At 40.5% G+C, this 244516-nt stretch overlaps 7 protein-coding genes and 1 long non-coding RNA gene across 15 annotated transcripts; 1 reads left to right on the top strand and 7 right to left on the bottom strand.

The window, feature by feature from the left end:
* Positions 1-2365: 2365 nt before the first annotated feature.
* Positions 2366-8992, bottom strand: LOC146612041 (calcineurin B homologous protein 1). The gene is made up of 7 exons (XM_085342568.1): positions 8660-8992; positions 8332-8404; positions 7252-7332; positions 6599-6726; positions 6460-6521; positions 4657-4779; positions 2366-3903 (listed from the first exon to the last, which is right to left on the bottom strand). Exons 1-7 carry the CDS (start codon positions 8724-8726, stop codon positions 3850-3852), a joined length of 588 nt encoding a protein of 195 aa, XP_085198694.1. The 5' UTR covers positions 8727-8992; the 3' UTR covers positions 2366-3849.
* A 3167-nt stretch (positions 8993-12159) lies between these two features.
* On the bottom strand, positions 12160-25315 carry lgmn (legumain). The gene is made up of 14 exons (XM_085342616.1): positions 25236-25315; positions 24822-24990; positions 24521-24618; positions 22184-22265; positions 21981-22063; positions 21780-21855; positions 21262-21324; positions 21061-21127; positions 20364-20482; positions 19765-19854; positions 19359-19562; positions 19080-19250; positions 17194-17261; positions 12160-13057 (listed from the first exon to the last, which is right to left on the bottom strand). The coding sequence occupies exons 2-14, from the start codon at positions 24966-24968 to the stop codon at positions 13021-13023; spliced, it is 1305 nt and encodes a 434-aa protein (XP_085198742.1). The 5' UTR covers positions 24969-24990; positions 25236-25315; the 3' UTR covers positions 12160-13020.
* Positions 25316-27452: 2137 nt separating this feature from the next.
* pcnx1 (pecanex 1) lies at positions 27453-65661 on the bottom strand. Of its 4 annotated transcripts, XM_085343649.1 has the most exons (37): positions 65334-65661; positions 63764-63978; positions 59410-59515; positions 55429-55465; positions 54456-54521; positions 52664-54376; positions 50906-51035; positions 48946-49139; positions 47372-47465; positions 46621-46678; positions 45294-45526; positions 40306-40459; positions 40031-40063; positions 38900-39071; positions 37916-38026; positions 37612-37703; positions 36333-36442; positions 35863-35968; positions 35657-35749; positions 35332-35482; positions 35076-35217; positions 34775-34952; positions 34513-34621; positions 34202-34331; positions 34059-34117; positions 33667-33882; positions 31720-31973; positions 31402-31632; positions 30898-30998; positions 30481-30631; positions 30146-30376; positions 29774-30048; positions 29496-29674; positions 28984-29414; positions 28641-28781; positions 28227-28361; positions 27453-28118 (listed from the first exon to the last, which is right to left on the bottom strand). In XM_085343649.1, the coding sequence occupies exons 1-37, from the start codon at positions 65484-65486 to the stop codon at positions 27918-27920; spliced, it is 7185 nt and encodes a 2394-aa protein (XP_085199775.1). In that variant the 5' UTR covers positions 65487-65661; the 3' UTR covers positions 27453-27917. The 4 variants fall into 4 exon arrangements, with proteins under 4 accessions (XP_085199775.1, XP_085199777.1, XP_085199778.1 ...); XM_085343651.1 differs by having other exon boundaries at positions 28053-28361; XM_085343652.1 differs by having other exon boundaries at positions 28053-28361; positions 45294-45511; positions 65334-65507.
* A 1706-nt stretch (positions 65662-67367) lies between these two features.
* On the bottom strand, positions 67368-70468 carry med6 (mediator complex subunit 6). The gene is made up of 8 exons (XM_085343120.1): positions 70426-70468; positions 69231-69390; positions 68932-69023; positions 68757-68839; positions 68554-68662; positions 68274-68389; positions 68146-68173; positions 67368-67842 (listed from the first exon to the last, which is right to left on the bottom strand). Exons 1-8 carry the CDS (start codon positions 70445-70447, stop codon positions 67712-67714), a joined length of 741 nt encoding a protein of 246 aa, XP_085199246.1. The 5' UTR covers positions 70448-70468; the 3' UTR covers positions 67368-67711.
* Positions 70469-73471: 3003 nt separating this feature from the next.
* On the top strand, positions 73472-76111 carry ttc9 (tetratricopeptide repeat domain 9). The gene is made up of 3 exons (XM_085343215.1): positions 73472-73943; positions 74323-74505; positions 75895-76111. The coding sequence occupies exons 1-3, from the start codon at positions 73472-73474 to the stop codon at positions 75975-75977; spliced, it is 738 nt and encodes a 245-aa protein (XP_085199341.1). The 3' UTR covers positions 75978-76111.
* Positions 76112-80479: 4368 nt separating this feature from the next.
* map3k9 (mitogen-activated protein kinase kinase kinase 9) lies at positions 80480-97410 on the bottom strand. Of its 3 annotated transcripts, none has more exons than XM_085342448.1 (11): positions 97023-97410; positions 95393-95806; positions 89726-89906; positions 86807-86955; positions 86315-86490; positions 85549-85789; positions 83581-83703; positions 83283-83448; positions 83039-83151; positions 81890-82666; positions 80480-80934 (listed from the first exon to the last, which is right to left on the bottom strand). In XM_085342448.1, the coding sequence occupies exons 1-11, from the start codon at positions 97408-97410 to the stop codon at positions 80480-80482; spliced, it is 3183 nt and encodes a 1060-aa protein (XP_085198574.1). The 3 variants fall into 3 exon arrangements, with proteins under 3 accessions (XP_085198574.1, XP_085198572.1, XP_085198575.1); XM_085342446.1 differs by having other exon boundaries at positions 80480-80958; positions 83283-83424; XM_085342449.1 differs by having other exon boundaries at positions 83283-83424.
* Positions 97411-102610: 5200 nt separating this feature from the next.
* slc8a3 (solute carrier family 8 member 3) lies at positions 102611-241538 on the bottom strand. 3 transcript variants are annotated; one of them, XM_085343386.1, is made up of 8 exons: positions 241049-241538; positions 231237-233104; positions 144300-144406; positions 113321-113338; positions 109981-110105; positions 109465-109564; positions 107513-107785; positions 102611-103870 (listed from the first exon to the last, which is right to left on the bottom strand). In XM_085343386.1, the coding sequence occupies exons 2-8, from the start codon at positions 233015-233017 to the stop codon at positions 103494-103496; spliced, it is 2781 nt and encodes a 926-aa protein (XP_085199512.1). In that variant the 5' UTR covers positions 233018-233104; positions 241049-241538; the 3' UTR covers positions 102611-103493. The 3 variants fall into 3 exon arrangements, with proteins under 3 accessions (XP_085199512.1, XP_085199514.1, XP_085199513.1); XM_085343388.1 differs by having other exon boundaries at positions 107513-107782; XM_085343387.1 differs by lacking the exon at positions 241049-241538 and adding an exon at positions 240627-241042.
* Positions 210467-213351, bottom strand: LOC146612035 (uncharacterized). The gene is made up of 2 exons (XR_014904947.1): positions 211920-213351; positions 210467-211889 (listed from the first exon to the last, which is right to left on the bottom strand). It is a non-coding gene; the product is annotated as an uncharacterized LOC146612035 (long non-coding RNA).
* Positions 241539-244516: the final 2978 nt, after the last annotated feature.

Raw genomic sequence — 244516 nt, 5'->3', positions numbered from 1 at the left:
CTGAGCTGCAGTTGCACACAATGGTAAACAAAAGCCGTGGGGAGGAGAGGGGGTTTCTTCCGCTACCAGGACACATTTAGGACTCCCAAACGAACGACTGTCTGATTTATCTTACTAAGAGAAACCGCAGCGGCGAAGAAATAAAGTTCTGGACCCTCTTCTTTCCCCGGTTACCACAAACGAGGAGAGAAGAAGGTCCTGTCGTCCTGTTCTCCTGAACACCTCCGCTCTACGCCATTTTCGCTCCGCTACTACGAGCTAACGGGAAAAGGATTGCGCTAGATGGCTGTCAATCAACATTAAACCCGCCCCGGAAGTTGTTCTTCTTGTGTCCTGAACATGGAACGCTTCACTGCCGCTAACTGGGTCACCCAAAAAACTTGAAAATAATCCATACAAACAATAATAATAAAAAAATATGTTGGTTGTGTGAATTACATTTGCCCCAAAGACAAAATACTAAAATTCAAACCTATTTAATATAACAAATAATTAACACAGAAAAAGGGATATGCGGTTAATCTTCGGAAAGTACCAAACTCACAAATTTATTTACTCTAGTTTTTCATAACGTTTAAAAAGGAAACTGCGTATTACATTAAAACCATATCTGAATTCAAAAATAATAAATCTCAGTATATTTCTTATTTATTTTATTGCTATCGCCGTTGACTCCGTTAATGACTACCAGTGTTTATTGTATTTGCCAATATTTACGATTTTTTAAACTCCTTGAATGCCACATGTCATATCTAACATCTAAAATAGTTACAAATCCACGGTTCATTTTGTTTATACATGTTTTTTGTTGTTGTTTTTTACGATTGTTAAACCACTTTTACTAGAACAGTAATCATGCACTGCTTGTGGTGTTCCTTCTGACTAGAGTGTCACGCTAACCAATGCGACAATATTACCCATAATTCCAAAATAAGACAAGGTAAAGTTTCCTTCCTTTATTTACATAAATACACTTGTCCTTGACTCCCACAGTGCATTACACTCCACAACTTGCTTCTGTTTTTGAGAAAACACCAATATTAGCACTTATTGCAACCTTGTTACCGTGCATACTGAAATCAACTTTATAAAAACACGTTAAAAACATATAAAATACTGTTAAGTAAAATTTCTTAAAATGTAACCATGTCACCATATCATTTTCAATAAAAGTAAGCAAAAATATTTTTATTAGCTCACAAAAGGGTTTAATCTGTTGCCTTTATGATAAATGTATTCATTATATTGATAGTGTATTTAAGCATATATTTGAAAATAAATACAGAAATTACTGAGGGAAAACATGTGACTATTAAAAACTTGGGCAAGGATGTCAAAAGTTGCTTGAATGAGTGAAAATTCTCTATTAAGGTGATTTTTCAGGTTCTAGGGCATTGGTAACAGGGTTGAGTGTTGTTTAAACCATAGCTGCTTCCCACCAGCCAGACAAGAGAAATGGCGGCCTTGTGCTAAATGTAAAGGTACAGTGCTTTTACAAATTACAATTTTCAAAGACCACCATCCAGAGCTTTATTATTAGCAGAAAACAATAATAAAGCGTGTTATTATGTTTTGATTGAGATGATTCAAATTTCCACATAATCACTGTCTCTCCTATTCAGGGCCTTAGTGCACTATAGCAAGTCTAAAACTCAGCAGGTGATTATTATTTATGAATATCTGCTGTGTGCCTGCATCAGTGTAACATGATGATCTGTTTCCTGTGTCAACTGTTGATTAGCTTTGTGGGGGCAGTGATCTGATAAATGTCACCTTTAACATTTCCAGAATCCTCCCATAGATTTTTATGGAAGATTTTTGATATTTCTGGGCCATCCACTTATAACTGGCTGCTTTAACTCCTCTCCCTTTGAGGTTCCACAGATAATACAATTTTCTTCTAAATGGGAGATCTGTGCCCACGGTTGCTGAGATGACCGTATTAAGAATACCAAGCGTAAGCAGTCCAAAGTCTAAGAGTTTGTTAACATGGGATCACTTTGTACACACTGACCTCATCATGTGGAAATCTGGATATGGTTAGTATCCACAGTTCTAACAGTATGTCACACAGAAAAAGAAGGAAAACCATGATAGGTCCACTTTATATCCCTATAAATATAGTAAGTATATCTACAGTATATTATTTGTCACTGTTGTCATTGTTATCAGCCAAATATTTAATCCAAGAAATCAACATTAACATATGAAGTTGTAGTCTGTTATATTCTAATTTTATCACACTCTACAATTTTTTAATTCCTAAAGAATAAATAAATAAAATTGCCAAGCTGGATGTAAACTGTGAGTAGCACAAAAAAGTGTCATAAGAACATCCCAATAAATGAGACAAAGAAGCATGGCACTTATTTTTATTCAAATCAAATTCCTGAATCACTTTGATAATACCTCGACCAACATCACATAACGTGATTCACATCTGACTGATGATCACAGAATGATTGATAAAATGGTTGAGCTGTGTTTCCTGCACTGGAGGGTGCTCTAGTAATGACTTCACAGACTCACATTAAAGATTTAAAAGGGGTCATGCACAGTGACATGTCCCAAAAAAAATAATAAGCCCAATGCATCAGGCGCTGGTCAGTGAGGAAAGACATTCTAAGAAATACAGAGCAGAGGAGAAATCAGCATTTTTCCTTAGCTGCAGGGAAACTGATCAAATGAGTAAAAGCACAGTATGTTATCTTTGCCTGCTCTAAGTCTACAGACTAGCTGATCCCACAGCCCAATTTCCAAAACAGTACTTATAGCAAGGCCTTCTTTAAGTCTTAAAGCCTTTGAGGGCTGGTCCAGGTGGCAGATACTTTTTGAGGATATCAAAAAACCTGCTGTGAAAGTCTCACATACTGATGAGACACCAGCATTTTTGAAATCTCCATGCCACCGTTCTCACCTCTAATTGAGTGAGGCACTCCAGTGGCTCCAACAGGCCCATAATTTGAGTCTACAGGTAGCAGTTGATCCACGGTGTAGTGGTTTACACATTCATCTAACAAATGAGATTCCAGGGTTTGATCCCAGTCGTGAAGGGCATCCGGCTTAAAAACTGCCAACATCAAACATGTGGTCCTACCCACTGTAAATACGGGAGCAGCTAAAAGTAGCTTTAGATTCTACTGGCAGCAGCTCTGTTAATTATATGAAACCGTACACAAACATGGCCATGGGTTACTGTTTAGCTAATAACTTACAAAGGGGAACCAGACACTTCAGTGAATTACACAAGAACCTGAGGAACAGGTCAGTCCGATTTTGCTTCAAGAGACAAACTCGGATTGGCTGGTCTGGCTCGCTCAAAGGAAACAATTCATAACAGATGGCATTAAAACACTGACATTTTGAAGTGGAATCACACAATTTTGAATCTTTGCATATTTATATGGACAAAGATGCAGCATGGGCTAAATATCAGTGGAGCAGCATAAATAAACTTATAAACTTACCTACTGCGATAGCAAAAAGTTAATCTGCCACGCTATAAATATTTAAATGTTCATGTGAAAAATGAACAGAAGTGGTAATAACTACGATCCTCTAAAAAGTTTCCTAATAAAGAATGTATCATTACTGGGGAAAAAAATACATAGTGACATTGCATAAAACAACCCAAGGCACGCAACGTTTCCCTTTGTTTACAGAGGCCGAAACTCAAGATTTATTATGGTATCCACCCAATGCTTGGCCTGAAGGACTGAACCCATAGCGTTGGCCACAGCAGCTCGTTGAGCAGCCGGATGAGATTGTGTCTTGAAATCAACGGACATGTTCAAGCGTTACTCTAAATAGAATTACAAAAAAAAAAAAAATGATAACAATAATGAAACTTTAGTGCAGGAACCGGATGCTCATCTTCTGTTCCACATCCACCTTTTCCAAGACCTGCGAATAAACAAACAAAAACAAGAAAAGTTTATACTACAGAAAAATGTGCTGCTCTAAAGTTTACATTTGCGGCTGGGCCTTAAAAGAACATCTGTTTTAAATCAATCCCAAAAACAAGTCAAAGCTCTCCTGCCATTTCAGTTAACCATCACCCCTGTCCTGGGTGCTGGTTCACCCATTACACCACTACGACTTCAGTCCCACACAAACTATTTAAATCTCAATGTTACACAGTGTGACATTTTTGTCCAGCTACCCCATAAAACACCTTTAACTGTCACTATAAGCTGAAAATAGCACATTATATATTAACTAAAACAAGTCTTTAGAAGAGTTAGAGGTTGAGACAGTTTAACTTACTTGTAAATGTCCACACAAATCAAACTGTGAAAACCAAGGCCTGAATTAACTGGGATTATTTCATCCTCATCCTCTCTTAATAACTAACATAGATACACAATCAAATTTTTGTCCTCTGGAAAACCATGCTCTGCTATGCAAAATGCATGCTTGATAGATATATATATTTCCTTCTTTTCTGTGGTTAGTCTTGGGTTCTAGTTTGTGTACCACTGAGGCCTCAGATGCTAAAAATATACCTGCACATGGTAGTGGTCAGTTTTTAATTAAAAAGAATCCTTCAAACAGCATCTGTTATGTCATTTTAAGTTTAGCAGCAATGCTTCAGTGGTTAACTTAAAAAGGAAACCACATAACAGTACAAATATGTATGTTGACCACAAAGCTTGCCTTAATAAACTCATTGAAGGAAATGCAGCTATCTCCGTTTGTGTCAGCCTCCTGGATGGTCCTATCAGCAATGCTGCCGAGTTGTTCATCTGAAATGTTAACTCCAACCATCATCCGCAAGACCTGGAACAAACCAGCAAAATCTATTTTTAAGAGTCACCAAATAACAAGGTGACGTATATTTTTGCAAGATCACACAAGATCATTTGTAGCTATTTTGGTTCATTGGCAAAGCCACACTTGACTAGGAAATACATGATAATAACTGATGGTGCACGCATAATGAGTGAAAAACGAGTGCACAAATAGTACATTTAGCCCTACAGGTTCATGCATTACACAAAGCAGGTGACACAGTGAAATGTTTTGCGCAAAACAAGAGGTGTGGCTGAGTCATTAACCCTGAGCTTATAGCAATTACAGGTCAGAGAATGTCACTGAGCTTGACCCGCTTTAAAGCGGGACGACAAATAACACAGAGGGAGTGCAAAGGAAGCCAAAATACAGGATATTAGACTGTCTGGGAAGGATCAGCCTGTAGTTAAGGTGAGATATCACATCATTATCAGCACAAGGGCAAAGTCTTCTTTGATGGTGAAATCCTCCTCTCTGTAAAACACTTTAAAACAAATGTGGTGCAATAGCACTTGTTCATTTGTCAAACATACAGTCTGTAGATATAAATTTACAGAAATAATAACTGATATTCACCGAAAGGAAAAGTAGCAACTGAAAAGGTCTTACATTCTGTAATGTACAAGCAAGAAGGTAGGTATGAAATCATATCCAGACTTTATGAGGGCTTCCAAGAGGCCTCGGATGCAAACAGCCACCATATTAAAGACATATGAGAATTTGAAGTCAAAATAGTTCTATCTACAGGGGACTGGGATTAAAATGACACAAATCTCAACCCAAATACTGTTTCACGTACTTGGAGTGGATCCGATTAGAAAAATGTTGACTTTTATTTTATTACTCCTACCATAAAAGACACCAAAGAGTAGGAACAAAGTGCTGGAGGTTATACGGACTAACAGTAGCTAATCATTACCATTAATTGCGTTCTGAGTATCTATCTGGGAACATTTGAGCACAGAACATTCAAGCTAAAGAAGACAAATACAAATAAAAATACATGGAAAGCAAAAGCGAAATAAAGATGTGGTTACACTCTGAAGGCTGGCTCAAAATCATTTATGAAATCTACGTAAAGGAAGGAGTCATTTGCTCACATTTACAGCAGGATGAATTTATGGAATTGTGGTTAAAATTGATTGCATTCATCACCTCATTTAGATCAGATTTAGCCTAAGTGGAAGTCACAAATTATCTTTCACCGAGAGAAAAACAAAAAAAATCAACTTAAAACTTGTGTGTGAACTGCAACAAGAATAGAGAAGAGAGGGAAGTTTGACATCCTTCTGTTCTGATGTATTCTAGTGAAATTATACAGAAAAGTAAGTTAATATGACATAGAGGTTTCTTATAAATGTTACAGTTTTTGCTATATTAACAGACGACAATCCCATGCATGTAAAATTTAACCTGTATGCTGATGTTTTTATTTGGGAAATTACAATTTGACCTCGGAAAAATGATACATGACGTCTCAACTAAAGAATGACAACACAGGGCTGACTGAACTTCTGATAAATGGGTGTAGAATTAGAGATATTAATTTTTCTTGTAAGCCCCACAGTTGCCAAAAGACTCTGTAATGTTTAAACACACTAATTATTCACTGTGTGACATACTGTGTGAACCACAAACTACATGATGACTCCAAGTCAATCCACTCACCTGCAGGAGCTCATCTCGGGAGATCTTGTCATCTCTGTCCAGGTCATACAGACGGAAAGCAACTGAATAGAAAGAAACAGGTAAGTCACATACTCTTAAACCGACGCCAAGATGATACCAGTTACACCCCAACACTCACAAAGCAGCTTGTTTGTCCTGCTGTTCAGGGGCTCTGTAGCTGAGGGGTTCTTGTTCTTCTCATTGTCTTCGATTGGTCTGAAGTGAGCCAGGGTCCGCATGAAACCCCGGAAATTTACCTGGTCCTCTCTAAAAATCACAAGCACGAAATATCTACTATAACTCTCTGGAAAGTTCAGTCAGATTACCTTTGTGCTCAAATGCGTATTGTGGACACCACAATGAGCTAGTAACCTAACACCAACATGCAGATTGGAATGGTTTCTACATAAAGTTGTTTAAAACAAACAGGCCAAAACCAGAGAAGCCAGAATCCGTCTGAAACCATTAAAACACAGAGCTGCAATTACAACGCCTACACATGTGACCTTTTAGAATTTTAATGATATATCTAAAGACATCTGTTTGGGTTTTTTTTCCCTCCCACAGTGATGAAAACATCCAAATAACTGTCAAGTATACAACTCAAAACCCCATTTGATTTACTTCCACGCAGACTTGGCAGTAAGGACTGAGCTTCTCCAGCCTGCAGTCAGGAAACCACAACTGAAAGCCTGGTCCAGCTTTGTGGCGATGGTGCTGGTGACTCAATTTTATAGTAGTGCAAAAACAAGCTATCCAAACTACTGCAGAGCAATAACACAGACTACTCACCCCTCAGGAAAGAATGCATTGATGATTCTATCTCCCAGAGGGTTGATGGCCAACTCGGGGATTCTCTGGAAATCTTCTCGACTGTAAAAATAAGGAGACGTGATCAAAGTTAAATTCTAAACTCAGTATGTTTTAACTGTTCATTTTTACCTAACAATTCACCAGTCTTATACTGAGAGTTGATGAGCTTTACTAAGACATGACACATAGCAAAACTTATGAGGTCATGTGATGAGTGATATATGACATAAATCATCATTTGTTTATTAGAACAAAAAAAAAATTTGTTAAAATCATTGTTCAGATTTGTTACACACTGAAAAATTTTCTTACTCCAGTTGGTTGGACTAGAAACAAATCTGTGAAATCTCACTGTTGTGAAAACTAATGAAACGATAAGGAAGTCACACTGAACAAACGTGACTTCTACTGTGACTGGAAGCACTTGAGCAAGAAAAAAAAAAAAAAAGTATAGCCAGGAACTTGTTATCTGTAAACACAACATCTTTCATATACCCAAGTTGAATGAAACCAAACAGAGTTGTGTGTGTGTGTGTGTGTGTGTGTGTATGGGGGGGGGGGGGGGGGGGGGGGGGGGGGGGGGGTTCGTCTGCCCTTGAGAAACTGACTGTTTTCAAATAACCAAAGGGCCATCAAATTTAAATTTTAGCTGCTTAATGATTACCAGTCTCTTCACCTATCAGTTAAGACAGAATCTGAACCAGATGAATAGTCAGTGACAGGAGAAAGATTCATTACATGATTTCATCACTGAAATGAGACAGATCTCACATTGCCCACCTTTATCTCAGCACAACACTTTGTCTTAGACCTAATTTATTAATATAAATACCACATTCAGAGAGGCAAATTTGGTAAAACAAAAAAAAAAAATATATATATATACACACTGTAAGATTTTCTCAATTTAAATACCCTTGGAGGTGTGTTCATTCTCAAGTCAACCAGAAAACTTAACTGCTTAGGTGACCTCTATAACGGTGTCCTTGTAGTGTGGGCTGGTAAAGGAACAAAACAAATGAGGTGCAGCTTGTGGCTCCTGTTTATGTTTTTGCTCACCTGAGGGTGCCGTTTTCCCCTTTATCCAGGCTGGTGAAACGGCTGTACAGGCGAGTGATCTGACTGTGGGAAACTGCGGCGACAAAGATTTTGACTATCAGATGAGCCAAAGATAGCTGATACACAACTGAATCCACAATAACCCCTCACCGATATAATGCAACAGATTAAACTAGCAAAATATAGAGAGTTAATGAGTACAGCCTCAATCAGAAAAAGCATTCAGCCAAAGGCATCTCAATATGAGAGTACAGCAATCAACTAGCTAATGTCCAAGAGGTTTTGTCTTCACACAAGGACTAAACTCTAAACTCTGAGCTCAACTTACAGCCAGTTTCCTTCTTAATTTCTTCAATTTCCTCTTCTCTGAGTAATCTGGACGCTCTGGATCCCATGGTGAGATGTTAACGGAGGTCGAGATGATTCGCTAAGGCGTCTTGCGCAAGCTCTCCAAGAGTCTCTATTAAAGTTAGCAAACAAGCTAACTAACCGAGCTAAAAAGGCTGCTATGTTCGGTTAAAAGGAACGCAGCTGGTGTTGAATCTAGAAATCTGCTGTTTATCTTCCTGCCGATGTAACGCAGCTGTAAGGCTGTCTGCTGCTACTGCTTTTCTCCGGCACACAGCGACGTTTTGACGTTACCAAGACGGGTTTCGGTGAGGTTATCTTAATGGTTTATGGAGGAGGCGGGGTTAGGGAGGCCGCCTCCCCGTTGGGCCGTTCTCACCGGGGTTAGGTGGCAGACTTGATGCCTGCCTAAAAATGTCAAAAACGGCGATGTGTTTATACACAGCGGTGTATAAACAATAATTACAGTTTTAAAGCTTAACAATTATAATTAAAACTAATAATGGACAGGACAGAGCTGGATATATAAATGCTTTTAAAAATTGCATAATTTGTGGAAAATGTCGACAGGTTTATTTTCTGGCTGAAGTAAGAACTAGTAAATAAATAGATAAAAATAAAAATAGTTTCAACTTTTAACAGTTCCAGATAAACACACGCAAAGTGGATATCACTTCCATTATACATTATACTATACCATTTTTAAACAAAGTTCACTATGGCTCATAAAATTAAAACAAACAAATAATAATGATACTACTACTACTACTAATAATAATAATACTAATAATAATACGAAGAAGAAGAAGAAGAAGAAAATAATTTCAAGTTACGTTTCTCAAAATTTGAACTTTTCAACATACTTCCACATACTTTTTTGTATGATGAAATTTTGAATACCTTACTTTAAATTTAAAGCTATCAAATCAAAAATTTAAGAGGCCTGAAAAGAAGAAGTCCGATTTTTCAGGTCAGTACCCACAAACCTGGGCATTCTTCATAAATCAAATTGGGGTTTTTTATATCTCCCACAAATAACAAATAAATAAATAGACATGTACATACATACTGATGATAATTCCAATGCAGAGCTTATACAGAGACATACACTGCTGTTCAAAATGAAGGACTCAACCACCATTTCTTTCAGTTTTGCTACCAAGGATCCAGATGTTCTTCTAAGTTTTGTGTTACGCACATAACATTGACCTGGGAATCATTCAAGCATAAAAAGAAGAAATGAACCAGTGTTATGTCTACACATAACAGACAACAGAAACTGTTTTAATTTTTTCTTTTGCCACTTTGTAATCATCAGCCTGTCACAAAAACACATAATTTGTTCCTGCTCCTTAGCTGAATGAAAAATCCTGAATTAACCAACTGTAAGGGGGAGGGGGGAGAGAGAAAAAAAGGTTTGCACCAACAAGGCGATTCTAAAAACTTAGCAAATCTCAAGAAATTGGACAACTGGAGGATAAATAAAGAGTGATTGCGTGTGTGTGTATTATGTGCAAGTGTTGTCTGTTATGGTTGTATTGAGAGTGTGCATATGAGAAAGGATGACTCACGACTACAGATCTACCTTTGAGTAAGTAAGGTGAACCTGAAGATTTGTCTGCCCTAAAAAAAAAAAAAACTATCTCCAGCACATGTCTGGAATGCATTTCATCCAGCGGTCATGAAGATCTTATCAAAATGGGTGGAATCATCATCTTGACGCAGAATAGAGAACAAAAGCAGAGGTTTGGGTGTCCTTCAAGAGGCCTGGAGAACTATTCATCCTGAAGACTACTTAAAGAAATTACAAAAAGCTTGCCTAAGACGGTTCAGGCTGTTATGAAGAATAAAGGTGGTCATACCGAATATTGAAGTTTAATCTCGTTAAAACTCTGCCTGATTTACTGTATTTCCACGAATGTTTGCACATATTTAAATAAACTGCTGCCCCTTATTTTTCAAATTTCCACGCAAAAGAAAGCCGTAAGTGACACAAGGGTTTCACACAAGCATGTCAATAACAACAAATACGGGGGCTGAGAAATATAGTCAGTCAAAAATTAAAGAACCCAAACCGAGTATAATTTTAATTTTAACATGTAAGTAAAGATTTCACCACTAGATGGAGCAATTTTATAGTTTTTCCGTCACACTAGTTCATGCAGTTTTAAGGGTTTCGTGTTATGTTCAAAACTCAAAGTATACTTAGAATGACATTATCTTTGATGTGTTATAAATAATATCAATAAATAACAATAAACAGCACTTCCGGAGGAGCTAACTGGAAGGTAATTAGCTCTTCCTAATTTGAGGTAATCAGCTCTCTTCTTCCTGGAATCCATCTCTTTCGTTTTCTAAATTATAATTTTTAAATTATCACAGTTTAAACATATGTTTAAATATATATATACATAGGTTCAAAAATTCTTCTCAAAATGAGAACTTGTCAACTAGACTTAAAAAGCACTGATATTTATAACAACAGTCTCCACTGAACTCTGGAGAGACAAAAAATAGTAAAGGAAATGTGACTTCATTAGGTTCAAGTGTTCGACTGTTTGTTTTTTAGGCAAAATCACTAATCAGCCAATCTCATGGCCTCAACTCAGTGCTTGTAGGCATATATGGTCAAGATGACCTGCTCAAACTGTTCAAACTGAGCTTCAAAATGGGAAAGAAGGTAAATTAGGTGAATTTGAAAGTGGTATGGTTGGTACCAGATGGGCTGGTTTGAGTATTTCAGAAACTGCTGATCGGCTGGGATTTTCTCACACAACCATGTCTGAAGTTTACAGAGAAAAGTCCAAATAACAGAAAATATCCATTGACTGTCAGCTGTGCATGTGAAAACTCCTTGTAGATGTCAGAAGTTAAAGGAGAATGGCCACAAGTCTACTACTAGAATGGAAAACTGAAAGTCCCACAGGCTCACCAAAACTGGACAGCAAAAGATTGGAGAAACATTGTCTTGTCTAATGAGAGCGACATTCAGATGGCAAGGTCAGAATTTGGCGTGAACATGAAAGCTGATCCATTCTGCCTTGAACTGACAGTTTAGCCTTCTGGTCGTGGTGTGAGGGAGTTTTTCTCAGCAATCTTTGGCCCTCTTAGTACCAGTTCAGCACAGTGTTTACCCATCTTGTGATAGCTGCTTCCAGCAGGGTAACATGTCATAAACCAGTTTCATCTGAAACTGGTTCCTTGAAAACAGTTTACTCAAATGGCGTCCACAGTCACTATATCTCAATCCAACAGAGAATCTTTGGGACATTTTAGAACAACAGATTTGCATTACAGGTGTGCAGCCGACATCTGCAGCAACTATGTGATTTTATCATGACAATATGGACCAAAGTCTCTGAAGTTTGCTTCCACTACCTTAATAAATCTGTGCCATGAAGAATTAAAACAGCTCTGAAGGCAAAAAAAAAGAAAGAAAAAAAAAAAAAAGAGTCAAAGCCAGTATTAGCAATGCTTAGTGAGTGCATTTTTACTTTATTTAGATTTCTTTCTGCAGTGGAAAATGAGGAAATTCCTTTAAAATGTTTTTAAAGGAATTTACATAAATCAATGACACTAATAGCCCCAATGCTGTAGTATAAACAAGTTTGTTTTTAATTGATCAATCTCAAGCCCTTCACCTGATCTCTGATGACCCCAGTCTCTGTTCTGTTTCTGTAAATATAGACCTGCTCTCGGGCTCATTGGTATCCTGTAATAAACTATCAGCTTTTAAAAATCAAGATCACAGGGAGTCCAAAATCCTGTTAAAGCTCACAGCAGTTCACAGCCAGAGGATATGGGTGCATTTATGTATCTATCACACAGTGGTGTGCAAACTTAAAGGTTTCTGATCATAGGAAATGCAGAATTATCTGGAAAAGAAATCCTTCTGAGGTTAGCTGCTGAAACAGTAAACAGCAGCTATTAGAAATATCATCCAGAAAGCATGTCACCTTGGCTCCATCGGATTTTATTCCCAGCAGTGTCACAAAAAAAGTCTCTTGAGGCTTAACATTCATTGTTTAGTGGTCTGCCCTTGGCAATACCACAAATAAAGCTTAGCAAACAATTTTATTTGCAGTCCATATTATAATTGTGTATTTTGTTCTAAAAACAAAACGGGTAGCAATAAAAAGTCTCGCACGCTCTTCACTGTGAAGTCATCATAAAAGAAAAATCAGTAAAATCAAAAACGACTTTAAAATTTATAGTGTGCTCATAAGACAATAAGGTCAGCTCCACATCTGACTGATTCCCAAGTGGTGCAAAGAGAAGCTCAGTTTTCGCAGCTTCTCAAGCGGAAGAACCAGAGGCTTTGATGGTTTCACAGAAATCCTTTTAGTGGCCACACACGGTGTCCATGGCCTGCTGGATGCTGCGGAGAGACAACAAAACAAGATTACCTTAGTATTACATCACCAAAAAAAAAATAAATAAAAATAAATATTATTATTATTATTATTATTATTATTATTATAATAATAATAATTTTTTTTATATATATATATATATATATATATATATATATATATATATATATATATATATATATATATATATAGAGCAGCTGGATAGCGTAGTGGTTAGACTACACGCCTTTGGAACAGAGGATCGCAAGTTCGATTCCTGCCTGGGGCGTCTGTATCCAGTAAGGGTCCTAAGGCTAGACCCCCTATGCTAAGCAAGCCTACCGCAGACATGAGCGAGACAGATAAATATGAAGGCATGCCGGCTCGGACGTCGCCCGGATCAACAAGGTCCGCGTCAGGTGTTGAGGAACCAGGGCACCCTGACGAAAAGTGGGCTACTGGAACAAGAAGGCATCGGTGGGCGTTGTTGGAATGCTACTACGCAAGTAACCCCGGCGGAAGGGGCTACATGAATAGGATGAGGGACCTATGGATTCTTCGATACCCAACATCCACAATGACGGCGAAACAACTAGTAGCTCAGTGTTCCAACATTCGAAAGAAGGGACTGCTCTCACAGCTAGAGATTGACGAGGTACAACACAAATGCTACGGCAAGGAGGAGTCAGGACGCCAGGTCAGGGGGGAGATATCATCACCCCCACCCGAGATTGGGTACATAGCCCCAAGTGTGATAGGAGAAGGATCATTGAGTGCGGGAGGAACTGACCTGAAAAATAGGATCATGGCCAAGCTTGAAACCTGGATCCCCCGTAGCCGGTTACCAAGATTACGTGAAGTACCCTCAGAAGGTCTGCTAGATGATGTTAATGCAGCACTACGGGCAATACCTACAACCACGATTACCGACACTAACAAGCTGATCTACAATACGGCAGCAGTGACCAGTGAGATGCTTGGCTACAAGTTGAACAGCCACAAGGGGCAGTACCCTCCATGGAGAAGGAGGCTAGAGGGCAAGATCAAAGTAGCACGGAGAGAGGTTAGCCAACTAACGGAGTTGCAGAAAGGTGCGACGAATAAGGTGCCTAAGAAATACAGCAAGCTGTCCATACCTGAGGCCTTGGAAACTGCCAAGCAAAGACTCACAGCCTTGGCCAGCCGCTTGAGGAGGTACACCAGAGAGATAGAAGGCAGGAGAATAAACCAGCTGTTCTCCACAGAACCAGCAAAGGTGTACTCTCAGTGGCAAGGGAACAATAAGAGAACAGCACCACCAAGGCTGGAGACGGAGCAATACTGGAAGAGCGTATGGGAGAAGGATGCAACCCATAACGGCAATGCTCAGTGGCTAGAGGATCTGAGGGCTGACCACAGCGACCTCCCTGAACAGGGTCCAGTAACCATCACAGTGGCAGATATCCAAGAAAGGGTCTCCAGTATGAAGAGTTGGACAGCACCAGGGCCCGACATGGTTCACGCCTACTGGCTGAAGAAGCTAACTGCACTCCACGAGCGTCTGGCAGCACAAATGAACCAGCTGCTAGTTAACGAGAGACACCCGGAATGGCTAACTGAAGGCCGGACGGTCCTGATCCCCAAGGACCCCAAGAAGGGACCGGTCCCCTCCAACTACCGACCAATAACCTGCCTCAGTACTACATGGAAGCTCCTGTCAGGCATCATATCGGCTAAGATGAACAGGCACATGGGTCAATACATGAGCGGGACACAGAAAGGAATTGGCAAGAATACCAGAGGCGCAAAACACCAGCTACTGGTAGACAGAACAATCAGCCGAGACTGCAAGACCAGACTGACCAACCTGTGCACTGCCTGGATTGATTACAAGAAGGCCTATGACTCAATGCCCCACAGCTGGATACTGGAATGCCTAGAATTGTACAAGATCAATGGGACCCTAAGAGCCTTCATCAGGAACTCAATGGGGATGTGGCGTACAACACTAGAGGCCAACTCCAAGCCCATAGCACAAGTCACCATCAAGTGCGGGATCTACCAAGGAGATGCTCTGTCCCCACTGCTGTTCTGCATAGGCCTGAACCCCCTCAGTGAGATCATTAACAAGACTGGCTACGGATACCGACTACGGAACGGAGCAGTTGTCAGCCACCTCCTGTACATGGATGACATCAAGCTGTATGCCAAGAGTGAACGAGACATCGATTCACTGATCCACACTACCAGGCTATACAGCAATGACATTGGAATGTCGTTCGGACTGGAGAAGTGTAGTCGGATGGTAACAAAGAGAGGGAAGGTAGTCAGAACTGAGGGGATTGAACTACCAGAAGGCAACATTGCAGACATAGAGGACAGTTACAAGTACTTGGGGATCCCACAGGCGAATGGGAACCATGAAGAGGCCGCTAGAAAAGCTGCAACCACCAAGTACCTGCAGAGGGTCAGGCAAGTCCTGAGGAGTCAGCTGAATGGTAAGAACAAGATCCGGGCCATCAACACGTACGCCCTGCCCGTGATCAGGTACCCTGCTGGGGTAATAGGCTGGCCAAAGGAGGAGATAGAAGCCACTGACATAAAGACAAGAAAGCTCCTTACCATGCATGGAGGGTTTCACCCCAAGTCCAGCACCCTGAGGCTGTACGCTAAGCGGAAGGAAGGGGGCCGGGGACTGGTGAGTGTCAGCACCACAGTCCAGGATGAGACAAGGAACATCCAAGAATACATTGGGAAGATGGCCCCAACTGACCGAGTGCTCAGTGAATACCTCAGGCAGCAGAAACCCAAGAAAGAGGAGGGAGACGAGGAACCATCATGGAAGGACAGAGCCCTGCACGGTATGTACCACCGGCAGATAGAGGAGGTGGCTGATATCCAGAAATCCTACCAGTGGCTGGACAAAGCTGGACTGAAAGACAGCACAGAGGCACTAATCATGGCAGCACAAGAACAAGCTCTGAGCACAAGATCCATAGAGGCTGGGGTCTATCACACCAGGCAAGACCCCAGGTGCAGGCTGTGTAAAGATGCCCCAGAGACAATCCAGCACATAACAGCAGGGTGCAAGATGCTAGCAGGCAAGGCATACATGGAACGCCATAACCAAGTGGCCGGCATAGTGTACAGGAACATCTGTGCGGAGTATAACCTGGAAGTCCCGAGGTCAAAATGGGAGATGCCCCCAAGGGTGGTGGAGAATGACCGAGCTAAGATCCTGTGGGACTTCCAGATACAGACGGACAAAATGGTGGTGGCTAACCAACCGGACATAGTGGTGGTAGACAAACAGAAGAAGACGGCCGTAGTGATCGATGTAGCGGTTCCGAATGACAGCAATATCAGGAAGAAGGAACACGAGAAGCTGGAGAAATACCAAGGGCTCAGAGAAGAGCTCGAGAGGATGTGGAGGGTGAAGGTAACGGTGGTCCCCGTGGTAATCGGAGCACTAGGTGCGGTGACTCCCAAGATAGGCGAGTGGCTCCAGCAGATCCCGGGAACAACATCGGAGATCTCTGTCCAGAAGAGCGCAGTCCTGGGAACAGCTAAGATACTGCGCAGGACCCTCAAGCTCCCAGGCCTCTGGTAGAGGACCCGAGCTTGAAGGATAAACCGCCCGCAGGGGCGTGCTGGGTGTTTTTTTATTTATATATATATATATATATATATATATATATATATCTCCACAAGAAAAGAAAAAAAGAGTGTCTTTATCACTTTTCAGTAAGGAATATGACTGATTATCAGCTATTGATTATCTGTCAAAAATGTTATTTTTAAGGACTGATGTGAAAAATTCACTTCATATGTTCCTAGAGACCAAGATGATTTATTCAAACAGCTTTCCCCTTGACAAAAACACAGCAAAACCCACTGTTAACAGACAGGAGAGTCATAAACAAACAAACAAAAAGCCACATTTAAATGGTGCAAAGGTTTTGTACTAGTGTATAGCTACTTCTATTTACAAGAAACAAATCGACTAAAATCTGAGTTAAGATCAGCTTGAATCCACATACTGTGTGTGCGCACACACACACACACACACACACACACACACACACACCTAATCAGATGACTGACACTGAATTACAGAGAAAAAAACCCCAAAGACAACAGAAACTCAGGTAACTCGTTACATTAAATGAGAAGTGGTCTATACCTCTCTGCAGGATATCCTCCCTCACAAAGGTTCACCAGCGCATACAGATGTCTGAGTGCGTATTCGTACTGCAAAGAAATCAAATCGTCACACGTCAGAAACGTCACCACAAGCTGTGTTTTACACGAATCTTCAAATGTTCACCAGCTTCCTCTTTTTTTCTTTTTTTATCTGATGCCCTTAAACGTCAGAAACTGTCCAGAGAAAACAAAAGAAGATTTTCAGAATAAAAGCACACAGCTGCATGAAAGCACCTGGGAAAATACTGAGTTTAAATCATGTGATTAAGGGCTTTCCCAGTCACTGAGATGACAATTAGTGTTACGGAAGTTACCGATACATAAATTAAACTGAATTGAAGTATTTCTGATCATTCACTGCCAGATGGTGTGACAACCACGATGAACAGAGAAACAATTTCAATTCAACAAGTTCAATTCTGTTTTAAAAATCCAATTAATACTAATTTTTTTTTACATGTAATTAACATATTTCTCAGTATTATTCTTTCTTTCATTATTTATTACTTTATCGAGTGATATTACTTTTAATTTACCTTATTATTTATATATTTTTTCCTCCATTTACCCTTATCCTGAACCTAAATAATCAGAGATCACAGTGGGCAATATGCTTACTGTGTGAAGCTTTTAACATGGCTTTCATAGAACTGTGAGTGGGAGTTCAAGCTTATTCTCAGAGTGTCTGGATTAGAGTCAGCTGAATGCAAAAGAGCAGATGAATGCGAGTACGATACCTGCTGATGAATAGCATGTGAAACTGGTCTGGCACTTCCCCTTTACAAGGAGAACCAGAGTCCAGGCATGAGAACGAAATTCTACTATAAGCTTGAAATGTGGCCACAATGGTGACTCATTTATTAATGGCTTTATATGAATCACAGACACTCTGTAAACTGCAATGGGATGTCCCGGGTCTGTTAAAAAGGAGCTGAAAGACTCATAGTGTGTGGCTCTACGTCAGAAACATCAGAAACTGTCCAGAGAAAACAAAAGAAGATTTTCAGAATAAAAGCACACAGCTGCATGAAAGCACCTGGGGAAAATACTGAGTTTAAATCATGTGATTAAGGGCTTTCCCAGTCACTGAGATGACAATTAGTGTTACGGAAGTTACTGATTGTAACTTTGTATTCTGGTGACGTCTTTCCCTTATAATAAGCGCCTTGAGGCAAATGCTGTTGGGATTTGGCAATACATAAATTAAACTGAATTGAATTGAAGTATTTCTGATCATTCACTGCCAGATGGTGTGACAACCACGATGAACAGAGAAACAACATTTACTGCTCAATTCTGTTTTAAAAATCCAACTAATACTGATTTTTTTACACGTAATTAACATATTTCTCAGTATTATTCAGCAAGTCAATCCAATATCTTAGTCATGTGATTTTCTTTCATCATTTATTACTTTATTGAGTGATATTACTTTTAATTTACCTTATTATTTATATATTTTTTCCTCCATTTACCCTTATCCTGAACCTAAATAATCAAAGATCACAGTGGGCAATATGCTTACTGTGTGATGCTTTTAATATGGCTTTCATAGAACTGTGAGTGGGAGTTCAAGCTTATTCTCAGAGTGTCTGGATTAGAGTCAGCTGAATGCAAAAGAGCTGATGAATGAGAGTATGATACCTGCTGATGAATAGCATGTGAAACTGATTTGGCACTTCCCCTTTACAAGGAGAACCAGAGTCCAGGCATGAGAGCGAAATTCTACTGTAAGCTTGAAATGTGGCCACAATGGTGACTCATTTATTAATGGCTTTATATGAATCACAGACACTCTGTAAACTGCAATGGGATGTCTCGGGTCTGTTAAAAAGGAGCTGAAAGACTCATAGTGTGTGGCTCTACCTCAGGTTTGCTCCAGTTGAAGCAGTTGTGTTTGAAGTGCTTCACTGCCGCCTTGTAGCACTGATGCTGGGAGAGGTCAGCTCTGCTGTTTACCATGTCATTGGCTTTGAACGTATTGCCGACGACTCTCTCGACCACTTTGCGCATAGTGTCGGCCATAATGTCCCTGAGCTACACAGACAAAGGTTCACACACTCTTTAATGGTAAATTGTCATCAAATGGATTTTCAGTGTTCTGGCACACTGCCACAAACATTAGAAAGCTTTGTCAGTCTTTACCTTGAGGTGGGCACTGATCTCCATGAGCAAGCCCCGTGCCACACTGATGTCATTGGAGGCCATCATCTTCCTCTTCAGGATGGCCAGAGGAACGTCAGGGCTCGGGGTCAGATCCAGGTTTGTAATTGGTGGCAGGTTCATCGGAGCTGGACTGTCTGCTTTGTGATTACCCTGAAACTGTATAACTTTCATGTGGGCCAAAGTCTGTAGAGAAAGATGTACAAGCGTTAAAATAGAAGGAGGAAACAAACTTTGGTTTTTTTTCACTCACATACATGAACACATTCTGCAAGTCATTCCAACTTTAAACGAAACACTACTTCCCCCTCAAATTTCTTTAGTCTAGAACTGACAAGTGCTCATTGAAGCATTTCGTTCACAGTTTGCACAGCCTTCTTGCTCTAACCTTGTTTCCGTACTGCTGGACGTGGCTCGTGTCTGTGTGGTTCTTCACAATCTTAAACTGCTGTAGCAATGTTTCTTTTCTCAGATCCTCCTGGATGCACAAAGACAGAAAAAAAAAGTGAATGTGATAAAATGCTTCCAAAATAACAGTCACATGAAGAGTCAGTGAATTCGTTCCGTAAAATAATGTGTGGCAGTTTGACTGTCTCATGGTCAGGTTTCTGTTCTACTGTTACACACTTATGCAAAGTACTCGGGGCTGGTTAAAGACAAAAGTTCTGCTGCTACGTTTGGAGACGTTTATCATTTCCTTTTCCTGCCAATCTTAGACGTTAACCGTTTCTTCCTTTTTCATTCTCTCAGTGGATTCATGTTTCTGGATTAAATCTACATCTACACCATAATCCGATGTGCACCTCTCCCTGCAGCCTGAAGTCTAAACATTATAAGATGTGTTAAAGCCACCACACAAGATACTCTGAAGTTCAGAGTCACAATATAACAGACAACAATTACATTTTTCTTTTTAAAATATTTTTCAAAAATGAATAAATATTAGAAGCTGTGATTTGGACACAAATGAGGAAGATAATCACACACCACATCAGAGTCCTCCATCCAATTCACGCTGTACCAGTCACCCAGGTAGGTGTCCCGTTTCTCATCATAGTAGCAGGCATAAGAGGACTCCTCAGCGTTGGCTGCTGTGGTGGCATACACTGAAGAATACACAGAGATTCTCATGTTAGGAGACTTTAGTTTTACACTAGGCAGATCTAAAGGTCGCTCGCTAATCTGTTCAACAGCCTCAGAAAAATTTGAAGGTTGTAACTGAAGATCTAAACACAAATTTCAGTAACTGCTTTACACTTGGACACATCAAAAACAGACATTAATTGAAAACAATCAAAGAAGAATCTTGATCAATGTCATGTGCAGGTCCGGTTCTGTTTATCACTTGATGTCCGACACAGTAACTGTGCTTAAAGATGACCACAAGCTGGGCAGCTGACCTCAGCATTTAATGGATTCTTACAAAAGACTAAAAGTCAAAAGCAGAAGTCCTCAAACCACGGACCCGACATCTGTCTAGTCAACATAACACGTAGCGTAACGCAGGGCTGATTTAAAAAAAAAAAAAAAAAAATTAAAACATGAAAAATAAAAATCACATGATCCTAGTCTGATCCCATCAAAAGCATAGACCAGCATCAGTTTCGCTCTCATCACTTGATGCTGGTTCATCATTTTTTTTTTTTTTACAGGAAAGTAATTCTGCTGATAAAGTTCAACTCACCATCAACGTCAGTAGGCAGGTGGTTCATCATTGACCCCGACTCACATGCTTCAATGTAGAACACCATCTATGTGTGTGTGTGTGTGGACCAAACACAAATGTTATGACCTTACACATCAGCACAGCTACATCAACACTTTATCAACTGAATTTTAGACTGCGGGACGTGCCCACACTTGTACGGTACATATCAAACATCACCTTTTTGTATTTCTTGTTGTCGTGCATGTATGTAATGGCTGCTTGAAGGTCTTCAACATGGAGCTGCAGACAGAGAGGTGACAAATTTGCATTAACCACAATTATACACTAGTGTTTCTTAGAGCACCGTGATGGCATGCACTGCAAACATAAAAACTGATTTATCAGCAAATTAGGAGATATGTAAGGTCCCAAAACACGGTTAGTTTACTTGGTGAGGATGTCTTCCTGGTTTGACAAGTTAAACACTAACAATGCTGATTGCAATGATAATGTTAATGTTCAAATTGTGTTAACCATTTGTGTTTGACCTCAATGCGGCGACTGCTATCTTTTCATAATATTCCATCTAATAATTAGATATTTCACCAAATTGCAAAAAACAAAAAAAACAAAAAAAAACCCAACCCAGACATATCAAAGTGATTGTGAAGCAATAAGGCTCTTTGTGAATCTGGTGTAACCTGTCTGTGGTTGTTGCAGTGCCAGGAAGTTAAAAAAAACAAAAAGGTACTCACCTCATCGGCGGGAAATGCCAGAATACCAGGTGCTCCGTGATCGGTGAAGTAAACAAACACATGATCATTGGGTCCACTGCCAGGAAAATGAGAACAAAGTTAACAGGGACAAAAAAAAAAAAAGAAAAAAAAAGTATATAAACCAGATTTATTGTTGTTTGGCCACGCGCTCGTTACTTCCTGTCTTTTTTAACCACTTACCTCTTCAGCACTTTTCCAGAGCCACCTTTGACTTTTGAGGCATCACCCTTCAACACTGCCAGGAAGTTTTCTGGGGTAACATCCTGCAATAACAGACACATCAACCCACAAAGTTTGCTTTCAGCAGAGAAGCCTCTTCAAACAATCGTCTGGAAAATATTGAAATCAGTTGATCTTTTATAGAAATGCACTGAAGCACTCACTTCCCCGATGTAGTCTTTAGGAACTCCCTTGTACACATCACTGCCATTTGGTCTATTGATCAGTATCCCAGGGGTAGGATTCCTGGAAGAAAAACATGATTCAGACACACAGAAGGAAGTGCAAATAGCTGATAAAACACTTTGTGAGATAAAAGGGAAACAGATGGATAACAATGATTCACTCATCTGGTGACAGAGCCACAAAACAATATGACACCACAGATGTTAAAATAAATCAATGAATAACATTTATAGTGAAATGTTATGGTATACATATCTGCGCACAGATACGTACAGTTTGTCTTTCTTTTTTACAATTCTGTAGCTAGATATTTATTAACCAGATGCTCAGTCTGTGATTACAATGGCAGTGATACAAGCACGTGACACGGATATTAAAATTTTTTTTTTTTTTTTTTAAATCCCATATTGCATAATGTCTCTCAAACTCTCAAAAAACAAAGCAGACTGACATTCATGGAACATTTTAAGGTGTGGGAACAGTTAACAATAACAGCATTACTCAGCGTGCATCGTGCCTGTCAACTTGAATAAACATATCTACACATGGGTTATGATCCAAAATAACCAAAAAAATAAGGAACATATGTCTCCCATTTTATCAGAAAGTTCTATCAAAAACTTTACTAAATGTCTGAAATGAACCTGAAAGAATGACTCGATTGACTGCCCGGTAAACTTCAAGCAAAACACAGTGAAAAGTCTTTGTTGTAAACAGCTGCTAATATATTAAAGTATCTCTAATTAAAGTAACAGCTAACTACATGTGCAAGTCGGCTGGCACTGAAATTTAAGTAGCACAGGCCAACTCTATCAAATCACTGCTAAAGCTGGGTTTTACATCGCGTCCCACTATGTAACTGCCATTGTGATTCCCGCAACCAACACATCTCCTTACATTACCCCTCCTCTGCCAGTAACATAACTCCGAGACTATTTCTATGGAAGCACCTTCCTCGTGACTCCTCTCAGCACGACTCATTCACTCAACATGTTTTTCTGAGCGATGCAGGGCCCTGCAACACAGTGACAGGAGGAATGCCAATGCAGCTTTTTGATCTGATTGGGAAATTCCTGCGAAAACCCTGAAACCCACCACTATCTCCAAAGATGATGCCAGCAGACTGTTAGTTTTCCATGAGATAGACTAAAGATGTTCCATCAGAATCAAAAAAGACAAAGACAAAAAAGTAATGACTGACAATACAACTATTTTTATTTTTTGAAAAAGTAGATCCAAGAGTAATTTAATCTTCTGAGCATTTTTAAACATCAAGAATTCATTCATTAAAAAACAAATCCTGTTGTTCAGTGTCTACAATGGTTGCTCTGATTTGTTTGTTTATGTCAGTCAGTCACCAAAGCTGAAGGCCATTTAAGGTAATTTAGCAAACAACTGGATTGTCAGCAGTTACTTTTTGTCTTTGTCTTTGTCTTTTGTGATCCTGATGAAACAGTGTTAGTCGGTCTTTACAGGGAGGAGATTCACAGTTTGACACCATAGAGAGCTGGGGAAAGTCTCCAGCTTTAGGTTCCTAGGAGTCACCATCACAGAGTGCCTTTCCTAAGCCAGACTCCTCCAAAAACCTGCTTAACAACTTCTATAGATGCATCCTCACAATCTCCGGCTCATCTTTAGCCTACTCACTGTGCAAAGAGTGAAGGGGAAATCCACAAAGACTCTGAAGGTGCTTCAAAGCTATCCTCACACAGAGACTTGAAGATTATTTCAGGCTTCTTGCTGAACATAGCTGTCAAATGACTTTATAACCCTACTGTGATATATTCTCCTGCTCAATTCCACATGTTTATGCTCCTCGGGAATATATGGATACATTTATACGTTATATATTTAGTAACTCATGTAAAGTGCATTATCCTATTTTTTCAAATCCACCCTAAGATATATACATTACACATATTTATATATAAGTAGTTTATAATATCTCATATTCAGTGCTAACGTACAATATTCTTGTGTATACGTGTATTTGTATGTATATATACACAAACACAGCAGATACACGTGTCAGTATATTTATCTGTTATGTAAATGTAATGCAGCATGTGAGATAGTAAAGCTAGACTTTTGTTATGGATGCATAATGACAGCAGAGACTCTTGAATTTGAGTCAGATGTAACAGGGCCTACAAACAGCCTTTTCTGGCTTAAGATTGAGTTTTTGTGTGCTATATCTTACTAATAGTTAATAGCCTACTAAGGTCAACAGCTACTAAAATTAGGATGAGTTTGTGTCAAACATTTTAAGGAAAGAAGAAGTATGAACAAGCAGAGAAACAAAAGTGCCAACTCACTGTTCATTTTCAGCCAAATCATCGTACATCATGACCACAATCTGCTCGTCGGGGATGCCATTCCTGTGGACAATCTGGTAGGCATGGCAAGCATCGGCCTGAGCGAGCAGGAGAGCAAAAGATTCGGAGGTCAGCTCCACATTATCACAGTATGCAGCCTTTTAAGCAGCGGGAGGAGCACTTGGAAAACATGCATTAGGGAGGGGAAGTTAGCTTATCAGAGCTTAAAGCGGTGCTTATCAAAAACCATGAGAGAAAACTATCGAGTCATGCACAGCTCGCACGGTGGTCGCAGTTTCACCTGGTGCCTGTAGTTGTACCAGCCGTTGGAGCCAGCCACAATAAGCACCCAGTGTTTTCCGCCACTGTTTTCCTCTTCCTGGGTGGGAAACCCAATAACGAGTCCGGCTGTCAGACCAAGCAGGGCGAATAGGACGGACCGACACATCTCCTCGCTTTCTGTGGGATTCCTGGATGGATGACAGTAGGGAAAAATATTCAGATCCTCTTCTAGATTTCAGCTATGTTTACCGAGGTGGCAACAAACACGTAAACGTCTCACCTGATAATTCTGGGAAGCTAACTAGCCATCAGTAGCACAACAAGCTTCGCAAAACATGGACTTTTAAAAAAACACTCGGAGTGAGTTAAAGCTATTAAGACACACCGCTCAGTCCTAGAAGTTTTAAAGGAAGACAAAAACATATTTTATTACCTTTTCTTTGCGTTGTTAGACGAGGAAGGGGGCAACAACCGACTACACTCAAATCCTCAGCGGCACTCCAGTTATATTTAATGTCGGGGGGCAAAACAGTTGGCATCGTCTTCTACGGGAGCCAATCAGAGTGCTCTGGGGCGGGGCTAATCATGTGAGTAAGGTAACAGCTCTCCGTCATGTGACACTATTATGTTATAAGGCTATAACACAAGTATAAATGCATTTATGTTTTGGATGTAATTTCAAAACACCATAATCTCCTTGGACATCGGTTTTTGTTATTATTTTTTATTATATTTTAATTTGGTTTTGAGGTAATTTTGTGTTTCCTTTTGAATGATCACCTCTACTTCTTTGTCGTATTTTCTCTCTGTGGTTACTATCTCTTTCACTTCATTTTAATCACCCTTTTATATACTACAGCAAAACCATAAATATAAAATTCAATCCACGTGCTGATCACAAGTTTGATTTTATGCTTACTGACACAATTATGACTGCTCAGCTTCTGCTTAAAAGTGGGAATTTTACCCCATATTTTCCATATATGGGGTATAATGTTAGACTCAGGCTTGTTGCAGCCCGTCATTAAGGTTGGAAGAGCAGGTAGGTGGGCTTGTTTTCACAGTTAAAGCGGTGCCCTTAACATTATCAAATTAGTGAAATCACCGCTCTTTAACATCAGAGATCCAAATGAAGAAGAAAAAAAAACTTTCTGAAAGAATGATTTTAACCCATACAATTCTATCAAGCTTCAAATATTTCCTATGACCACCTTTGTTCTTCAACAACCAGAGCTCTCTTATTGTAATTTCTTATAAGTAGTATTCAGGAATAGTTATCCAGGCAACTTGAATATGGAACGCCAGGACTGATATAATGAATTAATTCAAAGCTCTTCTTTTGATGTTGCTGCCTAGATGATACCACACTGCTCCAGTAATGTTGAGGTTTGGACTCTAAGGATGTCAGTGTATGACATCGCTCCACAGCACCTGTTCCCACTGATTTTCAGTTTAGTTCTTGTTTAATTTGGCATACCACAGCCTTTTCTGCCTGTGCCTTAAGAATGGCTCCTTGACAGCCATCCTTCTATTGATGAGGCTTCAGTGAACTGAATAAACAGAAGAGCTCTCCCTCAGGGCCTGTGTTAGATCTTTGCTGGATAACCCCCCCCCCCCCCTCCCCCCATTTATTAAAGACATCACTTTCTGACACTGTTCATCTGCTGCAAATATATTTTTTAAGACTGTAGGTAAAGGAAGAGCTGGCAATTTTGTTTGATTTTTTTAAAATGAACTGCACACCATAAAATATGCTAATTGTAAGCAAACAGGTTTTTGGAAATCACCTTGTTGGTGCAAAAACACTATTTTATCTTTGTCCAACTGCATTTCCTTTGGCAATTTTCATAGATTCAGGTAAAGAAATGGGAACAAAATCTGCTTTTGTGACAGGCTGACAGTCTCAAAGCGTACAAAGACAGAATTTAAAATTGGTTCTTTGTCAAGATGTCCGTTATTTGTAAACAAGACTAGTTTCAGCCTTTAAATTAGGTGCCATTTTTATGCTTGAATGATTTATGTAAAATACTGATCTGAAAATGGTCAAGAACAAGGATTGGACTGAAAATAATGAGTGAGTTTCACAGAGTGAAAAAGCAGCCAATGTCCAAATGAAAAACTTGAAAATGAAAAAAGAAAGTCTGTCTCCTTGGAAACAAAATATAAAAGATATGATTGGTGGGTTGAAACTTTTGCATGGCACAGAACAATTAGCAAAGCAGAAGAGAGCTACTTTAATGATAAAGTTGTTTAGGTTGTTCTTTTGAAAATAAACTCATGAATAAAATCATTCAGAGTATCAAAGACAGCAATAAATCAAACTTTTATTTCTCCATATAGAAAAGAATTAAGTTAAATAGAGAAACAGTCCACTGAAATTGCGGCATCTCATTTTCAACCAATGGTCTTTTGTACATTAATCTTTGTCCCAAAATGAAAAAAAAAAAGATGTAACAAAGTGTAAATACCGTATTCACAGTAATAAATATTGAAAACAAAATCTTTTATACATTGACATTATATATATATATTTGTGTAAATATATATAGATATAGATATAATCATATACAGTAAAAAGTTATTTTCAAGTTTATCAAACATAAAATATTAAAATAAAAATGGCCAAAAACAGAATAATGATTGCATTTTTCTTTCCATTCCCAAGGCATCTGTAACCATGGCCATTCAGAATCTGTAATAAATAAAATGTGAATTTATCTAAAGATTGTAGTCCATCACTGTAAATTAAAAAAAAATATATAGTGCAAGTTCTTTTTTTCTTAGGCGTAAATTAATCTTGCAAATTTCAAACTAATCCAAACGGAATGACAACAATGAAACAGAGGGTGTTGAGGACAACATCGAGTCTCTGACTTCTGTCAGTTCTGCACCACAACTTTCTTTGTAGTCTTGGCAGCAAAAAACAAAAAATAAAAAACATAAGGATTTCACATGTATGAATCCATAGCAGATATTCAATAAACTTATTTGGCAAATAGAGGACAAACAAGAAAGAAGAAAGAGCTCCACGAGCTCCTTACACTCAGCTCTGTCAGGATTTCCAAAAGAAAAAAAGAAAAGGAAATGCATAGAAATTAATTACCAGTAGCAAGAACTAACTTAAGAGTTGTTTACTGTCATGCAGCATTTCTGAGACGCAAAGCAAGGCAGATATTGTGGATGTGAGTGTCGATGAAAGCATTGGATAAATGTATACTCTGCCTGTGCTTGCACATTTCCCTGGCTTCCTTTCCCCCTCAGCAGTAAGGAACGGGGGAGGGGGGAGAGCTCCCATTTCCTGTTTGTCTCCAGCCTCCTGTTAAAAGCCAGAAGAAGGTCTGACTTCATCTCCACGCAAGCGCGCAGGGGTATATGTGTGCGTGCAAGTGTCTGTTTGTGTTTGTGTGCTTGCTTATCCTCAAACCTCTGCACCCAACTCAATGACCCCAGTCTCAATAATGGGCACTAGCTTATCTTCCACCTGTACCAGCAGGATGGTTTTGTCTATATGGGAGCGATTGGCTGGGTCTCGGCTACAAGGCACCCACCGGTGAATCACCTGCAGGGGGCAATAGAAGAAACATCCAATAAAATTTATGAAGCATTTATGACAGAACAAGTAGGTCAGAAAGGGTGTTACAGGGCAAAAAAATAGGTCATGTGCAAGCATGATAATAACTGCTAAATCACATTTATAGCACCAGAGGTGAGTGGGTGTGTAAAATGAGTGTATGAGGCAAACTATAGCCACATATTTACATGACCTAGAGTTTACTTCATCTGTGTGTGAAAATAAGTAAAGGTGCTGATTTGGTAACATCTGTGAGAACACACTTACATGCCCTTCCATGCCCTCTAAAGGGCTCCAGTCTCTCCAGCAGGTCCTTCCTGCTCTCAGTCTCATGGTTTCGTCTGGCCACTGCAGCTCTTTCCGCTTCGATAAGTTAATGTTCTCCAGCACCAGACTCACGTCCACAATCTGAGGTGAAGACACGGACCGACAGTGTGTAAAAACTTATGCAACCACAAAGGAACTGAGGGCTTTTACTAGAAAGAAATCACTGACACTGCACGCACAAACAAACACACAAAGGATAAAGTGGAGAACAATAAAAAATAAAAATAGTTATATCAGGACTTTTTTTGCTGTTGTGGATACACAGAACAGAGTATTTACAAACCTGCACTCTGTAGGAGATGTCATCTCTCCGTACTGTGGAGACAGTGGGGTTGTGTTGCTGTAGGTGTTGATGATGGTGATGGTGCTGGCTGAGGGGGTCTGTCACAGTGTTGCAGAGGCCATCATTGCCCAGTAGGCCAACCAGTGTGTGGCGTTTGCAGGGAGGTATGCTGTGGCTGGAGAGGGAGGCCGAAGGGCCAGCGGGATCAGAGGTGGAGCCCAGCCGGAGCTGCAGAGATGTAGGGAGCGTGCGTAGAGACAGCTGGCTGGTAGAGGAACGTCGACAGGGCTCCAGGCCGGTGGTGGAGGTGCGAAGCGAGGAGTGGCGGCTGCTGCCATAGCGGTATGATGACGAATGGCTCGCCACGGAGGCCCGGGCGGGAGAGTGCCGCACCAAACCCGACTGAACCGACTGGGAACTTTGACTGGTGCCTGGACACAAAGGGGAGAATTGGTTAGTTTTCATACTATGCTGTTAAAGGCAAAATGTGACAGAGGAGCAGTAGTTCTCACCCAGAGTATGTGGCTGGTATGAGTGAGGAGGGGGAGGTCCTGAGGTGCCCCCCTGAGATATTGAGCTCTGCTGAGAGTCGCCACCTGTCCCATTCCCACTGCCGCAGGACAAACCCCCTGCATCTGAATCCTCGATATTTCCGCCACTATTACAGCCTGCACCACAACCTTTCCGTAATCTGACAAGAGAAATCTTCACATTAATCTCAACGCAGATCCAAAATATACAGAAGAAATACTCAACAGAGAAGAACAACACAATAGGAAATCCAGCAAACCTGTGCCAGGTGCTGACAATAAAGTTGCGGATGTTTCGGATGCTGATGGGACCTCCCAGGATGTGTCCGAGCTGCGGGTGTGAGTTGCAGTAGGAGGTTGTCAGCGGGGATACGTAGATTGGATATCCAATAGGCTGGTCGCAAGAAGAGTTGATCATGTTACGCAGAGCCTGCTTGGCGTTCTGGATGCTCCCACGCTCTGGATTTCTATTTCTCAGGAACACTAACTCCTGCTGCTGCCCTGCCCAAAGTCCTCGGACACATTCTTTATTTACCTGCAGCAAAATTCACAAGTTTGCATTAAATAACCCGGCTTAGAGTGAGTATCATTAAACCGTTCTGTGCAGTCTGTTGACTCTGTTGCAGACCCACCTTGATAACCCGGAAGCTGAGGTATCGCCTATTGAGCATTATAATTTTATACTCGTTGGTTCCTTCGTCCAGGACGTGGCGCAGAGCTAGGAGCGACGGGGCGTTCGACAGAACGGCACTCCTCCAGGCAGGGTCCCCTTCGTGAGCGATGACCAGGTTCTGCTGGTGAGAGGAGATGGCCTCGAAAAGAACTGCTGGCTCATCGTACTCGTCGGGGGACGTGAAGTGGTCCTGAGAGGGAAAAAAAAAAAGTTGAGAAGATAAAGTTGAGTATAGGGTTTAGGACAGTTTTTGTCTCAGTAGGGGGCTCAGTGGGGCCACATTCAGGGTCTCACCTGGTGTAGTTTGAGAGAGATTCGGATACCAGGCACCACAACTTTCCTGAGCAGTTCCATGTCTGCAAAGATCCACTCATCTCGCACTGAAGAGATGCGAAAATCTCCTTTAAAAAGAGCATGAAGTCCATAAAGGAAAGACTCCAGATTGCTGTGATGAAAAGAAGAAGAAGAAGAAGAAGAAGAAGGAAAAAAAAAAAGATTAGTCGGTACTCTTTATCTGGCTCACACAGACAGAGAGAAAATAGGAAAAGACAATGAGTGCATTTATGCTTAGAAAGATGTGCTTTTGAAAGCTAAACAGGAAAACTACAGGAACAATTGTCACAACAAGTCAACCTCCTGTTACTGTTTACTCTCAGGTCATGACACATTTGAACTCCTTCACTCACAATACAATAACAATTACTAAATAACCTGGACATATGATGGGCTGCAGTTCCCAGAGCTCTCCTTCCCAGCACGCACAGTCCAAAGCAGAGCAGCACCAGAGGTGAGTCTTTCTCACTGTCCAGTGGCTACAATCCAAGCAAAACATGAAAGATTTTAGAGGGCAGCTTTTATCTCCAAATACAGATATTTTCAACATGTCTCTGTGATCCCCCACATAGTTTTTTATTTAAAAAAAAAAACAACCCCCCATATCATCTGACAACAACTGACGCAAATACAGGACCCCTTTGGGCAGTAACAAGATGCAATGACTTTTTAAAGAGTGATTAAAATCAAACTGCTCAAGGGATTTAAAGTCTTTGAAGATCTTAAGTTGCCACTGTCATGCTATTAGAATATTTTTTTATTTATTGTGACAATGCAATGAAATATGCTTTGCTTGTACAGCTGGGGGGAAAAAAGACCAATAGCCTGCTGGAATTTGGGGGACAATAACTGTTCCACAAGCAGAATTGAAGGCCTTATTACCTTGGGCCTTCGGGAGTTGCAGTACTGGATCCAGCCCAGATAGACACCACAGAAACTGTCCCTGGAGATGCCCGCAAGCCGGTGGTCATAGTCCTCATCAATGTTGGGATTGAAAGTGGGATCCAGATCGACATAGTTCCTCTCTCCACATCCCCGCAGGCCATCTTTCATGGTCTCATTGGCCAGCCATTCCTCCAGTTTAGGAGAAGCAACTACATAGTAGATGATACCCTGAGCACAGAAAGGGATGATGCATTTAGAACTTTTAGAAATCCCACACTGCACTAAAACATTCTTCTCTCGTGTCATCCCACAAACCTTGACATAGTAGGTGGTGAGGATGCGGCGTAGATCGAACACCTGCAGCATGGAGGCAGCGCTGTTATCAGTGATGCTGTAGCCCTCCAGAACATATTTGGTGACCAGCACCTCCCACGCCAGCCAGCGCTGCCCAAAGGCAGCATTAAAGGATAGGATGTGAGGGAGATGGCCTGGCTCGCAGCAGCAGCAGCCCTCATCTTCCTCCACCCCTTCAGTGATGGCTTCGACTTCCCTCTGTTGGCAGTAAGTTCCTGTGGAGGAAAAGTCAGCATGTTATTGATGCTGTGTGGGACACAGGTCCGTTCCAGTTCAGTCCGGTAAAGTGCAACGAGTGAGAGAATCGTGATTATCATTAATAGTTCAACCTATAATTTTCTGTTAACTAACTCGTTGATTAATCACTTTATCATTGGAGCTTTAATCCAATAAACCGGCAGAAGGAAGATGCTCTGTAATAAACACAAAGCTGCTGACAGAAACTGGTGATGAGTGTCATGCTTTGGGGTGTGCCTCCAATTCTATAAAACGTTTACTCCGTCACATGTTCTCAGCTAATGTTTCAGCAGGTTTATTTGCAGCACAAAGCTTCAGGCTGAATAAAACAAAGTCACGCTGATGATAAAGCACGACCAGGTGTGTTTGGGAAGGAGATAAGAATGACTAAACAAATACAGTGGAATGCCACTGATGAAATATCTCAAGTAGTACTTGTAAATAATTCTCAGGGTTTAGTTTGACCTCCTTAAAAAAAAAAGAAACAAAAAACAAAACAAGTGCACAAATATGAATGGAGATTGAAACTGGAGATCTATGAAATGCCAAACACACTTGAAAGCCAATACGTGTCACATTTATTTTGCTCTATGGCAGATCTACGATGGGAACTGGCTTCACAATTTTAAAGTTAACTTTGTGCTGCTACACTACATGGACAAACATACTGGGCCACCTACACATTACTCCTACAGGAAGTGTTTGGCCTTGGAAACTCATGTCATGAAGCTCCTTGTCCACAGTTTTCATGCTGATCGTAATGGAAGAGGAGGTTTGGAGCTCTGCAGTTACTGAGTCAGCACAGCGTTTGCAACTTTTACACATTACATGCCTCAGCGACCCCACCCTGTAACTTCATGTCATCAATTCATGGCTGAGTTGCTGTGGTTCTTGCACGGTTCCCCTTTGCAATAATACACTTACAGTTGATTGTAGAAAATCCAGGAGGGAAGAACTTTCACAAAATGATTTGCTGCAGCAGTGACGTCCTTCTACAGTACCATACTTGAAACCAGTGAGTTCTTTAGAATGACCCACAAACGTTTGTTAAGACAGATGGCTAGGTGCTTAATATTATACACTTATGGCCATGGGACTGAAAAGGCCTGAATTATAAGATTAAGAGGTGTGGGACAATACTTTTGTTCATGTGGAAATATAAAAATCTTGTAAATAACAGAGGTCAGACCAGACAAAATAATAATTACACAAAGAATATAAAGAATATGTTGACACAGCTGTCCAAGCTCTAAAACTAACTGAACGATACATACAGCCTGTTTAGTGTGAAGAGTAAAAGGAGAGATGTGATATGGGCCACAGGTCTGACCTGACACTTGAAAATAATGTTTAATGAGGTACACTAAAAAGTCATAAAATACATTTTTACAAACACTTACAAAACGTTAGACCACATGATCTTGGTTAGGTTGACAAGACCCAAATAAGGTTACGTTTGAAGATTGTTTATAATATTTTAGTCACTTGGGATTCTACTTGGAAACAAATAAGACTGATCATATTAGCTGTAGTGAAACACCTGTTTTCTGAATTTCTTTTAACCTTCAGTTCTTGCACTACAACGCATTTGTTAATAATTAATTGTCATTAATTAGTGACTGAATTCCTGCAACAGCTGGTTCAACACTTTTTACAAATGGATCTCCTCACCTCTGAACTCCAGCCCTCGAAGCTGAAAGGTAACAAGGCCGTTACCAATTTCTATGAGGTGCACCAACGCGTTCAGGTAGTCAGAAGCCAAAATGAAACAGTCCCCGGTGCTGAAGTTTCCCCAGCGGCCCAAGAGGAGGTCTCCACAGAGGCTGTGCTGCAGGGAGCGGGTCAGGTGCTCATAGAAGATGGAGTTCAAATTGTTGTCGTCAGAGCCTGAGGACAGATGAAGGAAGGCGTAAAGTACATTAATAAATCACACGTCACTGCTTTATTGTGTAACCAGTGTGATCACTAGGACACAATGAGGATTTAAGTCTGCCCCAATTAAATATCAACATTTAAGCAAGCAATTCTCTGGTTACAGTTTTAACCAAAAGACATGTCGTCACCTGGATTTCTGTCCAACTGAGAGGCCAGTCGAGTGTTTGAGTGATCCACTCTTTTAGTGCTGCAAGAAAACGGAAAAGAGCAACACATTTTAGAAGTGCAAGAAAGTGTCAGAAAAATGTTTAAAAACAAAAAAACTCTTCACTTGTAGTCTCTCTCCCAGAACTTGACAGGACGGACATAAGAAGTGATGAAAATGGCGCTGCCCAGAAAGGGATTGAGGGGGGTGGAGAAGATTGCTGACACTACAGCCTGGACAAACAGCATGGCAGAGTCTGATGAGGTCTCAGGTCAAGGTCATTTGACAACTTGCTACAAGAAAAACTACAGCCTCAAAAAACAAAACACTTAACATGTTATAACAGGAAGAATTTACTGCAGTGCTGCAGACCAACATAAGAAACTGCTGACTCAGTCTATAGTATGCTGTGATAAGAGACAGCAGTGAAAGGATACGAGGCACGGCAAAGGGCTGAGCAAAGGCGTGGAAGGCTGAACCCCACGTGATCTGCCAGGGGGCGATGTAGGTGTAAACAAAGTGCAGCTTATAGAACAGCTCCCACATCTTAAAAAAACAAAACAAAACAACCCCCCCCCCCAGAAAGAAACAGTCAAGAAACCAGTAATATGAATCATCCACCTGTGATATGATATGTATGCATGTGTCTTGCAGTTAATCAGAATATTCACTCAAATAATTTAAATACATTTCTCTCACCTTGCTGAAAATGATAGACATCAGGAAGAGGTCAAGCAACAGCGTCTCTGACAGTTGACGGTAGTCAAAGGTGAAGAAGAGGACAGTGAAGAGGATCGTCACATACTGGTAGGTAGGACTGCTGTAGCAGGAGCGAAGCAGTTTCAGGCCTGCCACTGTGATCATCAGTGCGCCGATTCTGGAGCAACAGCAAAGAACATTTTTTGTTTTGTTTAAGTACCACGCATTCAAACTTGCATCACTCTAAAAAGCTGATAGAAATCAGAGAAAGAGTCACAAAGAGAAACAACGGAGTCCTCACTCGGTGTCGAGTCTTTTCGGGCTGGCCAGCTCTCTGGCGCTGCCGCTGAGCTCGTTGAGAATAACGAGTGGATAGAGAACGTTCTTTTCCACAAACAGCAGCCACACGTGCAGCTTTTCAAACCACATTACATGTGCTGCATCTGACAAAAGAGAGGAAGAGCATTTGAGATGATGAAGAAAATGAAGAAAGAAAAAGACTAAATAAAAATTATTTTTCTGATTTCCCCCATGTGACTCAAATTCACTGTACTTACCCCTGACTTCAAACTGGTAGTACTCCTTGTTTTTTAAAAGAGGGTGAGAGAAGCAGTACCAGGGTAGCTGCTTGCGAACTTGAGGCAGCAGGTAGTGGGTGAGCAACCCCACCGTCCCCAGCAGAGCATACAGGACATAACTGAGGAAAGGCTGCGGGAACACAGAGATGCAATAATGCTTACAGTTTGTGTTTGCTGGTTTTAAGAACAAGAAAAAATAACTGCATGGATCATCTGATCTGCATGTTAAAAGAATATATAATGTAACAATACAGCACACATTACATTTGATTTTCTGTATTCAAAACCAAAGAAATGACTGTACCTGCAGCGCTATGAATACTGTGCTAACGTGGATGGCGAAGTAAAGGACAGCAATGACCACACAGACGATCAGGTCGGACTGCAAACGCTCATTCTAAAACATTTGAAAAGAAACACTTAAGGGATCAAAGAAACAAAAAAAACTATTTTAGACTGAAAATTAGAACTGTGCAACAATTTTAACAACTAAAATTGATGTATACTCACCACTGAAGACCTAAGTTTCTCTGGCAGAGGGTCCTGGACCTCTGACAGGGGGTCTTCTGGATTTTTGTCTCTTAAATTGGGTAAAATCTTGGACTGTACCAGTGAGCTGTAAATCAAAGAGACGAAAATATTACCGGTTTGAAGGCCATCAACCTCCTGTGAGGGATTATACAATCAGAAGGATCGCAGAGTCAACATCTGTTAACACAACTATTTGGTGAAGCAGTGTTAAGCTATTTGAACTGATTTCAGGAAATCCATATCTAAGATAATCCACAGAATATGTTTGAGTAGAAAGTTCACACTTAACTCTTAACGGATGAAGCAGTTAATGGAAAATCCTTATTTGAACCAGATAAGGCATTTTCACCCATCCAACCATTAGGACCAGTTTTGGTTTTAAAAATCATGTAATATGTGAATTTTGCTTTAATACAAATCAAAGCTGTGGTGCATGGCTGTAAACTTACAGGAGGACAGAGGGGTCACTGCTCTGCCGGCTCAGGTGGTAAGACACTGCCACCAAGAGGCCACAGAATACAGAAAATAGCACAGGGATGTGATGAGGCTCCCAGGTCTCCTGAAACACAGTATCAAGGATTTAACACACTTCTGGGTGTCTGACCTTATGTTGCTGGTATATTTACACATACAGTTTGTTCATGTAGATGCCTGATGTTTCCAAAACTACTGGATGGACTACCATGAAACAGTCCAAGACGAATCCTGACAATAGCTTCTTTTCAATATGCTAAATTATGGTTCTGTGTATCCTCTATCCTGCCATGACCCACAAATCTCTTCCTCCAACATTATGACAGATCTTTTAGCAGATTAAAAAGAACATAGAGAAGAGGCTTCTGGAGAAGCTAGGAGTGAGCAAGAACAAATGTAGCCTATATGTGGCATAGACTACATCTGCATAATTTTAAATGTTGCTCTTCCACATGTGATGCAGCTTATTCCCACGAGGCTTACTTTGTAGTGCTATGGATAAAGACCAGCAGCCAGTATAACAGAACATAGCGACATAGGGAGAGTCTCTATACCTTCTTGTTTCATATGTTAAATCTAACACGTTTGCAATGTGCTTTGGCATCACGGAAAGCAACAGTTAGTCTTATTTTTTATTTTTATATTTAACACCCACACCTTTATGTAGTTAGGTATACTGTACAGTAATACTTTACTTATATATGTGAATAAAAAATACGTTTTATGGACATTTGTACTTAACCGTTTTAAAGGTAATTCAGATGTGCAAAACATCAATACAACGATTAAAACTGATGCTATACGAGTAAGAACTCGTATAGCTCATAACAACTCAACTATGGATGTGTCTCTTCATCACATCTCTCTCCCATCCTCACCAGGAGGACGAGAAGCAAGTGAGGGAAGCGAGGAGACATGGAGAATTAAAGGATAATGAATTAGGACAATAAATATCAAGTAGTGTATCCTGGTGATTCCACAATAAATTCTCTACTGCAAACTGAGCATCACAGTTTTTAGTGTCGAGTGATGTTGACAACAACTAGTTGGACTGAAATTCGACACAATCATTCATGTTTTCCTCAAACGCCAAGAACAAGAATCAGGTACTTCTTATTTTTTCCATTTATTGTCACCACCTCAACAAAATACGTTTTTTTTTGTATTTTTAACATTATAGATCAAGAATACACTCCTCCTTGAGCGTCACTTGCACTTTGTGTTTAGTCGTTATTAGGCATTGTTTGCGTTCACCTTCAGAGCTCCGTAGCAGAAGCCGTAAAGCAGAGCGACAGTGACGATGCTGCGCAGGATGCTGTACAGTGCTGACAGAAGGCTTGTAGAGGCTGCAAAGGGAACAGGGAGGATGCCAGCAATGAGAGCACTCAAACTGACAGCAACAAGGGCAGGCAGAATTGAAATCAGCACAGTGGCCTCTTATGATGCCTGGTATATCATAATGTATAAGGTAAAGCAACGTGGATAAGTGGCTGACGTCTCATCCTGTAGAGGTCAAAGTCACCCCTGCAGAAAAGTTGTGTATCTAAAAGTTACTCACCATTGCCCCCGAACACATGGATGTCCAGCTGCTCGAAGAGATACATGACGAACGTGTTGACTTGTGGCAGCAGCCCCACAAAGAAGATGATGGGAAAACACAGAGTAAAGACTGCAGGGAGAAGCAAGCAAAGCAAAATTAAACACATTTATCATCCTATAATTCTGTAATTTGCAGGAATCACCTTTCACACACAGGAAACAATACCCTGAGGCTCACTTCAAATATTACTGGTTCCTAATAGTGTACAGCAACGTCTCCAAAGACAATGCAGCAATAATTATTGATTATGGGTTGATGAAAGGAGCATTTAATATCTATATAAACCAAAAGAAAAATTTTGTTTTTAGTAGAGATTTGTTGCTCACACACAGTCTGCACTTTATGACTGTTGCAAAATCAATGGATCAGATCCCAGAAACCTATTTCATACATCTTATTAATGGTGGCAAACGTTAGAACCATTTGGATTACTTTAGAGATTTCTGAACTCGGGCTATTTTGTCAGTGCTTCCATAGTTTAAAACACTTTCAACATCTCATGATAGCTGCTGGGTTGTTTGGTTATTACTGCTCACACCAGGAATTCTACATCAGATGAGTCCTGAAATTTAACTCTTAATATTCTCAATAAATTTTTCCAAAAATGCTTTTGTCAGCTTTGAAAGTTCCTTATTTAGTCATTAATATTTTATCAGATAAAGTGCTTATGGCCACTTGCAGGATAAGCAAACTTTTTAGGGCCCTTAATATGTTTACTTATAACTTTTAAAGCATTTCCTGGCCTGGATTCAGCCTCCAGCTTTTGCACACATACACACCCAAACTGTGCTGCTCAAAGTTGTCTTGCTACGTCACCCCCTTTCATTAAATCACTTCTAAAACATCCAGGATTTAGCATTTTGGCATGTTTCTCTTTGACTTTCCTTTAAACACTGATTGTTATTCACAGAGTACAAAGAAGTAACAAGGTAGTGTACTCACCTATGACGAGGTCCCTGGCAGAGGTGAGCACCAGGGAGCTGGTGAGTGCGACTCCATACAGGGTGAAGCGAGAGGAAGTGGTCCGCAGGCTGCTGTAGTGGAGAAGCCAAATGAGGCCACAGCACAGGCAGAAATAGACAGGCCGGCTGTATGCTATGATACGATTATGGCCCTGCAGGGACAAGGGTATGAGGATACAAATGGATCATTAAAGAAACATTTTTTTTGTGGTTCAATATAGCTCAGTAAGACATACCCTGTGTATTAAAATAAGAAAAAAAGGAGAGAAATCCTAATGTTTTACATTTTTCTTTCTAAATAACAATTGTCTGTTGTCATAGTATTTATTAAGCAAGATAAAAAGCCATAATGCTAGCGTGCGCACTTGTTTTAAACCTTGGATAACAGCAAAAAACAGTAACTGCCAAGTGTAATACAACAATCATTCTAACAATCGTTCTTTAAAGGCATCAGTGTTATATCAGCCCCATGGAGAGTGACACAGGTATAAACAGAAATAGTATCAAGTGTAAGGTTTCACAGGAGAAGGAGGATGCATATCTGCAGCGTGCAGGTTGCAACCCAAGAGGCTATAAGATGTCCTGCTTTTCTACTCTGGGAGGCAGCGACAGCTCACGCACCACCAATCAGATTAAAAAGACTTTTTTTTTTATCTCCCCACCCCGAAATGTCGAGAAATGGGAAGGAATAAAGTCCTTGAGGTGAGATGAGAGGACACCCAGGGGGAAAGAGAGAGAGAGAGAGAGACAGAGACAAAGAGTAAGAGAGTGAGCTGTGGTCTAAACTCTGACCAGCTATTTAAAGCTTGTGCCTGCAGCTGAGTATGAGCTGCATTAATAAAAGACGCCGTTTCAGAGCAGGCCACTGACACAAGGGAGGGAGGAACACCCAGGCTCATAAGGAAGGGGTGGGGGGTGGGGGTGGAGCAGCATCATCTTTCAGGACCACAACAAAGCAACAAAAAGCTGCTGAATAATAACTACAGAGCTTCAAAGTACTACTGACTTTCTACTTTTTCTACTTCTTATATAAAATCCATTTAATATCTTGTTTTGATGTCATTTCTCAATAAGTCTCCCTGTTCTAATGATTTGCAAATGACATACTTACATGACGAGGGGAAGAGGAGTCTGGTTGAACACTCTGTCGATAAAGAAAGGCACAATTAAAATGATAATGTTGACATACCTCGTACGAACATGTTATTACAAACTCTCCTAAGTAAAGAAATAAATCATTTTTATTTTTGCACCAGCTATTCCCTTAAAGGCATAACAAACCTCTGCAGGCATGCCTAACACATTTTGCAGCTTTTAAACTGCTTCTTTGCAGCAGTGCTCCTCTGTTGCACTTTAAGGTTGAGTCCTGTACACCCAGCTACTCACCTTTAGTAAGGAATACTGGCAGCTTGCAATGACGAGGCAGAACTGAAAGACCCAGATATCAGTGAAGAAGCCGTGAACCAGCAGCACGGAACCCAGAAAGGCCACAAGGACAGCCAGCACCACTGCCAACACATTCTCTAAAACCTCACGGTTCCTGTAACAATTGGGAAAAAGTCAATTCAAAAATTATTTGGAAGATTTAACAGAGAAGAAAAAAAAACTGTTCCAAAGACTGGGATCAACAAATAAATAATGTCAACAGCTCTCCATTTAAACTGGCAGCATGTGGTGATGGGTCAGCAAACTGGAGCGACTTAGGAGGATAATATTGACTGCAGAGATCCACGTGGTGCTTTAAAAAACAACAAATTAAAAATCAATTCTTTCACTGCCAACTGTGGTTATTCTTCTTGCTGCTGTTGAGAAGCTTACAGCTAGACAAGTCTGACTGAGTAACTCCCACATAGAGATAATTACAGGCAAGTGATAGAAAGCAGAGACTCCAAATCCCCAAGCAAGATGAATGATTTTATTTTCAAAGACTTAACAATGTGGCTGATGTTCTTGCTGAATCCAGAAACAGAAACAGAATTGACAACAGTGCTGTGCAAAAGTCCTGAGCTATCCTGTTTTTGAAGAAGAAAGAAAAAGAACAAAAACTCTCTTAGGCATGCATTCTTAAGGTCTGGGTTCTGGGGAAGCCAGTCCATGACCAAAGGTGTTGCATTGTGTGTTTTTCCATCCAGGTATGCTTTTAGTGCCCTGGCAGTATGTTTGGGATAATTGTCATGATGAAAAATGAAGCTGCTGCCAAAAGCTAATCAAGGTTAACCCTTTCTTCTCTTTTCTGATCAGAGCCATTTCTGTCTGGCCTCCTTCCAGAACATAATCAATGGGTTACTGAGGGTGATCTCTGCCTGTACAGCTTACTACAGCTACACTTGGGAAAAACTTCAAACATAGTCTTCATTGATAGATATTGAGGTGTCATAACTTGTCATTAGGGAATGGGGTTGTCGTCAAATATCATCTTTATCGCAGGAAGGCCTCTTAGTTTTTACTTTCGTCCTCAAATTGTACAATTTGTTTTCTCAAATTTCTCAGGGCTACACTGCACACCATGCTGAGACATGTTACTTTTTGGCTGATCCCCTTTTTGGTGCAAAAATACAAATTTATGCCTGTAATCTGTGCTGTATTTGACATTTTGCATAGATTTAACTAAAGACAAGGGAAGAAATCGTGTGTTTTTGATACAGACTGCTAATAACAAAGTACCAAAAGACAATTTAAAATTTGTTCTCTGTTATGTAAACACACACAATGCTTGAATGATTCAGAGGTCAATGTTAATTGGCTTTAAAAAATAAAAATAAAAACGTGAAGTGAAAAGGAGCCCATGTCCAAAGAAAAACTTTGAACGACCTTCAGAAAGCCTGGAGAACTATTCCTCAATTCAACTTTGGAAACAAAATATAAAGAAATAAGGTGTGGCTCAGGACTTTGGCTCAGGACTTTAGCACAGTACTGTCGATTACCATAACAGCTTTTGAGTTTACTATTTGAAGACAAGACTTTTGCAGGAAACTGCTAAACAAAAATGCTTACGACAGAAACTTAATATCTAACATCCTAAAATGTTCACAACAAAAGCTGACAGCAGTATAAAGCCAATGTAATCAACACAAATTAAAAATTACGGCAAACAAAACAAACAAAGCGATCCCACCAAGCTGTTGCTACAAAATGTTTCACAACAAAAGCACTGTTAATAAGCAGGGATTGAACGATCTGATATACAGTATCGGCCCAGTAATGACCTAATTTACTGGATCGGATATCGGGGAGAAATAAAAAATAAATAAATAACCCAATCCATTAAATATCACAAAAGCGCCTCACAAAACTTGCGACATGGTATAACCCAGGTCATGACCTTAGCACGACGGAGGAGTGTGCGTCACGTGATTGCGTGGCTAGCGTGTGCGAGATCAACTTAAAAAAAAAGTTCATCTCTGAATGTTTGGAAAGCATTCCCATGTTAAGCTTAACAACCAATATCTGGAGTTCGGACGTCTGTCCGATGTCATTGCTAAGTCTGACTGTACAATGGTACTGTACAATAACAAATGCGTTATTACAAGAATGTTTTTTAGTTGTTTTTTTAGGGTTTGGGCAGCTACTGCCTTTGTCTGCTAATAGTGCACTTCATTTGTTTTTCAGAACCAAAAGGGTTTTTGAAATTTGCACTTTTAATTTCTTGAATATTACTTTATATACTTAGATTTAAAGTTCTGCATAAAGCTGCCCACTTTCAGGATGGATGTTTGGATGCCGGTGACAGATAAATGGTGCTAAAGTTTAAATAAAAAGATCAGTATTGCTGGACTGAGATATATTTTGGGTGCAGTGTATTTCTTGCATTCAAGTATAATAGCTTTAGCTAGAATAGCTTTACTGCTTTGTCCTCTTAAATTTGTATATGAACTAATACAAAATGCAGCAACACATAAAAACAAACAAACAGTTAAAAAATAGACTATAACAGATTCATATCAGTATCAGGAGATATCCAAATTTATGATATTGGTATCTTGCCATCTCTATTATTAAGTAAAAACTCTGATCTAAAATTGTTACATGAGGTGTAGCAGCCTGAGAGGTCATGTCGGTGAGGATCTGGGTGTGCTTTAGCAAAGCTTATGCTATGACCATAATGATTCACTCCAAGCTTGTTCAGACATTTTTACAGTTTGTTTGCACATGCTGTGTTTCATTTACCTTTGCATTAAATTAGCAAAGGTCATCCCTGTCTTAGTGGAAACAGGTGTGGTAGGTGCAATACTCTGCTTAACCGTAAAACACAAGCTAACCTGTTGATCTCTTTGAGTAGTGAATGTAATGCTGTAATTCTGACTGGACAATGGAGAGCAGATTGTAGTTTTGTTTGTTTGTTTCAATTAAAGGCTTCTTGTGTGATTTAAATAAAGGCCTGTTTTTTTGTATTTTGGACTAGTAAACCTCAGCTAATAATGCACAGATAGATGTTTTTGCAAGCTGAGACAATTTCAGGTATACACTTATAAAGCAAAGTAACATCAAAAATTATTTCTATTGAATTTCACTTTATTCTTCAAAAGCAGGCACAAAATATCCTGCAATGGGTGACATTTAAGGAAAATTTATACATGTATGTGCTAGAGATGGACCGATCCGATATTACGTATCGGTATCGGTCCGATACTGACCTAAATTACTGGATCGGATATCGGAGAAAAATAAAAAATGTAATCCGATCCATTAAATATCACGAAAGCACCTCACAAAACTTGCAACACGCCGTAACTCACCTCAGAACGTTAGCACGTCGGAGCAGTATGCATCACGTGATAGAGCGGCTGTGGCATGCGGGACCTGTGGTCTGGATAGCATTTGGAGCTTCGCTAGCAACCTGGCATTTCATCTCCGACAAAGTTATCCCCGAGAGAAGTAAAGCAAGTGTGTAAGTCCATCTCTGAATGTTTGTAAAGCATTCCTGCGTTAAGCTTAACGAGCGACTGCCTCTCGCTCTCCGGCTGCTACTTCAATCGTGAAACTGCTTAAATGATCAGCTGATCGGCTTTTCTGTCGCGAGTCCGTCTTTGTTTTTGGCCCACTTTGCACCAGAAAGAGGAAACCAGCGGCTGAACAACAGCAGCACGTTTAAGCTTGATAAGCTGTTGTTAGAATTTATTTAATATTACTTTCTACACCAGGATCGTTTTCTACGTAGCTGACGCTGGTAACTGTGCAGGGGCGGATCTAGCAAAGTTTAGCCAGGGGGGCCGATAGGGCATTAACTGGGAAAAGGGGGCACAAAGACATACTTTTCTTTCTTATTCTCATTTAAAATGTCTAGCTTTTAATAAATAATTATCTGACACACAAAGTTTTAATTTGATGTAAAATGAATAGAAGTCAATTACTGTATATAGTGACTATTAAGTCTAATATATATACCCTAGTAAGCTATAGTACTTTTTCCTTTGGGAAGGTACCATCTGTGCAGTCTGCAATTTTGTTGAAGAAAGATGTTGAATCTATTTAATATTTCTTGAAAAATAATTGATTTCTGTGCATTTTTTTTCACACTGCATCAAATTAAGGTTGATTACGTCGATTAAGCATCATGAGGTGGAGCGTGAGGGGTGGTTCCCTATTTTTTATTTATTTATTTTTGTTGTTGCTGGGAGTTGGAACCCTATTAGTTAGGTTGCTTAATATTTACGCTAAGTACTCTTTAAAATACCAGAATAGGGAGGATGGTGTAGGTTTAAGTTTATTAGATTGATCAGTATTGCTGAACTATGAAATATTTTTTTTGTATACAGGTATAACAGAATAGCTTTAGTGTAGTTGTTGTTTTAAACTTGAGTATGAACTTGCAGACTTGCAAAATGCAGCAAGATATTTTAAAAAACAGTTTTGTTGATTAAAAAACACTATATCGGATTCATATCGGTATCGGCAGATATCCAAATTTATGATATCGGTATCGGTATCGGACATAAAAAAGTGGTATCGTGCCATCTCTAGTATGTGCTTGAAATACAGTTAGGTAGTTCTTAAGGAGCCGAATGCTCTAGGAGAAATGTCAGTCTCAAACTAGGGGATCTCTTTTCGTTCATTAGTCAGACACTGCTGCAACCACTTGGCCTGCTTTTTAATTTAATTGGAACTGATTAAATAAATGGCTCATGCTGTGATAGGCAGACATTTCATAAAAAGAAATATCAATTTTCTAAATAATCTAATTTATCTAAAAAACAAACCGGTTTTCTAGTAGAAAAGTTCTAGACAAGTCCAACATTCAGTATTTTTGAGTCCGACTAAATTGTGATGAAGTATGCACGTGACACACCGAATTTAAAATTTGCATTGAGGTCACCAATGGTGCTTTGTAAAAATAAAGCTGAAGCAGATGGAAATGACCTGATGTGAAGCCCTACCTGTCGAACAGCGCCAGCAGGGTAAGTCGGTCAAAGTGCAGGCCGACCCACAGGTAGGGGAGAAGCCACAGACGGTAGTACTGCTTCGCTTTCCCAGCTGCAGCAGAGCCCGCAGGATCCTCTTGTCCCAGTGGTGCATCCTGAAGCTCCGGACTCAGATCTCCGTCCTGCTGTTCCAGCAGCTCTGGGTCCATAGTCAGCAGACGGTTCAAACGGATCTGAGGGAGGGAGATCTATCCCACAATCAGACAAATGTCCAAAAGACATGATTTGGAATAAAGAAGAAATTGATTACATTACAACAAGATAAAGAGATCATATAGGAGTAATAATAAAGCTTTAACAGCATTAAACATTTTCTTTTAGTACAATTAAATATTTGATTTTGACACAGGTCAAAGCTTGCACCATCACATCCCGTTCACTCTTCAAACCCTATGAGCCCTTGTTGCATACTTGGTTAGACAACACCACTGAAGACATCTTTGTTGCATATTGGCAAAAGAAGCAGAGCACATACAGTACTTTGCAAAAGTCTGTAGCCACCCTTCCCCTGTGTCTTTATGTTTGGCTCTCAAAGAGCCAGACCTTTTAAGTCTTCTTTAGCAATAACTTTTAGGCTTACATAAAAAGGCACCAATCTCAAAGGTTAAAGCAGTGTTGTGTCTACACATAACAAACAACTTGGCAAAGAGCCAATTTTAAAGTGTACCTTGAGACACCTGCCTGTTGCAAAATATACAGTTTGTTCCGGTTTCTTTAGTTAAATAGTTTAACAGACAGAAAATACTTTTTTGCAACAACAGGGTGAGTCCTAAAGAGCTATTTGCTGAAAATCTGGTAAGTGTCCTAAAAAAATTTTTTTTAATAATGAAAACTGCAAAGGGAATGACAAAGAAAAGAAGTGGCAGGGTTAAAAACAACTAACAGCAGATGAACACTATCTCAAAGTCTTTAGGAAATAAGAAAAACTCCAGCTGAGACCTGAGAAAAGATTTAACAGATGTATCTGTCCTTTCATTCATGGACTGTTTGGTGAAACCTTCTCAGATACATACTTGCCTAAGGGTTGTTAGAATTACGTAAACAGTTTTTTTTTCTTCTTATGTACTGAATTTGCACACATGTATCAAATTGTAAATTGCTTCACCTATTCCCCATTTCCTGAGCAAAACAAAGAAACGATAGGTGGCTTGAGAGTTTTGCACAGTACTGTATAACCACGTAAAACCATTTTAAACTGGTCAAGTAGACATTTGAGATGTGAAAGTCTCCTTTTTTTTCACAAACATACATGCCAAAAGGAGCTCACTGGTTGGGTACACACCAGGTCATGAGGGTAAAAGCGAACTGAGGTAGAACTGGAGAGGTGGGAGTCCGTATCCCTGCGGGGTATAAAGAAAATGAGAACACTGATGAAAGAAAAGCATCTGCTGCAATTACTGTATTAAACCATGATTCATTTCCTGATGACCTCAAACTAAATAGCCAATAGGCAATTTGCTGTGTTTTTGTACTGTACAGTCATGTTTTCCTTTTAAGCTAGGGTTCCATTAAAAATAACCGTTGGAGACATGAGGAACTCACTGCAGCGACTAGCAAAACACTACAATCAAGAAAAGGTCAGCAAGCTAACTTGACAAAGTTAGTAATGTATTTATTTCAATTTAAATCAAGGTAAGTGATCCGATTTCAAAACTCAAAAAATGCTGACCAAGCAAAAATCATCAGGGCATGTGTTATGGTGTTTAAATCCTTCAAAGCTTAATGAGAAGATTAAGACTTCTTCTCTTTCAGTGGCATTTTGTTAAATGTGAAGCTACTGCCATCAGAAAGTTCTTGTATTTTATAACAATGGAAACCAGGGAAAAAGGTCTAGCATGGTACAGAAGAAAAGGTAACAGAATCCACCCACGAGAAACCTTAGAGGTACTGGTAGATGCTTTCGTTTAACCAATCATTTCGCAGCTCTTTAGAGAAAACTGCTACCTCCTGATTAAAAACACAAAAAGCTCAGGGTTTGTATCCCGTCGTCTAAAAACCCACTACACAAATCAGGTGATCATTCTGATACTAACCATATGTTATTGGAGGCTCGTCTGGTTGCAGGTTCAAAATTGACCAGCGACATATCACATCCGCCAGCCTCATATAAAGAGGGAGTGAGCTTTCCTGGAGGCACACAACAAAAAGAAAGAGACGCAGAGTCAGTCCATGGAAATCACAAGCACAGAGTGGCGTCGTCTGTGGGAGTAATTTCATTAAATTACATGTTTATATGTGGAGAATTAGATGGATTTGACAATATTGCTGTATTCATCTGAGCTAATGTGATTATGCAGTGAAAGTGCCTCCTCCCAGTGGCTGTAGGCAAGTCACTCATTTCCTGCTCAGTCTTGACAAGTGGTCAGATTTTTCCTAATACATGTCTGTTGCTTCAGAGTAGTTTTACTGCACTTTTTTGTGATGAGGTACAAAACACCACCCAAAAATTACAGATGTACTAAGCCTTTCTATCAAATCCAAACCCTCCAGTATGAATCCACTGAATGTAATGGGTATTAAAAGTGTGGGGAAAACGCAATAAAAAAAAAAAAAAAAAAAAGCCTAGCTAGACATTTAAAATATTTTACGTACATTTTCTGACTCTCAGTGATAGAAATTAGGATTCCAGCAAGACAAAAAAAAAAAAAAAAAAAAAAAAAAAAATCACTTTCAGGAATTTGTTACAACCCATTTCTATTGAAGTCCTTTCTGTTAAGGACCTGACCGTTTGTGCAACGCATATCCTCCTGAGAACCAAGTTAAAGAAAAATCTCTCAGTTTAACTTTTTTTTTTAGTCCACTACAGAGAACATAACGAATAGGCGGGATCTCAGGAGGACATGGCATGATGAAATTTTCTGAAAAATTTCGAAAGATAATATACTTCATCTAGTTGTTCACAGATGTTCCAAAAACCACATCTTCACTTGAGTATTCTTTGAATCACCTTCACATCTAGAGTACATAAAAACCTGCATCAGACCACTCTCAGTCTGTCCTATACAGACAAGACAACGGGACAAGTGTACACACACACACACACACACACACACACACAAACCATGCAGCATGTCACAAAAGTAATCTGCTTCTAGTTCAATTATGAGCAGGAGTAATAATCCATTCATCACTGGTTCTGGTGAAGAGTGCATGGCAGCCCCTACACAACCCCTTCTTTTCCTTGATGTAAGTGTTTAAATAGACATGCTTACGTATAGACATCTATACCAATCTGTTACAGTGCTGTCAGCATTGGGGTATGTGCTATGATGTGACCATAAGGTAACATTAATATCCAAGTAAGGTCAAGTATTAGCTACAGACCACAATATCACAGAGATAAATGGAGCATGGATAATGGTGCCAGGCTTTGACTGATTACAACAGTCCACCAACTGTGGAAAATAGTGCACTGCTATGACTGATGGCCATGGTCATATCTGCGACAACTCTTTGAGCAAATCCAAAATATCAAGCAGCAGCTTTCTAATCAAGCATGAGGAAAATACCACAAAATATAGATCTTATGACAAAAATGACCAGATCTGTCACCTCTCCCCAAAGAAATTCTTTCCTAACTGCTCAGCTCTGTTCATGAACTCCCTACCGAAGTCCTCCTGCAAGCTGGTGGCACCAACAGTTGAGGCCTTGTCCTGAGAACCCTCCAGGTGTGCGCTTCCATTCCTGGCCAGCAGGGACGCGCTAGCGCTCAGCACTGTAACCTGGGACGAGGTTCTGGATGGCTGACTTTTCACCTGGGAAGTAGAAGGCTGGGAGGCCTGGTTGAGAGCCTCCTGAAGACTGTTGGGAGGAGAAGGGAAGAAGGGGAGGAAATGAGTGGTGGAGTCCAAGGGGTTGGTATTGCTGGCACATAACGTCAAAAGGTGAGCAGGATATGACGTGTAGTTTTGAAATGGTGGGATTTGATGCGGAGGCTACAGACTAATTTTTGCTCCTCACACAATAATCGTTTTTTGTGATGGTGTCAGACATGGTTTAGACTTGTGAATGAAGAAGTTATTTCTTATTGTTTCTCAAGTTACAATCATTTATAAAGCTGTGTACCTAACTCCATTCTTTTAATTCTTCTTAGGAAAAAAAATCTACTAAGACGTGAATGTCCTGTCAAACTTTAGATGGAGATTATCCTTAATGAAGCTGATAAATTCAGGCCTCTGATTACAACAACAGAAATCAGACTAATGAATGCAGACAATTCAGAGGATTTTCATCAAAATAATAAACTCAATTGCTTTCCCTTATAATGTTGGATTAAGAAAACTACCTGAGAAGGCAAAGGTGTCTAGTGCAGCATAAGTACATAAAGTAAAAATGTGCTGGGAGTGAAGGGACAGTGAAGGGTGGAGGAATCAGTGAAAGAGGGAATGATTTTGCAAGTTTATTGACCCCTGGCAGGCTGCACGCTTGCTTTTGTTGCTTAAGGCTCAGCATTTAGCAACGTGACCTTGTAAGATAGATTAAAGAAAACAGAGCTTTGCCTAGAGCACAAGTAAATGGGAGGGGGTTTAAAGAGACCTCGGAGGAACCTGATGTGCATCCACAGAAATATATCAGTGGAAGATTAACATATTTTTTCTTTGAGCATCGACACAACTGCTACTTTACATCTCTGAGTGGTTTTCTTCCTTTTAATCATTCTACAAACCGAGGAGTAACGGTTCATTTGTAGTATTCTGCAGGGAAGCATGGAGCACAGAAAAGATTAATACACTCCAGACAGTACTCTGATCTAATATAAAGGGTGCTAGAGACCTGCTGAGTTTGACACTTACTAAACTTGTGTAAAGATGTGATTTGCCCATGTAATAAAATGAATAAAATGTTGCATCAGGGATGTGATCGGGACAAGCCACAACATTGGAATTAAATTACATAAAGGCATTTTTTTTTTTTTTTTTTAAAAAAGAGCTTGAATTTAAAAGAAAAAGGTGGGGACATTAAAACATCTTTGTCCAGTGTGCTGAAAAACTGTCAAAACTGGGCTCTTAAAATCTAGAGAAGAGCAACTGGGAGTATCACAGATAATAAACAAACAAAATAAAAACATTCTATCGTCACATATTATTATTTTATCATGTCAGGAAAGACTGCAGACCTAACCTGTGGCTTTTTAATGATCAGTATAATCAGTCTCTCTCTGCACAGAAAGTTCTTTCTGAAGGGCAGAGCAATGTGATACAGCGGGGCGCCTGTATTGCTTAACAAATCATGCGCACATCTGAGAGGAGACGGCGTGTCAGCCAAGTAGATTAGTCAGATCTTGTGGCCTTGTGCCTTTGAATTTGTAAGGACTCCAAGTGGAATTTAAAAGATTGGATGGGATGACAACAGGAGGAAGAGAGAAGTCTTGAGAAAAGGAGGACCAAAGAAACCACATGCAGAGTGGAGAAACCAGTCCAGTCATAAATGATGTCCCGTTTGATGTCATGCACAGCAGAAGACCGAAATTGGTGGTGATGTGGCACAGGAAAGAGCGCCACCTGGTAACATGCTCATACCAGGCAACACAACAATAGAAACGACCCCCTGCTCCATTCACGGCGTACCTGAGAGGAGATCCAATGATGGAGGTGGGTGGGGTGGGGTTACTCCCTGCGTTGTGTCGCCGCCGCACAGCCTGCCGACGAAATGTGCTACGTTCGCGGCGAAATATGACCGTCTCCTCACTTCCTGGGGCTGTCGTGATGAGAGACATCATTGGCCAGTTAGAATGGATAAGTTTCCTCTCTTTATGAGAGCTTTATGTGGACACGAGGACATGATTTTTCCGTGTGTTATGGCTGCTTTCAGGTACATTTTAAAACGGTTACAGAGCAACACCGAAACACAAATTAATGACATAGTCACTGAAAAATGAACCTGGTATGCATATCCTGCATCTTACTCTCTAAACAAATTGTCTTCCTACACCTTTATTGTCACAATAAAAGGTACAAGAAAATATTCCCCAATATATACCAAAATGTGAAATATTTTAAAGATGGAGGTGCAGTATTTAAACCATATCTGATGAATTCTGCTGACAAGCACATGCTCTGGTCATGTGGAACTGGAGGCAGGATGATGGCAGAAACAATGAATTTTGCTTTTACGGCGCTACTTGATCTGTTATGACCAGCAGCTCCTTTTAGCTAAAGTTAGCACATCCGCTAAGTAGGCACAGCCTGTTTACGTCTTATGCTCCATCAGATAAAACACTCCAAGGGTCGATGGGTGAAAGACTAAAAAAGTATGCCAAACAGATAAGGGCAATAAAAGCAACAAAATGACACAGCAGCTCCTAGCTAAACTTAAGTATCTCCTACTAAATTTAGTTAGCATTGGGTGCAAGTCAACAAGGAGTGCTGCAGCAGCAAAACCACCCAGTGTATCAAGATGAGCCAATGTGGCCTTTTGTTTGCATGATAAATAATGCACAACTTATTCACTGAAAAAGTACTTAAGCTTGTCACAGAGGTAGGGTTTGAATTCATCGGCTTCTTCCAAATCGGCCAAATCTCCACTAAAAACCACCACTGATAACTTCAAGTGCAGTCACGGACTTATATTATAACACCAATAAATATCCCTCGACTGACTGTGATATAACAGTGTATAGTGAAGTTATGACATGTTTCTAGCCAACCAGTCATATGCCCTGGCATATCCTGCCTCCAATACTGTATCCAATCCCACGAGGTGTACACTCCAGAAGCCAAAAAATAAGAACCCAGACAGAGCAAATGTGAGATCAGGTTGCAAATTTGAAGAATGTGGAGTATGGAATGTCTATTATACTATCTGAGCTTTACACTAATAAGAGAGCTGCTGCTTGTCTAACCTCAATACAAAGCACACACTGTGCCATCATGCTAACTGATCTACACAGGGAACACTATGCTTGCCACTCCATGGTAACTTACCATGGCTACACTGAACGAACAAGAGAGACAGCATCTGGTCTGCAGTCTTGTCTCACGCACTCACTCCCACACAAACACACACACAATTTTGAGGCAGCTGGACGACTACACCTGAACAGATTAAAGTTGATCAACTTTACCAGTGTGCTCCTGTTTCATGTGCCAGAAACCATGAGTATGACTAAAGGTTTCCAGCGAAGCAATGTTCACTGTGTTCAATACATATCCAAACCATCACCAGCGATTATGTAAACAATTTGCAAGGCAGGTAAAAACAAAACCAGACTAATAACCCTTAATTCTGTCTGCCAGCATAAAAAGTAGACTAGTCATGCATCACTAATGCAAACCACACAGAATGCAATGTGTACAGTACATTGGAGCTCAGTGTGTGGTACATACCCCGTAGGGAAGCAGCATTAGCATCCTGAGGCTCAGCGAAAGCTGCCTGGTTGGGCAGACTGTTTCTGGAGCGAGTCACTGATTCCAGCTGGGAGGCCCGACCCAGCAGGGATGCCGCATCCAGGACTTCCCCTTCTTTGGCTTCCAAATCTGACTTGGAGGTGGTAAGAGGTCGAGGTCCTGCTGGAGCTCCTAGGTGGGTGGGATCATTAAGGCATGCAGCCGTACCGCTGTCTAAGCTCAACACTCTGGCATGTGTTTTGGCACTGCCTGTGCTTGGAGTACGGCGGGAGGTACGCCGCTTCCCTCCGTTTCGAACTCCTGTCTCAGGTTTTACTGTGGTGGAAGAAGAGGAGGAGGCGTTGGCTGAAATGTGCTTGGCTTTCAGGGCCCTGTAGTGGCTCTCTGGTGAGTGGCAGGAGCGGGAGGTGGTGCTAGATGAGCTGTCTGTGCTTAGGTGCTTGGTGGAGCGGAGACTGGAGGCACAGCTGAGTTCACTCTGATCACTGGAGTCATCCTCTCCACCACCAGTGAATACAGCACTACAGGGCTTGGCCATAGCACGCGTAGAGATGTAATCCCGGTGATGGCTGGCATCAAAGCTGCTTGCTCTTTTCTTTCCAGTCCGCCGGCGTCCACTGCGACCCGCTGATAGAGAAGAAGTCCTCTGAACAATGTTAGCTGAGTTTGGTTGAACGTTGTCTTTCACCTGCTCCTGCTCTGTGACAGCTACACCTGTTGAGCCATCAGCACTGGTCCTGATGCCAGGCTCTTCGGCACACTTGACAGGTTCCACCAGTTCTTGGGTTGCAGGTGACTGAGTGTCCGCAGTTTGTTTAGCAGTCAGCTCATTGGCATGTGGGTTTTTATTGGCTTCCCTGGAGGGAAGATTACCGAGACTTCGAGGTCTAATACTAGAAGTCCTGTCGTCTGCAGGAGCAGATACTGTCTCTCCCGTTTCCCGTGCACGTTCATCCCCTGAAAGTGACAGCAGGCTCTCCACATGTGTAGAGCTGGTCTGTTCACTGTGGAAGCTGCTGACAGTGCTGTTGGTGTCTCTGTCTGTGCCACTGCAGTAACTCTCAGTGGAACCACTACTGCGAGTACTCAGACTCCTCAGGCTATCGGCACTTCGCTCCCCTCCTTGGGACTTTGCTCCTCCACCAGAGGCTTTTCCACCACCACTTCCTTCCACCTGGTAAAGTCCTGAGCTACTCTCCCCTGCTTCCTTAGAGGCTGAGCGAGCAACCCTGCGTTGCTCTTTGTGTCTGTAGCACTCTACTCCAGAAGTTGAGGGCACAGCTTGGTCCTGCTGGTGCAGGGGGTCTGCCCCATCTCTGTCACACAGCCCTGGCCTGTGTGGTCTGGCAGTCTCCAGCTCACGCACAGGGTCAAGGCCACCTCTTCTGGGTGGAGGATACAGAGCAAAGTCTGGCAGACTCGGGTCAGGGAAAGCGGAACCTGCCGAGCTAGAGGTCCGTGGCAGACCTCGAGAACGGAGCTCCTTCCTGAAGGTCTGAGATTGCATGGATGAATGAGAGGTTACCTCCGTGTCACAGGAGGAGTGTGACAGGCTGAAGTGATAAGCAGCAGAGTTACAGAGATCAGCAGGCTCCCTGGACAGCTCTGAAGGACACAAGGAGGTTGACGGCTGCAAGGAGGCGAAGGAATCATTGGGAACGAGGCAGTACATCTTTGTGTCTGAGAGCAGATCTAAATGGATACAAAGAAAATATACATTGAGGAAAATACTGAGAAGTAATAGTAATAGCATATGTGACTGTGTGTTTACCATGATCATGACTACAGCTCTCAACAAGAGTCAAACTAATGTCATCTGAGGTCCTTCCACAATCTCCTGAAAATATAGGAAAAACAGTTTTTAAGAAAACCATCATCTTTGAAAACCTACACGTAACTGGGAACTACAGACTACATAACAGAACATTATGAATACAAACTGTTGCCTTGCACTAAGAAATGCTTTTTCTGGGAGGTTTCCCTAATTGTTTATGGGGAAAGGCCACACTTAATGGAGGTATGAGCTAGTCTGAATAGATTCTTTGAATGCTCTGATGACAGCACAAGATAACAATTGAACAAAGATGTAACTGTTAGGATTTGTCTTGGAAATGTTAAGGTTTTTTTTAAAGGAGTTGCCATGACTTCCTGGAAGTCTGTGGCAAACTGTCTAAGTGTACAGTAAAGGGGAGGGGAGATTAAAAAACTAAATCCCTGCAGAGCCCTTGTCCCACTTCAGACCATTTAGTCTCATCACAAACTGCCAGCTAATTAGAATGGCATCGAACAGACTCACTGAATTATTCAGGCAACGCAGGCGCCTCACTCAAACACTCAGTACAATGGCCCCCTAGCACAGCTACAAGTTCAGTTGTTGTCTTCATCTCTGTGTTTCAATAATGTGCTCTCAGAGAATGACTCCCATGCTGGGTCTTACAATGTATAACCCCCCTTCCCATTTTTTTCAAAGCCAGCAGTGCCTGTCGAAAGCTGCCTCATCATGGTGTGACTGTTGAGGTCACAGCAATGCTGAGTCAGGCTGCATCTCCTGAGCAGCTTGGGGGTGTGTGTGTGTGGGGGGGGGGGAATCATGGTTACGGATGTGGTTCTTTCACAGTCAGAACATGCATTAGTGTTACATACAAAGGATTTTTTAAACCAACCCTACTTGTAACACGTCACTTCTTTCTCTTTTGCTCTTTTTAAGTTGAATAGGCACAGAAGAAAGCTGTGTGGCATATTACCTTTGGCAACTGTTGCTCTTCGATGTGAAGATGCTATCTGAAATTTGAATGAAAAGATAAGTTAAGCTATTTGTCTTTCAAAAGGAAAGGTGGTCAGGATATCAGAGGCTTATTTCTGCAACAACATTTTCATCAAGAAAACTGACAAGGTGTGATCTTTACAGAATATGACATCTCTAAGAAGACACCGTTTGTGTATTACAAATAGCTAATTGCTGTGTACTGTCAAAAGAAAAAAAGTTTTGGGTTGTCTTCCAACTTGCCACACAGCAACTGAGCAGAATGTGTAGGCTGATTAGAGACTCAAGGACATACAGTACAAAGACACAGAACACAGCACCCATGGGGATTCAGAGGTTAAATATATCTCACAGAATAAGGGAGCTAAAGAACTTTGAATATTAAAGGAGATATCAGCCTGACAGCAATATGTAAAAAAAATAAATAAAGAAATAAATCATTCCTAAGGAAAACACTCTAGTGCATATGCACACACACACACACACACACACACACACACACACACGCACACACACACACGCACACACACACACACCCCAACAGTTGCTTCCTCTAGTCCAGCAACAACAAAAGTAAAATAACTTAGCATGCTCAGAAGACCCTTATGAGGAAAACATCGAGGGAACAGTTTACCCTGCCCGGGATAGGGTTACCGGGGGCCCGCCCTGGAGCCAGGATCGGGGAGGGTGCCCGAGGGCAAGCGTCTGGTGGCTGGGCCTTAGTCCATGAAGCCTGGCCGGGTACAACCCGAAAAGGGGACATGGGCCCACCCTCCTGCGGGCCCACCACCCGCAGGATGCGCCCTAGGGGTTGGGTGCATTGTGTGCCGGGCGGCGGCCAGGAGCGGAGGCCCTGGCGGACTGATCCCCAGCTACTGGCAATTGGAACATGGAATGTCACCTCTCTGGTGGGGAAGGAGCCTGAGTTAGTGTGTGAGGTTGAGAGGTACCGGCTAGACATAGTCGGGCTTACCTCTACGCATGGCTTGGGCTCTGGAACCAGTCTCCTGGAGAGGGGCTGGACTCTGTCTCAGTCTGAAGTTGCCCCTGGTGAGAGGCCGCGGGCTGGGGTGGGTATTCTAATATCCCCTCGGCTTGCTGCCTGTATGTTGGGGTTCTTCCCGGTGGATGAGAGGGTTTGTTCCCTGCGCCCCAGGGTCCTGACTGTCATTGGGTCCTGACTGTCATCTGCGCTTATGCGCCGAGTGACAGTTCAGAGTAGGGCTGCTCAATTAATCGAATTTTAATCACGATTACGATCTGGGCTTTCAACGATCATTAAAAATGACTGAGCCGATTATTAGCCCCTCCCTCATTTATCCGCGACACCTTAAAGGCCGGTCCGTGAAAATATTGTCGGGCATAAACCAGTCCGTGGCGCAAAAAAGGGTGGAGACCGCTGATTAAGAGGACCCGAGGGAAGCTCGGAAAGCTAAGCAGAAGTTATTTGGAGAGTGACTGCCGTTGGTTGAAAAGAGTTTAAAAAAAAAAAACTTCAGTGGTGTTGCACACCATTTTATATTATTTTTTTAAAGTCATTGTTAACCCTTTAAAGCCGGTCAGAGCAGCACGCTCCGTTTTGCGTAACTATTTTTAAATCCCTGTAGAACCTGAACCGTGTAAGCTAGCGCAATAATTTGTTTTGCATATGAAACCGGAGGAGTTGTACTTACATCTGATGCCATCAGCTTGTCCTCGGTCACGGTTTCGTTCCACATATAGCTTTGCAAAAATTGCATAAAAAGCGCTTGCAGGAACAAAAACATAATATTCCAGAAACACGCTTCGCCGTTCCTATCAGCTGTTCGTAACACTTCCCACAGTGAAATGATGCACATGCTGTTTTCTTTGCAAATTTGCATCATAGGATTGTTTTTTGTTTTTCCTGCAGTATATAAAAATTGCTGTATCTCCAAAATAAAACTATGAAGACACTCAAAATAAATTTCCTGTGGTGGGAAACTATTTTTTGCAACTTTATTGTATTTAAAGTTTTGAGGGATAAACCTCTTAAACTTCTCCAAGTAGAAATATATGTAAACAAAACAAAAGCGATTTTCAATTTTTTTTGTAGTTTATTGCACTTTTTTGAATTTTATGTAATTACTATGGACTTAATGCATACATATTATTAAAATATGGGCTATAACAGTTGTATTGATGTATAGCAACTTGAAATGCTCCCACAAATGGCACTACAGCATGTAAAAAAAAATAAATAAAAATAATATAAGCTCTGGTGGACTTGGTTCTATAGTAGGTCTTAAAGGGTTAAATAAATATCGTCAAATAATCGTGATCTCAATTTCAGTGAAAATAATCGTGATTATCATTTTTGCCATAATCGAGCAGCCCTAGTTCAGAGTACCCAGCCTTCTTAGAGGGCTTTCACTTCGGTGGCCTCAGAATCTCATCTCTGCTTTTCGCAGATGATGTGGTTCTGTTGGCTTCATCGGGTGATGGCCTCCAGCTCGCACTGGAACGGTTCGCAGCTGAGTGTGAAGCAGCGAGAATGAGGATCAGCACCTCCAAATTTGAGGCCATGGTCCTCAGCGACAAAAGGGTGGAGTGCCCACTCCGGGTCGGGGATGAGTTCCTGCCCCAAGTGGAGGAGTTCAAGTATCTCGGGGTCTTGTTCGCGAGTGATGGGAGAAGGGAGCCGGAGATCAACAGACGGATTGGTGCTGTGGCTGCAGTGATGCGGACGCTGTACCGGTCTGTTGTGGTGAAGAGAGAGTTGAGTGTAAAAGCGAAGCTCTCAATTTACCGGTTGATCTACGTCCCTACCCTCACCCTATGGCCACGAGCTGTGGGTAGTGACCGAAAGAACGAGATTGCGGATACAAGCGGCAGAAATGAGCTTCCTCCGAAGGGTGGCTGGCCTCTCCCTTAGAGATAGGGTGAGAAGTTTGGCCATCCGGGAGGGGCTCAGAGTAGAGCAGCTGCTGCTCCACATCGAAAGGAGCCAGCTGAGGTGGTTCGGGCATCTGACAAGGATGCCTCATGGGCGCCTCCTGGGTGAGGTGTTCCGGGCATGTCCCACCGGGAGGAGGCCCCGGGGCAGACCCAGGACACGCTGGAGAGATTATATCTCTCGGCTGGCCTGGGAACGCCTTGGTGTTCCCCCGGATAAGCTGGAGGAGGTGGCTGGGGAGAGGGAGGTCTGGGCTTCTCCGCTTAGGCTGCTGCCCCCGCGACCCGGCCTCGGATAAAGCGGAAGAAGATGGATGGATGGATGGATCTTAGCATGCCCTGCTAAATAGCTCTGCTTACTAGAAGCACAATACAGATAACAATAAGACAATCTGTAGAAAAAGTATGTACATGCAATATCAGAAACAGGCATGTTCTGAAAACCCTTGTTCAAAATTCACTATTGGGACCGTTAGGAAAGTAGTGCTTCTGCTGCTTCTGTGGTTATTTCTTTTATCATTCAATGAAATGTAAACAAGCTCAGCTGCGATGCGGTGCACTTATACTGGTGCATAAACACATTGCTTTCCCCATGCTGTAAATAGGAAATAAACTCCCTGCTGTCTCCCTTCTCTTGAATATAACGCCACACAATTAGTGATTTGCTTTATAGCAGTAGACAGTATTACATGAGTTGAGTGCAACATTGCACTGTATTCCCACTTGGCAGCAACACTTTCTGCAGCCATCATATGTAACAACTTTCCTGTGGAAACCTGGAATTGTTAATTGTTTAGATTGAAAAATGTCCAAAATATGCTGTACAAGCTAGAATCTAAAAGGTTATCATAATAAGCCGCAACATGTATTAACTTGGATTTGAATAAACAGCTGGTAGGAACATTGAAGATCAGCAAGCTATTAAATATAAATCTAATGAAAGGTCTGCAGAAAGTAATACAGGGGGCAAAGGGACTTGACAATCAGGATCCTTTTATTTTCAGCTAGTTATGGAACACAGTGTACAGCAGGCCAGTGCTCTGCTTACCTGCTGGTTAGACTCCATCCCAATATAGGAGTTCCTGGAACTGCAGTCCACTGGTGGAGTCTCTTGTCGGATGAAGTCTGCCATCTCAATACCCCCTCCAGGGTCCCTTTGCAGACACACAAACACATGCACATCGATGGAAACTACTGAGTTCACCAAGATTGTTCAGCCCTGTTACATGCCATTTATCTCCTTCAGTCAAACAGAAAGAAGATGGCAGCAGCTTCAATTTAGGGAAAACACACCAAGTGAACTTCTTAAACAGGCCTTTATTTTAAATATTTTGCACAGGCTTTGAAATTCCACAGAGAGAAAACAGATGAAAGCATCCATGATTTTTTTCTGGGTCTATATTTAGCCCAGACGTGCTTATTTAACCAGATGGTATGTAGAAACAAACAACTTGCCAGGGATATAAATCATTTCCATATGCCAAAACTGCATCATAGCAGGTCAGACCACAAAACAACACTTAAAGAAATCAACCACAACATGTAGCACCAAAAAAAAAATACTGGAAAAAATGGAGCAGGAAGTGGGGAAATTGAGTTGGTGGTGGAAGAGGAAATAAAGAAGAAGAAGGAGAAGAAAAAACACCTTAATGAATGTCATCTGAGCTTGTCGGCTTCACTGCAAACTCAAACAACCTGGAATGCTGTTCCAGATGTGTGGGCAAAGCTATGACTGGTTGAGAGGTCTCATTCTCTTTTTTTTTTGCCTCTCCCCTGTCCCAGCATCCTGCTAAGCACTGCTTCTGGAATGTGAGTATGAGTCACTTCTTCAAGTCATTTGCAGTAAAAGGCTGAAACCTCAGTGGCTTTTGTTCACTGTGAATGAGAGCTAAACCTAATGTCAGAAACCTGGCATGCGGCAGCTAAATAATGCTCAACTGGTACTAAGGAGCCCGAAAAATATCCCCCACACCATTACACCATCACCACAAGCCAAAAACCACTTATACAAGTTAGGATGTATCAGTGGTTTTTACACCAAATTCTGACCCCATCTGCTGAATCTCACAGGAGAAATTGAGACTAATCAGACTAGGTTAAGTTTTTCAATCATCTGTTCTCCAATTTTGGTGGGCTTGTGTAAATTCTAGCCTCAGTTTCCTGTTCACAGCCAACCAGATTGGGCCTTGGTGTGGTCTTCTGCTGCTGTAGCCCATCAGTTTCAAGGCTCAAAGTGTTGTGTGTACAGAGATGCTCTTCTGCATACCTTGGTCAATTAGTGGTTATGTTAGTAGTTCATGTTGATTTTTCTTTATCTCCTCTTAACTCTGCCACCAACAAGGCATTTTTAACTAGTAACAAAGTGGTCAGTAAGTGTACTCCTACAATGTACTACTGTTTCTTAGTATTAACACTGATGAAACGTATCCCCACAAAAGGTGGGGATTAATTGAAAGCACATATACACCTGTACTGTTAAAGATAAGTGTAGATTTATGTGGCCAATGAGAAATAATCTTAACATCTTTTTAGTTTATGTCACTGTGAACACTGAAATTACATTTAAATAAGATAATGCTTCAAAATAACTAACCAAATAAGTGCCTGAAAGCATTTCAAGATGGCTGCTGAATAATGACGCTTGCTTCAAGAGCTTTGCCAATATGACAGATCCAATAAATTGGGAGGAAAAGAAGTAATAAAACCCAGTGCATGCTGTGTAAAGCACATGGCAATAACTGTAAAACCTCTATTTTTTGTCAACTGGTAGCCCTCTGGAGGTTTTTCTTTTTCCCTTTAAGGAGTACTCCCTCGTTTGGTTTGTACTTTAAAGCAAACATGTGGGAGACATGATGAATCTTCCTGCCAACACTTTCACGCCACTTCACTGGCCTACAAGTGCTGGTAGTGTGCCAAAACAAAACCAACACACAAATGAACCAGAAAATGGAGGGGATGAAACAGACTGCTAATGTAAGTAACACTAGTTTTACAGACAGAATTAAAAATAAATAAATAAATAAAAAATCAGCTTCATAGAAATTTATGGCCCAGAAAATGCATCCAACACATTTGTTAAACTTTAAAGAAAAACACAATAGTTCTGGATGAATCTAAACTTAAGTGTTGGCAATATTATTGAGACGGACAGAAAACTCTGCAATGGTTTTTAGAACAGCGCCACATAACAGATGTTTTAGCTGAGGAGAAATTAAAAGTCACTAAACAGTTTGTTTAAAAGTAACTTCCTGAAGTGGTGTCAGCATGTATGGTTTAATAATTTGAAGTCACCCTAAAGCAGCTACCCAGCTAACCTTTGAGTAACTTGTGTGTTTTCCAGAGTCATCACTACTCTAGACCTCCTTCCTCAGCTCCATTAGACAATGACAGATCACATGAAGTGACTGATCACTTAAAGTCAGTCACACTTTCTGATCACTCATCTTCAGTGTTGGGTAAGTTACTTTAAATTAGTAACTTAGTTACATTACTAGTTACTTGTATCAAAAGTAACTCAGTTACTTCAAGTTACTCATTACTTTCAAAGTAACTAGTTACTAGGGAAAGTAACTTTGGTTTTACTCAGAATTCTCTTGTTAATGTGTTGCTTCCATAACTTTGCCAGTCTTCTAGCTTGCTTACTTGCCACAAGTGCACTGTGCCACCTACCAATAGAAAGAAAAAAATAATGTGAATATTTCCACGAGAGAAATCCCACGCCTGGACAGTCATTGACTGCTGCCATGATTCTAGCGTACGTCACAGCGTCATGTGCGCTTTTTACATCCAACACAAAATCTGCAGTTGTGGTGCTTTCGATTGTACTCAGAACTCGGAAATTCTGCCTTCTGAATAGGAAGATGTAGGCAACACCAGACTGCAGATGAGCTGCATACAGGGCTGGACTGGGACTGAAAATTGGCCCGGGCATTTTGACTAGAGACCAGCCCGCCATTATAGGAAAAATCATAAAGCCTTTGAATGAAAACAAACGCTGTTGTGACAGTGATGTACACTGTTCTGATGGTATATATGCATCAATCTATCAATCGTTTGTTGTAAGACTCAGATAATTATTTTTTAAAAGCTAGACATTTTAAATGAGAATAAGAAAGAAAAGTACTTCTTTGTGCCCCCCTCTCCCTGTTAATGCCCTACCTGGTCCCCCTGGCAAAACTTTGCTAGATCCGCCCCTGCACAGTTACCAGCTGTCAGCTACCTAAAAAAGGATCCTGGTGTTATTTGTCTCTCAGAAACAGTTCATAACTTCCCTTCAACTCATTCATGTCACCTAAAAGGTCAACCTGTTTCTCCATCACAGCTCTGATGATTCAGTAAGGACATCTCCTGGTTTCATCTTCATGTTTCCCTCTCACCAGATGACCAAACCGATAACATGACCAGCAGCTTTTACAGCTGTGGCTCCAGCAAACATCAGCTGATACTAGAAATTAATATTGAATAAATTCTAACAACAGCTGATCAAGCACAAGCTTGATCAGCTGTTGTCGTGCGACCTCCGCTGGTTTCCTCTTTCTGGCGCAAAGTGGGTGATAAACAAACAAGAGAGAAAAGCCGATCAGCTGATCATTGATCAGTTTTCATGATTGAAGTAGAAACAGGAGAAGGAGGGTGAGCGGATGAGAGAAGAAGAGGCAGCTGTACAGCTCCAGCTTTGTGTCTTTTTCATTGTAGCTGAAGTACGGGACAAACTGTGTTCCTTTTCACCTCAATACGAAACGCGCGATATTTTCTCTGAATATGAGACGATTCTGTTTTTTACGGGACGGTTGGCAACTCTAATAATTAACCTTGTGAACAAAATAAAGTTCAACATCAGTAACATCATAGCACCCACCCAGCTGTATAGAAACTCCGTCATGCTAGCTAGTACCCAGTACGGAAAAAGTCAGAATAACGAAAATAAACTCCACCTAAACTTGGTTTATATCTGACCCAGAGAGACTGCAGGTCATAACTTCTTACCTGAAGTTCAGTTCACACTCGGACCGGCGGCCGCCTCGGGTCTCTCCTCTTGCCTCCCCTTTCTCTCATCCACCTGCTGGCCTCCACCACTTGCTAATGTTACTGAATATGTGGAAGCTCCGCGATAGCCACCACACGAAGTAACGAGTAACGACCCTATCTAAATCCCAGTAACGACTAATGCATTCCTGATTTTGGCATAATAACTAGTTACCGTGCTCGTTACCACAATAATAACGTAGTTACTGTAACGCGTTACTTAATAACGCGGTAGTCCCAACACTGCTTATCTTACAATGCGATTTATTTCTGCTTAATGATCTTGCACATCCTCTACAGAATATTTTATCAGTTGTGCACTACAGTGCTCCATCTCCAGATAGTAAATCCGCCAACAGACTATAACGTGAACTTACCCTGGGCCATTGCTGTCCTCCCTTCGGGTCACGCCTCCATCAATAGCCCCCTCTGTGCCACCTCTGCTCCCCTGATTCTCCTTAGCCTGATGCTCCACCACCTCCCCCTCATCCAAGGCATAGTGGAGGCGGTAATTCACCGTCTTCAGCAGCAGGAACATGGCAGCAATCACACCACAGTAGATTCCCACTATCACCATGGTTGGCGGTAGGGCCTGGAAGTAGAGGAAGAAGTAGGGAAAAAGGTTACATAGACAACCCTCTAACGGTTTCATTTTTACCCATGTTACAGCATTTTATATCCATTTTCTTTCCTGTGTTTATCTCAGCAGCCCAGGAGTGATGTTGATTAAATTTGGACATTCAGACATGACACATCATTTATAAACCCGTGAACTGGAACCAAGCACTGCCACAGAGAAAATGAGCTCTGCTAAATGCAGCTAAAAAAGATAATTACATTATTGCACCTATTGTCCCAATTATTTATGACACATCTGCAGTGTCTTAAGATTTGATTATGAATTTTATGTCTGCTTAGTGCAGCTGACAAGGAGGCTATTACAAAAAGAGGTGACTAGATGGGCTCTAGGCTCTCTCTTGTCCTTGAGATATCCTCCTGCATCTGCTTGTAGCTCTCACAAACAGCAGCAGCGCAACTCAAACTTGCGGCTCAATATAAACCACAGAGCTGACCAAAGCATTTCCACTCCAGGAATAGAAAGGAAACCACAAACCTATTTCAAACACCCCAGTTTCTTTATATAGAAGTGAGCACACAGACATTCATAATCACGTCAGCAGTTATAAATGTGCATTTTATGTGTGCAGGACATAAAGTTTGGCAAGCAACCTTTTATTGACGTGCCACAGAAAAGAGCACCTTAAGAAAGTAAAGCCGTTTAGGAAACCCGCAAACAAAGACATTTTGAGATGAAAAAACTGAACAAGCAGCTCTCAGCTATATGATTTTGATTCCTGGGCTTTTACACGGGGAAGATCACTGCTAACATCCTTGTGAACTGTGCCCCTACAGTCACAGCTGGTAGCTTCTGAAAACTGGTGATACCGAAAATCACTGCCGACCGGAGGACAACAAATAGATAAAGATGGGGGAAGGGAAAATAAATTCACTGATTACAGCCTCACACAGTGTAAATATCCAAGTGGACCTTAACCGAAACACAGAATATGAACAAAAGAGCGTTTAGGTACGATCTAGTTGATGGACAGTAGACTGAAACCTGAAGGAGTTAAAGGCTCTTTTGTTAACGTCTCCACCAGAATAAGGTTTATTTGCTAAGAAATGCTTTTGCTTAATGGATAATTTGGATAATTCAACTATACTTCAAATATTCCACTCCGTTTTCTTAGTTTAATATTAGTGTACGTTGTCTTCGCTCCAGATAATAGACCGAGACCGACCGTTAGTGAGCTGTGGCTGCTAACCTAACGGACAGTTGGTTTGGTTAACTTAAGCTGTCAACAGTCATGACAAATACATAAAGAAATACCAGTCTATGAGGTAAAAATAAATAAAATAAAATAAAAAGGAGACAAAGCGGCTCACCATGTACAGCGTGAAGGGGAAACATAGCAGAAAGAGCCAGATGTATAGATGTAAAGCGTTGACGAACGTATTCTGATCGGGGTCGTAGTACCATCCGCCTGTGATTGAAGCCCAGACCCCCTGCCTCAGGATCTGCAAAGTCTGCGACCCCATGTTGTTTTATCCCCTCCGACGAATCCAGGCGGAACCGACCGACACAACAACCGGGGTGACACGCTGGGGCTAGTCGTCGTTCAACATGACAAACGGCGCTCTGTTTTCAGACACTGGCCTGAAAATCCCCTCTGCAGCCATCTTCTCTCTGCAGCTAGCCAGCCAGCTGGGGCACTGTTCAGTCCTCCACTGAGGAAGACTGCTATCCCACCACGCCCTGCGAGGAAGTTCTTCTTCGTGGCATCGGTACTGTTTACACTAAATATAAGACCATACGTATAAGCTTTGTGCCTTCACCCTTCTGGTTTTCACTCGCTCTCCTTATTGGAAAATTATATTTTTCAGTGAGTAGGCACGTTTATTTGATTGTGACTCAACAGGGTGATGGCAGAGAGCATAAACGTATGAAATAAAATTTTAAAAATCAGCCACATATATGGAGCTTTATACTAAATATGACTAAATGGCGACACCTGTCGGTTAAAAAAATACCTGCTACATTAAGGATGCAAAATGGTACGCGAATCCTCTCCCATTAACAAAAATCCTGGTCCCACATGGTGAAATATGGCATGTCTGTTTTTCTGTGGTAACTAGTCAAGGTGGGGTGACCTCCAACCACTTTTAATATATATGGTGTTGTAAAAAAGTAAGAAGCCTTTTGTTAAATCATGAATTAACTGCACATTTTTTTTGTTCAATTTCACTACTTATACCCAGGTCTGATTACAGCCAGACCTGACGAATTTAGAAATCACCAAAATAAAACATATTTGACAAACTGAAGTAGGTTAAAAGATCTTAAAAAGCAACATATCATGTCATGATCTAAAGGAACAACTGAGAAACAAAGTCACAGATATCTGTCAGCCTGGAAAGGATTACAAAGATATTTCAAAGGCTTAGAAACTCCAGCCAACCACAGTGAGAGCCATCATTCACAAATGGAAAAAACTTGGAACATCGGTGGACCTTCCCAGGAGTGGCTGAGGTACCAAAATTACTTTAAGGGTTTGATGACTCATCCAGGTCACAAAAGAATGCAGCATATCTAAAGAACGGCTTCCTGTAATGATCGAACCATGAACTCCGCGCTATACCAGAAAATCCTGAAGGAGAATGTCCAGCCAGTTTGTGCACCAAAGCTCAAGCGTACTTGACTAATACAGTAAGACAATGACCTGAAACACACCAGCAAGTTGAGCTCTGATTGTGTTGTGGTGAAGAGTGGTTCAAAAATCCTCCACAGAAATGTGAAGGACTCGTTGCCAGTTATCACAAATCCTTCAAAATTAGTGTAATCAGGTACAAAATGGGACGAATGAATAAACCTACAACCACCCATGAACTCAGATCATGAGATTAATAAGAATCAGGCACAGATACAGTAATGTGCAAAATTCCACCCCTCATTTCTTTACATTTTGCTTCCAATAAGTAAAAGTGTAAAGTGTCACACAAAACACACAACAAAATCCCCAGAAACCAGATGACGCAGTGTGAGATCATCTTGACAGGGAGCAGAACAAAAGGCAGCCATCATCCAAAGTAGCATGATATAAAGAATTCAGGGTTGACGCAAGACAGGAAAAACGCTACAGTGCAGCAAATCTTAATCACAGGTTGAAATAAAACAGAAGAAAAACGGATCAAATAAATGTGAAGCCTGTTAAATGTTAAGAATTAAACAGATCAGAACACATTAATCAATACCATTTAATGTATATTAAAAAAAACATACAAAAGCAGGACATTTCTTCCGAAGGAGATGAAAGTGTCTGAAACGAACAAGCCATGTTCGGGTCAAGAGGCCATTTGCTTGGCAGATGAGATGACACATCTTGTTTGTAAAGCAGACAGCGAATTAAATGATCCTCTGAAGTCACTACAACAGAACCATTAGCATGATGTTGACAGTAAGCTGACACCGATGCTGATGTCAGCTTATCATCATCAAAAAAAAAAAATCCTCCCCCACTTCAAATTGCTTGTTTGTGCTACAGCTGCTTGAAGCCTATCAAGGGCACAGGACTAATGCTGCAGCGTAAAAGGAGTCTCAGCACTTACATAAACAACTGACTCCTTTTATTTTCAGTATTCTAAAAATTGATCAAATAAGCAGAGAGTTGGGGAGGTAACACAAATGTCTCAAGTCATTTTCCCAGTGAGTGATGTAGGACTGCAGAGCTGTGCGCAACCTTCCCAGTGTCTGACAAATATGGCTGTCACTGCAGTCTTGCCCTTTTCTCAGGAGGTGGTTTGTTAGGTGGAGCTGGGGCAGAGGACTTGGTTGCCTGCTCCCTCTCCTCTTGCTTCACTGTTTCTGTGGGAGGTTCAGGTTCCTTTTTCACCTCAACTGCAAAACAAAAGCCTGTAGTTAAAAGTAAACTCAAGAATTTGGCCTTGAAGGACAGACATTAAAAACGAAACTTAACTGATTTTAAAATTGAAATATTCAGCAGAAAAACTAATTGATTTTCTTTTAGTTTAATCAAACAACATGAATTCAATTCTGAAAGTAAAAGCAATGCTTCACATATGAAAATAAATTAACATATTAGTAATCTGCAGAGTGTTAAGCACTTCCAGACAGACCCTGATAGACTCTTATTATATATCATAATGATCTATAAACAAAAAACAGTTTTAAATATCATACCTGGAATGGGCTTCTCACCAGGCTTAGGCTAAAAGTTCAGAGAAAAGCAAAACAAAACAAAATCAATACGATTGACTCCTCTTAGACTCAAAATTCAAATGAACAAACTGGACAATAGCTGACAGTACCTGATAGAAAGTTGGTGGAAATTTTGACCTCAGGTCCAAAAGGAGTGTGTCAACGCGATGCCTCTGAAACAGAGAGCTAGGCTCCTCTTTCTTCTTAGTCTTTGGTTTGGCTTTTTCTGTATAAGAGATTCATGTTAATCACTTTCTGTCAAAGTCATTATTTTAAATAAACAAGGAAAACAGGTTCTGGCTCCTTCTTTGTTGCTAGTGTTTGTGATCACATCACATAACTGATAATCAGAACTTTAACATCTAAATTGTAAACTGCCAAACTGCTTACCTCTCTCCTCATGGTCCTTGAAGTGCCACCAGTATCCCTTGGATGGGTGATAGCGACAATAGGACATGGCCTCATCAAAAGCAGACTGGATTCCATGTACAGCGGAAAGCTAAAAACAGATATGATTAATATAAATAACACTGATTTTTTTAATCAATGTTACACAAACCTATCTTTTACAGAATTACAATGAATATTTTTACCACTCTAGAGCTGATAACTGTTCCCAGGTCTGGAGCCTGATACACGACTCCAGCTATGATGTAGTAATCAGCCAAGGGAACCACTGTAGTATGAACAGAGAAGCAGAAATTCAACTGATGTGAAATGAAGACTTTACAAATCTAACAAATAACGGCTTGAGTGTTTGGAACTCACCTTGAGTCGGTGACTGCCTCTGTTGTTTACGGATTATATAAAGAATTGGCTCCTGAGCATGAAGAAGGATGTATTCAACTCCCACCATCTGACTGTAAATGAGACAGAAGCAATGTTTTCACAAATCGGCAGATGTGGCAATATTATAATAGTATTACTTGTCTGTGTGTGTATGCGTTTGGGCTCTACTTGACAATATGATTTTGATCAGAATGTCTCCCTTCATAATACTTAATGTAATATGTTTAAAAACCTTTTCACTGCTCTGTATCAAATTTCCATCTATAAAACAAACTTACTTCAGATGATCCACGGTAAGCCGCTGCATCTTCACTACCTCATTATTGCAGGTACGGTCATAGAAAGGGTTGCTTCTGTCAGAAAAGTACTCCAGCACATTTCCAGGATTAAGACCTGGTACCCAATTGCTGTCCACCCAGGATATCCCGAGAAGGTTATCTGGAAATTAAACAAGCATTCAATTTATGAAATTATATTATTAACTGATGCTGCCTGAGAAATAACTGTGAGTGCATTTATATGTTAGGGATGAAATCACATCTCAGCTTGACATGGATATTGTCAATACTGATAGCATTTTATTGATGAAAATGTCTTGTTAAACAACTATAGAGATGCCTTCTTTTTGTGTGCATGTGTGTGTTTCTGTGTGTGTGTGTGTGTGTGTGTGTGTGTGTGTGTGTGTGTGTTTGGGGGGGGGGGGGGGGGGGGGGTATGAATATAATTGAGGAACTGAGTCAGTATTAACACAACCTGATAATGAAAATGGGTCAAATGTTTATGAAGGAAACATGACGGTAATTCTGGTTTCCTGATTAACATGATTAGGCTTTTGATAATAAAAGGTTCTATTTCAGGTAATAACAAGACACTCTATTAACAGATGACTTATCTCACTGTGAAACCCGCCTTTTGTGAGAGCCGAGTTCCTCAACAGATCCGAAATAATGCTCAAACAGAGCAGCTATTTGTATTTCTTGATTTTATATCAAATAAAATCAAACTACATAATATAGCTTAATCTTTTATATGCTTCTCTATTGCCAGTATATCTATCAGATGTTAGGATACATGAATAGAGATAATGAATAAATATAACTCGGAACAGCTAAACGGACCAGTGAGCAGCGTCCATATTACCAATAATGCAGACATCACTTTACCAAGGATGAATAACCCACTATACTGGAAAAACTGAAGGCTACAATGACTTGAAGTTGTTTTCTGTTGTAACCACCACCAAAAGTCATTCTAAGGCTCTGGCAGACAGCATAAGCTATGCTAGCCGATATGCTAATAAAAAGCGAAGGAGACGCTACTCGTTAACAGATTTTCTTGCAGCACAGACGAATAAGCTTGAAGCTGCAGAAAAAAAAAACAATCAAGGCGCTGTTTCGAAGTTATAAATAACATGAGATTTTTATACTAATTAAACTGCACATCTAAAAAAAAGAATATAATGGATTTAGCTACCTCTGAAATCCACCGACGCCATGATATAAACAAATGGTCTCCTAAAGATTACGTCTCTGGTCTTTAGGTCGTACTTTGATTACGTCATTGTACTTTTCGGCTGAGAATGTGATTAAGAGATGAGAAATGCTTTTGCTACAGCAGCTGAAATGGTGGTGAAATATTTCTGTTACTACTACTACTAATAATAATAATAATAGTAATACGAATAACAATACTAATAATACTAATAATAATGATATGACAGATATATATGACAGATATATAATGTTAAAGAGGGTGATGGCATGTGGCATGAAAGACTTTCTCTGTTTTTGTGGCAGCAGAGCTGAATCAGTCTGTCAGAAGAGATGCCTTTTAAATAATTTATTTACAATTTAATCAGTAACCTTCTCTTCACCACAGCTTTACTAGTCTCCAATTTACAGCCAGTCACAGAGCTAGCCTTTATCATCAGTTTATTCAGTCTGTGGGTGTGACCAGCTCGATCTCAGCTTTTTTGGAAAATAGTTTAGCTTGTGGATATAGACACCTAGGTATTTCCTGTCCCAGGATAGACATAGTTCATTTGGTATTCCTCTTCCTTCTGAAGCCTATCTCCACCTCTAGTCTTATTATTCACAAGCAGAACTCCTCCCAGACCACTCATCAAAAAATATCCAGTGGTGCTCAGTAGTCCTCCTCCTGCCCATCACTAATACATTCTGTAATTGGCACAGCCCAGAGGTGTACTGAAATTCTTAAGTGTAAAGCATGAGCAGGACTGGAGGCAGCACAGTCTCAGTGGAACTCCTTTGCTGCTCATCACCAGATCAGTCAAAAGCACTGCCCAGTCTCACATGTTTTGGTCCGTACTCAGTAATCCATGAGATCAATCAATCAATCAATCAATCAATCAATCAATCAATCAATCAATCAATCAATCAATCAATCAATCAATTCACTTTAGAATAAATATGATCCTCCCAACCTACCAGTCATTACTATCTAGAGTGAAATAAGCTGTATACAGTATGCAGATGATTGCACCGTCCACTCCCAGATTTTGTGTTTATGCAGACTGCAGAGGGTTAAGAGATGTATTTCACCTGAGTGTTCAGAAATAATGCAGAATAATGAATGTTTATTCATTATGTATTTAAAAAGTGCATGCATGAAGTGGAGTGTAGGACAGAAAATTGTGCAAAAGTGTTTTATTATTATTTTTGATCACAGATAGAAAATATGCTATGATTCTAGGATAAAATAATAATAATACCAAGATAATGTTACCCAGAATCTACACAGTCAATGTAAGAGTCCAAATGTTAACGTATAATTCTTGTGATGGGCAGACCGTATTTTCCATTAGGTTCCCATTGTATAGACTTTATAGACTTTATAAAAAAGTTCATACAAAAACTTATTATAAGATTTTTTTTAACTAAAATTATGCTTTATGGAATATCTTATTGTTTTGTAATTACCCCATGCTAATTTTAACTAAAGCGTTCGCCACCAGAGGTCAACATTTTGCCAGTAGATGTATTGAAATGTTTTTTGATGCCTGCCATTTTTCTTATAACTTTTCTTTTCTTTTTAGGCCTAATTCAATTTCCTTATACCCTCAGTTATACTCCATTGTGGACGTGTGCACAGACTTCTGGAGGTATAATAATAAGGAAATCTGTTTAGTTATTTGGTAAGATTGTCAGCTAGTTTTTAATATATATATATATATATATATATATATATATATATATATATATATATATATATATATATATATATATATATATATATATATATATATAAAAATAAAGATCTTAATCTTAATATATATATATATATTAAGATCTTAATCTTAATATATATATATATATATATATTAAGATCTTTCAGTTATTACAAACATGCAATAACGTCGCATATTTTCGGAGTGTAGATTTAACTGATCTCATTTAGTATTTAGTATTGACTTAAAACCTTAAATTCTACCCTCACTTTCAGTGCATACAAACTCTTGTAGTAAGGCTAAGAACTGCAGAGACATTTTTACACGTGTTCGCACTTGTTGACAGCAGCATGCTGTAGATCCCAGGCGCGTGATAACGATTTCATGGGTTACATGGTCTTTATTTCTGATCAGCAGCATTTGTTCAACGCTGAAATTCCAGAGACACACCCAGACAGACAGCTGACTTCATTGCCCCAGTGACAGTCACAGGACAGACACGGTGAACAAACAACCTGACACAATGGCCAGTCAAAATGAAACCGTATGCCCGAAAATGCTCCTACACATGCCCTTCCGTCTTCATAACAGAGACTAATAACACTATCATCCTGCAAAAACCCCATCCGAATGACATCATAGTCTGTAATTAGGAGTCTGTAGTCTGTCAAGAGTAGCTGCTCTGGCAAAGCTGCTCTGTAGAGATAAAATGAGCTGGATGAGCTTTATCTGATTCATCTGAGTAGAGATGACTACATTCCTCCACTTTAAGACAAGCGTGACACCAACCCCCCCCCCCCCCCCCCCCCCAAAAAAAAAAAAAAAATTATATTCACTCCGATCAAGTCTTTCCATGGGGTATATGGCTTAGGAAGGATGAAATACGGCAATTTATTACACGGTCATTTGGCCTTATTTAGAAATACAAGAAATCCCCGATTGGGCCACAAATTACCACTGGCGTCTGAAGGGGAAATAGAATAACTTCTTCTTTAAAAAAAATGTTAATTCAAATACAGGACTGTAACTTCCCTCTCATTTCTCACAGGTTGCAGATAAATTGATAATGATATTAAACCTCTTCTTCCTGGTGTGGGACCCCCATGGGACCACTGGCTCTGTGTGTATCGACCAATCGGCGCGTTTGAAGAGAAACATACGAGAGCAGGCTACAACAGAGGAGCGCGCATCGCGTAGGGGTGCGCACACAGACGTAGTTGCGACACTGGCGAGGCGAAGGCGCGATACAGCCGAGAGGATGCAGTGAAAAGCCTCAATTTCCCAGCTAATTTACAGCCGGGCAGGGCAGCTATAATAGAAATAACGTTGAAGATGAGTGTGATCCAGGCTGCGCACGACGGCAGGGTGGATAGTGGCAAAGGCAGCCACACTGACAACGCCTGCGGATCCCCACGGCTTCAGCAGTGCGCTCACCCCCCTAACAGCAGCAGCCGGACCAAAGATGCCAGATATCAGCAGCAGCTCCAGCAGCAGAAGCATCATGGTGGGTCGATGCTGAAACAACCATCCTACAACGAACCAGCGGACGTCGTGAGACGGGCGCTGGACTTTAAGAGCCAAGGCACCCAGTGCTACAAGGATAAGAAGTACCGAGAGGCAATCGGCAAGTATCACCGGGCTCTGCTCGAGATTAAAGGGCTGTGCAGGGTTCTGGGGGATCCGGACACAAGCTCCAAGTCACCCTCCTCCCTGCTGCCGACCATCAGCAAGTCCACCACGCTGACGGATGAGCAGAAGGGGGCAATGGAGAACGCAGAGCTGGAGTGTTACAACAGTCTGGCCGGTAAGAGACGTTTCTCGCATACATTTCCCACAGATGGACACAGATTCCACTTATCAGCTGTCTTTTCAGCAGAGGGAAATTCTGGGAATACTCCAGAGCTCATGAATGATTCACTGCCAGTATGAGTCATTCTCAGGCTTACCCCACAATCCGCCTCACTTTCTTTTTAATTATCACTTTGCATAAATGGTATATTTATTCACCCCTTGGCAAACTTATAATATTTGCTATATGTTTAAGATTTAACCAAAGAATCAGCTGTGTTTTAGTCCCTGACAGGACATATTAGTAGTTCAGTAAAATAATGCAAGTCTAACATTGGGTCTTGCAGTGTGATCAGGAGTTTCGCCCTCTCTCCCCTCTTTTAATCTCTTTCTAGCTTGTCTTTTGCAAATGGAGCTGGTGAACTATGAACGAGTAAAGGAATATTGCCTGAAAGTGCTTAACAAGGAAGGAAAAAACTTCAAAGCTTTGTACCGATCTGGAGTGGCCTATTACCACCTAGGAGACTTCCAGAAAGCCCTGTACTACCTGAAGGAGTCAAACAAGCAGGAACCTTCAGGTAAGGATTGCTGGTTCATGGCAAGGAACATTACACTAATATCTGAAATACACAATACATTATTTATGCAGCTTCATGACTGTGAAAAACATTTAAGGGTGATGAGATGACTAGTAGAGAAAATAAAATAAAAACAAGTAGGAGTCATCCTTCATCATGCTTCATTGCAATTCAAAATGTGGGTGAGATTCAGTATTTCAGTCTGGACCAAATAGAAGATATCTAATTTAGTTGCTTTGAGCATTTAAAGAAACGGAGTTCTGGGACAAGGTAAAAAGACGGCATTAGTGTTGTAGTGGCTCATTAGTGTAGTGGTTTATACATTTGCCCAAAAAACAAAAGATCCCTGGAGGAGACATAAATCCCTTTGGGGCTGTATCAGGAAGGGCATCTGGTGTAAAAAAACAAAAACAAAAAACATGCGGAGCTACCTGCTGTGGTGACCCCTGTGAACAAGGGTGTAGCTGACAGTAGCTTGTGTCTCATGTAAAAGTGTTTCACATGAACATGAACAGGTGCACTGCAGAGATATTTGTGGACTTCAATAAATAAATAAAATAAAACAGGTGACTGTTGTGGTATAGAAATGGAATAGCAGGCTGTTGACTGGCACTAAACTGACTTCATGCAAAAATATCAAGTGCATTGCAGATATGACAGTGAAACCACTGAGTGACATGTTTAACATAGTACAGAGTGCTTGAGACAGAGGTAGCTGGACTTCTATTGAGCTCCTGAAGATGTTTCACATCTAAAAGCTAACAGGGGGAACCAGGTATTTGATTAATAATATGAAATTTACAAGATTAAGAGTAAAATTATCACTGTGGGCTTTTGGCCTATTTGTGATTCTGTTCCTAGATGTTATTTAAATAATTGGGCAGAAATCTGGTGCCTAAGATACGCACAGTGAATCAGATTTTCTAGCACAACCTTGGCCTTTTCAATGTGGGTGCTTCATTCATGTCACCCAACATTAATCAGAGCTACAGAAAATAACACAGGAAAACTAGTCAAGTTAGGTAATATGACAACTTTAGAGGTGTATTTGTTGCTTGAATGGCAGGTGGGAAAACTGTAGATGAAGAGGAGTCTGCAAACAGCCTCCTGCACGTGGTTAATATCTATTTGTTATGTGTATGTTTGTTTATTTATGTACTAAGCTAGTAAGATCATTTACAAAAAAAAAACCTGCAGATACACAAGATCTTCATATGGAGCTTGTTTTGTTTTTGCACTGCCAAAAAGCTGTGGTATAAATGACTTCTAGCTGCTTTAATTCCATGTACTACAGAGTTGTGTTTAAATGGAAGATTTACGACCTTATTGATGCACCGTTTCCTGTCTGAGCAGGAAATAAATCAGCCTTTTCCTGCCTTTGTTTTCCAGACACCAATGTCATCCGCTATATTCAGCTGACAGAGATGAAGATTCGGAGAAATGCCCAAAGGGAGAAGAAAGAGGCCACATAAGCATTCGCTGTCCGATGACTTCTCTCTCGTCATAAATTTCAGCCCTACTGTGTGCCACCCAGACCTTAAACACCACGGCTTGGAGGTTTTGGTGTAAAATGATGTTTGCTCGCTTTTGCCTTGCACAGCATCTGGTTGCCAGTTACGTGATTGAATTTCACTGTTGTGTGCTTGAAATGTTTATTTTTATTTTTTTTAATTGTACAAGGTATTGTGTTTCAAACTTCCAATCATATCTAGTATGAATTTATCCTGAGTATGTTTTACCCATTCCAATCTGATGCACTGCCAGTCCAAACATCGCACATACAGGCCATAACTTGTGATGGAGACAGGAGCAATAAAGGTGAATCCAGCATGTCTGCAGGCGAGTATAACTGTAAATTAGCACCTGCCCTCGCACAAGATGTCTTTTAAATGCCTTGGAGTAAATGAGTAACAACCACCTACACTTCTGTCACCATACTTTGATTTTGAAAGCACTACAAAACTCACCTTTTTATACTCCCAATTATACCTGAAGTAAAGGTGCTAGTCGTAAGTAGGTTTAAAACTCAAAATGCTTGGACAAGGACATCAAGAGCACATGGTTGCTAACTGCGGTATGAGACATATGAGACATATCACAAAATGTAAATAGGCTACTTTATAAAATCACAAGAAGATATCCTGTAGAGGTGAGCTTTTTGTGTTTATTAATGCCAAAATGAAGCACTTCACTCACAGCATTTACTGTATCTTAAAATACTGTGTTTACTGTAAAGGTATGGTTGTAATGTGTGTCTATTGATTGCATTATGTTTTGTGGTGCTGCAGCATTGGATTTCTCTTTAGTTTTCCTTTTTTATTTTCCTAATGAGCTTAACTAAATGAATAGAGAAAACATGATGAAAGCACACGTGTAAATAAATAAATGAAACAATGCTGGGTGGAAAGAGTTAACGTTTTTGTCTCGGTAGTTGACATTGTAAAGCATAATGTTAATTTTCTAGAGGGATGGTATCAGGATGCAGAAATCCTGACACTGGCAGTTATTTAAGAGTTAATCAATGCTTTTCATTTCCACCATTTTAGTTGATATGGCTAATTTCTTAGCCCCAGCTTTTAAATCTTTATATATTAAGAGTATTATCATTGACAATACAATAAAGTATAAAACTAACATTTACTCTCTTTTATGGAAAATAAAATTCATGTGCTAGCTAGCTACCAACTTATTCTATCTTATCTTAAATGCTGGATTTCGGTCTTGTGCCTGTATCAACATTAGTTACATGTGAATCAAACCATTTTAATATATCTGTTTAATGTTTGGCAAAGGGATAGCAGCAATAGCCCATCCTGTAGCATTAGCTGCAACAAGGGACAATGATAGCTTTCCTGTTTTAAAAAAAAGGGTTTGCAAAACTACAGAAACTGTACTGAAAATGTTTGCATAATCACTTAGGAGAAATATTCAGTCCAACACTCCACATACAAAGATTCTTTAGATACATCATTTCAAGTTGGTGGCTAATTGGTTGCTTGCTAGCAGATGGGTAACAAAGAGTTGAAAACTCGATTTTCTTTCTTCTTTTTCAAAGTTTTAAATTGAGGATTTATAGATATTTTTGGTCAATTTAGACCCTTAGCGGATTGCAGAATCATGTTTCGAACATTATTGGATATTAAGTTACATTTTTCTTAAGTTGCAATTTGATGCTAATGCTAATATACATAAAACAAACTGCTACTCAGTAATTTTTCAGCAGCTTGTACATAATTTTGTCTGTTGCTTGCATCTGAGAAGAATTATGGTTTATAGTATATCTTTTTTAATAGTTTCCACTGTTTTCTTACATTTTTAGAACAGTAAAGTTACTGGTAGAGAATAATAAGTTTAAGCTGACATGAAGCTGAGGAGACCCAAAAACTTTGGCTGCCAGGTTTGTGGGACAAAAGCACCAGTGGCCACATGGTTGGGGATTATCAGAGTGCATTGGTTTTCATCTGCAATCTGAACATATGCATGAAAGCTTAAATGGTGATTCTAAATTGTCTGTAGGTGTACTTGCAACAAACAAAAAAAATGTCTCTCTCTCTGTTTGCCCTGTGATTAACTGATGATCTGTTCAGGGTGTATCCTGCATATCCCGTAAAAAGCTCCAGCCCTACCAAGAACCTATATCAGAGGTGGGCAATTAATTTTTCCCAATGGGCCAAATGAGAAACTAGGACAGTTGTAGAGGGTAACACCAATAAGCCGAACTCAATCCTACTCAGTATTATTTTTATCTTATCGGCGCAGCCCCCCACAACAGTCCCAGTTTCTCATGTGGCCCCTTGGGAAAATTAATCACCCATTCCTGCCCTAGAGGGAAAAGTGATTAAGAAACTGGATGAACATTGTGAGGCATGCACAAAGGAGGCTGCAGAGAGTATTACAGCACATCGGGTGTGTCATCATGAGTAGCATCAGCGTGTATGTGCTGCTCTGTTGTTGGTTTGGTATGTTTTGGGTATAAATTGAACATTTCACATAAAATCTACATTTTTTTTACATGCAAAATAGTTCACTGGGATAAGCAACACAATTTACTCTTGAGCTACTCAAACCCTACTGACTGGCCTAGTGAATACACGCTTGTGTTATCATCATCATGGCACATAGTCACATAAACAATTGTAGAGCCTTAACAAAGAAATACTGATCCAGTTAAATAGTTTACTATGATTTTACTCAAGTGTGTTCCAGTGCAATACAAATCAGTCATTAACAGTATTGTTCCCAGCATGAGCAACAGTTCAGCTTATTCGTGGTAACGTTTCAGACATGACACCTTAAGTTTGTTTCAACTACTGCCCATAGTTGAAATACCGTGTTTCTACATTGAGCATGAGCACATTCTGAAAAAGCATTCACATACACAAGTACATCGGGTCACACTTAGAATAAAGAGAGCTGAAATATAAGAGGCCACTTAACATTTGGAAATAAAATGAGAGAATCAGGCATTGAGACTGAAGTCAGAGAATATTTCTGTTCATTTTTTTTTCACATAAGTGTTGCTCTATTTTAATGTGGTAGATTTACAGTCAATTAACAGGATTAACCTCTGGCAGAAGCACAGTAAATCATTCCTAAATATATTTTATTTTGTTATAAACTGCCCTGTCCAGGAAATTAAAACAAGTAGAATCTGTGAGGAAAATCCCAGTTTAAATGCATTTAGCACCTATTTATTTCAAAGCTGCTACCTTGTTATTTTTTATTTAATAAAATGACTAAAAATTGTCATGAAATTAATTTTGATATGTAGCTGTGGTCATGAAATCTGTTGAATAGTGCAACATCAGATCAGACCGAGTGTTTATTTGCACAGATACTGAAAACCCTAAAAACATTTATGGAAATCATTAATAAGTGTCAGAAGGCAAATAAAACAAATTATATAAAAATAAAACATCAGATAAATTAATTAATAAATGCAATGAAATAAACGCAAATATAAAAATAACCGAGGCTAAACTTCCACATGCCACCAGGGCCTGATTGAAAGTGAAGTCTTTCATCACTGAGGCTCACATAACCTAAAAGCCACTTTGTATCCCTTATTACATCATCTTCCTAATCAACAATTTATGAGGCAGACAATTTACATAGTTACAAACACAAAGTTCCCTTTTTAGTTTGGAGAAATGTTTCTCTTCTGGCTGCTCTTGCAGGGTTACACCAAATAGTAGACAGGAGAGCGAATGGTCTCTATTTTGAACCCAAGCGGTAGTGACATTCTTCTTTATGGTCACCATACAGAGCTCGAGACGACGTCAGACATTAGTTAACGGAGACCGTTTCTAGACTGTAGGTTGCTAATACAAAGAAGTGCACATATTATACTAGAACATCCCCCATCACTGGGATAGTGGAAGTGACTGGTGACAACAGGTGGTCAGTACAAAACAGGAATCCATCTGCCATGAGAACAGGAGTGGGTGATATACATGAACAGAGGATTTCACATAACACAATGCTTTTACAGACAAGCAGAGCCAGAGGTTTTTGACAGTGGGAAAACCTGATGCTTTACATTCATGATGCTTTTCAAAAGTGCACTTTATTAAATGCACAATCTTTAACTCAATCTTAAAATCAACACAAGTATGCAAAGCTTTATGTAGGTGAAAGCCATTACTGACTTTAGTCTGAAAGAAAAAAATAAATGACACATGAAATCTCTTTCCTCTAATGAACAATCGAGCAGGCTTGGGTCGGATTATATTTTCAAATTCTTTTATTTTTTTGTTTGAGCAGTTTTGGATGCAAGATTTAAAGATTTACTGCAGCAAATGCCAGAAAGGGAGTGTTTTCACAGTAAATATCTTCCTAGCATTTACGACCACTGTGTAGATGGAGAAAGGTGAATAAATTCCAGATTGCCAACTGACCCAGATTTGTGGTCATCCAAAAGCTAACAGCAGGTAGAGTCTCCATGTTGTGTTGGACCAGTGAGGGTCAGGCTGGGTTATGACCAGAATCCTGGTTTGTAGCGGTGAGGTGAGTTTTTAGGAAGACTCGTCTCCGGTCTGCAGAGTGGGATTGTTCCATCCCGATACTGTCCCTCATCCAGCTGATCCAACAAATTTTCATTCCGGCGTGGGGAGTACGGTGTTGGGGCCTCCATGGGTGTGGGTAGCACTGTTGAGTCTCTCCCGAACTCTACAGTGGGTGGAGTCTCTGTGCTTGAGGTGTGGGCAGGGGAGTCGCTGTTACCTAGGGTCTGTCCGTTTCCCCTGGGCCTAGCTTCTGCCCAAAACACATCGGAGCGCGCTCGTGGTGAAGGCCGAGGTCGTGCCACAAAGTCCAAGGTTTTGGGGCGTTCAGGAGGACAGCGACGGCGGGGTGTTGGTGGGAAGACAACATTTGGATTGGGCAGCCGAGGGACCTCTGAACAGTCTTCTTTTAACACTCTGAAGCCACCTGTTGTAGCAGAATAAAAGTTGGCTAATTGTTTGGCAAAAAATTAGGATATTATTATTAAATATCAGCTAGTGGGAAATGATTCTAAACAACATCATCCGATTAAGGATGCTTTACCTACAGACTGTATATAAACGATGGACATAGTAGAAATGCTGTGACTCACTCATTAACTTTGCTTGAACAAGACATTATGAGGTCCGACTGGGAATTCACTTAATCACAGGAAAGGTTTTTACTGAGGTAATAGAGCAATGGCGCAGGTTTTTAGACTTTGCAACAGAAAATCTTTTAGCAGCTACACATTTTTCAGAATGGAGGCAGTATATAGCTGCAATCTAGCATCTCTTTGCAGATTTGTAAGCCACATCCACATTTGTCTTTGGTTTTACCTACTGAGAAAACATTTAATTAAAATAAATATGATTGTTTAAATGTTGTCTTTTCCACACAGTTTATGTTTTTTTTCAGCTAATGGCTAATGCAATGATCACAACATAATAATAGCAACATGCTGGTGGTGATGCTTAATTAACACTGTTAATCCTGATTCCCAGGCTTCTGTCTTCCTTAGATTTATGTTAGACATCATGGGAACCAGAAAAACAAATCCAATTAGTCCACAAAACATCATCCATCCATTTTCTTCTATCTATGTAGTTCAGACTTGGGGGAGACTTGGAACTTAACCCAGCTGCCATAGGGCGAAAGGTGGGTTACACCCTGGACAGGTCGCCAGTCTGACACAGGGTTAACATAAAGAGACAGGCAACCATTCATGCTTCATAACTGAAGAAGTTTCTCAGATGAGAGGTGAAACGTCTTCAAGAATCTTAAAGAAGTCCAGTTGCTTTTCTTTCCAAGCTCCTTAGATTACTAAGACCTAGATGACTGAGAACCTGCACAGACCATTCATACTCATAGTCACAACATGGCAACACAGTCAACACTTTACCTGCGTTTTCTAATGTTGTTTTTTCCGGTAATGGCTCCAGATTATTAGGTGGGCAGCTCTTCTTGATGGCTCCGTCTGATGGCGTTCGACGGAGGCTGCGTGAGGAACTTGTGGTGCAGGGAACATGTGTGGGTGTGAGCGACTGGCGTGGGTTGCGCTTGAAGCTCTCAAGGTGTGTGTTGACCAGTGGGTTGATTGGAGTTTGGATGGCCTGATGCTGTGAGACATGAGAGGGAAGAGGAGGCTGTGTGGGTGGTGAGGCAGGGCGGCAGACCAACAGCTCCTCGCTGTCAGAGCGCAACAGCGAGCGAGTGGAGTTGCAGTCAGACACTGATGATAAAGACAGCAGTGTGTATGAGGAGGGTAAGCCTCGTTCAGGTAGTGAAGGTGCCGACGGTTTGAGCGGGCTTTCCCGCCGGAATAGTCTGCGCGTCGGGGGGCTTGTGCTTCGCCTCTGGCTCCCCGTTCTGTGGAAAAAGCCCTCCCAGCGTGGTTTGATATGCTCTTCCGGTTGGGCCAACGTTAGCAAGTTGTAGCCCAGCCCGACGGCTGCAAGCAGAGCCCCACAGCCCAGCAAAACCAGTTCAGAGCGTCTGCTTCCACCTGGGCTCTTCCTGCATGGTGGTGTTCCTGGCACCTGACTGCTGAGGCAGTATTCATCTCCATCACCATCAGCAGTGGCAGCAGCAGTGTGGGTCTCCTTATGGAAGGGAATGCAGAGGTAGGACTGACCAGGAGCTGCTCCTGGTTCAGTAGTGAAGCAGCAGTCTTCATTTTCTGAAAAAAAAAAAGTACCATGTTTGAACTATAAAACTTATTTAATTGGTTAAACAACATAAACATAAAACTAGTTTCTTTCTTGATATATTGACAGAAACAATAGTGTATGTTTAATAGTGGAAATGACCTGAAGTCTATTAGTATTTCAACTCCATCTTTCTAAATTCAGTTTGCTGAAAGTACATAATCTTCATACAGCTGCAAACATGCACATCTGTGAGTCTGCCAGGCCAACCACTAAGAACTGTGTGGGAGTGAAATAGCTCACTTCCAGCCAGCCTGCCACCTTTAAGCTACAGCTCCCTCTAATATAATGTGGAGTGTGCATATGTCAGACAAAAACAGATCTACTACGCTCTTCCTGCTCACCCATCTCCACAAGGCTTGGCACTCCAGGCACTGCTGGGCTGTGTCTAGGGGATCTGCGGAGGTTTGGGGCACTGCAGGACCGTTGTCGGCTGCCCTCATGGGGAGGCTTCACACTGTGAGCAAGAAAGGGTTTTGTATTCCAAATCATGCCTTTTAACTCTGGAAGCAATTCCAATATTGGAATGCAACAAAAAAAGTATAAGCCTTACTCCACAAAACCTCAGCAAAACTACAGTCTCCTCACCTTGCATCAGCGCTATGCTCCCTGTAGGGGCCACATCCACGAGTTCTGCCCTTCTTTCTTGACCCCTTCCTCTCACTTTCCTCCTCATCAGGTTGAAAACAAGTGTTGCGACCCCAACCTGTACAACCTTCCCCCGGCGTGACTGCAAAATGACATATTGCTAAATCTTTAGAAAGAAAATGCAAAATGGGTTTTAAAGAATAGTAACAAATAAAAAAGGAAACTACACGAGCCAATAACAAGTTTGATGGAAAGTTAAGTTATGGAATTTAATAATAAAAAACTGTATTATGCTTACGCTGGATGGCTCTCAGGCGAGGCAACATCGGTGGACTAGTGGGAGGGCTGGAACCGCTGCTAAGCAAACTCCTCCGTCGATCATGGGAAGGAGATGCCTGCACAGTGATTTTGTGCTGAAAATCTAAAATATTTAATCAGACTTGCATTAGTTTTTCTAATTGTGTATGCGGTACCTTAGTAAATGCAAATCCAAGACAAAAAAAGTAATATGAATTATAATACATGAATAGCTGGCAGCAGTAATGGAGAACAATTTTGATTAATCTTTATTTCTACAATGTCTGGACTGATAATTGAGTGCGTATGTTATTAAAATCATTGAAAATTGTCAGAGTTGTACAGCATTATGCACAGATACTGTATAAAAGATGGACATCACACATTCATTTTACACATTCACTGATTTGAGTGATTTTTAGAGGTCCCGATTGTCTGATTACAAGCCAGTCCGTTTCATGCATGTGCACATTCACTCTCTAACAACATGTTAGCGTGTGGCTATGACCATTAGCGAGTTCTTCATTGTGAGTGAAGAAGACACAGTTCGTTAAAATAGGGCTGTAGGGCGGGTTGTTAAATATGAGTCCACTTTTAAAACATGTTTTAAAACCCATTTTTATTCTTTGGCCTTTGACCTCAGTGAGATTTAGTTTCTCTTGTAATGAAATTAGTTATTAACTAACTAATTAAATATTTTTCTTTTATTGTACTTATTGTAATTTTGTTATTTAGTTAGCTGTGGTTATTTTTTTAAATGCTGCTGCTGCTGCAGAATTGACCTATCAAAGACTCCAATCCGGCACACTGGATGCCATTTGAAATTATGAAGGCGTACACAGATTTACAGTTTTATAGATTTTCTATTAATAAATACACCCTCCCCCCCAATTTGCCATCCATACTGCAATCAAGTAGTTTCACTGGTCCATCCCACTAATGATCAAAGTCAGTAGTATGTGGCCCACAATATAAAATGCATTTCACATCCCTGTTGTAGGGGGACCACCACGAAAATATTCATACCAACAAACCTAAATCACCCCCAGCCAGCTGAGCATAAACATTTCAGAGACACTAACAAAGGAAAAGTGGCTAAATTTCAAGCTATCCAGAGCTCAGAGCCAGCCACACGCCAGTAGCCTTGGTATGAGCCTCGGTATGAGCAATGAAAAGACAAGTAAAGAAGTGAAAAAGATTGATGTCCTGCTGTTTGGTGAAATTAAAAACATACAAGAAAGTGAACAAAGACCCTGTCATTTATTTTTTTTATACAAATCTGTCAGAACTGCTTTTGTTTTCAAGATAATATATGTCAAGTAAAGGTAGGTATACCCCAACCCATTTTCTTTTAATTATTTGCAGCATGTTTTCATTTTCAGTTGTTTCAGTGAGACAAGTTCCTGCAACTTACTCCATTTCAGGGAAAAATGTAAGAATTTCTGTTATCATAAAGAAAGGGACTTACTGGGACATACTGCCTTCACTTGTAGGGCTTGGAAGTGACACCTATCTTTTATATATAGTCTGTGATTACCCATGAGGAAACTATTGCTATTATCTGAGTGTGACGCCACACCCCAGCTATGTTGACTCAAGTGACAAAGTTGAAGACAGCTCGAAGCAATGTCTCAGTGTCATCACAAGGCCATATAAAAAGCTTTTTATGAGAAAAATTCCAACTAAGAGCAATAAAAGCAGCAAAAACCACACATTTGTTAAAGATCTTGTCAGTATGATTTACTTTATTGATCATGTGACACTGTGCTTGTCATGCTGATGGGAATGAGTCTTTATGAACAAACAAAAATATAATTGGTAATAATTACAACTATTTGCATAAACAATGGGGCAAAACATACAGGCGGAGTCTATAAATTCATTTCAGCTCGCTATAATCAATCAAGGGTGAAATATTGTATAGTGCAACTATGATTTTTGTTTAAGTACCATATTTTGTTTTCATTACCTGAAGGCAAGCTGATCCTGTTTCCATCCTTAAGTTTAAGACGGTTGCGGCGGAACTTGCCCTGCCTGCTCTCCACATGAGGCTTTTCCTGGTAGAGCTGGTGAATGATGATATTGAGCTCTCGCTCCAGGATGTGGATCTCACGTTCAGCTAGTTCCTGCTCCCGCCTCCTCAACGCCTCCTCCTGATACTTCTGCTGCAGTGCCGCTCGGGTCAGCTCCTCCTCCCACGATCTCAGCTCCTGGGAAATCCAAATACAAGAGGTGAATTTAAAACAACAACACTAAAACGTACAGCAAAAACAAAGCTGTATTTACAGTGAATGGGAAAAAGAAAAGCTCAGGACATCCCAAAACTGGGGTTGTTTTTCAGGAGTTTGGCTCGGCCCCTTGGTGCCAATGAAAGGAACTCTTAATGCATCAGCATAACAAAACATTTTGGACAATTTCATGCTTCCAACTTTGTGGCAACAGTTTGGAGATGGCCCATCCCTGTTCAAACATGACTGTGCATAACTGCACAGAGCAAAGTCCTCGAAGACATGAATGAGTAAGTTTGGTGTGGAAGAACTTGACTGGCCTCCACAGAATCCTGACCTCAACCCGACAGAACACTTTTGGATGAATTAGAGGGGAGACTGTGAGCCAGGCCTTCTCACCCAACACCAGTGTCTGACCTTACAAATGCACTCCCCCCCCCTCAAATGACTGTAAATCCTAACCAGCAATTTTCCAAACTACCTGCATCAAAGACCTCTCATCTTTACCTTTTCCTTGGTCCTCAGCTGATCAAACATGTCCTGGATCTCCAGTTTCCAGTCATCTTGGAGAGAGTGGAAGGATTCTGCTGGCATTTCAAAAAAGCCTGACTCCTCAATGGCCGTCAGCTGGTCTAGGATAGCTGTGAACTGTGGCCGAGAGTGAGGGTCTGGGCTCCAGCAGTCTGTGGCACCAGATGAAACACAATCCAAGCAAATTTGCTCTTTAACTGTTTCCAGAAAGTAATAAAATATTCTGTGCAAGTTTGATGCTTGTAAGTTATGGTTCACAGAATCTGAACACACAGGAATCTTGTAGTTAACCATCTCATTTTTAATAAAATAAAAAAAAATAGAAAGAAAATCTGTGGTATGTTTGGGAAAACAAACTACCATCTGGTTAACATATTTGCTTCTGAATCTCAAATATATATGTGATTCCTTTCATCTAAGCTGAAGGGCGACACTTCACATGAACATTAAATTATGTTCTTTTCTTACCCTCCATAAGACGTGCAAAGGGCTCAGGACAGGTAGACGGGATTGGCAAGGCCATTTTGTTCATCGCCACTCCATAAGCTACTGCCAGACCATCGATACCACGAAATGGGACTTCTCCAGTCAGCAGCTCCCACAACAGCACACCATAACTTTTAGATTTTTTAAAAAGGAAAAGATAAAAAACAGTTGCTGAAAAAAAACCCAGAAACTGAAAGATTCACGAATTCAATTTGGATATATAACTGAAAAAAACAACAACAACAAAAAAAAACATCAACAGGTTCTCTGGTGTGCTCTCAGGAGAAAGGAGCTTAATGTACATGCAGAAGTACTTGCACAATATCTGTCAGTGTGCCTCTAAAGCTAAAAGTGTGTATGAATATATGAATGTTAAGTACGATGCTTGCTGAAAGAGACTGTGAGTGTTCACCAAATCCATTTTATTTGAATAAATGTCAAAAAAGATTAGTGTGGCACTGCATTTGTGCACCACTCATGTAAATACCAAGGTGAGATATAAAAAGGTCAAAATGAGAAAATGTCAACAGGACAGAAAAGAAGCTCACAGATCCATGTGACTAATGCTGGAGCTAAATAACCAAGAAATCAAATAAATCAGGAATGCGTGAAGATCAGTGTATGACAGGTTAGTCTTCACAGATTTAAATCAGAAGGACTTGGAAGTAATGACACAAACTATGACCTGACTGTCTACACAGTTTGTTCACCTATATAGCAATTAAACAGGTCAAAACAGACCTCTGTTCTTAGGAATTACTGTATTTGATCTGTGTTTATGCTACATCAGGGTGGAACATTGATTAGGAAGAAGAAATAATTCCCCTTTCTTGTCTGCACTCTTGAGAAAAGAGTTACTTTTATAATGCATACTTCTTGGTCTTGGCTCCCACAATTCTCACACTATATGTGATAACGTGAACAAGTTATTAATCCAATAACGTCAGGGAACTTTGAAAATTAGCCATTTTTAAAGTCTATTCATTCATTCATTCATTCATTCCTTTAACTGGCTTTCCAACCAGGGTGACAGAAGGGTTGAGTCTATCCCAGTTTTCATTAGGCGAGAGGTAGGGCTGCACGATTAATCGTTAGAAAATCGCGATCTCGATTCATACTTATGTGCGATCTCATTTCCAAATGACAACGATTTAAAAAAAGAAAAAGAAAAAAAAAAAGAAGGACGACGACGACGATTGTACCGCATTTTGATCCGGGACGTACTCTGCATGAAAACAAGTGCTCACTCTTCCTGCTCAACAAATGACAAGGGCGGAGCCTTATACCACGTGATACAGAACATTTGTTGTTTTTATGTTTATTTATTGTTTTTATGTTCAGTCTCAACTGTTACGAAGTTGATGTGCAGTTAATAAGTGCAATAAATATTTATACTGGAAAAGAAAATCGTGAGAGAATCGTGATCTCAATTCTAAGTCAAAAAATCGTGATTCTCATTTTATGCAAAATCGTGCAGCCCTAGCGAGAGGTGGGAGACAGCCTGGACAGTACATCACAGGGCTAACACAGACAGACAGTCAGCTGTTTACACTTCACCCCTACACATAATTTAAAAATAACTTTTTATCCTGACATGTTTGTGTGGGAGAAAGCCGGAACACCCAGAGAAAACGCGTGCATCCATAAGGAGATCAAGCAAAATCAACACAGAAACGCCCCAGGTGACCAGCAGGCTCAAAGCTGACGGTGCTAAACCCACCACCAATATGCTTCCCACACTGAAATGACATACCCAAATTAGACATTCAAAGTGGAACAATTGTCATCTCATTTACATACACTGATGCTTGAGTTGGTGTGACTTGGCTTCAGACTGCTCTTGGCTCTGTATGATATCTCAGAGTGGGGATATCCTCTTTGCTGTCACTTCAGGAGTACAGCTCTGGCTGAGAGCACAGACTACCCACCCACCCACTGTGTAACCCTTCTGTTAATGAAGGGCAGCCAATCAGAAGAAAGCTGGGTTAAAGGGTTTGTGAAGGAAGCTAAAAAGGCCTATTTCAGATGCATGAACTGAGAGGATTCACCAAAGGACAGCACAAAAGATAAATTTAAATTATTTTGACCTGTAAATCATGCAGTTACTCGAGCACAGTTTAAGAATAAAAGCATGGAGATGGAAATGAGGATATAAGGCTAAATCATGATATCTAAATCCTCCAAATAAACAGGGCATTGTTATGTATTTTATTAAATATTCTGCTGATTATTTCCAGACAAATATTCCTTCCAGTTGATCAGAACATCCACTGACATCTTCAGATTGCTAATTTAGTATGACCAGTGATCCAGACACCCAGTGATACACCACTGGAGACAAATATTCATATATTAGAAGCTAAAACCACCACATGCTTGATAGTCTTGCTTAAAACATGACTGCAAAGTACTGTAAATCAATCAACTAGATGACCGGCCTTTTCAACTTTTAGCATAACAAATAACACTGAAATGAATGTATGGGACCTCTGCTCTCACATTAAATATGGAAATGAAAACACATGAGCTAAGTATGTGCAGTATATCTTAGCAGTTATGGGTGTGAGGGTTGCAGGTGTTTCTCTGTACACATTTCTGTAAATCAGATATGTGATTGCAAAAATATTTAAAATATTGATCTTTTTTGCTTCCTCATTATCCGTTGGCATAAAACATCACAGTGCATAAAGCTACGGTTACATGCACTGCATTTGTATACCCTTCTCATAAAACTCAACATAATGTTCTTGTTCCCATGTGTCAGTCTGTGCTTTGTCACTATGGCAACTGCTGCCCGGGCTGAACTTTTTTCTAGTGCGTGGTGTTTTAACCGTTTCAGACCAGTTCCACAACATGATGCTTTTGGTTTTTTTCCCTGCAAAAACACCCTCCCCTGCCCACCTCCAAACGTCGCTACCCTTGGAGAATGTAGATGAGCGGATGACTTCAGGAGCCATCCAGGCGTAGGTGCCGGCAGCGCTCATCTTGGTTGTGCGGTGCCACTCTCGAGCCAGTCCAAAGTCTGTGATCTTCAGAGTCTTGTTGCTGAGATCTTCCATCTCAACCCTCTCAAGGATAAGGACTGGACAGGGTGGCAATGTAGGAGGGGGAAGTGATGAGGGAATTTTATTGCATGATGGGGAAGAGGTTGGAGGATGTGGGAAGGGGAGGTATACGTGCAGATTGGTGGGAGGATTGACGTAAAAATAAAAGGTTTCAGTAATCGCCATCAGAAATGTTTAAATGTTGGGGAAGGCAGCAGCAGGAGTACCATGATAAAACACAATGCATGTGGAAACGCAAAAAATTGGACATGTAATGATTGAACAAAACAGGGTGCGGTTGGTGGGAGGCCATGATGAAAGGATTGGAAGGATAAAAGTGGAGAAGAGAAAAGGAGAGAACAAACAGAGAAACCAAGAAATGGTGAGCTACTCCAGTAAAGCAGAGATGAAAACCACCACCCTTGATCAGTGACAATCCTCTCATTATGTATTTTAACAGCACAAACCTCAAATAAACACTGATAATATGCTTAAACTACACAAATACCCTGCTGTGACACACCCATTTTCACCATTAGGCATTAAAAAAAAAAGAAAAAGAAAAAAGAACCCAATCCCAACATGCGCAAGCCAAACAGGACTCCTCCTAACCACATGCTCCTTCTCCCCCATTCAGCTCTGCACTGCCAGACCATCTGCTGTGGCCGTGCCCAGTGGAGGGTGTGTCTGCAGGCTGTGGTGCACATCAAGAACCCCCTTCATCTGGTGCTCATGTGGCTCTAATGCTAGACGGGCAGTTTTCAAAGAAACTGAAACCAAACACATTGCTAAAGTAACTCCTGATAGGGAACTACAACATGAAACAAACACAGCTGATTCCCCTTGAGGCCAAAAATGCTCCTCTCACTGTAATGCGCAGTGCTTTAGATAAGAGCATCTACCAAATGGCTATGAAGGAGAGGCCAGAGAGGCCAGAGAGGCAGTGGAAAGTGTTCAGATATAAAAATGGCATACTGCCGAGTGGGATAGAATGAAAAGCAAAGCTATGTGTCATTAAAGCAAGAGTTGCAGTTAAGCTGGTTTTCAGGTCAGCAAACGATGGAATATAAGGTTAAAATAGGATGTGGTGGATTAATAAAACTGTTTTTTAAAATATGGGCCAAGTTTTGACCATGTTTTGTAAAAACAGTCATACCAAGTACACTTCACGCTAGAAGAGAAGCTTGAGGATGGCCAAAAACACAAAGTCTCTGGAGACCAAGAATGTGCAATAGTTCAAGGAACTCCCAACTTTCTTTGTAAACAGAGTTATGCAGCTCTAAACCAGACAGTTATCTGGCCAACACTGCAAGTATGACTGAAAATGAGACTTCCACATAGATCAGTTCCTGTGTTACAAAAAGAAATCTTAACTTTTCTGCCTTTTTGGGGGATTAGTTGCATGATGCTGCCTTCAAACCCTTCATTACCACAGCAGCGTGTGACTAGGCAGTGTCTCACTTCTCTAATCACTATAATTCATTTGTCTGGATGTTAAAGAGACCTACTTTATAGAATAAAATGGGGAATTTTTCATTGGGGAATTTCTTAAACTAAACTCAGATACATGTACCTAAATATGCCCTAATTTCTGTTTAATTTACTATGCATAAAAAAGTTCTACAGACAACATATCTAATGTTGAAACGAAGAATAACTGTCTTCATTTTAAGTAAGTGTTCATTTTGAATCTAATAGAAATAAAGTTGACGATGAGTATCTTTACTGTTGAATTGTATCATATTTAATCCTGAAGAAACTGAAGAACCTGACAAGACCAGTTGGTGTAGTTTGGAAAATGAAATGTTCTCCCATGCTCGAAAAAGGATTTCAGTTGCTCAACTGCAGTTTAAAGCTGCAGTTACATGATATGTACTGAGAGTTCTTGTGTCGTCAAACCCAACTTAACACCAGAGCCGAATTTATATTTAAAACGGTCAGGGTTGATTTAAATGAGTGAAACAAATGTTTGCATATGAACCAGAAAGCATTTTTTTTTTAATTTCAACAGCTTAGAAGCCCCTTTGTTGTATTTTTTGTTTAATAATGTGTCCCTTTTCTTTTCAGTGATGCACAGGTGTGGGCTGTAAACCAGTTAGCCTTGCACCTGTAGCCATGATCTCCCAAAATGTGCAGAATATGTTTTTGCATTGTCTTCCTGGAATAAGCAAAGGCCTCGCCTGGAGATGTCATCTTGATGGCAGCATACAGTCATTGCATAAAGAAAATACACCTACATTAACTTCTACAGTTACACATATTTATTTACCGCTTATTATTTTTGAATGTTACATAGTGGTTTTTCAAAATATATATAAATATAAATATTTGGTTCTTAGCAGCTTTACTAAGCCAAAATGCAGAATGTGAAAAACTCAGTACACCCTTACTGCTTCCAGTAAGTAGCAGCCAGTTATGCTAATCAAATACACGACTTGATTAATTGATCATTAGCATGTGTGATCTCCCCTATAAAAGCAGAAGTTTTGGCAGCATTCAAGTATATGTCAATGCAATTCCAAGGAGGAGAGATACTCGGAATGACCTTAAAGAAGCAATTGTTGCTGCCCATTAGTTTGTGAAGGCTAATAAGACCATTTGCAAACAATTTGAGATTCATCGTTCTGCAGTGAGAAAGATTCACAACTGAAAAACATTCAAGAGATTTGCCAGTCTTCTCAGGAATGTATGTCCCAGGACATTCAGCTCAAGGTCAGACAGTGCCATGCTCAGAGAATCCAGTGTCAGACTCTAGCATTTAACATGCTAACCAAGCTTGTAAAGTTCATGGTAAGGCAAACAGAAAAAGAATGAAAGAAGTTCGGCTTTAAGTTTTTCCAGCAGAAAGCTCTTGTCTCTAAAATGAATGTGGCTATCATTAGCATTGTATCATAGCTACAGTAAGCTGTGCTGCAATGGAATAATGTCCTTTGGACAAACGAGACCAAAGTGGAGATGTTTGGCCATCATGTATAGCGCCAGTTTGGGAAAAACCAGGCACAGCATTGGCACAAGCACCTCATACCAACTGCAGAGCACTGTGACAGGTTGTTTTTTCCTGCCACAGGACCTGAGCACCTTGAAGTCATTGAGTCGGCCATGAACACCTCTGTTTACCGAAGTATTTGAAAGTCAAATGTGAGGCTGAAGCTTGGCTGAAAGTGGGTCATGTAACCTGACAAGCACAGGAGCAAATTTACAACAGAATGGCTGAAAAAGACAAAAATCAAGGTGTCACAGTGGTCGGTTCAGAGTCCAGACCTCAACCGGACTAAAATGCTGTGCTAGGACCATCAGAGTGCTGTGCATAAATGAAGGCTTGCAAACCTCAATAAACTGAAGCATTGTTCTGAAAACATGAGTAGACCAAAATTTCTCCCCAAAAATGTGAGATAATGATAAAGTCAAATGGAGAGTGATTACTTTATGCTAATATTACTGAAGGTGTTTCTACAAGCTTTTGACTCATGGAGCATACTTAGTTTAAAAACACTGCATCTGCATTTCTGGCTTAGTTTTTGTTAAATAAATAATGTAATATGTTGACATATATCATGTGCATCTGAAGTTATATTTACTTCAGTTTAAGACCTGCTAAAGACCAGATATTTTTGTTTTTTCCCGATATGTGAAAGCTTGGAAATGCCAGAGGGTGTACTTTATTTTTAAATGACTGTAGGTTTCTGACAGTAAGCTCAAATTTTGATTTGTTAGACAAAAGGACAATTTTCCATTCAGCTCAGTACATCTTAAATGAGCTCAGGCCCAAAGCAGCTGTTTGTGTAGAAACAGTGTAGAATACATACAAAATATAACTGAGCATTACAGTATAGGCCTTTAGGCATTCACTCAGAAACCACAGCACTGAAAGGCGAACAGTTTGATTGTTAAGAATCAAATTAAGAATTAAAGAATCAGATTAAGGAATCGCCAAGGTTTTTACAATTCATGCCAACAGTGATATGAGTCAGCAGTGAATTAATTACAGAATTTTTACCTGGGAGCCAGAAGACTGCTGCCAATCAATTATTTTTCAGAGTTCTCCTGTGCATCTAGAGAGTTCTTCAAATTCTGAAGTCCTCCATGTTCTATAGACAATGAACTCCCCTGAATCTTTTTTTTTTTTTTTTTTTTTTTTTACAAAATAAATATTATTCTTTCACTGTCAAACTATATGACCATTCTGTCTTTTGCAGACTGATGGACCCCCCCCTATTACTAATAAAAAATGTAGAATCTGTGGGATGTTGGTTTGGTGCTTAAATTCAGTCCTGTAGCAGTCCTAGTATCAAGGTCAATGACTTCATGTGTTGTTTTTGTAGTAGTTTAAACTTAAATATAGGGCTTGAAATTGTTTTATTTACATTTTAGATAGTATCTTAACTTTTTGGAAGGATTTTGCAGTCTCTAAAGAAAAACAGATAGATATTCTTTCATGTTATGTATGTCTTTGCTAGGTAAACTAAATTTTGAGTCACAAGAAACAACGGAGGGGGGAAAAATAATCACTGGCATAACTCTGAAATAGCTAAATGACAACTGCGGTGTCCTGCAGCGCTCCTGTACCGTGATGAGGACATGGGTTTTCCCCTAATTTCCCAGGATGGTAACCAGTTAGACTGACTTTAACGCTTTAAAGCACCCTATTGAAGTGCGGCGTCTGAGCTGATCACTGCAGAACAAGCCAATGGCAGGGAAGAGGCTTGGGCTATGTATTGTCAGAGCCTCCAATAGGCAGTCTGGGACAGAGCATTGGGCAAATCCTCACTAATAGGCTTGGGATTTAGGTGATCCAGTTGAGTAAAATGCAAGATTACAACTGCTCCATAAACACACACGAAAACTCCTTTTCCTCTCTACTCTCATTCCTGAAGTGAATACAAGCAGTGCAGGTCACAGAATGAGCATTACTTTCAAAATTCATTTCATGTGGTACTTGAATAGTGCATCAGCAGAGCTATTATTGTCCCAGAAAGACTGTAATATGATATATCTTTGGGTGAGGGCTGTTTGGAGGTGTTAAGCACCAGTGATTAGTATCAGTGACAAAGTCATGTCAGTCTTTGCAATCGTGGCATTGCTGGGTGTATATAATAACTTCTTGGCCTCTCTTTTGTTTGGCAATTACATTCCTTATCGTATCTAAATACTGAAAACTAATGCTGTCGACTTAAATAAAAGTCCATTTCAGCATATTTCACGTTTTGCCCACACATATGGCAAGACTTATGATGTATCACAGACCTTTATTGCTTTGAATGCTATAACTTATGCATGAAAGACATCAAAGGCACAGACAGTTGTTCAATTAATTGAATATTTCACAATAAAATAGTAAGCCATGTCTCTAAGAACAAAGCCAGATACTCTTTTCTTTCTTTCTTTCTTTTTTTTTTTAAACATGTTCTCTTCAGGAAACCTGTTTTTCAGATCAGACACACAATATGAAAATTGGCCTTTTTCACCATTTTTCAGCATTGGTTCTTAAACTTGGTAATAAAAAGCAAAGTGAGATGACTCTTACTGTTGCTGGACTTGAGATCCCGGTGAATAATGGGGACAATAGCCTGGCAGTGGAGGTAGTGCATGCCTCGGGCAATCTGCACAGCCCAGTCAACCAGAGTACATGGAGGGATGCGTTTCCCAGCTAGAGCCCGGTTGAGAGGGCCTCCTCGGGCATACTCCATTATCAGGCACAGGTTAGGCTCCTGCAGACACACTCCCAGCAAACCCATAATGTTGAGATGGCTGAGCATGGCAAAGAGCTTGGCCTCCTGGCGAACGCTCTCCATTGTCTGCTCCAAATCTTCATCGGGGTCCCGTCGTGCTGCCTTCACCGCCACCTCTGCACCCCGCCACATTGCACGGTAGACTTTTCCAAAACCACCAACCCCGATAATTTCTTCCAAGGTGAGCTCTGAGAAATCAATCTCAAGAACTGAGAAACAAAGAAGACACATATGAGACAAACATAAACATCAGCTAAGTGTATTTGTACTTACAGCCATCCAGTGACATTAGAAGTCAGGGTCAACCTGTCTGCAGCCTTTAGGATTTCCCCATTTTGCTTTTCAACAAGGTACATGCTTGCTAGCAAGGATCATAAAAACAGGTCATTGAGTTGAAGGAGGCCTTCTTAGAGCTCTAAGCCACCCTGCTGCCCCAACTTCAGAAACTATCCCTCTTGCTGTTACACAAGGATAAGCATCTGTCCTAAAATCTGGCTAGAATGTCTGGAGAAGGAATAAATGCAGGTTATATAGAAAAGAAGGTCTATGTGCTGATGTGAACAGACTAAGTGTTTGAGGCTGTATGTGCTCATGTTGTAGAGTCCTAACAGTAAGCAGACTGACCTTGATGAATATTTCAGGTGTGTGAAAGTAGGCCAGCTGCCTCAGTATGAAGACATGAAAGCCAACAAGACTCAGACAGCTGCTAACAAAGACAGCTGAGGTGGTTTGGTCTGCCCAAATAGCATGTGATAGTTTGTGTTTTATTACCTTAAAACACCTGCATATGCTCACATGCAGATTTGTAGTTATCAGTCAAAAAACAGTGGCTTTGTACCTGTGTTTGGAGCATCTTTATTGCTTAAAGGCCAATAAGAAGGAAGAGTATTTTCATTTAGGGCTTCACAGTTTAGTACACATAGCTACTTGTAATTATGCTCAGTGTATCTTTCTGAGGCATTGGCCCTACATTTCCCTCCAGAAGTTACTTTTTATTTTTCCCTAAGAGAAGAATTTTACATTTCTTTCTCTCTTGCACCTGGACACTGGACAAAAAATCCTTTCTGAAGCACATAACATCATTCAAATTTCATCTAAGAATATCTACAGGATTCCAGTTCTGTGACAGGCTTCCTGCCTTGTATCCTGCACACTTTGTGCGTTGTAATTTGAGAACTGAGGTGGGGTGCATCACTGTTTGTTTGAAAGGCCGTGTGATGAATAGCGGTCCTGAAGCTGTAAGGATGCTTGGGGCATCCTGTTTCTAGGCCAACAGGAATGCACTGCGCCTACCATGACACAGCACTCTACGTGGTTTTCCCCCTCTGACAAAAGATAGGAGAAAAGACTGCAGCCCTGTGCTCCTTTTCAGTGATAGCACATTTATTTCATTAGCAGAAGTATGAAGCACAGTGGGATACTCACGGTGCAAAGGAGGCACGGGGTACTGCTGTTCTGAAGTGGCCCGTATTTCCTCCGGAATGCCGGTGCCTTTGCTGACATAATTAGACGGGAAGATGCCTACCCGGTCTGCTATCATACCGGTCCACCATCCCTCATCTCCTGACACCAGGGAGTCCTTGGACAGGACTTCCACCAGATCCCCCTTTCGAAGGCTGAGCTCGTCGTCCGCAGTCGCTTCATAGTCGAACACGGCCGTCCAGAAGCCCGGTGCGGCTGGTCCCGTATCCGGCGCGGCGCTGATGCCATTTGCCGGTGTGGGCCAGCGAAAGACATCTTCCTCTGCTTCTTCCGTTGAAGAAACGCACGCCTTAGGACTACTACTGTCCAAAGCGGGTTTGAAGACATCCATGGACGCGATCCATAGGGACTACCTGGATCACTGCAGGCGCATCCACCTGGCGCGGCTGGCTGGAGGCTCGGTGCGCCCTGCTTCTACAACACACACACACGGAGCTAAGTAGCGGCTAATCCGGCACACAAACACTGCAGGAAACCACCATCCTGCTGCATCGCACGCCCCTCAGTCTCAGCTGGCTGCTATCAAACATGCAGCGCCTGGTTATTTTCAATGCACAATCCTACACCCAATCATCGCTGCAACTTCTCGGACGCAGTGGTCTTTATTCTAAGCCAATTGTGCCAGCGTGGGAATCATCCCCGGCGTCCTATTGGTGCACAGACACGTCAACAACACTTTATTTCCCACCCTTGTCCCAAGACAGTGTCCTTTTATTTAGTCGTTTGCCTTCAGAAAACCAAACAAACCAGAACAAAAATACTCAAGTTAGGGTTAAATTCCATGCGCAATTTCCTGAAATACAAAACAAACAACCCCAAAACAAAACAAAAACAAAAAGAAAACAGACAACATAACAACCCTCACTATTTTAGTAATGTGATTAAAGAATGAGTGTATATAGATAGCTGAAATCCAATCAGCTGGCATTCTGCAACCCACTTTTATATTGATTTAATTAATTCCAGCCTATTTGCAAAAACTATAACTATCCTTAAATGTTATATTTTAGAAAGTCTCCATAGTGGAAATGCAATAAAAGTGATCTACTTGTTTTCTCAGCCTGAATGGAAACCACAAGTGAACAAAAGAAAACAAGTGTGAACAAGAGTCCTCTGCTTCAGTCCACTTCCTGACACGTTTTATAAGAAGCTGCTTGCAGTTTTAATTTGCACCCTGTATTTGCACGGATGCAACATGGATGTAAATAAATAATGTGAAAACACGATGACTGACATGATGGAAACCCAACACCCAAACATAAGAAAAGACATGGAAAATATAAACAGCATTATTCAGTTTCGATATTTTTTTTACTTAACATGTCAAAAGCAGTTTAAAATTAACCTGTAAGAATGATAAAGTCAAAAGCACGAGGCTAAAACTTAAAATCTGACCTCACTAAATAAACAATATGAAGTAATAGCTGGAAAGATTAAAGAATAAAAAATTATGGCCTAAATATTGTTAAAAAATCATCTGCATCCTTTTTTCCTCCTTTGGCACAAAAGAGCTTCCATATTTTGATATAGTTGAAAAAAATATTATGCAAGCTTATTAGACAATTGCTCTTTCTAACAGGCTTATTTTTATGAAGCAGCAAACAAAGACTTCATTTATTTTGTGAGTGGGAAAGAAAATGATGGATTTATTGAACTAAGAATGATACAAAGAAAAGAAAACAAAAGAAAAGGGAAAAAAAGAGTTTTAGATTCTCAAGGAGGCTTTGATTTAATGTTTTCCAAAAAGAGTAATATACAGACATTGACAATAATCCTTGTTAGAAGTTGCTTCTTATCTGCTTATGGTTGTGTTTCCTCAGTGCTGACTTTAAGAAGTGTCAAATATAAATTTGGAAGATTCTGAGGTTTAGAAAAATGCTAACAAAGCAGTTCCTCTACTGCCGGCTCTTGGTTTCTTTAACAGCATCAGGATAAACATTAAACCATAAACAGCAGGCAATTTGAGGTGTGGCTAAACAACCTAATACTCGAAATATGCTTTAAAGCTGCAGTTACATGATATGTACTGAGATTTCTTGTGTTGTCAAACTCAACTTAACACAAGAGCCTTGAAATCTTATCAGAATTCTAATGAAATCATTGGTTTGTTGCTGGATTCCTGGTGATTTAAATGAGTGAAACCAATGTTTGCATATGAACCAGAAAACATTTTTTTTATTTCACAGAAAAAAAGAACAAAACTGTTTAATCTCAAAACACTTTGGAAATTTGCTTTTTTATTTTTGACATCTCATTGCAGGCCAGGAAAACATACCCATCCATTAAAACGTGCCCCTTTTCTGTTACACAAAAACAAAGTTAAAAGAACAGTATTCACCTCATCAATGAAACCTTCCACAGTGTCTTACAACATCATCAACCACTAGTCCAGTTACTGCACGGTGATATTTCAATGCCATCCTATAGACAGAGAAGAAGAAAAAAAGACTGGTGCCTTCAGAAGTGATTTGTATGATTATGTTTTTAAAAAAAAAATTTTTTTTTTTACAGACTTAAGACATGTATTAATACGACAAAATGACAGAACCAATTTTGAGTTGCGTCCCCGTGACGACAACAGCATCATCATCGGCGTGCACATCATCTGTGCACACGGGTGTGAAGAGGATGCGCAGCCTGGCTTCGGCACGGCAACATGCACAGCACACAAACACACACTGGCCAACGTTTCAACTCAATAAGTCCTGGCAGATAAAACCAAAAACACAACCAAATGAACAATATAAACAGCCACTAACGGCAGGGATAAAAGGAAGAACACTGGCACTTCCTTTTGTTCATGAATACCTGTTCAACTGAGGACCAAAATATTTCCTGTTGCAGGATTTTTACAAAGGGACAGATAACAAAGTGACCCCCTGTGACTTGCAAAAAAAAAAAGAAGAAAGAAATAAAAACTTCACACTTCCACTGGCTCAGACGAAGCGACTGCAGATAACCTGTAGATGAGATGTGAGAGTTGTATTGTCATGCTTTTTACCCCCCAGGACACCCAAACTGTGTCTATGTAAACATACACTGAAAGTTATGTACATTATCTGTTTTGTGTTGCATCTGAATTGGGACAGCAAGCCCCTCCAACTGTCCTCCCTATTGTGCAGCAGTGGACCCATCGCTCTTCATTGAATATATGCGTATGTGTGTTTATATGTAAGAGAGAAATAGTGTGAGAGAAAGAGAGATAGCGTGAGGTGAGCATGTGTGGTCCAGGGCCAGGAAAAGAGCATCCGATTCAGCCACGAGACGTATTTACAACACTGCTCACCACAAAGGAAGAACACTGAGGAAGAGGAGGAGAGTGCTGAGAAATTAAAGAAGGAACAACCACAGGGACTGGAGATTGACATCCCCCTTGTGGAAATACAGTGTTACTGCCATTTACTGTCGCCTACTCTAAAAAAACGTTTTTTCTTTCCAATATATTTTTTCTTTATATACTTTAAAACAGATGTTGCATCCCACCTCCTCTTTGGTAATCTCTTGGGTGATTTTAAAATTAGCCAAGAATCAATTCCCACATACACTTTCAAATTATTCAATAAACATGTTTTCTGACACTTTGGGAGTTTCTGTAGTTTTTTAAACTCTTGTTTTAAAAACAAAGCACCAGTCATGTGTTAAACGTAGTTCATTATTAATATCGGGCTACTTTCAAATCCAACCTGGAGCTACCTGCTGCTCTCACGCCCACACCAACAGCTCTCGATGCTGAGCAGTTTCACCCCAAACGGAGAACCGCTGACACTTGCTCTTTACATAGTGACTACAGCAAAAGGAGGCCAAAATTATGCAACACCTACAAAACTAATACAGTAATAATAATTCTAAGGAAGGATACATTTGTAGACTTTGGCAAAGAAACATTTAATTACTTCAAAGCTGCACTAATGACCATTTCTTAACTATGAAATAAATTTATGGAAAGTGTATTGAAATGAATGAAGTATTTTAGCAGTTTTAGTAACTGAACATTTGTGCTAAATGCCTGCAATTAATCGGAAATGAAGCTAGCCTTCTGCACACGTCAGGTAAACAAATTTTTCCTTTAAATATTCAGTGATAATTCAAAGAAAGTGAAAACTCTAAAGCTATTACATACTTTATTATTTCAGCCTTCAAGCTCAAGTAGATTATAAAAGATGGTCAAGTCCATGCATGAACTGACCAGCAGGGGGTGACTTTTGTGGATGTATAATGAGCAAGAAGAAAAAATAACCCTGAAATCCTCACTCTGTAACCCCAGTGAACACTTAATGATGAATTCATGGGCTGATTGCTAGTTTCAGGTAATACTAAATAAAACATGAAGTTTATTCTCTGAGTTATCGATGGGGGATTATCCAGGATATCAGGAGTTTGCTGTCAGATGTTTGCTCATCATCTCCTGGTTTGAAACACAGAGAAGACAACAGCAATAATGCCCAGCTCATGTCATCATAACGAGACCAACCAATGGATGATGTGAGGATGGATATGCCCATCATTAACAGTCGACGATGGGCGACATTGCACTCACAACCTGGTGGCTGGTTGCAGATTAGGTACCTAAATGTTCCACTCTAAATATTAGACTTTGTTTTTTATTGGTTAAAGTAATTTCAAGGGTGTCTGTAGACCTCTGTAAATATATGTAGTTTGAATGTTTGAAGGACCTAAAGCAGGGATGTCAAACCCATTTTACATCATAGGCCAAACATAGCCCATTCTGACCTCCAGGCTTTAGTTTGACACCTCTGCTCTAAATGACACGGTTGACATGGATGGATTATAACTCTAATAATAGTCTTTTCTAAACTTAAACTTGTCTGCTTTAACCAAAGTGTCACAGAAAAAAAATCAGTGAAACCCCACAAAACCTATTACCTTTGAAGGACCTTTTCTAATGTAACCATGTGATGGTGAATGAAGGGCATCTGGTATAGCTAAAAAGCTAAGCGCACAACCAATCCATAGGAGAAAGCTTTTTGTGATTGTACAGATACCTGAAAGAGAGATCTTAGCCAAATTCAGTGGGTATGCGCTCCTGGAAAGCCCTTAATTCCATGATTCCAATCAATTAATGAAGCTTAAAAAAATAGATAAATAAATAAAAGCTCATGCACCATATAAGAAGGAAACGCTCACGTTCTTCAGCAGAGCAAAGAGCTGGTGGTTGTGGGCAGCTGCAGCAAACGCCTTTCCCTCCACAGGCACTCTGTTCAGTCCATAACGACACCTTTTTATTGGCCTTTTGCACATGTACAAGTAGAATTCTCCAGAAGTCGAACTATACAGCAAAGTGCATGGAAGGAAAAGTACAAAAATACCTCTGAATTTATCTCTGCAGCAACACGTTTTTTTGTTTTTTTTCCTATTTTCAGATTTCTGATTGAAAAGGTGAAAACTTGAGTGAGACCAAGATATCAGTAAATAAATAAAATACAATGTCATACTTTTACCTAGGCAAGATACATAACTCTTAGAAATGTGAAGACATCGTTCCATTATATAGTTTATCCCCCACCCTCCCCTCCCACTTAGCCACAGCCTCTGTTGTTAGAGCAGAAGGTGACCACATTTAAACAAATATTCAAAATATACAGAAAATATGGAAATATATTATATATAGATACGTTTAGAGTACGGAAGTAATGTTCAGGGCAGTTTGACCATGTTCACGGTGTCCACCTCTTCCCCTCCTGTTTGAATGGTGACTCGTCTGCCAGTATGAACGGACGCTGTCGCTGCTGATTTTCCTCTTCGTGTAATTTCTGACAACTCTGCCGTGCTCCTTAGGAAACTATGCAAATAAAAATAAATACTATGAATCCATCCCACTGTCACTCAACAACATATTCCCATTTTCACTATAATCATTTGTTACTCCATAGATCTGAAAATAGTTCTTTGATTCCTCTTTGTGTCCTTGTGTGTTCGTTTTTTGTTTCTTTTATTTTTTGCATTTTTATCCCCAAAATACTTTTTTGTTTTTTAAAAAAAGTCATTCTCGTCAGATGTTGAGAAAAATATAGACCTCTGATTAACTCAACCCTCTCCGGATATAAGACTGCAGTCTCTTCCAGTGGAATGCAGGACCACCTATTGGCATCGCCATCTTCTGTACTCGGTGGTATCCCAATCCCAACTGTAAGCACACTCACACAGGCTCAGGGTCGCTCTTTATCAGCCAGGCCTGTCGGCACTAGAGGGCAGGATACACACCTCCAAGCATCCTTACAGAAGGGGTTGAGAGAGGAAGAGGAGTAGGGAGGTGTAAAGGAAAACCCTCTCCTGTCCTTTCCATACAAGATTGACCTAAATTCCACAGTGAGAATTCACTCTTTTACCTCTAAAGTTGTACTTTAAACCCCTGTATGTTTGTATTGTGTCACACTGGAGTCTTTTTTTGTTTGTTTAGAAGCCCTCTATATGACAGTAGGCCTCCAGACTGGAGAAGAGAATGTAAAGAAACCAGAGGCTGAAAAGGAAGGCTGATGTGGCCAGTCTGTGTCCCCGGGGCCCGCCCAGTTCTCCTCCGATGTGGGCCCGGCGCCGGTAAAGCAGCACCGAGATGGCCAGGAAGGCGAAGATGGTGAAGAGAGTGACAGAAAAGGCCAGCGAGCCGGCCTCCACCACAAACGGCTTCCCTTTCATGTGCCAGTAAATGGCCGCCACTGACCAGGCCATGCCGATTCCCAGGAAGACATTGACTGCGTTGCTGCCAGTCACATTCCCAATGGAGGCGTCTGCGTAGGTGTCCTGGACTGCTGCTACTTTACTGGCAAAGGTGTCTGTAGAGAGAAACCATCTGTCATGAATATTTTAATTTGATTTAATTATTTTAAATGTTGTGGATAAATCACAAAAGCTGTGATGGTGAAAGCAGCTGAATTTAAACACGAACTAATTGTGCTGGTGGGCAGCAGATTAGTGACGTAAAGAGGAAGGTAAGTACACTGTAGACCAAGTTATTTCTGCTCCATATGATACCAATCAGTGCAATATCCCCACAGCTCTGGCTATGAGTCATCCACATGTTGTTTAGTCTTTTCAGAGGTTTTGGAGGGGCAGCCAATCAGAAGAAGGCTGCCTTAATGGGAAGGAGAAGGGAGCTAAAACTGCTTATTCTAGACAGAGGTTGAACTGAGGGGCTGCACTAAGGCTCAGTCTAAGATAAATAAAGAAATGAGAATGAGCACAGGACAATGAATAGGCTTTAGAGTTAATGCTCTCTCCTCATTCATTTATGGTAATGGGAAGGCATTTTCATAGCCCTTTTCTAATCTTACAAACCTTTTGAAGCGCAATACAAAGCTCTACAAATTTGATCCTTTTCACATATAAATTCATACAGCACATTTTCTATGCACTTAAGAATTTTATCTATTTGCATTTTGAATTACTAATTAACCTGAGATGCACGCTCTTTATTTTGGACTGTGGGAGGAAACTGTGGCAAATCCACACAATAACAAGGAGAACACGCAAACTCCACAGTGTGAGGCTACAGTGTTGATCACAGCAACAGCTTCAAATAAGCGCAGAAAAAATAAAAACATTTTATGGCATTTCATTTATACGTTTTCTAGAGCAGTACATATATGTGGATAAAAGAGTTAAAAGAGTCTTAACAAAGCTAATCTTAATTGCTTTGACTCAGTACTGGTAACATTAGATTTTGATTGAAATGCTGCTAAATCAGGTTTGATGGGCAGAACTACATGAAGTCAGCTTTTTAAGCAAATCCAAGCATAAACCGAAGGCCCAAAAATAATGACAACAACAGCAAAACACAGAAAAGAAACACCCTCTCAAAGCTGCTGGGATTTCCTGATTATACATAAGGTGTCCGCTGGAGTAAATTTCCTGACGCTGTGGGTAATGACACAGTCGGTAAGTGTTACTTTTCAGTTTGCAGAGTTAAGGCTGCAAAAGAGTGTATTTAAACCCAAACCATGATCTTTTCCTAAACCTTCAGTCCTGTCTGACAAACATCTGACTTACTCCACCGCAACCCTTTCAACTTCTTAAAGCAGACTTTGTAACTCTGCAAAAAAGGCAAAAAAGGACAAAGTAAACCTTGTTAATAACTTCATGTAACAAATCAAAGCATCTGATTTTGATGAAGATTTCTGAGCCGTGTTTAACTGTCATCTAGATTCTTGTAGAATAGCAGTTGATATTTTTAAAAATGGAAACTACGTTTCCCACAAATTGTGAAAGGCTCTTCTGTGAGCCAGGCTTGGTTGTTTTAAAAAAATTTATATCTATCTATCTATCTCTCTCTATCTAGATATATCTATCTATCTCTCTCTATATCTATCTATCTCTCTCTATATCTATCTATCTCTCTCTATATCTATCTAGCTCTCTAGATATCTATCTATCTATCTATCTATCTCTCTCTCTATATATATATATATATATATATATATATATATATATATATATATATATATATATTTATTAGGGGTGCAACGATACACAAAATTCACGGTTCGGTTCGATACTTTGGTGTCACGGTTCGATATTTTTTCGATACAAAAAAAATGTTCATGCCTTTTTAATTTGTCATTTATTAAAATTATAAATATATATTTTAACTCAAAAGTACAGTTTTTAAATTTAACCCTAACCCTTGTGCGTGTTTTTTATTTTGACAGCGAATGCGCACCTGCGGACCACTTATGTGCAGCCCTGGTTATTTAGCTCATCATATTGCAGCCACAGAAATTCTTTTGTCCATGAAACCATAAAGCTGCACTTTCTTTTTGCCTTATAGTCTGATTTGTCATAACTTCTCTTGCTGCTTTTACACACGCACTCACATAAGCTCAGCGATTCTCTGCGCGATCAACCTCTCACATGTTTAAGCTTGCTGCGGGAGATTTCACTTGTCATGTTTGCATAGTAAGCTAACGATTAATAAGACGATGTCAGAGGAATTGGTGCACAAATTATCATCACTCACAGATCAGTGCTGTCGCTCTCTATACACAGTTCGCACGATTGCAAAGTGAAAGCAAAAAAACAAGCGCAAATTCAAACGCGACTTCAATATGTCACATATTGACAGTGGCTCACAGATGCCAATGACATAATTACCCAGCTACATTTCTGAAAGAATGCAAAAGCATTGACATATATTTTTCCTACAATAGCCCGACGGGCAGGGAAGAGATAGATTTTGGTAGCCCGACTGAAAAAATCGCTAGCCCCAGGACGTCGGGCTAGCGATATTGCAAGCCCTGTATCTGATTGAGGAATCACTAATCTTTGGAAAAGAGAGTTTATTACAGAGAAATGTCTCTTTCCAAAATAAAAGCTATACTATCCGCTTCTTCTGGGCTATATTCTCAGCAGCATAAGGAGAATCATGTGCTAACAGCTGTCTAAATGACTCGGCTAAAGTTAGTAGCATGCTTGTTGTTTTTGTCTTTGCACTAGGATGATGTCGGCATAAATGTGCAGTCATATTCGTTGTGTTCCCACTAGTGCTTTCAGGTTAATCTCGTTGAAATGACCTTAACGCCACAACACGGCAAATCTCCGTTAAAGAGCTACCGCCGATCGCCCTGTGCATGGGGCTAGACTGCGCTAACACACTAGTTCCCACCCATGTAATTGAGCATTGCACGGCACATCCAACATACTGTTTTACTTTAGTCCATGACTCGCTTACCTTCAGGGTCATGTCACATGAAAACCAAAATAATTCCAAACGCCAGATCTGAATGAGGGTGGGGGAGGTCCATGTTGCAAGGAGAGCTTAACTTCTGTCTTGCTAGCTTGCCCTGCGCTCTTCCTTCTGACTATGCTGTCTGTGTTGAGTGCTCAGTGGATCTGCGCTCGACAGTGCAGCCTAGGCGGAGTAGTCGAACGCAGATTCACTGAGCGCTCAACACAGACAGCATCGTCAGAAGGAAAGTTGATAAAATAAATTACAAATTTTGTATTGTTCGATACATATGCGTACCGAACCGAAAGCACTGTATCGAACGGTTCAATATCGATACGAATATCGTTGCACCCCTTATATATATATATATATATATATATATATATATATATATATATATATATATATATATATATATATATATATATATATCATATTAGTGCCACATATAGGACCTTTAATAGCAGAAAATGCTGATGCAGTGAGAGTTTTTGGTGACATATTGTTCCTGTCAGGGTGGAAAATGTCATTTTGGAGTAAATAAGATCAGCAATCTTGATGACAAAGCATGTTTACTGTTGGAGCCCATGAAGTCACAATTTTCATAACAAAAATATGAACCACATATCCATCAAGCGACATAACAAATAATGAACACAATTTCAGAGCCCAGATTTGTATGTAATAAAAATTTGTGTATTGAAAATGACACGTGCTTTTCAAAAACAGTTCCTTCTGCTACTCTTGAACTCACCTGGGACTGAGGTGCCGAGTGCCACAAAAACCACAGCAGTGACTGAGTCCTTTAGGCCAATAGTGCAGCCGAAGTGAGATGCCAGGTCGCCGATGACGGCTGTGAGCAGGCCGATTATAATGATAGAGATGGTGAAACACGCCCAGCCATTCATGTAGTCCGTGGGAGGAACACAAGCAAACAGGACCTTCCAGAAGACGGTCAGGAAGTGCATGACGTAGTCAAAACAGGAAGGAAGCCTTTCTTCCCCTGTGTCATCCTCGTCCTCATCTCCTGGGCAGAAGTGGGGCCGAGCAGGGGGAGACAGAGGGGGAAAATAGGATGACAGGAAGGAGCGGAGGGAAAAATAGCAGCATATGGACAAGGATAAAGAGACAGCCGTGAAGCAGGAGAGGTAAATATTAAGTGAGGAGACAGGGAGCAATGAAGAAGAGAGAGACAGAAGATGAAGAAGCAAAGGGGAGTATGACACAGAAAGAAGGATGACAGATGATGAAGCAGAAAGTTGAGAGAGCGAAGAGGATAAAGAACCAAGAGTTGGAAAAAAGGGGTGAGATAAAGGATCCATAAAGTAAGCAGATAAGGGATGACAGAGGGGAAAGAAGAGAACAACATTTACTTAAATGACATCTCAACTTATTTCTCAGTGTGAGACAGAGAGAACCATCTATCTGTTTGTCTGTCTGTCTGCACAGTTGTTTACATAACTAATCACATGGAAGAAACTTAATACATTTGGACACTTAGACATAAAGACAACCTGCTGAAGCTGAAAAGGACGAAAGGACAACAGGAGCAAATACAAATCCAAATTTTAATATTCCAGAGTGATAACGGAGGTCAAGCAAATGCAGACTACTAACACAGGTAGTGCAGAAAACTGGTGGGAAGGGAACAAATTTCAGAAGGATGGATGAGAACTGATGATTACAGATTAAAACAAAAACCTATTGCAACAATAACGTTAAAAAAAAATTTCAAAACTACATTAGATATTAGAAAACTCTCATGAACTCTCCCTAAACCAAACTACGAAGTAATTCTGGGCAGGTTTTAACAAGGTTTCAGATTTACACTCGAAATGTAATTACGTTCTGGTTTGAATGACCTGTTTCAATCACACTGTGTTTTGGTCAATTAGATTTGATGTTTTCTCTTGTTTAGTGAGCGTGTCAGAAGTGTTACCCAGTTAACAGTGACATGGATGTAAACTCTAGCATATTAAAAAAGCAGTGCACATAGTACTATAAATCAGCTGCCCTTGCAGAAACTCTGGGGTAACATAAGAGGGATTTTCAAGGGATGAACGCAGCCCTTTTGATTTGCAGGATGGCCAAGTGGCCAGAGAATGCTCCTTACGAGCGCATTCGGATAAAAGTTTCATCTCAGCAGCTGAAAATGTCCGTGGATACCCTCCTCAGGTGAAGGAACAGGGTACTCTCTGTGTCCCAGCGCCTCAAAGGCAACTTAGCAGAAAGGCAGGGACACTGTCAGGACTCAAAGTGTCAGACTACGTGAACTGCATGCATTTTTCAGCCAGTGGTGGATCATGAAAAAATAAAGAGCATTGCAGGATTTAATATTTCAGCAGCAAAGTGACAAACCAAGGCCTTCATGGCGCTCACTGTTGTGGCTTGACGTGATAGATGAGGTATGTGTTATGTACAAGACATTATTCAAGAGCTTTGCTTTCACCGATATGAGTTTTTGCAAACGAATAGTGGCATCTATATTTTTAGACTGAAGACTGCGGCAAAGCAAACAGTGCTGCCAGAGTCTTCGCCTGATTAGACTCTTTCTTTATGTTAAATAATTACACAGAAAAACGCATAAAAGATAAATGGCTTGGCTTTGTATACCTTTTGCCTTTATTGTCATACATAGTCACATATAACATCTCATACTGAAGTAAAGTTTGGGTTTTACAGCCCACTAAGAGCGGATTACATTACCTGCACTGACTGTAATGGCCTCCATGAACTGCTCTCTCCAGGAGTTTGTTCCCACCACCAGAGCCAGGTTGGTCTTCTTGATAAGCTTATCCACTGTGCTCTGCATGACACGACACCAAAACACAAATCAAATCCATCCGTTATTTAGCCCCAGAGTTTTTACTCTGCATCCATGGAGCCTCCTGAAGAAAAATACTCGAGCTTCACCACACGATGGCAGTGCTTTCCAATCCCTGATGACAAAAACCCATTTAAAGCATGATAAAAACACACACACACACCAGAAACAAACATGGAGGGTATATTTGGAGGGCAGAGGATGCATTAAAACCAAATCACCTCCAGAAATAAATCTATGTGGGATGGGAAGCCTCGGAAGAGAAGCTGAAATTAGAAATATGTAGCTGTTCTTTTATGCAAGGTCGCAGCTGGATTAGTTATTATGATCTCTGTCTTACTACAACAACCATGTATGCGAAGCTATCTTCACCTTGTTTGAAGAGTAACCTTTCCCACCTTAAATTCATACGATTCCTCAATAATGACTTCTAGCTTGGAGTGCTCTCCCAGCACCGGCTTCCCCATCTCCGCGATGCGCTTGGCTTCCTCCTCGTCAGAAGTCAGCTTCCTGTCTGGTACATCTGAGCAGACGGTGCAGGAGGGAGCAAAAGACAAAGGAATCAAAGTGAGAAAGATGACAATCAGAACAAGCAGACGCACAGCTGAGCATCGTGTGGTGTTGCACTTTGGAGCGCACAAACAAAAGATCAGAAGGTTGCTTTATTTAGAACTTTCATATTATGCTCAGAAAACACTTTTTATGTGCGGTGTTCAAGTTACTTCTGTGTCAAACTAAAACAGTCATTGTGGCAAAGCATTAAAAGTCTCTCTGCACTGCATTTGGTGGTGAGCCAACTTAGTTGTTTAAAGGTTAGACAAACGCATTCTTTATCGATCACAGCAAAAACTCAACCCAGGCAAATATTGGGTGTAAACATTTTCCATTTTGCTTTCAATGATTCTGTTTTTATCCACATGTGCTGGACTTTACAGCAAATTTCATACTATAAGTCAGCACTTCATCAGGAAATCTGTCATGCTTTCTTATTAGTCTTATAGGTATTTACTGTAAATTCCTCCATCTCCAAAAACATTGTAGCTTTTGGTGAGCTTTCAGTCTCACTTAAGCTGACTGCTTTATAATCAGAATCAGAATCAGAAAGGGTTTTATTGCCAAATGTTGAGCCGTATTTGACGTATAGACGTATTTGGTGTATTCCAGGCTTTAGCACTCAGTATTTCTTGTATTTCAGAGACACAAGTCTCAAAAGCTCAGCATAATAAACCTAATACAGTATAACTCTGCATGTAGCTACATGATATGAGAGGTGAGAAAGGGCATTCCCTGCTCAGTGTCCACATACTGGCTTTAAATGATATTACATGATCTTTACATGGCAGAGTAGAGCTTGTTCAGTTGTCAGTGAGATGGATGTTGTTGGTCTGCAAATTCAGTGGCTGATATGATTTTTACAGTTGGGAAAAGGTCAGCAGATTCATCTCAGTGACAACAGAGTAGATCCATACACCGACGAAGACAGCTTGATATCGAAGAAAGTTCACGAAAATGAGTGAGTCTTAAGTTAGAATTATTTTATCAACCTTAGGAGGAATAATGAACTTTTAAGGATTTGACAGCTCAAGCTACAGCACTCTAACAACAAAGTCCAGTAGGACGCTTTTAGAAGTATCTATTCTTATTCCTTGCTGTATTTTCTGTTATCCACACACTGTTCCACTGGTGGATGCTACAAACATGGCTGAAATTCCACAGAAGTGCAAGTAATTGAGAGATAAAAGCTAAAAACTAAACTTTATCTGACACATTGTTTTTCTACTCCTGTCTCTGTGTGATGACAGTGATAGTGGATATGCTTAATACAGTAGAATACAGATTCTACAAGTCTCACTTAGTTCATGAAACTACAATCAGAAAAAGGCTGAACAAGTATGGCTTATTTGGAAGGAGGACACCTCCAAAGAAGACCATGGCAGGACAGCTTAGGATTGCAAAGCTGCGTATGACAAAACCAATGTGGAGATATTTGGATGATGAAAACCAAACACAGCTTATCAGCACAAACACCTCCTACTAAGGCATGGTGGTGGTTGGGTGAGTGTTTGGGCTTGCCTTTCAGCCGCAGCTCCTGAACACCTTACAGTCACTGAATCAACCTGAATCAACCATGAACTCCTCTGTATACTGAGGTATTCCAGAGTCAGATATGAGGCAGTCTGTCTGACAGCTAAAGCTGGGCTGAAAGTAGGTCATGCAACAGGACAAAGATCCCAAGCACAAACAGAATGGCTCAAAAAGAAATGAATCAAGATGCTGCAAGGGCCCAGTCCAGACCTAAATCTGGCTGAAGTGCTGTAGTGAGACCTTAATAGAGCTGCACCTAAATGAATGCTGGGAAACCTCAATGAACTGAAGGAATCTTGTAAAGAAGAATGGGTCAAAATTCCTTCACAACATGAGCGACTCATAAAGTTATGCCAGAAACCATTACTTGCAGTTACTGATGCTAAAGGTGGTTCTGAGTTATAATCAATCATGGGGATGTACTTAATTGTTTTTCACAGGAGTGCATGGAGTTTTTCTGAAAACCTTCACATGACTTCACTTTCCAGTTTTTGAGGGACAGTTGGTTTAAAGAATCAGCAGCTAAGAGAGCTTGACTGAAGCAGAGGATAAACTGAGGGGCTCCACCAGGTCCCAGTATAACATAAATGAAAAGTTTTGCAAGTAAAGCTGAAAGAGCAATAAACATGGAGATGGAAATGAGCATGACAGGTCCCCTTCAACTGTAATGTGGAAGCTCTGATGAATTTGCTTCCAGTCCGTGTGTGCCTGCGTGCCTTTGCTTTGCAAAGAAGCAGCAATGCTTTACTGAGCTCCTAAGTACATTCCATCAAGCCCCATAACATCAGTCCTGTGCTGTTCAGCTCTATCAGGAAGGAGCCCTTGTGCATCCAGAGGCCTCTCATCCTACTCTGCGTATGACACCCCCACTGAGCCACCTGGTGCAGAGACCCTGTCATCTTTTATACGACTTCAGAGTTAGCCCTGCTGCTCTTTGCTGACAACATGCTTACCATTAAATATTAACATTACCATTAACGATCACAGACAAGTCCCCTTGATAGGAGGGCGCGTTTGCAAGTGCACACACGCGGGCATGCATAATATACCAGTGCATGAGTGCCTGCCTGCACACACACACACACACACACACACACACACACACACACACACACACACACTTTTAAGCTAAATCAATTACACATCCAAGACAGTGTGTACCCTCAACTCCTGACAGCATTCCTTTTGCACAGTGCTGCACCTCTACATGACACAATTTGCTTGACAAGGATGGGAAATATAATAATAACAGAACCACAAAGAGGTAATTAAATTTCTAATTTCAGGACTGTAGGTTTTTATCTTGATTGTTATCAACTGTTTGTACCTTGCTCTTGACTAGAGAACATAATTTATGGATTTGTGATTAATAATCCTCTGATTAGCATGCAAAACCATCATTAAGTGAAGAAGAGCGCTTCAAAGGAGCCATGTATTGTTTGTAACAATGACAAGAGAAGAGGACACGAGCGTGGGCATGCAGTTTATTTATACCAAACCTCTCAAGTATCAGTTCAGACTCAACATCTTTGATGGTGACAAAAAATTGTTGTGATTTGGATTTCAGATCATTAAGGCCTCATGTTAAGACCACAGCACGCACAAGAGGTGATGTTAGTGGAGATTCTTATAGAGAAGGAATGGACAACTTACCATCCGCTAACAACAGGGCTGTTGATGGAGAGGAGAGAGGGAGGAAGAGGAGGAAGAGGGGAGGGAGGAAGGCATGGAGAAAACAGAAAATGCAATGAGCAATGGAAATGCAACAAAGAAACAAACAAGAAAGAAAAATGGTTAATAAGAAGGAGAGAAATGTGATGGCCTCGGAGAATTACTTTGTACTGACCCCGAGGTGCAACCGAACGTTCGATTGGCTGATGAGGAGGAAGGATTACGGCACTTTGTAGCTTTTTACAAGCATTTATTATGTTCATTAGGGGGGAAACTGTTAGAAATCAACAAAGCTGTTGAAAGTTTTCCTTCCCCGCCTTTTTTTCATGTTTTTTACTCTCAGCTTTGGTCAGATAACTGAGAGTAAAGAGATGACAGTTTCACATGAACACATATTTAACAAGAACGCTCATCTCCTAAACTACTAATGACCTCTCCTCCTCTACAAGCCCTTTAATAAACAGAAATAGTACGGTAAATACTAACCCCTGAAACAAATTAATATATGCATCAATTGCAAAAGTGCATTTGCTGTGGGCATCTGCAACTCGTGAAATGTAACACTTCTATAAATACTGTATTATGTAAAAGCTAGATTCACTACTGTCAATATGGTGGAGGGGAGGATGACAAGAATTTATTTGGCAGCTTCGGTTAGGGGGTGTGGGCCGTGAAACAACAACAACAAAACCTGCATCAACCTGTCGTGAATAGCTGCCAGCCAGCCTAAAAACCCAATGAGTGTTTTAAGGAGTGTGTCACGAAAGCCTGCACGCTGCTTTTAAATTCTGCAGAGATTCAAAACTAAACACTAGCAGTTCATGAAAATTCCCTGAATTTAAAGATTTTAGTCATTTTCAGTTTAAACCTGCATTAATTGGTGCTTGGCCCCTCAGCAATGATAAATAATTGTCTTGTAATACACATGTGTGCATCAGTATCAGCAATCATTAATTTCTACCTAGTTGTTTGTGGTCACCACGCACTGCTGAGAACACTAGGTGGTTTTTCAGCTGCTAAACTTTCACCTTTGTGAACAAGCTAATCATAATCCAAAACATGGAGCCCATTATACTCAACTGCCCACATTGTTATTGAGTATTTTCGTAATAACATACTTGAAACTATGAGCAAATATCTGTATTTAAATCTCTTTTTGGGCCGATCAAAAAATGTCACAGGACGAGGAGGCTGTGATAAAAAAAAAAAAAAAAAATACACTTCTGCAGTATATGTTCACCTAGAATAAGCAAGCAGGCACTTGTGCACTTGCTGAAATATTCTTAGTCAGATGTGGTATTCTGTAACACGATGATGAAAATGTCTCTCACAGCTGCTCCAAAACATCACTCCCCTTTCCCCACGTTTTGATTTGACTTTGCCTGGTTGTTTATCTGCATGCCGTAGCTGCGGATCACTGACACACTCAGATGCCCTCGGGAAAGTTTAAACCATAACAAAGATGAAATCATAAAGAAAAAAACTGGGGGTTTGTAAAGTAATTTGGCAAGAAAGATAATTGCATGACAAATTTTGCCATTAGTGAATGAAAAGCGAGGAGAAAAGCGTCCCTATGGCTTTCAGCCTCTAGAGGTTCACAGTGACAGCTCTACCTTTTGACATCTTCACGGTCAAATTCTCCTTAAATTTACAAACCAAAGATTTCACATGACTTTAAAAAAGGAATAGGACGACAAGCAGGAAGAAACTAAGCTGTCTACATCCAACATGAATGGACCGGCTGCTTACTGAAACCTTTTTCACTGAGACATGATACTAATTGACCTGTTTGTGTTCAGAGGCACCTTATCAACTCCCGAAATCAAATACAGTCCACAGTTAATCATGATTAGAAGCTAAGTGCATTAATTGCTATGGGTGACTTGCTTCATTATCATTAGTGGTCGCCGAGCTGTGTTGATCTTAAGCCAAATGTGGTGGAGTGTCCACACCACACTAAGTAATAATAGGATGACATTTAAAAAAAACTGAGAAGGGAGCGTCTAGCATTCACACATTCAGGTGCAGAAAATACACTAGAACAACTACACATTGTTAAAGTGGGTTTCTTAAAATCTCTAGCATGTATTAATTCATCAATAACTGTTCTGAACACCAGAATGATATCTATAAAGTACAAATGTTGTCTTTGGTGAACAAAAATTCAATTCAATTTACTTCTAATTTATTTATATAGCGCTGCCAAATGACAACAATAGATGCCTCAAGGTGTTTTATATTGTAAGATAAAGACTCCATAATAAATAAATAAATATTTCCAGGTAGGAAAGAAGTGTTTTTGCTCATTATTTTGTTCATAATGATGTTGATAATGTGGAATGGTACGAGGAAGTTAGCTGCATCTAAATGTTCCAATTTTCATGACATAAATTTATGTTTTATTAATCCAGAACAGCCATGTTTTGATTGCAAGGGCCACTGCTCATTTTTGTCTAACATGCACACAGAGATCATTGCTAGTTGGTCTCTTTTTATTAGTTGTTTATAAAAATATATAAAATGAACTATGTGCATGTAGTCATAACTAGGGCCTCCAGTGAATGAAAGGCTATAGTGACATGCATGTTCTTAGGCCATGAAGCCCTCATGAAGTAACAGCTCGGGGGGTTTAGACAGATTGACAAAATACTGGACTCTGATGCAAAAAAAAAAAAAAAAATGCTGTTTATTTGTGCAAATGCTCAATTACTTTAAGAACAAAAATGCCCAGAATGTCAACATGTGTAGGAAGCCTCTATCCTGTATCATTTTTCACTTTCGGTGGATAATTTCTGAGGCATTTTCAGCGCAACCATCAGCGTGTGCACCCACAGTCATGCCAAAAAGGGAGCAAACAAGCTCACAAATCTATTATCAGACACATAAACAGGAGTGTTTTAAAGGCAGTGGGCTGGCAGTACTGACTGCACTCACAGGCCAGAGTGCTGTCATTTTGCCAGGAATACAACTGCGATAGGGAAGATTAACCTAAGAGATGTAATTGTAGAGGTGGAGGAGTGTGCTTGTGTGTGTAGACAGTGAATGTGTAAGTGGAGGGCTAGGATATCTGTGTCTCTGTTTAATTGCCATCATCAGCATGCTCTTTTGTGTGCTCTGCCTCATCAGATCTGTCCGGCTACAAAACAGTGAGTCCTCCTCTTGATGTTGCACACATCTGGACATCAATACGACACTAATGGGGCGCCTTTTCTCTCTTTAGCTCATTACGGAAGAATCATCATTTGACTTACTGGGGCTACTCTGGTTGCCAAGGACAAAGTGGCTGTGCTGGGAGTGTTGTATGTGAATACATGAAGGAGTGGATGTACGTACGTATGGATTGGGGAAAGAGATACAAAATGAAGGAGAATTTTGTGCGTGCACAAGCAAAGTATGGGAGATGGGTAAATAGATTTATGAGGCAATAACAAAAGAATAGAAATGAGCGATTGGTGGAAAAAGGAGAGTAGCAGTGGATGCAAGGATGGAGAAAGAAATTGAGGAAGCAAGGGGTATTAAAGGATAGAATCTGAAGAGATGGATGGATGAACACTGGCAGGAACTGCTACATGCGGATAGACAGATGAAGGGAGTAGTAGATATGATAATAAAAAAAAAGAAAGAGGGATTATTGAGTGGAATGAAAGGAGTGGGTGGTTGGAAAAAAAGATGGGATCAAAGATGAACAATCTGTTGGATGCAAGGAAGAATAATAATTTAGTGAGTAGTTTAATGGAGGGATTGGCAGAAATGGGAGGGCAAGAATTTACAGAGCAACCAAAGATGTGAGGTTGAAAAAAGGAGAAGGAGTGGAGGAAAGAATACATAGGCCACAGCCAAAACAAGGACAACTAATCTAAGGAATATGAAAGAAAAAATGGGAATCTCAGCAAATGAACTAATGGACAGGAGGACAGATGGATGTTTGCGGGGATTGAAAGGATGGATAAAGGTACTAACAGAGCTAGGATGAGTGATGCATGAGTTCTCTGATGGATAGAAGAGGTACAGAATGAGCACCATTGATCTATATACAGAAAGATGGATGGAAATGGAGAAAGAGACTGCAAGAACAGGCTATGGAGCAAAGAAGGGATTGCAGATTCTTGATAAGAAAGAGATCACAGCTTAAAGGAAAGGCTGGAGCATACAGTTGGATGTGATGTTAACTTGTCTGCATTTCGCATGTGTGACAGTCATGGTTCAAGTGAATAAGGTCCCATTCACACAGGTTAACAAACAACATGGCAACCACCAGTCATGAGGGGAAAAATGTGTTTCATAGCAGTTGCTGGAAAATCAATTGCTAAAGCCCCAAACACACAGCGACCACCTGGCAACCACTGGTTGCCATGGAAAAATGTGTATTCCCAAACTGTGAGGCACAAAACCTGCTTAAGATTGCTGTGGTCACCTGTAGCTTGCATGACTCATGACGACTTGTCTACAAATACTCGCCAGCTGCTCTCTGAGTGGTAGCGAAACTGGGAAAAGTGCGACAAACCAGAAACAAAGGCCGCTTGTTCCTAATGCAAAAAGTTGCATCTTTTAAAATGTGTCGGCCGACTTTTACTTTGAAGGTAGGCAATCTCAGTCTCCAGTTTGCGTTGCACTTTTTCAAGTTTTTTCTACGACTTTGCTTGGAATTCATGGGTATTTTCAGATTCAGAGCTCCTTTAGAGAACTAAGCTATTACAAGTCATCTTAAGGAGGATATCTGCAATCCATGTTATTGTTATTGCAAAAACTTCACCAATTTTTTCAGTCTCATGGTGCCACTGGAGATCAGGAAAATTATTAGGTCTCATCAACCACACTGTTCAAACAGATAAATAAAGACAATCTGCAGGATGTAAGCTAGAGACCATACAGCGACATGCTCAGGCAATAAAACCTCAGACTACACCTGCCGTTGAAAATATCAGAAACGGGTACAGATACCTTATATAGAGGGCTAGAAAGAATATGAGTCAAGGGTGTAAAGTGGCCAATCACCTTCAAACTTAACTTTTATGTGATTTAATGTGAAACTTTTGCGACTGTATGCGACTATGACAGAGCTGTGATATCCCTGTATTGGCAAAATCAGTTCAACACACACACATACACAGAAATGCGATCAGATAGGACAAAAAGGATAAGTGGAAGGCTGAAGATGTGGACATAGAGGGAAGGAAGGAGGGTTGAGTGATGTTCATCTGTTTCCTGCAATCGTCCAATCATGAAGAGACATTATCTACTGTACTGAGCACAAGTCATCAGTCTTCATAAGGCACACATTTGCATTTGTGAAGATATCGACACCCGTACTGCACATCATTTCCACACAGCGACTGTGAGAGAAAACGTGGTGCACAGGAATCTCAGCAGACAATCTGAGTGTTTCCTGCAGCTCAGAGTGATTCGTTAAATAATAATGGTTCAGGATTGCAGCTGAGTGGCCACCGTCTCTGGTCTGCACCGCTACTCAGCTTGCACCAAACACACGCACACAATTGTCAGCCTGTGAGAGAAACAAGATGACAAAGACGGATGCTTCAGCTGCCTTTATTATGTTTCAATATGCAGGCTGTGTAACGCGTCCATCATCTTGTTATGCTGTATCCATGTTTCTGACGGTGTGGAATCGGAGGGAGTCAAAATGCTGAGCACACACCATGCTTCATCTTCTCAGGCAACGCTGCTAGACTGAATGAACTGATAATTTAACTGAATGCTGGATGATTTCACTTGAGCATCCTGATAGAGGTCTTTCATGGATGAAAAGTCATGTTTTTAATCTTGCTGCGCTAATTAATGCCGCTATGAGTAACATTTTGACATAAACAAATCGTCGGCACATTAATTTTGAAATATTATAGTGATTACTGTAAACAAATACAATCATTGGCAAGAAGATTGGCACACCCTACCACACACAACACTGTGCTTAAATAACATGCAGCAGGCAGCTGATGGTGGTCTGGTTTACGACAAATGAGGAAGAGTTTTGTGTTCTCCCATCTTCCTATTTATTGCGCGTAATCCATCTTATATCATATCACAGCATATAATATGTTGATTAGAGATGCTGGTAGGTGAGTTCTGTTAACCGTGAATACAACAAATCCAGCTTCTCCTCTCTGATCCCACTCTTTCTGCTAATATAGGTACAGTAATGATTAAAGTGGTACTCACTTGGTAGAAAACACTAATTATTGGGATTTCCCCAAAAAGCCTAACTGTTTCTTTAAACATTTGTAGGAGGAACTGATCAGTTGCTAGGTTCCATATTTGGTTTAATCTGCATCTCTAGATAACGGCTGCTTGGGAAAGCCCACAAAGCCCCAGACAGTCTGCCTCGGGACACACCAGAGCTTGGGACGTTTTTTTATATTAACAAGAGTCTTGTTCCTCTCACTATTACTGCCTTATCATCTCTTTGTGGCCTTTCCCTGTCTGTCTCTGGATCTTTGCCTTCAATCCTTCGAATGTTTTCTTTAACATCTTCTTTCTGTGCCTCATGTGCACATCTACCTCTGTCTTTATTTTCTTGTTTTCTTTAGCTATAATAACTTGGTAGGTGTGAGGTTTAAAAGGTAGTGATTTTAACTGATTTTCACTGTCATTTTTTATCTATCATTTATATTTTTATAAGGGTAAAACTAATTGAAAAATTAGGGTCACCGGGCTTTACAGTCTTTCTGTCTTTTTCACTTCCTTTTAAATTAAAACTAGACTACGTAAAACTCAATGCAGGTTGGATCTTCCTGTTGTAAGTAAAAAAGAAATTTCATGATTTTACATAAGCTACATTCAGCTCTTCCCTTATTCAAAGGGGGTCACCATAGCAGGTAGCTCTGCGTGTTTTGCACAACCCCTTCCCGACGCAACCTCAAAGGGATATACGTCTCCTCCCGGGATTGAAATGAATCTTTCATTTGTTAGGCAAATGTTTGAACTAGTACACTAATTTCCTGCTTTTATGTATGAAAACAATTTCTAAGACTTATTAGAAAGATGTTCTGGTTCTGGATCAGCTACTGGCCAGTTTTACTGATATTTGGCATCAAAGATATCTCACAGAGTCCTGGATCACTAATATAATTTTGACTGCTTCGGTTTTCATGACTCTTGAGCATTCTTAAAATAGTTTTTAATATCATGCGGCGGCTAACATTTTGACAGGAAATATCAGAGTAGCAGTTTCTGCCTCTGTAAAGGCACCATTCTGAGCTTCTGTGGATTGATCGATGTGTGGAGGTCTCTACCTACGCGCGACGTGTGACTTGCTGTGCTGCAGTGGTTTCACATGATCCCTCTGACTGATTGCGCTAAACAAGCAGGAGAGGATGTAATTAATGTGGGTTTAAAAATCAACTTTGAAAAGATGTTCTGGTGAAGCAAATGAAATGAACACAGAGGAAACATGTTCGTTAAACCTCAACGATGCACAGTGCATTTCCATGTGGAACACTAACACACTAAGCAAACTTTATTTGCTTGCAAGGAGAAAAAAAACTATTATCTCAATCGACACCTTTCAGCTGATTTTGTATTCTGCAGCTGACTCTAGAACGTTGCTACTACTGTACACATTCTTGGCCTCCAATTTTACTCTGTGTTCTGTATTTGTTTACACGTTATTTGATTCTTTGATCTGGCTTTGAGGACTAGCTGCCCATTGCTTGTAGAGATAGCATAATTCACTATTTTTAAAAAACAGGCCATATTCTGCCAAATAATGCCACTGTTACAACAGCACCACCTCTTGTCTATGTTCATTCCCTACACATCCTCCTCGCCTTTCTCCATCCTGCCTCCATATTTTATGCATCTCTTATTCCTCGCCTCTGTTTTTCTCTCTCCCCGATTTGTCCGGTCCAAATTTCACGCTGAGCTGCGCGGATCAAGTGGAGACGAGCTCCCTCTACTTGTTAACACTCTGTTTATTCTGCAGCCATATCAGCCTCTCTACCGTGTCAGCAGCAGGCAATTACAGAGCAGATTACCAGCTCTGATAATGTCATCAGACCAAGGCTTCGACACAAACACGCGCAGTGAATACACACATATGCATGCAAACAACTAAACACTGAAGTTCACCAACATGTAGAGGATAAGCAAACTTACACCTGCAAGTAAACAAGCGTTCCGCAAGTGTGGAAAGAAAGTTTATCCCGCTACATTGTAACTGACAGCTGTATGTGATCATTTATAATAAATTGAGTAATTACATAGAGTAACACAGTAGTTTAAAACTAACAGTTCACAGGTTCCTGGTTCAATCCTGCCACCTGGCTGGGTATTTTCCTGGGTCTACTGCAGCTTTCTACCAAAGCCCAAGGACATGCAAGTTAGTTCATTATTTTAAATTGGTGGTAGCTGTTGATGTGAGAGTGTGTGCTTGTCTGTCTCTCATTGTTAGCCCTGCGACTGGTGATCTGTCGAGGGTGCACCCTCGCCCAAGCAACCCTGGATGGATATCGTTTCTTTATAGCCAGTGTTGCAATGGACGTATGCTGAAGTACAATCCAAAAATTATTTTATGCTTCTTTCTACTTTAACTTCACTATAGTTTGGGGGAAATGTCCATTACTCTGTCTATCTGAGAGCAGTAGTTACGTTACAGCTAAAATATATTATTAATGGTATACAAGAGGAATCATTTATCATACAGTCAAACAGGATAGTGAATAATAGAACACTGACAAAGTCCTTTTCTGTAATAGTTTTATACTCTATGTTTGCTGATAACAGTTTTACTTCAGGTTTAGCAGCATTTTTACTTTAAACAGAGTTATTTAAAATTGTAGTTTTGCTACTGGTTTGAGAATGTCTTCCACCATTGCACCAAAGCAATACTGTGTAGTTAAGATAAGATCAGGTGACTTGGTGTTCAAACTGTGTTGCTGTCACACTCCGATGACTAAGTCACAGAGACAGAGAAGTTTTGTTAAACTGAGATGCAACTGCTATGTTGCAGAGAAGCTTGTAATCATGAATCATGTTTAGCGATATCACTGGATTTTAACCTTTTGCAGTCTGGCAAAAACATCTGCATTGTGTTCTTATCTGTTTAGCGAGGACTATGCATTGGTCTGCAATCCACCAGAGGGTTCTCTCTCTGGAGACTGTGTGTTGGAGATGTGCTGAGTTCATCGGGAATCGAGGGGTCTCTCAGCTACTCGATTTAATCTATTGTGGCCACTGTGCTTACTGATGTTACCCTGAGAGCTGATTAACTGCCTTGCTTGGCCTTTGCAACCGCACAGGCAAAGCTGCAGCCGCCACTAAGTCGTCTCATCGGCTTTTTAAAGCCCAAGGGGTCCTTCTAAAGCCCTCAATATCCACTTATCATATACAACATTATTATCTGCACCATTATTATGCCTTTTCTACTAAGCACTAAACTGGAAGTAACTTTTTTTTGGTTGTTTTACCCTCTGGATATAAGACAGCCTGCATATGAATATTTCAAAATGTGTATTTTGTCCCTAAATGAGACATCTTTCAGAATAGCTGGCACCACACAATTAAAACAAATGATTCAGCAATGTTACTCATTTGTTGACACAAAAAAGAACAATTTCTTAGACTAAGCCAACTGAGATTCAATCTAGAAATACTGAATTTTTACAGGCAAGTAATCTTGTCAAGAGAAAAAACCTAATTTCTACATTATTTTATGTATTTATGGTACACTGCAAAAACTCAAAATCTTACCAAGTATATTTGTCTTATTTCTAGTCAAAATTAATCTCATTACACTTAAAATAAGACACAATCAGCTACAGGGTAACATTAGAGACTAGAGATTTTTTCCCCTTTTCCACTGGCAGATTTTTTTTCACTTATTTCAAGCTAAAATATCTTGTATTAAGTGAAAAAAATCTGCCAGTGGAACAAGTGAAAAATCTCTAGATGACACGGATGACACGCTCCTCTTCTTTAACTTCCTGTGCCTGATTGCTACAGTGGATCATTTGCTTTCATCCTCTTCTGTCACACCAACAACCTGCATGTCCTCCTTCAAACATAAACCTCCTCTGTGGTCTTACTTTTCTCCTCCCAGATAGTAACTTCATCTTCAACATCTATCCACGGTCTCTCCTCTTCACATGTCCGAACCATCTTGACCTTGACTTTATAACCTGATGTCCATCCTGGTCACTCCCAATGAAAAGCTTCACATGTTCAACTTCGCCACCTCCAGCTCTGTGTCCTGTGTTTTTGTCAGTGCCACCATCTTCAAACCACACATCACAGCAGCTCTCGCTGCCTATTAAATAACTATTAAATGGTAATCTAAGTCACCTGTAAAGATTTCAAATAGTTAGCCTAACAGCTTCTGCATACATGTAGACCTACATTTCACTCACTTTACTCACTTTTAGACCAATAGGGATCCAATTTTCTATTGTGTACATTCCTGTAAATTTATGGCTGGTTTGATGATACAATTTTGTAACAGTATTTGGGTTGAAATGAAAATGAAAGCTACAATGTAGCTGCAACAGTGAAATCTGGTTTAAGCGCTTTCTTCAGCTGAATTTGGTCAAGGAAAAAGAAATCATTCTTTCTTTCTTTTTCTTTTTTAGGGAGGGTACTATACATAGGAGCATGGACACACAACCACACACGTGCTCCTCACACGTCCGAGGTGACTGCTGACATGCCCCAAAATAAACTGGTTTAGTCAAAATAAATCAAATCAGAAGTCAAGTGACTACTGGGAGCCATCTAGCATTAAAGGGAGGGACCTTCCCTAATGCAAGAAAAAGCACCTGAGCTGCTCCTCCTGTTAGGTGTGTCAGTGAGGGGTGAGCTTGGTTTTCGGGAGGGTAGGGGCAACACAAGGTCATCAGCGACACAGACTTTAATGAGGGCCCACACAGAAGCCGGTGCCCTTGCCGGTCCCCCCGTGTGTTAAGACAGGCCTGACACTGTAGTGTGCCACTGGCATGGCAGGTAGCAGTGCAGCTCATCCATATCTCTGTGCTGAGAACAACCCCTCCACACACCTCTCAGGAACAATTACTGCTCTTCCAGCTCCTCATCACAGATGGCGAGGGCTTTCAGAGCGACCCCCGCCCCTCACCGCCTTTCCTCCGCGTCTCATTGTATCTTTGGTTGACTGTGTCTGTCTCTCTCCACCTCTCTGTCTTTTTTTATTTATGCTTAGACTATTTCTGTCTGCTTCCTCCTCCCTCTGCTTCTATCCCCCTCCTCCTCCGCCTTACCCCTTTGCCTCTCCCAGCTCCAAACTCAACAGTTCAATTTAAATCCATTACACCCAAGCCCCTGACAGAGTGTGGCATCCATGGTAGCCGTTACTAGACAACATTCTCGCTGTGACTCTGCAGCAAGGCCACCGCTGGCAGGGAGATGCACTGAAGGCATGTGGGGCCTTTTGACGTAAATGCCTGTGTCATTTGCTAAGTGACAGGTCCCGTCCCTCAACCGCAACCCCAATGTGGAAGGGGAAAAGATCACACCATAAATCATATCGTGCTGACGGAATGAAACATATTTGTTTAAAAGCATGACAATTCAAAGCAGAAGGATGAATCTAATTTGATAGCAATATGGCATCCTTCTATTGTCATTCCCTGTGCATGGCTGCCCCTGTAGCCCTCCTATCTGCTGAGCATGATGCTGAGTAAACATGGGTAGGAATTTAGCAGCAGTGATGGCTGAGGTAAACCTGCTCCAAGCCTCCGTCCTTGAAGAAAGAGTAAAGACACGCTAAATCACCAACACAGCATCTCACATCCTACACTAACTATTGTACAAAACCACAGTAATCATAGCAGAGAAACTCAGCTCTGACCTTTCCACTTGGAAGGCGGTGCTGTAAGCATACACTGCACTTCCACTATTGTCTTGATCCATGCAAAGTTGGGCAAACAATGTACATAAAGATAAAGATTCACAGTGAAAATATGCAAGGTTATAATCACAATCAGAGATAATTAAAGGGACTGCTCATGCAGTGCTTCCCACAATAACACTGCATCAATGAATTACCATTTAATTGCATGTTGATACAATCAATGCTGCTGTGACAGTTAGCTTGGCGCTAGCAGAAGGGGAAAATTATCATGCATTTCTTCACTATAATGGAAGGAAACTGTAAAAGAAGACATCTGCCTTTTAAAATAAGTGGCAACTGTTCTTGGAAAATGATTGCTGCCATCATGCCATTACAGCTGTCTGAAAAACTTTTTGTGGACTTGATGCAAATTCTGACACTGTTTTGAAATCTTTATTCTCTGCAATAGTCATTCCGTCATTCTGTAATACCTCCTCTGCTGTTACTGGTAGATTTAGCTGTTACTGTGCTAGATTTAGAATAAACAGGCCTCAAATCCAAACACAGAAAACGAAGAGGTGGGACTCTGGTGTGGTGGTTATCAGTGTCACCGCAGAGCATAAATGTTCTGGGTTGGTACCTGCGAGTCTGCTGGGGCCTCTGAATCTGCATTTTTTGCAGGTGCTCTGGTCCAAAGACAAAGAGCACAAAGGTTTGACAAAAGCGGCGTACGCTAAAGCTTTAGCTTGCTATTGTGCCCTTTTTAAAAAACATATTTTAATAGGTGGCCTTTTCACCACTTTTCTAGCAACGGTGAGCTGCAAGGTGGTCGTTGTCCTCCAGCAGCTTCCTTCTTATTCTTCTCACTAAGCTCCAACATGTACCAGCTCAATTTAAGTTACGGTATTTTGGATGCTGAAATTCTTGCTTTTTTTCTTTATTTTTGGCATTAGCAGCCAGTTTCTCTCTTAACAACTTCACGGCTGTCTTCATGGCACTATGCAAATTGTAGATAGCAATCAAAGACCTGTCAGTTTGGAATGGAGGTCAGAACAAACCAAGCTGGTGGACACGTACATACATTTTATGGTAATGATGATTTTTTGGGCATTTTATGCACACATTAGGAAACAAGGCACCTTGTGAAGCATCTGAAGAGCCATAGGTGACAAACTCAAGTTAACTGCTTATTATTAACTTTCTTTACAAAACTTGAGTTTGCTTGGCTGCACTATAAACAGATGAACCAACTAAATATCTGTTTACGTCTGCCAAAGCAGATGTGTTTTTTTTTATGAATCTTTATTGATCAAAACTTCGATAGCTCCAGTTTTCAGCTTTTAATTGACAATTTTCTGTGTCGAAGGTATCCCAGTTATATAGACAGTACATTAACTCTACATAACCTTCATTATCATGTCACACCCTTCCTCTGACAATCTTCTCAATGACCCGAGAAAGAAGTGGAGCTTTAATGAAGTCAGGGTCTGCGAATGCATGAATAGCATTTGAATTAAATCTATTCATCCATGCCAGTGTGATTTCTCTGTGGTACTGAGGAAACCGAAGGCCCTCTGAGTCGTGACATTTGTGCCATGGCTGGTGGAGCAGGCTGGGAGGTGAACACCCATCTGCCTATATCCCTGACCACAAATTCCAAACCCATTGCAATACACAGACTTTGCCTGGAATGAGAAAGATAAGGGGAAAGGAAATCACAGTGTAATAGGTTTGTGACCAGGTGTTTTAGCAGACATGTATACATGTGTCTATTTGAAAGAAAAGCAAAAACACATTTCTTACAAGCAAACACTGTTATTCTTCCACATACACCAACAAAGGAGCATCCAGATTCACTTCCTGCAGTGCACCTGTGACACACAGTCTCTGGGGCGTATTTTATGATTACATAATAATCTTTACTTAAATCCATTTCTTGCATGGGAATTAGTATCAGTGTCACACGATTCTAATTTCAGAAGTCTCTCGACATACTAAAGTAATCCCTCCCAGATTTCAATATTAATTTGTCATGTGTATTCAAAGAGAGCCTTGCACGCTTTGAAAATGAGCTGAGAACAAACCAAGAGACTTTGCTGACAACAGAGAAGGGATTTAAATGATTTTAGACAGGGGGAGGTCAAACTGTGAAACCCCCACCAGGACTGACGCAAGTTCATAAGACAGATGTGCAATGTGCAAAGCAGATCTCCAGCAATTAAGACAAGAGAAAATAGCACATCAGAGATATAAGAGATGTTCTCGAGGCTGATTTCATTGCTCAAATGTCAAGGTACTGATTATGAGAAAGAACTGCAGCACAATGCTGAAAACACAGTTTTATACACTGTAGTCCATGCGCTATTAATATTATTAATAAAGTGGACCTATCCTACTTTTTTCCTATTTTCTGTCATAACTATGAGCTAAAACTCAAGAGCAAAAATTTATTATAAAACTAGCTTAAAGGGAGAGGTTAAACTCAGCAGCTTCACCAAGTCCCATTGTCAGATAAATACAGACTAGTTATTATAGAATCTGCACAATTACTCTAGCAAAGAATAAAAATAGGGAGCTGGGAACGAGCTTGATATGCACCTTTTACACTCTTATTAAACATCATTCACACCACAAATCACCAGACTACACAAAGCATCAAGTCCAAATTGCAGCTCATTATCATTTTGTTGAAGGACTGCTGTGTTAACTCGTATAGTAAATCTGAAATCTGACAGTTTAAGCCAAGATAATGATCAATAGTCAAAGCCTACTGCTGTGCTCCCATACTATTTAATTAATCACTGTGCAATGTTTCAATGGAGATTGTCTTTATTTTTAATTCAGGGCACAAAAGAGTTATTTAGTAGCTCCATTTAAAAAAAAAAACTGGTCAAATCTATTGTCTTGCTTTGTTTTTGTGCATTGTTTATTGTGTCAGTGGTCTCTGTGGTAATGCCATTTCTGCAAAGCTGTCGAATACATTGTAACTTAAAGCGAAACACTGATCAACACAGTCTTATTTGATAAATATAAAGTCACTTTCACTGGCTGATTAGCTTAGCACAGATGAAAAAAGTGACTATGTTGCAGAAAGCCCTGCTCCCAGTCTAAAAAAAAGAATCTAAAGAGTCCATAAAAAAATAACAAATTATTTTTCATGCACTATAGCTATCACACAGATGAGGTATAAATTGTTATTTTTGTAAGTTGCAGTACTTGTTTCCTTAGTCTTTGTGTAAACCCACAACTCATTTCTTTATATTTTTCCAGTAAATCTGGAAATAGGTGCAGCTATTTATTAAAATGTATGCAAAAATAAGGAGCATATGAGGGAAAAACAGAGTATGTAGAATCTAAAAAACTTGAAGGTGAATGTTTGGTATGATGACCTTTATTCTTCAACACAGCCTGAACTCCCTTAGGAAAGAGTTCTGTCATTTCTTTAAGTAGCTTTCAGGAATAGCTCTCCAAGCTTCTTGAAGGACATTCAAAGCTCTTCTTTAGATGTTGGCTACCTTTTGTTTTGTTTTCTTCTTCTAAAGTAGTTTTCAGACAGTACTTCATGGCGAATCAAAATTTGATGGTACATTTCTGCGTACATTTTCCAAGTCCACAACACCACTGGCTGAAATGCTGCCTCCACCACATTTACACCTGGCTGAGTCTAACCTCAGCCTTTTCTCCCTGTTATTCATTAAGTATGGCTTCTGGACAGTCCCCCTTCCACTTACAGCATTTCTGGTGAGGCTCCAGTGAACAGGAGGTGGATCAACAGAAGGTCCAGATGTATCTCTCAGGTCTTGTGCCAGGCAAATTTGTTCCTATTTCTTCAGGACATAAGTTTCACATATTGTTTATCAGCTTCAGATTTTTAGGCCTGCAAGTTCTTTTTTTCTCTTTTGTCCAGTTTATTCGGTTTTGTTTTTCGAGATATGCCTTATGCATTTTCAAACTTTATGTACAGGAACTAAGCTGATCTTTTAAATTAAATTCTCAGTGGGAAAGCAAACAGAAGGTGTTGAGGATTGTGTAGTGAGGCAAAACTCACCTTAAATACTTCAATTTGAAGCCTGAACATTGCTTGATGTTACAGATCTTACTGTAATTGTCAGCGTTCATCCATCTCTGCCATCACTCCACCCACTTTTCTTTTTTTCCTAAACTGAGCTGCATTAAGAAAACAGACTGAGGTCCTAGGGTCACATCCCTGAATTGTTTGCCAACAGGTGGTGAGGTTGCTGCTCCTGCAGGGAGCGGCAGCTGTTCCCCATCGCTCACTCACCAAGGTCTTGCTGTTTCTGCCATCATTCGTGGAAACAAGGGCAGAGCTTGATGAGCCTCTGGAAAACTGATGGCAAACGCACCGGGAGACAGCTAAAATGGCAGGTATTAGTAGATTAGTGGCTCTTGTGTGTCATTAGCTAAGGTAATAATGGAAGGCTTTGTGGGAGGTTATGTTGTGTAATGATGCATATGATAGCATAAGCCCTTATTAAACTACATTTCAGGCCTATACTGACCCACATAAAATGTGTCATTTGATCAGTAAATGGCATCTAATCCATGGATTTTCTGATTACCACTTCCTGTGCGTTCTTGTGCGGACTGCAGCCGTCGGTTCTCTGCACACCTGTTAAATTGTAGGAATATTTAATCCACCTTTCTCAGAGGATACCATGAAGGGAATGTGTCCTTACATGCTCGTGGTGCCGTGGGAGGTTCCACTGCACAGTCACATAAATGGTTGTTCAGTGTAATCCAGCTCACGCACCTATGCAAACCTAACCATGCTGCAGTATAAGTCTCCCGTTTTGTTTTTTTTAATCTTAAAGAGCTTAACACAAAAACACAAAAGAGAAAGGAACAGGAAGGTATTTTATGGAAATACCCGCCACAGGCCACCTGTCATCCAGACAAATTGAACTGACGTAAAATATAAATAATTTACGCTGAACAACATAATCCAGAATCTGTTATGCTGTGCTACTTTACTTCCTCAAAACTTGAAATTAATAAAAGACATATTAATTCATAATAAGTTCATAATAAGTAGTCATACAATGTATAGTTGTGGTGTGCGTACAGTACACATCCTTTTCCTCAGATTTCCTGGATTACTATGAGATTGCCAAAAAACATGAACAGCTTCATTCTGACATACTGGCACATCCATTGGGAGATCCCCAGTGCCATCTGTAATGGCTGGTGGGGCTGGTGATAAGGAAAGTGAGTCTTTATCTCAGCCCAATTAGGCAGCTAATTGATTCAATACCAGTCATTTAGACCTCCTCCAGGCTCAGGATTGAGCACTTCAAGCCTTTGAAAAGACATCAGGTCCCCGCAGGGGAGCAACCAGGGAAAGATTGTGTTTGACCCTGCAAAGGAGGTAGATTATAATCTAGATTTAAATCCTCTAACTAGGAAGAAATGGGTAAATCTGACGAGAGATTCAACCCTTAATATTAACTGTCACTTTAATCTCTGACTACTTTCATTGATTATAAGACAAAACTGTTTCATTTTAACTTCGCAGTGATCAATTAGCATTTTTTTTAAAAGATATTAGAGTATTTTTATGGGTGTTTATTGGAATTATTGACCAATAGAATGTTAATAGTAATATAAAACATGATATGCTTCAAAATGTGTCTATTTTTCTGTGGGCTATTGGTTCCCAGCCAAGTGTAAAGTGGATGGAATGAGAGTTAGCGCCTCCAAGTCTGAGTCCATCGTTCTCAGCTGTAAAACGGTGGAGTGCCCCACTCCGGGTCAGGAACAAATTGCTCCCCTAAATGGAGGAGTTTGAGTATCTGCAGTGATGCGGTTGCTGTACTGGCCTGTTGAGGTACAGAGCGAGCAAAGTGTGAAAGCACTGTCAATTTACTGGTGAATCTACATTCCTACCTTTAACTATTACCATGAGCTGTGGGCAGAGATCATGATTACAAGCAGCAGAAACAAGCTTCCTCTGCAGGGTGGCTCAGCTCTGCGAGATAGGATGAAGGAGTCTGGTCATTCATCTTATCTCCTCCACATTGAACGAACCAGTTGGGTTGGTTCAGGTATCTGATCAGGATGCCTCTTGGGCGCCTCCTAAGTGAAGGGGAGGAGGCCCCAGGGGAGAATAACTCTTGGGAATTTCTTGGGGTCCCCCCTGGATGAGCTGGGAAAAGTGGCCCGGGAGAGGGAGGTCTGGGCTTCTTTGGCCTTATGACTCAAACATAGATAAATGGAGTGGAGACCAGAAAACACGGGAATGCATAGATTTTGAAAAATGCAAGACAATAGGGACAAAATTGCATACACAGCAATTTTGTCCCTATTGTCAACGTCTGTAACAAGTACCACCTATCATACATGCTTATTACAAACTGCACAATTACTATAAAACTATTTATAAAAGAGCACTGCAGATTAACACTTTCTCAAATCGAAATATTTAAACAAATTTTTATCCATTCTATTTTCTATAACACCTGGATTTTCCATGTAATCTATCTACATATTTCCATAATTCCATTGATGTGCGATCAGATTAGGTGCAGATCAGGATCAAACTGCAAAGTGGGACACTGCCCTTGATTGAGAATATGCTCTCTTAGTGTCCTTCTGAAAAAAGGATGAGCCTACTGAGCCTATACTTGCAACATAAGAACAGTGCTATTTACAGAGATGGAGGTGGCCTTTCATTTCCCACGGTGCTAATCCAGCACTGCCTCTGGCTTTCCATTTCACTTTTCTGAGGAGGCAAATAACTCTTTTTCTTGACATACTGAAAGCAGGCGATTCATTTGAGGTCAAATACAGGTTGGCTGCTAACAAAGGGATGATAAGCTTGACTTTTAATGCAAGACAAAGAGCAGGTACATGAAATTCATTGAGTCATAGAGATTTATGCAGCCCGTGACCTCAGCAAAGGGAACGTAATGAGCGTCAAGTTCATAAGTGGTATGCTCTTGGTTCTATCACGTAGGACAAAGCAGATATTATTCATAGGATGATGACATGGAGGAGACTGTGTGGAGCATCACGTGGTCTCTAGTGGTTAGTCTAGTGGTTATGGAAATAAAGCAAATCTCAAAGAGATGCCATTTTAAACAATTTAGTCTGGGTATAATATTACAGTATTGTGGTCACATGTAAAGGCCTCATCCACACATACACTTAGTCTTGCTTCTTTAATGAAGACAACTTTTTCCCTTTCCACACAAAGCTCGTGAGTAAAACATTTTAGATGCAGGTATCTTCAGAAACACAGAGAAGTGCAGGAAAATGTCGATGGCTGGAAAGCTGGTCACAACTGAAATAATCTGAAATGGTTCCCAAACGTTTTGAATTAGTTTCTAATCAAATGGTGTCTAGCTGTAACTCACCTCTTAAGTTAGATGTCTTTAGCTATTTCTGGGTGCAAACTCAAACAAAGACTGTGGCATCACTGAGAGTTAAAAACGGCCCCAATGCTTCCATCTCCAATAAAATGTTCAGTGTGGCTGTTGTCCCGCATGTTAGTTTAACTGAAAAAGAGGATTTATACAGTTTAACAGAGTAAGAACTTAGCAGGAGGTTAGCTTGTTGGATTTTTTGACAATATTAAATTACCTCTACAACTTTTGCATATTCACTGTTAACTACCATGCCACTCACAGCTAAAACTGCTACCAAAGCCTACAACCATGGCCAATGCTAATGGTACTTTTTTCTTCTTTCTACACACACTATTCCTACCGCTAGTTAGTCTCCCAAAGGCGAACTGTGTTTGCAAGACATTAATTTAGAAAACACACAGCAGATGTTTCAGATTTGGTTGAGCATCACATTTAATTTCTGGCTCAGGCTGATGTCAGTTTAATTTTGTGCAACACATAAGTGTCTCATACCACATCAAACACCTCCTATATATGTATTTGTATTCAACATGATAATGTTCTACAGCACAAATGTCTTTATATTCTCAGAGGGCACTTGCAGCAACATTTTAAATTGTCTATTTGAACTTCACGTGTCCTAGCGTTGGTGATCTGGCCTGAGCATCCCGCCACAATATAACTCACCCCTCATTCGGAGGTAATGAATGTGTGTGCGTGTGTCTGTGTGAGATGGAGAGAGAAATCTGGAAGAAGGACCCGGCCAAGCTCAAAGAACAGCATGTGAAGTGCCCTTAGATGCCACAAGAGCTCACTCTGAGCGAGGCGCCTGACGGGTGGCACATTTCCCAACGATGGGCATGATTTGAATGAAAAGTGGCAGGGTTGGAGATGGATTACCACAGGGAGGAGAAGGGAATTAATCCTCTAGCCACGCACGCACAAACGCATTAACACATGCAACAAATGTAGGGGATAATAATATACTTTCATCACAAACACGCTAAAGCCAGGAATGCTTTCTCCCTGATTCTGTTTTAAACAAATGCAAGAAACACACTCAAGTGTTTGCTCCTACACAACACACCACAGTACATGAATGATGACACTGCCAGCCAGTGCTTTGTAGCACACTTTTTGCAGTGTCATTTGAAGGTCCCACACTTTCAAGTCTACCCGGGATGCTCCACCCCTCCTCCATCCCCTTTGCTCATATACTGATGTTTTTCCTGAAACATTAAAGTAGCTTATTGTTTCCTCTGTCCTTCCTTTCTTCCTGAACATATCAATTATTATCACGTCTTGACTCCAACTGGCCAAGTTTATAATGGCTTTAGATGTCAGGAAGCAGACTGTTTGGGTATGATTATTAATTTGCATCTACTTACTGTAGAAAGCTAGATTAATTAGTTTGGCCAATTTTATTTGCAACTAGTGCTCAAAAGACTTGTTAATTAGTCTTTTAAAAGCAAAAATACATATAATGTGAAGATGTGACCTTTTTTGTTGTAAATATATATCTTTGTATTTTTGGACTGTCAGAATGAACAAACTTGACATTTACATTTGACATTTTTGAAACATGCTATGAGTCTGATTGCATAGAAGTCTATGAGAAATTACTCTACAGCCACTTTGATGTAATGCAAGAGTAAAACCTTCCCAGCTGGTCGCAGTTGGTACTTTCTAGTCAAATTTTAGTACAGCAGGATATTCGTTTTGCAGATTAAGCTTCCATTTTGTGCAAAATAGACTATTAATCAGGGTATGAGTTAGTGCATGGGTACCCTGAGATTGACAAGTCACTAGTACAGGTAATCAGTATCCATTACGTTTTTTCCTAAATCTGTAAAACAGTGGTTATTAGATAATCAAACCAAAGGCTAAAGGTGAAAATTAGCCTTTGTTGTCTCAGCAGTGTAAAAGTCACACTCTATGCCGTCCTGTGAAAACTAAGTGCACCCCAGCTGCTTAAACAGGAATTAAGAGGGTAAGTAGCCAAGTGCTTCTTCATTAATTGATTATCAGCTAGTCTCACCATCTCTATAAAAGCAGAGGTGCTAGAATCTTCTCAGGAATGGATGTGCCAGGAAATTCACCCTGAAGTCAGACTGTGCAAAAAAACCCCAAGACCTACATTGCACAGTCTACAGGCCTCGGTTAGCATGTTCAGTGTTAAAGTTGATGACAATGCAATTACAAAAAAGTCTGAACAGGTATGGCTTGTTTTCAAGTATTGCCAAGAAAAAACTCTTCCCTCTAAAACATCTGGCTGCAGGGTTTTGGTTTGCATAGCTGCATCTGAACAAACACAAAGACCTCTGGAAAAGATGAGACCAAGGTGAAAATGCCACATTTAATAAAACCAAACACAGAATATCAGCACTAACACCTCATACCAACAGTCAGCACTTTGGTGAAAGGGCTGATCATTTGGCTTGTTTTGCATCCATAGGACCTGGGCGCTCAGTTATTGAGTCGACCACAAATTCCTCTGTATACTAAAAAATTCTGGAGTCAAATGTGATGCCATCAGTCCAACACCTAGAATTTGGAGAAAACTGGGTTATGCAACTGGACAATGAACCCAAGCACGACAGCAAAATTACAACAGAGTGGGTGAAAAATAAAAGAATCTAGGTGTGTAATGGCACAGTCACAAGTCCAGATCCCCAAAGACTGGAATACTGTGGTGATGATGTGAGATACTGATAAGCCAAGTTACTGTAAAGCTGATTTTAAGTGAATGCTGCTAAAGATGGTTCTGTAAGTTCTTGAATTCTTGAGGTGTACTCAGTTTTTCACAAGACTGCATAAAATCTACCTTTCTGTTCTTTCTACCTTGCTGCTAAAGCTTTCATTCCTGTGAAGAAAACTTGAAAAACATCTGATTATAAGCAGCACTCCACAACAGAAACCGCGCCAGGTTCAATAGTGATGTCTCCAAACGCGACTTACTGCTTTCTATCAGATGTATTTTACTGCTTTGGCCTGGATTGCTGCTAATTTAATTAACGTCAACAATCCAAAGATTTGTTACTTTATATAATTTTAAATAAGATTCCATCATTTTTGAATGTTACAAGGGACATTCAAGTGAGTTTCACTTGAGTTTAATAGTTTAATGCTGCATATTTATCTGGTTTACGCACATAAAAAATGGCAGAATTAACAATTAATACTACTTAAATCAAATGTAACATATGCCAAAAAAAGGCAAACATTTGTGCCAAATCAACGACAACAACATAGCTTTGTTGCATATTACAATATGTGTGTTTTAGGTGAACATCCATTCTTTATTATTCTACAGAAGCCCTGGCCTAACGTCTCCACACATGTCTGACATGAATATCGACATGCCTGAAATAAAACTCAGTGGACTGGGAAGTGACAAGTCCTAATTCTGCAGCTTGTGTTGTAGCCGCGTAAGTGGACTGGCTGGACTGGCCACCTCACCAAAGGTGCTAATGGTATTGACCACTTCATTGTGAGTTAGGGAAGGGCATTGCTAGAGCTGGCAGTAAACAACTCCAGACTGACAGGTCAGGGTGACTGTTGGCTTGATTGCTTTCATTACTCAAACACTGTCCAAAGTCTGATCCAGCATCAGCGCCCAGCTTCAGCACCCCCAAAAATGAATCAAAGCACCCCCAAAGATTTCTTACTTTTTTGACAATATTTGCTGTTTGTGTGACACACTGCTAAAAATATAAAAAAGCATACAGTACTTTGTTGAGACATAACATTTTAGTATAGATACCCCCCCCCCCAAAAGCTGCATTTAACCTTCAGTTACTCTTTATATAGTTAGGTAGGAGTCAGACCATGTTTCTTTTTAGCTGAAAAACATTACACCAGGTAACCTGGGTGTAAAAAAAACAAAACAAAAACACAAAACAAAAAAAACCTTTTCCGGCGATGTTTGCTACCCTACAATCTGTCCTACACTGTAGTAAAATCAGCGACATTTGACCATCCTGTTGCTCCCATTGAAATGTATACAGCCTATTTAAAACCTAAAACTTAAAATTGTCCGTAGCCTACTGTTGTTACCACTGTCCTGTTTTAAGGACAGTGGTAACTAACTAGCTAACTAACTAGCTAACTGACCGAATGCCCATTAACCTTAGAACTCCTGTTGTGTGTGTGTTTTGGGGCCACCCTGGGGCGCACACATGTCAGTGCGCCCCAGGGTGGCTGTGGCTACAATGTAGCTTGCCATCACCAGTGTGTGAATGTGTGTGTGAATGGGTGAATGACTGGATGTGTAAAGCTCTTTGGGGTCCTTAGGGACTAGTAAAGCGCTATACAAATACAGGCCATTTACCATTTTTTTTTGTACAGAGAGACAGCCAGTTCTGTTGGCTTCATCGGGTGATGGCCTCCAGCTCGCACTGGAACGGTTCGCAGCCGAGTGTGAAGCAGCGGGAATGAGGATCAGCACCTCCAAATCTGAGGCCATGGTTCTCAGCCGGAAAAGGGTGGAGTGCCCACTCCGGGTCGGGGATGAGTTCCTGCCCCAAGTGGAGGAGTTCAAGTATCTCGGGGTCTTGTTCGCGAGTGATGGGAGAAGGGAGCCGGAGATCGACAGACAGATTGGGGCTGCAGCTGCAGTGATGCAGACGCTGCACCGGTCCGTCGTGGTGAAGAGGGAGCTGAGTGTAAAAGCGAAGCTCTCAATTTACCGGTCGATCTACGTCCCTACCCTCACCTATGGCGACGACCTGTGGGTAGTGACCGAAAGAACGAGATCGCGGATACAAGCGGCAGAAATGAGCTTCCTCCGAAGGGTGGCTGGCCTCTCCCTTAGAGATAGGGTGAGAAGTTCGGCCATCCGGGAGGGGCCGAACGAAAGGAGCCAGCTGAGGTGGTTCGGGCATCTGACAAGGATGCCCCCTGGGCGCCTCCTGGGTGAGGTGTTCCAGGCATATCCCACAGGACCCGGGGGCAGACCCAGGACACACTGGAGAGATTATATCTCTCGGCTGGCCTGGGAACGCCTTGGTGTTCCCCCGGATAAGCTGGAGGAGGTGGCTGGGGAGAGGGAGGTCTGGGCCTCTTTGCTTAGGCTGCTGCCCCCGCGACCCGGCCTCGGATAAAGCGGATGAAGATGGATGGATGGAGACAGCCAGGTTCATAATGGATATAAGGGAGTTTTTGGGGTTTTTTTTAAAAAAAGGAGCCACATTCAGGTAAAAGTGTAAAATCAAATGATCCGTCAATCAAGAATAATGTTGGATCAGTGTTTCAATATTTTTTTATATTGAATTTATATTGAATATTTTATATTTCTTTATACTTTTATTAGATGTTCATGTGGTTTGGTTATTTTCCTTTTGGTTGAAAGTAAACTGAGAGAGGACTTTTTGTTAGTGATCTTAATAGTATTTTTTTCATATTAATGTAATTTTTCATCTAATTGAATACAATCTATTTGTGTATGATTGTCAGTCCAAAGAGGAAGAGGAGAAAGAGGTGAATGTGAGGAGAAAGTACAAGGTCAGGAAGAACCAGGTAAGAAAACAGACAGGGAACAGTGACAGGCAAAACAGAAACTATTAAACTGACAAAGAGAAAAAACCTTATTTTACTCATACAGTCTGGAAGTTGTGTTCTCCCTATATTAAAGCTGCTATACAGAATCTGCAAAACAAACTGGTTTGAAACATTTTTGACCCTCTTTAACAACATTCCAACATAACATTATAATTGATCACGGAGATTAAAATTAATAAATTAAATGGTTCAGCCACAACTCTACTAAAACCTCAGCCAGTAATAGGTAGGCCAACTTTTGAACCATCCAGTTGTCTGTATGACTGCCGCTGTCACGGTCCTGGGTCGGATTGACCCAGCATTTTGAGTTTTTTTATGTCTTGGTTTATTTTTGAATTATGGATTGTTCTTTATGTTTCTCTGGTGCTTTGTTGGGTTTTATGACGAATCTGTGTTTCAGTTATTTTGGTGTGTTTTTGCATTATGGATTGTTTTCTTATTCTCTTGTAGGGCTTGTGGTGGTGATGATGATTATTAGTTTCATGTTTCTGTTTATCCGTGTTTAAGGATTTGTTGTTGCATGTATTGTTTGAGTTGCATGTGTTATATTCTGTCTGCGTCTTTGTTTAGTGGTTTCTTATTTTCTGTTTTATTGTGAAGGTCTGTCTCATGTGAGTGTGTTCAGTTCTACTGCTCCCCCTGTCTCGTTAGTCCAATTTCTCCCAGCTGTGTCTCCCTCCTGTTGCCCATTCCCTGATTACCACCCTGTGTATATTAGCCCTGTGTTTTCCTGCGCTCAGTGTCGCGTCGTACCCTCAGATCCTGCCTGTGTGTTCCAGTTAGTGGTTTCATGTTTGGTTTCTGTTCTGTTTTGTTTGGTGCCAGCAATAAAGCTGAGGTTTTCAGTTACATTTCCATCTCTGAGTCCTGCACTTGGATCCACACCTCCACCTGCCCGCACACAGAGCCCTGACAGCCGCAGTACGTGCGCCACATTTGCGCGCTATCAGAAAGTGCCAAACGGTGCCCTGGTGGAGTGAGGAGCTGTAAGGAGAAGTAGAGTGCTCTGTTTATATTCTAAAAATGTTTTAAGCTAGCTTGTTTCAGAGATTCTGTACAGCAGAATGTGCACACATACTTTTTACAGTGTGTACCACCTGATAAAAATGTCAAGCTCTCCTAAGTACCACTATGAAAGAATGAAACCCATAAATCTTACAGCACAAAATTAGTATTATTAAATTAGTAAAATTAGTGTCTGCAGTAAATATTTTTATTTGTAATAATTTATTCTGTTTTGGGAGTGTTTTTTTATGTATCTGTATTATATTATACATAAACATTAAAAGAGAATCTCTGTCCAAAAAATGCACTCAGTTTACTTTTTACTCACTATGAGCATCATTCACTATTCTCCCCCAGTAATTAAGGTTAGGATATGTATTTTTTCTTTTTATTCCAATCCATTCTTCTTTGGCAGCATTTAAATAACCTTTATCAGATTTGATGGTTTTGTTACAAACTTTTCAAAAAAGTGTTTTGCTTTTCTTTCACAAATGTGGGGATTAAATTGTGTTAAAATGTACAAAACAGTGATGTCATGTTTTGAGACAAGGACCCAAGGACAGAGAGACTTGATGAATTTAAGAATCCTATGATTTATCTTGCCTGGCTGGGCAGCTCTCTGGGTGCGCAGCACCCCCAAAGCTCTAATCCTAGAATCGCCCCTGGCTGCAACAATGAGTGATGTCACTGTGAAGATCAAAAATCTAACAGTTGTTTTTTTGTGCTCCTAGTTTGATCATCATGGGAAGGAAAGAATAAAGAACTAAGAGCTAAGTTTGTTGTTGTTTGATGCAAAGGCTGCGAGGAAAATGGAGCAAGGCTGTTGCATATGAAAAAAAGGGCAACAAAACAAAGACTCTCATAGAATATTCATCAATTCTGCTCCTACACTACAGCTTTAATAAGGAGAAAAACAAACCCAATCAGCCCCACATCAGCGGTTATGAACAACAATATAATCGCTACATTATATATGAAAACGGAGAAATTATCATATCATCCATATCACTGTGATCCAGCAGCACCTACTATGGCAGCAGGAGAATAGTGTATATGTAACCTCTAAAACACTGGTGTGTGCTTTCTCTAATATCAAATCAAACAGATTTCATCAGCACGGGCACATTCATAAAAGATAATTGTGCACGGGAAATAAATAGAGAAAAGCTTTTTCATTACCTCCTCATCACATATAGATCAAACATTTATTACCCTTGATCAAACATTCATTACCCCGTGCATTTAAAAAAGTAAGTAGACAGAGCTCACATTACTCACTGTCAACACGGTCTGCACTTTCATTGTGTTTTTATCTTTCTAGTATCAGAATTAGTAACACTTTAATCAGTCTGGCAATAAGTATACACGAGTATGTTTACTAGAAAGAAATTGAAAGAAAAACATGCATTGAATATTTTATAATCTGCATACAGAAACCACTCAAAAGGTTTCACTTTCTTTCCCTTCAGCCTATGGCCCAACAAAGCAGCTGTTCTGATTTCTTTAGACTGAACCTGGTCATTGGCATGTGTCCTCCTCAGCTCCAGCCGTCATTATCCATCTTCATCTCTCCCTCCATCTGAGCAGATAGCTCGCTCTTCCTCCACTTCCTCTTCACCTATTCTGTCTGTAACAATCCTCACTTGTGTTCACTGCAGTGAACCCAGTAGTCCTGCAGTAGACCTCGACCGTTGGAAGCAATAAAAAACAAACGCACAAGTGATTAAATTTTTTTTTTTTTTTTTGCATTAAAGCACCAGGAGGCACCTACTGCAAGGTCTAATCATATTTACAGCAATCTATCAAAATATATTTATTTCACCTGTCGATACAAATGCTTCCAAACGTCTTTACCTCCTTTTAAGCACCTGTCTCTTTAAAGTTTTTGGCTTTTTGTTTAATTTTACTCATGTTGGAAGAAATATTATACACTACTAAATATATTTTTGTGTTGTTTTATATACTAAATGCTAATTTGTGTGACTAATTAGTGAAATCTTGTTCAGATTTGATTTGATACTAATGAATGTATGTGTCACAGGTTTTATTGACAGCTTACGTGTGCATGTTGAAGCTTATTTTATTAAGAGAATATTCAAAAACTAAGAGTGGACGTAAAGGAAACGTTATACAGTAGATGCTTCACCAAAATTTTGCACTAACTGTTTGGGAATTACACATTGTTTTATACAGAGTCTCTATTTTCAGAGTCTTAAAATGAACTTGACAAGCTAACATAATTTTACATATAAGAACTCTTTTTAATCATCTTTGCATTCAGTGACTGTCTGACATCTGTGATGCTCTGCCAGGCTTTTACTGCAGCCACTTTCAGCTCCTGTTTGTTTGTGGGTCTCTGTGCCTTCATTTTGTCTTCAGCATGACCTTTCCGTTTTTTGCCTTGAGAAACTCTCGGGTTACTATTACAGTATACTTTGGGCCATTATCCATTTGTACTGTGAAGCCCAATTAGTTTTGCAGCATTTAGCTGAATCTGAGCAGAGATTATATCCCTGTACACTTCAAAATTCACCCTACTGCTTCTATCAGTAGTCACATCATCGATGAACATTAGTGGCAGCCATACATGACAATGCCACAACACTGCTTCCACCATGTTTGAATAATCTTCACCTCATGAGCTGTTCCTTCCTGTTCTCTATGCTTTGGTTTTCCCATCATTTTGATACTGGTTACTCTTGGTTTCATCTTGACAAAGATTTATTTATTTATTTTCATAACTGTGCAGACTCTTTTCGATGCTTTCTGGCAACGTTTAATCTGGCCTTCTTGTTCTTGAGTGTAACCAGTGGTTTGGACCATGTAAACAGACACCCTGTTGTGTGTTTACAAGGCCAAAGATCATCTACCAATTGGCAAGTCCGTGGTTGGCTCCCTTCCTGCATGTGAGTTTGTGAATATTACATTAAAAGTGCTTATGCACAGAGAAAAGCACATAAGCGATTGAAGATTGTGGTAAAAAGTGCTTTGGTTGATCAAATAGAGCAGAAAGACATAATTAGGGATGGGTATCGTTTAGGTTTTATCTGATACCGGTGCCAAATCGGTACTTTTGAAATGGTGCCAGTGCTCAAACGGTGCTCAAACCGGTGCTTAAAGAATGGAGAACACAAAATTGGTCCAAAAACCTCTCATGTTCAGCTGTTTTTTGTAAAAAGATAACAATGTTAGCCTTTTCTGCAGCTATGGGGCATATATGGTATCACTCTTGGCTGGAAGCAGTGCCTAAACAATGGAAAAAACACAAACTTTGTCCAAAAACCTCTCATGTTTAACTGTTTTCCACTTTTTCTTTGGTCATTTTAGCCTTTTTGGCCAGGGTGAAGGGAATATCTGCCATCAAACAAGAAGACAGCTGCATGTAGCTACGAAGGTGTTTGCTAGTTCACCTTACATGCATTAATGTAATAACGTGGTTAGCCTACTCAACGTAAATTACACACGAACAACATGAAGCTACTCACGCAGAGAAGAACGGCTGCTGCTGCATCATCATCCGTCATCATTTCTGCTACACTGGCAGGGCTAGGGGCCAGGACTCTCCTCTTCGTGTTTTTGGGGGATGTTGCATAACAGGCAACCCACCCGCAGTAGATGCGCTCGGTGTGAGGTCTCGCAGCAATCTATCAAATACGGCGCATTTCTGGGCTTTTAAAAAAACCGCTATGCGTCGCCAGGTGTTTCATCGGATTCTTGGTGTTACCTCCTTTGACAGTATCACAGTATCAGCTTAAAGCACTTGTTGCTGCTGAGTTTGCATATTTTGCTGTGAAGTACAGCCAGACTTTTGACCGCTTCGCCTTGGACATTTTTAATCTGTAGCTCTGCTCCCGCCTACTATCCTCGGAAATGTAAAATGATTGGCTAGAAGTGTATCACAGCTCAGGAAAAAAAAAGCACCGAAATAAAGCACCGAAATGTGCGCTGCTTTTCGGTCTGGTTACTACCGTTTATGTCAGAACCGGTGCCATCATGGCACCGGACACCGGTACCCATCCCTACATATAATTATAGTTTATTTTTACTATTACATTCACAATTGGGATAAGCTTAAAGGCAATCTTACAAATTTAAAACAAGATGCTTGACAGACAGCTTGCATGTGTGCGTATGGGGAAAAAACCCCTGCAACAACACAGAAATGGAATTTAAAAACAAGAAGCATCACAGAGCAGCGGCAGAGTGACGCAGCTGTCACTCATGGAGACCTGCGTAGTAGCTGCTCTTCATCATGACTCTGAGAACATGGGAAGCTGGCGCACAGACAGTGCTGCCAGACCCAATAACGTAAACATAATGAGCTGTAGTGTTTGGAGGGAACAGCCAAGTGTTAGTTTCTGCACCCTCCGCACCAGCTTGTGAGCTTCTCCCGTTGCCTGGCCTTGAGCATGGTTAGATAACACTGCATTAGATAACGGTGCACAAAACTTGAGAAAATGCCTGTTGGCTTCTTTCAGCACACATTATCAACAACAAAAGGCAACAAACAAAACTTATGACGAAAACTTGCTCTGATTTGGATTCTTTTATCTTACTTTTATTCTCTTATTCACCTTGTTGCAAAAAAAAAAGTTATGCTTGTTATACAGGAGAAGAAATATAAGAAGCTAAGAGATGCACATGTCCTCATTATGAGATGCTATGATAAAAAACAATGTTTAAAGCTCACATAGTTTCAGGTAAACTATGAAATTCAAAGATTCCTGTGAGTTATTCTGTCTCACAGCAAAACAAAAACCGGCAACGTAATTTCACCAACAACGGCATGCTTGCATTTTTCACTCAAGCAAGAATATGGTTAAAAATAGCTACTAGTAAAACGTGTCTTTGCATAATAATGGCTACTTGCTCCTTTGAGAAGGTAAATGAAAGCAGCTCCTAGACTCCCTGTTCTCTTTTTATGCAGATGATGATGCTGTCTGGGGAGACTGTCATTACAATAGCGATGGTGTGATTTTGCAGCTGTTTTTATTTATTTATTTTTTTGAAAGAATAGCTGAGAATGGGCGTAAAATAAAAGGAGGGTGTCGTGAGGTGAATAGGGCGCCAATGTCGTAGAGTAGTGTAATGAAAGAGTAGGTGAAGCAAGAGGACAGATAAGCAGGGAGGCTATAAACAGTGAGATATAATACAATGACAATGTAAGAAGATAGCAAGAAGAAACTGAGGGAAAGAAGGGAAGTGGTTAAAAAATAAATAAATAGAGACAGTACTGCACCTTTTTGCAGACTCATGTCTACCATGCGAGGTTCGGCCAGCTCCAGGAAGAAGTTCTTGTTTTTCTCATACTCCTCATCATCAATTATTTTCACGTGAACAAATTTGCTGCAAGAGGGAGGAGGGGAGGAGGAAGGGGGAGGGGGGGGGGGGGGGCGTGAGAGAAAAAAGGACAGAAAAGGAGAGAGAGGGGAAAGAGAAGAAGAAAAAGGTTAATTTGTGATGGAGGGACACAGGAAGTGTGCTGTAAGTAGGATTAATAATCAGCATGGAAGAAAGGTTAGGAGGTGGAAGGTCAGCTTGCTTTGGACCAGCCTGTCTGTCAGCAGCTGGACATGACACACACACTGGTTTCAGTGAGCTCATTGGCTACAACGGGTGTCATGACAACCACATTTATCACGTCGCCAGACACAAGTGGAACGAGTACGAGGGAGGTGGGGGACGTTGAGAAGCACTCCACGGCAGGGCAGATAAAAAGAGCACAATGAACTGAAAACAGCAGCGTGTAATCACTCGGGTTGTAAAATGTGTAAACGAACATTTCGCAAGGGCAAGAAGGTGAATGAAGGATAAATGAAAAAAACTGCCACTACTACCTAAATTGATTTTTGCGGCTCAGTGTTTCAGTCAGAACCCCTTTAAACAAGATGGCCGGCTGGACACAGCGAGAGCTCGGCCACCTCTCGAGGCACAGACGTGGCAGAGGAAAGAGAGAAGCAGCTCGTTGCTGAGTTCACTGCTCCGGTTTGGGGAGAACACCCCTTTAATGAAGTGGAATGTCTGGAGGGCTCAGGCTCCTTCTCTGGAAAAGGACTGCTTGTGACTTCATCACACAGAAAAAGCTCAATATGGCACCTCAGCCCCAGCAGCGTTCTCACCACTGATCGCCCTAATTGATCTTTATAAAGAGTTATCGACAAGCGCAGGCAATTAAGTGGTCAGTAGGTACCCAGATGCCTCAGTGACTTGCCATATCGCAGCACGAAGCTCCTCGAGGAAAAGCTCTGTTGGATTCAACGGGATTCACGAAAACAGCTCATCGCACATTGTCTGGTGCTGGAAAATATAAGCAAATTCAAGTCTTGCTGCATTCACTACATCAAGGCCTTGAAAGCATTCCCTGCAAGCACAGACAGGTCAACAATACTCAACGGCGACGCTGCCGCCCCTCAGATAGGGATGACACACTTCATTATGCGTCTGACATCTTCACAGGAAGACGCTTTTCGTCTTGATCGGCCAAAAAACACAATTTTCCGTATGTTATTTAGGGAAAGTACTTGGAGAGCAGGGGTTCAGCTAATAAGATAAGTAGCAGGGAAGCATTCATTATGGATAGCTGCTCATGTATCAAGTCAAAAAGCAGCTCCCTCTCCCAAAATCCCGCTGATGTACTTCCAGCACCATGACATGTAGCGCCGCTTGTGTCAGTCAAAGCACTGACACGCACAGAAGTCTGCTGCACAAACCAGCATGCTGCACACATGCCACGCATATAAAACTCCTAATCCGAGCATCTCGAGAGGAATGAAAATGCATAAGTAACCTTGCTGTAATGTATAGCCAAATTCCTGTCTCTGCCCGGGGTATTTTCTAGATCTGAATTTGAATTGCTGCGGGGTGTGAGCCTACAGTTTCAACCTGTTAGCACAAAGAAGATCCATGTTTGTCTTTCCCCCTCTCCTTTCACATTAGATCAGCAGGTGAGACGTCTCCAGTGCTGTGAAAAGCGCCTCAGTTGTCATCAGGACTGAAAGAAGAAAGACCTGGAGTCTGATGAGCAAGTGGAACACGGCAAACACACACACACACACACACACACACACACACACACACACACACACACACACACACACACACACACACACACACACACACACACACACACACACACACACACACACACACACGGCCTGGCTGCTGTAGGCAACGGTAATCTGGCCTGACATTCACAGCGAAGCTACAAATGCAGCCTCTCGATTAATCTAATCCCACATGCAAAAACCCCAAAACAGCTACATAGTTAATGACGCTGAGTAAAAATGAGCTACAGGACCCAGATTCCCAACTTTCTCTACGCACTTACTACAGTTTTCAAGCCAAGATGCTATCCTTGCTCTTAGATCCTTAGGTTAATTTAGAAATAGGCAACAAGTAATTAGACAAGTGAATTTTTTTATGCCTTAAACCTAAAAGTGTCATGGTCCTGGGCCATGTGGGCCCAGTATTCTTAGTTTTCATGTATTTTTGTATTTTGTTCTTTATTTAGGCCATGCTTCCTGGGTTGATCTGTTACGTTGTTCCTTATGTGTTTTCCCTTCGTGACTCTTACCCCCTGTGTGCCCCTCTGTGTATTTATGAGCCCTCGTCTCTCTTTGTGCTTTATTCTATGTTTTCCCCAGCCCGTTATGTCTGCGTTCTCCCCGTGCTCTCTCTCCTCCTGTTTGAACCTCTGTGTACTTCCTGCTTTACTTTGCCCATCTCCCATCAGTGTTACGTTCACTCCTGCCGTGTCTTGTTATGATTATCAGTGTCACCTGTGTTCCCCGTGTGCATCCACTTCCCCTGATCATCCCTCATGTGTATTTAGTCTCTGTGTTTCGTACAGTCTGTGTCGCGTCGTCTGTGTTCTCACCTCCATGTTTTCACGGTCAGTCCTTGCAGTGATCATCATAGTCTGAGTTTTCTTAGTTTGTCGCAGTATTAGTTTTCCCAGTTTAGTTATAGTCTAGTCACGCCATCCCTGCTTTGTTTGTGCACTTTGTCTTCAGCCATAATAAAGGCTCGCTTTCTGTTAAGTCCACTCCCGTCTACTCACTTGTGTATGCACCTGGGCCCATCACACACACCACCGCACGGCCTGTCTCTGCAGACCGTGACATAAAAGAGTCACATTAGACACAATAATCTTAAAGTTATTGGATTTCTGCACTGCTTAAACCTAATATAGTAGAAAATCATCTGGAAAAAAAAATCATATTTAATTTTCCATGAGTTTGACCAACCTGACAAGGGACTGATGCCAATGAAAATGATCTTCTAATAATAAATGACCATATTAGTGTTATTGAATAACTTCTCAAAGAATGAGTCACATTTAGCAGGCAAATGAGTAAATGAGATCACAAAATTAATTTCTTTTTGTTTGTGTTGATAACAGAGTAAGCATCATGCTTTTGGAGCCTCTTCAACTGAAGTCAATAATAACCTTTCTGCATATTGGATACTACACTCCTGCAAACCCAATAGGCTCTGGTTTTAGGCTTTTAAAAATCTAGGCCAGGGGTCTCTAACTCCAGGCCTCGAAGGGCCAGTGTCCTGCAGTTTTTAGATGTGTCCTTGATCCAACACAGCTGATTCAAATGGCTAAATTCAAATGGCCTCAACATGTCTTGAAGTTCTCCAGAGGCCTGGTAATGAACTAATCATTTGATTCAGGTGTGGAGACCCAAAACCTGCAGGACACCGGCACTTGAGGCCTGGAGTTGGAGACCCCTGATCTAGGCAATGAAAGGAGATTTTATCCAATCACAAGCCTGTTTAGACAAGATCAGTACAAACCATAATATATCCTTCAGCATAAATTAGTACAAAGAGGAAAGAACATGAAGAAAGAAAGACTTTGTAGTGCGGTGGGTTAAGTAGCGGACTTTCACCTGGAAGAATGGGGTTCATTTCAGAACGTGTTCATATGCCCAGGCTCGTCTGGTGGGAGTGTTTTATCTATGTTTTGGCCTATAGGATTGCTGCAACTTTTAAATGGCAAATGTTGAGGCTCATTGGTTGAGGCTCAAGAAGTAGCGCCCCCTGTATTAGAGTTTGCAGGGATGGTAATAGCATAGGACGAAGGTAAAGGGGCAGCTATGGACTATGGTTCACTCCTCTGCGAAGTTATACACTTTTCTCACCTGCTGGTTTAAAAAACTAAAAACGATTTGTTTTTTATTGTAAAAGACTGTGGTTTGGTTTTAAACACACACCTTCACATCAGTAATGCTTTATGTTGACAAGTTAGAAGTGACAGCCCTGTCTCACTAATGCCACAACCTAGTGTGTCACGCACCACCGCCAAAGGACACCTTGTGCGTAAGCGAGACACAGTGAGCAAGTGAGAAAAAGAAGAGGAAGGGTGAGAAGATAAGAGATAATAGAAAAGGAGTCCATACAATAAGTCCTTATTATAAGTTTGTATATGACTGGTGGCAAAAAAAAGGAAAAGAAAATATCTGTGTCCTGCAGTGTTCCCTTTTTCTAATTTAGAGTAATATTCACACCCATGGCACACACTTCACAAAGCATCGCAATCATAACTGCCGACAGGCTAAATATAATCACGCACAAACCTATACAGTGCTTAACAAATTTATGTAAACATCTGTCGTTAAAACAAGACAACAAATGTTTTGGAAATCTGTCAAAAACTCAGTCATGTCCAGAGGGCCGGCTCAAAATTTGGTTATAACAACATTAATTCGGTTTTGTTATTTGCAAAATAAATACCATTATTTTTAGTTCTGAACAAGTCAGAAATGAATCATACATAACATTCAGCCACTAAAATGACTCACACAAACAATTAATTTTGGTAAGTAATTTGGCATTATAATAAAAAATAATAATAACACACTCGACTATTTTTATATGCATTTTTTGCAAAATGGTAAATTTGAAAATTCATGGATAGCATTAAAAATGTCATTCAGATTAAAAGACTAGCACACACTAGTAGGTTAAAATTATTTTGGTAATTACCAATACTGTAGGACAGCTGTGGCATAAACCTTAAACTGGGTGGGGTTTAATAAATTTGTTAGACACTGTGCATGACATGAGATTTGTCTGTGAAAATTGTCAATAATTCGTTCATTCAGGCAGGTTGATACAGTTTGTGTGAGTGCATTGTCAAACATCTGCTGTGCACACTGACGCAAACCAGAGTGTTTAAAGAGAAGTTTTAATATCGCCTTTATCTACAGGGAGTGGTGTAACAGCAAAGCTTTGGATTGATGTGTTGACATAAAAGACACAGAGGGTTTGATAAAGTGATACAGTATACACAGACACACAAAGTACTGTAAGCTTCTGCTGCTCTGGTTTTATTTATAGTTTTTTGATACATTTTTTGAGTATGAGCTGCTGTGATATTAGTTTTTCGGAGGTGTAACAGGTATTTTCATGAACCAGTTGAGATGTGATTATCTAAACACTTATCTTTAGTCAATCTTTATGCAGTTAGCTTGACATGCACATTACAAAGGAGAAAAAAAGCAGCAGAAGTACAAAGACAAATGCATAGTGTTGATATGCAATTTCATATTAGTAATTTACTATATTTACTGACATGTAACAGAGAAATATGTGTGCAAAATACCAAGAAACAACAATTCCATCTATTAAATATATTAAATGACATGAGAAAATGGTACATGGCTTCAAATGAAGCTGCATGACATGGAAGTAAATAGTGGATGTTATTCTACCTTTAGTTATGAAAACAGGCTAATAGTGATAACACAGGGACAAAGGTGGCAGATGGTGGCTTTACACATTAGCACAGGATGCTATAGCTTAATATACAGTAGTGTGCAGCAGTCTTGAGCCACCCCTCATTTCTTTCTATTTTGCTGCTAAGGAGCCGGACTTTTTTAACCTCCTAGGACCTGGCGTCCACATGTGTGGACATCACATTTTGGGTTGTCTAGACCAAAATACTAAATTTTGCTCTACAAGTGCCTGATTATAATTATACTGATTATACGAGGACATTATACTGTCACTGTTCTATCGAAATTTAAAGCAAATGTCCTCATGTGGATCTCATTGTTCTCAGAAAATACAAAATCAGGTTAAAAATAATTAAATTAATCTTTGTTTTTACATTCATCAGGTCCCAATCAGTCCAAAGAGCAAAGAGACATTAAAAATGCATGCCATGAAAGAGCTCAGGTTTTAGGAGGTTGTGATCTTGAGCGGTAGTTCTTCAGGCTTTTTGAAGCATTTTTTCTTTGGACATTGTCGGCCTTTTCACTCATTTTCATTCCAGTCCTTGTACATGATCATTTTCAGAGGAATGTTTTTTTGTTAAGCCACTCAATACTGACCTATGAATCATTCAAGCATAAAAAAGGCACCTAACTCAAGTGATGCACCAGTATTGTGCCTGTATATTACAGTCAAAGAAACAATTTTAAATGTTATCTTTTGGCACTTTGTTACCAGCAGCCTGCTGCAAAAATGTATAATTTGGTCCCTTTTGTTTAACTGAATCAACGAAAAATGACAAAGGTAACACAGCTTGACAAGCATAAACAAATATTTTTGCCCCAACAAGGTGATTCTTAAAGAGATAACAGCCAGTATATCTCAGTATACAGTATATCTCTGCATGGTGTGTAGTGTGTGCTTCAAAAATATTATGAAACTGGTCAAGTGGAGGACAAAAAACAGTGGCAGTCCTGAAAAAAAAAAAAAAAACTATCTAGAGTAGATGAGTTTCAGAACAGTATCTGAAAGGTATGTCCTCGATGGGGAAAAAATCCAGCAAAGACCTGACACAGGACCTGACAGTTGCATCTGGCCCTTTAGTTGATCCATATACTGTTCACTGAAATGGTCTCAGTGGAAGCATGGCTGTCAAGAAGGCTGAGGAGTGCCAAATTACACAAGAACTGGGCTGAAATTCACAGGTAACAGGACTTATGGAGTGATGAATAATTTGAAATCCAAATTGTCAATATGCAGGAGAGAGATACAACTGTGTACAGCCATCTCTAAAACACGGTGGAGGTTCTGTCATAATTCTTGGCTGCTTTTTAGCGAGCGCTGAAGAGATCATACGAACACAGAAACATACAATCAGATATATTAATCCACCATCTAGAAAGCATCCGATTGGCATTTGCATACTGGCAGAGCACTTAAATATTATAGAGAAGGCAAATTTACTGATGAGCAGGATCTGAAGGTTTATGTATATGGTGGGGGAAAAAATTAAGTAAATATTAATAAGCAGTTTAATGTCAGTCAGAAAGGCTCTACTTTTGGTACATGACTGCGAGCTGCGAGGCTAGAGCAGGATAGAACTTATGACTCAGGAAACAAAGTTTCTGTACTTCCTGTAACTCTCAACAGATTGTGGTTCTGCACTGTACTTACAGTAGAAAGGCAAGTAAGCAAGACAGTCATTAAGTATATTACCTATGATGCCAAACTAATCCTTCAATGATGCTATCTGTAGCAAGTGTCTTTGATCCTTGTACCCCCTTACTGCATCCCTTTACTGTTCTACTTCTATGGAAATTGTGTTTGCTCTAAAATGTGGAAAAAATAATAAGTCATAAAGCTCAAGTATGAAATTCAGCAAAAATAACATAAAGTTGAATCTGCTCAGTTCTGTGTCATTGAATATGCATTCTTTGTTATGAAATAAGAAACACATCATGCAGGAAAGTACAGCAGAGTAAAAATGATGTCTTCGCACCAGTGTCCTCATTTGTTAAAGTGAATTACCCTAATGTGTCAGAATTAATGTGATAATGATTTATTGATGCTAACATACTAGACATGACGCCCTTAAGTTGAGTATTAGTGTGGGAAGTGCCAGTGGGTAATGACAGACGATTAGAGGGTTCACACCTCCGCTGCACTGGGCTGCCGGGCGGCCAGCAGTCTCTGTGTTCCCCAAGTCCAAAGCAGATGGAGAAGAGGAAAAAAAGAGGGATGGAGGGGGGGGAGGACAAAAAAGTAAAGGGAATGAGACATGAAAGTGGAGGTGGTGCAGGGAGCCAAAGAGAGAGAGGGAGAAGAGATGGAGAGGCTGATACAGAGTGCCTCTTTCTCCCTCTGTGGCCAAAATCCACACTGCGGCTGAAATTTGCTTTAGCTGCCACCTCCTCTCCATTTTCAGATGCCTCTTCTTCGACAGCAGATTTACTGTTTTGGTCTCCTCGCTGGCTTCGGTTCCACAAACACTAAATAATACAACCGCTCAGAGTGTGAAGCCACTGTGGTGGAGTAACACATCAGAGGAGGTGATATGTGAGATGTGTGATATCCAATCTCCAGTTTGACTTTTTGCTTGTCTGTTGGTGCAGACTGACCCTCAGATTATTGCTCAGCTTTTCAGCAAAGTTCTCTCTTTTTGAGAAAATCTTTGGAAAGACTCGGGTACTCAGGCAGCTGAAAGCATTGCAATTAAATGTGACCCTTTTTTTTTCCAGGGTCGTCCTTCTCTATAAAACACCTGCTAACACCAACCTGCTGTCTTTCTGGTTTAAACTAAAGACAGTGTGTCCAAAATGTCTTTCCTCTGTTTCCATCGACTGAGTTGCTTTTTCACCCTCACGCAAGGCTGCTTTTACACAGCATGCACGAAGGGACTCGAGCAGGGTTTTTAAACAGAACCCATTACTTCTACTTCAGTGGAGCAGCCCTTGTTGGTTGTAGGATTGTGAGAAGTTCACTTCCTAAAAAGTTTTTGTAGTAAACATCATTTGAATATTGCTAGAGGTAAAAGCAAACATGTCATAAAAGATCAGTAAAAACCAAATATTCCAAAACCAATCTCTTTTCCTTCGACAGATCTTGGAGACATCTCCGCACAAAATACCAAATAAAGCGAAGCCTATAAAGTCAGGGCGAGGACAAGGGGGGTGAAAAAAAGGCCCGGTGCCCTGTGGGAAATCAGTGCCTTAATTAAGCAGGCCTGGTTTCTGTCACCAAGCACAGGGATTATGGGCCTTACTCATTATAGTCCTGATTATTGCTTTTCCCCAGCAATCACAGAAAAAAAGCCAGTAAACACATTTGTCAATGATTTCTTGCCAATCTGACAAGCTCACATCAGATTTAATACTCCACACCCAGCAGGCCTACATGACTGGTCTTCCTCTTACCCTCATCTTACTTTCATTCTTTTCATCCCTAAAAAGAGATCAAACTATACTTGACCTACTAGTAATCATCCCAAAGAGCAAAAGCCTTGATAAACAAAGAAATTGTGACTGACCTGCTTGAGTCAGACATCAATCTTATACAAAATCAAACAAAACTGAAAGTCTCTAATTGGCCGCTTGCAAATTTGCTGGACAAACTTTAGCCAGATGAGCTTTGAGTGGGAGTTGTTTAAGGGAAAACGCATCAGAGTTCGTGCAGTGGTGCCAGATGTTGTTTGAATAATACATGCGTCAAAGTGACTCCCAGTTTAAACAGTGCACAGTCGATTCAGGAGGAGGGAGAAAGCAATTTGGCCAAATTTACCAATACTGAAGATGTGATGTACTCCCTGTTATGTTCACTCAGTGTGAGGGGAAGGGTTGGCCTTGTATGTGAGAGACAGTCATTCATCCTGAGAACCCAAAGTCAAGCCCCCGCTCTGGCAAACACCCTCCCTTCTTAAGTGTCCTTGAGCAGTTCATGAAGGGTGTGATCACACTAGAGGCAGCGGTTGTTTGTAGAGAGAAATTGATTTCAGTGTTTATACAACTAATGTTTTAAAAGGGGCATAACATTCACACACAAATATGCACTCTGTATCTACAGTACTGCCAAGGGACTTGCGTGGTGATTTAGAAATAATACAATAATCTTTAATGAAAAAAAGAAAATGTTTTTGAGTTTCTAGTTTAATAATGCATTGTAGATTTAGTTCAGTCATTTGGACCTCTGGTGGAACTTAGCCCTGTAAAGCCAGTTCAGGTCATTCTATTTTAAATCAGTTCAATTCAGTTCCCATTCTATTTAAGTCCAATGTATTTATAAAGCACCAAGTCACCAACAAGAGTTGATGTACTATAAGGTAAAGAGCAGACCCCAGCAATTAGAGGACCCCCTATGAGCAAGCACTTGGTGACAGTGGGAAGGAAAAACTCTCTTATAACAGGAAGAAAAAAAGGGGCAGCCAAGAGCAGTTGGGGGTGAGGGGTAGAAAAAAGGACAACAGAATGGATGAACATCCTTACTAAGAAAAAAAACATCAATTTGCATATATGAGTTTAAATTTGTATATAATTTTTTAAACTGTTTTTTCATCCTAAACAACAACAACAACAACAACAACAACAACAACAACAACAACAGCAAAACATCAGAGAGTTCGAGTTAAAAAAATCCCACTGATGATGTCGAGATCTCAAAAACTCATGTATCAAATATAACACACTTGGTGCTACAGGTTTAAATTGATCAGAAACAAATATATCAGCGCAAATGATTTGAAAAAATCCTGAACTTTGTTTTAATCACTGCTTTTAAAACTCATCAGTTTCGCTCAGTGGGAATCCCGGGTGACTCACCTCTGTTACATTTTTTCCTTAAGTATAACAAAAACACTTTATATCCAAATTATGAGATGTTAAGCTTGAACCTAAGAACATCCTGGTGTGCAGTAATGTGTAGAAAGAGATTTTGCATCATATCCACACATCTAAAGTAAGTACAGAATGGGAACATCACCAAACTGCCCCAAAAGTAAATCTCATGCACACCATCTGGTTGCAAGATCTGTGGGAATGAAAGAATCTGCTTGGGAAGATTCCCCTGATCCAGTCTCCTTCTATTTCCACATGGAAATTTCCGATCTCAGAGTGTGTGAATATGGAAAACTTGGACACTATTATTCTTTTTCAGCAGAAATGGGGAAGACAACTGGAACTTCTAGGGTTTTGACCTCTGCCTTATGTTTGTAGTAGTTTTTCTTGTGTATCTCATATTTCTGTTCCAGGATATTGTGTAGATTCACTCACTTCCCATGATTTCGATTATGGACTACACACTTTACACCTTGAGAAAAAAACTTAATAATAACTTCATAACACACATCGTCTTCATTGTCTGAATCACTTTTATAAAATAATCTGTAAAATTTCTTCCAAGATAAGACAAATTTATATTTGCAGATAGCACCATTGCTTCTACAACACTGTATCCTAAAAAGAAAAAGCATTTTTGCAAATAACGTATTTGGCATATAACAAACACGTTGTTTACTGTTTCCTTCCCTGGAGAACTTTGATTATTTTGTCTTGTACAATATTCAGTTGTATGGTTACACAACACTTATTTACATAAAATTGAAATCCTTCTCCAAGCTTAGCCAAAGATTGTAGTTTGAATGGAACACCAGTCTCTGATGTATTAAAGTTGTGCTTATCATTGACCCCAACGCCCTCCTGCGGATGCAGGTCATAAATATGGAGCTTCATTTATTGCAGGTGAAATCCATCCATCCATCCATCTTCCACTTATTCAGGGCCTGCAGCCTACATGGAAAATCCCAGACTTCCCTCTCCCCAGCCACCTCCTCCATCATATCCAGGGGAACACAGAGGCATTCCCAGGTCAGTCAAGAGATGTAATCTCTCCAGCGTGTCCTGGGTCTGCCCCGGGGCCTCCTTCCAGTGGGACATGCAATAGAGGGGTAGTAGCTCTACTCTCTCAAATGACTGAACTCCTTTCTACATTCTTTAAAGGAAACTAATTTCTGCCGCTTGTATCCACAATCTCTTACTTTCGGTCACTACCCAGAGCTCGTGACCATAGATGAGAAAGTGAAAAAAATCCAGCCAGTGATTACGATGCCACAAAAACTGTGTCTAAGAAAATAATTTAGTTATCTAGGAATGTAATTTCTCTGTGACAGGGCTGCTCAATAACACCACAATTCTTTACATAAGGTGTAAGAGGTAACCTTGGGTTCTGTAGTCCCTCAGATTGGTATTTTGGACAACTATCTGATACCTTGACTAATAAATGGAATATTAAATCATTCCAAGCCCCCAAACTAAGCTCTACTTTGGTTTACTCACTCCGCTTTTCTTCTGATGCCTTTAAAACGACCACTTAGAAACCAGCGGTAGATGTCACTTTCACCTCGTCCACTATTATTTATTGTCAGTGGCTTCAAAAAAAGAAATGCAGTGTGCCCAGCCTTCACCCTGAGCAATCACGGCAAGCTCAGGGGACACAGCTGCAGTTAACTCTGGGGGAAGTGTCATGGGTCATGGCAACAGACTGATCAATAAAGTATTACATGACTTCACAATATCAGGTAGAGGACGTAGGGGAGGGAACGTTTTATCAGTTGCAGGCGCATATGCAAACACGCACGTATACAGAAGCAGATGGAAAGGTGACGCCTCGCAGTGAGGTACACGTTCCTGCAACTCACTGGGGTGTAACTCATGTCGAGAGCTTGCAGTGAGAACGCAGCCAGGATTATTAATACTGCTGCAAAGAGGAATCATGGGTAGTCACGATGCTGGACTAGGTGTCAGATTTTATGGATTCCACGGCAGGACTGCAGCTGTCCCTTCTCAGCCCTCTCGCTTTCTTCAGCATAGCCTCACACACCTGCATCCATCTTTGTGGGAACATTATATCTCTCATTTATCTTGCCTGGTGGGCAGCTGATCAGGTTAGAGTGTGTGTTACATTTAAGAGAGGGGTGATCGTATATGCCCTCACAGACAAGACACGTATGAAATTCTCCAGCCTCGGATAGAAATGTGTAATGTAAAGAACCCGCTCCCATTTGCTGCTCTTGCTTTTCCTTGTTGTCATGGATACAAAACCCCTTCACCAGCCCGACTCTTCTTTAAATGCGATGCGTGACACACGAGCACTTTCTGCAAAACTTTTCCATTCATTTTCTTTTCATGTGAAGGCATCGAGCTAAGCAACACAATGAACCTGTCCCTGGAGGGAATAAAGACCCCTAACAGGTTTACCTCTGTCTGCTGACACACACTCCATTACTTCATCTCCGACCTGCACACACATTAACCTCAGCAGCTGTTGCAGATGGCAGGAGGAAGGACCAGGAGTTCACACAGTGGCAGCTTGCTTCCTGTGCCCTATTGGATAGTTACTCCAGCACTTAAACCTATTTTCCACATTAGTAACAGCTGAGATTTCATAGTTCTCTTGGCCCTGCAGAGGGCACAAACAGCACGTACCCTACTCTTGACATGCTCCTTAAACATTACGTTCAGAACGTAAACTGAATCTAACAGTCAGGGCCCATGGTTCTGAGAAAATGGGATGAGCTTTTTACTATTTCATGTCTTTTTATATCACATATCTGATCAACAGGTGGTGGTAGCACGGCGTTTGGCAGCAAAGATGATGACTGAGAGTGAGTAAGCATTAATGTAAACAATGCAGGCTTTCAAATTCAAAAATGAGGAAGGAAATCCGCTTTTCAAAAATTACAAGAGGAAGGATAAAGTATCCATTGTCTATCTTTAATTTACATGTCTGCATTATCAATTTAAAACAAATGTGTGAAAAATAAATACAATCCTTCAGTACTTTTGGCAATTGGGTTTTAACTACTTTTTTTCCCCTTTATTTGCTTTGGAAGTTTAAATTGTGAGCAGATTATACAAGTATGTTTTGGCTACAATGATCATGATCACTCTAGTTTATTATTAGAAAATAGAATTGCTTCATTATTAATGTCTGAATAAACATTTTACCTTTTTTTACCATAGACCTTGATTTATTGGAAAGCTATGAAACTGGGTAACAATCATTAACTGGACCTCAATCAAATTTTTAATCTTAACTCTTAACGCTTTGCGCAAAAAAATAGCTCTCATTATGCATTCGCTAGCTTAAGTCATAGGAAAGGGAAGATTTTTCCTAATAAGATTCGAAGAGAAAGGCCAGGGTACGGATTTTGGACAGAAAGCGGGGAAACAGAGAGCTCTGATAAACCAGGAATACTAAAGACATGAGGGACATGGCTGAGAATGAAATGTACTTTCTGGAGAGGCAAGAGACTGTCACTGATCTAAAGAGAGAGGCCTGGATTGGGAGGAGGAGGAAGAGTGGAGCTGGTCGGCTTCACTTGTCATGCACCCTTGCAACACTGTCTCCATAAAAACATGATGACTGCCAGCACTGAAGGAGAAAAAGACAAAAGAAGAAGATTAAAAAAGGGAGAGGACACTCAAAGGTGAGCGAGAGAACGGGGGAGCAAGTGAAAAAGCAGACAGCCATGCTCCATATTTTCTGAGCAGAGAGCAAGGCGAGCATCGGGTGTGGGATTTGGGGGGGGTGCACGCTCTATATTTTTAATTTTTTTGTGGGGGGAGGAATGTCTGGAGCAGGCCCAAAGGTCCTCCTCAACAAGGACACAACGCAATAAAACACTCAGAGATGAAGTGTCTGATAGGGGGCGACAAGGGAAGGAGAGGAGAAAGAGTAAGTAATAGAGGATGGAGTCAAGCCTCCACAAAGAAAGAAAGAGCACCAGCCTGGTGGGGATGAAGGAGATGGTCGAGCTGAGGGCAAGAAATGCACGAGTGTTATTCTGGGTGTCTGGTGTGGGTCCGTGACAGCCCAGAGAGCCGAAGCAGGCTAAGTTAAACTGCCGGCAGCCAAATGACAAACACCATCATATATATGAGTGACTTGGGAGAATGAAAAGCTCCCATTGCATCAGGGACGAGTAAATCTTAGAAATGCAGTGCACATAATAAAGCATAACCTTTCTTGTCAGAAACAAGGCAAATTGTTACAGTTTCGGAAAAAGAAAGCTGGTCTCCGCTGTTGCTCTACTTGCTCATCCGTGGGCCTGGGTCAAGACTCTAAAGCCATTAGATTCTTTGACTGTATATAAACAGTCAAAATATGTAGGTTTGCAAATAACTGTAAATTGCCTGTTATTTTCTCTGTTACTTATTTGATGACTTTAAAAATTATTAAATTTGCTTAACATACACAGCATAGTAGACTAAGTTACTCCATTCAAGAAGTGCATGGTGAGAATACTGGTGAAATACGTCTGCCGAGGAGAAGAGCCAACATCTAGCTTCAAAGCAAGAATCTGATGATGGTGCATTAGTAACACAGGATTGGTAACTTCCTAGTGCTAATCGACGTACAAAGGTACTGGAGCAATAGAGCATGATGCCATCCAGATAATATCATTTTCAGCAAAGGCTTGCTTGCTTCTTTTCAGCAAGACCGCAATGTGCATGATTCTGTAGAAAGAGTTCAGGTGCTAAATTTGCAAGTGAAAATAGATTTTTTTCAAAATATGTAAGTAATAGTATCCTGTTGCTCTACTGATTAAAGTGTACACGCTGTATTTTTTCCTTAACTTTATTTCTTCTTAATTTCTATCAGAAAAAGGAAATAAAATTGTGGCTTCGAGTCTTTCTCCACTTCTTGTCACACTGTCCCACATCACTATCTGAACAGTAATAACCTTAACATATTCTTATTATTCATTAGCCCAACAGCCTTATCAGTTGGTTTTTCGAATTTAATTTAGACTTGGGATACGAGGCTATTGAGCCTCACTTCCAGATGACTGAGAATAATTTCCCCACACTGTCGCGGCCAGTGTCAAAGTTGTCAGCAAAGATAAAAGGTAACTTAGCCTACTGTCTAATTTATTTCTGCCTGCCGGTTTTTCTTTCAGCATGACCACAGTCGTTCGCAGAACACGACTGTTCCAAGATATCTGACTCCCACTGAACAAAAAATAATTTAGCTAGAAAGCAAACATAAAAGTCATGTTAATGTCCACAGGGACTAAATGTCATACATCATTGATGGCTGTACAGAAATTCTCTACTCCCCTGCTCTCAAGGAGGACACAGCACAGAGGACCTATTTTAGAAGAAAATGTGCAGTTGTTTAAATATTTTCCCTCACACTCTCTGCAAACATAAAAAGTACAGTGATCCTGCTCATGAAGAAATACGAAGAAGAAATCTTAAACAAATGGTTATAGTTGATTTATATCATACCGTATATACATATCATTATTCATCTAGCAAAACTAATGAGTCCAAGTCCACGAACGCTGTCAGAACTTGGGCCTCAGTCACAAAAGCCTAAAGACCAGTCGGTGACCACCTAGCATCGCGTAATTCTGCAGTAGTCACCAAAAAAGAGGGTGCAAGGAGATCTGAAAGTATGAAACAAAGAACTCTTTGGCCTGAATGCCAAGTGTCATATCTGGAGGAAACCAGGCACTGCTCATCACCTGGCCAATACTATCCCCACAGCGAAGCAGCATCATGCTCTGGGATGTTTTTCGGTTTTATCTTCTAATAGGACAACGACCCTAAGCACACTGCCAAGATAACAACGGAGTGGCTTTGGGACCACTCTGTGAATGTCCTTGAGTGGCCAGAGCCAGAGCTGTGCTCCATCCAAACTGATGGAGCTTGAGAGGTTCTGCAAAGAAGAAGAATGGGAGAAACTGCCCAAAAATAAGTGCATCAAGCTTGTAGCGTCATGCTCAAAAAGGCTTGTGGCTGTAATTGCTGTCAAAGGTTCTTGAACAAAGGTTGTGAATACCTATGTGCATGTTATCCTTTTTTATTTTTAATACTTTTGCAAGACTTTAAAGCAAACGTTTTTCACTTTGTCATTATGGGGTATTGTGTGTAGAATTTTAAATTGAAAATATGAATTTAATCCACTTTGGAATAAGGCTGTAACATGACCAAGTACAAATGGGGATAAGTCTTTCTGGGTGCTCTGTATATAGCATTATTATCACTTTAACCGTCAAATCAATCATTGTCCTTCAAGGAGAGGTCAGAGGTCAAATGTGACATAATATTTTAAATCTTTATAAGGTACTTTCTATGCTCTGACAACAAACCACACTTGCAAGAATCACACACTTAGCTTATAACTTGTAGTTATAAGGCTTTTTGTCTTTTTTTTTTTTACCAATAAATCCTTAAGCTGGCCTTGAAGACCTCGGTGGATGTAACAGAAATCCACTCTACGCTCCTACAAAGTTTTATCAGAATTCCTTCAAACGTTTTCGAGCATTCACATTTACAAATACATGCGAATGCTACCAAAAACACGGCCTCTTTGGCAGAGCTAATGTAGCACAAATTAACAGTTATAGTACTGTGCAACAATAACACAAGTGATCATTGTCAGTATAACAGTTAAGACAAACAGGCCTGTACACTATAAATAAAGCCTAAAATAAAATCTAGTGTGCCCTCTTTGTTATGCACAGTATGTACCAAATAGAGGTATCATCACGTATCGAATGGTGGTTTTCGAGCAGTAATTTAGACACCTACTAAATGATGATCCCTAAAGTTGGGTCATCACAATGAAATCCTTCTCTGTAATTACTAGGGCACGCTGTCACTACCTGTAATGTCTGAATTAGAGCTCCAACCACACCTGTCTGTCATGTTGGCTTTTCTGTGTGTTACGCTCTAGAGGAGCTGGGCAGCAGACCAACCCCAGCACAGGTTTCACACATAAGGCATCCCTTCCTCTGCTCCCGTTCTGCACATTAGTGTTATGTTCTGCTTCTTTTATTTTTTCCTGCACCAGGAACAGAGGAGACCAATAAAAGAAAATAAGAAATAAGACACCTCAGCAAATCTCTAATCAAGCAAAAGAAAGCACATTTATGAGTGTGAATATGTCAGTTGGCGCAAATGTTCCTGAGCATTATGTCAATTTGCGCATTCTGTGGATGTCACCATTTTTACAGCTACAGTGGAAAGAACAGATGTGGCAGAGGGATTGAAGTTTTTTGCATATGTCCAAATGTTGCTTTTCTTAGCAGGATAAATGGTGTTTTAAATATTGAGAATGAGGACGAATGTAAGACGAGGGCATTTTTTAGGGAGTGAACCGTCTGAAGAATAAATCAGTATTTCAAAATGTCAACAGCTTAGTTATTCTTGTGACTACAAAACCGATTTGAAAACAACTTGCTGCAAACCTACAGTATATTTGGCTGCCACAGTGTTACACTGCTAACACATTTCACTGCGTGTTATGCTTGTATAACTATGCATGTGATGAATAAAGAATCTTGAATCTCATAACCATTATTGTATGAGTGCAACATGAGGTAAGGGTGCTGTTGTGATATTTATTCTGCTCGTCAACTGTAACCTCCAAATTTATTTAATTCGAGGGAACATCAGTGGTCCTGACAGATGAACTCCACCAGAAAAAAAAGTTGAACCTGGCTCAAAACTTGGCTCAGTTGCACTGCGTTAGCCAATGAAATACGGGTGCCACTGAGTGTCATTCTGCTGCTTACAATTGGTAAGACAGAAAAGAAAGGAACTGCAGCAGTGATGATAAAATCCTGTGTCTTTTGAAGGCGGGCCCTCATGGCTAGGGGTTATGGCCACAACCATGAATGTCACCCTGCATCTCTCTCATATTATTTCTTATTTGCTGAGATTTGGAAGCATCACACAATCAGACAGGAGCTGAAGCGGTCAGAAGATCATAGAGAGCACACAGTTTCAGCTGTGTTTTTCAGTCACCCAGCTACTACATTAACCAATCCCAGCTGTTCAGGTGCACATTATGGGTTGCCTTTTTTGTGACCTGAAGTTTTTTGGGGGGGATTTCACCTTTTGAGTACATAATTTGGGATATGGCCACTGTGAATTGGGCTTTGAGTGCTCCCAAAATGCAGATGACCTACAGATCAATATTGTTTTCAAATTCCCACTGTTTGGACATACACTGGTGCTAATGTGCTGCTCACATTATGTAGACACAGAGTAAACAAACCGTTTACTCAGTTTACCGAAAGAGAGACAGAGGTGTGAATGGTAAAATTTTCAGCTATCTCTTGTAAACAGCCATTACTGCTGACTTCCTGCTTTTATTAGAGTAGCATGCAGACAATTCTTGTGTGCAATGATGGGTTGTTAGTAATGTTTGGGCAGCCTCGCTCACAGAATTATCTCTAAATGGAGATGTTAAGAACAGTGCTCTCCTGCCTCGAGGTTAAGATGATCACATTTCTAAAATCCTATTTTTTTCTTGCTAAATACAGAGACTTTCGGTATACCCCCTATGTGCCATAAAGTAAAACAGGCTGAAAAGACAAAAATCATGTTTTGATTGTACAAAAAATAGACCACTCTTTAAGTAGATGTGACGTGTCTTTGATTTCATTTAAAGCAAAAACAGGGTGAATGAGAGTCCTAACAAGAACTACAGACGTATGTGTGTGTGTGTGTGTGTGTGTGTGTGTGTGTGTGTGTGTGTGTGTGTGTGTGTGTGTGTGTGTGTGTGTGGGGTTTGGTTTCAGTGGGGGGGCTCATTTGATTCGATGCAGACATTGAAAGACATCACTGATTGGGAAGCGGATCGCACAGGGAAGATGCACACATTTCTAAAAATAGTCAGGGACATGGATTCTTTCTGGCAGTGTGTGTGTGTGTGTGTGTGTGTGTGTGTGTGTGTGTGTGTGTGTGTGTGTGTGTGTGTGTGTCAGTCAAATACCTCTGTGTCTCTGACATTTAATGACTACAAGCATACACCCTATAATACAGCAACGCACTTTAACTCACATGAACACAAACTCTTGAAAACACCATGAAATTGTGATCACTATTCAGAGCCTGGGGTCCTGCACACACAATGCTGCCATACAAACTCCACATACGCATACATAACATGCTCATAGCTAGGTTTAACTCTGCAATTCTCTACAGTACATCACAGCTTTCTAACCTTAGGGCTGGCAACCAATGCAGTGTCTTCTGATGTTGAAATGGGTCCCTTGATAAATTCCTAATTATACAGAAATGACTGTGGAATGTCTTCAAATGGCCTTTGGGCTGCATAGAACAAGTATAAAACGTCACACAGCTTGCCAATGAATTTCCATTGACCGGCTTATGAGAGCAGCTTTATTTCTGCCCTCTGGAGCGTTAAAACACTCCTCTACTGTATGTAGTCTACAGCCTCAACCTAAACATTTCCTTCAGTAGTTACTGGGGTCAATGTGTATTTTGGTCTCAACACAGGGCTGAATAGCAAAAACTAAGATTCTGAACCTTACATAAATTCATGCCCCTGCTGTTCACGTCTTCAAATGTAGTGCTGTGAGGCGAGCAGGTGCAAGGTTTCTTCAGCTGGCATGAGGGTTTGGGTGGAGGAATGGGTTGTTAACAGCAAGGTTAACCTCTAAATCAATCCGGCCCCATTATAATATACAGTATCTATCCTTGTCTTCTAGGTGCTGAGAGATAAACCCACAAGAAAAAAAATGAAGTCAGCTTTGGAAACTGAGCACAAAGGGTAGAGAAGACTGCTGGCTTTGTCCCTGAGAGAGGATGTACTGCATTATGCATTGTATGTTAGTGAGTTTAAGAGGTTAAACTCACTATCTGCCCATAAATGTGCTTGGAAGTCTGTTTTTCCAGCTCCAGTTTATGCAACAAATCCAAGCATTTTTATTTTTTCATAAGTCACCATTAAATGAAACTGATATTAGAATATTGTTCAGATGTTCATTAAACATTTGCACAATTTAAAATAAAGTTTGTTAGCTTCCAGATGTGAGTTAAGAAAGGTGAAACTTTAGCAGGAACTGCAAAGATATTAGTAATATGCTAGTGCTTTTACTGCCAGTTTAACTGTGTATTAAATTCAATCTTATATAGTGTCACTTCCCAGAAGTTATCTTATATTAAAGGCAATCCAATCACAGAACTCAACCTCTTGGCCACCTTTGTGTTGTTGGAGCCTCTTGGAATATTTTTAAAGGGCTTTATCACACAGATACTATGGCCTGTTGGAAGATAAAGCTGTACTCCAGTTTTGATGAATGGAATTCACATATTATTGTATTAGTCTCTAGAACTAATGCATGACTACCAGTCCAGGCTTCAATCCAAAGCGCAGTATCGTGTGTATGTTCCTGACAGTCTCTGGCTGGGCACCCTACTGTCCATACAATATAAGTAGACTTTAGGGAGATTTCTTTGACAGTAAAACAGTACAACAAATGATAAAATAACTTAAACTTTACTGCCTGTGCTTAGAGCGGTGGTGAAGACTTGCACATCTCCCATTAAGAAAGAGAAGTTAAGGGATTTCATGTAGCATAAGAATCATAATCTGACACTATATACTGTGCATATACACTCACTAGCGTCTTCATGAGTTGCACCATGCTAGTACTGGGTTGAACTGTCTTAATTCTTCATGGCATGGATTCAACAAAGTGCTGGAAACACTCCTCCCAGAGATCCGTGAGATTTTGGTCCATGATGAAATGATAGCATCACACAGGTCCTGCTGATATTTGTCTTCTACATATCCTGGTTCTAACAAGTGATTATTTGAGTTATTGGTGCCTTCCTATCAGCCTGAAACAGTCTGGCCATTCTCCTCCGACCTCCGACATCAACAGCGTGTTGTCTTCCAGAGAACTTCTGCTTATTAGATATTTTCTGTTTTTATACCATTCTTTCTAAACCCTACAGGGTGGGGAAATCTCAGTAGATGAGCGTGGCTGGCACCAACAACCACATTCAAAGTCACTTAAATCACCTTTTCTTTTCCCATTCTGATGCTTAGTTTGAAGTTCAGCAGGTCGTTTTCACCATGTCTACATGCCTAAACGCATTGAGACACGACCATGTGTTTAGCTAATTTGAGAATTTGCGTTAATGAGCTGTTGAACAGGTATAACAAATGAACTGGATAAAGCATTACCAACTTCCAACAGGTATCACAGTGTTGTGATTAAAACTAATGTTAGAAAAGCCTAACTAGATTACTTACTTTTAAGCGTTAAAGTGGTAAAAAAAAAATCTGTTTGTCATATTGTGTGTTTTGGACAATAAAAGACTTGATTATAGTGAACAGAATTTCTTCGAAGTCTGTCAGGGTTAATGTGCACTCTGTATTCAAAGACCTGTAAATGCATAATTTCACAGTATTAGGGGTATTAGTGTTATTTTAAATATGCATAGAAATCTGAAAACAAATGTGCAGAAATGCAGTACGATCACTGTGTGTTTAACAGTTACTGAGAAGATGTTTGTCCTGCCAGCGTGCTGTTTTCTGTCTTCACTTCAAAGCACAGCTGACAGTTTGTTACAAAAAAAAATTAAAAATCTTGAATTTCCTTCACATGTACTCTGTACGACTGATAGTTCCCTTGCCACATTACACCTTTCTATAATGCAGACAAGGATGCTTGCATACACACACATACACACACACACACACAGAAGATGAATGGCTGCATGGCGTATTCCCATCTCGCGCACACACATAGCAACAGGGAAAATAGGGGTGGAGGAGTAACAGGAGAGGAAAGAATTGAGATGAGCCAGGAGAGGAGGATGATTCAACATGTAAGGGAGGAACTCGCCTCCGTCACACTGTATGTCCTCTGGTGTCTGATGAGATTATTGGGTGGCTCCTCCCTCCCTCCTGGCCCTCAGCTGGGTTGTCTTAAAAAGATTAACCACACCATTGTCTCTGCCAATAATGACGGGATAACAGGGCCTCTGCCTCACAGGGAAAGTTGAAATGCTCTGCGCTAATTCCATCCCATGGAGCGTGTTGCCATCATCCGTCCTCATGAATCCTGATTACCATTAGCTAACAGCGCAAGAGATCGGATTGGGTGCCCGAGTCGCGCAATCTGTCCCACTAAGCACAGCCCAGTGCTGGGGAGGTATTCTACCTGTTTGGAAAAGACTGAGGCCTCTTTCCCCAAATTTACTGGCAGCAGCAAACAGTTAACAGGCCGACAGACCACACTGTTACCCGTGAAGCCAGCAGATTATAAATAACGAGCTGTGTGGGCTGATGAGCTGCTGATATGAACCTTCTCACATCTTATCATAACGCCACGTCAAATCATTATCATTTCACAACTGAGATCCAACAGCCTCTGGGCAAAACTAATTACGTCTACCTGAGTTGGAACACTGAGTACAGCATCATCTTAAAAACAGCAATCACATATTCAGAAATGACTCCTTTATGATATTTTATACTCCACAGAGGTATAATTATAATTATCCATTTTCACTAATTTACACACTATTTCATTTATAATAAAGCATAAAATATGTAAACGCTTAATGTATTTGTATTTGTCATGACCTGAGAGATGTTGACTTTCCGATCATAATTCTCTAATGTCTCTGGACTGAGGTATGCGTCTAGTACACCCTGGTCATGCAGTTTTAAAATTAACTGAGAGTTTAATCATGTTTTTAAAGTAACGTTATTACCCATAAAGTCTGCAGATCCAACAAATTCAGGGGCGCAAATCAAGTTAAACCCAAATCCTGGCTTACCTTTGCGGTCGGAAGCTACCTATAGATCCTTCCATAATCTGGGAATGCAACAGACCTTCAAGTTTTCTGTCTGTCCTTTGGATAAATTTAAAACAAGGCTTTTGAAGCCTTGCCATGAACATCAGATCTCTGACCTTGAGTGCTTGTTATTAACTTTAATTGTTTTGTGGTGCATAACAAAGAAAAATAGTGGCACCAGCTACACAGTCATCCACTTTGTAGGAACCTTCAACATACTTCGGATGTCCATCTACACTATCACTCGTAAGATTAGATCCAGCATCCTTTGCTGCATTTATGATGATGATGACCTTGTGAGCAGCAGGATATCAGCCAGGTAGAAGGAACATGCAAATGGCAAGAACCAACAGTAGAGGAAGTGGGGGGGTGGTGAAGTGCTGGTGCGCTGTATGCCTCGGGGAAGAGGGGAAATGAAGAGCATGTAGCCAGTCAGCCAGTCAGTGGAAGCATTTAGGTTCGCTGAGGCAGAGATGGGAATGCACAAATAGCAGGAGAAGTGGGGGCAAGGGAAGAACCAGCAGGAACTAAACGATCGATACCGTCCTCCGTCACTCACCTCATTCACTATGACATTTGTTGAAAACCTCTCGAGGACAAGCTCTACAGCTGTACATGCCTATTCGATTAAGATGCCTGCCTGATGTTTTGCTCGCATTCCCCTCTGTGCCTCCTTTGGCATGCCCTATCTTCATCTCTGTTTCCCCACATTATCCCTGTTTATCTCTCTTGGCTCTTATGTTTTTCACCAAAGTTAGTTCAGGGACTAAACTCGCGAACTTAAAGCTTCTTTTATGTATTCTGTGTATTCAACTAAACATGCCACACAATCCCTGAAGTCTTTGTGACGTTGCACACAAGTTATTATCTCACAAGCACAAATCATTTATTATTTGAGCAGTGTTAGATGTACAAATGCATACACAGAAAGCTAGGCCTTCTGTGTATGCATTTCTAGTTTTAAGCTCAGCACTTTGCTGTAGCTTTGTATTCCCAAAAAAGTCGAGTCCATTCTTTTAAAGATCAGTTGCATCTCCAGTTCCTTCTGTTGGCAACACATTAAAGACATTTCATGTTTGCTTACAGTGTGAATGATTGTTGATTTGTGTTTGAACACTAAGCAGCGTGCAGTGCTGCTAACTTGGCCTGCATTCCAGGGCCCACCGGGAGAAAACGCCCACTAAGCTGCTCGTTTTCGGGGGTTTAGAAGTTAAATTTAAGAACCTATCTCAGGTGAAATGCAGACATAGTCCCTAAGTTCATAAAAAAGGTTGTGTTCTGGAAAACTTCTGGGGTTGAAAAGAGTGTTTTGTCGCCTGTCACGACAGAACATTCTGTTGAAATTTATTTAAATCTTCACTGTACTCGAGCAGCCTCCATCAATCATGTCAAAGCAAACACTAAGAAGTTATTGCAAATCCCATCTGACCCTGGTATGACTCTGTTTCATATTCACCCCCCTTCCCGTACTATGTGAGCTAATCCCTCTTTACAGTATGTGTCTTCTTTCTTTCTCTCTTGTTCGTCGACTTTCTCCTTTGCCCACCCTGCGTGACCATGTAATTCAGCCTGAACAATACAGCAATGCCTCCTGCAGCCACTGTTCCTTAGGAGCTCTGGTTTTTTTTCTCGTGTCCCCCCCTGCTGTGTTTGTCAGGAACACAGTGTGTCAGCACCTAAGGAAACACCTTAACAAGGCATGGCAGGGGCAATCATGGAGATATGGTTTGCCCCATTCAGCCACCTTTTCCTTTTTCCATCCTCATCGTCTCTCTCATTTTTCCCCACTGTCTTCTCCTCCCCTATACGCTCCTTCTTTCACTCTATGTATATCTTCTACCTACCTTCTCTCCGGGCCACCCTTGCGCTCATCATATCCCCCACTTCAGCAAATGCTTCTGCTTTCATTTACTTTATTTTCCTGTCCACCCCAAGTCGGTGACAACATTATTTTTAGACACTCTTGGCAGTGTGTAGCAATGTTTGTGTGTGCAAGTTTAGGAAGCTGACCCGATTTCCTAGTCATCTCAATGCCAACTTCATTCCTAACATCTCCTTCAAGTGTGGCCCCCGACAGGGAAATAACACCTGTTCACGGCACCGTAGGTGTGCCAGCTGGGCCAAATACAGAAGAGAAGCAGGGAGGAGGTGAAATACAGGGATCGAAGGAAGGAATGAGATATTTGGGAGGGGAAGTGAATGTCCAGCAGCTGCCCAGACCCCAAGGGAGCATACTTGGGGTATTGACCTCCATCAAAAACAGCTCAGAGTCCCTGAAACACTGTGACAAGCTGGGATTAAAAGCGTGGATTTGGTAATAGTTATGACTGATAACCACTGAAATAGACTTAACTTTAAGATCTAACATTGATGCTCACTGCATGTCATCAGTGTCCGGATCTGAAGAAGTTCTGCCTTTTGCCCTGGCTCTCTTTTTTCATTTATAAGACTTTGTTTGTGCTAATGTTTAATATGTACAGCTGCACTCAATACTGGCAGTGCTAGGGTCAAAACATGTGTGCTGTTATTGCAGTTTCTAAACAATATCCCATCTCAAGCCACCATCTATGACAGCCACCTCTTTACTTTCCAGCATACATGTGTTGGCATTTGCTGTGAAGAACATTCGACTTCTAAGGTGGTCGTAGAACAACTGTCCAACTCACGATGAATATTAGAGGTTTCAGAGGAAGTCACGGAAACATGCAATGTGATCCACAGGTGAACAACATCTGAATGACTATTTAAAGTATTGGAATGAACCTTTTCTAACCTTTTAAATCCATTCAATTTGCATCTAGAACAAAAAATGTAATTTGTCCAGCGTAGCCTGGTGTTTGAGTCATGACTAAATACCTCATATAGCTTTTATTAATGCCTTCATAATAAATAAATTATTGTAGTAGTCAAACAATATCATAGTCATGGTTGAGGTATGCTGAAGGTCAGAGCTAGCCTGTTAGATGTGAAAAAAATCAGAGTTGTAACAAGTGCAATTCATTAATTGTCTCTGTATGCTTGATCCTTTTCAGTCTTAAAAGATTTTGGGAATCTTGGGCTGGGATTACCAGTCCACTGCAGAAATAACACAGACAGGAATTTGCAATTTAAAATCTCAATCCTTTCTGACCTGCACGTCTGTCTTCAGAGTCTGTAATGAAATCCGTCTTGAAGAAGCCCAAACGGCACAGGAATAATGCAGGCCTGCATTAAACCCAATTAAATTATCCATTAATTTTTTTATTTGCTTCAACTGGTATCCTTAAAATGCATTGAAGCTGGAAAGTAACAGTAAAGCTGAAGACAAAGGAAACACAAAATGACCAGCCTAATCCACAAGGACCTCTCAGCTGTATCTGGCGACCTTGTGGAGGGAAGTAATGACTATTTGATCATTAGAAGATTAAAACAATACAACACCACAATAAACTTAGATTCACATCCATGAGAGAATAGGTCAGGATCATTCAAGTCTTGCATTAACCCATAGTCTGCTGTGTCCTTGATCTCACATCCTCTGTTTTCTACACTGCTTCCTTCCCATCATCCCAAACTCATCTCTGTTCAGTCACCAGCTGTTCACACATCCAAACCTACGCCTCTTTCGCTTCAAGTCTGCTGGGGAGGTGCACAGATCGTCTGCCTGCTATGTCCTTCTGGCATGCAGCAACCACTTGGATTCTCTGCTTCTTGCTTGCACACAGCCCTCATTCATTCAATTTGAGTCCACTCCACAGCCAGGCATCATTAGTTGGTAACCATTAGATTTATCTGTCTGTCTGTGTGCAGGAAGGCCGCAAGACATAGACTGATGTAAATCAATGCAAACAGGGATGACATATGACAAGGTAAGGAAAAAAAATGACATAGGAACATGGTAGACAAAGCGTGGCCCACAGGGAAGAGCTGGCTGACATGCTTTAAATGAGTGTCATCTGATCAGGGCAGAGAGTTTGTCCTTCAACACGCTTTCCCCTTTGGACACAACAGCACTATGGATAGTGAGCAAACATGTTTAGGCTACTGAGTAAACAGTTCTTCCAAGTATTCCACTTCTTAGCCAGCACTGCTGGGAATCGGAGTTTTGAAACTGGCATTTTAGGACATACAGTAAAAGACACGTAAATTATATAAGAAAAGAAAACACTATTTTATTATATTACAAATGTGCAACTGAATTACGTCTTAAATCTTAATTTATATAAATATCCATTTAAAGTCATAGACTGCTCCACAGCATTTTTTCTCCCTCCCACAGGAACTGAAGTCAGCTGAGTATGCAAAAAACTAAAAGACATGATGGATGTTTTTTTTCTGCCTATCGTCCAGGTGATTAAGGAAAAAAATGTAAAAGCATAGTTGTTTAATTTGAATTTAGCACAACAAAGATGTAAAGAAAAATGTATTTAAAGTAATGTGCTACTGTGGGATGTGTTACACCCAACCAATTTAGACCAACAGTTTGAATACACGACTATCTGCAGCCCTGTGAAAAACTACGATTTAGTAACTTGGAGAAGCACATTTAGCAGCAACAGCAGCTTCATTAGTCTCTCACATAGTTGTGGAGGTGTTTTGTCCCACTCTTTTCATTGAGGTTTGCAGAGATTCATTCGTGCACAGCTCTCTAAAGGTCCCGCCACAGCATTCAGTCCAGCTGAGGTCTGAACTTTGGCTGGACAATTGCATCATCTTGATTCTTTTATTTTTCAGTCATTCTGTTGTAGATTTGTTGCTGTGCTTGGGATCATCATCCTGTTGCATGACCCAGTTTTGGCCAAGGTGTTGGATAAATGGCCGTACATTTGACTCCAGAATACTTTGGTATACAGAGGATTTCACGGTCGACTTAACGACCAAAAGATGCCCAGGTTCTGTGGCTGCAAAACAAGCCCAGAACAGCAACCCTCCACCGCCATGCTTGACAGTTGGTATAATGTGTTTGTGCTGATAAGCTCTGTTTGATTTTGTGCATTATGGCCAAACATCTCCACTTTGGTCTTGCCTGTCCAAAGGACATTGTTCCAGAAGGCTTCGCAAGCCATTTTCTTGGCAACCCTTCAACAAGTCACACATTCTCAGTCTTTTTCTAATTGTACTGTTGTGAACTTTGATATTTAACATGCTAACATACACAGCTAATCTGAGGCTACAACTCAAGAGCTGTAGCTCTTAAGTTTCGTGCAATCTCTCTAAACATTGCAAAGTTGAAAGATGTCCACTCTGGAAAAGATTGTGGATTTGCATTAACACACACCTGAATGGTCCAATCTAGCAACATTTCTGCTTTTATAGAAGTGCTCACATGATCAGTTAATCAAGTATATTAAATTAGCAGCAAGTGGCTGCTACTTACCCTTTTAATTCCTATGGAAGCTGCAAGGGTGTACGCAGGTTTCACGGAACTGCATAGAGTCCTGTGGAAACTTTCTTTTTCACATGACTGCAGGTCAATTTTATATTACTCGTGACTTCATAAATAAAATATTCGTATTATTTAACGCAAAAAGATTCAGTTCAGCCTTGTAATGTGTTAAAGAGACACCTAAATGAAATAGTAAGATCACATTCAAGTTTTACAACAAGACAAGAGAGCTCATACAGAGAAAAAGTCAACACTTTCAGATGCTGTAAGATTGTTAGAAGTGCAGCCTTAAAGGGGCTTAAGGAGTTCAGAATTTCCTACACAGTTATATGCTACTATAATAAGTCATTTCTGGTTTGTTTAAAAACTGAATCATGCATACATGCTTTTAACATGTTGTCCAGGGCTCATGTTGTCCATTAAGAACTCTCCCAAGTTATATAAGGTATGCAATCAGGTATCTTTTGTTTACACCTCATGATTCACCTTTTACCACACAAGCATGCAACACACCACATCTCTTTCTTTATAAAAACAATTAAGAAAAGTTCATTTAATTTGCATAGAAGATTGATGAGTCATCCAGAGCACCCCTATGTTTAGTTGTCAGTTGTGGGAGGCGTTCACTAAGTTTGACTGTGCCTTGCCTCTCTTCTCACCAGTGAACACTCAAAACTGCAGATCAACACACGTTTCAAAAGGACACGCCTTTTCATTCATGTCAACCTTTTTCATCCTGAGAAATCGAGAAAAAAAAACCCACTCTGGCATGAATAATTTATATTACCAAACAGATATGAATGAACTTTGACTGGGAGCCTCTGTCTCACAGCTGAACAAACAACGCTGCTCACGTGACCAAAACCTGAGCAAACCACCATAGCCACATGGACTCTATCTCTCTTAACTCTGCCCTCAGTGAAAGTACTGTAGCAACAGAGCAGCACACGGCGAACCATCAACATGCAGAAGCACTTTAATGAAAATTGGATGAAAACTGGGTTTAAATGTGGGTAAAAAGCAAATAAATTCTGACGGTTCTTTCAGTGCCAGATGCACGGTCATTGTGAATGCGAAATGTAAACTGTGTGCCAACACTACATCTTATATTGCTCTTAACATTTCTCACCAAAACTACTTAATTTTGAGGCTAAGCAAGTGCATCCATTCTAATAGAGAGCTTTGAGAGCAGCCTTATTTTTAGTGAGGTGAAACGGCCAGTTCACCTCACTTTCCTCCTAATCACTGCTAACTCTTTCTGGCCTGAGGAGGTTGAGGAGATCCGTGCCTATCACTTGCACCAGCTGCTTCTTTTCACGCAACAATGAGATGCTTTCACCGCTGGGAAATGACTGGCTGCACGTGGTCATGCTATCCTACCATCCCAACCAACCTAGGTAAGTAAATGTTGAACCAACATGGCATCAGGAAATGTGGATAATACACTCTGAAATACTAAACCTCTGTCTTTGTTGTTTTGCTTGCTCCTCTTCTCTGAATACGTGGACACACACTGATACAATGAATGAAAACTTATGACTATTGTATAAAAAGATAATACAATAACAAGCTAATAAAAGTAAATGGAAAGTTATAGATATAGAAAATCTTTTAAGGAAAATTACAGAAGGTCATTCAGCAGAATATAAAAAAAACATCACTAACTGAAGCAAGTCACAACCATTAACCATGTTCCACAGTGGGAAATGATCACTTTTTGATGTGTGCTGAATAATTTCCAGGTAAGTGGACTTTGAGAACAATAATCTTTTTTTTCTGTCTCTGACCAGTGACAAATCTGGCTCTGGACTACACATCCTGACTCAGAGAGTGACACAACGTCATGTGACCAAAATGGTAAAGAAGAGGAGGGAGAGAGAGGAAGAGAGGATGAGGAGGTGGATGATGTCACCCTTAGTGACTTTTCTATTAACAAACATGAGTAATAGACTACATATCTGATCATCAGAAGTGTGGCCATTCCTAAAAAAACAAAGTTAGAAAGAAGCTGAGGAGGAGGAGGTAGGGGGGCGGACAGTTGTTTCTTTTGACCAAAGTCTGTGCAGCCATGCATAAGGTGTGCATGCATGATTATATAAGAACATCTGCTAAACCTTTTGCACATGGATGTATGCAGGTACACAGACATGCATGCACGCACACACACACACACACACACACACACACAGACACACACACACACGCACGCACGCACGCACGCACGCACCTAGACCTTGTTTTATGTTTGTGCGCATACTTAAGATACATTTGGTGAGCTCAGAGAGGAAGAGTAGCAGCATTAGAAGGCTCATTAGCATAATGCAGGATGCAGGGAGAGATGCCATGTACTTAATTTGCTTTTGCCTGATCCTGTCTGATGGTATGTGTCACATACACCCTGAGCAACTCCCCAAGCTCCACCGCCACACATACACATCTACCCAGTCTGTCCTCCCTACAGTCCCATCTCTCCCTCTCCTCTTTTCATTTCTCATCTGTCTTACTATCCAATAACACCATCCTCCTTCCTCATTCTCATTCTCCTCTTTCTCTCTCTGCTATCCTCCCATCACTTCTTACCTCATGACTCTTCTCTTATTCACTTCCTCCTTTCTCTTATTTGGTCCTTTGTTCTGCTTCCAACACTGGACTTCAGATTTTGGACAGTCTGATAAAAATGCACATATTCTGACACATTTTATTTAGATTACATTATATTAAAAAGTGCTAATTGGAGGTTTATAACAGGTTGTTGACTTTTGTTGCATGCCACTTCCCTCTGTCTGCACTTATTAGCAGCAAAATGCAAAGTTTTAAAATAAGAGCAGACAATCAGAAGTCTTTTAGTGTTATATTAAAGAATAAAATGAGCTTTTATACAATGCTTTATCAGCCTTTAATATTATGTTACTGTTAAGGCATAAATGTTTTACATATTCATGGTTAGACTCAACTAAGGTTGAGCAAAAGTATTTCTCTTTTAAATGTAGAGTTTAAGTACTATAAAATGGAAATGATTAAGTAAACTACTACAAATACCTCAAAATTTTAGTGCACAGGCTTAAATGTACTTAATCACAGAATGTAGCAGATAAATCTAATCATCTAAATAATCTGTAGCGTTATATCAGCTTTAATGTTCCCTCCTCATGCTCTTCATACATCAAACTTCTCTTCTTTACCTCCTGCCTTATCCAGGGACTCCTCCCCCCATTTAATTTCCAGGCTTCCTCCACCGCCTGTCATGGCTCATCTTTGTCATTAAAAATTAAAATGTTGTCTACCTTTTTGCTCTCATTAGAGATCACACAGTCTGGGGTAAAAAAATAAAAAAAAAAGACAAAAGGAACGTGAGCGATGCAGGATGACAAACCTACATGAGCCTGATTTAAACCTGCAACACTACAAATTCATGGCACACCCCTCACTCGGGTGAACTATGAAGACACCCCGTCTAATTTCTATGGCTTCCTCCGTTGCCTCTCGTGGCCCCTCTTCGTTATTAATCTGACACTTTCCTTCCCCCTGAGTCAACACTTTCCCGGCTCGATATTGCCTTGCCTCGCAGCCAGATAAGGGGAGGGGGGGAAAAAAAAAAAAAACACGCAAACATGCGCTTTGAATTTTGACAAAGAATGGCATCCCAGACTAATCATGTCCAGAATATTAGGTCAGTCTCGCTTGAATGGAGGGATGAAATTTTTTTAGAAAAGATACTAAAAGCCTTGGCATGACAGGAAAGAGATGTGGTAAACAGCATCTTCCACACCTGTCATCGACTTTGGTTTGCGGTATTTTAAATCAACATCACTCTGCATGGTCCTGACAGTACAACCAGCCGCTTCATAACACAGATGAGCGCAAAGCATTGAAAAGGAGAAAAACAGCAAATAAAGCTCTGTCTTAAGGGAACTAAATCCTCCTACCAGCACTTCTAAATCCCTAAATCTCAATAATAACTAAGGTACAGTGGGGCAAAAAAGTATTTAGTCAGCCACCGATTGTGCAAGTTCCCCCATTTAAAATGATGACAGAGGTCAGTAATTTGCACCAGAGGTACACTTCAACTGTGAGAGACAGAATGTGAAAAAAAATTCCATGAATCCACATGGTAGGATTTGTAAAGAATTTATTCGTAAATCAGGGTGGAAAATAAGTATTTGGTCACCTCAAACAAGGAAAATCTCTGGCTCTCACAGACCTGTAACGTCTTCTGTAAGAAGCTTTTCTGTCCCCCACTCGTTACCTGTATGAATGGCACCTGTTTGAACTCATCATCTGTATAAAAGACACCTGTCCACAGCCTCAAACAGTCAGACTCCAAACTCCGCCATGGCCAAGACCAAAGAGCTTTCGAAGGACACCAGGAAAAATATTGTAGACCTGCACCAGACTGGGAAGAGTGAATCTACAATAGGCAAGCAGCTTGGTGTGAAAAAATCAACTGTGGGAGCAATCATCAGAAAATGGAAGACATACAAGACCACTGATAATCTCCCTCCATCTGGGGCTCCACGCAAGATCTCATCCCGTGGGGTCAAAATGATCATGAGAACGGTGAGCAAAGATCCCAGAACCACACGGGGGGACCTGGTGAATGACCTGCAGAGAGCTGGGACCAAAGTAACAAAGGTCACCATCAGTAACACACTACAACGGCAGGGAATCAAATCCCGCAGTGCCAGACGTGTTCCGCTGCTGAAGCCAGTGCATGTCCAGGCCCGTCTGAAGTTTGCCAGAGAGCACATGGATGATACAGCAGAGGATTGGGAGAATGTCATGTGGTCAGATGAAACCAAAGTAGAACTTTTTGGTATAAACTCAACTCGTCGTGTTTGGAGGACGAAGAATACTGAGTTGCATCCCAAGAACACCATACCTACTGTGAAGCATGGGGGTGGAAACATCATGCTATGGGGCTGTTTTTCTGCCAAGGGGACAGGACGACTGATCCGTGTTAAGGACAGAATGAATGGGGCCATGTATCGTGAGATTTTGAGCCAAAACCTCCTTCCATCAGTGAGAACTTTGAAGATGAAACGAGGCTGGGTCTTCCAACATGACAATGATCCAAAACACACCGCCCGGGCAACAAAGGAGTGGCTCCGTAAGAAGCATTTGAAAGTCCTGGAGTGGCCTAGCCAGTCTCCAGAAAATCTGTGGCGGGAGTTGAAAGTCCGTGTTGCTCGGCGACAGCCCCAAAACATCACTGCTCTCGAGAAGATCTGCATGGAGGAATGGGCCAAAATACCAGCTACTGTGTGTGCAAACCTGGTAAAGACCTATAGTAAACGTTTGACCTCTGTTATTGCCAACAAAGGTTATGTTACAAAGTATTGAGTTGTATTTTTGTTATTGACCAAATACTTATTTTCCACCCTGATTTACGAATAAATTCTTTACAAATCCTACCATGTGGATTCATGGATTTTTTTTTTTCACATTCTGTCTCTCACAGTTGAAGTGTACCTCTGGTGCAAATTACTGACCTCTGTCATCATTTTAGGTGGGGGAACTTGCAAAATCGGTGGCTGACTAAATACTTTTTTGCCCCACTGTATATCGATGTATACCTGTACAAAGAATTTTCTTTAGCATTTTCTATTTCTGTTGTGTGAGTGAAAGATGCAGTGCTTTGTAAGGAGATTGACCATCTTTCCATACTTTTTAACTGTGTATCCCACAAAGGTTGCAGAGGCTATCAAAATATATCCTTATATGTACAGCTATGTATCCATGCAGCTGTGTTTGTATAGTAGTGTGAAGTGAATATAAATGTATAAAAGGTCAGATTCAGTCACCAGAAAATTCACAGTGAATCAAACTGCTCGCTGGAAAACCCAACGAATGGATTCCAGAGGAGGTGTGAACCCAGAAAATTAATGAAAGAGTAGACAGCTCGCACTGCCTTGAGCAAGATGTAATGATGTGTCACTGAGCTGTCAGGCAGAAAACTACAGCCAGTGGAAAACCCTCTCTGCGGCTGCCTGTCAGTCCCCCCAAAAAGCCACGTCTGAGCTGCACAACACCTGCACACACAGACGTAAACGCTCCTGCATTTCACATATGGGGTTTTCGAAACGTAAACCTGGCTAGCTCATGCATATTGCCTCAAAATCCTTTTCATACATACAAACGCAACCCCCATCTGCAGCAGACTGTGACCAAACATCACTGTAGAGCAGCAGAGCAGTCCCTCCGTGATGCTCACGGCTGTTTCTCTCGACTCAGCTGCAGCAGTGAACATCAGACCCAGCTTCGTACAATGACTGAGCAGGATGAAATGACTGTGAGTGCAACAGAAGCCAGCGCGGGACTGTCGTTACCAAAAAGCTGTATCAACAACAGTGTGATAGGTCATCGCTTTGCTGCCTCGCTCTGTAATCCAAGATCAACAATAATATTACACTGCTTTGTCCACGTCTGCCATCATAATGCCTGGACGGGCGCCAGATGTAATTTCCTGATTGACCCGAGAAGGTTTTTTCATATTATCAGATTTGAGAGCTCGGGGTGAGCATCCAAGGTTTTTACACGGGATAAGGTCAAGATAACAATGTGGAAAGGGGCAGGTTTCCTAGTAAGCAGTGCACACATTTGGCAAAAACATAGTCACTACTAGCTGAATTTACTCATGACAGGAAAAACAGGAAAAGTTGAATCATTCAAAGAATTTCACATGTTGTCAATGACTGTCACGGTCCGCTGTGACTGACCGAGTGGAGACCCAGGTGCGTACACAAGTGAACAGACGGGAGTGAGCTTTAACAGAAGGCGAGCCTTTAATATGGCTGAAAACAAGGTGTGCAAATACAGCAGGGATGGCGTGGCTAAACAAAAACCTAAACTGGAAACAAACTATGGTGAGGCTATGGCTTGGAAGACAACAGACCAGGCATGGAAACACGGAGGGTGGGAACACAGACGACGCGACACAGACTGTAAGAAACACAGAGACTAAATACACATGAGGGATGATCAGGGGAAGTGGCCACACATGGGAACGCAGCTGACACACATGAACTTAACGACAGGACAGGAGGAGTGAGCTGAATACACAGACAGTGAATGCAGGCCTTCAAAGTAAAACAGGAAACATGAGACATGAACCGGGGAGACGTAGTACAGGGGGAGGTGACATAACTGACAGCATGAACTTGACAGTACAAGACACACAGACATAAACACACGAAGGGCAAGGGAGACGTAATGCAAGGGTAACATAATTACAAAAAGGACTGGACTACCTTAAAGAACCTAAGCAAACAATAAACATCAAAATAGGTTAAGCATAACACACTGGGTCACACGACCCAGGACCATGACAATGACCTTCTTTGAAGAACCAATTTACGACCCTACGTCACCAGGACTGTGAACTTGCATTTGGTGAGTTGCATCTTATGTTGTTGTTTTACATTATGAGTAAAAAAAAAATAAATAAATAAAAAAAAAAAAGAGTTAAGGGGAAGCAGTTATCCCCCCATCAAACTCCAGAAAATTATATCTAAATTATATAAATGTAGTACTAAATTATACTAGCATACATTTAAAAGAGGAAGTGTTATTTCCACAGAAGAACTACAAATGCACTAAGTTAAATATGATATTATGACATGTCATTTGGGACAAAACAACAGTTATACTGCGTTGAATGTATATTATTATTTTTTTCTAGTTTGTGGCAATTTTTTTACTGAACATGTTCAAATGTTAAGATGCAGGTAATTGTTCTCTATTACTCTTTTCTATTATATAGCCCAGTATAAGCCAACACTACAGTAATGACTGGCTCTTTGTGCTGTGGGCAAATAAAATTGCGGTAAATGCAATATATGTGATAAAAGTGGGTCATTTTAGCTGGTTGCTAGGTGGTTACTAGGCATGTATAATTCAGTGTGGATACAAATGATGTTATTGTAATGCAATTAAAATGAAAGCATGCTTTCATAAGGTTCTGTAGGTGCATAAAGGGCTAAAAACAGATCATTATAGCCCCTTGTTAAGTGGTTGCCAGGCAGCATAATGGCGTCATAATATATCACGAATAACTCGGTTTTTGTAGATACAAATGAAATGATATTGTTGTGAAATTAAAATGATAAGATGGTTTCTTGAGGTGCTGTAGGTGGATAAATGCTAAAAACAAGCCATTTTAGCCTGTTGTATGGCGGGAGTGAGGCAACATGGTAACATCATAATCTCTGAAGTACATGTACACATGTGGCTGCCCAATTCCTGATGGTCTAGCAGAAGCTTGAGGCCGACGAAACAGACACAGGTTTTGCATATTATAAGATGAAGGAATTCTGTGAGTTTTTATCTCTTTTTACAAAATGTAAACAAAACTGCATCATTTAATTAAATATTTAATCACAGAGTATATTTAATAAAGTATCTACTTTAAAAATCAAAACTATTATGTTACAATGGATGTGAATAAAAGTAACTCTGTTACAAAGTATAACAATGCATGTTACTGCAGAATACATACAAGCATATCTATACCCGTAAATTACTACAAGTTCGATAGTTTCCACTTAAAGTAAAGTGAAACAGTGTATATTAAGAATTAAGTGGGTGGTTTAGCTAACATAATAAACACAAATGACTTTTGACCAGTGACTAGATTTAAATCTTGTCTTGTCACATCGAGCTTAACTGACCTGGTTGAGTTAAAATATTTACAAGTGACTAACATTGATTTTAGATCGATTTTAATGCCTCTTCTAACTCTGGTTGGGGGTGAAATGCCTGACTGTCTGTGTTGGATCCAAAAGTGTTTCCGGCTGAGGTCCAGCAGATAAACCATATGGTTGTGTGTACAGTAGTCCATTAAAACTCCTTGGTTAGGGTGAGGGTTAGGAAAAGGTGGAGTGAAAAGGAAAAGGTCAGTAACTCCTGAAATCAGAGACAAATCAGACCTCGACCAAGAAGCGGTGCAATCCTCAGTTTATGCCCCCAATCATAGCTGCTTACAGTGCCTCCCTAACTACAGTACAGTTACTGCTTGAGATGCTGACACGACCAAGTGTCAAGCAAAAGTAATTAGAGATGATAGTGTAAGCATTTTTCCACAGCTGTACAGAAGTGGGATGCTGTGCATACATGCAGTAGCTACTGTTACTTTTTGATGACTCCTCGGATGTGGCATTGATCCACTCGTTCGCATCAAATACACCTCGCCGTACAGCAAAGACCAGCAAACATGTAAATCCACAGAGAGGTCATATACGGGTAAAGCTGTGATTTGCTGAATATTACGGGAGTAAGGCAGAATGGGTTATTCCCACCAGCTTGGCTGCTGGCCTTCATGAGCCCACTCTGCCTCTGATCCCACTAACTAATCCTGAAATGTCATCTATTTTCAAATTACCTTAAGGAATGAGCTCACGCAGACGGGGAGGAGGGGAAAAAAGGGCTAAACAAGAGTGTGGATCACAGCCCACTTGGGATATGAGTCTTTAAAAGCAGCAAGCAAGACTGTCAGAGAGGATCTCTGGTCTTTGAGAAGTCTTTGTGCACTCTGCACCACCTTCTTCTAATTCTGTAGTGTTACAATCTGTTTACTCACCCATTTCTCTCTGTGTTCTCATCGTGTCTCTATCTCTTTTGCCTTACCATATTTTCTCTAATTCTTTCTCCTGCTACATTGCTCTTTTGCACCCCCCGTTAACAAGACTATAGAGTGCCATAGCAAAGGTAGAGATGTTTGTGTGGCGAGGATAAAGAAAGAAAAGAGAGGAGAGGCGAACAGATACAGATGACAGTTGTGGGAAAGACAGAAATGCACGAGGAGAGGAAAAAAAAAAGGAGAAGATGTTGAGTCAAATATATAATGAGGCAGGGAGCATGGGGGGACTAGAGACTGAGGCCGGAGAGATGGAAAGAGGAGTGGAGAAACAAGAAAATACCAGGAAAGAAAAAAAAAAAAAAAAAAAAGCAAGAGAGGGAACACATAGGAGGAAAAGCAGAGCAAATTTGGCAGATAGGGGCTAAAGGAAATACAGGAGATGTTTTCCCCTTCCTTTTATTTCCCCCTAGTGTCACCCTGATTATATAAGCACCACGTGCTAAAAATAAAGCCTGCAGTACAAACTGTGAATGTGAGGCTCTGTGTGTGCGCGTACCAGTGTGTATCTCCCTCTTGTGCACACATGCCTGCACTTGATGCTCACAGAAAAACACACACACACACACACACACCAACCGAACGACAGTTACACTTCAGACGGAGGCACACATGCAGCGGCGATGAGCCGATGTGTTTGCGCACCACACATTCATGCATGCGCACGTACAGCCCAGCCCGGTGAGCCGGGAAACGGGTGCAGATTCTCGCTCGTTGCCATGGCGACGTAGCCTCCTTCAAATGGAGAGGAGAAGTGCTATGACTTCCTGGAGGGACAGAGCAGAGCAGAGCAGAGGCGCTCCCACAACCAGCATGCATCACATCATCCTCCTTGGCCTTCTCCCTTTCCTTTCGCTTCTGCGCCTCTCCTCTCTTTCTCTCCTCTCTTTGTCTAATTTCCTCCTCTCAAGTCCTCGCTAGTGTTTCATTTGTCTTATTTTCCTCTGTGTGTTTACTTGACCCCTCCAGCCAACCCCAGCGTATTCATAAATCCCATCATCAGCACTCCAGAGAGCCCTCACTGACTTGGGGCCAGGAGCCAGAGGGCTGGGGCTGCTGTGCCTCTGGAGAGTCAAGGATGAGTCTGCCACTCATCCCCTTCACACCTTCATCAGTAATCTCCTCATGTGCTGCTTGTGATGCGCTCCCCTCCATCCATCTCTATCAGCGCCTGGCAGGGGTGAGACAAGGGCCTCTTAGAGCCGCTTTCATCTGTTTTAGCAGCTCCACTCCTGCAGCCGAGGACCACATCACATCAGCTTCCATCAGGAGGACGCCCGGGGAAAACGAGGGTGTCCAGAGATAGAGTGGGAAGGGTACAGTTACTGGAAACATGTGATCCATCCAGCTGACACTTATAACTGTGGCAAAAGAGCAGCGACCCAAACACTATCTGGGGCTCGAGAGATTTTTTTCCCCCTCACATTGAGAGCACGTGCATTCACACGAATAGCAACACTCCAGTCAGTAAAGCACTAGCGGTGCATTCCCCAAAATAATGATGACACAGGTACAATCTACACACACACACAGTCACACACACACATGCACTTTGTAGAGATTTTGCAGTTTCAACACAGATTCCCTAGCAACAACGGCTGGGCTGCTGCCATCACGGAGTACCATGAGAGAATTGGCTGTGCTCAAAAGAACATCTAAATGTAACAAACGTGAAACCTGTAAAATACTTTTGTGCTGTCAGCTCCATGTTTCCACTTTAACACCTGCCAGGTAGAATCTATTTGGCAGGGAAATCACATCCCAATATTTCAATCCACTGATATATTTTTTTAATTCATTACTGATATCTACAATGTAGTGGTTTACACATTTGGCTAACAACAGAAGATCCCTGCTTGAACTCGAAAGCAGACACAGATCCCTTTGGACTTGCATCAGGAAGGGCATGCGCCCTGAAAGATCTGCCAAATCAAGCATGCAAAGCTACTCCTTGTGAATAAGGGAAAAGCCAAAAGTAGCTATCGAAACGTCTGAACCCTCCCTTAATTACCCTGCAACAGGTCCAGGCTGCTCAGGGCTTCACATGAATTTGGTGTTGTGTGTGAATACAAGAACTTAAATATAGTCGGTTACTCCTCTGTACCATAGAACTCAAACAATAAATGCCAAACATGTTCTTTATCACAATGAGCACAGGCGTCACAGTTTATTTTGAGCCAATCTCCCATAGATTATAATCACCAGTAGAGCAGGGCGATATGGCCAAAAACATTTATCATGATATATATTTGAAAATTTGCGATAACGATATAACTGACGATATAATTGATGCGAGACAAAATACAACTCCACAACATTACTACCGCAAAAAGACAACCTTCCATTTATTTTCACTTAAATAAGAAGCTGGTTTTTATGTACATTAAAGCTTTATAAAAATGTAACAGTGCAAATGCAAATTCCTTGCTGAAAGTTTAACCAAAAGGCATTTCCAGTAGAAATGGGCTGACATATCCTGAGCATAACCATATATAATATCCACTGAAGTTAAAAAGAGGTGCTTTGCAACATTAAACTGCAGTGTGCAGTACGTATTTTTTGGACCATAAGGTGCACGGGATTATAAGGCACATTAAGCGAAACAAAGCAGTCAGATAAATCAAACTTTATTAAACTCCTTCTTCTTGCTTCCTCCACTTCTGTACCATTGATTCATTAATGTTGAATTCTCTAGCAGCTGTTCTATTCCCATGTTGTTGCAGTATATTAATGACTAACCTCGTATTGTGGATGGATTATCTCAGTTGTTCTCCTGACCGAAGTTTGGTCCGTTTACAGCATCCTGCCATGCGATTGCATTTGTCTCTAACCATGAGGAACCTTCACGTTAACTTTTATAAGTGGAAAAGTGTTAGTGTTCGTCCTCCAGCTTCACTGTTTATGTTATGCTAACATAGCTGTGTCGCTAGCGATTACGTAGCACATCATTATATACCAGCTAGCCCAACTTCAGTAACCCTACAAACATCACTGCTGTTTAGTTTCCTGTCTTCATTTATGTTGGAAGTGATAGCAGAGCTGTACGTTTGAATTTTTTCAGAAATCTCTCAGTCAGAACATGCTATATCACGCTTAGGTAACTAGCGAAACTAGCGAGCTAACTTCCGCTAGCTTCCTGCTAACTTCTAACTCCGTTAAATGTAATAAATTTTGTTTTAATGGATGCCTGGAAGTTAAACTTCATAGTTACACCTGGTAAAGCAGCAATGCTGATCGTTTTATTAAAGATGAAAGAATTTAGACAGTTTTTAACGCTCAGTGATGCTGCAGTGTTCGTTTGACCTGAAGTATACGGAGTTTAGGACCCAGATTACTCCCAGATTTAAGAGCATCTTAGTCCGACAAATACAACAATAACGACGGCCGCTTGCATGTTCTGCAAAAAAATGTGCTTTGTCGTGTATCTGACGGACAAACACCAAACCAGTTCCACATCACTGAAGGTGCACCATTTTTACAAACCAATTCTGGTTCATCTGTTTCACTCAACAATCGGCCATGTGCGTATGAAAACAAAGGCACTGCGCATGCGCGTTTTACTTATATTCTATCGCGATATTTCATTTTCCTATCGTTGCCTAACATTATACCGGTATTACCGTGAACGGTATAATATGGCCCAGCCCTAATCACCAGTACATCAGAATTGGTCCATCAAGAACATCATGCTTGTCCATAAACATGTCATTTGCAATAAAAATATTAAGAGAATACCCCCCATCCTACAAAACTCTATCTTTGATATCTTAGATAATCATCCTTTAAATGTTCAGCATGTAAAATAATTAACTTTTTAAGCTCTTTAAGGCAGAGTTGCTGTTTTTTAATATCCTGGCTTAAATTTCTGTGGATCATTGAGCAACGACTGTTAGTTTCTACCATCACCAGTGTGCCCTGAGGGCAGACTGAATGTAACACAGATTCAGTTTCTCACTGTGAGATACAAAGTTGCATTACATGAGGATACAAGCGAGTGCAGGCTGGTTAGCGTGCTAAATTCAGCAGAGATTTCTGCAACACAGTACATACATATGAAAGTCAGCATTTGAAATGACTGCCGTTATTCATCAAAACAACCTGAATTATATCTGAAAAACTTTCTTTTTACTTGTATTTGATCATTATGAAAATGTTGAGAAGGATTGCACAGAAAATGAGTGAAAAAGCAGCCAATATCCAAAGAAAAGTGTTGACAGACCTATCAAAGGCCTGCAGAAGTATTGCCAGACACCTCTTTAAAAAGATTTAGACTTTCAAGACACAACCCAGTACTCTTAATAATTTTAGGTAATTTTGAAGGTTATAAACTATTTTTGAACTAAATGTCTAACATATTGGATCTTTAAGTGCTCGCAAATTACGTGTAGTCATCTTGCACTGGTCCTGGTTTTACACATCTACTTCTCTTATTTTGACCTGCACATTCAGTCCATTCAAAGAAAAGTCTTGCTTCTTAGTTTTGAGGAGGTATGCGACACACTGAGCGCTAAGCTCGGCTGCAGAGAAAGTAGCTTTAATGACTGAAAAGCAGATTATAGAGCAGCCTACAAACTCTAAGAGCCACATTTCAGAGCTATTCCCACTCCAAAAACAATTTCTTTAAGCTTTTGGGGTTCCTGTGTTTGGCACAGGAATGAGGATATTTCTATATAAACTTTTTTTAGTTAACCAGTTAGTTAGAAAAATTTGCTAACATGCTACGATGATCAAATCAAAGCTGATAAGATGTGTCAGAAGCAAAGTGATCAGCTCCCAGCTAAATCAGTGCAGAAATTAGCCATGTCAAACACAATTTTCACTCCAGACAGCCACGACTTTCATGTCTTCACTTGAGAAACCCAGTGTGACATTCACAGTCATTGTTGCCCATGACCTCAGGACCTCTGTCACGACTCCCAGAAGGGACATTACATCATCTGAAAGCTTCCTACAAGCATGTGTACTTATGTACAACTCACAGAAACAAGCTAGTGTGATATAGTCTTTGTGGCGGAGTGTGGTTTGTGGCTCAGCTACAGGGGAGGGGTGGAGCGGTGGGTTTGGGGGACAGTGCCAGAGAGGATGGGCCGGCACAGCTGAGGTACATCACGTTAACCACGCTTTCCCTATTTCAGTAGCTGCCAAGGCCCGGAAGAGGTGTGTGAGGTTTGGAGAGGAGAGCAGTGGACTGGAGCACGCTGGAAAGCGTACAGCTGCACAGGTGGATACCTGTGACAGCAAAATAAAAATGAGTTTGCTAAAACAACCTGCAGAATCTTTGGGTCCTTGTGTCACAGTCTTACTTACAGTTTAAGCTTTTTTTTTTAAAAGCATCATTCCTCACTGCTCTCTCACTGCTAATCTCCTCATTGCATACCACATGTATAATGTATCCTTGGGTGATATGATCAAGGCTTGGTATAAATTCAGACAGAAAACTAATCCACATTTGGTCTCAGGGTAACTTTAGATGGATTGTAATCCTATAGCCTCCAACGAGGCCCCTGAAATTCATGGACATTAGAGGAATGTGCTGGGTCTCTTTGGCAGATAGACATATACAAATAGCGTATTGACACAAACACATTTGGAGCCATTCACACACGTATCAACTTCTTACAAGGTTGCACCAGCTAACTAACCATCTAGCTCATCTTGCAAAAATCCCCTTCATCTCTTGCCACAAATAAAAACCTGGAGGCATCCCAAAGGCCTTGTCACATGGGCAGCCATCTACACGTTTTATTGCTCATCCCAAAGTGCCTTCTACAGCCCGTAAAACGTGGTCACGCTATCAGGCAAAGACACGTACTCACGGGCCACATTGGTACGTGTAGGATACAGCAACTGATCTCTTTCTGTGTTGTTCTGTTAGTATTACTAAGATATTCATTCAGAGTGTTTCACAGCATGTGAACAATGCAGACAGCCTGTTATGCTTAAGCTGACATTGCTTGGCTGACATTATGACAGTCTGACAAAAATAAAGAAAATAGATGCTTAGATTAGACGGTCTAAAAATACCTGATTTAGCATGGAAACTTCAAGCTGAGGGGGAAACTTGTACCCCACCGGCAGGTCTTATTTTTCCTATTTCCATGTCTCAGCGTGCAGCTTTCACATCACAGATTTGCTTTCTCTTTCTCTCTGCCTGGGTTTCTCAGTCAGTCACAAGCCTGTCTCCAAACCAAATCAAGAGAATGGAGAGTCCCACTAGCTCTCCCTTGTCGTCCCGTTGCTTTTGTCAGGCTCTCCAATTATTGCTGCGTTCAAAGAACGGACTCTCACCCAAAGAGCACAGTTCCATTTTCCATTCGTTTTCATTCAAAGCCACTTTAAGGCCTATGAGAATTCACTGAGAGACCCACGTAGTTGTTGTGCTCCCTTTTTTTCCTTTTTTTTGTTTGCATATTTGTCACACTTACATGTTTCAGATCATCTAATAAATTTTAATAATAGAATTGCTCTAAATGGTCGTCCAAATTTTTGTAATATAAGTGTAGACGCCGTCACTGTTCCGGGATATTTATCCTTTTGTAGTAAAGCCATACCTCTAAAGTATGGAATATTTTACAATAAATGTTTACAGTTTTCTGTCCAAGATTATAAGGAGACAAAAATTTGATTTGATTGTCATTGTGAAAAACGTCCAAGCTGTACCTGAACTCACGACCTTCAACATACAAGTGAGAGGTAAGAGAGAGGACTGGCTCTTCCCTCAAAGTTGATGGGACTTCATCTCCAGAAAAAGTAAAATATTTCAGAAACAGTATGAAATTTAGAAAATCAAAGCCCGCAGTGCAATGGTCATTTTCTGGTATGAATGATGTGATTATAAAAAAAAAGAGAAAACATGGCTGATGACAATAATATTAACAGTATTAGTATACTGATTGTTTTCCTAAAGTAATGATTTGTATGTGAAACGTTCTTATACACAATTTGCGTGCAGATGTGTGCATATACACTGTTAGTGAATGAGTGCTATTGAATGGATAACAATATAATAAATATCAGTGATATGGTATCATCCTGTATACCAGTGGTTCAGCCACTTTTAGGAGCAGACAACAAAAGGTCATGTGCAGTAACAATAACCTATGCACGCTACACCGGTCACCAAGTGTTGTCTTTTTGTATCATTAGTCTCCTGTATACAGGAAATGACCACAGCATCTGCATTTATTTTTGCTAGTGCCAGTCTGTTGTTGCTTAGTAACTTTAACCATTATATAAAAGTGAAGACAGCAGGTGTTAATTTACCCTTATTACACAAACTTACATTGCCCTTAGTCCACAAACTGAAACCACAAGAAAATCTCACCATCTTTTCTTGTCTTTGCCTCCCACAGCCCGACACTACTGTACATGGGCGCTGCAGGTAAACTGAATATATTTAGCAGCACATTTCTTCTGAAATGGACCACAAACATTATGCATTCGGTGTTTTTTGAGTTATCTGTGACTATCAGCACAGATATTGCATCAGAAGAACTAACAATGTAGTTTTAAGCTTTAAGCGTTTATACATATGAAAGAAAAATGACTTTTCAGTTCAAAATGAATCAGTGGTAATCAATTACTTATTGTTTTTATTATTAAGCAAATATGTAAAATATTGAGAATTGAGAGTAGCAAAGCATAAAGAAGCTGTCTGTGCAGGCTTTTGGACTGTAATGCCTATTCATTTCTATTTCTTTTTTTAACATTTTTGAACTAACAATGAATCAGCTGAGCAACAAATTATTCGTAAGACTAATCAGCAATGAGAAAAATCATTAGTTGCAGCCTTGGAAACAGCAGACCAAAGGACAATGTAAATCATGAGCCAAGCACATGAGTCAAACTCAGATGAACACTTTGGCTAATTCTTATGCATCTACTGCCGGAGAGGAATCGTTGACACTTCAAAAATAACTTGTGTTTTCAGTTCACAGTGGAGATTAAACCACACCATCACTTTCAGCGCTGACAATGAGATTCATCAGCCTGAGTATTCTTGGGGTGGCAAACACCTGCCTGAATGATGTCCTCCATCCATTATACGATGATTAAATCATTACCACCCCCCTTTCCCCCAGTCACATCACTGTTATGAACCAGACATTCATCAAGGTCCTGTCTCGGCTTTTTTGGCAAGAAGGTGAGCACTGGGAGACTGAGGATGTAGAGGAGCATCTCTGCTACGCAGCCAAGCAACTCCCAGAAAATGAGGCATGATGGGTAAAGACCCAGTGACCCGTTAGGCCTGCGGTCACGCACACTGGCACTGATGCTGAAAAGCCAAAATGAGATTTAAACAAAGCAAGCGTACTACTGCTTCAGATATCACAGCTTCAGATTAGAGGATGCTGTGAGTATTTCAAAACGTAGGTCAGCCAAATAAACACAAAGTCATACGATGACCATCTTTTTCTAGAAATACATGAAAATAGCTGCAGATTTTAGGATGTTCAGCTTGCTTAGCTTCCTCCGTAGAGTCTTAATTTTACATATCATTACTTCCAAAGCCAAGGGAATGTTTTTCCTACATACTACACAGTAAGATTAATGGTTACGGAAGTACTGAGGATAAAGTTATTTAATGCCATGAAGTTGGCTGGATCATCATGGTAAGTTATGGCGCACACCTAACCTGCTCCAGAGGAGGTTATATTCAGTTTCTGTTTACAATCGGCTTGTAGGGTCATATTTTTTAGGTTCCATTTAAGATTCTCTCAGAGTGAAAATAGATTCTCAGCTGAGATGTGAAAAATAAAATTAGTAATGGCACCAAATTAAACTATATTTACTAGGGGTGCAACGATACACAAAATTCACGGTTCGGTTCGGTTCGATACTTTGGTGTCACGGTTCGATATTTTTTCGATACAAAAAAAATGTTCATGCCATTTTAATTTGTCATTTATTAAAATTATAAATATATATTTTAACTCAAAAATACAGTTTTTAAATTTAATGTTGCTGAAACAAAAGTAATTAAAAAAATAAATATATCTGATTGAGGAATCACTCATCTTTGGAAAAGAGAGTTTATTACAGAGAAATGTCTCTTTCCAAAATAAAAGCTATACTATCCGCTTCTTCTGGGCTATATTCTCAGCAGCATATTTTAGTGGGTCAGGGCTGTTCGGGGTTCTGTTTGTACAGTTATGTTTTGTTTATGTTGCCATAGTGACGGGTGACGCCCTCTCGCTGCGACGGTGTGTCCTTCCGGGGTCAGAGGGCGCCTTGTGTGTTGTTGTTGTTGCTGTGCGGTTGCCGCGCTGAGCAGTTAGCTAGCGGCAGTGTTCTTCTGCAGATGTCAATAAACGGCTGTGCTCCCTGGCTAGCTCACGGGAAGCAAGACCAAACGACACATCCGTCTCCTCGTTGTCTGAGCTCGCCACATTGGTGTCAGAAGTGGGATGATGGTGGCACCCCATGTTCTGACCCGAGTGACTTTTCCCCCGCCGGTCATGACCGGCCGGTGCGCCAAAAGAAGGCACTTGGACATTTGCAAAGTGAAAGCAAAAAACAAGCGCAAATTCAAACGCGATTTCAATATGTCACATATTTACAGTGGCTCACCGATGCCAATGACATAATTACCCAGCTACATTTCCGAAAGAATGCAAAAGCATTGACATATATTTTTCCTTCCTACAATAGCCCGACGGGCAGGGCAGAGATAGATTTTGGTAGTACGGCTGGAAAAATCGCTAGCCCCGGGACGTCGGGCTAGCGATTTTGCAAGCCCTGTGTTACAGGCATGGCCCTTTAAGGATGAAGCCTGATGGGAAATGTATTCGGGATGTGTGTAGCGGGACTGCCTGGTGTGTGTGTGAAGAGAGAGAGCGGAGCAGGGGAAAAGTAACGGTTAGCTACAGAAGAGACTAAAAGAAAATAAATAAAAGGAATATAATAACTCCCTCGACAGCCAGAGTTGTGTCGGCGATGCTCGCTGTGAGTAAACTGTTTCAGCCCACTGTACGTGGTGTTCGTGCCTTAGAGAAGAAATAAAGTTCGGTGAAGCAGTTTCCTAAGCCTCCTTCGATCTTTTTGCTAGCGGAGTTGACCTGTATAGTAAGCTGTTGCCGGCTACGAGTCAGTTACGGAACCTTCAAGTAACTGCCAGAGGTTTCCTTACTACGGTTCGGGGCCGCGGATCTGGCGCGGTAACACCTGTATCTGATTGAGGAATCACTCATCTTTGGAAAAGAGAGTTTATTACAGAGAAATGTCTCTTTCCAAAATAAAAGCTATACTATACGCTTCTTCTGGGCTATATTCTCAGCAGCATATTGTAGCGGGTCCGGGCTGTTCGGGGTTCTGTTTGTACAGTTATATTTTGTTTATGTTGCCATAGTGACGGGTGACGCCCTCTCGCTGCGACGGTGTGTCCTTCCGGGGTCAGAGGGCGCTCTGTGTGTTGTTGTTGCTGTGCGGTTGCCGCGCTGAGCAGTTAGCTAGCAGCAGTGTTCTTCTGCAGATGTCAATAAACGGCTGTGCTCCCTGGCTAGCTCACGGGAAGCAAGACCAAACGATACCTCCGTCTCCTCCTTGTCTGAGCTCGCCACAATATTAAACATATCAGGTCCCCATAAGGAGAATCATGTGCTAACGGCTGTCTAAATGACTCGGATAAAGTTTGTAGCATGCATGCTTGTTGTTTTTGTCTGCTTCCATTTGTCTTTGCACTAGGATGATGTCGGTGTAAATGTGCAGTCATATTCGTTGTGTTCCCACTAGTGCTGTCAGCGTTAATCTCGTTGAAATGACGTTAACGCCACAACACGGCAAATCTCCGTTAACGAGCTACCCCTGCATGGGGCTAGACGGCCAACACGTTAACGAGCTAACTGCGCTAACACACTAGTTCCCACCCATGTAATTGAGCATTGCGTGGCACATCCAACATACTGTTTTACTTTAGTCCATGACGTGCTTACCTTCAGGGTCATACGTCACATGAAAACCAAAATAATTCCAAACGCCAGATCTGAATGAGGTTGGGGGAGGATCAATTTGCCATGTTGCAAGGAGAGCTTAACTTCTGTCTCGCTAGCTTGCCCTGCGCTCTTCCTTCTGACAATGCTGTCTGTGTTGAACGCTCAGTGGATCTGCGCTCGACAGTGCAGCCTAGGCAGAGTAGTCGAACGCAGATTCACTGAGCGCTCAACACAGACAGCATCGTCAGAAGGAAAGTTGATAAAATAAATTACAAATTTTGTATTGTTCGATACATATGCGTACCGAACCGAAAGCACTGTATCGAACGGTTCAATATCGATACGAGTATCGTTGCACCCCTAATATTTACAGGAGTGTGCTGTGATAACTGCATGTTGCAATGGAAATTGAAATTGACACATTAATTTTAGCTCTGGAACCATTGTAAAAAGCAAAACAAACAAACAAACAAAATAAACAAACAAACGAAAGAAAGAAAACAGAAATTTGTAGAGTAGATCATTTAACTGTTTATCTGTTACTTAATAACTTTGGCCATGGGGGAGGTCTTTATCAGCAGGAAAAGCTGTAAAACTTAAAAAGAACAAAAAACAAACTGTTAAAAGTCCAAAGTTTAAGCCATATTTTCCAAAGCCCTCTAGTGGGCCAAATTGAAGTCTTTTTCTAGCCAATTCTGACCCCTGAGCCTTATATTTGACACCCCTAGTATAAGACCTGATTATAATACTTGGTTATGGTATAAAACTGTATAAATAAACAGCAGGAGGTGTCAAAAGAGCTCTCAGCGGTAAAATAAATATATTTAATCACATATATACAAGATTACAGTTTTTCTATTGCCTTATTTGTGTTGCACTTTTCAACAATGTTTTTTTTTTATATATTTCCGTGACTCAGGGGACAAGACTTCAACTCAAAAACAGCTTTAAAGTAAAAAAAACAAAACAAAACAAAAAAAACGAACAAAATAATGGCCACGGTGGAGCCAGGAATTCAAACACTAAGAATCCAGGGGAAACCACAGAACAAGGGAGCACACAACCAAGAGGGAGGATATGACAAAGGGCAAGAAGAGAACTGAGGTATAAATTCACACAAGATAATGAGGCAGAGGGCAAACCGGTGGGAGACACAGTGGGAACAAATCACAGATAACAAGACACAAGAGGAAAACCAAATGCAAAGCACAAAAGACACAGGACTATCAAAATAAAACAGGAAGTAACTACACACAGAGACAAGACTAATATAGAAGTTGACACAGAAGGACTCCAGGGAAAGGTTAGGAAAATATCAAGGCTATACCTGATGAGCCCAAAGCAGAATACTAATGAAAATAGCCATTTACATAAAACAAAGAGCTGAGATTTAGGAACTACTAATTAATCATGACTGAACTAAGAACCAGAAAAGGCCTGGTTATGTTGAACTTGCTATTGACATAACACGTTACTATAAACTTCATTAGCTAATCAGCTAGCTTGGATGCTGACATATAAGCAAGAAACGTCTGATAAAATATCAGATATTTACACTTTAAGTTATATTTAAAATGCCTTTTACACTGGGTGTAACAGACTTATAGAGCACATAACTAATTGGCAAGCTAAAAAAGAAACAGTATTGTAATATATACACATAATATTCTTTGAAATGTTACTTCTGTGCTGCTAGGTTTCAGGTGAACTTTTTTTTCACAAAACAGCTTTGCCGTGTTTTGAAATGAAACCTTTCAGCTGTTCTATCTTCCTGCCACTCCCATCTTGCCTCTGACAGCAATTAAAGCAACCGAGTCTCCTGTTCAATACTGGCTCTTCCACAAGGCACTCCTTTGAAACTGTCACTTTTCTGTGCGCACGTCTCTCTGTCTGCATGTAACTGACAAAGACTGGGACACACCAAAAAGAAGAAGAAAAAAAAAAGATCCAGGAAAAGACATAAAGGCGGGCAGAGTGAGACGTAAAGAGGAGATGAAGGGGAGGAAGAGAGTCTAGCCAAAAAAGAGAAGAGAGAAAGATCTCAGACAGGTTGTGTTTGTTTGCGAAAGGCGAATCCCTATTTATGGGCTACAATTACCATCACATAAGACCTCAATTATTCAGCTGCAGTTCTTTTAAGCTTTCATCTGTTACACATAGGCAAAAAAAGTTCCAATCAACTCTCAAACTCACAACAAGTAAATGTCTGAGTTTCCACTCTGGCCAAACACGATCGTCATTGTAGCTCAATGATGAACAGTGTGTGTGTGTGGGTGGGGGGGGTTGTATTGCTGCTTTTGTGACACAACTCTGTTTCATACCTGCAGCTCGAGGGAGAAAATCTACAGCTTCTCGTGAAATCTCATTCCCAGCGAACAATCCCTCATCAATCTATATCTCCCCCAAGTCGGAGTCGGCCTTCCCTCCCCTTTGGGTGCCACATTTGTTCTGTTCTCCTTTTGCTTGCATTCATCAGTAGGCAACAGAAATTCTATGCTACTCTTTTTTCCCCTTATTGACATTCTGATGAAATGGCCTGGCCAAAGATGACATGCAACAGATTCCCATTAGCCAGGGCTGCCACGCAGCACGCTGCCTTCCGAAGACACGATGTCCCATGTTTAACCACGACCCATCAACAGAGGAACACCTCCACCTCAGCTGTCTCCTGCACTCTTTTTCTCTCTCTCTCTCACACACACACACTTCCTATCCACAGACTTTTTACTCCATCTTTAATCTAGGCTGACTCAGAAACAGGCCAAACTTCAAACAATCAAAGATTAAAAGTGTCTGCTACTGCCTTTATCTTGACGCCAAATTACCTTGTCAGAGTTGGCTGGGTTGTTCCTGCAAACGAGCTAGTGGATCACTTTAAACTTAGGGTGTTTAAAAAAAAAACAGCATAGCATTACAACTGGTAATTTTGACAGATCGACACTGCAGTAATTGCTCAATTAACAGTTTCATAAATTGTGGCAAAAGGAATTAAAGCAATTTTGAGGATGTCAAAACATCAAAGGATGGATTTCCAAAAGAGAACACATGGAAAACAACAGAGGCTTCAGAATGAGCCGTTTTAAATATCTCAGAGGATTGATGCCTGCGACGGAAAGCAGGAGGGAACAAGAAGACCAGAGATGACCCTTCCCGACACGTTAGGAATGAGAGATGCATTTCTGCCCACTTCCATGTTGACGTCTGTCAAGCTAAGTCAAACAGAAAGTGCACTTTGAAACAGCTATTAGCGTTTCTGTAATTTAATTCTTAAATAATAGCCATGTGATTTTTTTGGCTAATATGTTTAATATATTTTTCAAGCCTATTATGTAAAGTTTGGAGTCTAATTACCAAAGGAGTTTAGAGAGTCCGATATGCATGGGAGAAAGGATTAGCATCATTACTACAGTGTAAAGCAGGGTTGGGTTCAGTTCACTTTGCAGTTTAGGGAGTAAATTATAATCTACTCTGAAATCCCTAATGTTTTTGCAAAGTTTTAATTATTATAATTAATCTAGGAAGAAATTACTGAAAATGAAGGCATTATTTAAAACCTAGAACTCTGTGTTTTTATTGCAAAACCTATAGAAAAACTAATTTATATCATAAAAACTCCAAACGCTCTTATTTGCTTTCAGACAAGAAGATAGATGATGGAATTAAGAGATTAATACCATCTCATGTTTATGAACTACCTGCAAATTTACAGCCCAGCCTGTCTAGCCCAGTGAAAAGACTTGAAACCTTCAAAATGGCCTTCAAAGTTAGATTGTCATTTACTCTACCTTAACTGACAGCCAGTATTAGTTTTACTCGCCTGAAAAGCTGAGTTAATTTCAGACTAAAGTAGCATCAGCACAGCAGAGAACAAACTAACCAAACAAAACCCTGGATACGGATGCTTGCTGCACAGAGGCCTTGTGTATGGAGAATTCAATTTGAAGAGCAAAACATACACTCACTGTTAGGTACACCCATTCAGCTGCTCATTAATGCAGATATTTAATTAGCCAATCACATGGCAGCAACTCAATACATTTAGGCACGTGAACAAGGCAAACTGCTTAAGTTCAAACTGAGCATCCGAATGGGGAAGAAAGGTGATTTAAGTGCCTGATAGGCTGGTCTGAATACTTCAGAAACTGCTGATCTACTAGGATCTTCACACAAAACCGTCTGTAGGGTTTATAGAGAATGGTCTGAAAAAGAGAAAATATACAATGAGCGGCAGTCGTTTGGGTGAAAATGCCGTGTTAATTCTGGTGGTTTAGAGGAGGATGGCCAGACTGTTAATAGGAAAAGTAAAAGTAACTCGAATAACGACTCATTACAGCAAAGTTATACAGTGGACCATCTTTGAACGTACAACACTTTGAACCTTAAAGTAAATGGGCTAAGGCAGCAGAAGACCACAAATGACACAAGATCACCTAAATTGGACAACAGAAGATTGGAAAACATTGCTAGTCTATGAGTTTTAAGTTCTGCCTTACAATTTAAGGTCAGAATTTTGCGTAAACAACATGATCCATCTCCATTTTATGGATCCATTCTGGTTCAAATCAACTGTTCAGGCTGGTGGTCATGATGCAATGATGTGGGGGATATTTTCTTGGCAAACTTTAGTACAATCTGAGCATCTCAGCCTACATGAGTATTGTTGCTCACCGTGTCAAACCCTTGACCACAGTGTACTCGTCTGTTCCCTGGTTTCTGAGTCACTGCACTCAAATGGCCCACACAGTCACCAGATTATATTCGAATAAAGCAACTCTGTTATATGGTGGAATGGGGGATACACATCATGGATGTGCAGCTGACAAATCTGCAGCAACTGTGTGACGCTATCATGTCAATATGGACAATATGTTTCTAGGACCTTGTTGAATCTGTGCCATGAAGAGTTACAGCAGCTCTGAAGGCAAAAGTGGCTTTTTAAGCTGTTTATTTCTCACTTGCTAGCTATTAATAGGTTATAAGTACTACTGATTCAGCCAAACCCAAACATAATAATCAAAGCTTAGCCCTACCCACATTCTGCTGGCTGACTTAGAAACAGTTAGCTTGGCTCATTCCAAGCTAAGCTAAGCAGCTGCTGGGGTAAACCTCATATTAAACAGGTACATATAAAATTGGTACCAATCTTCTCATCTGACCCTCTGCCAGAGAGCAAACTTCAAAGCATTTCTTAACTTATGCGAAGAGATTCAAAGTATCCCTGGGGACTTTCTTAAACTCGCAGTACATTTTGATCCAGTTCTGCTACAATGCACTTGCAAAATACTACAAAATGTCTCATCTGAATGCACACATATGTACATCATATATACCTGTACTTGGAAACCTGCTTCTGTGATTAACTCAGAGAACTAAAACATCAAGAGAGTTATCAATTGCCCACGAAAAACAGCAAAGTGACCATTATTCTGATGAAAATAACAATAGAGGAACAATAAAGAGACTCAAACAAGAGGAGATGGTGGGTTATAGGACAGAAGTACAGAGGGGAACTGCGACATTGAAGCCCATCCACTGGGACTCTATAGAGAGATCAAAGAGAATTCATAGCATTGGAAGTTTTAATTAGGCTTGTCTAAAGCCTCGCTGCCTTTCTCTTTATGAGGCCTCTGACAATGAGAAGAAGAAATACGTGCTTCCTGTCTATTTCTGGTTTCAAAGACCTGGCTCTTTGCTGACACCCACTTTGCTACAGTTTTGTGTAGTTCAATTGCAAGCGTATAGTATTCATTTCCCACTGGAGCCACTTGTTGTACAAATTAATACACTCATAGTACAACAAGCTGCAGTGTCAACCTAATAACATCTGTTATAGGTGTCACAGCTATATGATCTGCCAGAATTCCACCACCTGACTGTTTGATACAAAAAGTTTGTACATCTACATAGAGCCAACTAGCAGTAGAGATGGACCGATCCGATATTACGTATCGGTCCGATACTGACCTAAATTACTGGATCGGATATCGGAGAAAAATAAAAAATGTAATCCGATCCATTAAATATCACGAAAGCACCTCACAAAACTTGCAACACGCCGTAACTCGCCTCAGAACGTTAGCACGTCGGAGCAGTATGCATCACGTGATAGAGCGGCTGTGGCATGCAGGACCTGTCGGTGGTCTGGATAGCATGTGGAGCTTCGCTAGCAACCTGGCATTTCATCTCCGACAAAGTTATCACCGAGAGAAGTAAAGCAAGTGTGTAAGTCCATCTCTGAATGTTTGTAAAGCATTCCTGCATGTTTGTAAAGCATTCCTGCGTTAAGCTTAACGAGCGACTGCCTCTCGCTCTCCGGCTGCTACTTCAATCGTGAAACTGCTTAAATGATCAGCTGATCGGCTTTTCTGTTGCGAGTCCGTCTCTCTTGTTTGTTTTTGGCCCACTTTGCACCAGAAAGAGGAAACCAGCGGCTGAACAACAGCAGCACGTTTAAGCTTGATCAGCTGTTGTTAGAATGTATTTAATATTACTTTCTACACCAGGATCTTTTTCTACGTAGCTGACGCTGGTAACTGTGCAGGGGCGGATCTAGCAAAGTTTAGCCAGGGGGGCCGATAGGGCATTAACTGGGAAAAGGGGGCACAAAGACATACTTTTCTTTCTTATTCTCATTTAAAATGTCGAGCTTTTAATAAATAATTATCTGACACCCAAAGTTTTAATTTGATGTAAAATGAATAGAAGTCAATTACTGTATATAGTAACTATTAAGTCTAATATATATAGTAAGCTATAGTGCTTTTTCCTTTGGGAGGGTACCATCTGTGCAGTCTGCAATTTTGTTGAAGAAAGATGTTGAATCTATTTAATATTTCTTGAAAAATAATTGATTTCTGTGCATTTTTTTTTTTCACACTGCATCAAATTAAGGTTGATTACGTCAATTAAGCATCATGAAGTGGCGCGTGAGGGGTGGTTCCCTATTTTTTATTTATTTATTTTTGTTGTTGCTGGGAGTTGGAACCCTATTAGTTAGGTTGCTTAATATTTACGCTAAGTACTCTTTAAAATACCAGAATAGGGAGGATGGTGTAGGTCTAAGTTTATTAGATTGATCAGTATTGCTGAACTATGAAATATTTTTTTTGTATACAGGTATAACAGAATAGCTTTAGTGTAGTTGTTGTTTTAAACTTGAGTATGAACTTGCAGACTTGCAAAATGCAGCAAGATATTTTAAAAAACAGTTTTATTGATTAAAAAACACTATATCGGATTCATATCGGTATCGGCAGATATCCAAATTTATGATATCGGTATCGGTATCGGACATAAAAAAGTGGTATCGTGCCATCTCTAACTAGCAGCACTAAGAGCAGTCACCTAGCCTTCCCTTATCAGTACAGATGTTTTTACACATGAATGTCTGGAGAGACAAAGCCCCAAGGTTTTAATGAACTAAAAATATCTTGGTGGATATGATTTTATGACTGACATACCAAAAAAAAAACCAGTCCTATGTTCTGTTACACCCCCCAGGTGGATGCTGTTTTCTCTCTTGCTAAATAATCCCTCATGTTCTGTCTAGGCTCCGCCGCCTCTGTCCTGATTGGATGCTGCTCAGAGAATCCGCCTAATTGCCAATCAGCAGAGCACTATATAATCCATGGGTAGCTGTGTTTCTGGGCCCTCTGGCCATTCTGACTGCCATACTTGTGCAGGCTTGCATGCCTTTTGACGTGTATGTGCATTTTGTGTTTCCATATTCAGATTGCTTGTAGGGGAGAGCTGCCTTTTGTTTTGATCGCCTGTTGTCTCCTGTTTATGTGTTGTTAGGTAGGTTATGGTTATAGGTTGTATATTTTGTTTCCTTTGGAGTTAGGCAAGTTTCTTTTATTTTCGTATCAGCGATGTTTTGTTTGTTATGTTGGCCTTGGCTCTCCCTGAAGTTAATCCTCAGTCTGAACCAGAACTTTAATGCTAGCAGAAAATAAACATTTTAAAACTACCATCTTGCATAGCAGCTTTTCTTTGACCATGACTACGCTGCCGACGTGGTTCAAAAGAGGAAGGAATACGCTGGAATTAAGAAAGCCTTAAAAGAGAGAGGAATTCGCTTCCAGACGCCTCTGACCAGAATCAGGATCCACTGGGAGAGCGGCGCCAGGACATATGACAGTGGCCGGGCGGCGGCGGAGGAGCTAAGGAGGAGAGGAATACAGGTGGAGGTGCCGCAGCGGAGCGGGGAAAGCACGATGCTGGAGGAGCGACTGCAAAATGCATTGGGATGGCAGCGATCTAACACCGAGAACTTATAAGTGAGGATACAAACATTTGAATCCGGTGGAAATGACTGAACAGTAGAACTCTGAAACTAAAGGTTCATTACTCTGTTACTTTTCAAGGCAAGGTAGACCGGAAAGTGGTAGGTTTTCTTTTCTTTTTTTTCTTTTTTCTTAAGGAACCTATGTTGGATCTCACGGGGGCCCCTAATCTGAAAGGGTATATACCCCACGAACCACAGGGACGCTGTGGGTAAGAAATACGTATTTTCAGTTTCTCTTAAGTTTCTTGTTATCTTGTTCCAAGTTCTTAGAGTTAGTGTGGGATGCTATGATAGTGATAAGCCAAGAATAAAGCAAAACTTAACAGTGAAAAGATGAGGAATATAACGCTGGTGTCAATGAATGTCAATGGGATGAATAACCCAATTAAAAGAAGCAAAGTGATACTCAAAATGAGAAAGCTTAATGCCAATGTAATATATCTTCAGGAAACACATTTGTCGCAGGAAGAGCATGATAAATTGAAGAAATTTGGGTACAGAAATTCTTACTATAGTACTTGCAAGAAAAGTCGTAAAAGGGGGGTAGCAATACTTATTAAAAATTCAGTTAATTTTGAATGTTCTAAAGAAATTCGGGACAGTGAGGGGAGATACATTATTGTAAGAGGTAAACTAGAAGGGGAGGCGGTGACACTAATCAATCTCTATATTCCCCCTGAGAGCAACCAACAAAATGTGAAGACTCTACTTACTACAGTCATGTCAGAATCTGAAGGGACTGTGCTGTGTGCAGGAGACTTTAATGTGGTATTCGACCATAGAATTGATACAACAAGCACAAATAGAAGCAAAAACAGCCTGGCGAGAATGGTTAATACATTTATGAAGGAGCATGGAATGGTAGATGTATGGAGGGAACACCACCCACTGGATAAGGAGTATACACACTACTCAAAGACTCACAACACTTACTCAAGAATTGACTATGTCTTAATGAACAGATGGGATCTACACATAGTAACTGAATGCACAATTGGAGTGGCAGATATTGCTGATCACTGTGCCATTCATTTAAAGCTAAATCTAAATAGTAGGCGTAGAAATACCTGTTGGAGGTTAAATCTGAGCTGTCTGAATAATAAAGAAACGACAGACCAAATCAAGAAAGATATAAAGCAATACATAGAGGAAAACTCCACTGAAGAAATTAGCCCAACGGTGTTTTGGGATGCATTCAAAGCTGTGCTCAGAGGGAAGCTTATTGCTATAACTTCAAAACAACACCAAATGAGGAAGGCCCTGTACCTAAGCCAGGTGGAGGAATTGAAAAACACAGAAATATTATACCGAACAACTCGGAATGTTCAGCTCCAAGGCAGAATTAAAACACTAAAAAAGGAAATTGACAATATATTGACTGAAGAAGTGGAAAAAAAAACTTAGATTTTTGAAACAGGATTATTATGAGAACGGCCCAAAGGAAGCTAGACTGATAGCACGGCGTCTTAGACAGCAGCAAGCTGTTAATACGATTCACAAGATTAGAGACCCATCTACAAATAACTTGCAGTATACCCAGGAAGCAATAGAAGAAACATTTAAGAAATATTACGAAAACTTGTATAAACAACCATGTTCCTCAAATAAAGATGAGAAAACTGCTTTTCTTAACTTCCTAGACTTACCACGTATTGGTACGCAGCAAAACAGCAAACTGACTGCCCCCATCAGTCATGAAGAAATATCTAGAGCAATTTCCAGTCTGAAAGCTAATAAATCACCGGGGGCCGATGGGTTCCCCTCAGAGTGGTACAAGAACTTTAAGGAGGAGTTGATACCAATGCTTCAATCATCATTCAATCATACCCTTGCGGAGGGTGTAACACCTCCCTCATGGAAAGAGGCGATTATCTCAGTAATCCCTAAAGAGGGAAAAGACACCGAATATTGTAACAACTACAGACCCATATCGGTTCTTAATGTGGACTACAAAATATACACATCTATAATCGCTAAGCGATATGGAGCAATTATGACAGACTTAATTAATGAAGACCAAACTGGCTTTATCTCAGGACGTAGAACTCAAGATAGTATAAGAAGGACCCTCCAAATAGTTAACTCGATACAAACAAAAAAGGGCAGTGCGGCCCTAGTAAGCCTGGATGCAGAGAAGGCTTTCGACAGTGTAGATTGGAACTTCCTATATGCCGTGCTTGAAAGGTTTGGTTTTGATGACGGTGCTGTGATGTGTATCAAATCTATTTACCAATCTCCTACAGCTCGAATTAGAATCAATGGCAGCCTAACGGAGCAAATCTCTCTCGAGAGGGGTACCCGTCAGGGTTGTTGCCTCTCACCTCTTCTCTTCACTCTATATATTGAACCCCTGGCACAGGCCATCCGACAAAGTGAGGAGGTGAGAGGAATAAGTATTAAAGGGGAAGACCACATCATCAGCTTATTTGCAGATGATATCATACTCTACCTAGAAAATCCAAACCAAACTTTAATTCCAATGTTTAATGTAATTAATATCTTTGCTGAACATTCGGGGTACAAAATTAATGTGACCAAAACTCAGATACTGGCTTTCAACTATTTGCCATCTGAAGAGGTTAAAAATAAGTTTAGGCTGAACTGGACTGCAAAACAAATGACATACTTGGGTGTAACCGTGACTAAACAATTGAGTGACCTTTTTAAAACAAATTATGATAGGCTGACCACTCAGATTAAACACGATCTAAACCGATGGTCAACTCTTACACTAGACTTTAGTGCAAGAATCACAACAATAAAAATGAGTGTCCTCCCACGGTTATTGTACCTTTTCCAATCTCTGCCAGTTAAGATCCCAGTGGAAAAATTCAAGGACTGGGATAGGCTCATCTCTAGATTTGTATGGAATGGTAAAAGGCCTAGAATAAAATACACAACATTACAACTATCTAGGAAGCAGGGTGGTGTGGGACTCCCTAATCTAAAAGATTACTATCATGCGGCCCAAACCAGACCGGCGATAAAGTGGTGTGATCAGAACTTTAATGCTAAATGGAAAGATATTGAAATAAAAGTACGGGATGTCCCAGTCCAGACTTTTCTTGGAAATGAGCAACTTAAGAAAACCTTACAGCATTTCCTTGATCCTATAACATCCCACACTCTAGAGATATGGTTTGGCCTAGTTAAACAAAGTAAGTTGGAAAGGGAGGTTAAGATGTTAAACTGGGCTGCCTATGTTGTTGGTGATATACTGAGTGCTCACGACCCAGGATTCAGGAAGTGGGAACAAAAAGGAATAACAGCGATTTGTACAGTGATGAAAGATGGCCATTTGATGAGTTTCCAAGATTTAAAAGATCGGTATAGTCTAGAGAAAACCGATTTTTACCGGTACCTGCAACTCAGAGACTACTTTTCAAAGGAAATACGAAGTTCGCGTACGTCTTATGGCATCCTGAATTGTATAATTAAATCATACAGGGGCCTCCAATTCAAGGAGATTTCTGTACTATATAAAAATCTAAGAGAGAACACGGCAACATCAACTGAATACATAAAAAAGAAATGGGAGCAGGAAATAAAAACTGATATCTCAACTGAGGAATGGTTAGGTATGTGTGAAACCCAGAACACAACGACTAACTCAAGATGCTGGAGAGAATTTGGGTGGAAACACCTTACTCGATTCTTTATTACACCAAAAATCAAAAGTAAACAGACTCAAGACAGTTTGCCATGCTGGAGAAGATGTGGTAACATGGAAGCACATCATACGCACGTGTTTTGGGAGTGCCTGAAACTGCATAATTTTTGGAAGAACGTCTTGTAATAGGCAATATCTTGGGCTACCAATTACCACACAATTTTAAAACTGTATATCTTGGGAATATTAGAGAGTATGTTCTGTACGACGACTTGTATTTGACAAAAATCCTATTGATAGCTGCAAAGAAAGCTATAACAAGAAACTGGTACAAACTGGCTCCGCCTTCATCACAAGACTGGTTAAATATTGTTGGAGAAATCTATGCAATGGAAAAAATGACTTACATTCTCAGATTAAAGGAAGATATTTTCGTTGCTAAGTGGGAGAAGTGGACATTGTATGGCACCAAGGAAAATTAATGAACGAACAAAACATTTAAGGTCTATGACTCTGTATATCTATTGATGCATGCCTGTATAAAAGTACATATATAAGCTGGAGTATGTATGCTGCTGAGCAAAGGCAGGCATGCATACGGTAGTTGATTAGAATTGGCACCCACACCTTCTGTTCGCTTTAGTTCTGTTTTGTTTTGACTGTGTGCTTGCATGGTTATTTCTCCTGTAATGCAAAACATGTCTATGTTTAAACTGTGACAAAACTATCAATAAAAATTACAGTGTCAAAAAAAAAAAAAAAAACTACCATCTTGACTCCTCCTTCACTATTTTACCTTTATGTTAGTCTCTTCTAACCCCTAGACTAGCCTGGGGATGTAAAAGTTCTAAAAAGATAACAGATCCTCAACAAAATCAAGCTATGCTAAAAAAAAAAAACAGTTTCATTCCCTGGCCTGTCACATATCTGTTGTTTGGCACAAAAGTTTAATGGATGGCGAATGCAAGGTAAATATTTTTCCTACAGACAGTTACGCATGCTTCTGACATTCATTTGCTCCGAAAATCCACAATAAAAAGTGCCAGTTTGATCAAATGCCACTAACTTTTAACAATAGCTAAATAGCTATAAATTCAAAGTCCTCTTGCTCAGACGTTCTAATTTTAGTTATCAGGTTTTTTTTCACCAGTTTGAAATGGCGCTGAAAAGAACAACAAAGAGAGCATTGATGTGCTGAGCAGGAAATTGTGTTGTGGTTTTTTTCAGTTTGTGATTGGCTCAACCAAATAATCTCGCTCAGATTATCTCGCTGATCTCACTCAGAGATCTGGCTGGACTTCTCTCCTTTGTCTCCTAACGATGGAAGATTTTCAAAGTGTCCGGTTCAATAATCAGTATTGATTGTGAGGAAATTCAATCCCCTCCGTTGTGACCAAAACACTGCTTTCCTCCTCGTCCTGTTTCCTCAGGCCTGGTCAGAGAACATCTGTGGGTTCCTCTCTCTTCGCTTCTGTCTAGTATTTCACTCTCCTTCTCAAACAAGCTCCACTTTTGTCTCTGCCCCTCATTCTTTCTTCTTCTCTCTCCATCCCTCCTTTTTTGTCTCCATTTCTTCTGGCTGCCTGCATGTTTCATTTCACCGTCACAACCTCCTCCACCCCGCTGTCCTCTTGTTGCTGCAGTTGGTGGCATGTTAAAGAGCGCTGCTAGACCAAGTTGGATGAAATCCAACATGACAGTTGCCTTGACTATTGCAGGAAGGCAATGTATTTTTTTGGAGTTTACATCCAGAAATGACAGCCTCTCATTTCCTTTGACACTGGTCTGAATGTTTTAAAGGCTTCATTTCCTATAAATAACCACTGTGTACATAGGCTGGGAACACCCTGAACTAGATTCACAAGTTACATCACATCATATCACAAGTTAACAGCAATATTTTCTGAGACTGCAATACACTTACTCTTCCAAAAAAAAAAAAAAAAAAGCCAAAGCTGATACATCATTTTAAATGTAAAAAAAAAAAACAGCATTAAAAGAGTTTCACAACAGCTAAACATTAGAATTAACAAAAAATAATAAAACTACAAGACATCAAACGATGAAAGTGAAACGCTTGAATCTGATGTTGAAAAAGTGTCAGCGGCATGTTTACTCCTGCATTGCATCACCTCTTCTTTTAATAACACTCTGTAAGCTTTTGGAAACTGAAGGAACCCACTGTTATAGACTTGAAAGAAAAATGTTTTTCCATTGTTGCTCGATAAAAGATTCCAACTAGGAGAGAGATCCGAACAGAGCCGGAGGCCAGTTTAGCACCCATATTCTTTTTTAAAGAGCAGTGCTGCTGTAACATATACAGCAAGTGGTTAGACATTGTTTTGCTGAAATAAGCAATTATTTTACTATATATGTAGCTTTACCCATGCCATGTGCACTACTATACCTCACATCTAATGAAAGCCAGTATTAAATTTAAAAACTGAAATAAATAAAATGAATGAAATGTATCTGTTTGTCCATTTCATAGAGTCCTTAAATAGGACTTTATTTGCTGATGACACCAATTTTTTGGTATAGAGGAAAATTTCAAGCATCTTTTGGATACTGTGGGAAGTGAAATACTAATTGCAAAAATGTGTTGACTCTAAATCTAATTCAAGTTATCTTCACCTTTGATAAACAAAATGTATAACATTTGGAAATCTTACATTATATACCCAAAGAAATGTTCAAATGAATGAAATTGGCAGGTTTATGTTTATGTTGATAATAAATTAAATTGGAAATTGTGAATAAACTTGTGCAAAGCAAAATGTTTAAATCTGTGGTAATATTGTACAGTGTATTTTAGATTATTAACTTATTGTTAGATATATCACTTACTATGTAAATCTGTGGAGAAACAAAGATAAAAATAAAAATCATAATAATCAACTCAAATGTTAGTCAAAAGAATTTAAATGCATCATAACACACAAACAGCGCCTATGGGTGTCACGGAAATTCAACAATTTTGCAAATTATAAGATATTTCATTCTTATAATGGCTCTCTTTCACAGCATGTTTCTATCCTGTCTTCATTCGCCCTCCCTGAGCCTGGTTGTGTTGGAGGGTTCTTCCTGTTAAAAGGGAGTTTTTCCTTCATATGATTGTTGGGGTTTTCTCTGTTTTTTTGCTGATGTATTATTGTAGGGTGTGTTATTGTGATTTTTTTTAGCTAAATAATTAATGTAATAACTCAAGAAAGGGGGGGAAGAAAATGATTTATCAGTTGCAGCTTAACATCATGGTCTTTACATCCAGTGGGAGAATGTACTAATTCACACATCTCAGTTCACCAGAAATGATCTATTCTATTAAACTGTGCGTGACCAGTTTGCCCACAAGTTTAACACCTCAGCCCTGATGCTGTGACACTCTAAGGGACATTGGTGTGAGCAGCTCTCAGTCCAAAGCACAATTACAGGTTGAGACAGAAGTAGGCCAACATCTATAAAGAGGAAACGGCACATACGGAGGCACTGCTGAGGGCTTAAATAATAAATATGAGCAGTGGGAGGGTGAGAAGAAATAAGATGGAATTAGAACGATTCAAATGAAAAGAAATTAAGGCGATATAAAGAGGAGGAGGATGGAGAGAAAATAGAAACCTGGGTAAAAATGTGAGAAAGGTTGTTTGAAAATAGGCTTGCGGGGATAAAACAGAGAGCAGCATACAAGGGAGGGGGTGTTGGGGAGGGGGCATAAGTGAGCCAGGAACAAGGATCCCCAACACGATAAGGGACAGAGGAACTTGAGGAGAAGAAAAGGAGAGGGTAATGAAAGGGGCGATAGTGAAGGAGATTAGGCTGAGTGTTGTAAAGGGAAAGAAGTCCTGCAGGCTTTGGCAGAGCTGTGATCCAAACAGCGTAACCTCTTCATCTTTCGCCAGCTCCCTCAACATGACAGCTCTTCCCGTCTTTGGACCCCAGAGGGGCAGCGCAGGCACGTTTGTTTGCCAAACTGACCCTCCTAACGACCATGCAGTCCCATTACTAAGCCTCTGGCAGGTCTGGCCTTTGACATACAAGTGGCCAAAATGTAAGCATCTCAGTTTAAAATTATTGCACAGACACTATGCATTACAGGCATCTGAATTTGTCATTCATTACCAAACTTTGTTTGCAAACCTGTAAAACAATGCCAGTGAAATTCCATCACCTTATTAAGCTGCTGTGAAGAATGTGTAAGCAAATAGCAGCAACAGCAGCATTTATTTGGAGTAATTTCTGGCCAGCTCATGAATGTAAAGCTGCATCCAGGAACGACTCGCTGGTCGCTAACGGATGTTGCAGTCTTCGGTTGCCTAGGTAACCCTCTAATGTATTTGCTACCCTGTCATATTACAGTATCCTGCACTCTCACTGGCTTCAACCGCTTGCATCGAAATTGACAGAAGTTTCTCTCGGGATCCGCCTACTTTGCATCACCATCCATAGTCATTGGCTTTCTGTGGTCTCTGGTTGCCATGTCGCTCCAAGGCGCTTAAAACCTTTTTTTTGTCTTTGGCAGCTGTAAAATGCTGCACTTTCTAATAATCCCACTGTACAGACATAGGCAGCTATTTATACAGCGTTGTTGCATGTGCATTATCGTTTTATGTTTTCTAATTAGTTTTTATTTTTACTTCATTTTGGATTTTTGTTTTTAATTCGGTTTAGTTTCAGTTTAGTGGATTTTCGTTTTAGTTTAGCTTGTATTAATTTTAAAAACACTCTTTTATTATACAATAAAGTCGTCCCGCCCCCAAAACGATGTCATATTGTTAAAGCACACTGGTTGGTCAATTAGGCATTCACAACAAGACGTACTCACTAAGGTTCAAACCTTTAAAAGCATAGTTAAATTGCATACAGGTGGTCGATGGTGACAGTTATCAGCTGGCAGCGGCTAGAAATTCTCTGCTGGCGCTTTAATTCTTATCCTTAGCTTATGGAAATGTATTTTACAATCTAAAGAAATAAAAAAGCAAACTAAACCTTATATCTGGCTACTGCTATAATGAAAATTTACAGAAGCGTTCCACAGGGGCCTCCAGTGGGAGTTCTTTGTAGTTATCCACAGTTAAGTCAGATCAAACAAACAGAAATCAGTGAATTTCAGAAAGAAACCTTAAATAAGTTTTTCCTAAAAGTTCAGCAAACAAGTAAACAAGTGGTTTTTTTTCCCTTTTTTAAAAAAAAGGCTCTACAAGTGAATTGTGATTTCTTTTTTTTCGGGGCGGGGGGGGGGGGGGGGGGGGGGGGGGTAAATGTAGACCCTATACGTGGGAGGCAGCTTGTAATGCTGGTGTTTTGACGTTATGTTAAAAATAAAACACAAGCGAGGAAAAGAAATTCAAACTCCAAAGGTAAACAAAACTGACAGAGTACAAACAAGCAAGAAAAGAGTGAAAAACAGCACCCCACAAACACACAGACTAAAAAAAGAGATGGCAAGCAAGTGACAAAAACATCAGAAGTGAAGAAGCACAACAGACAGGGAAACAAACACAGAGTTTATCTCTATAGACAAAACTCAAGTTCTGTTGAATGTGGACCTGAAGATGTCTGCATTCACCAAAGCACATAAAAATGTGATGTCTGATTCCTGGGGCGGGCAAAGCAGACACAACTTCTTAGAACTAAGAATGTGCAGGCTTTTTAGAATGAAGGCTAAAAACACATAAAACAAAAGAGGAATATAAATATAACTCCACAGGTAGAGCCAAAAAACCCAATGGGAATTACAAAAAGGAGCTCACCCAGAAAGGAGACAAAACAGAAATGCTGAAAAAAAACAACAAGACAGAAACAGACGCCAGAGAAATGTACTGATAAAAGATAAGGGACTGAAACAAAAGACTAGACCAGAGGTTTCCTGGATTCGGGATATCTTTCTGCTGTTCAGCAAAGTTCATCGGATCACCCGCAACCTTAGCCGACCCGAGGCTTATGCTTCCTGTTCCCTGTCGTGATTCATATTGTGCTATCCAATAAATCCTTGAGGAATATAGTTATCAGGCAACTTTCCCCCTGTTGTGAGCCTAAGTGGGAGGGATTGCTGCGCTATTACCACATTCAATTCTCAACCTCTTAAGGGATGTGGCACACTGCATAGAGGATGCTTTATTTTGCACCTACTGTTGTGGGTTTGAAGCACGTGGAAAGCCCTGAGAGCAAACCTTCCCTTGGTGCAAAGCGTACGTTGTCTAATAAGTCTGCCACTCGAGTATCAACAGGGAGGATTAGGAGGAACACAAGATCTATTTCCTCTCCCTCTTTCCCACCGGCACAGACGCATCAGGGAGAAATTTCACGCATACAAACACACACACTCAGTCTCACAAACGCACCCCGACAAGCATTCAATATGTGTCGAGCATGCAGTCTGTCTTCAGCTCTGTCCTCGAGGCACCAGGGAGAGTGTTTGGCTAGCTTTTGCCTCAGGGACCGGATTGTTTTTTTCCTCAAGGGGGAAGAAGGAAAGTTGAGACAGACGGGGGGGGGGGGGGGGGGGGGGGGGGGGGGGAAGGGAATTGGACAGAGAAGAGATGCATAAAAAGAGAAAGAAAAAATATTTTCCACTGATTACAAGTCTGTCTGAGCTCAGATTTATCTGTCACAAACGAGCACTAAGACACACTGCCTCTCATCAAAGTGATTCCAGTCAAAAGCTGGCATTTTCTTCCTGTCTTTTTACACACAGTGTTGCTCACCAAACACAATGAATCTATGATAGGACTGTCTGAACCACACTGCCAATGTTTTTTCACCAACTTGGAAAAATAAAAGCACTCATTATGCAGCGGGATAGTCACAGGCTGTCGGTATACATATTTGTGGAGCATAATTATGGCTGGGCGATATATCTATATTTTGGGAATATCTACACCTGAGATTTAGCTGCACTGTTTTAACTAAAGTATCCTAGCACAACTTTAGCATGGCTTCTCCACTGAAATCCAAAATTAGACTATTTCTTATTATGGTGAGGTAAGTTGAACATTCATCTGTGTTATTCATTGAATTAACTGGATTAACTGACTTTCTGATGTAACAGTTTTATCTGCAGATGGTTTCCTAATTTAAACTCAGATGAATGATTTACTCTACTGTGATACATCATAGTACAAGTATTGAGCTACCCCTCATTTCTTTATATTTTTGTGAGGACAATCAGAAATCAGAAATAAGAAAAATGGAAATTTAATATAAAAGACAAGAACAGAGTTTGTAAAATTCTAATAAGCTTGAAAGCTAATATTTGGTATTGGCCAAAGACTGCAACACCACTGACTAAATTGTGGCTTGAGCCTCCACCTTGTTTTCTCCTTGTTTCCCTTCCTAAATGGCTTCTTGACAGCCACCCTTCCACTGAGACAAAGCATCTCTCAGGTCCTTTGTCATCCTTGCTGAATTTTCCCTCCTGTTTTGTAAGGACATAACTTTCACATACTGTTCATCTGCTGTAGTTTTTATTTTATTTTATTTTTTTAAACCTGCACTTCTTTTTTCTCCACTTGTCCAGTTTCCTCAGATTTTTTTAACGCCACACTACACGCCATGCTGTCTGTTAAACTGCCTTTTCTTTTCTATTTTTGATAGACTGAGCTAAAGAAATGGGAACAAATTATGTATTTTTGCAAAAGGCTGTTAAAAAGTGGCTAAACATACAATTTAAAATTGATTTTTTATCAAATGATCTGTTATGTGTAGCCATAACACTGGTTCATCCCTTAAGTTAGGTTCTTTTTTTTATACTTGAAGGTACAAAGACTTGAGTAATAATGAGTGAAAAAGCAGCCAATGTCCAAAGAGGAACTTTAAACGACTTTCAGGAAGCAAAAATATATATTATTGAAGACCACGTTTTAAAAAAATAAATCGAGAAAGCAAAAGTAAAATATAAATAAAAAGTAGCTCAAAACTTTGCAGGAAACTGTATAGAACAACTATATAAATTGATTTGATCCCTGTGACCCTCATATACTGATGGATAAAAGTGTAATATAAACAGGTGAAATGATTTTATTATGTGGAATATTGTAAAATAACCAGAATTGATCATATATATGTTAAATGACTGTCTGCAAAGTAAGGAGGAACTATTGCAGTCATTTAAATTAAATGCAAAGTTTCCTCCTGAAAGGCAGTGCAGATAAAGTACTGTAAAATGATAATGTCTAAGTAAAGCACATGTGCTTAAGTGCAGAAGCTGAGTAAATGCACTCTCTGATTCTCCACCTCTGCTGTTTGTAAAAATGATCTGACAAATACACCTGCATAAGTAAGATGAAAACAAGAAAAGGCAGACGAAATGCTAAATAATACAAAGCATGTAGATAATAAAAGTGGATGGATTCATGATAACAAAGTGCATTTATGACACAACATTCACTTTTTCTTGTTCTGCATTCTCATTGAGATGTTGTCCAGCTATGCAGTTCCTCACAGACACCAAAAAATATTTAAGAATCAATGTCTCCAGTCTTTTAAGTTAAATATAGAAAAGTCCTGCTGGCTCTGCAAAGCAAGATTCACTGCCTACCCTAATTTAGCTTCGAAACACAAATTAAGCAATTCTTTTAAAACAGCTGATACGTGAATGTTGAGGTCATGCCTGCTTTTGCACCAAAGAGCTGCTGCCCCAACAGGAAAAGGATGAAAAAGGAAACAGGAGAAATGGGAGGCAGCATAGGAAAGAGATGAAGGGTGAGGGTTGACATGCAGGAACAGGAAGAGGAGCGAGGAACTACTGATGCATTCTGGCGTATTTTCTGCTGCAGCATCCAGGGAATATTACGGAGAAATGAGTTCCCCCCCCAAAGAAGGTCCCCTGAGCTGCTCACAGAGCATGCTGGTCCAGCCTGAGAGGAGAGGAGAGGAGAGCTAGGGGACTGTGGACAGTCTACATGGTAAAACTGGAAAGAGATCACAACAAAAATCTGTTCGGGGTGTTTCAAGAGAACGAAAACCCCACTGCAGGGTAGGGCTGAACGATATATCGCATTTGCGATAATATCGCGACATGATCAAGTGCAATTTTCTAACCGCAAAGGCTGCGATTATACTCTGGACATGTCCAAATTCATGGGCTGCATCCTCCTGAGGCCGCATTTGTAGACCGATTACGTCACAGCGACGCGCCGAAGGCTGTCCAAATTACTACCATATCCCAGAATTCATAGCGCGACCCAGCCAAACTCCAGTTTCCAACAATGGCGGCCGCTACTAAGTTTTAAAATTACTCATACTAATCTTTCTGGGTCACAAAATAAACTTTTAACATATTTTCAGGCGAGAAAGTAGTTGTGTAAACATCAAATATCTGCTCGGTTTATCAAGATATCCCATATTTGCAAAAGTGCTTCGACGTTTTCAGGGGCGTCTGCTACCCACCAGCTCGACAGCTAGCCGGGAGCTCGAGGGTTACTGATGCGGCCGAGAACGGCACAACTCCCGGCACATCATTTTCAGATCACCGCGGAGTTTCGCTGCTCGGGTTAAACGTAATATATAAGTCACTTAGACAACCTAAAAATGTTATTGTTGGGCTTTTTTCAGTGTTTTGTTTGTTCGTGAGTAAATCGGTTTGGCTGAGATTAAAGTTATTAGATTAGATAAAATAAAACTTTATTAATCCCCCGGGTGGGTTCCTCCTTGGTTTTCACACAGCTGACTAAACGTCAAACAGAAAACTTATTAAACAGAAGTATGAGACAGTCGAGAATTTACGCCAGTGTCTGGTTATATTTTAGATAGCAAGAAGCAGACGGCCGAGTTTATTAAACTCCACCGAGACAGCGGTGACGCTAATCAGAAGGCTAGACCGTCCAATTTCACGCCTTTAAATTTTAAAGGCGTGTTTGTGTGTGTGTTTATACAATTGCTATTATGTTTGCACTTTATGTGTAATGTTACTGACTGCAGAGATCAGTAAGATGTGTGTATTTTTTATTTATTAGTTTTATTTATTTAATATTATTTTTTAATTGAATGACTGTCTAGTAGTTCACAGATGTCGAAAAACTGAGTGTGGTAAAGCCACTGATTTTGTTTATGTATATTTCTGCAATCTGCACATTGTACTGACTTTCATTTTAATGTTTACACCAGGGTTCCTTGTCAGCACTTTATGCTCAGATGTTTGTAAGCTAAAAATAAACTATTGTGTATGTTCAAATATACTGTTGTGATTGAAGAAGTTAAATAAAAATGTCAGTCATCAATTCATGCATCACCTCATGTCATCATAACAGAGGTCTGTCTTCCAGGAAAGAACAGTTTAAAATTAATGTAATATAGTATTGGCCATACTATATGATGTATTGCTTGTCTTTGTTTAATAATACAGAAGACAAAGACCTTAAAAAATAATCGCATATCGCATCGCAATCGCAATATTGGGGCAAAAAATCGCAATTAGATTATTTTCCATAATCGTTCAGCCCTACTGCAGGGACGGTGGACTTTGGCAAGAGAAGACTGCTACAAGTTGGATAATCAAAGATGAAAGAAAGAAACACACACACACAGCTGAATGTGAGCTTCCTTGAATGCTCTGCATGGATCGCTACATTATGGCACGACAGTTGTCTGAGTTCGGGGAGTGAATAATGGACCTGAGGCTGATGCATTTCACTCACTGACCTGACCAGAAGATAACAGAGATCGACTGGACAGATTAGCAGAAAGAGAGCTACCAAAGTCAGTTACTTGTAATACAATTACATTTTAATATTTTAGCACCAACGTGCAGTTCCTCTACTGGCCACTTGAGGTCGGCTTCAAAAGTAAGCACACAGGGGTGATTTTATTTATAACTCACAGTTCAAATTTTTATAAGCCTTAAGTTTATGTAATATTGTGGAAGCTTTGAGTGACATGTCAGCTAGGCCACTAGCTCATCCATCCATACACTTCCATACAGCTCCAAAATGTTAGATGATGGACCAAGATGACAGTCAGATTGCTAAATTTGAGGTTTCCTACCAGATGTTGACAAACCATCGGGTGAAGTTACAGTGATCTAAAAATGGTAATTTACAAATTCCCATTCAAAAAGTAATCATGCCTCAGTTACACAGGCCTAGAAAGATCAGCACTCCCCCTGCTGACCTCGAGTCAGGGGAATAACCGTGTATGGTTGCTGAAGGTTGCGCTGGTCGCAAGACACACACTTGTCTGCAAATATTTGCCGTTTAATCTCAGAGCTGTACTGAAATTTGAAAAAGTGCAATACAAACTAAAGTGAAATAAAGCTGTGTCTGCAGAGCTGCAGGAACGTGTTTCAAAAGGCACAACTTTTATTTTGAAGGTCAGTGTTTTCTGTTTCCAGTTCTCGTTGCACTTTTCACAGTTTTGCTACTGCTTGACCAGTAGTTTGTGATAGTTCGCAGACAAGTGGGCATCTTCCATTCAAACTACAGATCACCACAACCACTTGCTAGCGAACAGAGCAATAGCAGGGAGGTTACTGAAGCAGCATATGGCTATTTTCAACCAATTCCATGCCAGCAACCAATCAATAACCACTCTACAAGCTGTTGCAGAATACAATATTGGACTATAAATTACCAGTTAACTGACATATAAATTCAGCACTTAATAGAAAAAGAAAGGAAACACAAGTAATAACTTAAAAACAGAAAAATGGAAGCTGTCAAATTATTCTGCAGGACTGACAGGTGATCTCTGGGAAATGAAGTACTAAAAACTCTCAGCAATTAACAGTCAACACCAAAGACACCTCCGCAATAAGTAAAAAGGATGATGCAAATTCCCTGCTTCTTTTCTTTTTGCAGAAGGAAGGGAAATAAAGGTGAGAAATGTTTACAAAAAAGACCTAATTCAGATTCATTCATTCAGCTTTACTGATTCTCATCTGCCTCCGGGGTTGCTCAGTGAAGCACTTTGTATATTGGTCAGACATCAAATGCCAGTAGCCAAATTCACATATTCACCGTAGTACATTTGAACATTTGCAAACACATCCCATTCTCTCATATCCTTTTCTATTGTTCTTTAAGGTACTACAAAAATAAGACAAGAGCAGGGGAGGAAAAAAAGCTGACATCTTCTCTCATCTCCTTCAGCCTTTTGCAACCTTAGCTCCTCTCTCTGTGAGCCGTATCGATTTCTAGTCCTAATGCTGCTGCGCTGTGCATGGAGGAAGATGCTGTGAAGCGAGACTGACCTTTATCAAAGTATGCAGATGCTGGATGTAGGTGCAGGGGCAGCAAGGGCACCTCCACTGGCACCACAGACCGCCGCCCTGGCAGGTAGGGACCAAAATGGGAGCAGTGACCTGTATTGACCAACACTACTCTCCGTCCCCTTTTTTCAAGTTCAAATCTACATCTAGACTTACACACAAAAAAAAGACATCAACAGCAGTGTAAAACTAAAGAGGGGATAAACACAGTCACATTTAGAGATGAAGTGACGGGCAGAAAAATGAATTAGTATTACTAAAAAAAGAAAACTATATAGTCTCTTAAAAAGCTTTTTTCCAAGACCATTGAATGAGAAGATTGCTCCTTATGAGGTCCAATATGAAGTATTAACCTGATTAAATGCAAACTGGCATTTCTGATAATGTCACTGCAATTGATTATTAGGAGAATAATTCATTAGGTGCAGTCCTATAGCCCTTTCTTATCTTAAAGATCTTAAAACTTTTGCCTGTATGCAAGTTTGTTGTATTTGTTTATTCTTCCAGTATTTAAAGTGTGAGAACACATGGCTCTGTCTTTGTCAACATTTTTGAAAAGTGCTCTATAAATAACTAAAAGCTAAGAGCTAGCACAGCCTCCACAAGTCAAAATTGAAGCAGTAACGGTCAAAGCGTCCTGACTTTTATAGTCCCTGTGGGTAAAGTATCATCCATTGTGCTTAATGGTAAACAGCCTTCGACCTCCAGTTTACCACTTCCACACTTTCAATAAAAATGTGCAGCTTCCAAATTGAAGCATAAAACAACCTGGAAACTTTTTATTTTTTTTATTTATTTTTTTATTTTTTTACAGACTTTAGAAAAGTAATACTTCTCTAAAAACTTTACTAGATCATCATGGACATGTTTTTAATATTCACTCTTTTTTGTCTTGCCATTTCTGCTGACATACTTCCACATGTTTTTATGTCAAGCTGTAGATATCACAGCCAATGAAGAATTCCCACATATCCTACTTGTCACCTCTAGGAGGCCAACATCAAATGTTTTTCCCAGCAGGCAGTTCCTATTTACAGCACATGTTATATGACTGAAGGCAGCCTCAGAGTTCTTGAATAGTCGACTCACAAACAAGCTCGCACTAATTAAAGACACATATCTAATACCGCAGCACGCTCAGGTTTCAGGCTGCATATGATCATAACATCAGCTATGATGTTGCTGTGCTGAACAGGATGCGTTTAAGGAGGATCTGCGTTATATATACTACAAAATCATTAGTATTTTGTAGTATTTGGTAAGAAATAAATGTACTGGACACTTTTTCACTCAGTAAGTCCTGGGATTATCTGTTATTAAAACCTAACCTGCCATCAAGAGTTTTTGGATATCTCTATAGATAAAGGGACATCAGTATGACTACACTGCAAAAACTCATTTCAAGCTAAAATATCTTGTATTAAGTGAAAAAAAAACTGCCAGTGAAACAAGTGAAAAATTCTTCTGGCAGTGTACAGTGGGGCAAAAAAGTATTTAGTCAGCCACCGATTGTGCAAGTTCCCCCACTTAAAATGATGACAGAGGTCAGTAATTTGCACCAGAGGTACACTTCAACTGTGAGAGACAGAATGTGAAAAAAAAATCCATGAATCCACATGGTAGGATTTGTAAAGAATTTATACGTAAATTAGGGTGGAAAATAAGTATTTGGTCACCTCAAACAAGGAAAATCTCTGGCTCTCACAGACCTGTAATGTCTTCTGTACGAAGCTTTTCTGTCCCCCACTCGTTACCTGTATGAATGGCACCTGTTTGAACTCATCATCTGTATAAAAGACACCTGTCCACAGCCTCAAACAGTCAGACTCCAAACTCCGCCATGGCCAAGACCAAAGAGCTTTCGAAGGACACCAGGAAAAGTATTGTAGACCTGCACCAGACTGGGAAGAGTGAATCTACAATAGGCAAGCAGCTTGGTGTGAAAAAATCAACTGTGGGAGCAATCATCAGAAAATGGAAGACATACAAGACCACTGATAATCTCTCTCGATCTGGGGCTCCACGCAAGATCTCATCCCGTGGGGTCAAAATGATCATGAAAACGGTGAGCAAAGATCCCAGAACCACACGGGGGGACCTGGTGAATGACCTGCAGAGAGCTGGGACCAAAGTAACAAAGGTCACCATCAGTAACACACTACAACGGCAGGGAATCAAATCCCGCAGTGCCAGACGTGTTCCGCTGCTGAAGCCAGTGCATGTCCAGGCCCGTCTGAAGTTTGCCAGAGAGCACATGGATGATACAGCAGAGGATTGGGAGAATGTCATGTGGTCAGATGAAACCAAAGTAGAACTTTTTGGTATAAACTCAACTCGTCGTGTTTGGAGGAAGAAGAATACTGAGTTGCATCCCAAGAACACCATACCTACTGTGAAGCATGGGGGTGGAAACATCATGCTATGGGGCTGTTTTTCTGCCAAGGGGACAGGACGACTGATCCGTGTTAAGGACAGAATGAATGGGGCCATGTATCGTGAGATTTTGAGCCAAAACCTCCTTCCATCAGTGAGAACTTTGAAGATGAAACGAGGCTGGGTCTTCCAACATGACAATGATCCAAAACACACCGCCCGGGCAACAAAGGAGTGGCTCCGTAAGAAGCATTTGAAAGTCCTGGAGTGGCCTAGCCAGTCTCCAGACCTCAACCCCATAGAAAATCTGTGGCGGGAGTTGAAAGTCCGTGTTGCTCGGCGACAGCCCCAAAACATCACTGCTCTCGAGAAGATCTGCATGGAGGAATGGGCCAAAATACCAGCTACTGTGTGTGCAAACCTGGTAAAGACCTATAGTAAACGTTTGACCTCTGTTATTGCCAACAAAGGTTATGTTACAAAGTATTGAGTTGTATTTTTGTTATTGACCAAATACTTATTTTCCACCCTGATTTACGAATAAATTCTTTACAAATCCTACCATGTGGATTCATGAATTTTTTTTTTCACATTCTGTTTCTCACAGTTGAAGTGTACCTCTGGTGCAAATTACTGACCTCTGTCATCATTTTAGGTGGGGGAACTTGCAAAATCGGTGGCTGACTAAATACTTTTTTGCCCCACTGTATGTGAAAATCTTCATTCAGCAAATTTTTGAGCTTCCAATGGGTCCTGGAACCTGGGCTAAACAAGTGATTTGATTTAGTGAAGTGATTCACGACCTTACAGGTTGTGCACTTTAAGCATTTCATAGCATGGTTACCCAAAGCACCGTGACTATACTTGCAATCATTGGTTGTTGGACTCACAATGTCCAGTTGGAGATTATTAACATATTGGCAAACCCATTACAGCGATTTAATTAGTCATGGGGGTAAACACAGATCTCTGTCTGAACTTAATTTCATAAAAATCAGCTTCTTCAGTATTTTATGGTGTCTTTAGAGGAGATGATCATCAATCTGGACCAATGAACCTAAAGACTGATACTGTCATGAATCGCTGTGCGGCAGGCAGGAGTTGGACCCAAAATGCAGGACTCACAGACTCAGGGGATGAACTCAAAACACAGCTTTATTTGCTGGCAGGGAAAAAACATACAAACTAATCTAAACTGGGAAACCACAAACTAAGAACTCACAGAGAGACACAGGGAGATCCACACAGCATGAGGGACGACGCGACACTGACTCAGAGAAACACAGGGTTTAAATACACTGGGAAGTAACGAGGGGAATGAGACACAGAAGGAGGGCACAGCTGGGAGAAATCAGGACTGACGAGACAAGCAAAGCAGGACACATTCATATAAGACACGGAACTTCAAAGTAAAACAGGAAGGATCACACAGAGACGCGAACTTGACACAGTGGAGACAGCAACTAAGAAACACAGAGACATAAACCATAAGGCAGAGGACTCTAAGAATCGAGAGACACAGAGGGGAACTCAAACATGCAGACACAGACTACACAGAACAGAGGGGACACAGAGAAACATGAAGGGCAAGGGATCGAAACTAGAAACCATAAAATAACTCACACAAGTACAATATTACAAACATCACAAGGAACTAAAAACGCTGGGTCAGGGGACCCAGGACCATGACAGATACTGCACTCCACAGCAGCCATTTTCAGTCCTATAATTCTCAGAAATTAACCCTTTTTTAATGAGCATTTTACTGTAGTATGCATAATAGAAAATGTTCACATGGCTACACAACAATAGCGTTTATCTTTTTTTTTCTTTTCTTTTTTTTTTTAACTGCTCGCTTATTAGTGCAATCTGTTAATTTTAGCCTCTAACATTAGCTGATGAGAGTCATTTTCAAGTGTGTGACACCTTAGAGTAAACACATTCTTGGGGTTAATTAAAGGAGGCATTTTTCTGAATTATTTAAATTTTATTATTGCTTTGAATACCTGCAGATTTAAGGTGAAATAGCCCTACAATGCATTGCTGATTCTGGTCTCTGAAAGAATTACTGTTCTGTTGAATGAGCACTTAAAATTACAACGTTGCACTATTAAATCACTACGTATGAATAGATCTCTATAGCTATGAATAGTCATCTGTTATAGAATGAAAGCAAATTGTAAATTAGTGCAGGGTGCCTTTGTTAAAACATCTGCAGCTCTGACAGTCAAATGGGTCAAACTGATGCACTTACTTCCATCCTAACTCCATTAGGCTGGAGAAGCTGTCAAAAGTTTGGGGAGCCTGAATATACAATCCCAGTCAGATTTACACACTCTGGGGGTGGAGGATGGTTGGGGGGGGCTCAGAGCTGGTGACACGCCCTGCACTGAACTGTGTTATAAATAAGCTTTAACTTAATTGCATTTCCCCAACTGAGAGAAACAAACGCACAGGCAGCATATTTATTACCACTAAACCTGTACGTGATTAAATGTGTTGGTGTGTGTTTGTATGTGCGTGTTCCTCTACGGTATTTGTAAGTAAGACCAAAGTGCAAAAGGTACACTAAGTTGGCAGAGGAAATGTTTTCATGAATCTTTTGCTACTGTACGTCTGCGGTTGTGGTTAGAGCCTGTGTGAAACATTTGTTTGGCCTTCGTTTCACTATTTTATACTTTTTTGTAATGTTATCCAATCGTTCTGATTATTTTTTCTTTAATAATAATAATAATTATTATTATTATTTTTTCTTTACAGCTCAGACTCTCATCTGTCCTCCAGTAGGCTGTTTCCAGAAACTATTTATATCATATTTTTATTATTTATGACCTTTCATGACTGTGACTGGATGGAGGTGTAGCCCTGTATTTACCTCCAGCCAACTGGAATACACCTTAATGAATAATGCAAAACCTATGTAAAGAGCGCTCCTTTCAACTTAAGCTAATACAGCTTCTATGAAGCGAAGACTGACCCTTGATGGTAAAAGGAAACATCTAACTGCACCAATTACCACTCAAAAAGACAAATTTTCTGCATTGCAGCCACAGGTAGGTTAGCTTTAGCATAAGTTTTGCTGCGCAACACAACCACTTGGAAGGAACTGAAGGAAAAACTGCCTCCAAAAATTAATTTCAGCCATTCCAGATGTAATTTTTCATCCTCATGAAAGCTCTTTACAGACTATTTAGCTGCTGACAAACAGGCAGAAATACCCTTCAATGCATCACTTGTCATCTTAGCACACTGCAAAGCAAACTCTAGCTATAGAAGTTATGTGCATACTCACTGTGGCACTGGTCACAACAGACCACTTCAAAATTGCTTCATCTTTCTAGGAAGATGGATGTTTAACAATTTGTCATCATAATCTAACCCAAAGCGTCTTGCTCTTCTACAAAGAACTGCTACAAGCACTGGGGGCTGAAGCACAGCAATTCGTGTCGTGTTGTGTGATTCCCAGATTATTTCCCTAGTGTCACAATTAGGTAAAAAATCTTTGTCTCCTGCAGAAGTTTCTTGGCTGGATTGGCATGAAACTTACAACAAACACTTGTGATTTGCAGAGGACGCTTCACTGACTTAATTCTTCAGGTGAATATTCATTTAATGAGAGAAATATTTCTTTATCTGCAAAAAAAAGAAAAAAAAGAAAACATGGAATGGAAACACCCATCGTCCCCAAGAGGATGAACTCTAATAGTATTGGTGACCTGTGACCTTTTCAAAGGCCCGCCCATAACTACTGATTTATTGGTGACATGCAGGTCAAGACTTAGATACACAGGCTAAAATTGGACTCAATTCGGGAGCAAAGATGGCTGATGTAAGCGCCTTGAGGCGACTTTTGTTGTGATTTGGTGCTATATAAATAAAATTGAATTGAATTGATGTATTATCAACATTGAAATTTCTATATTTAGAGCAGGGGTCCCCAATCCCAGTCCACGAGGACCAGTGTCCCAGCAGGTTTTAGATGTGTCCTTGATCCATCACAGCTGATTTAAATGGATAAAATACCTTCTCAACATGTCTTGAAGCTCTTCAGAGGCCTGGTAATGAACTAATCATGTGATTCAGGTGTGTTGACCCAGGGTGAGATCTAAAACCTGATTTAGAGCAAGCTTCACTATGAAATACAGCTATAATATAAATACCTTTTAAAAAATATCACCTTTCGAACCAAAAACGGACTGATGTTAACCTACACGTGAGGAGAATTTTTCCCCCAAGGAGGAGGTAAAGCTGAGTGGTCAGCAGGATGAGGATCAGTGTGGACATGTGTTCTGTCAGTCATGGCACCCAGAGGGGGTTACAGCTACACAGTCCTTAGATATTAAGGAAAAATGTTGCATGAGGGGATTTAGGGGAGGTGGGCATTCATCTCCTTATGAGCACAATGCAACCCCCAATGCAATGTTTTTCATACAAAAATATAAGGCGAGTTTACAAGCACAGAGGCGTGCTCACAGAGGCGTAACTACAGTGGCAATTACTGTAGGTGATTCAGGTCTGTCTGCTGCACACCACTCATTTGTTTATTAATCTTTCAGTGCCTGGTTAAACAGCCGTCTCTCCGGGGGATGGAGCATCTCCACTTCACAGCTGTGTTATCTTTAATGGGTCAAAGGAAACAGAGGCCTACATTTATTATTCTCAGCAGCTTAATACCAATGGCTCCTGAGCTAAAGATAAGAACAGCCACCCCTCAAAGACACAAATGAGGGGTCACAAAGGTTTACTACCAATTAATATTTCAGTAATTTTCTTGATTATTCATTTGTCAAAACAAAAATTCAGTCGAAGACTGAGAAGTCTGAGGTGTCTTCTTCAACACACATGGATATTCAGGTCAGGGAAGCAGCCAATAGTCATTTTTCTTTAGTAATTATTCAAACTCAAGGACTTGCTTTGAGGATAGCTGCTGAATCAGGAGATGATCAACCAATGTGAGGTTTTGCAAATACGTGAGCATAAGATAGTAACTTGTCCATCGTTTTGGACTGTGACAGTTACGCTGACAGTCTAGGATCAAGTCCATAAGGTCTCATGTATATAGGACTAGAGACTGGACTGTGACCATCAGTATTCCCCAACCGGTTGTGAGTGATTGGTGGAGGTTGGTGACTGCTGAATGGTAGCGATTGCTGGAACCACAGTAATGCAGGTTTACAGACTGATCAGAGAACCATCTGTCGCTAAAGTAAATTTTTTATTTTCCAACGAGTTGCCAAAAAACTCCTTTTGATTGCTTGGTTTGCTTGCATATGGCTGCAGTCATAGTTTGAATTGAAGTGACTTATTTCTCTCCAAACATTGCCCAGCTGCTCTCTGAGCTGTGGTGAGACTGTGTGACATAAATTGGAAATGGAAACCATGTGCCTTAAAAGCAAAAGTTGTGACTTTTGAAACATGTTAGCTGCACCTCTGAGGCATAACTTTTACTTTAACAAGGAACTTTCTTTATTTCTGGTTATATTGCACTTTTTCAAGTTTTACTATAAATGCCGGCAATCACTGGTTTTGTGCCACATTAGGGCTCCCAAATTTCTTATTATGTTCATCCTAATCAATTAATTAATGAATACAACTGCAGCATTCACTGATCATTGCTTAATAATTATTGATAAATAATCATATTTCTAACATATATAATTAAACTTAATATAATCAAATAATATAATTGATTAAATTAAATAATTATTAATTTAAATGAAATTCATAATTTAATAAATAAATTGTTGTAACATTGTAAATCAAATACATTTGGATTGTATTTGGGGTCTGAGTGTTGATTAGGAAAGATTCTTGACTGTTTTTATTGGAATTTTGTAATCAATTAATTCATTAGGAAAAAAACTAAAAGTGATACAAATCAATTTATGGTAATGGTTAGCTGCAATTATAAATGAGAGATGTAGCTACCCACTGGTCTGTGAATTCCTTTTATGAATTTCTGAAATGTGCACCAGTTAAATTAGCCAAAATTAATAATTTATTAGGAAGCAATCTTGGAGTCAGAAGTTACTGAGCAGTTTTGACCACCAATTTAAGAGGTATAATATAAGACGCTTATGTTATCTTGATGAGATTCATACCAGTTGGCTTGGCCCATAATTACTGGCACCAATAACTGAACTATGACAGCTATTGTCCAGCTAAGAAGTGAAGTGATGTATTCCAGAGTTCCAGATTAGGACTCTAATACATTTCCAGTCTGGTTGTTAACAATGGGACCAAAGTATGTCAAAAGAAATTGAAAGTCAATGCCTCATAAAACATGAGGAGAACAAAAGGAAGAGTGAAAGAGTGGAAGCACTATGTGGTCTCATTGCCCTATAGGGCATCAAAAGTGCCCTGCTCTTTAGACTCTGCCCTCACTCGGCTCGGCTGCCACAGTTACCAATGAATTAGCGTCAGGAGCGTTTTTATATGCATGCCAAACAGGGAATCCTCCTGCAAAATGGAAATAAACAGAAGATTCCCATTTTTAAATATAAATGTGAACGCAAAGGAGGGAAATAAATTCAGTATTTTTTCATGTAAAGAGCATGAAAATGACCCTGGGGAGAGCTTTCAAGGCAGTAGAAGAAACATTGTTGTAATTATGCCTTTAGTGAATATTCTACACATTCATCCCTTTTGTTTTGTACATGGAAATGTTCTCATGAATCTTCTGGTATGCTTCTGGATGAAGCTGTCACTTCCACTGTCTTTTTCTGTCTCTCTGTCTTTTTTATGGATACACACCGAATCTAATTCATCACTACCCAAGTGTAATTATGGAAATTTCTGGAGATTTGTTGGAAGTTCTGAAACAGCAGTCTGCCATTCTACAAAAGATCTAATAGTCTCTGCAGAGAGGAGCAAACATTTTCATATTAATACCGGAGCGTGTTGATGCTTTTGACAATTTTCAATATTTTAACTGCTTAACTGAAAATTCATTCAACATCTGTCATTACTGCATACAAGTACATTCATCAACACTGACAGTGTTCAATACCTACGATGTTTCAGGATGTGCTTTCGCAACAAAAGTCTTATTTTGTAGCCTTCACTTCTGTACAGACTGACACACGTTATGTCTATATAACTGCAGGAAAACTGACTTTTTATTTGCGTACCATATAATTCCTTCCTTAAAGTGCACAGCCTCTTCTTTCCACTGCCAGTGAAAACCTCAGAGTTTATATTTATCACTGATTTAAAAGCCAGACTATGATTTTAGAGCTCGCTAAAAGAATCAAGGGTTGACTTTTTTCACTGTCCTTAACCTTTGCCTCATAATTCATTGCAAAATGTTGACACAAATTTTCACATCCTGGGTGCATGTATAATAGAGTAAGGCTATGTTTCAGAAGGTGTTTTGGTAATTTATTTAGCTCTTTCTTAGTTTAAAATTAGTTTGAAAGAGATGGTGCCAAACATAAGGCCCATGGGCCAAACGCAGCATGCCAAAAGGGTCCTGTTCTGTCAAACTGAGGGGCTTTGCAAAGTAAAAGAAATAAAAAAGAAAATGTACTGAGATTTCTGATGTGGTAACAATAAAGCACAGGAATGGAAATGCATGGACAGGCGGACGCGTTTCTAGATCACAACAAGTTGCTTGAATCATAGAGACGTAAAGTACAAGTGCTGATGAGTAACAAAGTGCTGATCTGATATCTGGATCAGATATCGGACCGATACTGACCCAAAAAGCTGGATTGGCTATCGGTGACAATGAGCCGATCTATTCAGTTCAGTTTTATGCTGTTCCGAGTTTACTTCATCACTGGACGGCGGGAGCTATCGGCAGAGTTAATGTAGCATGGAGGAAGCTAACAGCAGAGGGACAGCAGTTTGGAGGTATTTCACGCTGCTACACCAACAGCTTCTATCTGTATGTTTGCAAAGATTTTTCACTTCACTGCAAACTGTGGTCAAAGTGAGCTGACAAGAATGAAAAGCTCCAACAACGGGATGCTGTCTCTCTCTCTCTCTCTCTCTCTCTCTCTGTCTCTCGTCAGTCTCTCCCTCGCTTGTTTATTTTACTACTTACATTCAGTCAGAGAAGAGAGTTGGGTGAGTGCAATACTTGTTGTTGAGCTATTTATGGTGTTGTCAACAGTATTAAATATTATTTCACTTCAGTTGTCTCCTGAGGAGAAAGTGCACTGGTGTCACTTCAAATGACAGCAGTTTGAAATGACACCAGTGCACAATAATGCAAATAAATTACTGTATTTATCCTGGGCCTGTTTTCATTTATTATTTCATCAATAAATACAAAAGAAAAAAGCTCTAAATTTATATTCTTGGATATATTTATATTTGTGACTTCCAAGCTGTTTAAGAATGGTTCCTAATCTCTTCCTGACAGCCAGATTATTAATATGATATAATAATTAATACTGACACTCGGTAGACAGTATTGGTATCAGATCAGATACCAATTTTAGAGTGAGAGTGTTCTGTGAACTGCATTGCAGATATAATACCAGGAGAGTAATAATTAAGTGACATAATAAGACCTAATGGTTAATTATTGATAAATGATTTTTTAAAGGCCATTTTTTGTTAAATATACAAGTTATTACATATTGGTTTTAACTGCCAAGCCAACTTGACCTTAAATTGGTCTGCATGTGACATAAGAACTAAAATTACTTTAAGTTAACAAAGCGTTAAAAGTGTTTCCATTTTGCAAATAAAGCCTTTCATTCTGTTACACGGGACTTTTAAAACTGATAATTTATAATTTAGCTACAACTAAAACACAAAGAAAGAAACAGTTAAAAATCCACCATCATGTAAACCCAGATTGTTCACCCCATGCGAAGACAGATGCTATAAAGAGTATTAGTGAGCTTTACAAATGCTTGTTAGGAGGATTTAGTTAACATTATCCTGTTGTTCAGTCTGATGTCACTAGCCGTGTCTGGGTCTAAACTCCGCTGCAGGTCCATATATCAAACGATCACTATGGCATTACTGAGAGTTGAAAAACTGTCTAAAGTCTTTCATCTTTAATAAAATGATCAGCGTTCTGCTCTACCAGGTGTAAAAATTGAGTTTAACATCCAGGCATCCATGAAAATGGAATTTATGACATTTAACGGAGTTAGAAGTTAGCAGGAAGTTAGCTCGCTAGCTTCTATCTAAATACAATATAGCATGTCCTGACTGCGGGGTTTTGGAAACAAATTAAAACGTACAGCTCTGTTATCACTTCCAAGACAGAAAACTAAACAGCAGTGACGTTTGCAGGGTTACTGAAGTTTGGCTAGCTGGTATATAATGATGTGCTACGTGACCGCTAGCGACACAGCTATGTTAGCATAATATAAACAAGCTAACTTTTTTTCCACTCGATAAAAGTTACCGTGAGTGTTGTCGGTGGTCAGGAACAAATGTAATCGCATGGCAGGATGCTGTAAAAGGACCAAACTTCAGCCAGGAGAACAACTGAGATAATCCATCCACAATACGAGGTTAGTCATTCATATACTGCTGTATGGGCTGGGCTGTAGTTACATCCTAAGGTTTTAAAAACTGAGCTTAAATAAATGATTAGTGGTAATAAAAGCCGAGGGAGGTCAACAGGGATCACCGACTGTTTTAGGAGCTTTTTGAGAAGAAAATACATAACATTAAACATGTTAACAGCACAAAAGCCATATTAAACGCAGACTACTTTAGACCCGGAAGTAGGATTCGTCGCGTCATCACTGAACAACCGGATAGAGAGCCTGGCTCGCTTATCAGCCCCTTTTCCAGTGTTTATGCAAAGCTAGGCTTGCAGGCTGTGGCTTTAAGCTACATGTTTCGATTAAGGGTAAACATTAAAAAGTATAAAAAGCATTCGTTTAATTATTTCAACATGGATTCTCATTTTTATACCTGGCTTGTTTATATTGTGAGATTGAACGCATCCAATATACAATAACGAAAATAGTTTGGACCATTTTAAAGAAACGTTTGCTAATTCTGCTTCTAACACATGACTGGTCTTTATCAATTTACAGTGTTGTGCACTCATACTGAAGCTGTGCCGCACTGTAAGAAGCTCGCAGCATGATGCTCAACACAATGAGCAGATCGATACGCTAACATTCCCTCACAATGCCGACAGCATCACAGCAGTCTCTCTCCGCATTTCTCCCTTCTAACTCCCTCAGCAGCCCAGCTCCAAAAAAGCATCTCTCACATAAATCAAGCAAAAGCCTGAGAGCTCAACGGGCCCCGAGAGCATGGTGATCACCCCGACACCCCTCCCCCCGGTCCCCTGGGCTGCCTCAGCCCTCAGGAACCCACAGCCTGGAGCACAGTCCCTGCCAGTCCGCCACGGCACACTGAGTGGGTCCTGATTGGCGGCGGAAGGGAATGTCACAGATGCATGTCACTTTGATTCAGTGCCTGCAGACCAATATGTGAGAGGCAAACGGATGCAAGCTGTGAAATAAGCAAATCAATATTTTTTAAGAGCCACTGTTTTGTGTACAATCCAGTATCCTAGAGAAGTGCTTTGTATACATCTTTTTTTTTTTTTTTTTTATGCAGCAGTGTCATACAATATATGGCCCTGATAGAATTTCTGCTACAGTATGGTATGTTGGTGTTATTGCAAAAACCGCCAAAAATGCCCACTCATTTGTAAGGCTATGTGTTTTTGGGGTTTTTTCCGTTGTTGTTGTTTTTGGGCAATATTGTACACAGATGGTACAGCTGACAAGGCTACACAACACACACAATTTACGTAATTGTACTATCTAAAATAAATTCAGGGTTTTTTTGTTTTGTTTTTTTTAAATCGGGGCTGCCTCATGGAGGAATCACACCTACATGTCTCATCAAATCCCAGAGTTTGACAAAACAAAAACAGCAAGGATTAGAGACGAATTCGTGTGACGAATCCAAAAGTTGAATCCCTTTTGCATGCGACACACACGCAGGATTGCTACCAAAGCACTGTGATGACAGCAAAATCTCCTGACGGGAAAACAAGGGGATATAGAGTGCACGCTCAGATGAGAGGATACATCACCCAACCATGTAAAGAAAAAAAGGCATTTAAAGGTCACAGCTTGATGAGTGCAAGCTACACATGAACAGGTTATCAAAGTATGCTCCAAACTAAATGATGTCAACAGGCAAAGAAGACAATATCTCTTTTCAAAGCAAATGCGACGAGCTTCTCACAGCCTTCTCGCAGACTGCTGAATATCTTTGAAGCTATCAAATAGTATATTATTTCTAGAAAGGTACACCGGCATCAAACTGAATTTCAAAAGCAAAACATAAATCAGTGAGTTTAAACTAACCCAAAATTATCAATGACTCCTGGGTGCATTTCATTTTGAATAAGCTTGCTAACTAAAAATACCAAAAACACAATAAGAAAAAGCAACTCCTCTCCAACCACACAAAGAAAATGTTGGTGCCTTACCAGGTTTCATCATTTTTGAACTCAAGCTCTCCGTACGTATCTTCAAAGTCCTCTCCTCCTCCTTTAGCAAGTCCCTCCACAGTGCGATAAGGCACGATGACCGTCCCCCTTGCCCCAGAAGTCCTCAACACTTTGACTTCCATGATACCGATGCTCTCACTGACATGGGCTGAGTTACTCTCAAAGGTGAAGATGCCTGAATGATCATCGTCCAGAATGGTCACAGTAGCCACAGTGGGGAACCCCAACACCGCCTTTGGATATGGGAGACTGTTGGCAGACAACACCTCATCCTCAGTTTCCAAGACGCGCAGATTACTGAGACGTACAAAGAAGTGCTCGTCCTCTTCGAAGATGTCATCATCTATGATGCCAATGCTTATTTCCTTGATCATCTCTCCAGGTTTGAATACTACCATACCCTCTGTGAACTCATAGTCTGCCCCGGCATTAGCCGAGCCATCCTCCGTCTTATAATCCACGTAGATAGTCTTATTGATGTCGCCTCCTTTTCTGGTGATGGTCAGAATAACGGCCCCGCAGTTCTCGAGGCACTGGTAAACAGCAGGCTCAAAAGCGATCCGGGAAACATACTCTTCTGGTTCCTCCACGTGCACCTCCTGCACGCTGGCGCTCTTTTTCGCCTGTTCTGCTACGTGTTTTTTCAGGATATTTCCAGCTCCGGTCATCATGCGCGTAGCTTGAATGCGGTAAAAGGCACGGCTCTTTTGCTGGTGCGAGAGAGCGTAATAGTTGGCCATCTCAACAAGCTGATCCAACTCTTTCTCCGGGTGCTTCTGCTTCAGGTCTTTCAAGATGCGAATCATATCGCGTCGGGACTCATCTACCTCTTTGCTCTCAATCAGACCAATCAGATTGCTGGTTGCACCTCCATCCATGAAGTGAGAGTTAACCATCTTGCCGTCCATTTCAATCCCCTTGGAGCGTTCGGTTTCGGTCTCAATGATGACACCCCTATGTTTTTCAGTGCGGTACTTCTTGTGCATGAACTTATAGAAGAGCAGTCGTCTGTCTGCCACCCATGCGAGGAGTACACATATGGGGAAGAAGGCCAGCGTGACTAGACCCTCCCAGACTTGGACTTCATTGGGAGAAAAAACAGCCAGGATCATGTAGAGCCAGATGTAGGCAAAGATACTCCAGCCTGCAGTGACAAAGAACACTCTGAGGTGCTTGACCTTTCGTACCTCGCCTTGGGGGATGACAGACACGCAGAGGCCAATGATGACAAACATATTGAAAGCTGCACTGCCAACGATTGTGGAGGGCCCAAGCTCACCAGATTTGAATTCATGTCCACAAACTTCGATTACAGAAAGCATGATCTCAGGAGCCGACGAGCCCAAGGCCATGAGGGTAAGGTTGGAGACCGTTTCATTCCACACACGGATCGTGGTGGTGGTTGTTTCCCCATTGGGCCTTTTGATAACAATTTCTCTCTCTTGGGAGGTGATGACCTCAATGGCGGCCATAAAACGGTCAGCAATGATGGATACTCCGAGGAACATGTAGATCAGTGCCACGAAATAGACAATGACCCGTGCAATCTTGTCTCCCATGGAAGGATCCTCGGGATACCAGATGGGCAGGATAATCCCTGTATGACACTTTGTGTTCCCTTTGCAGGTGCCATTGCTGGGGCTGAGCAGAGGGCTCGGAGTGGTCCGGGCCTCTGTACAAAGGAAGGCTACAGCCACAGAGACCAGCCCCAACCAGAGGCAGGCTGAAGACCCTGGTTTTACAGGCTTTGAGCCCTCCATGCACCCTCCTTCGTCTCAAGGGTCCTTACCACACTGAGAGTCGCTCTGGGATCCAGCACTGGGCTGTGTCTTTCCTCCGCCCACCACCTAAACACACCAGACAGAAACAACAGATATTATACAGTTTATTACAAGAATGAAAGACTTTATTTTCAGCCTTACAAAGCAACTGTCTCACATTGCTTTGTAAGCTTCTTTTTTTTTTGCCTTGAATATTTTTAGTACCAAATAAATATTATTGTACTAGAGTACAGTGCATTCTCAATAGTTGCGTAATAATTTAATATTTAATGTAATGACATAATGGAAGGAGTAGCCAACCTCAGGGTATTTTCACATCGTTTTAAACTTCAAGTGGTACAAGTCTGCAAGACTGTGTTTGCATTTCACAGGGAGAAACAAACACGAACTGAAGCAAGAAAAGAATTTCTTAATTTTAAATGAGCGCAAGAATTCAAATTATCCAACCATCCTTCTGTGCGGCTTAATTGGGTTTCTCCTTTCTACTTCAAACACCATTTTCATGAGATCTTTATGTTATCTCCGAAAATGCTCAGCGATTCAGGTCGGTAAATGAATATGTGAGCAATGCAGACAACATTCGTTTAATAAAATTACAGCCTGCGGGCTCATTTCCAATCATAAACTTTATTTTGATTTGAGATGTGGATACATGCAACAAATAATGTGGATTTGAGCATGATTGTCTGAAATCTCTCGGGTAATACACAGCTCTGAACCGAACAGCTCGCTCAGCAGGCATGCAATGTTGCCAAACTAAGCACTGTCCAAAATGTCGCATTGGCAAAAAAAACAGCAGCAGGGAGGCAGGAGATTGTCAAGAGGCAAAGTGAAACAAAGGCTACAGATGTCCCATCCAAATTCATTATACACTGAGCCCTAAACACGCACTTACCACTTCTGCAAGAGAGAGCAGCATTACAATAGCAATGCAGACACTGTCCAAATTCATAAAAGCCCTAGCTAAGCATTTTACGCACCTCTTCAGCTCTTATGAGATACAACTCGACCATCCTTCTGATGCCAACAGCTGGGGCCTAAGGCAGCAGGAGCATAATGAACAGTTGACCACCCCAAAACTTAGATGATATAACACAGGGGGGAATTATTATAAAGGCTCTCTCCTTGGTGTTACCCGATTGTTTAACAGTTCAGTGAGTTGGATGGGACCCTCTATGCAACCTCCACAACACCTCCGGACCTCCTGAGGCTCACAGGCAGTTTAGTCTAAATTAAAATGATCTCTTAAGAGAGATACATGCAGGGTAAGTTAATAACGCTACCCAAAATTCACCAGAGGATTACATTTTTGTATTACTGTCACACTTCCCTTTGCTTTTTTCGAACTAAATCTAGTTCAAGTCTTTTTTCAATTTGTACACAAAAAAGTGCATTCTTAGGTTCTGATTCCTGCTTAAAGGGTTGATTACCTCTGGGGCCACCCTGCACTAAAAGGTGTACAATACAAACCCATGGCACTTTAAAGCACTCTCGGGAAGAAAAAAAAAGAGATCCATTAAAGGACATATTTTATGCAATGTAATGCACCTTTCTTATTTGATTTAGCTCATTCAATCTGAAAGGCTCTTACAATAACACCAACTACTTGAACTCCCAGGTGATGTTTTTGGATATGATATCATCCGGGTGGACCGCTGGCTAATTTGGAAAGCTGAAAAAACTTTTATTGGAGGTGTGCATAGCAAACAGTTGGTGGCATATTTTAAAAAGTACACCAATTCAAAAGCCAAATATTGGATAGGACAATGATAACCCACACCTTCTGTGAAATCTGCAAGAAACCGGGAAAATCTCTGTCAAGGTCTTGTGTGCAAGCGTTGATAAGATCAATTCATCTATTCTGGAATAAATTATCCTTAATATCTCTAATTTAATGGTTCACAGGCATAAATAATTGCATCACTTGCAAGACTATAATGTCTTTTTGAGAGATCATAACCTCAATAACATCCACAGAGATGAGTCTTTTTAGAGGTGATACAGAGGCGATCTCAGCTCGATATAACAATCCTCTGATGTTAATGTTAAAAAAAAAAGACGTTGATTGCAGCACAGCACACTGATCTGGAGGACAGAAAATGGGATGACAGCAAACGGCAGCAGAAGCTGGAGACAAGGAACTTAAATTTAACTGAATCAGCAGCGCCATTTATATGGATTGGAGCCAGCTATGCAATCCCTGTGAGAACCAACAGCGCCGAGCACAAACAAAACCAACAGGAGAATAATTGAGTGACAAAGTTATAACTTAGCGAGAGAAAATTTGAATTTAAAAACTCAGGTTTTTGCCTTTGTTTGGACCTGGACACTGATGAGAGTAAACTTGGGGGGCAATTAAATAAAATATGTGTGCATTCCCCTTGTTAGTGCTATAAATCTCTAATAACACGTACTAACCATTTAATTTAAAAATGTGAAAATGGTCAAACTGACAAGCAGGTATTAAAGAGCTGCTGAAGCCACTGAGAAAGGCTTAAGGAGATGCTTCTTCCTGTTTTAAAATCAAGAGCAGTACTGCTGAGCTGCTAGCTTCTCCTTGTCTTTTTATTGCATGGTGACAAGCTGAGGTGGAGGGGTAAAAACTGCAATGAAGCACACAGGATTTAAGATTGCAGGGTCAGCCTCTCTGCATGATACATGTTGGGAATGGCAATAATTAATTCACACTGCTGTTTCCATAAAGAAATAAAAGCTGATTTGAATGAACAGTTATACCAAAAAAAATTTAAAAGTTTTAAGTTTTATTCATTATGTCGCATTACCTCTACTTTTAATAACACTGTGCATGCTTTAGGAACAGGCACAGACAGGCCAGGTGAGTTTCACACCTGGCCTCTTGCAGTGGGGCCATGCTGTTGTAATGCATGCACGGTGTGCTTTTGCGCTGCTAAAGTAGTCAAAGCTTCCCCTGATAAAGATGTCAAATTCAAAATCTCTCTGATCAGACCATATTTAACCTTTTATTTAACCTGCCACCATAAATGAGACACAGCGGAAGCATTTTTGGAAAATGTTTATGCATGTTTTTCTCTTTCAGTGAAAGAGTTTTAACTTGTATTTGTGATGCAGTGATGAACTGTGTTCATTGGCGCTGCTTTTTGGTGATTTCCACAACAGAACGTTGGCTGTTTTTAAAGACGCGCCATCTGAAATCCCAAAAATCAAGTCCACTTTGTTTTGCAATAGAAATTTTTAAGGATTCTGTGAGTTTTGTTAAATTAAATGATTCTGTACTTGTTAAACTGTCATTCTTTGTCAAATACCACACAGCCTGGCTGCTGCTATACCCTGCCCTGCTATTAGACCCCTTTGCAAATGTAAATTCAAACCTTACAAAGACAACTTGTTTCAGATTCCCAAAACAGTTTTTAGCCTTTTAGATGTCACCAGATTTCCTGTTTTATTTTAATGATTTTATATACTTTAACCCTTTAAGACCTACCATAGAACCAAGTCCGCCAGAGCTTATATTATATTTTTACATGTTGTGGAGCCATTTTTGGGAGCATTTCAAGTTGCTATACATCAATACAACCATTACAGCCTAAATTTTAATAATATGCATGCATTAAGTGCATAGTAATTACATAAATTGCAAAAAAGTGCAATAAACTATAAAAAAATTGAAAATCGTTTTTGTTTTTTTAACATATATTTCTAGTTAGAGAAATTTAAGAGGCTTATCCCTCAAAACTGTAAATACAAAAAAAGTTGCACAAACTAGTTTCCCACCACAGGAAATTTATTTTGAGTGTCTTCATAGTTTTATTTTTGAAATACACCAATTTCTATACACTGCAGGAAAAACGAAAATAAATATTATACTGCAAATTTGCAAAAAAGCAGCATATGCATCAAAATAAACTATTTCCAGCAGTGCAATATGAGTCCTAAGCATCCCAGAAACGACACAGAAAGTCATAAAGTCAAACATAACTTTTAAAAACACCAGGCCTTGATGGCCTTGATGGGAAAAAAACTACATTTCCACGAAAATGACGTCACTTCCGGTTTCGGGCAGGTCATGGCGGACATGCGATAGTTCGTGCTGATGGACGTAGGAAGTGTTATGAACAGCTGATCGGATCGGCAAAGCCTGTTTCTGGAATATTATGTTTTTGTTGCTGCAAGTGCTTTTTATGCAGTTTTTGCAAAACTATATGTGGAAGGAAACTGTGACCTAGGACAAGCTGATGGCATAAGATGTAAGTACAACTCCTCCGGTTTCATATGCAAAAAAAATTATTGCGCTAGCTCATGTGGTTGCAGTGCTACCAGGATTTAAAAATAGTTACGCAAAACGGAGCATGTCCGCTCTGGCCGGTTTTAAAGGGTTAATTAAATCCCCGAAAACTCCTTTCCATTTGGCTATGCAGTCTTTCACAGAGAGATGAAGCCCACTCATCTTTACCTCTTAAACGCTCAGGCTCTCTGGGATGATTTTTATACCTTGTCTTGTTACCTATTAACCTGCTTTGTTGTGAAATGTTCCACCAGGTCTGACAGTCTTTTGTTGCACTTCTGCAATCTATTTTTTTAAAATGTGCTGCTTGCTCAAATTTGCCCTAAGCACATATTTTTTTTAAAAGAAATAACGATAGAGTTTCAGCATTTGATACTCCGTCTTTGTGTTATTTTCAGTTAACAGACTTTAAATAATTTGAAATCCGCACACTGTTTTTGCTGTGTATCATCTTCTATTGTGTCAACTCAAAACAGGTCATGAATTTAAAAAGTACATTGCCTGTCCAACTTATTACTATAATAACTCCTGTGGGAAATATATTATCTGCTAAATGCTGCATTATATATCATCGCTGTTTATCTCCAGTGTTGTGCTGAACAGGTAGAGCGCAGCTGGTTCTCTGAGCTTTTTCACTCAAATCAGCTGAAAATTACACTGCAAGAGCTGTGCAGATTACACCGCTCTTATGGGGTAATTTTCAACACTTTCAAAACGATAAAACCAGATCACGACCAACAAAAAAGGGTTAAAACGCTGGTGTGATGATTAGCACTGTCGCCTCACAGCAAGAAGGTCCTTGCCTTTCTGTGTGGAGTTTGAATGTTCTGGCCAGGCCTGTCTGGGTTCTCACTGGGTACTCTGGCTTCTTTGCAAGGCCAGAGGTTAACTGGTGATTCTAAATTGGCCGTGGTTATGAGTGTGAATGGTTGTTGGCCCCACGACAAATTGGCGACCTGTCCAGGGTGTACCCGACCTCTCAGCTTGTGACAGCTGGTGTGAGTCTCCAGCCCCACTATGACCTTGAATTGGATAAGCAGAAGAAGACAGATGGATGGACCAAAGCAAGAACAGACGGGCCCTGCAGAGTTAACTGATAATTTGCTGTTGATTTATTGCTACAAATGACGCCTTTCATTCATTGCAGTTAATATAAAATTATTGATTCTAGCTGCTTCCAATGAGCTGTGATCCCCTATGATTTTAACACTTTGCTGTCATTTCCTGCAGCTTTAATTGAGGCAGCGGCACTCTTGTGCCTCCAAGTGTAATGTGTGTGGAAGGGGAGTGATGAAAAACACTCAAATGTGTTCAGTCACTCTGCCTTGGATAAACAGAGGTAAAACAAAATGGCAAACAAGCCAAATACCCACGAATCCAAGAGCAAACTACCAGGCTGACAGAGAGGTTTTAAAGATATAATGCCATACAGTGACACTGGACACAGAGAGTCAATTGCTTGGTAACTGCCTCCTGTCTTATCCCAAGCTGAATAAAATCATGCTCGGAAGAAATATTTCAGCTGTAAACCATAGTCGTGCTCATTTTCATGCCTCCCAAAAGACAAATAATAAACACTTGTACTTTTCTAAGCTGTAGATTTTGCCGTTTTAAGGGCACAGTCATTCCTTATGCATGTAAAAATTCCTTCCTCGCATTTGCAGCCCTAAAAGCGAGGAGCTGATTGATTGACTCACTGACTGACTAACCGAAGACACAAAAGTACATAATCTTAAGGAATAAAGTAAAGTTCATTACAGTAATTACATTAAGCACTCAGAGAGACTGTTCAGGTGTATGACCCCGCGAGGATTTTGTTTTTGAAATATTGATTTTCTATCTTCACACAAATTGCATTCGGGGGCTGTTAAGCAGTGGAGATTTAACCATCCCATTACTCTACGTGCATCACCATTAGAACCGTGACCCCTAAATTAGGAGCTACACAGAACAATTTGCATACTAATTACTGTTTTAAGGATTGTATTTTGCATTGTGAATGCAGGGGCATTTAATCGAGGCCGTTCAGCAACTCCCGGAAATGTGCTAAAAATGAACAGATAAGACCAAGTTATTAACATATGCTGGACATTAGCATAGGAACCACATCACAAGTGACATTTCTAAATTAAGGCTAAAGATCAGATTTGACGTTTTCCAATTAAATCCAACAGTGACCTCTTCAACCACAAACAGTTAAGAGTGAAAACATTTCAACTCCATTCACACAACTTTGAAACACTTTTTACTTCAAGAAAATGAAGTTCAAGTGATATTCTGAATATGCAGAGTTCTTTGTGTATGTATATAATTTAACTTGATGGTGAAAAATCCAAACGTCTGATCTACATATGCCAAACACATTTAATAGACGAGGCACTAATCTAGATAATTAACAACAAATATTGAGTCATACTATTGTTGCTACTGCAGATTAAATGCAAACAGATTGTTGGCTTCATTTTGAGGAGATTTTAAGCTGAAACCTACAGGCCTGAAAACCAAACAGAGACTACTATCAAAGGACAACAACAGCATAGCATAAAATTGATTTCATTTTGCCAAGATTAGGCAGTCCTGTCAACTTTTAGCAACAACCTTTAGCAAAAGTTGTCTAAAACATGAACTGAAAGTGTTACAGATATTTATTATCAATGGGGAGCCTCCAGTTAATCAGCACACAGGCCAGTGTTGCACAAAATCATCATTTCAGTGTTTTTTGTTCTTCTTGTTAAAGCTTCTAAAAATGTCAATTTGTTGCTTTCCTTAAATTGAACAGACTATATTTGTTAGTTTTATTTTGAGCTTTTTCTTAGATGTCAAATCCGTTTTTTAGTAAACAATTTGTGGATTATAAAACAGTTTTTAAAAAGTATCCAAGTATACCATGCGGGGTTTAACAGAGAAATGCACATTTTCTTATCATGTGCATCATATAGTAATCACTGTGCACCCCCTTCTATATGTCCTGACAGATGCAGATAGCATTATGGACGAGACAGTTGCTCTTTCTCTATTTTGGGAAGAGGGGTCTTGTTTAAGGAGGCTATCTGAGATCCGTGAAACATGGACTCAGCAGACAGGGAGCCGCAGCTGTTGCTGATTAATCATCAGAAGGCCGTTTCGCTCTCCGTACCAGTGTCAGTACTACCTGAGGGGGGAATCCCTGCTGGAGAGACTATAGGCCCGCAGTTTAACTTATAGTGTGCATGCAGGCCTGGGCTGCACATGTCTAGGAGACACTCGTCTTCAGATATTAACTCCCAATTGAGACACAGCGTACAGGAGAATCCGGGATATAAACGTAAACATAAAAGCACATACGTGAAACTGGAAGTCCAGGTGTTCAGCCAATCACCAGCAATGATGAGCTCGGCAAGCTGTAACAACCGGTATCCTTCAGTTGCGTTGCCAGACGCCAATTATTTTAATGGCACACCCATTAGAGTGTATCACGAATCCATTTCAGTCCGTTGCAATGGATCATATCTGCACAATCACGAGGAGCAGTGTGAGCGGACAGACAGGTTAAAGCCTGGGCAGAATGAAGCGCTCCGGAGTGACAGACCGCATCCAGCTATCGCCTGTTTTTGCATCTTAAAACGCATGTAATGTGATTCGTGTTCAGCAGCATATTATATTTAAAATTCTGTCTTCTGCATACCAAGTTGCCCTCCATGTCACGAAGACTAGGTTCTATAGACATACCTGCGAGTTTGAATCATGCCTTATTCATTGTAACCTACCTGGATTTGTATTCCGGGGAGTTTAGCGACTGCGAAATAGCTCCTGTCCGCCCCCTTTATTATTGTTTTACCGCGCAGATCAGCCTGCCAACAGTCTCAAAATAACCTCGCTGTTTGGATCTCTTTAGTCTAACGTGCTCCTCGGACCAAAATCCCCCAGTGATGCCGCTGTCTCGGTCTCCAGCCTGCTCGAGATTGGCGATTGGATCAAACTGGTCAGAGGTGATCGCCTTTGGTCTTCTTCTGCCTTGGCGCCCTCCTGCCCAGATCCTCCCCGTCTGACGGATTGACCGGGTCGCAAAGCTGTCAGTGACAAGGGAGGAGGAGGAGGGGGGTGGTCAGTATTTTAAGGTTGCAGCCTTGGTGGAGATGGATCCTCTTAGCCTGTCCGCACGGCTCTCCCTCCTCCTGCAAGCCGTGAATCAGCGCTCTCCTCCTCCTCTCTCGGCTGCGGTAGCGCAAGAAATATGTGATGTAGCTGTTAGAGACACTGGCGTAAAGCTCCCCGCCTGCTGTCTTCGCTACCAGAGGTGTGGACTCGAGTCACATGACTTGGACTCGAGTCAGACTCGAGTCATTAATTTTATGACTTTAGACTTGACTTGAAAAAATGTTCTCAGACTTGTGACTTGACTTGGACTTTTACACCAATGACTTGGGACTTGAATTGGACTTGAACCGGTTTACTTGAAAAGACTTGATATTTTACCCCAAATATAAAATTTAACATGCATATTATATAGAGATTGAAAATGTGACGTCATTCACGGGTAGAACCGCAAAGGATTCTGGGAACTCGTGGCAATCGGTACTAGCGCACGCAGGCTTTCAATTAAAATCAGTTATACAGCAATAAAAAGAAACACAAAAATGTCAAGAAGCTGTTGTATTATTAACTGCAATAGCCGGTCGCATGACAGCCACGGGAAGCCGACGGGTAAAGAGATCGGTTGTTATCGGATTACGTCGTTGAAGAGAAATTGTTCAAGCCATGTTTCCGAAGTAACAAAGACGCGACGGATGGCCTGGATTGCAGCCATTCAAAGACCAAATATAACGTCCCAGAACACTCCAGCTCACAGGTTAGTCTGCTCCAAGCATTTACACGAAGGTCAGTGTTTTTTAGTAGTTAATACGTCATTTTCATAACATAATTAGTGATATAGGTTACAAGCAAGTCTGGCGCTGAACAGAAATGGTCGCGCTATGCTCCTTTGTTTATTGTGCATAAATAGTGAATTGTCCTGACACAATATTGCGTTTCGCTTCTGTTATTATGGTACATTGACAAGAACATATACTTTTATTCACAGGATAAAACAGGTTTTTTGTATCACTAATTGCCCAGTACGATTACAGCATACAATATTGTTGTTACTGCTACATTTCTGTGATGGGTACCAGAAATTATTTCCACTACTAATTAATTACCGTTGAGCTCAAAGGTCCTATTAATAAACGGTTAACGAATGTGTATTTATGACGACAATTTGTGAGACTGGTAAACTTATGATACGTACGATGGTCTTTCGTTCTACACGGTGCATTTCAAGGTCCTGTACCCATCCGTCGGTAAACTGTACCTGGGCTTGTTGCAGTGACCTGAAGTTACTAAACTTCATGAGTGTATGCACTCACTCCAAGAACCGTATGATTATAAATATGCATATAAATATGCTAAGATGAGATAGCTGACTTCATCTAACTAGCAAATGTTGTCCAGGCTACGTTGGTGATACAGTTTTTTTTAATGTGTATGATATTTTTGTCATGCGATTTTAAAGCTGGTCCTACAACCGCATCCAAGAATAACATGCAGCTTATCTCAGAACTGTCGGTGAAAATTATTCTTGGAGCTAAGTTTAATTGAGCTGCATTTTAAAGAGGTGCAATTTCACAATTTGTGTATATTTTCTAAGTTCACTATTTTGTCATGTGTTGAGAAAAACACAGATTTTAAAATTACATGGTCTAATATTTACATTTAGCATATAACTGCAACATTATTTTTTCGTTTTGTTTTTTTTAAAGACTCGAAAGGACTTGAAATTCAAAGTTTCAGACTTGTGACTTGACTCGGACTTTTACACCAGTGACTTGAGACTCGACTCTGACTTGCCTGACATTACTTGAGACTTGACTTGAGACTTGAGGATAAAGACTTGAGACTTACTTGAGACTTGCAAAACAATGACTTGGTCCCACCTCTGTTCGCTACAGATGTGACATCGTGTGTTCATGGAAAGCTCAGCTGTGCATCCAGCTCTCTGAGTTGCCAGGGCTCTCTGCTGGACTTGGCGCACCATCGGAATGACCGCGGTGTGTCTCCTGTGCGCTCCCCTCAAAGTCAGTTTCTGCAGCTTGCAGTAAAAGCTGGAGACGAGCGTGCCGTCCTCGCGTGAGTAATATTTAAAAAATTTGTATAGTTGTCAATATTAGAACCACTCTCACGCGACGATGGTGTGAAATGGTTGCGCCCTACAGCCCTCCGCCCCCCATTTCTAAAAGTCACACAGACAGACTCGGTTAGGCGCGCAACTACGTCACCATCAGCTGAGAGAAGAAACCTGCAACACAAACCGTGAATCTCTTCCAGACCCACAGTCCGCTGCTGCTAAGAATGAGAGGAAGGGGATAATCGAGAGGTAGGAAATCACAAAGGTTTTGACACAAAAACTGATTGCTGTTTTTTCCTGTTTGTTTTTCTTTTTATTAGTTCTTTAGACCATTTGTTAACTCTAGCAAATACAATATGCCACAGAAGCGAGATGAAAATTACTCTGGCTGGCTACATCCCACAGATACTAATTATTATTATTATTATTATTATTATTATTATTATTATTTGGTATTCCTACAGAAATAACGCGCGGATACGCTGGATACGTGTATATGATACGATGGACTAATCTTAACAATTTCTTTCCATCTTATGAGCATTATTATATAACCTACAATGGCTGTAGGCATGCACTTAAAGAGCCAACTTAAAATACCAGCAAACATTAAAGGCCCAACACATCAGCACACGTGTTTTACTCACACAAACTCTTAACTTACTTTGTTATGTCATGATGGCTGATCTCAAAGACGAAGTTATCAGCCAATGCTTCCCAGCTTGGTTAGTAGAAGCTACAGCTGAATCCAAGCAGGGCAAGTGACAAAAATGGCAGTTCCCCTAGGTGCCACTAGAGGCTGCCTGCAAAAGGGAGTCAATCCTCCTGGATTATCATGTTAAAAATGGCTACCTCTACATCATTCAGAAAAGTTGTGGGGTGAGGGGAATTAGTTTTATAACTCTTCCACCAGAAGGACTGAGTCAGTCAGATATCTGTGTTGAGTGACAGGTGTCCTTACCAGGCAGTTAGAACCATTCGTTAGAGCCATGGCAGCAAGACGGCAATCAAGTGTTTTCTGTAACTGACACAGACTCTTTCATACTGCTGTGGAGGAATTTTGGCCCACTAT

This window comes from Diplotaxodon limnothrissa, linkage group LG19, assembly GCF_057381915.1.
Source record: "Diplotaxodon limnothrissa isolate DT_005_m linkage group LG19, D_limnothrissa_male_GT1.1, whole genome shotgun sequence".
NCBI classification, from domain to species: Eukaryota; Metazoa; Chordata; class Actinopteri; order Cichliformes; family Cichlidae; genus Diplotaxodon; species Diplotaxodon limnothrissa.
Note: the sequence above shows the minus strand (reverse complement) of the source record. Positions and strands in the feature narration are given on the sequence as shown.

Bases quoted from the DNA above. Each gene is read 5' to 3' on its own strand.
- map3k9 (XM_085342448.1), bottom strand. From the start codon at position 97,410: ATGGATGTCTTCAAACCCGCTTTGGACAGTAGTAGTCCTAAGGCGTGC. The intron at 89,907-95,392 runs GTAAGAGTCATC...CACCCTGTCCAG, and splicing joins GGATCTCAAGTCCAGCAACA to TCCTTATCCTTGAGAGGGTT. The intron at 85,790-86,314 runs GTAAAGATGAGA...TGGATTTCCCAG, and splicing joins AGCTGAGGACCAAGGAAAAG to GAGCTGAGATCGTGGGAGGA.
- lgmn (XM_085342616.1), bottom strand. From the start codon at position 24,968: ATGTGTCGGTCCGTCCTATTCGCCCTGCTTGGTCTGACAGCCGGACTC. The intron at 22,266-24,520 runs GTGAGTTGGCAC...TTTTTCTTCCAG, and splicing joins GATTTGGCTGAAAATGAACA to GAATCCTACCCCTGGGATAC. The intron at 19,855-20,363 runs GTGTGTGATTAT...TTGTGCATCCAG, and splicing joins GGATGGAGGACTCTGATGTG to GAGGATCTGAGAAAAGAAAC.
- ttc9 (XM_085343215.1), top strand. From the start codon at position 73,472: ATGAGTGTGATCCAGGCTGCGCACGACGGCAGGGTGGATAGTGGCAAA. The intron at 73,944-74,322 runs GTAAGAGACGTT...ATCTCTTTCTAG, and splicing joins GTGTTACAACAGTCTGGCCG to CTTGTCTTTTGCAAATGGAG. The intron at 74,506-75,894 runs GTAAGGATTGCT...TTTGTTTTCCAG, and splicing joins AAACAAGCAGGAACCTTCAG to ACACCAATGTCATCCGCTAT.
- med6 (XM_085343120.1), bottom strand. From the start codon at position 70,447: ATGGCGTCGGTGGATTTCAGAG. The intron at 68,390-68,553 runs GTAAGCAGTTTG...TCTCTTATACAG, and splicing joins CAAGGACCATGAGGAGAGAG to AAAAAGCCAAACCAAAGACT. The intron at 67,843-68,145 runs GTATGATATTTA...TTTGTTTTGCAG, and splicing joins TGGTGAGAAGCCCATTCCAG to TTGAGGTGAAAAAGGAACCT.
- pcnx1 (XM_085343649.1), bottom strand. From the start codon at position 65,486: ATGGGGTCGCAGACTTTGCAGATCCTGAGGCAGGGGGTCTGGGCTTCA. The intron at 54,522-55,428 runs GTAATATGCCAC...CTATATTTTCAG, and splicing joins AAGAGCAACAGTTGCCAAAG to GAGATTGTGGAAGGACCTCA. The intron at 47,466-48,945 runs GTAGGGAGTTCA...GTGTGCCTCCAG, and splicing joins CAGCTTGCAGGAGGACTTCG to GAAAGCTCACTCCCTCTTTA.
- LOC146612041 (XM_085342568.1), bottom strand. From the start codon at position 8,726: ATGGGATCCAGAGCGTCCAGATTACTCAGAGAAGAGGAAATTGAAGAA. The intron at 8,405-8,659 runs GTAAGTTGAGCT...TTGTCGCCGCAG, and splicing joins AATTAAGAAGGAAACTGGCT to TTTCCCACAGTCAGATCACT. The intron at 6,522-6,598 runs GTGAGTGTTGGG...CTTTCTATTCAG, and splicing joins CAGGACAAACAAGCTGCTTT to TTGCTTTCCGTCTGTATGAC.
- slc8a3 (XM_085343386.1), bottom strand. From the start codon at position 233,017: ATGGAGGGCTCAAAGCCTGTAAAACCAGGGTCTTCAGCCTGCCTCTGG. The intron at 144,407-231,236 runs GTAAGGCACCAA...TCCCTCTTGCAG, and splicing joins TTCAAAAATGATGAAACCTG to CAAATTTGTTCACGTGAAAA. The intron at 107,786-109,464 runs GTAATGTAATCC...ACTTCTGCCCAG, and splicing joins GGCCATTACAGTCAGTGCAG to GAGATGAGGACGAGGATGAC.